This window comes from Tachypleus tridentatus, chromosome 10 (assembly GCF_004210375.1).
Source record: "Tachypleus tridentatus isolate NWPU-2018 chromosome 10, ASM421037v1, whole genome shotgun sequence".
In the NCBI taxonomy this organism is placed as follows: domain Eukaryota; kingdom Metazoa; phylum Arthropoda; class Merostomata; order Xiphosura; family Limulidae; genus Tachypleus; species Tachypleus tridentatus.
The window spans coordinates 31,558,113-31,839,586 of NC_134834.1; the positions used below are offsets into that span (position 1 = coordinate 31,558,113).

General features: G+C 34.7%; 2 protein-coding genes, 1 long non-coding RNA gene and 1 pseudogene across 8 annotated transcripts; 2 read left to right on the forward strand and 2 right to left on the reverse strand.

Annotated features, from left to right (window-relative positions):
- The first annotated feature begins 19,897 nt into the window (after positions 1–19,897).
- Positions 19,898–26,174, forward strand: LOC143228999 (uncharacterized). Its single transcript, XR_013015599.1, has 3 exons — positions 19,898–20,102; positions 22,041–22,156; positions 25,589–26,174. It is a non-coding gene; the product is annotated as an uncharacterized LOC143228999 (long non-coding RNA).
- LOC143228998 (uncharacterized) lies at positions 22,788–44,806 on the reverse strand. Of its 5 annotated transcripts, none has more exons than XM_076460597.1 (5): positions 44,301–44,639; positions 43,216–43,319; positions 41,438–42,441; positions 40,602–40,733; positions 22,788–24,290 (listed from the first exon to the last, which is right to left on the reverse strand). In XM_076460597.1, the coding sequence occupies exons 3-5, from the start codon at positions 41,816–41,818 to the stop codon at positions 23,595–23,597; spliced, it is 1,209 nt and encodes a 402-aa protein (XP_076316712.1). In that variant the 5' UTR covers positions 41,819–42,441; positions 43,216–43,319; positions 44,301–44,639; the 3' UTR covers positions 22,788–23,594. The 5 variants fall into 5 exon arrangements, with proteins under 5 accessions (XP_076316712.1, XP_076316713.1, XP_076316715.1 ...); XM_076460598.1 differs by having other exon boundaries at positions 44,477–44,587; XM_076460600.1 differs by lacking the exons at positions 43,216–43,319; positions 44,301–44,639 and adding an exon at positions 44,716–44,806.
- A 19,366-nt stretch (positions 44,807–64,172) lies between these two features.
- On the forward strand, positions 64,173–131,856 carry LOC143229000 (vesicular glutamate transporter 2-like). The gene is made up of 12 exons (XM_076460602.1): positions 64,173–64,480; positions 88,115–88,379; positions 93,768–93,886; positions 94,113–94,227; positions 96,687–96,774; positions 107,118–107,204; positions 113,027–113,166; positions 113,653–113,802; positions 119,201–119,333; positions 122,997–123,107; positions 128,108–128,235; positions 131,293–131,856. Exons 1-12 carry the CDS (start codon positions 64,473–64,475, stop codon positions 131,584–131,586), a joined length of 1,638 nt encoding a protein of 545 aa, XP_076316717.1. The 5' UTR covers positions 64,173–64,472; the 3' UTR covers positions 131,587–131,856.
- Positions 131,857–138,644: 6,788 nt separating this feature from the next.
- Positions 138,645–239,847, reverse strand: LOC143229001 (MAP kinase-activating death domain protein-like; annotated as a pseudogene). The gene is made up of 33 exons (XR_013015600.1): positions 239,589–239,847; positions 215,882–216,510; positions 215,684–215,844; positions 204,086–204,227; positions 203,752–203,910; positions 192,798–192,929; positions 192,187–192,300; positions 188,462–188,542; positions 184,724–185,062; positions 182,750–182,816; positions 179,337–179,480; positions 172,122–172,232; positions 171,602–171,773; positions 169,366–169,465; positions 168,505–169,020; positions 167,002–167,164; positions 163,647–163,712; positions 162,859–162,973; positions 161,705–161,888; positions 161,034–161,243; positions 160,641–160,716; positions 157,727–157,902; positions 156,878–157,042; positions 156,200–156,353; positions 155,811–155,931; positions 154,427–154,643; positions 153,903–154,010; positions 153,382–153,547; positions 151,624–151,696; positions 150,741–150,847; positions 144,122–144,194; positions 143,520–143,566; positions 138,645–141,700 (listed from the first exon to the last, which is right to left on the reverse strand). The product of XR_013015600.1 is annotated as an MAP kinase-activating death domain protein-like (transcript).
- Positions 239,848–281,474: the final 41,627 nt, after the last annotated feature.

A 281,474-nucleotide genomic window follows, 5' to 3' on the forward strand; every position in this document is an offset into this window, starting at 1 on the left:
GATAGAGCTGACCTTGTCAACTGTATGTGCTGTTATTGTGAAGTGGAAACGTTTAGGAGCAACAATAGCTCAGCCACGAAGCGGTAGGCCACACAAGCTCGCAGAACGGGACCGCGAGTGCTGAAGCGCGTAGTACGTAAAAATCGTCTGTTCACAGTTGCAATGCTGACTACCGACTTCCAAACTGCCCTTGGAAGCAACGTCAGCACAAGAACTGTTTGTTGGGAGCTTCATGAAATGGGTTTCCATCGCCGAACAGCCGCACACAAGCCTAATATCACTATGCGCAATGCCAAGCGTTAGCTGGAGTGAAGTAAAGCACACCTCTATTGGACTCTAGAGCAGTAGAAACGCGTTCTCTGAAGAGATGAATTACGCTTCACTATCTGGAAGTTTGATGGACGAATCTGGGTTTGACGGATGACAGGAGAATGCTACCTGCTTGAACTGTAGTGTCAACTGTAAAGTTTTGTGGAGGAGGAATAATGGTGTAGGGATGTTTTTCATATTTGGTCTAGGATCTTTAGTCATATTTGGTCTAGGATCTTTAGTTATATTTGGTCTAGGATCTTTGGCCATATTTGGTCTAGGATCTTTGGTCATATTTGGTCTAGGATCTTTAGTCATATTTGGTCTAGGATATTTAGTCATATTTGGTCTAGGATCTTTGGTCATATTTGGTCTAGGATCTTTAGTCATATTTGGTCTAGGATCTTTGGTCATATTTGGTCTATGATCTTTAGTCATATTTGGTCTAGGATCTTTGGTCATATTTGGTCTAGGATCTTAAGTTATATTTGGTCTAGGATCTTTAGTCATATTTGGTCTAGGATCTTTGGTTCCAGTGAAGGGAAATGCTAATGCAACAGCATACAGTGACATTCTATAGAATTGTGTGATTCCAACTTTGTGGCAACAATTTGGGGAAGGCCATTTTTTGTTTTAGCATGACAATGCCCCTTTGCATAAAGCTAGGTCCATAATGACATGATTTGCCGAGGTTGGTGTGAAAGAACTTGACTGGCCTGCACAGAGCCATAACCTCAGTTCCATCGAATACCTCTGGAATGAATTGGAACGCCGACTGCGAGCCAAGCCTTCTCGCAGTGCACGACCTTACTAAAGCTTTTATAGGTGAAAATAGGAGCGAATCCCGCATCCATGTGCCAAAATCTAGTGAAAAGCCTACCCAGAAAAGTGGATTATAGCAGTAAAGGGAGGACCAGCTCCATATTAATGCCCATGGTTTTGGAATGAGATGTTCAACAAGCATATACGGATGTGATGGCGGAGTGTCCACATACTTTTGGCCACGTAGTGTATTAATACTGTGTTGATGATATTACTTTCTGGATTACCAATCATTCGATTAAAACAATAATTCGAAATTTACAGTTAGATTTAAATGATTTAAAGCGTTGGAGGGTGTGTTTAAATCTTGATAAAAGTAAATGTATAACATACTCTTCAAAAAAAGAAACGCAAAAGACAAAATATGAGACAAATTGTTAACAAGTTTATTCCGGGTAGTTCTGTATGACATGTGTGAAACTTTGCACATTCACTGCTGAACATCCAAAGTCTGCAAAGGCGAAGGCCACGCTCACTAGGTGAAGTTTAACGTCACTCAACGTCAATAACGAGTATGCCCCCCGTGAGCATCAATAACTGCTTGGCATCTCCTGCCCATGGAAGCGATGAGATGACGAATCACATCCTGTGGAATGGCTGTCCACTCAGCCTGCAAATCTGCTGCAAGTTAAGGTAGAGTCTGCGACGGCGGTCCAACTCGTCCCAAAGATATTCGATGGAGTTTAAATCTGGTGATCTGGAGGGCCAGGGAAGAACGTTGATGTTGTGGTGTCTCAAGAAGACAGTGGTGAGTCGGGCTGTGTGAGGACGGGCGTTGTCATGTTGAAAACATCGTTGACGTTCACCATGATGGGTTGCATATGGGGCCTAAGAATCTCGTAGACGGTTGCGTACGGTCTGATCGGAAATCCTACGCAGCCCTGGTATGGTTGAGGCAGTAGACGTCGCAGTGGTGGTCCTATCCCGAAGGTGACGTAACCAGATATAACGATCTTGTGCGGGCGTGGTCACACGAGATCTGCCAGATCGTGGACTGTCACGAGTTGATCCATGTTGTTGGTGACGATTCCATAGCCTTGTGATGGTGCTTGGGTGGACATTCACAGCTCTGGCAACATCTGATCGAGATTCACCTGCTTCAAGCGACCAATGGCGTTGTTGCGTTGTGCTTCAGTCAGTCTTGGCGTAACTGTATTGCGTGTCGGTGGCTTAACACTGAGCTATGGAAACTGAGAACTCGTCTCTTTTATAGGGAATTTGCACATGTTGCACTTGCAGAACATGCAGATCTCTCAAACAAATTTATTGGACACGAATGCGTTTTGGCGAAAAATCCGATGTTTTCCTCCGTTTTCAAAGTGCACAACTTTTATTGTCATTTTGATCTGACAATCAGTGCCTTAACACGTGTAACATCACATACTCTGAGAGATAAAAAATATCCCTTTTGCGTTTCTTGTTTTGAAGAGTATATTTAATAGGAAAATGTCAAGTATTTAGGAGTAATATATGATAGGATATTAAACTGGTTACACCATGTTCATAGTTCAGGTTGATATAGATTTAGTTTGTTGAGCAAAATAATTATAAAACAGGGAAGATGTGATAGTAAAACTACAATTAAAATATATAAGGTGTTTATAAGATCATTTCTTTAATATGTGGCTAGTGCGTGGCCTAACATTAACATGTTTAGTTTGAAAAATATTACAAACTTGGGATTGTTTTGTTTTTAGAATTTTGCGTAAAGCTACTCGAAGGCTATCTGCTCTAGCCGTCTCTAATTCAGCAGTGTAAGTCAAGAGGGAAGGCAGCTAGTAATCACCACCCTGTGTCAACTCTTGGACTACTCTTTTACCAACGAATAATGGGACTGACCGTAACATTACAACGCCCCACCGCCTGAAATAGCGAGCATGTTTGGTGTGACGGGGATTCTAACCCGCGACCGTCGGATAACGAGTAGAGACGAGGCACCAAAGATTTAATAATCTGTTCAATGAGTTTTTCACGTATGAAAAGTTTTTCCTCCGATCCCGAGTTTAGCTTGTGTTTTTTTTTTTCAGCTTTAAATTTGTAAATACTATATCTTTTATGAGAGGGTTCATCTCTTAATCAATGAAAAAAAGTAAAAACAAACAAAGAAACTAGTTTCGCTCGGTAGTAGATAGGGGCAGTGGGAATCTCGTTAATCGTGTAACTTTGCGTGAAATTCCTAAAACAAACAAACAAACTGACAGTAACTTATTGTCTATATTACTAACATTGTCTTATTTTACTACTTCACAGTTTATAGTGAGTTTTCCTGTTGCATGAATGAAGTAAAAGAAATGGTAACTATTTAAAAAAAGAAAAAAGAGAGAAACGTTTGGGGCAGCGAATAAGAAATTATCCCGGAAAAGACATTAAAATAACACACAGAAAGATATTTTAATAAATTCTGGATGCAAATTGCGGCCAAATTGAAATTAGGTTTCAAAGCTTGAAAATCATAGCATTTCTTGAACTTTTTGACACTAACAAACTGAGAGAACAAAAAAAAACGTTTTCTGAATTAGCATTAATATTATTGAAAGATAATTACTGAGGAACTTTGATAGTCGTCGCTCGAAAAGTGAACTTTCGTTTTTATACGCTTACGTTGATTTGAAAGGAAAACCAGTGAATGAATTACTTTATTGTTTGTGAAATACCAAGTTAGATGCAGCCCTACAACAATTTACAAGTTTGTGCGAGTTAACTCTTACTATTACCAGTGCCTCAGTTCAGCGTTCATCTCAATACACAACGACTTGCAAGTTTAGCTTCTTAAGGAACTAAAGGACTAGTAGTTTCTACGAAGATGTAATAAAATTATACAGTCAAAAGGAAAGGAAGTAACATAAAGTAAAAAGTTGAATATGGCTTGTTTTTACCTTTAATTGAAATTACTTCACCTTAAATATGATTCACGACTACAAGTAATTAAGTTTATCTTTATTGGTCGTCTTTAACATATATTTTTTAATTTTATAATCCAGCTTTTATGCTATTGCTTCTCCATCACGACAAATTACCGCACACCCCTGCACTCTACGTGTTTTGACGGTTGTTATCCTAAGAAGTGTGAAAAACTGATGCCAAGAAACAAATATAGACTAGTAGTTACGTGATCATATTTCTTATTTATTTGTTTCACAGCGTTCGACTTTCACATTTCATTACTACATCGAAACGTGTAGAGTGCCTTTTTTTTACGACAGTTCACCGGTTTTTTAAATAAAAATTTGGCCGGCATAACCTGGTGGTTAAGGAAATCGACTCGTAATCCGAGGATCGCGGGTTCAAATCCCCGTCGCACCAAACATGCTCACCGTGGGGGCGTTATAATGTGTGGTCAATCCTATTATATGTTGATAAAAGAGTAGCCTGAGAGTTTTTTGCGGTCATGACTAGCTGCCTTCCCTCTAGTCTTAAACTGCTAAATTAGGGACGGCCTTTTACATGAGTCAGTGGGAATAACGGGTGTTTCCACTGATTGTATTGCAATTGGTATGACGTTTGTGCCTGTCACATGCGTTTAGCATTGAGTTCGTACTGGAAGGTGTTAACAGATGGCACTAGCTGTTTTATGAGTACAATATTTTGTCAGTTAGAAGTTTCTTTACCTCTTGAATTTCCCGCAAAGCTACTTAACGGCTCTCTGCGCTAGCCATCCTTAATTTAGGGGTGTAAGACTCAAGGGAAGGCAGCTAGTCATCCCCACCCACCGCCAATTCTTTTATCAACGAATAGTAGAATTGACTATCCTGTCCACCTGGCCATGCCGTGCACTCAGTTACATCAATCTAGAATTGTTTATGTGAGTAACTATGGTAACAGACAACAATGAGGCCGAGATAAAAGTTTCTAGATAAGAAGAAAAACTCGTAATGAATTAGCTTCGACCATATAAAATTCTATGTATATTTTGGATGATTCGTTATGAGATCAGGAATGAGAGAGAACACTTCTAATACTAATTTGTGTTCGATTATCCGCGGTTAACAACAGCAATCAAAAGTCTTTAATAACAAAGTTTCCATCAAACATGCTCGCCTTTCAGCCGTGGGTCTTTACAACTTTGTTGACTGGATGTCAACATTGGTTTTTACGCCATTTTCTGTCTTAATTGCCGTTTTGCTTTTATCTTCAATTACTTCTACAAATTTTACTCCATTTACTTGACTTTTATCTTTTTACTGGACATTTGGCTACTCATTATTACGATTTTGCGGAGTGTCTTTTAAAACTTCTATTCTTTTACATTTTGATAATAGCTGCTATGACACATAACCCAGAACCAGGACTGGAAAGGCCAACTTCAGGTGATTGACGGTGGTTCTTGAACTTACCTGTTAGTCTTCCTGGCAGGTTATGATCATTACCTTTTTGCTAGAGTAAATACCTTACAACTTCTTATACTCTGCCTTCTATCTTAACATTGTAGACTAGGTGTCAACATTGGTTTTATACTTTTTTGTTTTACCTTCAGTTCCATTTATGTCTATTACTACATTTATTTATTTATTTATTTTTTACATTTTTACCGAATGTCTGGCGCAGATAGCCTCGCTGCTTTGTGCCATAAAACACTAAATCAATCAATCAATCAATCAATTCAGCCGTGGGGGCTTTACAAAGTGACGGTCAATTCCATTGTTCCTTGGTGAAAGAATGGCCCAAGAGTTAGCGCTGGGTGATGATGACCAGCTGCCTTCCTTCTAGTCTTACGCTGTTAAATTAAGGACGGGTAGCGCAGATAGCCCTCGCGTTGCTTTGCGCGAAATTCAAAAACAAAAAAACATTTTCTTTCGAATGTAAATCACCGAATATTAGAAACTTAAAGAGTAGATTGTGCTGTCCACGTTATGAACAGTCAAGTCAACCATTAAGTACAATATTCTCACAAACTGCCTGATTTTCCCCTTATAGATTGTTAATCTTTCAAAATTGAACAAAATATCCTCTAATTTTACTTGCGTACTTTAAAAGAAAACGACAGAACTATTTGTAGCATTCATTAGTTTAAAACATGTTTAACGATATAGATTGACTGATTCTTCAAATTTACCCGTGAACACCAGAAGTTGTTCATTACTTTTCACCTTAATTTTCATTAGCGAAACGTTTGTTGTTGTTTCACAATTTAAATCCCTTCTTTCTTCTCTCGTGGAAACTGTTTTTAGTTTCATATTGGTTCCTTAACCGAATCGTGATGGAGTCGTTGTCTTCATTCCACAGATTCCAGGTTTCTACCTCCACCACCTAATGTGTTTGTTTGTGTGTGTGCGCTTGTCAGCAAGATTTCTCGAAAGCGGCTAAATCAATTTTGTCGAACGTTTGTACACACTTGGACTGTTACCAAGCTTAGAAGTAGTTAGTTTTGTATGGTCACAACAAGGTCATGAGAACCCAAAATATCACTACCTGTTAACATGGAAACCTATTTTTCACCCCATTTTCTTTCTGTATCTCAGTCACAAGTTATAGGACTTTAATGAAACTTGGTAGATTTATGTAGGATATTATTTCTCATTGTTCTGCCCAATCTGATCCGTGTCTGTTGATAACGGCAAACATACAGACATATTTTCGTGTGTTTTTTTTGTTTTGTTTTTGAGGGCCGAATGTGATGAACGCTAGGTTGTGGAGGTTTGCGCTCTTCTGAGTGCCCCTCCGGTTAAGTAGGTAATTTTTATCTGTTGGCTAGTTAGGAAGTTCTAGAGGCTTTGACGACAAAGAAGTAGTTAGCCAACCTAACGCGGCCCCAAAGGATGACGTTTCTGATTGCATGAAAAGGAGATGTCAAAGGGTGAAGGGGAGAGTTCCGTTAGAGTACGGAGAGGTTATGTGACGTCACAGCTAAACAAAGTGGCGACGTTGGGATGGCAGTACCAAGGTGAGTCACTTTGGTTGAGCATTGAGCTTATCTGTAGTGCACGCGCGGATATTTGTTACGTGGTTCACGTGCCAACCACAAGGGGTATTGTTAGTTGTCAAGCTGTGTCGCGTTATTCTCATATACTGTTAGAGTTCATTAACACACTATTATTTTTCTGCATTATCTCTAAGGTCAGCTTTATAGCTTCACTTCAACAACAATAATAAATTAATTATATGAATGCATAAAACTGATATTTTATACATTACAGACTGGCTATTTTTGCATATACTATTGAAAATTCGTATATGTGATTAATTTACAATCTACAGAGAGGCCTAATTTTCTATGTTAACTTAAAATTCTTAATCTCTAGTTAGTTCTACGCAGGCGTGGCCAGATGGTTAGGGTGTTTGAGGGTTGCGGGTTAGAACCTCCATCTCACTAAACATGCTTGCCTTTTCAGCCGGGAGGACATTATAAAGTTATGATCAATTCCATTATTTATTGGTAAAGGAGTAGCTCAAGAGTTGGCAGTGGGTAGTGATGACTAGCTTTCTCCCCTTTGGTCTTTCACTGGTAAATTAGGGACGGCTAGCACAGATATCCCTCGTGTAGCTTTGCGCGAAATTCAAAACAAACAAGCTGCCCTACGCATCATATCTATACACTAGTTTAAATCAGAATCTACGTAATCTCAAAAACAAAACTGTTCCGTGTGGCTTGATAAGTATTGTTTGTTTTTGAATTTCGCGCAAAGCTATACGAGGGCTACATGCGTTAGCCGTCTCTCATTTAACAGGGTAACACTAGAGGAAAGGCAGCTAGTCACCACCGCCAACTGTTGGGCTACTCTTTTACCAACGAATAGTGGGATTGACGGTCATATTATAACGCCTCCACGGCTGAAAGGGCAAGCATGTTTGGCGTGAGGGGGATGTAAACCCGCGCCCTTCGGATTATGAATCGAATGCTTTAACCACATGGGTATGCCGGGCCGGCTTGATAAGTAATATGTCCAACCTTTATCAAGTGTAAGGTAGTGTAGTCTGATCTCAAGAATTACGTTTGTCTTTAAATGTGTAAAAGTTCAACTTACAAGCTATGTAAGGTCTATTTTTCCTACTATCATAAACCATTCAAATTATAATTTTTTTTCTCATATGGAAAATAGGCACTACGACTGTATACATGTCCTTAGGTCTAATTTTATCCTGTAGTTAATAAGCTCTAATAGAAATTTATTTTGTTCCAGCTAAGTATAATAACACAGATTTAATGAAGGTATCGAGTGACTTGTCTCAGATGAGAGTCCAAATGCTTCAAATATTATATTTTAGAAAACAAGCGAATAAATATACATACAGCATCACTTATCAGTTATATGTGTTGTCATACTATTGGTAAGATATCTCAGCGTTTTTGTTATTCTGTATATCATTTAGATTAAAGTATATACGCCTAAAGCATTGTCTTTTCGAATGACGTTAACCAATGACACAAACGACAGTGGGAAGTCCGCAGTTAACGTTAGGAGATAATTATAACACAAAAATACAAAATATCACTTACACTATTGTCTCCATCAACATAACAACAAATTTATCCCCCCCTCAAGTGTCACAGCGGTGTGTCTGCGAACGTACAACACTAGAAACTGAGTTTCGATACCCGTGGTGGACAGGGCACAGACAGTCTATTGAATTTCACCGTCTCCTGTTGGGTTTGGCACTAAACATAGAAATGGGTGTTGTAAACGACTATTCAGTAGCTCTAATGGAAACGAATTGAAGCAGAACTCAATGTATATAGATGCCACGTTTCTTGCTGGATTTGTAAATATAAAATAAAATACTTCATGGTTGAGCACTTTTGGGACCTAATTACAAAGCCCTGCCCTTAAGCAGAAATATATTAGTGTAAACTAACCTTTGTATTCTCGGGAAATTAGAATTTTTTGAATGAATCTCTCTCCAGTCCCCACAATATATATCACATCTATCGCTGTTTGCATTTTTCTCTTTTTACATACGGACGGTTTAGTATAAATTAAGACTGTGCTTGATACATGCATAGGTAAATCGAAATTATATACAGAAAAAACATAAAAGTTATGATATCCTATCAGATGCTATGACAAAACATTAAAATGGTAAGTTCCGATATTCATTTTTAACTCAGTTTCAGATTCACTTCAGTGTATTTTGTTGTACAATAATTCAATGGTTTAGCATATAATATCAGCGTTACAGTATTTAGTTTTGATATGATAATTATATAATGAATTCAGACGTATCAATAAAACCTGTATTATATAAGCTATGATAAACCTAATGTTACATTACCACTTGTTTTTCGTTTGGACGTGAAAATATCTTGAGTTTGAACGGTTTAGAATAATACAAACATACTCGTCTGCGTAATTTGTAGGTTAAAGAACTATCTCACTGTAATGGACGTAGCGTGCATATGTGTACCTATTTACGTGATCGAAATAATAAGTGGAATGTGACGTCATCTGTTGAATATCAATTAAAACAAAAATTCATTAGAAAAAGATCATATTTTGGGTATTAAGGATTCAGACGATTATAAAAGTAAATACGATATGGGTAACAATCATTTCTTTATAATAGAACATATAAAAATACAACATGACATTCACTAGGACTGTACGTGAGTATTTGATTATATCTTTATTAATATAATTTGGTAATGTAGTACTAAAAATGTAGTTCTTAACAAAAAAAACTATTTCTTCAATAAAAGGTTATTGTTAATATAAAAAAATTACAATCAGCTCAGCCCGAACACTCTTCCCGTGCAGTATTTCCAGAAAAATTCTTCTTTACAAAATGTTCACTTTTAAAATTTGTTTTCAGTGAGTCATGAACACTACGATTAGTAATTTCTAACACAAGCAGCCACCTGTAGGTCGGAGATTTTGCTACTACCGTGTTTCTCCGATAATAAGACCTACCCATAAAATAAATCCTAGTGTGATTTTTGGGGATAGTTTTAATATAAGCCCTACCCTTAAAATAAGCCCTAGTTAAGAGTGGCAGGAAGAGGAAAGAAATAAAAAAAATTAATTTGTTAATTAGTTTAATAGTTAGTTAATTAGTTTCTTTAAGTATTAATCATTAAGTAGTTTAATAGTTTAATAATAGTTTATTTTAAATGTTTAGTTTAATAGTTTTACTTTGTAACTTCTTTTTTTTTAATATATCAAAATAAGACATCCCCCGAAAATAAGCCCTAGTGTCATATTTTGGAGTGAAAATTAATATAAGCCCTGTCTTATTTTCGGAGAAACACGGTACGTATAATCGCACGAGTAAATGACAAAGGCAATACTGGACTCCACTACACTTAGTTTATGTGACACGTATAATACTTGTGTACGAATTGAAAATTTTGCATATAAAGTGACATAATATAAACTATTTCAGGACTATAAATTTTGTAACTTAAATCAGTGTACCGATATGAGTAGGTTTATTTGTTTCTCTAATTACGCGCAAAGCTACATGAGGACTATTTGCGTTGTGATGTTTAGGATAAATAAATAGTGATTAAATATTTTATATTGATATAGAAAATTAAGCCTTTATGCAGATTGAAAGTTAATTAGTATACGAACATTCAAGAATTACCCTATGCAAATTAGCGGGTCTGTAATGTATAACATATCAATTTATGTATTCAAATATACCGTTCCAAAACAAAAAATTCTATATTTTACACGAAGGAGTTTCAGACAGTTTTATCATTTTTGCTTGACAACGTAGGTAAATTTATTATGATCCATCCAGAACGAAGAAAACAGTATTATGGGAAATGTTAATACCTGTAATACAGAGTTTGGAAGTCTACCTCGTAAAACGTGTCAGAAACTTGACGTATATTATTCGAGTTATATCTGCCTGTATGTGATCATGTGGTGGATTTCTCTCAAACTGCCCAGGAACAGAAATCAGGTATCTATCAAGTGGATTTTTTGTTTTTGTTTTTGGAATTTCGCACAAAGCTACTCGAGGGCTATCTGTGCTAGCTGTTCTTAATTTAGCAGTGTAAGACTAGAGGGAAGGCAGCTAGTCATCACCACCCACCGCCAACTCTTGGGCTACTCTTTTACCAACGAATAGTGGAATTGACCGTCACATTATACGCCCTCACGGCTGGGAGGGCAAGCATGTTTAGCGCGACGCAGGCGCGAACCCGCGATCCTCGGATTACGAGTCACACGCCTTACGCGCTTGGCCATGCCAGGCCCTAGCAAGAGGAAGTGTCAAAGCTTTAAAATGGGAAAAACGTTTTATGCCATGCTTATTAAGACGTACTTGTATGGTATTAAAATATTTAACAAAATACGCCTTGCATTTATAATGTGTGGGTAAGATGTACATATTTTAAAATGTTTATTATTTACATAATATACAACGAAGGTTTTTTTTTTTTATTATTCGTGTTGACAAGATGGAAAGAGTGCAAAGCATAATAAGTGACAAAACGGTTGATACTTAGAAATATGGTAAATTGTTGAGGTGTGCGTTTTCAAAATTATTTTTAGTGTTAATAATTTTATATGTTGTTTTTTTCTTTCTTTATTGCTTATTTTAAAGGGAGTTGAGTTGCGTGTATTTAATTTAGAACTAATGTAAGCATTCCCAAATAATTAGTGCTACGAATATATTTTTTTATTGAAAAAGTATAATTAGGTCTAAAATATGAGTTCATTGTTCTAATTGTAATGCTACACTGTCTGATGAATTTTTAAAAGAATTATGGTATTATAGAATCTAGCACTGTACCACTTGATAACACTGCTACCCCTTTTCTTCTGAATCCTTGAAACACTTCCAAGTTTCATTTCATCATTCACAGTAAAACTTGGTATACCAAGGGAGAGTTCATAAAACTACTAAAAATAAATTCATGAATAATCACAGCTTCAAAATGACTTTTAAATTTTTTTTCGTTTCAAAAATGTTTTCCTTAAGACATGAATATCACATATCGTTTAAAGATTATGTTGTCTTTGTTATGCAAAGGAATATATTATGTCTACCTGTGAATAGGTAACAACTAAAGTAATATATTACTTTCATACGTAAGAGGATTTTTGCTAATGTAAAGAAATATATTATATCTATCCTTAAATAGGCCTCAGCTAATGTAAAGAAATATATTATATCTATCCTTAAATAGGTCTCAGCTAATGTAAAGAAATATATTATATCTAACTGTAAAATAGGCGTTAGCAAAGGAATATAGTAGATCCATCCGTAAATAGGTCTCAGCTAATGCAGAGGAATATATTATATCTATCCTAAACAGATCTTAGCTAATGCAAAGGAATATATTATATCAACCCACAAATAGGCCTCAGAATAAAAGGGTACAAACTTCTGTGACCTATCAATACATATTTCATGAAAGGTTGCGTCTGTAAAAACTCTATTAAACCTTTTCACACTTGCGTAACCCATATTCATCCAACTGTTTGAAACATCTAATTGTATAAGTGTCTAGGCATTAACAAATAAATCAGTATTTATCACGCTAATGTGTGTGGACTTTTTTCCTCAGTATGAAGTCCACCTCCTTCTTTATCATTAATAACATGATGCTTTTATGCTGTGGTTGAAGTGGAAAACCCTACTGGTGATCCAGTGATTAGAGAATCAAAATGTAGGCTAATTACTTGTTCAAAAGGCAGATTTTTCATTTAATCAAGAACGTTCAAGTGTTTACTATATTCTTGGCCTATCAACGATGCTTCTGTCATGTTTTAGAATTTCTACATTGGTAGAGCTTCTTGGGTAGTTAATATTCTGTAGTACATCCGCTTCATGTAATCAGAGCTACATTCTCAGCTTACAGTACTGCTTGTCACGGTTTCGCGTTCTACAAAAGGCCTGGATTTGTAGATCTTCGAGATATGCCAAAAAATTGCAGCTGAAAACACTTCATGATACAGTAGACATTATAAAGAAATTGATGAAAAACAATATATAATTTGTTGTATGTCCTGGATTGCAGTATATATATTTATAAAATGTAGATATCAAAAGTGGACCTGGAAAAGTATAGGAAGAAACATCTGAGAACCACAAACTGAGATTAGCAGTTTGTATTAAGTTTAAATAGTTGTGTCTTGTTGGTAGAAAACTTTATAATTGTTTCCTCACCATCCTACCTTGAGCTAGCTACAGTTGTCTTCTGGTCGAATGTATTGTTGAAGAGGGTTTCCATTTCTAGACCGGTTTTTCCTGAGTATTTGGTAAAGATAATCTATTGTGCTTGATGAAAGGAAAGTGTTTTGTTTCTTCAAGAGAATGTTTTACAGTGTATATAGTTTCGCGAACTAATGGTGATAGCTCTAACTCTCAAGTGATGCTTAAGAGTAACTTACTTGTGAAATATCCTCTTATTAAGTTACATTTGTTTAACAAATCCTGAAAAAAATTGTGATGTTATGTTCAACCTAGACAAACGGAATTTCTAGGCTTTACAAAATGCACCGTAGCAAACAATTTTTGTTTGTTTGTTTGTTTCTGAATTTCGCGCAAAGCTACACGAAGGCTATCTGCGCTAGCCGTCCCTAATTTAGCAGTGTAAGACTAGAGGGCAGGCACGTAGTCATCATCACCCACCGCCAACTTTTGGGCTACTCTTTTACCAACGAATAGTGGGGTTGACCGTCACTCATAACGCTCCCACGGCTGAAAGGACGAGCATGTTTGGTGCGACGGTGATTCGAACCCGCGACACTCAGATTACGAATCGAATGTCTTAACACACCTGGCCATGTCAGTCCTAGCAAACAATATGAATTAAAGCATTAAAAACATCGATAGAATCATTTGACTATCATTCTTAAAGTGTGAAACATCTTTTTACAACGAGTCGCAAATTATTAATACTTGGATTCACATTCTCAATTCAGTAATCACTTGGCCATACCTGGCACTAATCAAAACAAAAACTAAATAAAAATAATAATCATCGTAAACGGAGAGTTTGTTTGTTTTTTTTGGAATTTCGCACAAAGCTACTCGAGGGCTATCTGTGCTAGCCGTCCCTAATTTAGCAGTGTAAGACTAGAGGGAAGGCAGCTAGTCATCACCACCCACCGCCAACTCTTGGGCTACTCTTTTACCAACGAATAGTGGGATTGACCGCCACATTATACACCCCCACGGCTGGGAGGGCGAGCATGTTTAGCGCGACGCGGGCTCGAACCCGCGACCCTCGGATTACGAGTCGCACGCCTTACGCGCTAGGCCATGCCGGGCCGTAAACGGAGAGACAGTGAAGGGCCACGTATGGCCCTGTGGTTAAGGCACTCAACTCGGATTCCGAGGGTCGACGGTTCGAATCCCCGTCACACCAAACATGCTTGTCCTTTCAGTCGTGGGAGTGTTGTAATGTCACGGTCAATCCCACTATTCGTTGGTAAAAGAGTAACCCAAGAGTTACAGGTGGTGATGACTAGCCGCCTTCCTTCTAGTCTTGCACTACTAAATTACGGACGGTTAGCGCAGATAACCCTCGAGTAGCTTTGCGCGAATTTCAAAAACAAACAAATAAACAAAGCGACAGTGAATTCTGAATGAATTTTTATATCCTGTAGTGTCAGTATTATGCCCACTGCAGTATGTATAAATAAAGAATTTAACTATTCTTACTTGCACTTTTATTGAGTTTTTATACTGGTTATTTTTTTATTAATTTAGTCTGTTTGTCCAAAGAAAGGTATTAAAATAAATATTTATCCCTACTATGGACGTATCTGGCTATGAGGAAACTGAGATCACGTCCTGGGTTGTTTATATTGACTTCCTTCACTTATTTGCACACACTTATATCTGGTATATAAGAAGAAACGCCGTCTATCTATCAAGCTGATATCTCGACCGTTGCGGTACCGATCGATCCACAATTTACACGAAACGACGGCACTTTCTGCCGCAATAAACATGTTTGTCTTTTTAAAATTCTTCCAGTTCCGTATATATATAACAGATAGTCCTCCACTTTTGGAATATAATAAAATTTGAGTGTAGATTGGTAGAGATCATGATAAGTAATAAAATCGAATCGAGTATACATGCGTCTCACATTTAATATTGCTGGCGCATAAAAATCATAAGCATTTGTTGAATTTCCCTATTATGTTTGATTGTTTGTCAAGGAGACACACTGACGCAGCATCACAAAATTTGTCTAATCGAAAACCTCGGCTACGATTCTATAAATAACCCACATGTTTACCCGCAGTATATTTCAATTTTGAAAATACCCTAATTTTCAAGCGCGCTTCTTCAGCTCAGCAGGCTAACAAAACCAAAAAGATAGCCCAAAGAGAAGACCTTGAAACTTAATCAAATTTACTGTCTTTACCATCACTATTAATAATTTGAGTGGTCATAAGTTGACGAAGTAGGAATATATCTTTGGAAATCAGTTTTTTGCGTATATAATGATTTTCGTATATATAACGTTTTATAAAGAAGAAAATTTGAACACAAATATATACAGAAGTCAATATTCTAACCAAGCAATACCTAAAAGCGATGGCCAAATATACATAAAATTTCGTGAAGTATTAGAAAAAAGATACCCATTCTCTGTACATACAAGCCCTCCGTTAGTACAGCGGTATGTATGGATTTAGAACGCTAAAATCAGGGGTTCGATTTCTCTCGGTGGGCTCAACAGATAACCCGATGTGGCTTTGCTACAAGAAAACGTAAACTGTACCTATGTTGTTACTAGAATGTAATTAGCTTTTAGAAAAAAGTGTTCATAAAACGCTGATTTTGGGATATAATTTTGAGAAGAAAAATGACTCAATAGTTCCCGTCAAATGAGCGTCATTCAACTTGTATATAAATAATTAGAGTTCAGCTTGAAACCAAAGTTTGACCTTTGTAGAATATTGGCTCTGATTACAGTATTCTCATTCCAGTCTTTCTTTTAAAAGGTAAAGCAGTGTTATTAATTCAACAAACAAATAACATTCTATCGCGTACTTTATCGGGTTTTGACAGAGAGGTCGGCTACCCAAGTTAACCGTTCTTCAAATATCATATAGTACGTTTACCTTTAGCAAAATATTCGCATCAATCCAAAAGGGCGATGAACATTACAGAATAGTCGTAAATAAAGTTACAATAGCATGTTATTAACTTTCCAAAATTTATTACGAAACAAAAGAAAGTTATACAAAGAGAAGTCTTTATAGATTTATGATTAGTACACTGAAGACATAGATAAAAAAGTCCGTGTAGAATTCAGCATATTAATTTAGCTACATTACGCGTCTTACACAACACTCGTAATTTTCCAACATGAGTTAAAAAATTCAGTTATAAAACAATTCAGCACCTAGGTGTGAATGGTGTTATGTTCATTACCATGCTTTAATAGCTGGTGCTTTATGATTTTAGTTGGCTTTATTGATGAACCTGATATGTAACGATTTGTAATTATCTAGCCTTTAGAAAAACATTTCGGAAGTGGAGGACAAAAGTTTCATTCAAATAATTTGTTTCAAAAGTAACCTGAAGCTGTGTTTGTAGATGAACTTTTATCTTATACCACTAGGTACCATTACTTTTCACTGTTCCAATGTTAAAAATAACACAAACAGCTCAATCTGCACAATAAACAGAGACGTTAATTATTTTTTTTTTATCAACAACATTTTATGTGTACAATATAGGCGTAAAAAACTCGACTCACAATCTGAGGGTCGCGGGCTCGAATCTCCGTCACACCGAACATGTTCGCCCTTTCAGCTGTGGGGGCGTTATAATGTGACGGTCAATCCCACTAATCGTTGGTAAAAGAGTAGTCCAAAAGTTGACGGTGGGTGGCGATGACTAGCTGTCTTCCCTCTAGTCTTACATTGCTAAATTATGGACGGCTAGCGCAGATAGCCCTCGTGTAGCTTTGCACGAAATTCAAAATAAACAAACAAACAATATGCTACATATAAACAATGATTAGTGTCAACTGTTTTATTATTGCGTTATGTATGTTGTCGTCACGGTCATCATGTGGGCCCAAAAAGTTTAATTCCAGTTTCAGTCCACTGTATGTCGCTTATAGAATTCTATGTTCTAACAGTTTAAATACTGAAATTAATAATTATAATCCCAGCTCTACGTAAACGTTTTTCTAATAAGATTTTTTTTTTAAATTAAAACCTTTCTCGCAAAACTGGAATATGTTTTGAGACAAATTGCATCTCTACTCTGAACTCCATCTATGCTTTGACAAAAGTTTCAAGGAATATAAAATGTTTTTTGAATCTTTCTGTTATAGGACCCAATATTTCTTACAGGGTGTAAGGGTTCTAAAACAGTATTATATTAGGTAAATTACTAGCATTTCCTCTGTGGTCGACTTCAGGATGTTTCAAACTGTTTGAGCCATGGAAACGCCAAAAAAATGTGCAAGTTTACGTCATCAACATGTATGAACTTCCATTAAACCCTTAATCACGACTTTGGGCATTTTTTGGAAAACTTGTGTTATCGAACACAAGTATTACTTTAAATAGTTCATGTTGCCATAAGTTTAATTGGAAACACTTCAACTACAAGTAGATGAAATATTAGCATCACAAACCACCAATGAAACGGAACCAATACAATCAGCCACTAAGTCAAATCGTACTGAACAAAAGGAAGTTTATATCAGTTGCAGAATTGCTACAGAAAATAACGAATAAGATAACAGCAGTTATACTGATTAGATGTCACGTTTCTTCAAATAAATACACATTCTAGTTTATTACGCCTATATAATAATAGTTTGAAATTCGAAGAAACGATTGATAAACAGTCGCTCTTGAAACAAGAGTTCTTTCTGCCATGTGAGTGAATTCTGTTTAAAATTGTATGGATAGACTGTTGCTTGTACCGATCCATGTTATAAGTGTTCTTTGGAAAATTGCGAAAGGCGAAGCTTTTGAAAGAATAGAGCACGTTCAACTAAGAAAGCTCTAAACACAAAACTTATGATCATGACTTTGTTAACCACAAATGGGGATTTGTATTGTAAAAGTGATACAGTTTTATTCCTGTGAACAAAAATTTAGACGTTCTTTTGAAAAACTTTCTCATTTGCTTTCCCTACAATATGACGTCACAACATAAGCTCAGTCACCTGCCCTCTTTAATCCGAAAAAAAAAAGTAACAACTTTCCATGCTTGGTTTTTCTTTAATTTGTAACTTATGCAATAACACGGTTGTTGTTTGCTGTTACAACAAAGAAATACGAACTGACTAGATTCTTGCTGAAAATACATCGTTTGTTGGATTTCGTGTGAAGTCACATGAAGGCTACTCACGTTCAATGCTATAGTATTCAGCGCATAGATAGCCATTTGTGTAGTTTTGTGTTTAACAACCAACAATAGTGTTCCTAATATTGAAGCCATACACTAGAGGGGAGGCAGGTGGTCAACTTTAATCAGTCCCAAGAGTAGGTAGGATCTCACTGTCACTCTTATAACGCATCTATAGCGTTTAAGTGCAATATTTTTAACGGTGACAAGACGCAAACTATGAAACCTGATCTCCACTGTTCGGCACGCTAACCAATGAGCCGATAATTCATGGTTCGTAATCCGTTGCCACAAAAACTCACCCCACACCTTAAAGCCGTGAGGGCACTATAAGAGTGACTGTCAAATCCCACTATTCGGTCAGAGATATTTTGTGTAGTTCGTGTTATATAAATCTGTATTAAATAACATCGGAAATAACCATAACAAATGTTCCCAAAACAGACAGGTTTTTATAATTTACTTTTAAAATCCCAAAACCAACTTTAGAACAAACTTCTCTGGACCTTCAATAAAAATTACCTGTCCTTTTCAGTCTATACTAGCGCTCCTGGCGAATATCCCAAGAAATAATGAAGAATAACATTGTGAAGCTAGCTGCCTTCTCTTTTATCTATAAATTCAAAACTTGGAACATCTACTTAGAAATACTTTTGTTTGTCTTGAATTTCGCGCAAAGCCACACGAGAGCTATCTGCGCTAGCCGACCCTAAAACTACAGAGAAGGCAGCTAGTCATCATGACCCACCGCCAACTCTTAGGCTACTCTTTTACCAACAAATAGTGGGATTGACCGAACATTATAACGATCCCCACAGCTGAAAGAGCAAGTATGTTTGGTGCGACGGGGATTCTAAACTGCGACCCTCAGATTATAAGTCGAGCGCCCTTAACCACCTAGCCATGCTGGGCCAGAAAGACTTTTATAAGCTTCAAGCAAAAATTCTGAAACAGACCAGCTTTATAAAATAAACTTTTTTGTGTATCAGTAAAGATACTTTACCAATTGCCAATATTTTTGTACACGTACGTTCTTCATATGCAAAGAAAGAATAGCTGTAACAAATTAACAAGATTTGAATAAGATTAACGATTTTATGTACAAGTAATGAAAACGACTTTTAATATTAAAATTAAAATAGCTTTCTCAGATGTTGTTCCATTTCATTTAGGAGGTAAAATAGCTGACAATTATGACTAATTTCTATTCTGAAATCTAACTTTCTAAACTTTAGGGACTGTCGATGACTTTCATTTATTTATCTGGTTCATGTTAAATCATCTTTCAATGATATACTACATTCGTTTTAAATGAATAGGATATTAGATAAATTATTACTTTCATCCTACGAAAACTGCTACTAATAACTAGATATTATAATACTGTTAGAGGCAAAATTCTTAATGTTACAATTTATTTTTTGGTAAAAGGAGCTGTAGGGGACACTAAGAATTCAATAATACAGTTACCATTAACACTATTTCATCATTTTCTTTTTTCAGAACTACAGATCTTCTTGTTAAATAATGTATTTCATTAATTCCAAACTTGCGTCTAAAATGAGTAATTAGTTTAAAAAATCCTTGAGATTATTGGATACTTTTCTCTTCTCTAAAAATATTTTTGATTTTTTAGTGAGGACTGCGTTCATCAATGGATATGCTGCTGCCATCTAGTGGAATGCATATATCAAATTAGTATGGAAAGGAAGAGAAATGCCATTTCATAGTTAATTAACAGAGTAAAACATTTCATCATTATTTGACATATAACTTCTATCCAAACATTTAAGTTTGGCCACTTGTTTTTGATTTAACAGAATTTTCGACTAAAAGGGTAAACTGACAGAGTGTGAGATCAAACGAAGGGGGTTAACAATGATGCAGTTTTTGTTGTGCATATGAAAGATGATAATGTAGGGTTTGTTTTTGAATTTTGCACAAAGCTGCACAATGGCTATCTGTGCTAGCCGTCCCTAATTTACTAGTTCAAGATTAGAGGGAAGGCAGCTAGTTATCACCATCCACTACTAACTTTTTATCAACGAATAATGGTATTGACCGTGACTTTCTATCGCCACTACGCCTGAAAGGGCGAGCATGTTTGGTGTGATTGGGATTAGAACCCGTGACTCTCAGATTACGAGCTGAGTGACCTAACCACCTGACCATGATGGGCCCCTGTAAAAAGAAGATTATATAACATAGCATGAGACTTACTCATTCCAAACCAATTATTACTTAAGACTAGCAATACAATGCGAATGTCTATCACAGTTAGTATTTTTATATATTTAAAGTTACGTAATAAACATTTCTTATGTAGCTTTTAGAAAAAAAAAGACAATAATATATTGCATACGTGTGACTTACTGTTGTGCATTTCGAACAGTATACGATAACAATCACGAGAACACTGGAAAATAAACTGCCATTATAGAAGCAACATTTTATTGATACAAGAGGGTTGAAATCAAGAATTTCTTGCATTCAACATTCAGGGAGGAGTTGTGGGCTTTAAACATAGAACCGTACATTGAAGTAAAAGTAAAGTGAAACAGTTACTCATTTTCGTTTCGATCTATTTATATGTGAATCCGAGTAGTTGCTCTTTCGCAGCTGCAATCACGTATGTAACGTCGTTGTACTATACAAGACCTATCTCTACTTCAAACTGTACAACTTCGAAACTGTCCAAATGATGATAAATCGTTACACTTTGTAAACAAGTCACTACGTGTTACTTGCTAAAACTCACCTTCAATAGTTCATATCCTTAAAAAAACACTTAATATACAAAGTACTTTTTTATTTTAAAAGATGACTGCCACTCGCTTCCATTTGTTTCTCTACCAACAAGCAAGCAAGAACCATCGCTAGGATACCAAACCAGAAAGTAACCAATCCAGCAAACTGTTCATCTTTCTTCTCGATTCAGTTGAGATAACAATTACTTTATCATTAACGTCAGTTTAAACTCAAATCCATTGTGTGTTACTGGCTAGTGTATGATGCCATCATTTAGTAGTAATAACTAGTAATAATTAAACTCAAATCACAATTCCAATATTTTTTGTTTGTAGTTAATCACAAAGCTACATGATGGGATATTTGTACTCTGGCCATCATGGGTATCAAAAGATAATATAAATATTAACACTGATATAAAAATCTAAAAAAAAATTGTATTTAAAGTTTTTCAAAAAGCACATAACAGACCCTCCTGCAATGGAAACTACACTGCAGTGCCAAGATGCATGGTTGTCAGAACATGAAAGAACTGTAATGTCAAGGTGTAGCCTCAAGATCATTCCAGTTCCAGTATAACACACCGAACCCTTTGTAGTTAAAACTTTGTAGCTCCAAGGAAATTTACAGTCTTTGTGTAAAACGACACAGTGAAAACAAAATTATAATGTTCAATCTGTCCAAATGCTTAACTGTTTTCTTATTTTTCCTCACAATATTTCCCATTTCCTTTAAGCACATACACATAAATAAGTGGTGTCAGTAACAACAAACATTTAGCATAAAATGACGGAAAAATTGTCTTTCATGCCTTCAAAAATTATATCAAAATGTTACCCACTTTATCTTACTTCCATGTCAATATATCTTATCTTACTTCTATGTCAATATACCCCATCAACTCTCCCTGTCTTCTTACTCTCAATCATTAGAAGAGATGCTTTATCAGAACTCAGCATAAAATAATGGAAGAACAGATGAAAAAATTAATTGAAAACTTATCCTAAAACTGCTACATTTGCCTCCACAACCAGGATCACATTGAATGGTAAGCTTCATATTTTACATTATATGCTACTCATATGCTTCCACAGATTTAATGAATGTACTTCGAAAGATATTTTGAAAAAATTATTATTCAGGTGTTTAAATCTCCCTTCCAATGTGCCATCCAGTGCATTTCTAAATACACCAAAGAAAAAAAAGAAAAAAGAAATTTTCAACCACATGTCTATAAAACTTGATAAAACCTTTATAGTTTATTACCAAGACTATTTGTGTTTTTATGCACGTTTGAGTAATGTTACTGTATTTTACTTCATCCTGTGTTGCAGTGGTGTTCTTAAAAGACCCTTCAGAACTTACAGAGTTTTTTAAACATCATAACTTTAGTTTAGAAAAAAATGTGATCTGTTATTTGCCAACAATGTTTTTTTATTCTACTTTTCACAATAATATTTGTTTTCTCCTATGTCTGACTGAGACAAATTTTTAAAAAAAACATTTGTACAAGTTTGTTTCTACATAAACAAATGGTCACAACTAATAAAAATACATCATGGACTGGATGACTAACATATTCTTAACTAAACAGCAATCACGTGATGTTTGAAAACTTCCTTTAAGGCACTACAAAAGAAATGATAGGTTTATCTAAAGAAAAAACAAATGGAAACACATTTTATGAACATACTTTTTATCACCTTCTAAAAATTTGAAAAACCTACAAGTTCTTAAACAAAAAATGCCATATTTATATAGAACAGAGAAACAATTAAGCTGAAAAAAATCTTTGCCCATAGTTATGAGCAATGCTGAAGTATCAAATCACAAATGCACGTTTTTGTTGGTTTGATGTAAAGAGTGCAAAGCTACACAATTTAAGAAAGAAAGTTCATAAAAAAACTGCTACAAACACAATTTTAAGTAAATTCTATGAGAACTTTATTATTTTGTATTTGGAAAATAGACACACAGATTTAACACTTTTTTTTTCCAAACGAGAAAATTATAAAATTAAGTATATTAAGCATCTGGTATCATTATCTCACAATTGTACTTGACAAAACCATTATTGGGTTAAATATTAGAAAGAACTATGTTTTTAAAAAAAATGACACAAGTTCTTTTTATCAGTTGTATAACTAATAAAAACTTGTATGAGCATTATTGGATTATTTTTCATGAAACATTAAACAACCTTTAAGTCTTTGTAAATATAAGATGTGGTTTAGTGTTGGCTTTCTCGCACTGTTTCCCTAAACGTTTAATTTCAATACACTTTGGATACTTCTCATAAACAACAGTTCATTTCATACACATTAACATGAAAAATAAAAACTATTAACATCCATAAAACAATTACAACTTCTTTCTTACATTTCTGGTAATTTTATTTTTTATGAACAGCATTCACTAAAGTGAATTACTATCTCATTCATACAGTTCGAAATCGAAATCATCAACTGCACCATTTTTTCTAACACTTAGCAGTAAACAACACGGCTTCGTGGTCGCAAACGTTTATCAGTTTGTTTAATTGTCTGCTGCAGCGAAGTTTGATTACAGACTAGATCTTCTCTAAAATGTTGTAAATCCCATTTCAATTTTAACACATGGTTTCTGAGTTCCTTTGTTTTAAAAGCTAAGAGATTTTTTTTATGTGGGTGCATGTGAAAACTTTTATACTGAATGCTTTCTTCGATGAATTTCTCCATGTTTTTCTGCACAGTTATACTATGAGACCTGTTTTTTTCCAGGATACGACTGTTTTTACATTTATTCTCTCCAAGACAGCTACTTTTGTGTTTAATATTCATCACAACTGGATGTTTATTAAATGCAACACTACCATCAAACACCAGTGCAGCATGATTTCCTGCATAGCTGGGAGTTCCTAAAACAAATTTATTTTGATCTTTTAGCAAAACAGTATGTAAAACTTTATTTTCAACATCCAGGTAAACATTGTTTTCAACCTTACTGTTTCTAGTTTCATTATTCTCAGAGTCAGGTTCTACCTCGAAAATACTGACAATTTCATCATCGTCGTCCTCTTGTGATCTGACAAGATCACATTCAGGGTTTGTATGTACAACCTCCCCAAGGTGATCATTCATTTTGGGCAATTCCATTTCAGTGCTTTTTTGGTCTACATGTTTTTTTCCTTTCTGTACCAGTAGCTACAGAAAATACACAAATATATTTTGTAAAAAAAAATAAATAAAAAATACTGTTATTGAAAATAATATAATTACTGAAAATGTCCATTTACTTGTTTTGTAGTCAAAATAAACCTTAAATAATATCCCACTTTGAAGAAACATGGGATTAAAATAGTACAATTTAAGGTACTGTTGTGATGAAGTTCCTTTACTGTATTGCTGCATACAATTCCCATTGTATAGCATTAAAAATATTTTCAATAAACCTTGTTTATTTTGTTACATTAAGAAATCAATACTTATTAGCAAATTGAAAAGTTAAATTAAGTGCTTTGTTTTGAAGAGAGCTAGTTTGTTAGTCAAATCAGGTATTTGATTTTAAAAGAATGCTTTTGAGTTTATAAAGTTAGACAGTGTTTCAGCTTCCATGTTGAAGCTTTCAATAAACTGAAGAAGGTTGCTTCAGTATAGTAGATGAAGCTTCAACCCCACTATAGAAAAGGCAAAAGCAGTCTACTGATGCCAGATCTCTACTATACCTATACTGCCTAAGATAACTCTGAAACAGTATATGCCCAATATTTAACATACTGAGAATGTTAGAGAATAACTGTGTTGGCTCTACAGCACAATCCTGTAACCTAAAAATAATCACATCATCAAACATAAAACATATGAGGTACTTTCTGTACAATGATTCTTATAATATGGAAAATTCCTCACAGATATTGAGCTCTTAATAAATATACTTATTTATTATAGTTACATCATTGTTCAATTACAAAAGCCTAAGGTAATAAAGGATAAATATCTACAAAAACCTCAAATTTTTTTGTATCAGAATACAATGAAAATTCATACAAATGCAGTGAGAGATAAAATAAATCATTCAAAGATATATTCTTATCACATCATAATTTCCAAGATGGCATCCACTAAGATGTGAGAATATGTAAAATAATCAGTGTATACTTGTTATGATAATCATGTCAGTAATAATTAAATAATACACTGTGTATTTACTAACATGTATGACAATTTAAATCAACTCGTACAGTGATCAAAATACATATTATTATGGCAGTCCATTTAACAGGATCAGTAAGCAAAATATTACCATGTGCATTACATGAAACATTCCTTAATTTCATGCATGTTTCGCAGCACTTGAATTAGTTTAATCATCTTATATATGTAGAAACGGCTTGTTTGGGTTCAGAAAATTTTTTCTCGACATCACAGTTAAATCATCTTATTCAGTGATTCTTAAACATTTTGTTGGTTGACTACATCCATTTTACTTTTTATCTCAACAGCCAAAAAATGGGATCTTGTTGCTGCTTCCTTACTGAAACCAATTTTCAACCTTTCAATGGAGCATCTGATGGAAAATTTCAGAAAACAGATTGAGAACTTCTGAGCTACATCATTACTACAGTCAGCAGACTCCCAGCCCTGATTGCTTGCATCAAGTGCTATTTGTGTGGTTTTGGAAAAAGAAGGGAAGGTTTTGATGATGATAATCTAGGTATCACAAAGTAGGTGTAATATAAGTACAATATTCAAAAGGGACACTAGCAAATCAGCCACATACTGGATAGCTTTTGCAGGAGATTCACATGGAGTAAGCTTTCAAATCGTTAGGAACACAGAGTTTAAGTTTACACAAAATTCCCTGCAAGTATCAATTCCATATTCTAAAGATGACTATACCAAATTACATACAGACCCTAAAATTGTATTTTAATCAAGTATTAAGTTTCTGTGGCATACCAGGACATCTCATGCCTTAAATGACACACATCCTTCAAATAGTTACACTCACGGTGCTCACAGAATAATAATTTATCTTTTGGTACTTCATATTTGTCAGTAATGAGGCACTATGACTATATAACAGAAAAGTGCATTTCAAACAATACACTGACATCTATAGACTATGTCAGAGTGATGTGGATGGTGATAGCTTTATATAGTACCTTGGAAAGGTGCAGAAAAACTGGAAGTTAGCTCATCCCATTCCTCTTTTATAGGAAGGTAATAATATAGCCTCAGTAACTATAAGCCTATTAGTCTTACATAAGTAGTGAGTAAAGTGTTTGAAAGTCCAATAAAAGATTCTTTACAAAGTTATTTAAAAGTTTATTTTTTGTTCAATCATAATGGTTTCATCAGGATAAAATCTTGCCTATCTAATACTTTGACATTCTTCAAAGAGACTGTTGTTTAGGTAGGTGAGAACATTGGTGTGGATTTGGTGTATGTAGATTTTCAGAAAACAGCTGTCAAGATGCCACCAAAAAGGCTTGTTAAAAAACTGAAGGTGTGAGGAATAAGTTGGCTCACCGAATAAAAATTAACTAAAGAGAAGAAAATTTAATTAAAGTGGATTATTGTCACAAGTGGGGGATCTCAGAACACAGTTAGGGCCTCTACACATTTACATAAATGATGTAGATGAAGGAATGATCAACCATTTATTTAAATTTATTAATAATATTAAAGTTTTGGGTGTTGCCAGTTGTGAGGAGGAGATGCTACTTTATAAAATAATTTGGATTATTTGGTGATCTGGGCAAATGGCATTTAATTATAATAAAAGCAGACAATGCATGTGAGGTATCACAATTTGAATTATAATTTTAATAGGGATAAACTTATCACTGTTATGTAGAAAAAACAACAGCATTCAGATTAATCAGTCTCATAAGCCTTACAGACAATGTTCTATTTCTAGTGAATATAATATTTTATGTTAAATTTACAGAAATACTAAATATAAGTCTAAAGACATTATAAGTTCATGGTACATATTACTAGTTTGGCTACATCTGGAGTAGTGTTCAGTCTTTGGTTCCTTAACTTGGAAAAACACTGAATTACTGGAAAGGGTTTAGATGGTAACTAGAATTAGACTTTGGGATAGCGAAGTTGTCATACAAAGATAAGTTAAGATCTTTGAAATTGTTTGTTCTTTAGAAGAAAAAAAATAATCAGAAGCAATCTGATTGAAGTGTTTAAGAGAGCTGACAGTGGTGATGGGACACACACATTTTGGCAGGGAAGAAGTCATCTTTGGCTAAGACAGCTTTATTTTTTCTAATATCATGGTTAATCTTTGGATAGACTTCCTAGATGGACCAGCAGGTCCTTTGTTGTTTTTAAACTGTATATACATGGGTGGTTGGAGGAAGGGGGTTATATTGAGACATGTTACATAAACAAATTACCATTTGGTGGTGTAAAGTTATCTTTTCACACCCTCTTCTAAGGAAAGTAAACTTTAAAACCATCCTTTATTTTCAGGAAATAATGAATTTCCCTCTTAAATTGTTTGTCTGTTTTGCCTGTTTGTAGTTAAGCATGAATCTGTACAATGAGTTACATGTGATTTGTACACCATGGGTAATGAATCCAGTTTCTAGTGTTAAAAGCTTTCAGATTTATCTGTAATGTAGAGGAAGGGGGGCTCTTAATTGAATTTATTTGAAGGTTGATCCATTGGATCAATCTCACACTGGAGAAATAATATTGACTATAATATCAGAATTTACCACATTTCCCTATATATGTGGCAAGCTTTTAGTAAAATTTGTGCACACAAATTAAGATGTGTGAGTAAAGTATTTGTTCTCAAGATATATTGCATGATTGTGTTCAAGAGAAGAATAAAGATATTACTGTTCATTGTACAGTTTGAATATTACATTCGTATAACCTCTAAAACCTCTAGTTTTTTTCATTTTATCTAGTACTTACTCTCTTCTATTAAATTTTAAATTTAGGGTAAAATGGATAGTTGATAACTCTGCCATAATACTAAGTTGAACAACATTCTGTAAAAGGTTGTGGCATGTACATTGGAATCCTACCTGTGCACAAAAAGTTCAATTTCTGTAAAATACTGACCTCAACTATTAGAGATGACATTTCATTCCTTATGTCAATCACTATTATAAAAATTAAGAGAAGTCTGTAGTTTCCAAATCTTAAACTTGTGTCCTCTTATGCTCTGATCTTCAGTTGGTTGGTTTAGTGTTTTATGGCACAAAGCAGTTAGGCTATCTGCGCCAAACATCCAGTGAAAAGTTAAAATTAAAGTAAATTTAATTAAGGTAAAACAAAACAAAGTTTAAAAAAACATAAATAGCATAAAACCAATGTTTACATCTGGTCTACAATGTCAAGAGAAAAACTACAAAATACAAGTTGTAAAGGGCTTTATGTAGCATAACTGTAATTATCATATCTTGCCTGGAAGACTAACAGGTAAGTACAAAACCACCATCAATCACCTTAAGTTGGCCTTTCCGGTCCTGATTCCGAGTTATTTGACATTATGACCATTTTCAAAAAGTAATAAAAGTTTTAAACAACTTGTAGCAAACTTTTAATAATAACTCATCAGGATGACTAACTGGTAGTTCAAAGAGTAGCATTAGTCACCTGAAGTTGGCCTTTCCAGTCCTGGTTTTGAGTTATTTGACATTATGGCCATTTTCTAATTTCAAATTAAACTAGATGGACAGTGATTCTTAAAAGGGAATCACATTAAAATAAGTCTAATGTATAAACTAAAAACCTTAAATGGCATTAAAAAGATTAATGACCTTTAAAAAACTAAAAATATTTCCAAGGTGTACAATGTCACCATCACCAATAATGCTGTTCAACATTATGGACAAACCTTGAGAAAGAACATGTTTAAAATGGTGCTGTTGTTGAGAGTCGTAATGATGGAAAGAAAGTAAAATGTGGCTTATTGTAAACTGAGTGTTACACAGACGACACATCGGTGTATCAATTCCAGATAAAAGAAAATGATGAGTTAAAAAACTGTGATCAATGCATAATCTAAACAGAACAACTTCCTCTTTCCTATCCTTATGAAAGCAAGACAGCCAAAGTCCAATATAGGGTTTAATTTGAAAAAGCTTGTTTTCACATTGTTCACTCCAAGTTGAATGCCAGCTGGCACAGAGCCAAGCCTTTAATACAGGACCATAGTCTATGTATGGTATAGGCAAAGTGGTGATAGTGACAGAGCAGACAGATATAGCTGTGGTGTTGATGAGCTCGTTCCCATGAATACCAATGTGACCCAGTATCCAGAAAAACTGTATAGAAGTAGATGTTAGAGAGAAATGGGCTAGTCGGTTGAGAATATCGGCAAAAAGAGGGTGTGAACTAATGTGAAGCAATTCCAGGGCCAGTAGAGAACTAAGCGAGTCAGCATAAATAGTGCAGTTTGAGTACTGCTAAACTTCTATGAGATCCAGGGCAAGATAAATGGCATACAGTTCAGCAGTGAACACAGAAACTGTAAAGGGGATTCTGCACGCAACCACCAAACCACAACAGAGCCCACATAGTTACCTGATTTTGAACCATCTGTATAAATAGGAATGGAATGATGGTTTGAAAGATGTTCAGCAAATAACAGACAGTATTTCCAATCAGGAGTGTCTTCTTTTCTCAGATAACTTAAAGATAGGTCACAAATGGGGGACTCTAAGAAGCTATGGTGGGATGGGCTGACCAGTGGATACAACAATGTTATCCAAGGACAGACCCAATTTATCTAACTGCCCCTGGATATGAAGGATAAAAGGAGCAATGGTAGATCATCTCTTCTGAAAAAGTATGGCCAACGAAGGAAGGAAAACACAACCCCAGGTGGAATGCTTTGGTAGAGAACGAAGTTTCAAAGCATACAGTAAAGACAGTTGCAAACAGCAGAGGTGCAAAGAAGGTTCATGAGATTCTATATTTAAGCTCTGAACTGAAGAAGTGCAGGGCTAAAGTCCTTGATGAAGAATAGGGTCCAGCATCTTTAAGGTCAAGGTTATGGCAGAGCCATAGACCAGTGATCCATAGTTTAGTTTCGATTAAATAAGAGCATGATATATCTTTATCATAGAACATCGATCCGCTCCCCAAGTGGTGGAAGACAGGACACAGAGGAAGTTCAGTGCTCTAGTACATTTGATCCATAGCTGCTTGATGTGTGGTATAAAGGTCAGCTTACAGTCAAAGATAAGCCCAAACAACTTTGTCTCAGGGACCACAGGCAACACAATTTCACCGATACGGAGTTTAGGATCAGGGTGAATACCCTGTTGGCAGCAAAAGTGCATGCAAACAGTTTTAGAGAGAGAGAATTTAAAACTGTTTGCTGTGGTCCACTTCAGTAAACAATTGAGGGCAGTCTGTAGCTGCCATTCAATATACCTCATGTTTGATGACTGAAATGAGATGTGAAAGTCATCAACACAGAGCCCATTCACAACAGTGAGGGGGAGTTGTTCAGTGATGGCATTAATCTTTATACTGAAAAGTGTGACCCACAAAACATAGCCCTGAGGGACTCCAAGTTCCAGTAGAAAAGAAAAGGGTTGAACCCACACGAACTTAGAATCTCCTGTCCATTAAACAATGTTTCATAAAAATGGACAAATGGCCACGTAACCCATATATATGGAGGTCTCGCAAAATGCCATATCTCAATGTTGTGTCACAAGCCTTCTCAACATCAAAGAATATTGATGCAAGATGTTGTTTGAGAAAAGCTTGTCTGATTGACATTTCAAGTCAAAGCAGGTGGTCCATGGTGGAGCTCTGTCTTCAGAACCCACAATGGATAGGCGAGAGGAGGTTGTTTGATTCGAGGAATCAAATAAAATGAACATTAACCATTCTCTCTAAGGTCTTACAGAGGCAGCTTGTCAAAGCAATTGGATGGTAGTTTGAAGGAATTTTGGGATCCTTCCCTGGCTTATAGAAAGGAAGGGCAATAAACTAATGCCAGGCATCTGGAAAAACACTCTCCTGCCAGATCCAGTTAAAAATAACCACAAGAATAGCAAGAGAAGCAGGAGATAGATGGCACAGCATTTTATAGTGTACATCATCAGGTCCAACTGATGTACTGCCAGACTGATGAAGGGCCAATTTGAGTTCCACCAGTGTAAAAGGAAGATAAAAGTCATAGAGACATTCAGCTTGAAAGGAAAGAGATGATCGCTCTGACCAAATCTTGATGGCTAAAAATGTGAAGGAAGAAGCAGAAGTGCTAAATACCCAGCAAAAGCTTTCACCTAAAGTATCGGTGATGCTCCAGGTATCAGCTACTTCCTGGCCATCAGAGAGCAAGATCAAGAATGTTGATTGGTTGATTTAGTGTTTCATAGCACAAAGCAATTAAGCTATCTGTGCCAAACGTCCAGTAAAAATAAAGTAAATGTAGTAAAATTTGTAAAAGTAAATGAAGGTAAAACAAAACAGCATTTAAGAACACAAATAGCATAAAACCAATGTTGACATCCAGTCTACAATATTAAGAGAGTAACTACAGTAAGAGAAGTTGTAAAGGACTTTCTCTAGCATAATGGTAATTATCACAACCCACCAGGAAGACTAACAGGTAAGTACAAGTTCCAGGTTATGTGTCATTATGGCTATTTTCAAAAGTTAAAGTAATAAAAGTTTTAAAAAACATGCAGCAAAATTGTAATAATAACTCACCACGATGACTAAAGGATAGTTCAAACAGCAGCATTAGTCACCTGAAGTTGGCCTTTCCACTCCTGGTGTCAATTTATTTAATGTTATGGCCATTTTCTGCTTTTCAACTCGAACTAGAGAGATTGTGATTCTTAAAAAGGTAACCACTTTAAAAAACGTTTAATGTATAAATTTAAAACACTTAAATGACATTAAAAAGATTAATGGCCATTAAAAAACTAAAAACTTTGTCAAGGTGGACAGTGTCACCATCACCAATAACACTCTCTTATGTTATGGACAAACCTTGGGACCGAACAGTGTTAAAATGGTGCTATCGTTGAGAGTCGTAACAATGGCAAGAAAGTAAAATGTGGCTTATAGTGATTTGAGTGTTACATAGACTACACGCTGGTGCAACAATTCCAGATAAAAGAAAACAATGAGTCAAAAAACTGTGACCAATGCATAGTCTAGATAGAACAACTACCTCCTTCCAATCCTTATGGAAACAAGACAGCCAAAGTCCAATATAGGGTTTAATTTGAAAAAGCTTGTTTTCACATTGTTCACTCCCAATTTGAATGCCAGCTGGCACAGAGCCAAGCCTTTAATACAGGACCATAGTCTATGTATGGTATAGGCAAAGTGGTGATAGTGACAGAGCAGACAGATATAGCTGTGGTGTTGACGAGCTCGTTCCCATGAATACCAATGTGACCCAGTATCCAGAAAAACTGTATAGAAGTAGATGTTAAAGAGAAATGGGCTAGTCGGTTGAGAATATCGGCAAAAAGAGGGTGTGAACTAATGTGAAGCAATTCCAGGGCCAGTAGAGAACTAAGCGAGTCAGCATAAATAGTGCAGTTTGAGTACTGCTAAACTTCCATGAGATCCAGGGCAAGATAAATGGCATACAGTTCAGCAGTGAACACAGAAACTGTAAAGGGATTCTGCAACCAACCACCAAACCACAACAGAGCCCACATAGTTACCTGATTTTGAACCATCTGTATAAATAGGAATGGAATGATGGTTTGAAAGATGTTCAGCAAATAACAGACAGTATTTCCAATCAGGAGTGTCTTCTTTTCTCAGATAACTTAAAGATAGGTCACAATTGGGGACTCTAAGAAGCTATGGTGGGATGGACTGACCAGTGGATACAACAATGTTATCCAAGGACAGACCCAATTTATCTAACTGCCCCTGGATATGAAGGATAAAAGGAGCAATGGTAGATCATCTCTTCTGAAAAAGTATGGCCAACGAAGGAAGGAAAACACAACCCCAGGTGGAATGCTTTGGTAGAGAACGAAGTTTCAAAGCATACAGTAAAGACAGTTGCAAACAGCAGAGGTGCAAAGAAGGTTCATGAGATTCTATATTTAAGCTCTGAACTGAAGAAGTGCAGGGCTAAAGTCCTTGATGAAGAATAGGGTCCAGCATCTTTAAGGTCAAGGTTGTGGCAGAGCCATAGACCAGTGATCCATAGTTTAGTTTCGATTAAATAAGAGCATGATATATCTTTATCATAGAACATCGATCCGCTCCCCAAGTGGTGGAAGACAGGACACAGAGGAAGTTCAGTGCTCTAGTACATTTAATCCATAGCTGCTTGATGTGTGGTATAAAGGTCAGCTTACAGTCAAAGATAAGCCCAAACAACTTTGTCTCAGGGACCACAGGCAACACAATTTCACCGATATGGAGTTTAGGATCAGGGTGAATACCCTGTTGGCAGCAAAAGTGCATGCAAACAGTTTTAGAGAGAGAGAATTTAAAACTGTTTGCTGTGGTCCACTTCAGTAAACAATTGAGGGCAGTCTGTAGCTGCCATTCAATATACCTCATGTTTGATGACTGAAATGAGATGTGAAAGTCATCAACACAGAGCCCATTCACAACAGTGAGGGGGAGTTGTTCAGTGATGGCATTAATCTTTATACTGAAAAGTGTGACCCACAAAACATAGCCCTGAGGGACTCCAAGTTCCAGTAGAAAAGAAAAGGGTTGAACCCACACGAACTTAGAATCTCCTGTCCATTAAACAATGTTTCATAAAAATGGACAAATGGCCACGTAACCCATATATATGGAGGTCTCGCAAAATGCCATATCTCAATGTTGTGTCACAAGCCTTCTCAACATCAAAGAATATTGATGCAAGATGTTGTTTGAGAAAAGCTTGTCTGATTGACATTTCAAGTCAAAGCAGGTGGTCCATGGTGGAGCTCTGTCTTCAGAACCCACAATGGATAGGCGAGAGGAGGTTGTTTGATTCGAGGAATCAAATAAGATGAACATTAACCATTCTCTCTAAGGTCTTACAGAGGCAGCTTGTCAAAGCAATTGGATGGTAGTTTGAAGGAATTTTGGGATCCTTCCCTGGCTTATAGAAAGGAAGGGCAATAAACTAATGCCAGGCATCTGGAAAAACACTCTCCTGCCAGATCCAGTTAAAAATAACCACAAGAATAGCAAGAGAAGCAGGAGATAGATGGCACAGCATTTTATAGTGTACATCATCAGGTCCAACTGATGTACTGCCAGACTGATGAAGGGCCAATTTGAGTTCCACCAGTGTAAAAGGAAGATAAAAGTCATAGAGACATTCAGCTTGAAAGGAAAGAGGTGAGCGCTATGACCAAATCTTGATGGCTAAAAATGTGAAGGAAGAAGCAGAAGTGCTAAATACCCAGCAAAAGCTTTCACCTAAAGTATCGGTGATGCTCCAGGTATCAGCTACTTCCTGGCCATCAGAGAGCAAGATCAAGAATGTTGATTGGTTGATTTAGTGTTTCATAGCACAAAGCAATTAAGCTATCTGTGCCAAACTTCCAGTAAAAATAAAGTAAATGTAGTAAAATTTGTAAAAGTAAATGAAGGTAAAACAAAACAGCATTTAAAAACACAAATAGCATAAAACCAATGTTGACATCCAGTCTACAATATTAAGAGAGTAACTACAGTAAGAGAAGTTGTAAAGGACTTTCTCTAGCATAATGGTAATTATCACAACCCACCAGGAAGACTAACAGGTAAGTACAAGTTCCAGGTTATGTGTCATTATGGCTATTTTCAAAAGTTAAAGTAATAAAAGTTTTAAAAGACATGCAGCAAAATTGTAATAATAACTCACCACGATGACTAAAGGATAGTTCAAACAGCAGCATTAGTCACCTGAAGTTGGCCTTTCCACTCCTGGTGTCAATTTATTTAATGTTATGGCCATTTTCTGCTTTTCAACTCGAACTAGAGAGATTGTGATTCTTAAAAGGTAACCACATTAAAAAACGTTTAATGTATAAATTTAAAACACTTAAATGACATTAAAAAGATTAATGGCCATTAAAAAACTAAAAACTTTGTCAAGGTGGACAGTGTCACCATCACCAATAACACTCTCTTATGTTATGGACAAACCTTGGAACCGAACAGTGTTAAAATGGTGCTATCGTTGAGAGTCGTAACAATGGCAAGAAAGTAAAATGTGGCTTATAGTGATTTGAGTGTTACATACACAACACGCTGGTGCAACAATTCCAGATAAAAGAAAACAATGAGTCAAAAAACTGTGACCAATGCATAGTCTAGATAGAACAACTACCTCCTTCCAATCCTTATGGAAACAAGACAGCCAAAGTCCAATATAGGGTTTTATTTGGAAAAGCTTGTTTTCACGTTCCTCACTCCAAGTCGACTGTCAGTTGGCATGGAGCCAAGTCCATGTATGGAACAGGCACAGTGGTGATAGTGCCAGAGCAGATAGATTTAGCTGCCGTGTCTGCAAGCTTGTTCCCGCAAATACCAACGTGGCCTGGTATCCAGAAAAACATGATAGAAGTATATGTTAATGAGAAATGGGCTAGTCGGTTTTGAATATCAGCAAGAACAGAGTGTGATCCAATGTGAAGCGATTCCAGGGGCAGTAGAGAACTAAGTGAATCAGTATAAATAGTACAGTTGGAGTACTGCTTAGCTTCAATATGATCTAGGGCAAGAGAAATGGTGTACAGTTCAGCAGTGAATACAGAAGCTGTAGAGGGGATTCTGTGCGCAACCAATGAAGTGCAACAAACCATGGCAGAGCCCACAGAGTCATCTGATTTGGAACCAATCGTATCAATTGGAATGGAAAGATTGTTTGAAAGATGTTCAGTAAATAAAAGACGGTACTTCCAATCAAAAGTATCTGCTTTTCTCAGATGACTTAAGGAAAGGTCACATTTGGGGACTGTAATAAGCCATGGTGGGATGGGCTGACCAGTGGATACTGCAATGTTATCCAAGGACAGACCCAATTGATCCAATTGCACCTGGACGAGAAGGCCAAAGGGAGCAATGGCAGATCGTCTGGTATGAAAACGTATGGCCTACCGAGGAAGAGAAACACAAACCCAGGTGAGATGCTTATGTAAGGAACAAAGTTTTGAAGAATATAGTAAAGACAGTTGCAAATGGTGAAGGTACAAAGAAGGTTCATGAGATTCTCTGTACAAAATCTGAACTGGGGAGGCGCGGAAAGCCCCAGTGCAGAGTCGAAGTCCTTGATGATGAATGGGGTCCAGCATCTTTAAGGCTGAGGGTCTGGCAGAGCCATAGACTAGTGATCCATAGTTGAGTTTCAACTGAATAAGAGCATGATATATCTTTATCATAGAACATCGATCAGCTCCCCAACTGATGGTACAGAGGACACGGAGGATGTTCAGTGCTCTTGTGCATTTGACCTGTAGCTGCTTTAAGTGTGGTATAAAGGTCAGCTTACGGTCAAAGATAAACCCAAGAACTTGGTATCACAGGCAGCGAAACTTCACTTGATATGGAGTTCAGGATCAAGGTGAATACCCCGTTGGCAGCAAAAGTGCATGCAAACGGTTTTAGAGAGAGAGAAATTATAGCTGTTTGCCGTGATCCACTTCAGTACATGATCGAGGGCAGTTTGTATTTGCCGCTCAATATATCTCATGTTCGACGACTGACACGAGATGTCAAAGTCGTCGACATAGAGCCTGTTTGCAACAGTGAAAGGGAGTTGTTCAGTGATGGCATTAATCTTTATACTGAAAAGTGTGACACTCAAAACACAGCCTTGAGGGACTCCATGTTCCTGTAAAAAAGTATGGGAAAGTGTTGAACCAACACAAACTTGGAATTTCCTGTCCATTAAAAATTTTTAATAAAAATGGGTAAATGGCCACATAACCCATATATATGGAGGTCTCGCAAAATGCCATACCTCCATGTTGTGTCCTAAGCCTTCTCAATGTCAAAAAATATTGACACAAGATGTTGTTTGAGAAAGGCTTTTCTGATTGACGTTTCAAGTTGAATCAGGTGGTCCATGGTGGATTGCTGTTGTTGGAACCCACACTGGGTGGGCAAGAGGAGGCTGTTTGATTTGAGAAACCAAACAAGACGAGTATTAACCATCCTCTCTAAGGTCTTATAGAGACAGCTCATCAAAGCAATTGCACGGTGGTTTGAAGGAATCTTGAGATCTTTCTAAGGCTTAGAGAAAGGTAAGATAATAGCTTGGCACCAGGCATTAGGGAAAACATTATCCTGCCAGATCCAGTTAAAAACAATTAGACGAACATCAAGAGAAGCAGGAGATAGATGGCGCAGCATGTTACAGTGTACATCATCTGGTCCAACAGGTGTATTGCCAGACCGATGAAGGGCCAATTTCAGTTCCACCAGTGTAAAGGGTCAATTATAGTCATAGAGACAGTCAGTTCGAAAGAAAAGAGGTGAACGCTCTGCCTGAATCTTGATGGCCAAGAAGGTGAAGGAACAAGCAGAAATGCTAGATACCTGGCAAAAGCTATCACCTAGAGTATTAGCGATGCTCCGGATATCAACTACTTCTTGGCCATCAGAGAGTAAGGTCGAGAGGGGGACAGAATTGTTGTGCCCACTGACCTTCCGAACCCTGTTTCATATGAATTTGGAACTGGTGGTAGAAGATATGCCAGTTGTGAACTTAATTCAAGATTTCTTCTGGTTTTGATGTCTTACCCACCTAGCATATGCCCAGGCCCGCTGAAAGTAATGCGGTTTGAAGTGTGGGATATCTACGGAAAGTATCCCAGGCCCACTTTTGAGACTTCCATGCCATTTGGAAGGCAGGATTCCACCACGGATGAGGATATAGTGGAAAACATGTTGAGGTTTTAGGAATACATTGCGCAACTGCTTGTATAATACAGTCAGTTACTGCTGCCACACAGTCGTCTATTGATGGCTGACACACGATGGCAGGATCAAGTTCTGTGAGAGCAGTGAAAGAGGGCCAGTTTGCGTGATCCAGCTTCTACCAGGGCACACAGGTCTGGTGGCATCAACCACAGCCAGTCTCTCTCAAAATTACAAGAAAATGATCGCTGCCTCATGGATTATTGTCAACCCTCCATGAAAAATGGGAAAATAGTGAAGGGGAGCAAACTGAGAGATCAATAGAAGTAAAGGACTAACTAGGTGCATGAAAATAAGTAGAAGAACCAGTGCTGAAAAGAGAAAGGTTGTGATCAGAGAGAATACGCTCTACAGAGCAACCTCTCCTATCAATATCAGCACTTCCCCAGAGGGGATGATGTCCTTTGAAGTTCCCCAGGATTAAAAAGGGAGACAGCAACTGTTCAATGAGAGAATCAAGGTCTGATTTTTCATATGTCTCTCCAGGTGACAGGTAGAGAGAACAAACAGTGATGGTATGACCCAAGAAAACACGGATGGCTTGGGATTTGCTGAAATGTATGGGAGGAACAAAGATGGGTGTAGAAGTTGATTCATCAACCTTTTTAACTATGGAGGTCAAAAGGCTTTTCATTTATTTTGAGAACGATTCTCTTGGAGGCATAGAGAGATCTGTCTGTACTCTGACTGTAGTTATGGAATGAAGTGCAGCAGCATATGTCCTTGATAAAGTGGTGGACAGCAATTTCCAAGCCTCAGGATAACTAATGTTATGAGTCGTTTTCAAATGCTGCACCTCTTTTTCCTCCAACCATTTAGGGCAAGAACAAAAGTAGGAAGGGTGAGAACCATTGCAGTTGACGCAATGTGGGTCTGTTTAATTCTCATAGGCATCATGGTCCTCGCCACCACAACGAGCACATGCCAGGGAACCACGACATGACATCTTTGAGTGACTGAACCTCTGACATTGGAAACATTGGAGAGGGTTTGGAATGTACGGCCATACCCTACAATTTAGATAACCTGCCTTGATGATGGCAGGTGCACGTGGTGATGTAAATGTCAAAACGAGGATATTTGTTAGCAGTGTAACTCCATCTTTGCAAGTGGAGATGCACCTCACTGCAGAAACTCTTTGAGTGGAGAAACCAGTGAGAATCTTTGGCTCAGGGATGTTTTTCAAATCGCTCTCAACAATAACTCCTTATGATGAATTTAAAGTAACATGAGGTGTAACCTCAATAGGTATATCCCTAATTGCCTTTGAATGCAAGAGGAGTTCACTCTGTTGAGATGTGGATGTTTCCACCAATATGTCACCAAATCAAAGCTTCTTTACTGACTTTGGAGAGCCAGCAAGTCCCTCTAGTCCTTTCTGAATGAAAAAGGGAGACATTTGCCCTAAAGGTTTGTCTGAAAGAGAATGTAGCATAAGAATCTTCAAGACAGGGTCGTTTACCTATAGACTGTTTTTTCACTATTTAAATTTTTATTTGGAGGATCCATAATAAAAAAGGAAATTTCAGTGCCCACTGACCCCATCCACCATGGAGCCCTATGAGGAGATCCACTACAATGTCAAACAAGGACACTGCAGCAATGCCAGGGTTTCATGAGCACTATACCCAAACACCAGCATCAGATACAATGTCCACAACACCTGTTGAGAACATCCAACACTGGTACTTAGTTGATCCTAGCCCAGGTGGACCAGATGACTGACCCAAGGGGGTCACTCCAAGGTTGCCCATCTACAGGAATTCAAGGACAAAGTGGTGTTAGGGTTGGATCCCTAAACCACCAGGGTCCTCTCCTCCCCTTCACAGGTCACCATGCATGACAAACACGTAGGTGGATGTTTAGGCCCCAGAGGAGGTAAACTGAAAGAACAGAACCTTCCCTGGGAGGTCCCCTCACTGCATACAGGAATCCACACTGAAAGGCCTGATCTTAAGAATATAGCACAAAGAAAATAGATGTCTTTGTGCTAGCAATTCCCTGACAATTTTGTAAATTTCACTATAATCACCTCTTACTCTTCTTTTTTTAAAGAGTAAATAAATTAAGGAAATTTTAACTTAAAGGTGAATTTTACAGAAAAAAGAAAACTTTGCAGTTAAAAGAACTACTCACACTGATTAATTTTGCAGGTTCACATTTTCTATAAAAAATATGTGCTAATAAATGAACATAGAACTTGGTGCAAAAAGAGTCCTTTCTGAGTGGCAATCTGAATATTTTAGTTTTTATGTTTGCCGCTAGGAAATGTACTGTGACGTAATAGTTGCCAAACAAACTACCAACACCAGTGCATTGAATGTAAATAAACAAAGCCAGTACATACAGAGAAACAGAGGCGGAGTCTGTTTTGACTTTGTGTTCTGAACAGTGTCGAGTAGCTCCATGTCAATTTGAACCTACTGTGAATGAACCTAGAACAGTTACTTTTGACACAGATCTGATAAGTTCTAGTGATGAGGACAGCCTAAAACAATAGGTTTTTATTTAGGTATTGAAATAATAACATTCTTTCACAGTTAGATTCAAATTAAATGTAAATAACATTATACATCAATTATTGCAACTTATGAATGTTTAATGTAACAATCATGATCTACTTACAAGAGCCTGAACAGACACACTCTGAAATGAGTCAGCTATAGAGTCTTGGCAGTCATCATCAGGGGTGGGCTGAATCACAACTTCCTCTACAGAAGTAGGCACTATGTCATCAGCAGCACTTTCCTCCAAAAGCTGAAGAAATAAGATTATATATTAAAACAACATGCTTTATTGAGAAAAAATTATATTTATCAGTGTTGTTGGCTACATCGTAAGTTTGATACATCTCTATTTAATTAATATATAAATAATATATTCACAACTTCTTCTACAGAAGTAGGCACTATGTCATCAGCAGCACTTTCCTCCAAAAGCTGAAGAAATAAGATTATATATTAAAACAACATGCTTTATGAGGTTTATGAGATTTACATTTAATATGACAATGTCAAAGTACTGTGTTAAGATTAATTTTATTATGATAAGTTATGAAAATATGTTATGGAGCTTATATTTGATTTTTTACAAGTCTACATTTTTTTTAAATACATAACATGTACTTGATTACTTCAACATGTTTAAGACATAGTCTTATTTCAATTTATCTTAAAATGTTAAATTTGAAAAATGGAATTCTTCAAACTTTTCCATATTTAAAAATGATAATAAACATCTACATAATGATCTACCAGCTTTTAAACTTGGTATATACTCTATTTGGGATAGATTTGTCCACTATCTAGACTAGGAAATCAAGGTTTCACTGACTTTCAGGTGCCACAAATGCAAAGCACGCTCATGAATGTGAATGTCTAGTTACAATCTTCAAAAACTTGTACTTTTTAAATTATTATGTTATACGAGTTATTGTTTATCGCTTTATACTGCACACATACCTTTAAGTTTGTTCTTTTCGTGATGGCAAGGGATGGCTTCAGAGGGGTGGAACTTGTACGCTGCAGGCTGAGATCAGTCCTCAGCCTTACACGAGGAAAGATGGTGGGGACGATCCTGTCTACTGCCGATGGTTTTTTCAGTCTCAACCTGCCTGGTTTGAAACCCACGGAATCCAAAACAGTGGGATCTGACACAAAACATGAGTGTTCAAAGTGATCTTGACAAAGCTTTGCATGGTGTGAAGGAGTCCAGTTCTTCCTATTGACCATCCGCACCCAATGTTGCCACCTTGCCGGTTCCTTCTCCTTGCACGGAAACGAAAAGAAGCTTTTGCCCGATGCCGAACCGTTTTTACAACCATAAGCAACGCAGTAAACCATGTTATCATAAAACAAACATAAAGTAGCAATATCAAGACAAAAAATAGTCTCACAAAGTATGTAATCCGAAAAAAGCACCGATAGATTTACATAAAACACCAGCACTGAAAGGAACAAAATGGTCGGCGCGCAAGGAAGCGTGTTTGGCAACTATTACATCATAGTTGTAAAACATCATGGAAACAGCCAAATGACCGAGAAGAACTTGAGTTCGAGGACCTGCATATTTTGTTTCATTTTTTACTCAAAAATTAAAGTGTTTAAAAATATGGCAACCACACAGGAATTATACCTAACCAAAGTATAGTTTCTACGGCAATTATTAAATTTGTTGAAAATTCACCTTTAACCCTGTGAGGCAATCCTTTCATTCCTGGCATCATCCTAGTGAATCTCCTCTGAATCCTTTGAAACAAGTTAATATACTCTTCTAAATAAGAAAAATAAAACTCTGAACAGCATTCTAATGACTTGTATAAAGGTTAATGTTTTTTTCTTATAATCAGTATGTCTATAAACATGTACTATTACCTTTACTAATAGTAACAGAGAAGTGCTTCTATTGCTTGAGTGTCTTAATCCACCAAGATGTTTCTCAGTGAGGCTATTAAGTGGGTTCCAATCTATAATAAAAATTATCCAAATTATGGGTCATACAGCTATTATCAGAAAGTCCAAAGTTCTTCAAATGTAAATAAGTTTTTTGTTTTTTTTGTTTGCCAGAAAAATATGTTAATGTAACCTGAAAATATGGCTGTTTTCATATGAAATAATCTGAAAACATAATGGTAACTTCTAGTTCAATTTATAACCCACAACAAATCAATAAATCTCCCATAATCCAGCAACCTGACAATAACCATTTACCTTATCTCATGTTAATCAATTATCACATTTGCTTGAATATAATGCACACTTTTCCCTTTAAATACCTCTCAAATAATTGATTGAAACATTTGTGCACACTCATTAAAATTTTCACAAAATGTTGCATATCCATTGCAATGGATGATAACGTGTTGCGGAACTCACAAGATGATGAAACAAAGGTTCAAGCAAGCAAACCCAATGAATCCAATGATAGTAACAATTTTAGAAATGAGGAAGATTAATGAGTAGCTTTTACTGTATTACTAAATGTCAATGAAAGATCTCCAAAAATGTTTAATATATTTACTGTATTTACAATCTTAGCTTTCAAAATTGAGTGTACATTACATTCAGGCAAACGCTATAGTTCAAATTAAAAGGGAAGAAAAACAAAATAATCTATGCCCTAATATTCAAGGTATACTAGTGAAAAATATAACCACACAATTACATTCACTAAATTATTTTTTTTCTTGGAACTTACATTATAAGCAGATCTACTTTATATACTAAAAAAATAAACATACATAATTTCTTCTTAATTTGAAGATTTCTTTCAACTGGTGGATACTTTTCAGCATTCTGTTAATCAAAGCCTATTTTAAATCACTTTTTCTCTGCTTGTGTTGCTCTATTAATAAAAAAATTAAACTTATGTTGATATTTAACTTTGGTTAACAGTGTAACTGCAATTGTTTCTAATAATTTATAAGCATACATTCTGATTAAGAAATTAGCCACAGGATAATATACAAAAGTTATTGTTTTCAAATGAAACCCAAAACATGAGTGCTTTTGAAAAGTTCACTATTCTTCTTCAGGAGAATAAAAGGTCTATGCTGTCCTAGCACCTTATCATGGTGCAGGTATCTCAATCTCTTTCCATTTGGCTTTCTGAGTAGTTTGAAAGACTTGCTAGAGTTTAGATCAGAGTGCACTTGTACAGCTGTATTATAGGCAGTGCATATACCAGAGATAATACAGGGTTTTCTTTGGGACAAGGTCTGTTAGGTTTAGAAAATCATCAGATTTAGGGCTTCATGAGAAGTTGTTGGGTGAAATCATCAATCACAAATTCTGTACATGGATGAAGAAGTGCCTCAGACATTGAGTTTAGAAGGTAGTCAAAGTAAAGTGTTATAAGACAGCTGCAAGGAATAATACAGGGCGTTCAAAAAGTCACTGTGCACATATATATGTATATGATTACAAAACTGCACAGCGACTTTCTGAACACCCTGAACTAGAATCCTAAAAATCTCCATAACTACTGTATTCAGAAGGGAAATAAACATTAGAAAGGGGTTTGTAAGTTTAGAATAATAATAGTGAACTATTCTAAAGCACTTGAGTTTTGGGTATTATTTGAAAACCAATTTATTAGACTGTGTTACCACCATGTATATGTTCTTATTTAACCATGCCTGTAAGTGACAGTATAACTGAAGTATTGACCAATGTCCATCTTCTGATGGCTTTAAATGATAAGTTAATTAATAATAACAACTTAATGTGATAACTTCCAATTATTTCAAATATAATTACTCACAGCCCATAATGTTATTGACAATACTAGTAGTTATTACACATCTAATCTGAATATTATACTTACAAGATTTATATTTGTTATAGGTCTACCTCAGTACTTGCTCGAATGTCTATGACAGTGTTAGCATGTGATATTTGTTATGCAACTTGCAAGTATATCGTGAACAGTCATCAAACAGTTAATCTATATGAAGCGTTTTCAGTTACAGAAATTATAAATACGTCTTTGCATTGACTTACTATCAGAAAAGACCCTGTTTAATACTAAATAGACAAGATCATAACTATGACAAATCAGTAACCTAATTCTTTACAAAACTTTAAAATGGCGGCGAATAAAACCTCACAGGATATAGTATTTACGAATGGCGACACACCATAATATTTCACACACACATTATTATTGTAAGATGGTTCAGATATTAGTAAATCAAAACATGCAGTCAATTTTTACTTCTTTGATTTTCAATTAAACTTACTTATAATTTTTAAATACCATGCTGATTATGCTAAACGCAAAGGATGAATCTAAATTAAAGTTTAATTCATATGTCTTGACCTTTCCAAAAGAAAGAAAACTGAATCATTTCTCATGCAATAATTAAAAGTAACTTCCAATAACATTTTTGTTCACATATGAACACTTAGATTAATTTGAAATGTTTGTTTTGGAATTTCGCACAAAGCTACTCGAGGGCTATCTGTGCTAGCCGTCCCTAATTTAGCAGTGTAAGACTAGAGGGAAGGCAGCTAGTCATCACCACCCACCGCCAACTCTTGGGCTACTCTTTTACCAACGAATAGTGGGATTGACCGTAACATTATACGCCCCCACGGCTGGGAGGGCGAGCATGTTTTGCGCGACGCGGGCGCGAACCCGCGACCCTCAGATTACGAGTCGCACGCCTTACGCGCTTGGCCATGCCAGGCCAATTTGAAATGAATCTGCTAAATTATTTTACGGGGGCTCAGCACGACCAGGTGGTTAGAGTCCTCGACTCGCAATCTACGGATTTCGGTTCCAATCCCCGTCACACCAAACATACTCGCCTTTTCAGCTGTGGGGGCGTTATAACGTGACTGTCAATCCTACTATTCGTTGGCAAAAGAATAGCCCAAGAGTTGACGGTAGGTGGTGATGACTAGCTGCCTTCCCTCTAGCCTTACACTGCTAAATTAGGGACGGCTAATGCAGATAGCTCTCGTGTAATTATTTACGAAAACTGAAAGCAAACAAACTTTTGTTCTTTAAGTTTTCCTTTCAGTTCTTGTTAAGTTTCTCTTGTACTCTTTCTTTGACGTGATAACACTCTGATTCACATATAAAATACAAAAAGAAATTATGTCTACAAAAGTGAACACATCATGATTAGTAATGAAATAATGTCTTCAGGGTTGAAATTCGCAAAAGTAGAGGTACTCAAATGGATAGTGGACCTATTTTTGAAAACGAAATCTAAGTGTAATATTTAAAAAAACACGACTGTAACTGATTTACTATTATATATTTAATATTAATGTTTTAGTTATTTATATGTTTAGAAATGCATGCAACTTATACTGTTAAATGTGTATTTCGAATTTCTCGCTTCACTAAATTTGTAGAAGATTCTCGAATTTTTAAATCAACAATATTATTAGCAATTTATATGCAAAAACGGCTCGTTTGGGCTGAGAAAACACTTTACATAGAAGAGCGAACAACGTTTCGACCTTATTCGGTCATCGTCAGGTTCCTCAGCCCAAACGAGCCGTTTTTGCATATAAATTTCTCAACAAGTGGGTTTCTCGTCATCACTGATTAATATTATTAGCAACTTGTTGGGCCAACTGAAATTTTTAGAACCTCGTCTTAACATTTATATACCGACGCGCCGAGAGACAGTATACATTGTTAATTTGTTACGGTTGGTATACCGTAAATCTAGGAAGCTATAACTTATTAATCGCTTATTAATCGGGAGACCACAGATATTTGACTAAGAATGTTTATAACTTTCAAGCATTACAAACCGTTTAACTGCAGCGGATTAGCATTGGACGCTAGTATTTCAATGAAAATATTAGATAATTTCAGCGGTAAAAAATTTCAGCTAGTTACCTATTAAGTCAACTGTTCGAAATGAATTCGCTCTTCGTGAGCCGTCGATAAAATATTCAGTTCCAGTCGAGTTAGAAGACACAATATTGTTTGTAAGTTTGTAAAACTTTTGTATGTAAATCATTATATGTAATAACCGTTATTATAAAATGTAATGTTTGTATATTAAAATATATTTTTATTGAGAAAAAATTATATTTATCAGTGTTGTTGGCTACATTGTAAGTTTGATACATCTCTATTTAATTAATATATAAATAATATATTGGAGGTTCGTCCGAATAAATTATCATACGTAATGGATAAAACTCAAATAAGTCCTTTATTGGTACTGCCTTAAGAAATAAGTTCTGTTATTTAGTACCGGTGAGTACCATCAGAATTTCACTCCTGGATGTCTTATAGTGAAGGAAACATTGTTTATAAGTATTTTTATTAGTTTTCTTTTCATATACATGAATGTTAAATACCTCAAATAACTGACAAGATTTGGAAAAGAAATTGTTAACAATTACGTACATAAAAAATGTGTTGTTCTTCCGAAATATGCCAATATCAATATAAGTATTGAAAGTACATAACAGTAAAAATAATAATATCCACTGGAATTTATTATTTAAATAACGTTATATTTTCTATTTTAGTTGTTGTATTATCGAAAAGCGATAAATAGCATATGACTTAAAAATATCTTTTACATAACTGTGTCAATTTTCAAAGTATGTATAAACAATGTGTGAAAGAGAAATTACTCAAATGATCGGTGGCACTTGGAAATGAAATACGATTGCAGATTTAATGTTTCGCCCAGTTATGAATGTAAAAAGAATTTCTTTCTTTTTATCTCAAATATGCCGATGTCAGAGGAAACTGGAGAAATTCTATCAACATCTATAGTGATGTTAGTCACTGACTAGCCTCTGCTTAGCCATCACTAAAAGTATAGAATATATGTAATTTAAAAGGAAAATAACTTCTCGACAAATCTGGAATCATTCCGAACTGATTAAACCACATTTGTCAGATCCAAATGTAGAAATCTAAGAGAAGGTACAAGGTAAACAAGCACACAAACAAACTTCTATCAACTTATAATAAGATTGTATAAGCGTAAGGGTTTGTTTCAGAATGTTCACGCAAAGCTGCACAAGAGCTATTTCTGAATAGTCGTTTCCAACTTTGAAGCTATAGACTAGATGGAAGGCACCTAGAGTAAAGCATCCACCACAAGCTGTTCAGTGACTACTGATTCATCGAATTATGGGATTTGATTGCCACTCTTATAAATCAACTGCAATCTCAAAGTACAGTACACAGTGAGTTTTACTGGTATCAGACCGCGAACAGGGAATTTTCGGGTTTACAAACAAGGCATGCTAACGTGATTTTTTTTTCCAAAAGTAACTAATTTCACAAAGTTCGGAAATATATCGACCACTCTCGGGAAAATAAAGTTACGTCTCGACTTGTCAGGTGATTACATCAATCAATAAAATGGTGGAGTAAAACAGAGATAAACAAGCTAGAACAAGCAATTCAAATAATTTTTGTGAAATAAAGGTTGTTTACTCATCGAACAAACTACCAGAAACATTGTGCAAGTTGAATAGTTTTTACCTACTCTCTCCAAACTCATGCTGAGTTGAGGTCGATCTGGGAAATTTCCTATGAATTGTTTACCATGGAACATCTACAAGTAAACTTTTTGTCAGAATTAACGTTTTTCTTCACAAACGTTTACAGATAATAATTTATGTTAAATTTCGTACTTCTCGGAAGAGTGGTTAATGAATTCGGAAAGAGGGAATGTCTAGAGAACAGATGCCACAATTATCATACTAAGGGAGATTAAAGTTGTTTTAAATAATTTCTTTTAATCTAAACAACTTTAAACTTACATAATGTTAAAATGTGATTTATTATCTATATTTTGAGGTCAAGTTTATTCGTATATCACGGTAATTAAATAGTTTAACTAAGTTTTAATGTAACTCACTAAAACCCGGTGATATGCGCAATTTAACATGCCCATTCTTGCTTACTGTAGTAATGTAACACTAAATATTATTTCTTAAAATTATATTGACATTTTTCAATGAAAATAAGTTCCACAATCTAACACAGCGATATGGCAAATTCATATGTGAAACTGGCCACTGAGGTTTAAAGATTGACTGATGTTTTACATGTTCCGAACACGAGACCGGGTATATTTAAAAGTTCAAACAATATTAGACTACTCATCTACTCAGAATTATTAAATGCTAAATATAAATTACGCAGCAGTTCATACGAGGCGTAATATAGCACCACCAAATATATTTTATTAGTAAAACCTATTGGTAGTTGGTACTTCACTTTTGTAATAATATTTATAGCGCCTTCCCTATTCCTGTTTATGTTACCAAACGTCATATTGACTCTAGGCCAATCCGCGGTTATAAAACGCGCTGTTCAGAATTATTACTATAATACGTTATGGGTAAGCTCATTATAAGTTCATATCAACTTCATCTGGTGCATGTATACATATCAAACGTTAGCGATTATTCCTGAAATTCAAACACGTCTAATCTATGGTCTTGTTCAGCTTCAAATATCATAAAAAATTACTGACACCAATACTGAGTTTATTTGCTGACTTATTATTATTATTCGTTCATTATTATTTTTACAGGAAAGGTATGTCAAAAGATATGTTTGATGAACGCGATTTTTATTCTTCTTGTTTTATTGTTCATTGTGTAATTTATCACAAGGTCTTGATCTTAGACAATGAGGTCTTAACTACAATACTGTTATTTATTTTTTTCCAAACAAATACAGGTAAACATCGATATAAAACGCATCGATAAAAAATCAGTTGGGGGCGATGGGGTCTTAGGCCCCAAATTTGTTGGGGTTTCTACAGAGGCCGCCGCTTAATATTACCACTGCTTAATGTAATCAGCCGGTTAATGTGATCAAAAATCAAAAACCAAATCCACTTCAATCTTTTTGTATGGTTTTCACGCCGCATATTGTGATCAAACCCCGGCCTGCATGTAATAATTCCTGGCGCTGTCAACTGCAGTAAAGTACATAATATGCCAGTCATAGGATAGCTCTCAGTGCGTAGGCAAGAAATATCAAAACTTTATTTTCATTAAAACCACAAGTCATCCTTGATCGACCGATGGATGACGAAGGATGAGTGATATACACTCATACACCAGTGACAGTGGCATGAAGTGCTGCAAACGATAGCGTCAATGTTGAAACCATATAAATTTCTAAGAAACAGCTCGCTCCCCAGAAGCTTTCAGACGAAATAGTTTCTTGGAAATCTGTGACGTCAGCTATTCCCTTTTATTCTAATATCGCCGAATAACTGAAAGGTCTTGTAACACCAGCTCGTAGGCAGAATTTCGTCAACCAAATCAATTTTGTCGTGAGTGCATGGGATAGTGACCATCCGGTGGCGACAGACTGCGATTTTCATATTTTTTCAACATACAGCGTATTTATACCCATGGAGAAGAGAGGCACCAAAAGGAATGCTTACACAGTACAAGAGAAGATACAGATTGTGCAGCGAATCCAGAACGGGGAAGCAAGGACCAAGATTATGAAAGAAATAGGAGTTCCAGAGTCTACACTTCGAGGTTGGCTGAAGAATGAAGATCAACTGAGAGAATTCTGCAACCAGGTAGACAGAATGACAGGACTACAGAGGAAGAAAGCCAAGACAGCAGCAGACCCAGCAGTGGACATGGAAGGTTATGATTGGTTTGTGAGACTTCGAGCAGACAACATTCCCATCTCAGGACCCATGGTCCTTGCAAAGGCAGAGAAGACTTACCAGCAACTATACCAGAAAGAAGATTGGCAGCCCACCCATGGATGGCTACAGAGATTCAAGGAGCGGCACGGCATCAACCAGATCAAGATTTGTGGAGAGGCAAAGTCGGCAGATATAGCAGCAGCAGTGGAATTCATCCCTCAATAAATAAAAAAAAAAAATGCTATATCATTGGTGTAAGTAGTTTTGTTTGTTTTTCTTTATTTCACTACAAAACGCGTAAATTTTGCATTATCGCTCACCCCGAGGGTAAAAAAAATATATAATCAAATCGGTATAAGGCGCAATCAGATACAACGCGGTCGAATTTTTTGGACCCCAATTAGCGCCTTATATCGATGTTTGACTGTATATGATTTATTTTAATATATTTTCAATTTATGCAACTTTCCACATAAAATAAAACAGTTTACATATACAAATAACACGAGTCAAATGAAAATGAGGTAAAAAGATATTAAAAAGATTATATTATTCGAAAATGTTTAACTTGTAAACTTATGGACATTACTGACGCTTCTCGATGACTTAGCGGGAGGCTTATATCTCCAAGAATCGGGTTTTGATTCCCGTGGTCAGCAAAGCACAGGTAGTCCAATGTGTAGATTTGCGTTTAAGAACAAAATATATTAGCGACACATTGTAATAAAGTGTTCGGTAAAATAAAGATGTGCAGTATTTTATGACAAACAAATCAAATTCTTGATAAAGCATTTAAAAATTAGATGTACACTACCTACTGCGGGTATCGAAGCTCTATTTATTGCGATATAAGTCCATTGACCTGGGGACCAGAAATAAGGTGAATATAGGTATCAATACAAAAATAAAATGATTTGCCTAGTTTTCGAGAGAGGGCAGCATTATGCGTTTTTCAGCCAATGTTTTTTTTTGTTGATTTGGAGAGAGAAATAAGTAAACATCTTGAAATTCTTGGAAATAATTTAATGCAAGCGAAACATAAGTGACAAAGAACTTTGTCTCTCTGAAAACTAATTAAATATTAATGTACTGCACGTAACATGAAGGAACGTATTTCAGTTACTTGATTTACGACAGCTCTGTACTATATGAAATATTGATACAATAAACATCTCATACAGCACGAAAAATCAATCAATAACATACATTTAAGATCAGTCACACACTACATAGCATTATTCATCATTATGCTATGTTAGCTTATGTGTCTTTATAAGATCTGCATTGTTGTAACTAATATGAAATTTATAACTGATTATTACTAGAACAAAATAAAAGATGATTGCTTTAACACGAAAAGTAATTGAAATGGATAAGCTTCCGCTAGATGGCAGAAGACCATTAAAATCCGTAATGACAAACGGTTGAATTTTTTTTTTATATAAAGATTCGAACAATAAGCGAAACATTTAAGAATTTAAATTGTTAAAACGAAAATACAAAAATAAATAAAATAAATAAGCGAAGTAATTACATTATTAAAAATTATAAAATCAACACCAGAAACCTTTATAAGGATTTTTAAGTGTCTCAGCTATATTTAAGTTATTATTAAGATGTGTACTACAGTAATTTGTAACTCCTAATTATATTTTTCGTGCCTTTCTCGTGCAGAATTCACATAATCTTAAAACTCAAGGAATTCTTATTCGTTACAATTGTCGCCTTGTGCAAGTAATACCTAAAGAAAAAGCATATTAACTATAGTTTTAATCACGAGATATACACCTTAAAATGCAATTGGTCAAACTATATACATAACATACGGCGTGTTTTGATAGATTTCTTTGAAATAAGCGCATTGAGTAATACAACAACAATAATAATGACAGCCTGCTTTCAACACGTATAGAATTCAGTGCTACAATAAATAGAATAGTATTCAACATAAGGAATTTGAGTTGGCAAAAAAGATAATAGCTTTGTTTTACGGGGTGATTATTTTACTAGAGGGATACATAAGAGTTTGGATGTAGCAGAGTCGTTTTCGCGATGTTTCCTTGGAAACTTAAAGAAGAGTGTGCCTTCAATAAAGAGAAAACGCAGGTGAAGTGTTTTTCAGATCGACTCAATAGAATCTGATAACCAAACCAGTACTCAGTTAATGGTATATATAAACATTTAAACAGCTATATGTACATATACACTTGTGTTTGTGCGTGTAGGCTGACAAATTAATATTTTATTTTATTGTTTTAACACAAACAACTGGTTTGCTTTGAATTTTGCGCAAAGCTATTCGAGGGCTAGTTGTGCTAGCCGTCCCTAATTTAGTGTAGACTAGAGGGAAGGCAGCTAGTCATCACCACCCAAGCCAACTCTTGGGTTACTCTTTTACCAACGAATAGTGGAATTGATCGTTACATTATAACGCCCCCACAGCTGAAAGGGCGAGCATGTTTGGTGTGACGCGGATTCGAACCTGCAACCCTCGGATTACGAGTCGATTTGCTTAACCACCTGGCCATGCCGGGCCGAAACAACTGGTCTATCTTGAACTTGTCAACATAATCAGTACTGTCGAAACATAATGCAAAGTTCAGTATTAGGACTTTGCATGTTTGTGTATATAGTTATGTCGTATCTACATATTTGTATTTTAGCAACTAGAGAGGTAGTTTGTGATGTCAGAAACTCTGAATATATTTGTGAAAGATAAAAAATAAAAATAATCTAGGTACCATATTCTCTTGAGTTTATAGTAACACTGAAAAAAGTGTAAAATACATCATTTCAATTAATTTTTCATAAGCAGGCAAGACGCAATGCCATCACAGGCCTAAACAAGACCTGAATTAACTGTAGCTTCACAAACTAAAAATACTAAGCCTAGCTGATCAAGATGCAATACGTCTTAAGCTTAAACTGTCACTTGTACTTTAAAGTTTACGTGAGTAATGATGGCTATTCTTAATATACTATAGAAAAATAAAAATATAGGGATAAAGCGAAACCTATTTATGAGCAGTTATGCAGTGGATAAGAAAAGACACAGTTGTAAAGCATGTAATATAATCTAAATGCAGAATATGTGTACAATCAGAAGATCCGCCAAATTTAAGATTCCTAACTTGGTGCATAAATGTTAATTAATGTCAGGTTTTACGTATGGGCCGTGTTCTTTACAGTAGGCGTTTGTGATTTGTTGGTGATAATTCAACAATAAACAAACAGTATACAGTCCACTTATCTTAAAATAATATATTAGAATAAGTCAAATATATATGCATAATTACTTACACCGTTGGTTATCACAGTTTTACCCAGAGCTTTAAATAACTGTCTTTTCTTTTAATTAATCACAGTCCACACAGGCGGGTTCAGTTACTTTAGATTTAGAACAACTTTTCACTTGACAAATTGTTCTTCTACACTCTGTCATTACAATACAATCTGTGATAATTTCAATATAAAAATCGCCAGTGCACGTTCTTTATGGCTAAATTAACAATCACGTAGTCTAGATTGATTTGGTTTGTTTTAAAGCTACACGAGGACAAGATGCGCCAGCCATCCCTAAGTTAGCAGTGTAAGACTAGAGGGAAGGCAGCTGGTCATCGCCACCCACTGCAAACGCTTGGGCTACTCTTTTACCAGCGAATAGTGGGATTGACCGTAACTTTATAACGCCCCCATGGTTGAAAGGGCGAGCATGTTTGGTGTGACGGAGATTCAAACTCGCGACCCTCCGAGTACGAGTCAAGTGCCTTTAACACCTGGCCATACTGGGCCGTTTAGATCCATCTATTCTGACTAATTAACTCTGTTTTATTAATTCGAACTACAGTTTGTATGTGTATTTATAGCCTGACTGTGGCTTCGAACGTTCTACACACTATGAGATTTTACGATGCAATAATACCCAATAAAAACAACCAAAAACTCAGAAGGCTGTTAGTAACATGACGCAATAAACAACAATCACCAATTCACAACAACTGAACAACACAACGTATGATTCTACACAATTACGTCACAAACCTGTAATAAATTATCACTTCTTAAAATAAGTATATTTAACACTCGCACCAAACTTATGTTAAAAGAGTAGTGTATGTCCAAAAAACTAAATTCAATTATACCCAAAATTTAAATCAAGTTTTATAAACATATTTATTATTGACCTATAGCTCAGGATTGACATTTCTTTAGGTTAGTCTAATTCAAAGATAAGTCGAAATAAAATTAGAGCAGATCTTTCAGCATGCACATGTGTCTTTCTTACAAAACATTAGCAAAAACAAAACAAAAACAATAATAGTATATTTCAGAATTGACTTGGTCTAACGATTAGGGCATTAGACTCGTAATCTGAGGGTAGGGGGTTCGAATTTAATTCCCCAACCTTTTCGCTCTTTCAATTGTAGGAGCATTACAGTGTTATAGCCAGCCTCACTATTTATTGGAAAAGAGATACAGTATCCTAAGAATTGGTGATGGGTGGTGTTAACTCGCTGTCCTCCCTCTAGTCTAACACTTAAAAATTAGGGACGTGTAACACAGCTAGCTTTCCAGTAGCTTTGTGCTAAATTAAAAACAAAGAAATACTTCAATATTTTATTTTAAAACATTTGTAAATTCTGTAGAGAGTATATGAAACAGAATAATTCATTTTGTAGTATAATCCATTTTTTCGCATGTATATTTCGTAAGCAGTATGTATACAGCCACTAAAGTAATTACTATTCGCCAACTTATTGTACGCAAAATTCCCGGGCTCGATTCCCTATGGTGGATAGAGCGAAAACAGTCTGTTAAGTAGCTTTGCTCTAAAACAAACAAACACTTTAATGTAGGATGTTAAAAATGTAAGAACCAATAAAAGGTAAAACTATATTCGAATTTGCTGTGTATACCCACGTATCAAACCGCAAAGTAGCTCAGAACTACTTAGGTTACAGTTTATATGAAGTTGTTTTCTTTCGTGTTGCAACTTTAATTTAATTTATAAGATCTACGTAATGTGATAAAAGTAATACACGCAGTAACTCTTAAAAATTTATCCATTTTCAATTAAGTTAAGTTGTACGCAGACTACCTTCTTAAAAATACCGTTGTTTAACATTTTATAATTCTATTATTAGAAATTTCAGTGTGACATCACAAGTTGTCAAGGGATAACAACGATTGTCAAAGCTGATGGACGTGTAAAATAGCAAACGATTATTGACGTTCGATTATTGTTGTGTATTATTTTATTCTATATTTAGAACAAGCACGATCGAAACAGTGTGGCTTTTCTCAGGTACAGATTAATGATGTGTCCGGATAAGATTTCCTCTCCCATCATAGATATATTGATTTCTAGCAAAATGAGTCAACTTCACAGTCAATAATATACATACGAGAATATTTAATGATATACATAGTCTTGTAACACTGGAAACAATATAGACAAACGATGAACGTGTGCAAACACGTTTTATTCACTCATGAATGATCGTGAAAACAACCTGTTTAGAACCTGCACGTACCCGTATAAATCTAGAAGTGTCTTTTGCTGGTTTTATTATAACCGAGCTCGTCAATGAGTTTCAAATAGCCTAGCCTTTGATGTGTACCATATTCTATGTTCATTATAGAAAGACTGCTTAGTTGGGTTTATTTTGTTCTTTTGATACCGTAATGGACAAGTATATGCTCAGAAGTATCTCAACATTGGGAAATGTTTGAATAAGGGTGTAAGAAGGTAGTTTTTAACATTTTCACGATTCTGTTGGTTCTGATTGTGTGAATAAATGTCTACGATTTAGAATTGACAATGTGTAAAACTCGATCGATTCGTTTTTTATCTCGGTTTCAACATCGTTCGGAAAAGAAAAGACAAGATATTTTGCAGCTTGGTTGATTTCTTGACATGAGAGACAAAATAATTTGGACAGGAATCCAAATTTGGTGGCAACACCTTTATATGCGTCAAGACGAAATTTCAATGCACTGACAAGCTGGTCGAACACAACGAAAAATACTTCAGTTCTAAATGTATCCTTGGGTAATAGTATGGTATCCTCTGCAACTCCATCATCATGGCGACGGCTGCGCATCCGAACATGCTTCTGAATTATACTCATTATGACCACATAGTTCAGTACCTCGGTCTTAGAATTCGTTACACCTTTTTTCTCTGATCTTCATAAAATAAATAATAATAATATAAAATTTTCGCGAGGTACCCTCGCTAGTATTTCCAGTATTTTGAGAGGTAGTATAAGATGCACGTTCGCCAGTGATTTATGACTTAATGACCCCATTAGTGACCAGACATGGTTCAAAGGGCAAGAAAACAATAAAATTTAAGTGTAAGTAGAAATATATTGTTACAAGTTTATAGTTATTTAAGATAAACAAATGCAGTTTTACGTTGCAATTTGAAGTCATTCTAGAAAGAAAAAGGAGTAATTTAAATCTATTTCGTTTTTTTTACGTATAGAGTTAGGGTATAGAAAATAACAAAAATATGAATTTTACTGATAAAAATGTTTCAATTTGAAATTTATTCAGAAGGTTTTAAAGATTACACAACTGATACTTGAGACTTGTGAGACGAAAAAAGGTATTTTTAATCTTAACATAAATATTACTTTGCATTAGGGCTAGTAATATAGAAATACGATGTATATTCATGGACAAATCTTTAGTGAAAACATTTCGTTAAAATTTGATTTTTAGGTAAAAACGACTTGTATTGTTGACTAAAATTCTGCCAAATGTTGTGCAGATATATACTTTTCAAAAAAAGAAACGCAAAAGGGATATTTTTTTTATTTTAAAGAGAAATATATGTAATAACGTTACAAGCTCAGAGTATGTGATGTTACACATGTTAAGGCACTGATTGTCAGACCAAAATGACAATAAAAGTTGTGCACTTTGAAAAAGGAGGAAAACATCGGATTTTTCGCCAAAACGCATTCGTGTCCAATAAATTTGTTTGAGAGGTCTGCATGTTCTGCAAGTGCAACATGTACAAATTCCCTATAAAAGTAACGGGTTCTCGGTTTCCATAGCTCAGTGTTAAGCCACCGACACGCAATACAGTTACGCCAAGACTGACTGAAGCACAACGCAACAACGCCATTGGTCGCTGGAAGCAGGCGAATCTCGATCAGATGTTGCCAGAGCTGTGGATGTCCACCCAAGCACCACCACAAGGCTATGGAATCGTCACCAACAACATGGATCAACTCGTGACCGTCCACGATCTGGCAGACCTCGTGTGACCACGCACGCACAAGATCGTTACATCTGGTTACGTCACCTTCGGGATAGGACCACCACTGCGACGTCTACTGCCTCAACCATACCAGGGCTGCGTAGGATTTCCGATCAGACCGTACGCAACCGTCTACGAGATTCTTAGGCCCCGTGTGCAACCCATCATGGTGAACGTCAACGATGTTTTTCAACATGACAACGCCCGTCCTCACACAGCCCGACTCACCACTGTCTTCTTGAGACACCACAACATCAACGTTCTTCCCTGGCCCTCCAGATCACCAGATTTAAACTCCATCGAACATCTTTGGGACGAGTTGGACCGCCGTCGCAGACTCTACCTTAACTTGCAGCAGCTTTGCAGGCTGAGTGGACAGCCATTCCACAGGATGTGATTCGTCATCTCATCGCTTCCATGGGCAGGAGATGCCAAGCAGTTATTGATGCTCACGGGGGGCATACTCGTTATTGACGTTGAGTGACGTTAAACTTCAACTAGTGAGCGTGGCCTTCGCCTTTGCAGACTTTGGATGTTCAGCAGTGAATGTGCAAAGTTTCACACATGTCATACAGAACTACCCAGAATAAACTTGTTAACAATTTGTCTCAAATTTTGCCTTTTGCGTTTCTTTTTTTTGAAGAGTATATTTACTGAGTTAAAAATTACAGTATTAAAACTACATATTAATACAAAATGGTCACGTGGTCGGTACTTGAGACCGAGCCATATTTAGAGAGTTAACATAATAACATATTTATAAATTTTCTCTGGTTTATATGTACTTTTTGTTTCTGTATGAGCCCCTTAATCTAAGCCTTAATCCGTCACTGACTGTTCTACGAAATAATCTTTCCTGCTGTAAAAATTGTAATTTTTAATAGAATAATACTTAATCAGTAAGTAAATTCAAAATGAAACAATTAATTGTTGTATATTGTTGGCATTATTGTTGTACGAGAAGATCTGAGAAGAAAAATTCAAATTGTTTCTACCGTGTTCCAAACAAACCAGGCGATCCAAGAAAATTTTGGGTAAAAGTTATTCAGCATTGTGGGTCGTGAATGGAAATGACTGAAGTCTACAGAAGACAATATAGTTTGCTTTAGCTAATTCATAAGTTGTAAATCATTATTTTACAGTTCGGGATTTTTATAAGTATATTAAAATGTTGTTTCAAAAAGTACCCAAAATAAGCTTGTTTTTAAACTTTACTAAATTGATGTATCTTAAAAATGAAAGACGACATAAAAAAACGTCCACTTCTTACTTAAAAAGTAAAAATCGTCAGGGATAAATTATGCATTGATTATTGCGAGATGTGGTACATCATACAATATTTATAACTGACGTACAAATGAATCAATATACTTAATGCTATACAATACACTAACTGTTCATAGGCGGTTAAAATCAGCACCATAAATCAATAACGAATGTAACATAAACCAAAAACAATGTAATAAAATTGAAATTCAATATTATGCGTCCATTATCATTCCTTGCTGTTATTCTTAAATTATAATGTAAAATGCCTGTGCAAGTAGCACACCCAAGTACACTGGCATTATTCCATCTTTCAGTCAAAATCCAAAGGCCAACAACTGAGATGGATCAGTTGAGGATTAGGAATTAAGTGTCTAAATCCACAAAGTCTCAACTCCACTGCCTTTCACTGTCTGCAGCCAGTTCTGGGAAGGCAGTTGTTAAGATTAATCCATTTTTATAAAAGATAAAATTATAAAAAATTTATTCATTTTGAGTATTTTTGTAAAAATGTATATTATGTTTTTGAACGATGTTCATGCTTATTTCTAATTTCGCGCAAAGCTACTTGAGGGCTATCAGCGCTAGCTGTCCCTAATTTAGCAGTGTAAGACTAGAGGGAAGGCAGGTAGTCATCATCACATTACGCCAACTCTTGGGATACTATTTTACCAACGAATAATGGGATTGACCATCACATTATAACGCCTCCCTGGCTGAAAGGGCAAGAATGTTTGGTGTGACGGGGATTCGAACCCACGAACTTCAATTTACGAGTCGAACGCCTTAACCCACCTGGCCATGATGGGCCTATTGTTTTTGAACAATCGGGACGTATTGTAAAAATTATAATAAAAAAGCATTTGAATTAAACAATACAAAACTTAAGTACTTGTTAAATATATGTTAAAATATAAATTTATTCTCATTACGGATTTAATGTTAGGTTAGAATGGAGTCAATTTCTAATGAATATTTTGGATAAAGAGAAAAGAGAAAAATCTTATATGATAATAGATTTCAACAATTTTGCTCTTATTTAATTCATAAAAGTATTCAGGAGTCCCCTGCTGGGACAGCAGTAAATCTAAGGATTTATAAAGCTATATCAGACGTTTGATTCCAATCGGTGGACACAGCAGATTACCTGATGCGTCTTTCCTGTAAGAAAAATAGAAACACGCGTTCTGAACTAAATATTCCTCATCAAATCATTACAACATATAGTCAGTTTTAAACAAAATAAAACTAGAGGATCTCTTTCTGGCTCGGCATGGCCAGGTGGTTAAAATACTTGACTCGTAATACGAGGGTTCAAATCTCCGTTACACAAAACATGCTCGCCTTTTTAGCCGTTGGGGCGTTATAATGTGACGTTCATTCCCATTACTTGTTGGTAAAAGAGTAGCCCAAGAGTTGGCGGTAGGTGGTGATGACTAACTGCCTTCCCTCTAGTCCTACACTGCTAAATTAGGGACGGCTAGCGCAGATAGCCCTCGAGTAGCTTTCTTTGCGCGAAATTTCAAACAAAAACCAAACTAATAAAACTTCTTTCATTAATCGTGACAATTTACTAATGAATTAAATTCGAAAGAAGTTGATAATTTGCCATGTGATTGTACAAATAGTGAATTTATTGACTCTTTTCATAATCATGTTATAATAGGTTATTTAGAGGGTATAAAAGATAAAATCTATTTGAGAAAAAGATACTAAGTATAAAATGTTAAAAAAGACAAGTAAACGCGATATTTTAAAATATTTGGGGAAGGTATTAATGATTGTTTGTTTTTGAATTTCACGCAAAGCTTCACAAGTGTAGGACTAGAGGGAATGCAGCTAGTCCTCACCACTCATCGCCAACTCTTGGGCTACTCTTTTACCAACGAACAGTGGGATTGACCATCACATTATAACGCCCCCACGACTGAAAGGGAGGAATGTTTGATGCGACGGGGATGCGAACTCGCGACTTTCAGATTCAAAGAAACAAAAACAATTCGTAAATAAACTGATAAATAATGGTTGTCGGGACTGGTTTATTAAGTTTTCAATTTAAAAAATAAATAAATATGACACAAACAATCTTAAGGATTATTTATGCTTTTGTTCACGAAGGCGACATTATGGAAAATTTAAAGATATATAAGTACTTGGGTTAGGTCGGTAACTGTCGCATTTAGAAAAGTTCAGTGTACCTGGACAGAATGATCAACTTGGACTTGTCTCAGCTCATCTAGTTTATGCTTGAACAGTTAGGGTCTTTCATTTTACTTAATATTACTTACTATTAAATAAAAGGGCGAATGTTGGGAGTTTTTTTTTTTTGAGACACTGATAGCTCAAGTACTCAGCTCCTAACCCTTAATTGCTGGCGAGTTTTACATTGGTGTTTGGACTTTTCCTTAGATGGCATATCCCCAATGAATTTTCGCGCTGTGACTGAAGGCAACAAACATCCTTCATGACTTTTAAGGACCGCAACAACGAATGATAACGGAAGCATAATTTTGAATTACAGTTTTATTATAATGTTTTTGGTTTATATAATTGATATACATATCTTTTTTCGTTCACCTGTACTATACTCGAACGATACTAGTTTATTTATCATTTTTATTTTCATGAAACAGTTTTTACGAACGTTCTAGGCGTTATACCTAAAAAGTGATAAACCTACCACAGTGTTTGTTGATCTGGATTCAATTGTTGAAACATCAGGTTGGTTTTCAAATTGGTGAGTAACTAACTCTCTTATAAAAAACACTTTTAATGAAGAGTTCGGATCTGGAAATCTTGCAGGAGTTGGTTCCAGTCGGATGATGTATTGCGACCATATGTAGTAGAGATTTACACTTTGTACAACTTATAACTGAAGTTGAACAACTGAAACCGTATCTCTCTGTAATGCCGCTGGCTGGTTTTTAAGTGTAGTTTGTTTCTTCAATATCGCCCTAAGCAACTCGAGGGCTACCTGCTCTAGCTACCCCAATTTTAAAAGTAATAGACAATAGCAAATACAACTTGTAAACATCACCTGCCGAGAGACATCAATAATGAGTTCCCATATAATATTATATCACTTGCACCTACTCTATACTTCCTTCAGAACATTTCAGATACCATATCTCCTGTTCTTTTGTGAATGGGTGCATCGTTTCACTAACAACTTGCTTGACTGGAAGCCTTCTCTTCAACACGTAACTTTCTTTCAGATCTCATAGTTTCTCTATAAGTTCTTTTTGTTGCTAGCTTCTAATTTGTATTTATTTCCAGCGTCACAAACGTCTGAATTTTAAGAACGTTTCAACTTGTGGTTTGACAAAATGCTTTCCCTCGCAGTTCTTGTATGTGTAACCAACAGCACAGAACTATAATTAAATAATGCTTGAAAAGATGTGTTCAGAATAAACAATGTTATTTAGAAATTGTGGGGAACCACAAGCAGAATTACTTTGTTTACAGTGACGTATAAAGTTGTTGATATCGGAGTTTAAGTACAGTAAGTTTTATGAAAAATTCTAAATTCGCACGTGCTCTAAGTATTATTTAAAAAATCTCAGCGCTTTTAAATGGTTGGGATATCTGAAAAGTGGAATCTGTGATCTAAAATTGACACAAATAATGTTAATATTAATCTACTAAAAAGTAAAAATAAAACAGGCGTACACACTTAACTGTGGCAACTCATTGTATTGCTTGATAGATATATTGTTCTGAAACGTATTTTCAATACAGACTTCCACCTGAAGACAAAAAGGAAGACTTTCGAAATGTCGTCCTCTACACTTGTGTCTCCATAACAGGCAGTTGCCGTCCATTCTATATAATTTCGTCATATGTTTTCAACGTTTTTAAACTTAGATATTAATTAATTGTATATCACATTAAGATCAAGTAAGTTTATAAAAATAGGCCAGGAATGTTCTAGATGACGTCACAAAAATCTAGTAACTTCAATGAATTTGGGCTGTAGGCAGTGGTAAGGCCAAGCCTGACCACTTTTGTTATGGCATGAATCCTACAACTTATCTATTCAAAAGTGCTTCTTTTAATTCAATACATTACGTTGTGCTTATGCAGTATTTGTTGTCAAAATAGCTCAAGATTTAATTTTACAGCACTGAATTTTCAAAATTTTTCTGAGCGGGCATGCCTTCAGATCCCCTAGAAATGGCAATGTGGCATTGACCTACCCACTTAAAATTGCTTTTTACGGCAGTGTGAATACATAAAAGTGAGAAACCAGATATAAATATGAGTGTGCTAGTCAAATAGAAAGCTAGCAATAAATCGCGAAGCACTGAGTCAATTTTTTTTCACTATCAGTTATTCAGAGAAACACTTAATTTCAGTGAATTATTTTAACCATTGTTAGTTGTCGTGTACATTCAGTTACTCGAATTGTTTTAAGTTTATCTTTAAGTAAGTGGTAGTACCATTAGTGAAGTGTTTTTGTACTCGAATTATACTAAGTTTAAGTGGTAGTACAATTAGCGATGTGTTTTTGAACGTCATTTCGGATTTTAGGCCTAAATGCTACGATAGTGTACAAGTTAAGGCAGCTTGTAGAAATATTAAGGAATAAAAAATTCATTTCTTACCGTGACATGTACTGGACTGCGAATTATTTTCACCCAATGACTTAAAAGAACATGCCCAATGAAAGAACAACATTGCAAAAATATACAAGCTTTGTGCACGTATTTCTCTAGTCAGTCTGAAACACCTGGCGTTGTAATTACGAATTAGCTCTACTCACTTATTTTGGAATGTCACTATGCACGACGAATTAGTTTTCCATGTTTAATTGTGCTTCCAAAATTTTTCTTTAAGTTATATATACTGTAAAGGTTAATTTTTAACTAGTGCTGAGCAATTATAACTTTTTAAATTCGATTCGATACTATTAAATAATCCCACTTACGATTGCGATAATTCTAATTAGGTCATTCCGGTAAGAAAAACACGTGGTGAAAAACAAAACATAATTAAAGATAACCAAAAGAGAAATACCATTCAAAAACCACAAAGTTATTTAACATTTCGTTTTTAGTAAACGATTAAGTGTTGAGAAAAAAGATAATACAGGAGTTTCCTTTTTCTGTAAAGTCTGTAGGCATAAGATAATGATGACAGTGGCTATAAGTGCTTCTTTGTGAACACATTAACCACGATCTCTTTCTAGACTGTTTTCAAATCGAAATGTAAGTACGTACAAATTCGATTTTGACGTTTATCTTAATTAGAGAAGTCAAATCAAATTTTTATTAATCGCTCATCACATATTTTTAACCCTATAAATATTTAATGAGTTATATTTAGATCTTATGCTCTCATTATTGCAAATAAATACGTTCAAATTTAACAGAATTATTGCTGTTTTGCGCGTCAAAAACAGCAAATTTACAGTTTATTGTGTGTGAAATGTTTTGTACCTTTCCTCTTCTGCGCGAGTTTCTGCTATGTGTAGCGCACGCCCTCTCTCTAGAAGCTATATGAGAGGCGAGTACGAGCAGCTGGAAATATTGGATATTTCGTGCTTGGTAGAGGGGAACAAAAGGAAAGGGTGTGTTTATATTATGTATTGAGTTATCTTAAATAAGTTGTAAAACTGTCTATAATTTCTGTCTGAAATTAAAAACTAAATTGCTGATAACGTAGAAGATTTAGATGTTTCAGGCAATTACGTACAATTTAAGCCATAGTAAACAGCATGATAAACAGTTAGTTGAAGTTTAAAAAGAAAATAGTTTTTCTCGTATATTAAAGGCTAAGATAAAAAGGTATTTTCAGCACAGTTATCAGTTTGCGACGACCACAAGTTAACGACATGCAGAGGTAAGTCAAATAAACATTATCTTTTGTTTATATACAATCTTTAAGAAATCTACAAAATATACAATAATTAGTTACTAATACGTACCACAAAAAAGAAATGAAAAAATTTAAATTTTGATACTATGAAGTATAGGGCAGAAGATTTATTGTTTCTACCGTCAGAGGTTTTTTTTTTATTTCTCCCACGATACAATTAGTGCATATCACATACAGTAATTGGTTTGAAAGACATAGTCACTTCGTGAATGATCTGAACAACATTTAACAGTATTTGAGGTTTCAAAATAAAGCGCAAGTAATATATTAAAATACCAAAATTATTTAGAAATAGTATAAAATTCCACGTGATTGTATCAAAATTATAATAAAAGATGTAGTTAGTTCAGATATCCTCGAAACAAAATGGAAAACAAAGAGAATAATTTAGTATACAATTAAGAAACATGTTAGAAGAGTTTCGTTTATTTGTTTTGAAAATCAACTCAAAATTACACAAAAGTTTGTTCCAAGTTTGAATTGAAAGGTTAGGGGGAAGGCAGCCACCTATCGTGCCAACACCGCCAAGAGTTATTGGATTTTAAACTTTAAACTTCTGTTTTAGGTTATACGGTCATTAGTTACGCATTTTTCAAATTGTTGCGAAATTATATTCCAAAAATAGTATTAATCGCTATTTGGCCATTTTATGATGTCTATGGTGTTTTTTTTTTTAAATTAATATTTAGGTATCTCTTGTAAACCTGTTGTTCTTCATTGGTAGAAAAATGATTTATATTAAGCTTAAAATCGATTAATTTCAAAGTTCAAGAAAAGTATAGAAAGGTACGAAAAAAAGTTGAAAAATGTGAGTGACGGCGTAAATGGAAATTTTGTGCTTCTGGGTAGATTTGAAATTGGAAGAGATTTTGTGGATTGGAGAAGATAAAAGGATATAAACTTAAATTAGCTTAAGGCCCGACATGACCAGGTGGTGAAGGCGCTCGACTTGTAACTTGAGGGTCGCGGATTCGAATCCTCTTCACACCAAATCTGCTCGCCCTTTTAGCCGTGGGGGCATTATATTGTGAGGGTCAATCCCACTATTCGTTGGTAAAAGAGTGGACCAAATAGGTTAATAAGGAACTTTAACATATATACATATATATAGCACCTTTCAGTCATATACACTCAAATATAATACAAACTCTTATATCATGCCGTTCATTAAAAAGAGATCTCATATACTTCTTAATATACCAAAAAATCTCATATCATGTCATTGACCAAAAAGAGATTTTATATTTTAAATACGGCTGGTATGGACATTAAAACTTTATTTAAATTAAACTTTTCATACTCATACCAGCCTTCTTCAGAATACATTTTTCCTTCGAGTGGGTTTCTCTCGTCATCATGGGAAACAGAGATTTTATATATAACAAAATATTCTTATATCATGTCATTCAACAAACTGAGATTTCCACATAATTGGTGAGGGTATTGCTGAGTGGTTCTAACTTAGGAATGGCTGTGCCCAAATCTTAGAATTTATTCAGATTAAAAACAGTAAAAAATCCCAGATTCCAATTTGTGAGTTGACTGATTTAATAATTTCCTGTAACCCTATTTGACTCGAGTAACAAAATAATATATTACTTTATTTAATATTTACAAGCAAGAAACGTATGTTTCCTTATCGTTTACCTACAGTGTTCATTGAATCAATTGTAGATGTTTACTAGGTAATAATCAGGGGTTCGATTCCACTCGGTGGACTCAGCAGATACCCAATGTGGCTTTGTTATAAGAAAACACACACTAACATATACTAGGTAATAAAGATAGATTTTATACACTAAAATGTGATAATTCATAATTATCACTATAATACTTCAGCAGATATTCCAATGAGACAGCATTGTACAATGGCGTTATAACTGCATTGCTTAGAAGGCTATGAAAAATCTCAGAAAATACCAGTGAAGTTTAAAATGTTTTAAAATGTTGAAAAGAATCAGTTGCCTTCAGAGCAATATGAAATGAAGGAGGTCTGGCCTAACCTGGTGGTTGGGTGCTCGACTACCAATCTACTTGAACATGTTCGCCTATTCAGCCAAGAGGACGTTATCATGTGACGGTCACTCCCACTATTTGTTGGTAAAAGAGTATCTCATAAATTGGCGGAGGGTGGTGATGATTAGCTACCGTCTCTCTAGTCTATCACTATTGTATTAGGGACGGCTAGCGCAGATAGATCTCGTGTAGCTTTGCACGAAAATAAAAAGAACAGTGAAGAAACATGTAATAAAAATATTATTTTGGTGGCCCGGCATGGCCAAGGGTGTTAAGGCATGCGGCTCATAATCTGAGGGTCGCGGGTTCGCATCCCCTTCGCACCAAACATCCTGGTCCTTTCAGCCGTGGGGGCGTTATAATGTTACGGTCAATCCCACTATTCGTTGGTAAAAGAGTAGCCCAAGAGTTGGCAGTGGGTGGTGACGACTAGCTGCCTTCCCTCTCGTCTTAGGGACGGCTAGCACAGATAACCCTCGAGTAGCTTTGTGCGAAATTCAAACAAACTTTTTACCAGGCTTTATACTACGGTGATATAAATTACATTTTTTATTGTATGAAAACAGACTAAACTTTATTCAACATACTCTCCAATTCTAACATATTTTATTTCGTGCATCATATTGAACAATTCAAGCCTCTTTTTTAAAGAGCAAAGTACAAAATGCAGAACATTATCCAACACTGACAAATATCATGTGTGGTGAAAATTTTGCTTAATGTCATTCTGAGATTATTCATTTGTTTATTGTTTAAACTTACCATCAAGTTTGTTGTTCCAATACCGATTACACCCACTTGTAGTCTTATAAAACTTTCTTATCTCCAGTTTTTCTTCCATTCCGTCCTTCTTCACAACTGTTTTTCGAATGTCTGGTACCTATCGTCGTGTTTTAGGTTTAGCTGGTGACTATCTAGAGTCTTTCATGCGAAGTTTATGAAGGAACATTAGCTTGAAAGTCATGGTTTGAATTATTCAAGGGTCTCAAGTAAACACACGGCCTTCTTCGAACAGTATTCCCCGCTAGGGTCAGCTCGATCCAGCTTTTTCTTGCAAACTCAATTTGAAGTTTCCAAAATACGGCTTGCTTTTTCTAGGCGCATCTTTCAAGAATAATTGGGTAGTTGTGTTTTTTCTTTAGTTACCCAAAGCAAACAACCCGAAAACGCTCCTTAACCTTTCTCTCGAAAACCAGTTTTCTTATTTTTTTATTTTGATGCCGTTAACACAACGATTTGAAACCAAAAGACACGAATAAATACAGAGGAGCTAGAGTTGTAGCTCAATAGAAATATCAAATATATTTTGTTGAATTACAAGGTTAGAAATAAAATATCATACTGACGTATTAATAATAAAAACAGATTTTATATACGTTGTATGAGTCAGGTATAGCCTACGGTTAGCGTATACAAACCGTGAATCCGAAAACTGTAGCCGCAAAAACGCGCATAGTATTTTGCGACCGCGGATGCGCTAATAACAGAGACGTTTAGAGCCAATTTTTGAATTAAACAAGAGTAGTAAAGCAGGTAGAAGTAGGTGCCGTTAATTGACTGCTTTACTTCTTGTCTAACAGTTAAAAACTAGCGACAACTTTGCATCGATAGTTTCTTGTGTAGATTTATTTGAAAATTCTAAAGCAAACGAATTCATACGTTATAGATATTAGAAACTCATATTTACTCTCTAGCAGATAGTATTCTAAAAATATACATGTGTAATATAAATATTTTTGTAAGCAAACTTAGTGCTAGTTTCATTAATTTGTAGGAGACATTAAATATTCAGTTTAATAATTTTTTTTCTTCTACTCCTGAGCTTCGGCATGGTTAGGTGGGTTAAGGCGTTCGACTCGTATTCGAGGGTCGCGGTTTCGAATCCTCGTCGCACGAAACATGTTCGCACAAAAAGTTCAGGCCTGCTTTGTGAATAGTTTTATGGATCATTTTACACATTCAAAGAATCTTTGAACAAAGTATGTGATATGATTTTTCAAAATGATTTATTAGACTTTAAGTGATCAGTAGAACTTTCAAGAGGCCTACAGTGGATGCAATGCATATTTGTACTAGTGGAGAAAAGTCTAGTTTAATTTTTTCTTTTGTTTTAATACGAAGATGAACTTAATTTCGGTCATTAAAATATGGAATATGAGATAAGTAAGTTTATCAACTTGATGTATGTATAGATAATAAGTGGCACATGATCTTAACCTTTTATTATGACTTGGAATATAGCTAGATAAACGTTACTTAACCCAGACCCTACATAAAATGATTTATATATATTTTAAAATAACTTGAACTATTGGTTGAGGGAAAACTGATGCTGTCTATACTGTTAGAAAACGGACAGTTGGCTGAAAGAAAGCTGTGTTGTCTATGCTACTAGAAAACGGACAGTTGGCTGAAAGAAAGCTGTGTTGTCTATATTATCAAAGGATGGACTGTTGGCTAAAAGAAAGTTATTTTGTCTACGATACAAAACCATAACTGTTATGGGAAACGCTAGTGCTGATTCCGCTTCCAGAACAACGAATATTTTCTGAACATTTGATCATAGTAATAAAAGTCACAATAGTGCTTAAGTTTCTGTATCGGCGTAACTTCCAGGTGTATATATGTATGCACGCTATCATTGATTAATGATCTATATTGTTGACATACTTTCGTGAAATTGATAGCTGTGTAAACGTATCTTGGAACATAGAGCGTATTTAATTGGTAATTTATCTTTCCTGGAAATTGTTAGCATATTATTGCTAGGCCTTTATAATAACACTTATATCTTACATTTAGTGGTCAAATCACCAATACAGAACCCACTTTTTCGCATACTGTACTGAGAGTACCCGAAATGCACTATTTTTATCATCGAGTTACGGCTTTAGAAAAATATTTATTTCAAAACAAATTTACAACAACTAGGCTGTCTTTTTTTAGTGTTTCCGTTAGTAGAAAGACCACTGTTTAAAGACATGAACTTGTCACTCACTTACTAGTTCCATGCCTAACTTACATTTCACTCGTGTTCATTCTGCTTATTGATCTCAATTAAACTTTAATAACAGAGGTAGTATCGACGAGAGACCACGTGAGTTTACTTTCAATGAAACGTTGAAGAATACAAGAGATTCATTTGGATCCCGTTTATCTGTGTTTGTCTTTCCACTAACTGTTCTGTGTTCTTCAGATTTAAGATTAAAATACATTATAATTGCAACAAATTATTCTGATGTGTGAAATGTCTCTGCAAGCATTGAAGTAAATGAACGTGTAAACTAGCACTAGGTGGTATAAAATATTTGAGAAATGACAGCATACTTTACTTTCAATATTACAATAATCATAAATTTTAAAACAATTAGTTGAGCTGGATAAATAATTTGCTATCTTTCCGTCTAGTTATTATTTACTTCCATTTTCTTTCCTATAATAAAACTGTGGAAAAGAACCACATTTATTGTAAAGATATGTGTCTATAGGGTTTGCAGTAAATTATTTACCATCCGAATTTTTCTTCGTTCAATATTCTTCTTTGCTTTATTCCTTTTTTTAGCCCATCATCTCTGAGTTACAACACATTTTTTAGTTACCTAACATTAATCGAACAACAGAATTTACAATCATTAAGGTCTCTCTATGATGCAGATAACCACTAAGGCAAGAAGAACACCTAATTCCTCTCGGGAACAGAAAGTTTTGTGAGTTTCTGTAATCCTTGCAACGAAACCAACTATTGTATTGTTAAAACCGTGAACGTTTAATCAGTTATAAAAACACATTTCATTACATTTTCGTGTAAAAGTAGATGAAACTTGAAAATTAAGCATGATCAAGTTTGTTGTGATAATTGCAGCAATTACTTTCATTCTTCATAAAATAAACAGTATAGTAATCAAGATACCATGGTAGTGTCGTAATCAAGATACCATGGTAGTGTCGTAATCAAGACACCATGGTAGTGTCGTAATCAAGATGCCATGGTAGTGTCGTAATCAAGACACCATGGTAGTGTCGTAATCAAGATGCCATGGTAGTGTCGTAATCAAGATACCATGGTAGTGTAGTAATCAAAATACCATGGTAGTGTCGTAATCAAGATGACATGTTAGTGTCGTAATCAAGATACCATGGTAGTGTCGTAATCAAGATGCCATGGTAGTGTCGTAATCAAGATACCATGGTAGTGTCGTAATCAAGATACCATGGTAGTGTCTTGTGGCCAAAAAAACCAAAACCTGAAAGTTGCACTGTGTGACAGCTTGACGATTTTCTACCTTTTGTTTGTTTGTTTGTTTTGGAATTTCGCACAAAGCAACTCGAGGGCTATCTGTGCTAGCCGTCCCTAATTTAGCAGTCAGATAACCCGAAAACTTACTTGTAAGTATCTATGTGCTTGGATGCTTTTTGGGCGAGTTGTTGACCCTCTTGGCGCTCCCTTTGATAGAAAGTCTACACCTGTAGATAAGGACACCCGAACTTACATGCCTAGCTAGGTCCTTCTAACTTCAAAAGATTTAGAGGTTTTCGAGAAAAAAACAAACAAATTCTCCAATACAACCACATGTGCAAGGTAAATTTGAGAAAAAACAAACAAATTCTAAAATACAACCACATGTGCAACGTAAATTAATGTACGATAATACGCACGGTTCTTTTTCACTAGGTATCGATATTTCAAATTGAACATTATGGTTTATAAAAGCTACCACAAAAACTAAAATTTTGCTTATAGTAATTTATATTTAATATATATGCCTTTGTGTCTTTGATCGAGCCTAAGAATCACGGGTTCAAATCCCCTTCACACCAAGCATGCTCGTCTTTTCAGCCGTGGGGGCGTTATAATGTGACGGTCAATCCCATTATTCGTTTGTAAAAGAGTGGCATACGAGTTGGCGGTGGGTGGTGATGACTAGCCACCTTCCCTCTAGTCTTACACCCTTGTGCAAATGAATTGAAACAAGACGGAAAATTACTGTTTTTTCAATTTTTTGCGTTTTATTTCTGATAATCCAAAAATTACTCACAAATTAATACATGATATAACCGCCTTTATCTTTCAAAAGATCATTAATCCGCTTTGGCATCGAGTCCACGAGTTGACTGCAATCTTTACTAATTTTTGGATCTCAGTACCACACCTCAATTATGGGCTCAATTAGCTTATCTTTCGTAGTACAGTCTTTTCCCCGAAGCCTTTCTTTACAAATCGCCCAAAGATTTTCAATAGGATTTAATTCCGGAGAGTTTCCAGGCCAGTTCAGCACCTTTATTCGCGTTGTAGGCATAAAATTTTTCACAAGTTTTGATGTGTGGCTCTAAGCTAGATCTTGCTGAAAAATGCTAGATCCATCTGGAAATATCTTTTTCAATTCTGGAACGACTCTTCTCTGCAAAACTTCGATGTCCTTGCATCATACCTTCTACGATATGTAAGCCTCCGACGCCATAGTAGTTGAAAAAGCCCCAAAACATTTTCTTCAAGGGATGTTTTACGAACTGACTGATGTGAGATTCTCGAAGTTTCTCACCTGGAGATCTGCGAACATGCAGACTTCTTTGACCCTGCACGAAGAAATGAGTCTCGTCACTGAATAACACCTTCCCCCACTGTTCTTGCGTCCATCTCTTGTATTTCAGACTCCTTTGATACCGTTTTTTCTTCATTGAGTTGGCAAGAAGTTGTTTTTTGACTGGTCTCCTTGCCCTTCTAACGCAATTTCGAATAATGTAATATTCCTCAAAATTTCGTCATGTATCTCAAAAATAGATCAACCGTACTGCAAAACACAGCTAATGACGCCGTCTGTTTGAAAAAATGACTATTAAATGAAATCAGCTGGTACAACGAACCTACACCGGCCGCCATGCTGAAAATGTTATAAAATGACCATTTGTTTCAATTAATTTGCACAAGGGTGTAAGTTGTAATTATTTCTTGTTAAATGTAGCTTTCCGTTAGACCAGTTTAGTTAGTTTAAAGGAAACTATTAATACAGTTTTACAGAGGAAGAACTACCACCATAATTTAAAGTATCTGATTGATTCTGTAAAATATAGGTATGTTCCAAAAATAGGGTTGCGATCATAAAGCTAATGTTAGTTACTATCAAGTACCTGTTTCTTACTTGGTGTGTATTAATAAAAAAAATCATGATATCTAATCCAATATACGAGGTCTGTTAAAAAAATACGCGGACTGTTTGAATTGCGCGGCTCCAGTTGGTTCCAGGGAAATCCGCTTGGTGTCGCTAGGTTTGCACAGATCAGCTGATTACGACGCCATTTTCCGATTGCAGATATCTTCATTTGTGTATTAGCTACGCGGCTTTAAGTGAAGTGCAATTTTTTTCGTTTGGCGGATTTCAGAATGAATGACCTGAAAAAGCAACGTCTTGCTGTGAAATTTTGTGTTAAACTTGGAAAATCTGCGACTGAAACTTTTGCTATGCTTAACACGGCTTACAGTGATGTTGCTATGAAGCGTACGGCATGTTTCAAGTGGCATGAACGTTTTAAGGATGGTCGACAGTCCATTGAAGATGATGAGCGTCCTGTACGTCCTTCCACGTCAACTGACGACCAACGCGTCGACAAAATCAACACCCTGGTGAGGGCAAATCGACGTCTGACTGTCAGGGAGCTTGCTGAAGAGTGTGGGATATTAGTTGGATCTTGTTACGAGATTTTGACAGAAAAATTGAAGATGCACCGCGTTGCTGAGAAATTTGTGCCTCAGAACTCGTGAGTTTTTGGCCAAACACTCGATCACTGTTCTTCCCCACCCTCCTACTCACCTGACCTTGCTCCTTGCGATTTTTCTTGTTCCCCAAACTCAAAAGACTCTTAAGAGGAAGAAGATTTGAGACGATTCCCGAGATTAAGGCAAATGCGACGAAGGAGCTGGAGGACATTACAAAAGAAGCGTACCAGGACTGTTTCAACAAGTGGAAACACCGTTGGGATAATTGTGTGCGTTGGGGAGGAGAGTACTTTGAAGGGGTCCCAGACCTGTAACTTCTAAATAAAGTACATTTTGTTTTATGACGTCAGTCCGCGTATTTTTTGAACAGCCCTCAGTATTTTAGGTGTGAAATAAAAAGGTGTGCCATAAAAAGGATTGAGTGTGCGATTTAAAGGAATAAATTCAAAATTGGCGTCCAAACTGGTGTAAGTGTAGTTATTAGTTTCGCCACTACATTTTGATTTCATTCCTTTAAGTTGCACGTTGAATCCTTTTTCTGGACACACATCGTTTTTCACATTTGAGATGTTCTTAATTAGATTCTGTAAAAGACGGACAGACCAGTGGGTTACCAGGTAATGAGAATAGCGTGGTTACTCCCAAATAATAAAGAAAAAAGCATGCATATATACAGTGGAGCGCCATTAAGCCGCGGACCAGTAAACCGCGAAATCGCTTAAGCCGCTGTAGCAAGTCTTGTGAGCGATGTGAGGGAGGATTATCGCTGCTCACCGCTAATTTAAGAACGTGTACAAACGCGGCTTACGAATTTAATCCTGGCTTTATAACTTCAAGGGGATATTTAAAAAGGATTTGCTTTAATTTGGGAAATAAATAAAATATATTACAATAGAAATCGACCGTTAATCTACCTTATCCGTTCTCTATGTCAGCTTTATGGAGGCCGCCATTGTTACCGAATCACACCTCTCCATACATTAAAGTTAATCCGCGGTAAATCCGTGAAAAAAGTGATCAATAATTAAAGTATTAATTTTAATTCGATAATCCGATATAATGATCACGCAATGGCCCGGATGAAACTCCTCGGCGGAGCTGTTGGCGACTTCGGCTTTTCAGTCACAAAGGTTTAAGCCGCGGTTAGGCAGGTTGACCCCCGGAATACCACGGCTTAACGGCGCTCCACTGTATATATATTACCAAAAGCGTAAGGTATTACTAGCATTGTGGCCGAAAATATCGATAACAACAAAGTTACCTCACTGATGAATCAATGTTTGTTTGCTTGTTTGGAATTAAGCACAAAGCCACACGACTGGTTATCTGTGCTCTGTCCATTACGGGTATCAAAACTCTGTTTCTAGTGGTGTGAGTCCGCAAACATACCACTGTGCCACTGGGGGGCTGCTGACAAATAAACACGGTCTAATCATTTTAAGAACGTTATATTAAGTTAGGTAGTTTTCTCTGATCAGAAATTAAAGATAATCGACCAAAGATGACAAATCGAATAAAGAAAAAATAGAGAGAAAATGTCTCAGAAGAAATTTAGCATGTATTTCTAATCGACAGAGCTCTTTGTTTTATACGAACGTCCAGAAAATATAAATTCTTAAAGCAGTTTTTACGAGAAAAACGAAAGTTATATATAATTCAGCACCACATAATACCAGGAATAACATCTTTTCTCTGGAGGACTGGAGATTGACAAGCTTTCGCTCAAGTGACGAGCTCTTTACATCATGTAATATGTTGTTGCAGACACAGAAAAGAACGTAATAAATGAACGTCATGAATGTAGACGTTCTTGCGAGAAAATCGAGTTATGTAACCTGTTTTTAGTAGATGTCGTGCCAAAAACTTATCACGAAAGATCTGATGTTTCTTAGGTTCACAAGGTATAATTTCACCGTTAAAACAAACGATTTATACCACTCTTAAACGAAACACGATATTATTTTCTTACTTAGACATTCCTCTTTATATCAAAAATATACGTTTTTCTGAGGTGATAAAAGTTCAGATTAAATAAAGTACAATATTGACGACCAGGATGCTACTTTATTAACCGTGTTTTTATTCACCATACAAAAGACTGAGGACAATTATTCCCTTGCAGTAACGACTGCTAAAATCTGTTTTACTAAATGTCCGTGTGTTTATATTTAATCAGATTGAGGTTAACAACACTTGCGTAACGACGATGATCAAATTACTTCTTTACTAAATGTCTTCATATTTACCATTAAAAAAGACTGAGGCTAATAAAACTCGCGTAATGACGATGATCAAACTACGTCTTTACTAAATGTCTTCTGATTCATCACTAAAAAAGACTGAGGCTAATAAAACTCGCGTAATGACGATGATCAATCTACGTCTTTACTAAATGTCTTCTGATTCATCACTAAAAAAGACAGGCTAATAAAACTTGCGTAATGACGATGATCAATCTACGTCTTTACTAAATGTCTTCTGATTCATCACTAAAAAAGGCTGAGGCCAATAAAACTCGCGTAATGACGATGATCAAACTACGTCTTTGCTGAATGTCTCTATGATTATTTCAAAAGAAAAAAAAAAGGTTCAGTTTAATTACTTAGTCCGAACTGCACCAGCCAGCATAACGCTTATCAAGATATGCCGATATTTATTATATATATATATAAAAGAAAGTTTCAGGTCAGTTAGGCAATCTAATGGCACCAATTACGGTACTGTTTGACTAAATCTGTATAAAGAAGAATTGAAAAAAAAATGATTTAGGTGAAAAATTCATTCCTAAAAGTATCACTTAAGACACAGTTTGATTAAATGTTTGTCTTTTTAATATACAAAACGTTTCAAGTCATTTATTTAAATCTAACAGCTCCAATCAGAACAACGTTTAACTAGATTTGTACACACTCATGCACATATATACTGTAAAAAGGGCTATGAATATATTTTTCTATTTATTGGCTACCATGCTATTAAATTTCAGTATTTTAAAGCTAGTCAGGAACTTAAAAATACCTTAAAATCTGTGAACACGACAGATAAGATTGTTAATATCAAATGAATTATTACTTGATAAAAGTTTGTGTTTGCCCTATTTTATGAATCGTTTGACCAATGTTACCAAACATGAAACTTCCCTTAGGTTTCACCACGGAATGACATTAGGGGTTGGCATTTCGCTCTGACCATTATATAACCTCTATCGGGTTACCCTGTGCTCCCTATTCTATTACATTGATTTCATCAAACTTCACATATACCGTTAGAAAGACACAGAGAGTTCAATGTTCAAATATGACCCCTGTGTATCACTTTCTTGGAGATCTTATGTGCTTCCCTTTCTAGTATGTTGTTCTTACCAAACTTGGCATGTATTATTATGGCTATCCATGTAGCAACAGAACGAAATCGACAGCATTTGAAGGTAACTCTTGTATGTCAACCTCATGATGTCAACTGTCTTCTCCATACATTGAACGGATATGTTTTCTGGTACACTACACAATATATGAACGTGATAGGTCCGTGAAAAAGTGAAGCATACTGTAAGTATCTGTATGTGAGGTTGGTGTTGTCAGAAACTCATAGGCGATTCAATAGTCAGACCATCCTGAAGCTAAATCTTTTTTTATGCCGGGCCTATTATGATTGCGATTAAAAATTAAGGTAATAAAAACGAAACCTCATAATGGGCCCTTTTTGAACCCGGTCCTTGGGCCACAACCGCAATTACATTCTGCCTTAATTTGCTTGAGCAGAAACTGATTAAACATCCTAAGATCCGAACTGCAGGTAAGTTAGAAAAAATGAAACTAATATTCATTTATAGTGACTTTTTTGACGTAGTAAACAATGCAATAAGCTGGGTTAAAATAGAATATTTAACACATAGAAAAAAGTTAAAAAAGTGATTTGTTTGCTTCAGAACTTCATGTGAAACTGAACAACAGATATCTATGCATAATTTTAATTTTATCTAATATAATATAAAGTTCACTTTGGAACTAATCTTGTGTGATAGGACAGTGAACTAAGCTAAACTACTTAGTAGTTAGTTTAGTTTGTTTGTTGTTGTTGTTTTTTTTCTTTGTGATTTTGTGGGTTTCAATGATTTTGAAAGGTTAATTAGTAGTTTTTACTGACAATTGTTTTTCTCCTCTAGTTCAATCGTGAGGAGAAGCGGCAAAGGAGGCTAAAATAGTGGTAGTTTTATTGGTCGACGATTGTTCAACTAATCACGAGCAGCCAGCCCCATGTAAGCCAGCGCACCCCATCCAAGAGAAAACGCAAGACTAGAACTAGAGTTTATTGCATCGCCAAGGACAGTTACAGATTACAATTTCATATACAGTCAGTTGCACACATACACATTTAACAATATACTTATCGAATAGCGGGATTTCACTGTTTCTCTCTTATAAGACATCCACGACCTCAGAGCACAGAGCTAGTATTAGCGGCAGCAGGTTACAAATAATCAATCCTTGGATCACAGTCTGGCCATGCAATCACTAAACCATTTCAAGCCTACAATAAAAGTATCTTCTTCTCGAAAGTATGCTGAGAACAATCACTTTCTCATTAAAGTATTGTATCTATACGCAGACTACAGTCGTTACAGAACGTTTTTTATGTTTATTTATTTGTTAAAATTTTGTGGAAAGCTGTATTTATGTCAGTACGTTTTTGAAGTTAAGCACGAAGCTACATGATGGGCTGTCTGTGCACTGCTCACCATGGGTATCGAAACCCGGTTTCAAGCAGTACAAGTCCATAAACGTATCGCTGTGCCACTTGGAGGATGGGCTTGTAGAAAGCTACTTGAGGGCTATTTGCATTAATGACAAACTAGAAAGAAGGAAACTAGTCAAGATCACTCACTAATCATTAGGTTCCTCTTCTTAGACCGGATAGTGGGATTTGACAGATGCTCTTATAGCGCACCAATAATCTGAGAGGGTACAGTTTTTTGGTGTTTTTTTTGCGGTTGCTGCATATAGAAGAGAACTTAGAACTTATAGGATTTGATTTGTTTTGAATTCCGCGCAAAGCTACACGACACCTATCTGCTTTATAAAAGAGATTTGGATGTCTATAACAATCCAGTTTCTTTTAATGGAATTCACCAATAGGAAATTTAATTTTCCAAGCTGAGCGAAATTATTTTCTGAGCTACTGTGCACCACGTGTTTTCACGAAAACATTGTTAGGTCTGTTCTTTACACAGCTGGCCACGATGTATGTTTGATGAAGAATTTTCTGAGCTTGATGGTTTATATGTTCTTTACCTTATAGCACTCATGTTAATGTCCACATCTACTGAGAAAAGGAATGACCAGCATTAGGATATTGATTTATTACTTGTATTGCTATTTATATCTCTTTTGTTTCTGATATCTTCCCATCTCTACATATCTCAGTCTTTTCCTTGATAAGAAGTTTGTTTAAAACATAGTGAATGCAAAAATTACCAACAACTGTTATCATTCGAATATAATAAACATTTCTATGCCTTTTTCGATAATGAAATAATGGGCTGTTATAAAATATTCTTATTATTACAAAAGTATGGTTGGTGGAAAAACCACCCAGCCGACAGATGGGTGAGTTGGTTAGTTTGTTTTTGAATTTCACACAAAGCTACACGAGAACTATCTGCACTAGCCGTCCCTAATTTAGCAGTGTAAGGCTAAAGGGAAGGCAGCTAGTCATCACCACCCACCGCCAACTCTTGGGCTACTCTTTTAACAACAAAAAGTGATATTGAGCGTCGCTTTATAATGCCCCTACGGCTGAAAGTGCGAGTATGTTTGGTATGACAGGGATTCGAATTCGCAACTCTCAGATTGCTAGTCGAGCGCTCTAAACACCTGGGCATTCTGGGCTCATGTGAGATGAGTATGTTATATATAAACGTATGCAAAAGACATTTGTGAAAAAGAACATCAGTAAAAGAAAAGGCCACTACTGTCGTTAGAAGGTGACTTTGAAACCCTATTTTCTTAATATGCCAGGTTGATCATTAGGAAATGGGTTGGTATTCACAACTCGCACGTATGTTTATGTTTCTTGCTGTAACAGACTTTTTACCATTTACATTGATACTATTTATTTAAATAAAAATTGCACATTACAGCGTCTCTTGTGGTCACTATTTTTTAAGCCTGTACCAATCGACAAACTATAGGTTGTAGGGTTCTACAATGACCTACACATTTATACCTAAATATATCTTTCACTGCTTATACAGAACATTATATTTACACATAACAACGATTGTCTGGGAGATTCTAAAAAATACTAGTTTTACTCAATGTGATATTCAACTCTCCAAATATGTTGAGAACTCATTCAAGCCACAGCTTTGAATTGTTTATTTTACATTCGAATATTATGCCATAATTATTGTAGTAACAATAATGATGTTGCGTCAAATCACACTTTCAATCAACGTAATGTTTATTATGTATGACTAGCATAAAATACATGCTTTCCGTTGCGTGGTTCAAAGAAGCTGAAATATACCAATTAAAGGCCATTATCCTTACTTATTTCTTTCTATACCTACTCCAAGCGACGTCTGTACCCCAAAATAACCCCATTGGGACACTCGTCAGTGATACCTGAGCAGGAGTATTATGTTTGGTTTCACTAGCTTGTGAGTGGGGAAACGAACTTAGTTTCGAACATAGTATCCTGGAGTTAGAAGGGCTAAATCGAATACTACATTCGCAGTCAGATAACCCGAAAACTTACTTGTAAATATCTATCGTGCTTGGACGCTTTTTCGGGCGAGTTGTTGACCCTCTTGGCGCTCCCTTTGATAGAAAGTATACACCTGTAGATAAGGACACCCGAACTTACATGCCTAGCTAGGTCCTTCTAACTTCAAAAGATTTAGAGGTTTTCGAGAAAAAAACAAACAAATTCTACAATGCAACCACATGTGCAACGTAAATTAATGTACAATAATACGCACGGTTCTTTTTCACTAGGTATCGATATTTCAAATTGAACATTATGGTTTATAAAAGCTACCACAAAAACTTAAATTTTGCTTATAGTAATTTATATTTAATATATATGCCTTTGTGTCTTTGATCGAGCCTGAGGATCGCGGGTTCAAATCCCCTTCACACCAAGCATGCTCGTCTTTTCAGCCGTGGGGGCGTTATAATGTGACGGTCAATCCCATTATTCGTTTGTAAAAGAGTGGCCTACGAGTTGGCGGTGGGTGGTGATGACTAGCCACCTTCCCTCTAGTCTTACACCCTTGTGCAAATGAATTGAAACAAGACGGAAAATTACTGTTTTTTCAATTTTTTGCGTTTTATTTCTGATATTCCAAAAATTACTCACAAATTAATACATGATATAACCGCCTTTATTTTTCAGAAGATTATTAATTTTGGCATCGAGTCCACGAGCTGACTGCAATCTTTAATAATTTTTGGATCGCGGTACCACACCTTAATTATGGCCTCAATTAGCTTATCTTGCGTAGTACAGTCTTTTCCTCGAAGTCTTTCTTTACAAATTGCCCAAAGATTTTCAATAGGATTTAATTCCGGAGAGTTTCCAGGCCAGTTCAGCACCTTTATTCGCGTTGTAGTCATAAAATTCTTCCCAAGTTTCGATGTGTGGCACGGAGCCAGATCTTGCTGAAAAATGCCAGATCCATCTGGAAATTTTTTTCAATTCTGGAACGACTCTTCTCTGCAAAACTTCGATGTACTGTAGTTTTCGCATCATACCTTCTACGATATGTAAGTCTCCGACGCCACAGTAGCTGAAAAAGCCCCAAAACTTCTTCTTCAAAGGATGTTTTACGAACTGATTGATGTGGGATTTTTGAAGTTTCTAACCTGGAGATCTGCGAACATGCAGACTTCTTTGACCCTGCACGAAGAAATGAGTCTCGTCACTGAATAACACCTTCCTCCATTCAGTGATGTCGAGAAACCCACTTGTTGAGAAATTTATATGCAAAAACGGCTCGTTTGTAAAATATTTTCTCAACCCAAACGAGCCGTTTTTGTATATAAACCTTCCTCCATTGTTCGTGCATCCAGTTCTTGTATTTCAGACCCCATTGATACCGTTTTTTCTTCATTGAGTTGGTAAGAAGTTGTTTTTTGACTGGTCTCCTTGCCCTTCTAACCCAATTTTGAATGGCGTAATATTCCTCAAAATTTCGTCATATATCCCAAAAATAGATCAACGGTACTGCAAAACACGGCTAATGACGCCGTCTGTGTGAAAATATGACCATTAAAGGAAATCAGCGGGTCCAGCGAGCCTACACAGGCCGCCATGCTGAAAATATTATAAAATGACCATTTGTTTCAATTAATTTGCACAAGGGTGTACAGTGTTAAATTAGGGACGGCAAAATTCAAAAACAAACATACCTTTGATCGTAAATTGGTTTAATTTGAGAGTATTTTATTTGATAAAATCCACCCATCACCTTCAGTTAAATCTTTAACTGTTCCCTAATTAACGGGCAAACGGATTAAGTAAACGAACAAAGACAGGTGTTACAAAATATCCACAGAGGGACCACCCATGGCATAAGCGATAATACTGGGGATCAGTTTATCACAGTTTAACGATAAACTCGCTGACACCTTCTTGTCCAACGTATTAAACGTGTGGTCTCAAAACTCAGAAATTTTTCCTGTTTTCTTTAATATATTAAATATAAGGTTTCAAGAACTTTCTATCTGTTCGTTGTTTGATATTTTAAATATAAGGTTTCAAGATCTTTCCAGCTTTTTCTTCTTCAAAGTATTAAATTTGAAGTTTCAGGACTTTTCTACCTTTCTGTTCTTTAATGTACTAAATTCGAAGTTTTAAGACCTGTTTTATCATTGTTTAATGCATTAAATTTGAAGTTTCAAGACCTTTCTACGTATTTGTTCTTTAGTGTATTAAATCTGAAGTTTCAGAACCTTTCTACCTGTTCATTCTTTAATGTATCAAGTTTGAAAGTTACCGACTTTTGTACCTGATCGTTTCCTAATGTATTAAATTTGATGTTTCATGGTAATTCCACCTTTTCGTTTGAATTTCAAGCTCCAGTAAGGGTCTATTTGTCATAGTTTACCGTTTCATTGGAATTGTTCAATAGCTTTAAAATACATGTTCACCCTTTCAAAATTCTTCTATTTCGTTTCCCTTTCTTTTATCTACTTAAGCTTGATCGACAGCCGCACCTGGGGGTAAAAGAAAAGAAGAAGAGTAGATACTGTTTAGGAAAAAGTAAGGTATAAGATAAAACATCGGAGGTATATCATTTGAAAGTTTAAGTTTTTGTTCCTTTCTTTCTCTGTTTTTTTTATTCGTTTCGTAAGAACCACGTGACTTAACACAGAATTCAACACCGTTCACGTGTAATGTAGCGTCTGTTGATCGCGTGCTGTTTTTCTTCTTTTTCTTTGGCAGTGCTGGTTTACTGCAATGCACCAAAAAAAAAAAACAGAAGACAAAAGAACACCCTAGACATGATCACTCACTTTCTCGAGACCATTCGTGTCAAAGGCAGTAGGAAACAGCTTCAAAGGTTTTATCTTACCTTCGCCCGTGTTTTTTGGTTTTTTTTATTCTTACTTAATCCAAAAATAGATAAACAACAGCGTGGTCCAGCATTCGAGGTGTATTGTGGTGATGAATAATAGGCTTAGTTTCATTGGGTAAACATTAATCAAAATGAATTTATAGTTTTCACCTAACTCTAATTCTAAACGCTTTACCTAATCCACTGAATTTGAAACATGGCAAACTTGGTGAAACTCTACAACGTTTACGTTTGGAAATTATTCTCAATAAATTATTTACTGATATTTCCGAGACAAACAGGGGTTTGTAACTTTTGTTAACGATACATTTCGGTAATAATGGACAAGATGGATGGGTGTAGTGCAACAATTTCTGGGCCCTTTGCATTTTCCATTTTCTTGAAATTATTATCGGAGAGGCTAGACAAAAGATAACTTTATTTATATATTTTTACGGAGGAATTATGGAAGCAACAGAACCTTGATTTTTGGTTTAAATATAGGAAATAAATGGTATTAACATATATGCTTCCTACTTCCGTAGCTAGAAAAAACATTTCCTAAAAGGTACCGGCCAACAAGAGTCTTAACAAAACCGATGCCATAAAACCTGGGGTAAAACAAAAATCGCCTAATCTGCTTTCTTGTAACAAGAGAACACTGCTATAAGCAAGAAAACATAGCTGAAGAAAATTCTATAACGTCCGGTGGTTTCACCTTCCACTTGTCTAAACTACTGAAAACAAAAGTTTTAAAGTTCGTGTCAGAGTCTTTGTACGCTCCCAGATTTAATTCTCATAGCAATTCTATCAATCAGAGCGTTCGTGGGGACAAGGAGAAAATATGGAGTTAAGTTGAATATTTTTTCTAAAAACAACTTTCCAGTTATAGATTGGGAAATATAAAGAGTCATTAATAAAACTGTACAATGGAAACATTCATATGTCCATATGAAGTGTTTATGGAACAGTAAAAGACATGGGAAGTCAAATGACGTTCTTATGTTTATGAAAATTTAAGTTGTTGAATAAAACGTTGCACCTCTAATACAAGTGAAGCTTTTTAAATGTGTAGTTTTTAGTTTTTATACTGTTAAACAATCTTTTTGAAAAAATTACGCGATGGAAAATATTTCAATCAACGTTGTGAGAAATTTTAGTAATAATGCAACCGAGTGTTTATGATAGTAACAAAAGTTCTAGCTCGTGGCTTGTGCGGTTAGTCAATATTATTTCTACAATTATAACTTGCTGAGTGGCCTTCATAATGAATTGTGAACTCAAAAAATAACCAAGGTATACAGGTGATCTTTTCATAGCAATTTGCTATAACATCTCTTTAGGTTTTCTTTTTATATTGGCACTCATTTACGGGTCGTAGTAATATCTTTAATCATCTCCGCGCTCTCACATCAAACGCTTCACAAGTTTAAAGGATATTGCATGCCATATTATCAAAGATCTTCCAGCTGTTTATTGTTCCTTTTTTTTTTAGCTGCAGAGTCACATGACCAAAGCTCTTAAAACGCAGGAACGATTTTGTTGCTGAGAGATGAAAAAAGTATAAAGTTAAAGAAACTGTGATTTACCAGTAATTCTGCCAATAGTAACGTTACTGTAAGTTTTTCTTCTTCTCACATTTACCATGTGACTGATTTGGGTCGCTATAACTTTGTTCTAAAATTTACCACCTAGCCTATTAAGATGTCGCAAAGTCAAAGGTTTTTAATGGCCTTGCAGCGTTTTATAATCATTTCTTGCTGAAAAAGCAGCACAACGTTTTTTTCTTATTTATGTTTTATAAATAAAAAAAATCGCGCTTAACGAAATAAAAAACAGAGGGAGAATGTCGAACATCCTAGCCTATCAAGTCGTACCAAGGAAACAGAACGACTTACTGTCGCTAATTTACGTAATGAGCTATCTTATCAGTGGAGCGCTGCTTTTATCTTAGCGCCATCTTTATGTCAGTATGCGCAAAGACTTTATTAAGGGCATCTCAGGGAGACACAAATTGTATCCAGAGAACTTGAATAGTAAACTAGATAGAAATGAAAAGGTGTGAATAAAATAGTTTGATATCTGAACTTCACTTTCTCGACCTAGTTGTCATGGTAACTCTTAGTACAAAAGGAACAGTAAAAAAGAAAACGAGAGAGATCACCATTCCTTTATGTAAATATTACAGAATCTCGGCTTTCGATGTGTAAAGACGACAGAAATCCACCCGTAAAACAGTTTATTATCACATTTTTTATATATCTGAACTTTACAGATATATAATTACATATACAATTATTTGAAGTCAACATCTATTTCTAATCACCTCACTCACAAGCATAACATATTAATATAGTCAATTTTACTGTATCAAAACATACTAGTACAATATAAAGTTTTACTGTGTATGTATTAACACGCATTTCCGGTAAAATTGGGTTTTCTCTGTAACAGACCTATGCATTTTGGAACTGGTGATCTAGTTCGAATCTTTGCGATAGTAGAAAATATTTCTCACACTTTAAATGGTGAGTGTTTTAAGAATGATAGATAATTAATGAGTAATATATTTTAGTAGTGAGAGTTGCTGCATTTATTTGTCTGCAATTTAATAGTGAATTAGTTATTAACGTATTTGTTTATCTATCGATCAGCCAACGAATCCTACAAACAAATGTATATGTAAGTTAGGCCGACAGGTAAACATAGCTTGTAATAAACGTTATGGAAGAACAATTACAACATAGTCACACAATATTTTTGTTGTTGTTTCTATTAATAAATTTTTATAATAATAGTTTATTACGTAAAAATGTCGTAAGCTCTTTCTTTGCCATGAGTTCAACTAAGCTGCTTTAAGACGGTAATTTTCAAACTCGGATTTGCTAATCAAAATAGGTCCATAAGACGGTTTTCAGGGGCCTATATATGTGTAGAAATATGCTCTTGAAAACTTCCCTGATACTATAAAAAATAAATAAATACCTTCAACGATAATTTTATCTATTTTAATGAGTACGATTACACAGCAATGTCTGTGTTAATCAAAAATTACAATAAAATAAGATATCTAAGAGTGCCAGTTATTCAAAATAATCAGGTGGAGTCTACATCCGGGGGGAAGGTTTAAACTCTTGGATAGCCCCAAGCGTGAAAGGCTGGGCAGCCTTGCTTTAAACCACTAATGTGTTAATAAACACTGCACACGTGGATTTACTTGTCTTTTTAATCATTGTACGAGAATCATTCATTTTCGCTTTGATGTAGTCCTGTTTTCTTCTTAAATATGACAAGAAGCAAAAACTCGATTGCACGTCTAACAGATCAGTAATCTCTGTTTTTTACCTCTGCACAGTGTTGTAGCTGTAGGAAGCACACCTGATTTCCTATGAGTTTACAATTGTCTCTAGTGTCTGTTCAGGTAGACAGTTTCGTTTTGCAAACAAGATAATTGCACTGAATACGGAAATAAATTCAAACCAAGCAGTTTTTAAAGGGTGAACAGTACTAAGTGGAGGGTTAAAAATACTCTTCGCAGTCATTTGAAAGGAAACCTAACTTGTATCATCTGTGACTTGCTTACATACTTTTCTCTTCCTTTTTATCATTGGATGACACATGTTGAAGTTTTGTGTCAATATTCTGCAAAATTTATATTTTTACTCGTTCTAGTCATAGAATTACTGATACGAATATGGATGAACCCTATCAGGTTTTAAAACTTATTTTGTTTCTTTTTTATGGCCGGTCACCTTCTTAACTTTCTAAATATGTATATTTAGTTCTATATAGTTTTGCATTGTCAGGTAGGAAAAAACTGTAACAATCACATAAAGTGTTTGTTTGTTTTTGAATTTCGCGCAAAGCTACACGAGGGCTATCTGCGCTAGCTGTCCCTAATTTTACAGTGTAAGATTAGAGGGAAGACAGCTAGTCATGACCACCCATCGCCAACTCTTGAGCTACTCTTTTACCAAGGAATACTGGGATTGACTGTAACGTTATAATGCCTCCACAACTGAAAAGACGAGCGTGTTTGTTGAGACGGAGATTCAAACCCGATTACGAGTCGAGTGCCTTAACCGCCTGGCCATGCCGGGACAGCACATAACTGATAATTAATTAACTTAGTGCTTTTTAAACAACTTCATTTTTGCCGTCTCAGTACAACGTAACACCTTTCATAGCATTTCTACTTTTTAATCGTTGTGCAAAGAATCTACTTTCAAGCCTAACTCAGTTATAATTAATTCCTACTACTTAGCCCGAGAAAGCTATGAATGAATCTGCTGTGCAGTCTATGTAAGTTGTGAATTAACCATCTGTAAAAACGACTTAATCTGTGAATAAATCAACTGTGAAAGTGACATAAGTTGCAAGTGAATATTTCGTAAAGCTTATGCAAAAACTTACGCAAATCCTGTTATATTTTACTGCTGTGACTGGTGCTGGGTAAGTAAAAAACTTCTAAATCCTGCTTATGATCATGCTTTCACTAGTTATGAACTTTAGGCTTTAGATACTAATATTTGTTTTCTTTAGAACGAACCTTTAATAAAAGCCGTGCGTGTGTTAAACTAATTAACAGATTGTGATACAACGACATGCGTTTAAATTTGTATGAAATATTATGTTATGTTATCTCAACTTACTTGTCCGAAAAATGTTCATTTACTAACACAGTTCTCAAGACGTAAAAACTCACGTTTGCTTAGTTCATCTATGTGTTTTGCGTGTTTTAAATTATTTGAAATGTTATACCTTTTATCACGATAAGCTGAGGGGAGGGATGCGTATTTTAGATGCTACGTAAGGTCCATCGAAGCTGGCAGTTTTTAAGTTTGTTCAGATCCTGATGATGGCGTAAAACGAAACGCTGGATACTGAAACAAACATTTCCTGTAGTTATAAACTCAACTTGGGTTTTCTGAGTAAAAGTTTTGTGCTCCAATCAACAATATAACATATCATCTTATTTGGACCATATCTAGGCTTACGTTATTGTTTTGCCTATTTTTTTCAAATTGCACGTCATTCGAAAAAAACCTTGTATAGCAACCGTGTGTTAAACTTCTTCATTTCTATCACGCGCGTTTTTGTGACGTATTTTATTAAGTTTGCTGGTATATCACTTTATGTTTTTAAGTGGCTGTGAGTTCTGAAGAGATGTTAATTCAAAACCAAAATCATGAATAATTCGAACATGTGAAACTAGTTAATCATAAAGTAAGAATGATAACTATATAAAGTATTGTAAAGCTAACACAGGCTTTAAAAACTGTATGTTATTATTTTTTCGTATTCGAAGGAAACAAAGGGAAGACATTTGGGGCTTGCTCCAGGAAGATGGACTTCAAGAGCAACAAGGAGGTGAAAGTCTACAGAAAGAACAGGAAGAAAAGGAAAAGAAGTCGTGGCGGAGATTGTTAGAACCCAACTGTCCCTGTTGTCCTAATTTGTCCAAACGCTACACCATAGCTCTTCTAAGTTCCCTAGGGTTTCTTATTAGCTTTGGTATTCGGTGCAACTTAGGGGTAGCCATTGTTCAGATGATTAGCAACATTCGTGGACAGGTAAGTGTTAAAGTTTCTTGTTGATATTCGTAAAATAATAGTACTAAACAGCAATCTTAATGAGTTTTCAAAAACTTATATTTTTAGATTTTTCTTCAATGGAATACGAGGTAATAAAATCATAGGTATATTTCGGTTCTACACTCTCAACTTTCTAAAATCTTGCAAAACATTTTGATACTGGAAGTAGTTACAAAGACTTCTCAGATTCTTAAGATAATTGAAAAAATCTCACTTGAAAATGTGATGTTTAGCGTTTTTTTTAATCACACTTAGAACTGAACACAATGATTGTAATAGTCTAATTCTCATCTTTGGAATAATGAACGTAAACCATCTGTAAAAGGTAGCTGTGCCCTCGAAAAACGAATAATTGTTTAGCTAACAAATGATTCAAACTATATAGTTAACTTTTCAAGAATGTGTGTATGTTCTTATAGCAAAGCCACGGGGCTATCTGCTGAGTCCACCGAGGGAAATCGAACCCCTGATTTTAGCGTTGTAAACCCGTAGATTTACCGCTGTACTAGCGGGGGGGGGCAACTCTTCAAGAAACAACGAAAATACTTTAAATTGTTCAAAACAAGATTTCCTTAACAGATCGTCACATTAGAACGTCCTCACGGCTGAAGGGAGAGGATGATTGGTGTAACGAGGTTCGAACCCGTGACCCTCGGATTATGAGTGAGTGCTTTAACCACATGGCCATGCGAAAAATCAATTTATTGAATATATAAGTGCTTTTAACTTTTTATATGTCACAAAGAATAGGTTTTAACCCTTCTTTTCGAATAACGTAAATAACTCTCAATTGCAGTTTTAGAAGTGATATAGTGAGCAATTTTAAATTTGCACAGTTCACTACTATTTAACATTTTCAGAAGATTTCTCCCTCACACGAAACAAATCCCGAATTTTAGCATTACAAGGCCTTCAGGTAACCACTTAATCTGGCCCGGCATGGCTAGGTGGCTAAAGCGCTCGACTGGTAATCCGAGGATCATGGGTTCAAATCTTCGTTACACCAAAGATGCTCGCCCTTTCAGCCGTGGGGACGTTATTATGTGATTGTCAATCCCACTATCCATTGGCATAAGAGTAGCCCAAGAGTTGGCGGTGGGTGGTGATGGTTAACTATCTTTCCTCTACTCTTCTACTACTAAATTAGAGACGGCTAGCGCAGATAGCCCTCGTGTAGCTTTCCGCGAAATTCAAAACAAACCAAAACCACTGAACCATCGGGGTGTACATATTTTTGAATAAAAAGTGGTAAGTATAATTCTCTGGTGTAATTTTCTCGAAGCTGCCATAAGTTTCATAATTTGTTGAGTTTATTGTTTAAAAAAAATTTAGAGTTTGCCTACACTTTTCCACGCACTCGATGAAAAATCGAACTTAACTAAAAAACAATAAGTTTTGATTTTATACCGTTCTATTTTGACAGACACTGTTTGGTTTAGAAATAGTGCTTGACCTATTAATAATCTTTCAGCAGCCTGTCTGAACTAGAGACAGTTTCTCAGATTCCAAACATTACTTGTTATGTAACTATTAAAAAAGAAAAAGTGTGAAAAGCTTTCACATATCTCCATACAATTTAAATAACGCTGTCCTGAAGTATACTTAAGGGATTACCACATGTTTGGTCTTATAAATGATGTCTTCTCTGCCCTAAACGTTTGTTTTTTATGCACAATAAACTTTTATATAACGTAAAACCTTTGACAGTAGTATGTGATGTTCTAATAAGTGGAAGTAACTTCTGGTTTATAAGGAAAGAAACGTAATATTATATGATATTTTGTTTAAAAAGTATTTAGTTTCTTATCTCCATTAGAGATAATTTCAAAGTGTTATACGTCCAACATTTGAGGTTTGAGCCCTTCGATGGATATAACACAAATGGCATTCTGTAGTTTCGTAGGTAAACGAAATAATTTTCGTTTTAATCGTTGTTTTCCTACAATCTTATTCAAGTTCAAATTTATTTCGATGGAACAGCACATAACTACACATTAACATTAAGCCAATACGGAAATAATACGAAGTAACAAATGTAACAAGCTATTAAGAACACACACAAACAGTATATAGACTTGCCACATACACTGTACATGTGTGTGTATACATAAATATCCTGTAATGTCCTAAACATTCCAAAAAATATCGATAGCACCGAAGAGCCTGCACATTCCAAGCATGAATGACAAAATAATTTGTCAAAAATATCTAAATATGTTCATCATCATTATCAACACGACAAACTATAATAAAAAAATACTTATTTAAGGTACTATGTGGATAATGGTCTGGCTTGGCCAGGTGGTTAAAACACTCGAGTCATAATCCAAGGGTTGCGGGTTCGAATTCCCGTTACACCAAACATTTCAGCCCTTTCAGCCGTGAAGACGTTATATAGTTAAGGTCAATCCCACTATTCACTGGTAAAGGAATATTCCAAGAGTTGTCGGTGGGTGGTGACGATCAGCTGCCTTCCCTCTAGTCTTACACTGCTAAATTAGGGACGGCTAGCGCAGACAGCTCTCGTGTAGCTTTGCGCGAAATTCAAAAACAAATAAACTATGTGAATAATGGTACTTTATTCATTTAGGAACCTACGTTGAACTGGTAAACAAATTTATGATAAAAGATACCTTACATTTTTGAGGTCGTGACTTTGGCGTCTACAAAAGCATATAATGAAAAGTACTTTTTATATTCGAGGATGTCAACTGGACTGGTATTTAAGCATGAAACAAAACAGCATTCTTGTTTAGAGACCTACGTTTAAAACCTTTAATTACCATAATTATATTATAAAATACTTTTTATGTTTAGCTTTGTATCTTTGACTGGCGTACAATTGATTATAAAATATTTTTTGTTCAGAGTACTGTTCTTTGTTTGACTAGTGTAAAAGCGTATCATAAAACTTGTCTTCCTTGTTTCGGATCCCATTTGGTATAAGAGTATTTTAACGAAAAACACTTTTCAAGTTCGAGCTAATGCATTTGTTTGGTGTATAAATCTCAATATATGATAAACCTACGTCACTGTTTTTTAGGACTTTTGAAGCAGTTTAAAAACAATACCACTATACCCATGCATCTTCTCGATAGTCTCATTCAAAATACCCCGAACTATATGGATTACCAAAAGATCATAAACATGATATACCCCTAAGACCCATATGCAATTCTCCTCTAGCGTCTGTATTATAGCTACTTGACAAGTTACTTCACCCTCTCCTCATCAAAATACCTTCAAACCTTAATGGCACCCATGATATTCTCAATAGGTTATGAGGAGATGATTTACATATAAATTCGAATTTTATCCTCTTAAGTATTGATGTCATTTCTATATATACCTTTCCATTCCTATAGAAAAACGTATAAGTTTGGTTATGAATCTTCTTATACTACAGCTGTTATACTACCGTCGTTATTCTTAGAGAAGTCATTGAAAATTTTTTCAGATTTATTCTCAACAACACTTACTTCAAATTTGATTCAACTCTCTACAAACAATAGAAAGGCATCGCTTTAGGCAAAAACATGGCTGTCGTCGTTGGTTCTGTTTTTATTTATTTATTTGAATCATTAGCTTTTATTCAGCGGAAACTAATTTTGAACTAACTGGATGGTACAGATATATATCAATGACCTTTTCGGTGTATGGAATCATGAACTGTCTTCTCTTTTGAAATTTGTTAAATTCCTTAATAATAAACACTCCGACATAATACACTTATTCATACCGATAATAGTAAAAAAACTCTATATCCTTTCTTGATATCATAGTCACTGTCGTAAACAGCAAACTTGTTATTTTTGTATATTAGTAAAGACACGCTAAACCAATTATTCTACATTTTTACTCACGCTGAGGCCCGGCATGACCAGGTTATTAGGTCTCGTAATGTGAGGGTCACGGGTTCGAAACCTCGTTACAACAGACATGCTCGTCCTTTCAGCTGTGGGGGCGTCATACTGTGACGATCAAGCCCATTTTCGTTGGGAAAAAAGTAAACCAAGAGTTGGCAGTTGGTGGTGATGACCAACTAGCTTCTCTATAATCTTACACTGCTAAATTATGGACGGCTAGCGCAGGTAAACCTCGTGTAGCTTTGCGCAAAATTGAAAACAAACAAACTCACACCATCCACCAGCTGTCAAACTAGGTGTTGTTATCAGTCAACTTAACAGAACTGAGAAGTTTTGTAACACCATGAACGGTAAGACGCAAGCCAGGATCAAACTTCAAAAACTACTGTTTTTCAGTAGCTTCCCGTGCAGTTGCACTATTACATTGATAATAAACCCTCTAGTGGCACAGTGGCATGTCTGTGGACTTACAAATCTCGACACCGGGTTTCGATAGCCGTGGTTGGCAAAGAACAAACGGCACATTGTGCAGCTTTGCGCTTAGCTACAAAGAAACATTATTGACATAATCCACAGTTCCGTCTCACAAGACATTAACAAACGACATCAAATAAAAAACTACAACATCAAGACACTGTTTCATGGATTGTTTCCTTCATGGACGAACCTTTGGTTATTCGCCTTCGTCAAGTGATTAGAAGATCAGGTTTGAATATCAAAATCATACAAAAATCTGAGAGATACGCGCTCACTCGTTCAGCCTTTAATAACGACATTAGACGTAAATCCAAAAAGTGTTTTGCAAAGACTTATGGTTCAAAAAGTCATGCATACTTAGAAACACTGTCTACAAACTTACATGTATACAGTGTTCGGACACATATATAGGTGAATTCCATCATTCAATACACAATCGTTTCAAATATACACATTGGTACCACTGGAAACCTTGACAAAAAAAACAACCAAAAAATAGACACAATCAATGGGACCACTCATACAATCAACATTTTAGAAACTTGTGACAATTTTCTAATCAGAAAATACGATGAATCACTTTTGATTTAATCCAGATGTTCTTCTAGGTAGAATACCTGGACCCTTTATCATTCTATTATGATTATTAATTTTGTCATTTTGATTTTATTTATTTTAATGTTATTATTATCATTTTCTCTCGTTCTATGATCAACGACTAAACTTGTATCGCGTACATTGTTCCAGCTGTATTTTGTTCTCGTTACTGTCATTTAACCTGTGACGTTCACTTAACCCTTGGTAACGGTGTAAACCGAAACGTCAGGTACAAGTTATTAAACTTTTTTTTCTGAAGTCGTTTATCGTTTTTACACAATAATTATGATGAATATACCTTTTTGTTCAAGGTTCTATTTGCCTAATATGAGGCTATTGTAACAACAAAACACTTGTCAAGTTCGAGTTAATGCATTTGTTTGATATATAAATGCCAGTATTTCATAATAAAAAAACGTTTTCTTAGGGTCCTGAATTTGACTGGTCGCCAGCGACAATTGGCGTAGTCGACTCTTCCTTTTTTTGGGGGTACCTGGTAACTCAAGTTCCTGGAGGCTTTTTAGCAGCAAAATACCCTGCTAACAGGTGAGACCTTAAAAATTAGATTTTATTTTGTGGTCCTTACTTTTACTGGAGCCCAAGTTTTAATATTTACTCAAAAATTTAAATGAAATTTTGAATGACTGTTTTTAATTGTCCAAGTTGTTTTCTTCTAATTGTATTTTTAAGGTTTCGACACTGCTACTGGTGTGTCTGCTTTACTTTACAGGATATTCGGCACTGCAATTTGTGTGTCTGCTTTACTTTACAGGATATTCGGCACTGCAATTTGTGTGTCTGCTTTACTGAACCTGCTAGTGCCAACGGCTTGCACGGTCCATCCAGGATTGACTATTTTTGTCCGAATTCTACAAGGGTTAGCAGAGGTAAATATTCAATATTTTACAAAAAAGCAGGAAAAATAGTTGAGGATCAAAGTTCAGTTAATTTAAATGATACTCTGCATGTCAAACTCTGTGTATTTATTTCTTTATTCTTAATAAAAGTCTGGTTTTTGTGTACTTATTTCTCTGTTTTTAATAAAAGTCTGGTCTTTATGTATTTATTTCTTTATTCTTAATAAAAGTCTGGTTTTTGTATATTTATTTCTCTGTTCTTAATAAAAGTCTGGTTTTTGTGTATTTATTTGTTTTGTTTGTTTGTTTTGGAATTTCGCACAAAGCTACTCGAGGGCTATCTGTGCTAGCCGTCCCTAATTTAGCAGTGTAAGACTAGAGGGAAGGCAGCTAGTCATCACCACCCACCGCCAACTCTTGGGCTACTCTTTTACCAACGAATAGTGGAATTGACCGTTACATTATAACGCCCCACGGCTGGGAGGGCGAGCATGTTTAGCGCGACGCGAGCACGAACCCGCGACCCTCGGATTACGAGTCGCACGCCTTACGCGCTTGGCCATGCCAGGCCGTGTATTTATTTCTCTGTTCTTAATAAAAGTCTAGTTTTTGTGTATTTATTTCTCTGTTTTTAATAAAAGTCTGGTTTATGTGTATTTATTTCTCTGTTCTTAATAAAAGTCTGGTTTTTGTGTATTTATTTCTCTGTTTTTAATAAAAGTCTGGTTTTTGTGTATTTATTTCTCTGTTCTTAATAAAAGTCTGGTTTTTGTGTATTTATTTCTCTGTTCTTAATAAAAGTTTGGTTTTTTGTGTATTTATTTCTCTGTTCTTAATAAAAGTCTGGTTTTTGTGTATTTATTTCTCTGTTCTTAATAAAAGTCTGGTTTTTGTGTATTTATTTCTCTGTTCTTAATAAAAGTCTGGTTTTTGTGTATTTATTTCTCTGTTTTTAATAAAAGTCTGGTTTTTGTGTATTTATTTCTCTGTTCGTAATAAAAGTCTGGTTTTTGTGTATTTATTTCTCTGTTCTTAATAAAGTCTGGTTTTGTGTATTTATTTCTCTGTTTTTAATAAAAGTCTGGTTTTTGTGTATTTATTTCTCTGTTCTTAATAAAAGTCTGGTTTTGTATATTTATTTCTCTGTTCTTAATAAAAGTCTGGTTTTTGTGTATTTATTTCTCTGTTCTTAATAAAAGTTTGGTTTTAATTTCGCGCAAAGCTACTCAAGGACTATCTGTCTAGCAGTCCCTAATTTAGTAGTGTAAGACCGAGGGAAGATAGCTACTCATCACCACCCACCGCCAACTCTTGGGCTACTCTTATACCAAAGAATAGTGGAATTGACCATCACATTATAATGCTCGCACGGCTGAAAGGGCGAGCATGTGTGGTGTGACGGGGATTCCAGCCTGCAACCCTTGGATTACGAGTCGAGTGCCTTAACCACGTGCCCATGCAGGGCAGTAATAAAACAGTAATTTGAATATACAGTTAAACCTATTACTGGCAAAATCAGCTTACCTAAAACTTTACTGAAATGGAAAAACTATTAACAATAAGTTAAACCTCATTGGTTTTTAAATTAGATAAAATGACGCTTTAAATGTGATTATGTGTGGATGGAAGTTATAATTATTCGTGTGTTTTCTTATAACAAAACCACATCGGACTCTACATTATGTCCACCGAGAGGATTCGAATCCCTGATTTTAGTACTTTAAACCTGAAGGCTTACAGCCGTCTCTCTGGGAACCCTTAATTATTCATCTTTTTAACGTTAATTTGATCATGAACGTTTTATTCCTAAGTCTGTGATCTCGAATTTATTCCTCGTATTATGTTATAATTCTAGACAGTGTAGACTTCGTAAGATTGTGATTTCTTCTGCACTCTTTGCATGTCTTTATATTATTACTAGACAAAATGCTTGCTTTAAACTTCAGGTCCGTATTTGCCCAAGTTCTATCTTTGTAAGTAAAGTTCCTTATAACTGAGCTCCTCATGTCTTTCGCCAACCTCAAACAAGAAATCGGAGTGTTTGAAACGTGTTCCTTAATTTGGGCCTGTTAGCGCATCACAAGAGCGACCGTCAAATACAACTACTGTGAAAGACAACAGTAATCCAAGAGTTGGCGATGGGTGCTGTTGCCTAACTGTCTTTTATCTAGTCCCTCAGCTTAAAAGTAGAGGAAAGATTAGTTTAAGATCGTTCTTTGAGAAGCTTTGCGAAAAAAGTCTGAAACAAACAAAAAACGAAAAAGTCCGAAACAAGAGAAGGCCACGTGAAATTCCAGCTATAGAATTGAATTGTTGTTTGAATAACGTTTTTAATATTTTATCGCAACATATTCGTCAAATGGTTCAAATAGAAAGTATTCGAGCAATAAAACGTTGAATATATGTTATTTTTCTCAATCTTTTGTGAACTATTTGTTATTAGATAAAATGAGAAAGATAAGTGGATTAATGTCTCCTACCTGTAACAGGGAGTGACTTACCCTGCATGCCACGGGATATGGCGTCACTGGGCGCCACCACTTGAAAGAAGCCGTTTGTCTACGATATCTTTTTGTGGTTAGTATTTGTTTCTTTGTTTTCTTTATCTATTCTCAATATTAGTGTCTTTTTATTTGTTAGGGAAAGATTCTGTTCTCAAAGCTGGTATACGTATTTGGTTCAACAATATTATTTCGGTACCAACATTGCTTATTTGTTGATCATGACGTCACATGTATTATAACGTGTGCTTTTTTTCATCAAGTAATTCCAAATCCTACAAAATCAGACTTTAGAGTTATAAATTTACATATCTAAGTATTCTATCATGTATTCTAGACACGTTTCCTTGGTACTACGATATTTAAATTATTTCTCGCGTACACTGGTAAATTATATATATTTAACATTCCATTTCTAAACACAAAACTATGCTCGTTTCGTCCTAGAGTATTCAAGAATTGCTGATTAAAATGCGAACTGTGATCAATATATTGTTTTAAACCACTGAATCTTATGAGGATTAGTCAAAGCAGTGTAAAAGCCTGTTCATTTTATTTCTCGTGGAGTTGGTTCACCACGAGAGCAGGCAATAAAGCGTGGAGCTTATGAATGAACGTGTTGTACATGAGGTAATGGCGTCTTTCTTGACAACAAGAAACCCATTTGAAATAAAATATATCTCAGAACGGCTGGTATAGGTATTAACACTTTATTGATAAGGAGAAAACAGCGTTTCGACCTTCTTAATCTGAAGATGACCTAGGAAGGTCGAAACGTTGTTCTCTCCTTATCAATAAAAGTGTTAATACCTATACCAGCCGTTCTGAGATACATTAATGCCATATTTGAATATTTATCAGGTGACGTGGCTGATATGAGCTTGACAAAAATTAAGAGAAGTAGATTTTACATCTTGTGGACTCACTTTCAGCAGCTACCTTAGTTTGAAAGTTCGGAAGCCAAACCTTAAAAATCCGTAATGGACTTTGTCCACATGAAATTCTAGCCTAGCAGCTGAGTTGTTGTTTAAATGATATGAAGTACTAGAAATACATTATTTTTTGTTCCTTCTACTTTTAACATTTTATCGTAGCTAAGAGAAAGCATGTGCAAAAATGTACTTTTATTTTAAGAAGTTAGGTTATAAAATAACAACAACTGAAATGTACTTTGCAATACTTTTGAAATATCAACACCAAATATTTTGTAACATCTTTGATAAAATGAAAAAATAAAATGAAAGGAGGACTAATGTACTTGGTATAAATTTGACTTAAAACTTGGTGTTAAAAACTGACCATAGTAGTTTAGTAGCTAAGACCGTTTGTTCCCGGTTCTGGAAACTTTTGCTCCTGCACTTAGTATAGAAAGTATATTCCGTTTTTTTGGTACATTCCAAAAAAGAACAATCACATAATTAGTTAGATGTCACGTGTTTTTAATATAAAATACCTTCATGTTGTTGTCTTTTTGGTGTATAGTTACAGAATGGACTATCTGCGCTTTGTCCACTGTGGGACTCTAATCACAGATTTTATTGTTATAAGTTCGTAAACTTTCCACTGATTCACTAACAGACATTACTTGTAGACCAAACATTAATGAAAAGGGAGCTTTCAAAAGACATATAGTACATGCAATGCGGTTTCAGTTTATATTTAACGAAATTCTTTACAGATATTTTGTTGTGAAAACTGATAACTTAGATTAATTTTGATGTTGTAATACTATTCTTAAGTACGAAATAGATAAAAATTTGGCATAATTACTTGTTTTTATTTATTTTTATTATTACTACACTCATATTACTACTAGGGTAATGAAATAAAATAACTTATTTTCACTTCTATTTATTGCAGTAAAATAAAGCTGTAATTCGTCAAAATAAGCTGTTTTTAGCGCTTAAAGTCAGAGTAATATTAAATGTCTTGCAGCATAAAGTAATTAAGCGACAGTAGATTTAGACAATTAAAATAAATAGCGTGTTTCATAATCCTTGAATACAGGGTATAATATAAGGTACAGTTTGGAGCAGTGTAGAACTAGGTTAACATACATTTACAATAGTCTTTTTATTCGAAGATCGTTATTATTCGTAATTATCATACTTAACGTTTGTCCATTCAGTTGAAGAGCTACATGTTAATATACATGCAAGTCTAACTTTACCTCCCTATAGGATTTTGTGCTCTCCCCCCTTTTGTTTTACAGCTGCAGGGTTCATGTAGTTTAGCTGGGGTGGTTGTTTGTGACATCAGAACAGGATTATAGTGGTGATACCAGCAGTAATGAATTGGGTAAGGAACATCAGAACATTATTTAGTGCAGTGGTTCCACTGCTTCTGACATCTGAATTGGTTTCGAGTGATCACACCACCAGCTACCAAACAACAAAGGTATATTAACAGATTTCTCTGCAGTGTGTTTTCACCGCTTGTGACCTTAGAACTGGTTTACAGTGGCCATACTACCATCTATCAAACGGTGAATGCATATTAAAACATTCCTCTGCATTGTGGTTCCATTGTTTATTACATCATAACAGGTTTATAATTGTCATACTTCGTGACGAAGTAGTGGAAGAACATTAGGACATTCCTCTGTATAGCGGTTCCACTGCTTGTGACATTATAACTGATTTACAGTGATAATTCTGTTCATAACCAAATGGCGGAGGTACGTCAGGTCATTTTCTTGGACAGGGCTTCACTGTTTGTGGCCATCAGAATTGGTGTAAAGTAATCATTCCACCCATGACTACATGGTGGAGACACCTCAACTAATTTCCTTGTAAAGAGTTTCCCTGCCATCAGAATTGGTGTAAAGTAATCATTCCACCCATGACTACATGGTGGAGACACCTCAACTAATTTCCTTGTAAAGAGTTTCACTGCCATCAGAATTGGTGTAAAGTAATCATTTCACCCATGAATACATGGTGGAGACACCTCAACTAATTTCCTTGTAAAGAGTTTCACTGCCATCAGAATTGGTGTAAAGTAATCATTCCACCCATGACTACATGGTGGAGACACCTCAACTAATTTCTTTGTAAAAAGTTTCACTGCCATCAGAATTGGTGTAAAGTAATCATTCCACCCATGACTACATGGTGGAGACACCTCAACTAATTTCCTTGTAAAAATTTTCACTGCCATCAGAATTGGTGTATAGTAATCATTCCACCCATGACTACATGGTGGAGACACCTCAACTAATTTCCTTGTAAAGAGTTTCACTGCCATCAGAATTGGTGTAAAGTAATCATTCCACCCATGACTACATGGTGGGGACACCTCAACTAATTTCCTTGTAAAGAGTTTCACTGCCATCAGAATTGGTGTAAAGTAATCATTCCACCCATGACTACATGGTGGAGACACCTCAACTAATTTCCTTGTAAAAAGTTTCACTGCCATCAGAATTGGTGTAAAGTAATCATTCCACCCATGACTACATGGTGGAGACACCTCAACTAATTTCCTTGTAAAGAGTTTCACTGCCATCAGAATTGGTGTAAAGTAATCATTCCACCCATGACTACATGGTGGAGACACCTCAACTAATTTCCTTGTAAAGAGTTTCACTGCCATCAGAATTGGTGTAAAGTAATCATTCCACCCATGACTACATGGTGGAGACACCTCAACTAATTTCTTTGTAAAAAGTTTCACTGCCATCAGAATTGGTGTAAAGTAATCATTCCACCCATGACTACATGGTGGAGACACCTCAACTAATTTCTTTGTAAAAAGTTTCACTGCCATCAGAATTGGTGTAAAGTAATCATTTCACCCATGACTACATGGTGGAGACACCTCAACTAATTTCCTTGTAAAGAGTTTCACTGCCATCAGAATTGGCTTGCAATGGTCATCCTACCCATGACTAAATGGCAGGGCTACATCAGGACATCTCTCTGACTTTGTTGTTACCTTGAGAAGCATTGTGTTGTACACTGTTACTGTCTTTTTTTTTACTCTCACAAACTATACATTTTATTTAGCCTGTTAAAGCTCTATAGGGCTTTCTTCTCGGGAAAAAAAGAAAGACTGAAATAAATTATTCCATACTAGACGAAAATCTACTGACTATACTCTAAAGAAGTGGCAGTTACCATTTCATCAATAGATCTAGACCACCTTTTACTCAAAAACTACAATATCACAGAATATAACACTCTTAAGTTAACACAAAGTAATAAGAACGTTACATCACACTGTAAGTGGATTCCAAAACAAAACTAGTTTTGGCTTGATGCATTCGATTAATAACCAAACGTTTAAATTGTTATCGAGATAACTCCAAGTGCAGCTTTCCATTAATATGTTGTATAGCTTTTTCTCCGCAAGGTAATGTTGCTAATATTACAAACATCGCGTTTATGTCACTGAGGTCTCAAGTTGACGTTCACCTATAATAATCTCACTTTGGAAATCTCACAGACTCTTTTGGTTTGACATAGTTATGACATTTAACTAATAATATACTACTCGTATACAGATAAACTGATCAGAATGATGTAATGCACAATTTAATTATTATATGACTACACTTTCGTCTCTTAGAGACAACACAACTTCTAGTTTAAAGGCGAGGTGTTTATATTATTTTGCTCAGCCGTAGCACGTTTCGTGTGCTTTTTTAACCCTAGAATTAACAATGTGCCTTTTTGCCTTTTTAATATATTCATATACCAAATACCTTAATGGTTTATGACTTTATTTTACGTATGAGACATACAAAATAGTCTAAGCCAAAAACTATCATCGCTGTTGCAAATGGTCCCATAAATTATCGTTAGGTTTGGTTTGTTTTGAATTTCGCGCAAAGCTATATGTGAGCTATCAGCACTAGCCGTCCATAATTTAGCAGTGTAAATTACCAGCCATCGCCAACTCTTGGGCTACTCTTTTACCAACGAATAATGGAATTGACCGTCACAATATAATTCCCCACAGCTGAAAAGGTGAGCATGTTTGGTGTGACGGGAATTCGAACACGCGACCCTCAGAGTCTGAGGGCCTGTCATTAGGTTCCCTGGACTTCATTGGTCAGTTCTTTACACGCTGATTGTTCTAACAGGTGAAACAAAACACAAATACTCAATATGATGCAATAAGTGTATTCCACTCATTGGTAGTGAAGAGTATGATAACAAGTTAGTAATTTCAGGGTTATAACAATTCAGCATCTTTATCATGTATACTCATACAAAATAACACATTAATAAGAAAAAAGTAGTTAGGCGTAGTACAAGTATTAAGTACCTGTAAGAACTTATTAAGTACAATAAAATAACTTGACACAAACATCACAGTTCAGATTCAGATGAACAATGCTTTTCATGCTTTACACACGATTCACAGTGTGAAACACATGTCATGAAAAAAATACTTCTGAGTATTAAGCATAAAATGTTTAGAACTGTTATAGTAAGCAAAACAGAACGATTTCTGATACGATTAGATGATAGACTTCAGATGCAAGCTCTAACGAGTATACATACATTCTATGTGCAAGAATCATCGAACACATTAAACCTGTAATTTATTTTCACACTATATCGGTAGTATCTTACAAAGTACTTTAATTTCAATGACGTACTGTCTCCAACAGTTGCGGCCACGTGAAATTGAACTTGTGAAGTTGGCATAATGGTACCAAGCTTAAACTAGCCACAATTAGTTTGGTTAAATTATCAAACGTTTTTACTGTTTTCTTAAAGTTAACGTGTACTCATGTATGAGGATTCGAAGAAGATATTGAAAATCAATATTTTACAACTGGTATTTATTAACTGTAACTTGCTTCGTATAAGTCTCACCTGAGCCAACAAATAAATTCAGTTACGAGAACCCTATTTGCGCATTTGCTTGTAAAAGTAATCTTACGTACTTTACGCAGATAAAATAAAAATTTGTGGTTGATTTCATCATGTGTTGATGATTTGAATGGAAGTATATTTTCATATTTTTAGCTTTAACTTGCGATTATCTTGGTTCGTAAATTCGTGAATAATTAATTGTCTCTTCCATGTGTCTACAGCGTTGGAGACGATAAGTTTGATTAAATATCCTCAAATTATTAGAGCTTCAAAAGAATTATAGGTTTCTGCGTCAGGCAACGTTTGTTGTATTTCCCAACTTTCTATATTATTCAACTTTTTTCTATTTTTCAAGATTTTATATCACTCAACATCATCCTTTTATCCAATTTTATATTAGTTATTTTTGTATATATTGCTCTAATCTTTAATGCCCGTAAAGTTTGTTCTTTTGCCCACGTTTTATGTAATCTCTAACTATTTGTATCATTCAAATTATCTTATATTGCCAAAGTTTCAGAAATATAATTCAAATATTGTTACATCGCCCAAGCTTCTGTAAAAGCTAGTTTTGTATTATTTCCAAATTCCCAATGTATTAAAAATTGTCATTATATTCCACGGTTTTTCTCTTTTTTCTCTCTTACAGTTCATCGTAAAAATTGAAACATTTTTATATACCTTTAGGGTTAAATATTTTTCTCAAAAGTTAAAGGCAAAAACATAGATAAACATCTATTTCACTTTACTGGTCTGCCGTTCTCACTTCCAGCTTGATTTCTACAATTTTTTAATGAACTTAATATGAAACTGATAAGGAGATTAAAAATCTTGAAATTAAATCTTTCGATTTTTCTATCATAAAACTACCTTAGACTCTTTGGTAACATATACGAAAGGCTAGTGTAATATTTAAGTACACTGGTGTCCGACAGATAAGTCTAAAAGTATTCGTAAAACGTAAAATAATTTGAAACAGTAAGAGTAAAGAAAAGACACCAATAAATAAATATGAAACATAGTCTATTATTCGATTTACCGCTTGTCAATATTTCGGGGAATTACACCCCTCATCAGTAATCCTGGCCAGGTGAGATTCGAAGAATCGGACTAGGCTTCATAGAATAAAGAATTGTGTTTTGAGATTTACTCAGACTGTGATCCTATATTTATGTATGATGTTTGAGATTTGTTCGCTAAGTAAATGTGAGTAAAAAGACATGTCAAAACATCCTATGTATAAATAATACGTGCAGTCACAGGCCAACTAACAATTTTATTGAGACTTTGGCTACGTGGGTCTGGTTTATTATGAATTTCGAGCAAAACTACACTACGGCTATCTCCTTAATTTAGTAGTGTAAAAACAGAACTCTTGGGCTACTCTTCTAGATTGACCTTTACATTATAATGCCCCACAGCTGAAAGGAAGGGAACATATTTGGTGGGAGGGAGATTTGAACCCACAATTTTGAGATTGAGAGTCAAGCGCCCTAACCGCCTGACCATTCAGGACCGGGAGATGTGACCAGTAAGAATTTCTTTAACACGCGAACACCTTACAAGGTCAAAGAAAATTCTTATTTACAAACAAAATTCAACCTAAACGTGTGAGCGTTTTCTCCAGCCTCTGAGGCAGGTTTCCCCCTCTCTAGGGGTTTAAACATGGGGTCCAAGCAGCATAAATTTCCTGGTGAAAGGATTAATACAATACAGGTTCACGACCTTTCGACATTTGTTTAAATACAATGTCAAAATAAGAGCAGAACACCTGCACAAAAATTTAGAAAACAAATACCAGAATTAATCTGACGGAAGAGACGTTGTAACTTGATAATAGGAGGTTAGCATTTTAGCTTAGTTCTTTACACACTCTGAAGTACTGAAACTCTTACTGACACGGTGATCCATGTAATTCAGTTTTACTTAGCACCAAACGTTTTACTTTAGTTTTTTGTTAAACAGAAAACTAAACAAAGGGCTGACAGCGCTATGTCCATCACTAATATTGAAACCCGGTTTTCAGTATTATAAGCCTACAGTCTGCTGAGCCACTGGAAAGCACCCACACAGACACCACACTAATAAACATCGTATCTTAATTCACATCAAGATAGTATAGAATTTTTAGGGTTATCTAACAGAAATTTAGATAACGATTCAGTATAAAAATCGGAAAGAGTACGTAGGAAGAAGAAAATACATAAAAACCGAATCATTTAGTGACCTGATTCTTGTATATAACCATGCAACAATCATGTCTGAGCAATATTCTTAATGAATATAGAACTCGTATACAATTAACTCAATGACGGTTTTGGTACGTTATATTAGGATACGGCAGAATACAAAACAAACAAACAAAAGACAGTTGATTGAAATTCAACGATGAAGGAAGAAGCACTGAAGCTACGGGTAATCTCTTTCAATGAACTGTATTTAAAATGTCCAAAGAGTTTGCGACTTAAAGATATACCTCTTGAAAGTCTACCTTCCAGTTTCAGGTTAGCGTTTCTGGAATGAAATAAAAATGACCTGTCAGTAAAAGAAAATTCATAATTGGTTCAAATTTCTTACTAACGTTTTGCTGAAAAACAGCCGGACGAAAATAATGCTCAAATACATAACAGCTCTAGGTCTACTCGAAATTTGTTTAACATGAAAGTTTCACATGTTGAATCAATACATATTATAGTTTTATAATAACCAAGTATCTACGTTTATCATTACTTGTAGTTACGTGTTTCTTATAACATTGCGTGATTCTTTCCAAGGTTTGTAGGACAACTGACGTCCCTGTCATATCTTCTAAACCTCATCTTTACTGCGTATGTCAGGAAGTTGTAATACTTACATTTCAAATTTAAGTAAAGTACGTTTTGTTTATGTTAAACCATTTATTTTATTTTATTATAATAAACAAAACTTAATATAAACCCAATGTTATTTCACGTAATTACTTCTCCGAAATACAAGAAACATGTCCCCCCCTCTATTTTAGCCAGTTGTATTAATATAATAAAATATTACTGCGGAGGGGGGAGATGTCACATTACCCTTTTCAAAGCTAACTTTTCTGACGTATCGTTAACGTTACGCTAGATCTGTTTATAAAGATTTTAATTCAAGTAGTTGACATGGTTTGTCTTTTTACATGATATCTACAAATAACTTGTCCGTTCAGATAATTCTGTCTTCAAGTCTAAAAAATGTTTTTCAAGTAATAACAAAATATGCACTTTTCCAAAAACAAAGTGCGGTAAAATTTCTTACAAATTAGCAATTTTTAAAAGATAAGCGTGAATAAGTTTTATAACTTTTACATTAATGATTTGTTTTTCTGTAATTCACGCTCATAAGTTCGATCATATTTTGTAACTTTCTTAATATGCTATTGGTTTGAATTTTGCCCAAAGCTACACGAGGGCTATCTGCGCTAGCCGTCACTAATTTAGCAGTATAAGACTAGAGGGTATGCAACTAGTCATCACCACCCACCCCCAACTCTTAGGTTACTCTTTTACCAACTAACAGTGGGATTAACTATCACGTTATAACGCCTCCACGGCTGAAAGGGCGAGCATGTTTGGTGTAACGGGGATTCGACCCTCGGGTTACGAGTCGAGTGTCTTATCTACCTGGCCATGCCGGGCCAATATGCTATTGAAATCTTACATTTAAAGGGGAGAAAGATGGTAGAAAGTTAATACATAGTGAATCATCTCTTTTCAATTGAACATCGATGTTTTAAATGTTATTATAGAGCTTACAGGGAAATTTCTCGAGGCAGTTTGATCGCGAGACGTTGAAAGTAAAGAAATACTGACAGTAATTAAAATGAAAGATACTAGTTTTAGAAACCTGAGATTTAAGCGGTTTCAATAAATGTTTTCATCATAGTTAGGAAACAATGTTTTCTTTTCTGATAAAAAGTAAGTTTTTTATCAATTATCGTGGTAAACTTTTGATCCCGTTCTTGAAATTCATTCATCAAAATGTGATCCATATAACAAGGTAAGATACCCGAAACTGAAATGACTATATATTATCTCGTATATGGATGTAAAAAGTGAGACTATTGGAAAAATTCTCTGCTTATCTAAATCCCAAAAGTTTGATTTAATGTATAATAATATATACATAGCTGTTTGTTTGTTAGAAACATAAGACCACGATATCTTATCTACTCTGTGCTCACCACAGAGATAAGTGTCTGAATATTAGCTTTATAAGCTCTGATAATTATTGCTGGCCTGTTTTACAAATCCTTAAAATATCATATGTTATAAATATTTGTTATTATCACTTTTTCAATCCTTTGTTTGTAACACAATTTCCAGAAAATCAAAATACTCGTCATGTGGATATTAAAAACTACAGTATTTCGAACCTGGTTGAGGGTCTTTTTAATATTTTATATATATTTATATATGTATATATAAATTACTTGATGTTCTCTGTGTAAATCTTTATTATTTATAGAAGAGAACCAGTTATCCTTAAGCTGCAGTGTATTTCCTAAACCTAATGTTTCACCTTAAGCCTAGACTGTTAGATAATTTCACGTGTTTTACTCTCTTATTTCAACCAGGTTCCTACGCCGGGGCTGTAATAGGAATGCCTTTGTCTGGAATGCTGACCGATCGTATTGGCTGGCAGACTTGCTTCTACTTTTACGGTAAGTATACAAGGTGTTTTTATATCGTAATGCCTTGGGCCAATAAACTGTGTTATCGCGTTTCCTTTTCAAGATCAAGTCACTTTTTGTAGAAGTTTAAAGGTTTTGTGAAGAGCTGTTATAGGTTTTTTTACTTTTATGCTGGAAAACCCGCCTTAAGTTATAAACTGAATTATATACCTGTCACTTGTTCGTATCTATTTTTATATTTTTGAAATTATTGGAAAGTGCTTGAATATAGTAAGAAGAAGAAAATCGTCTCATTTGGGTGTTGTTTTAGATTACGTTATAAACATGCGTTATGTTTATAATGTATTCAGCATACGTTCGTTTTCTATGAGCGTAAGTGTTTGATTCTAAATTTAACCTCGTGGTTATTCAACAGTTTTGACACATATAATTTTCATTCCATGGGGATGAGTGTATGTGTGTGTGTTTTCTTATAGCAAAGCTACATCGGGCTATCTGCTGAATCCACCGAGGGTAATCGACCCCGCTGATTTTAGCGTTGTAAATCCGCAGACTTACCGCTGTACCAGCGGAGGACCCATGGGGATGAACTTTCACAACTTAACATTTTATTTAGAAGTGAAAACTAAATTTAAGATCAAGTGAAAAGCATGTACTTTCCGATGGATTAAGGTCATGGCCATCAAATGAAAATTATGTACTTGGTACTGGAGTTTAGGCCAAGGTCATTAAATGAAAAATTCGTATTTTTGTTATAGTAAGGTAAAGGTCACCAAATGAAAAATGTGCACTTTTTTGTACTGTTTTGCTTGTATTATATAAAGGTTAAAATTGGATGAAAATAAAAGTGGTTAGTTTAAAGATCAACCATAATGTGTTGTAAACCATATTCATGTCTATTACACGTGAATATAACTTACCTGAAGACGACCTCAATCAGAATAAGTCACATCCATACTTTAAAAAATAACATAGGTTACAGAGGAATGAGGATTACAAATGTATTTCCCCATCACGTTTTAATCACAATTTTACAAAGTTAACAGAAAAACGTAAATAGAAGTTTCGAAGGAAAATATGTTTTGATCGTACGTTTCGCTTGGAAATTCAAATTAAAGAAGCTCGGTTTTTTGGGAAAATAAATAAAGAAATGCACATAGAACAATATTAAGCTAATCGAATTTCATTCCCTTATACGCTACTACCACCATTTATTTTTATCTTTCTAACAGACGTGTTGTGCTCGTATGACGAAATATACTAAAGGTACTTTTGCAGGGTTCCCAAAAGTTTTGTTTCAGTAATAAATAAGACCAAAAGAAATATTTTTATTTTTTGCTTTTGAAATTCATATTTCATGCTCTATTGTAACCTACAGAGTCCATCATTTTTCTCGTGATTCATGATATACGCAAGTTTTACTAATGTCACGACAGTGCAAATTGCAACGTTAAGCGTCCCTTGCGTGGCGTCATTTTAGGGTCTACTGACTGACTGACAGACAATACACTATTGTATGGTGGTGCCAGAAGTTAAAACAGATAACACCTTCAGGCGACCTTCGGTTTCGTTCCGGCGAAATTAATATGAAAACACGACCTGTAATTAAAAACTTTAAGGAAACGTATGTTGTCTTCCCACTATTGAAATTATTTTAATTTTATTTGTATCTTTGATGATGTGTACTGAAAATTCTGGTAGAAGGTTAGTTTCATTTGAATTTCGCACGAAACTACAGAAGGGCCATAACATAGCTGTGATAGACAAGAGAAAAAGCAGTTAGTCAATATCATTAACTCTTGGACTACTATTTGACCAACAAATAGTGAAATTGACCGTCATATGATAACGCCCCCACGACTGAAAAGACGAGCATGTAAGATGAAGAAGATTCGAACCAGCGACCTTCAAATCACTAACCGAGCGACTTAAACTACCAAGCCTTGTCAGGTCACGAAGGTTAGAGACCGAAATGTTTGGTATATAAATGACAAAACTTTTTTTTTGTCTGGAGTTGTAGGTAGAGGATCCTCTTGTTATATCATTAGTTTCGTATGCTACTCAACCCTTGATGCATTAAAGAAAGAAACATAACAAACTGCATTTTACTGGAATATGAAGAATGTATATCTGAATATATGCTGTTGTAAAACAAAGCGCAAGCACAGACTAAAATAACAGGTATCGTTTCACCATATTTGCTTTATTCTTGTAAACGTTATCTTAATCAGCAGAAGGAGTCATGTTCCTCAGAGAATGGTACAATATATCCGAATTTGAAAGAACGTGGTGACAGATAGAGTGTCACTGATTCTGTGGAGATCATCAATAAACTTTGCAAAGGTATAGCCTGATCCTTCACTGCCCTACAGTGGCTCAGCGGTATGTCTGCGGACTTACAACGCTCAAAACCGGGTTTCGACACCCGTGGCCGGCAGAGCACAGATAGCCCATTGTGTAGTTTTGTGCTTAATTCAAAACAACATACTTCGTTGTAAATATACTTTGACTATGATACCATTCTTGTCTCCACCATGAACAAATTCTCAATGATTGTTCCTGCATAATTCGAATTTGGATACACTTCTCCAGCTTTATTTTTGACTCCAAATGGTTGCAGTTAAACGGTCAACTTTATGGCTTAATTATATTTGTTTTATCAGTTGTTTTGGGTTTCTACCTCAATAAGTTTTACTATTATTAACAGTAACATATTCCCATGCCCTTTTCGGAGTCTTGCACAAGGGTGGACAACTTATTTTTCATAGTGGCCACAACTGTGGCTAATGAAAACAACATTGGCAACACTATTCAGAAAGAAAATAATTGAAAGAAGTTTGTTTAATCAAAAGAATTGCATTTCAACTAATCTTCAATAAGTTCTGTGAAATTTGGCTTGATATTTACGCTAAATGAGCATCTTAGCTCTGCCTCTAAATTTATGTCAGTAAGTCGAGATCTGTACCCAGACTTGAGAAAATCAAAAGAAGATATTGACTCACACACCCACGTGGATCCAAACATGGAAAATAATTCTGAAATCGCTATCTTTAAATTTGGAAGACTCTCATTTATCAGAATATTAAGCCACATCTCTCTGATAGAATATTTCTGTTTACCTTTTATGTGTTCTACGCTTTTCAGGGTAAGCATCTTGTCTTCAAATTCACACTTATCCTACGACAAAAAGAAATTAATTTCTTTACTGAAATTTCCTAAGTCAAATTGGTGTGAATAATGCAAAAATTAAAATATCAATTTCAAATTTTTAAATTCGGAGAAAAGTGATTCAAAGTTTTGAGATAGATTCTTGATACAGTTTACATAGAGATCATAGTCCTTATTATTTTCTAGAAAACTATTTAACTTTGCAAAATGTGTCAAATCATTATTTTGTAATTATTCCGCAAGGAAATTTAACTTTAATTGAAATTCATGAATAGACTGTGATTGCTTGCTTATTATTTTACCTCTTTCCTGAAGCTTCGTATTCAAATTATTCAAGTGAGTCATCGTTTCGCACAGAATGTGCAAATCACACTGTCATGACAAAGTTTCAATTTCAGGGAAATTTTCAAAGATGTTTTTTTTACATGTTCAATCCACAAAGGCAGCATTTCTTTCCTCACTCGAAGATCTGAAGTTATATATCGAAACCAAAGTATCAACTATCCAGTGTCACTAACATCTGTTGACTCATCCAGTGCTAAAGAAAAATACAAACAGTCTTTCAGTTGTTCAAGCAACTGTTTTCTGTGTCTTTCGCTAACTCTGGTATTCTGCGGACAAATGTTCTTCGACTTAACTGCAAATTATTTACCTTTTGAATAAAATCATCTTTTATTTCTGAATCATGATTCTCCAACAGAGTTTCAATGAACACAATCAATATTTCTTTTACTAGTTCAGCATCAGAAAATGATTTCCTTTTTTGAGCTAGAATCCTTGATACTTTATAGCTAGCTAACGTAACTAGTTCTATCGATGATAAAAATCTTTTTAGGCCTCCATTTTGTTCATGAAGTTGTGCTTTCAGATGGCAAATTTCATTCATACGATTTTCGCTATTAACTGAAAATTGTACATCAAATTCGTTGTGAGAAATGTTAAAGTGATGCTGAAGGTTGTATACTTTAAAATTCCTAAAACTTGTTACACAAAAGACACACTGGCTTCTTATTTGCTTCAATCACTGCAAATTTCAACTCCCAACTTTCGTTAAATTCTAGTTTTACGTTTTTCCAGTCACGCATCGTTATCTTTTCATCAGTAATGCCAGAATCAATTAAATTGTCTTTATTTTCTGAGTGTTCACCATCATCTGGATTTTTTTGTTTGCGAATTATCCACTTATCCATATTACGGGATTAAAAACAAAATATATTTAAACACTTGAAAGTTGCACAATAAAAATAAACACATGTTTGCAAGCGTATGCAAAACAAGGCACACTCGATAACAAACATCTAAACCAGACTGACGTTACAAAATGAGCGGAGTCTGTGATAGTGATGAAGCTTGCGGCATTAGCAATGACGTGAGGCAGTGCAATTACTGATTACCAAATTTGCGATAGAAAAATAAATGATAAAAAAGTTGATTCCTAATCTCGAGCTGGCCACAATTGTGCTATCCACATATAGCTCCTACTGAGACATAGTTTTACCCAAATTTTTTGCGAGAAGTATCCTAGACAAGTTAAAACTTTGATTTCTACGTAGTTTGTATGTGGTGTTTCATTTCTTGGAACCATAACTAGGTTCATAAAACCTTTATAGATATAGTTTGACTTCCTGTACTTTATAGTACTTATCTCGGAGTGAAGCCTTTTAAATGTCTAAATGACAACAGACAACATAAGTTTAACATTCAACTGTGTTTGCTTTTTATACCCTTTTTTTCATCGTTTCCATAATTATTTTTATTATTGTACTTTTTTATATATTTGGTCTAAATCCTTCAAATTAGGCTTTTCTGTACGCGATTTTACATCACATGATGCCTTTAAGGATTCTTTATAAGATTTGTGGTCCACACACTTCTGATATCCTTTAAGATTACCAAAAGAAGCCATTTGCTCAATATGGCCTCTAATCAAGTTAAAGTGATCGTTTGGGGTGACATGAAAGATGAATAAACGATGCTATCAAATATCCACCATAGTTACATATTATCGGTTGTCCTATTTAACTCTTGGCTTTGAAAATACCCAATGTCACTAGTGCTGTGAAACACCTGTATCACTGACTTTCTGTCTAATGGCATGTGCCAAATATACCAACGTACTAGACGTTCCATTAACTACAGATATTTTCTTCTGACCATTTTTGTTGATTATGGATTCATGTCGTCATTGGTCTGTCCATCAGGAATTGTTGTTCTATGAAGAATATTGTGCACTTTATTGACACCGACAAACTGTATGAACCATGTGCAAGTATACGCACTGTAGTTTGTTTTCAGCCGCGGCATTACGGCTCATAGAACAACTCTTTTTTCTTCTTTTACAAGTACATACTTTTAGCTCATAGATACATCATATCTTGACCTATTTGAGATATAATTACAGTTTTAGACTCAGAAGGTCTAATAATTTCGATTAATGTATATGGCCACGCCCAAGTTCTCATATATATATTAATTTACTGTAATCCTGCCTGAAAGAGTTCAATTTGAGGTAGATAGGTAGAGTTCCTGGGGAGTAATAAAGTTGACTCAGGTATCCCACGCTGGCGCACAAAAGTATAGCTAATAAAAGGGGAAAAAAGTATCGTAGATTAATTTACTCTGATCCTTCCCAAAATAATTTTAAATGCTGCGGCTATTGATGATTCCTTCTTGTGTTTTTGCAGGAGCCTGTGGCTTGCTTTGGTACATTTTCTGGATGTGGTTGACATTTCAAAGTCCTGGAAAGCACCCAACCATAACTCAACAAGAGCTAATATACCTACAGAGGTCACTAGGCAACGTATCCAACAGTAGTTCATTACAGGTGAGGTTTATGGTCTGTCTCAATTTCATGCAGTTTCTATCATTAAGATTATTGTGTTTTCCTACTGTAGAAACGTTCAATAGAATATATCTATATATCTATGTCAACAATATACACATTTGTATATATATCATATATACAATATTTCCACATTTCCTTTATCTAATGTATCATCTATGCTTTCAGCCTGTAGTTTTCTTCTTATCTTAAAGTTTTTGTAATATTCATAAAGTTAATCACAAAATAAAATAAAAGTGAGCTTTTCTCTTTCTGATTAAATTGGTAGCAAGTATTTATTTGAAACACTACTTTTATGAAAGCAATAAAATGCCTTTTTCTCTTATTATTATTACATAGACACCTGGGATGTGCTGTTTTTATTGTACTCATGCCCATAATGTCGCGGAAAAAATAACAAATTTTACTAATGAGAACAATAAATATCGTGTTTTAATATCTGTTTTTATCTATTTTGACATGATTTAGTTAAGGTCTATCCCTTGGAAACGTATGCTAACATCATTGCCTGTGTACGCCATTGTTGTGGCCAATTTTGCCCGTAGTTGGAGTTTCTACTTGCTGTTGATATCCCAACCTATGTACTTTAAAGAAGTTCTCCATTTCCACATTGATAAGGTTAGTCATAAAGTTATTGTATTAATTTAATATTCACAAAGTGTCTTGTTGCATGACATAGACAGGAGTACCATTATGTATTTTATGAAACAACAAATGTTAGATTTCTTCTTAATCTGATTCAACCTTCCAACCGCGATATGACCATAATCTACACTTTTAACTATAAGTACCCACATAAGCAGCTAGTGGTGATGATTGGTCACCCTTCTCATGACCAGCAATCTTAAATCAGGAATGGTTATGCCTGAACTTTAACCTCTTTTCAATTACTTAATACTACGTCTGTCGTGTCCCAGCAGACCTAATGACTCCTGGTATTGATGGAAAGGCTCCCACATTTGATATGAGAGATATAGTGTGATTGACAAACGTTATATATTCGTCTTTACCCTCACTCTTAAATTATTTGTAATAGAAGTATCTGACCATTTAGTCGGTGTGTTGAGTAAAGTGACGTTTCATATTGAAATTACAAATCTACTGAATATGATATACCATCAGTATACATAGGAAAAAAACCAAAACGAAAAACTTTTTTTTCTTATAGAATACATTTCATTCAGAAGCGGATACTATGTTTCAGTTTTCCATTGGAGAGTAATGAATAAAAATTAACATTCTTTTAACAAAAATACAACGTTAATTTACACCACTAGATGGTAGATAGGTACAGTGGGAATCTCGTTAATCCATTTATTCGCGTCATTAATGAGATGACGAGGCATTTGGTTATCGATATTTCAAGTTACCCAATATTACGTCAGGATCGGCGATTCCGACAGATGCCGGATGTTAAAACATGAAAGAACTTGATGCGGGAATACTTCGAAATGAAGTCGACAATTCCTACCAAGCGAGATGTTTTTCATTATTCGCTTTCCCTACGATGTCAAGCGTATAGAGGATTGTACGCCTACATAAGAACTCTTGGACATAACGTCCAGGTCTGCTAGAACTTCCTTGTTTTCAGGCACCACGGAAGACCGTGAAAAACTACGGAAGTAGCACCTGTGAGATCTTTTATTTGAGGTGCAAGATTTTCATATTTAGAAACCTTTGACTTGTATGCTTCTTTTAACGAGTTATACATGAGTTCATAACGTACCGTCACGTCAACAACCACCGCTTTATTATCACGATGGAAGATCAGATCCGGAAGTCGGCGTTCTCTATTTTCTGTCTCGTTTCTTGTAGAACCTTCCACCCTTTGTAGGAGACCTCTTTTACCATTGACCGCTAAGATGACATAGGGTTTCTCTCGTGGCTGTACAGCCACGACATTTGGCAGATTCCTCGTTCTTACTGAGGTTACCTCTACTGAGGGCCTCTTTTGTATGGTATACGTTTGCCCTTAGAGCTAGACACTTCATCCATTGGTAGGCTTTTATACTAACAGGTTTAGGTAACCAGTGGTTGGCAGATGTTGAGTCTTTGAAGAGCTCTACATTGTGCCCTTGCAGGGTAAGTCTTTCCCAGTTTTTCTTTCCATATCTCTCCAATTAGAATGATATGTTCCAGATCTCTGGTCAAACTTAGGGACCGGAAGTTTGGGTTTCATGGCAATATCCTTGATGGCTCCCAGCAAACCATCTTCTTCTACCAAGTAAGATGTTACTTTGTCCAATGAATAAATGTCTCAAATACGTTTTGATCTTTAACATTGGAATAAGAGACTCTAGCTTCATAATTGCTAGAACCCCATCACGATGACGTGAGTAGAGCAAAACGTCGGCTGTGCAGGCTGGTAGATGACGCCAGTTTTACATAGCCTTTCTTATCAGATTGTCCAGTTCTTTTAACTATCTCAAGTTAATTTTGCCCTGTCCAAATTAGTATAAAAGCCTGGGCACAGCAAATCTACAGAATATTTCCATCCTCTGGTGTGGTTTGAGGGGTGTGCTCGAGATATATTGTTTATCCACTTCTCAAGGATGTGTTTTAGAGGCTCACTGTAGACCCTTGTCCATGGACAAACATTTGCTCCAAGATATCGATACGACTGTTCGGGTCCGATCATTGGGAGTGTGTCACCGTTAACTGACCATGGAGGGCTGTCATTAACAGTGAAGGTCTTATAGGACCTCTTAATCAGCATGCTGGTACTCTTAGAGATGTTAGGATTGAGGCCATTACCCAAACAGTATTCGTTCACTATGTTTAACATTGCCTGGAGACTGGCATAATTTTTTGCCAGGACTGCCATATCATTGGCATATGTTAGGGTTGAGAGTGGTTCAAGTTTCTTCCCTAGCAATATGATTCGGCCTTTCTCTTCAAGTTTTTGTAGGAGAGGGTCCAGGGCAATGTTAAACAGAATAGGAGACATTGGGTATTCCTATTTGACATCTTTGAGTAGGCTTATTGGGTTGGTATTTTGCATACCTACTCGAAAAGTTGTTGTACCACCATGATACATGTTCTCCACAATCTGAATAAAATGTGGCTGAACTCTGAATCTAGCAAGGCTGGCTAAGAGGTGTTTATGTCCAACCATATCGAAGGCTTTACATAAGTCAAGGAAAGCCATAGCCAGAATCTCATGTTGCTTGACCATCCTCATGATAGACTGAAGCAGGAAGATGTTATCTCTACAACCAGCATGAGGAATAAATCCACGCTGTCTGGGATTTATCTGCACTGCCTGCTCTAGGTGGTGGTGAGTCATTATCCTGAAATATAGTCTAAGCACAATGGATGAAATTGTGATCGGCCTCCAATTTTTGATGTCGTACAGATTACTCTTTCCTTTCGGAATGACCACCAACTTATTGACTTTCATGCATTCGCGAAAGCGACCGGTAAATTGTCATAGATTAAACACATTTGTCAAGGAAACATTAATGCCACACTTAAGAAGCTTGAGTAGGAACGGAAGAGTGATGTTATTGGGACCAGTAGCCCCTTTATTCTTACCTTGAGTAGGAACGGAAGAGTGATGTTATTGGAACCAGTAGCCCCTTTATTCTTACCTTGAGTAGGAACGGAAGAGTGATGTTATTGGGACCAGTAGCCCCTTTATTCTTACCTTGAGTAGGAACGGAAGAGTGATGTTATTGGAACCAGTAGCCCCTTTATTCTTACCTTGAGTAGGAACGGAAGAGTGATGTTATTGGGACCAGTAGCCCCTTTATTCTTACCTTGAGTAGGAACGGAAGAGTGATGATGGAACCAGTAGCCTATTCTTACCTTGGGGAACGGAAGAGTAGTATTGGGACCAGTAGCCTTTATTCTTACCTTGAGTAGGAATGGAAGAGTGATGTTATTGGAACCAGTAGCCCCTTGTTATTGGAACCAGTAGCCCCTATATTCTTACCTTGAGTCGGAACGAAAGAGTGATGTTATTGAGACCAGTAGCCCCTTTATTCTTACCTTGAAGGGTCGCCCTCACTTCCTCTGATGTTATCAGTTCAGAATATTGGTGTTGTTTGCCCTGGGTGGTCTTGGGCATCCGACAAAATTGGCATTATCAATTACAAAACCGTACATCTGGTCGTAGTGATCTTTCACCTGATTTTTACTGAGGCTACATCGGACAGCATCCCGGTCATCTGATATTTCCTCAGCTAGTCGTTTGCGTTCGAAATCTAACATTTTCTGGAACCTTTTAAAACGTTCCACTCAATGAAGACTCCCTCTTGTATGGTTTTCGAGCAGGTTTAAGGATTTTAATTGGCTGCTTCGAGGATCTTTCGTTGTTCCAAGACGCTTGTGAATGGGAAAGCTCATCAACCCATTGTGTTGTCACTATATCAACCTCCTGCCATGTTGCTTCGTGGAGTCCCTTCTCATCTCTCAGCTGATTTAAATATGGACAGAATTTGGAACTTTGTTTAGGGAGAAGTATCCCTTTCTGGTTAAGTTCCTCAAACTGTACGACATCAACACGATCTCCACGACTCCGGGTGGTATTTGAATCAGTACGGACAGGTGATTGAATTTTATTGAGGCCACAGCGCTTATCTGAGATTTGTTTAAGAGTCTTACCAGGTAAATGTTCTGCACAGAGAACACTGATGTTCTTTCGGCCCGAGTATACTACTTCCACACCCCGGAGGGTTCGTATTTCTTCCTCGGACCATATTACCCAGCGGGGCTGCTCCGGCGGCTCCCTGATTCTTTGTGAAAGTAATCGCTCGGAATTTCTGATGGTAGGATACCTGTCTCTTATGTTGAGATAAGCTTGACCTTGTCTTAAATCTCATTTCACAGATTTCGCAGCCGAAGCTGTAAGATTCTGCCGCGAACATCAAAGTTCGCCGATAGGGGCTCTTAGGAACATGACAAGCAATAATGTGATGGTTGCTATTGTCTTTTCCACAGAATTTACAACGTGCTTGTGCCAACGAGTTATGTTTGTTTGCTAGGTGGGCTGCAAACTTGGAAAAACCGTAACCTCATGTAGACACAAGTCACATGCCATTTTTTTTATGGGTAGGTTAACAAGCACTGTTGTGCCTACTCTTTCTGTGGAGATATCTGTTTCTTATTTTAGTTCGTAATTGCTATTTCTCTCGTTAGCCGAGATATTATAACATCAGTCGTCCACCTGTGTGGTTTGGCAACTGTCATTAGTCGGGTTTGTACCATTAAGACATGTTTGTTTCAATAGCTCTGAACTATAGACCAGTCGATAGCACCCGAGCAGGACGCGATTATTCTTAACCGAACAGCGATACTGACTTCCACACTTATAACGCAGCTATAGCAGAAAGTGCGAAGTGTATATATGGTAGCATCACCTCTCGAACCCGAGAGTGTATTATTACTTCGTATTTAAGTATATAAACAGTCTTCATTTTTGTGTTGAGATGGAAAAGTAATTAGCATTTTTATTTTCTAAATATTTCTGTGAACAATAATCTGAATATAACTTAACGCAGTGACAGGAACCCTTTAGGTATAAATGCTGTCTGTATTTATAAACAACTTTGTATTATGGTAGTAACTACTAGTGAGAACGAAGTATATTATAGGTTTGATACTGTCACTCTACTAATAAATATAAAGATATTTATATATATAGCATGCTATCTTAAACCCCATAAACAACCATTATTTACGTTTTAATTTCTATTAAATGTGAATTACAAATTTGAATTCGTGTTTGACTTAAACCATCGTATAAGTAATTTTGACGTCTGTGACGTAATAAAAAAACTCGCATCGTCTTACGAATAAGTCTATCTGAAAGAAATATTTCATTCGTATTAAAAATGTCAAACCAAGTTCAGTGCTCACATATTACTTAAATAATATCAAAATCTCGTATTGTAATTGGACACACACACACACACACACACACACCGTAATTTTTAAAATATTTCATACAACAAATGGATGGACAGTTTTATATTTTTGTACGATGTTAAACTTCCATCTTTGATTCTTAATACAGTCAGGGATACTTGGAGCTCTACCCCATCTGCTCATGACGATTATTGTCCCGATAGGGGGCCAACTAGCGGACATGATACGTCGAAAAAACTTAATGACAACAACATTGGTCCGGAAACTGTTCAATTGTGGAGGTATGTGAATAATTTACGGTTTGGACCATTTCTTTTCATGTATACTGTGTCCATATTGAGCAGTTTTTGTAGGATAAGATAAAATGGTGTCGTCCTATTCTGACTAATTCGTTCATAGTCATGGGCCAGAACTGGTTCAGTAGCTAGTGTGCCCGTTCATTGAATTCGGAGATTCATGCTTCGCGACCATTAGCCACAAAAATATGCCTCGTACTTTTATGGTTGTGAAAGCAATGTAAGCGTAACATTCAAATTCCACTATCTGATTGGTCTAGAGTAGCTTAAGTGTTGGCGGTAGGTATTGGTGTTTCTAGTCTATCAGTCTAAAATTATTTAAAGAATGCTATACGTATAGCACTTGTTTGGCTTTGCAAAAAATCCTGAAATAAATAAACAAAACTTTCGTAATTCATTATTTTATGCCCCTCAGTGACACAATGGTATATCTGCTGACTAATAATTAAGAGCTATTAGTACAGGCCCGACATAGCCAGGTAGTTATGGTGCTCGACTCGTAATCCGAGGGTCACGGGTTCGAATCTTCTTCATACCAAACACACTCGCCCTTTCAGCCATGGAGGCTTTATAATGTGTCGGTCAATCCCAGTATTCATTGGTAAAAGGGTTTCGATTTCAGGTAGCCCTTTGTGTAGCTTTGTGCTTAACAACAACCACTATTGATTACAGCTTTCGCAAAATTTCATCTACAAACTGATTATTCAGAGTCACTGAACACATAAAACAAAACGGGTGTCATCGTGAAAAGGACGAGGAAACACATGCCTTTCGAAAGTTCTGTAGATAAAACTCTCTGAAATGGAGTCGGCACTCTGAATGTAAATCCGAGTGTGTGTGTACGTGTTTTCTTGTAGCAAAGCCACATTGAGCTATCTGCTGAGTCCACTAAGTCCGAGAGTGATCATAAAACAAGTAATGTTAAGATTCTTTAAATAAGTTCGTTTTATAACGCCTTAACCTCAACCCAGGTACCAAGTATAAGACGATAATTATATTTATTTTTTACAGGTTTAAACTGTATAGTTATTATAGCGCATAACTGAAAACGACATACTTTATTTGGGAAAACTGTTTTTAAAATAGTTTTACTTTATCAAAGCTTTTTTGGTTGTTTGTTTAATAGTTTATGCAACACAGTATGTTGTGTGAGGATCAAGGGTAGCTACGTCTACTGCCGCAAAAACACTGGCCTAATGGATAGCGTGTTTGCTGACGCAAAAACACCTATCTAATGAATACCATGAGTTTCTGCCACATAAACACTGGAATTATGGTGTCACAAAAACACGTGCTGCACTTTAATGAGAGTCAAATCCCATCGTTTCATTAGACAAAAGCTTCCCAATACTTTGCGGTGAGTGGTGAGTGCTGTTCACCAACTGCTACTCCTCTTGTTTATCGATTTAAAATTAGGAATTGCAATGCGAAGTTAGCGTTCCAGTGGCACAATGGAATGTCTGTGAACTTATAACACTAGAAACTGGGTTACGATAACCCTGGTAGCTAGAGCACAGATAGGTTCTTGTGTGGTTTTGTGCTTAACTACAAACAAAAGCGAAGTTAGCCCTCGACAAAGTGTTATAATTTATAGGTATGTATTTCTAGTTGCAACTGAAACCTTAGTAAATTGATTTCGTGAAGTAGTACTAAATAGATATTAAATGTGCTCTGCTAACCATGTGTATCGAAACTTGATTTTTAGCATTTTAAAGCTTCAGACTTAGAACCATTAGAGGGCTTACGAGTAAAGTTTTATTTGGTTTTAAGCTTATAGCTACATCAGAGATTATCTGTGCTTGATTTGCCCATCGCAGGTATCGAAACTGAATTTTAGCGTTATAAGCCCTGAGACTTACCGCGGAGTTACCAGCAGAAATGGTCAAACTTTTAAACATGATGGTTGAGTACTTCGTGTTCCATGAGTGAAATTTTTAGATAAAAGTTTATAGTTTGTGTAAAAAAAAAAAAAAGAGGGAGAGAGAAAAGCATTCAACGGAACATTTAAAGCACATATGAGAAATACTAAATGTTTATGAAACAAACAGTTGTGCTAAGTACCTTAAAAGATTATTATGTCAAAATTAACCCAGAGAAAACAGCAGAAGTTCAGTGATGATTTCACGATATAATTTACATAATTCGAATAATTTGTTTCTGAATTTCGCGCAAAGCTAAACAAGAGCTATCTGCATTACTCAACCCTACTTCAGTAGTATAACACTAGAGGGTATGTTTGTGCTTTCTTATAGCAAAGCCACATCGAGCTATCTGCTGAGTTCACCGAAGGGAATCGAACACCTGATTTTAGATCCGTAGACTTACCACTGTACTAGCGGGGGACAAGACTAGAACGAAGGCAGCTAGTTATCATTATCCACCGCCAACTCGTGGGCTATTCATTTACCAACGAATAGTGGGATTGATCGTAACGTTATAAACCCTCCTCACGACTGAAAGGGCAAGCATGTTTGGTGTGACAGGGATTCGAACCCGCGACCCTCAGATTACGAATCTAGCGCCCTAACTGCTTGGTAATGCCGAGCCCAAAACGCACGAGAAACATTTTATATATCCTATTAATTATTTAATATATTTTTATTTTATCAGTTATGTTTTGTGCATCATTTTGAGACGATTACTGAGTGCACTAGTTTACGTTTCTATGAGTAAGGCCATTTAATTGTATCTCTTCAACTTTCTCTAAGCTATTTCTGGTGTAAAAATATTGTAGTCAGAATTCTGAAGGCCTTAATTTATCACAAGAAAGCTGTGATGATCTGTTTTATGTTCAATATGAAAAAGTATAAGCGGGTGTGTAAAAAATAAAACAAGCACTGCGCATCCCATGATTTGGCTAATGTAGAATAACCTTATTTTGAATCCTGTAACATCTAATGTTAATTTACCTCATCAAATCTTCCAATCATTATTATATTTCCATAGTAGCTCCAGTACCCGTTTCCAGGACTGAAGTTATGAAAATTTGTGATTAATGAAATGTTATCTTAGGACATGGAACGTTGCTTCCTTTATATGTAAGTGCAGTATAGCCAGTTGATTAGGACGCTCTACTCGTAATCTGAGGGTCGTAGGTTCGAATCTCTGTTACATCAAACATGCTTTCCCTTTCAGCCATGGGGCATTATCATGTGACGAGCAATCCCACTATTCGTTGATAAAAGAGTAGCCCAAAAATTGATGGTGGGTATTATAGCTGCCATCCTTCTATTCTTACACTGCCAAAGTAGGGACGGTTAGCGTAGACAGCCCTCGTGTAGCTTTGCGCAAAATTCAAAAACAAACAAACAAACCCTTATATGTAATTGTAAACAAATGCCCATAAAAACCGCAAAAGACAAACTTGAAAATTTCCATGTTTCTCCCCATGGACTTAATGAACCAATATACACATTTTGGTGAAGATCCATCCAAGCCATGCGAAGTAGTTACATGGACATACAACAGGCACTGCTATATATTTATGTTGACACGTACTTCAGTTTCACTACTAAAATCAGAAACCATTCCTCAAGGAAAATTGAAAAGAAGCTAAGGAATAGTAATGATTCTAAAGTTCTGGTTCCGAGATCAGAAAGAGCATTTTAGTAGTTCATTGTTCCTAACAAATATTGAATTATTTTATAGGTTTTGGACTGGAAGCAGTGTTTCTCCTGGTAGTCGGCTACACCCGAAATGCAACAGTAGTTATTATAGCCCTCACTTTAGCTGTTGGCTTCAGTGGATTTGCTATTTCCGGTAGGCTAAGGACTTAAGTTTATAAAAAAGAAATACTTTTAAGAATAGTTAGGATACAGTTTCGGAAACTTAGCAGTAAGATATAGAACTTTCTGGTACTTTAATTTATTTTCGAACCATTCAGTAGGTAGGAACTTTAAGATTCTGGGGAAAGAAAGTGCACAATATTGTACATGTAATGTAATGATCAAGTGCTTTATTTCTATTTCTATATCTATGAAAATACTAAAATCTGACATTTCTTAGGCAGATTAAACGTAATGAATCGAACGTAAACGACACTTTTTGACTTAGTTTTGTCAATCTATCGAAAATTTAAGGATCTCGTTACTTGTAGAACAAATTGAGACTAAGATGACATCAAAGAATAATGTTGATGTGCATTTCCCAAGGTTTGACAAAATTCATTGTCTCTTTTTTATATCAAGGTTCAATGACAACAAAAATATTAAAATGTAACAATACTTGGATTAAAATTTAGCGCTTACTAAAAACATACTTAACAAACACGTGCCTGGCCAGGACTTGACACTAATGTTAATAAAAAATAAAAGATAGATATCAACATTAATTATTTCAAATAATGCGATTAGGAAAAAAACAACAGAAGAACAAAATTCCAATGAAACAAATAAACAAACACAATATTCCAAAATCACTTCCTACATTAATACAATTATCAAAAGACAAAAAGCGATATTGCACTAACTATCTTGTGACTCAATTTATGAAGCTTATGACAACATATTTATTCACTGCTTCAGATGACGAGAGTACATTCCATATGATCATAAATTTGTATAATCTTTTGCAACCTTAGTAACATCTGATAGCCACCGCTAGGGAATCTGATGTCAGTTTCTTAATACGTACATATTTACCCAAAATAAACTTCATCATCTAGAAAATAAGTTAAAGTTTCAATGCAAAAATTTGTAGCTAAAGTAAACGATAGAAGAAGTAATAAATAAACGACAAACAAAACCACAACCAAATATAAATGGAATTCATTATCTCAAATGTTCTTTTAAACATATTTTATTTATGGAACTCGTAACATCAATAGAATTTATCTGTAAAACATGTTAAAAAAATCTCCTAAAGTATTATTTTACTTAACAATAAAAACTTCTAAACCATCTATCCAGGATAAATATTTTATGCGCTTATTTCCACTTGAGGCTCTTCGCAATATTAATATCACTGATTTTTTTACGCTTATACTGAATTATCCTAAAGCATTATTTAGTGGAGTACAAAAGTACTAAAGTGCTACATAAAGCACGTCAGTTCTTTCTTTTAGTTTAGAAAGAAAACGTTTCTTGTTAATTACCATTTTTAAGAAAGTTTTTTTCGCACTTAACTGTATTTTTAACACGTGTATTTTACGTATAACGCATTTACGTCTTTGATATTAGGCGACCATATTCTTGAGATAGTTTTATATTGTTAAGGATTATTTCTCTTTGTTATTTCTGAGCTTTCACATATAAAGTGTCACTGCAAAAGACTTTATACTAATGTGTGTTCTATTAGCATCGAAAGTGTAGAGATTCAATAATACTTGGATGATAATACCCCACTATTTTTTTTTTATCACCAACTGGCACTGGTGACATATGCTCTTTGGAGAAGTGACCATATTACCCCATGTATATAAATGGTAGTTTTAGACCGGAGTTTCTCTGAAATTTTCACCAGACTTTCATCCAGTACAGATCTGTCACCAGTACAAGAGTGATGTTATGTACTCATCTACCATATATATAGTTCAAGTTTGTTTTGTGCTACAAACAAATGAAGCGTCTGTTATTTTTATTGTTTAACATTGTGACCAGTCTCTTTTCTTCATGACTGGTACAATATTGTACCTGCCATATTCACCCGAATATGTCAATGAAGCGTCTGTTATTTTCACTGTTTAACATTGTGACCAGTCTCTTTTCTTCAGCAACAAGAAATCAAAGTGACTTTACATTTCCTATTCTGCAAAACCTTTAAATTGTAGTGTATGCTATTCTTAAGTATGGGATATCAGTGTATCTGAGAATACTTTATTTCAATTCACAACACCTTATGACGATTACACAATGTAACAAAAATTTTACTTTTTCTTGTTCCTTGGCAGAAAGTGTTATTTCCCAATTGCTTATGCCTATAGTAAATGGAAAAGACCTATTTTTCTCTCCAAACTTTGCTTTTGTGATCTGGGTAATGAAATTTTCAAATTTACCCATTTTTCCAGAACATTCAAGGTAGATTCAGTGCTGAATAGCTGATAGATAATTTTTTTCAAACTTACAAGAATTTTCAAGAACTTTCTAGAATGCTGTAAAACTTATAAGAATTTTCTAGAATGTTGCAGAACTTACGAGAATTTTCAAGATCTTTTTAAAATTTTCTGGAACTTTCCATAGTAATATATATATACTGGGGCTCACTACTCACCACTTCAGTTTAGTTCAAGCTACCTAAGTGAACACATAGACACATCTGATTTTATCAGAGGTGGCATCAAGAAGCTGCAAGCATTCTCCAGACGCATTTTGCTATGTATGCAGCCAATTTATCAAGACAAGAAGAAAAAGTACTCTGTGACAGTATCTACTAAAATGTGTGAAGCCTACAAGACATATTTCGGTATGTCTGTTAGGGATCAAGACAAACCTTGGACACCTCAGTTTACCTTGCGAGCAATACAAAAAAAACTTTAGAAGGTAAGATGGACAATTTTTGCTTGCTTGAATAGTAAGATTTTATATTATAGAAATTTTAGACCTTTTAAAAATTAAATATCTTTTATTTTATGTTTTTAATTTCCAATAGTATAAAAACAATATCACATATAAAATATTTTGCATGAATCTCTTGCACATTAGTTGTGGATGAAATAAATTTATTCTGCATAATAATTTTATTTTGCTCTTTTGCAGGATGGTACAGAGAGGAAATGAGAGCCATAAAGTTCACTACTCCAAGAATTTGTCGTGAACCCACTGACCATTCAAGCAATTGCTACTTCTGCATGATGGACCCTTCCAAACGTCGGGCTGGCAAGAATGCATCTGCTCTTATGTATCCAGACCTTCCATCATCCATCGCCCCAGTGCCACACTGTCCTGAGCTCCTTGTACCCACTCCACCAGAGAGAAAGCAGCCATTCTCAGAAAAGAGCAGCAAATCAGAAGAGGAGGTAGATGTTGAAGAGCCAGATTACAATTTCAGAAATGCAGCTGGTGAGAGAAATCCATTCTACTCCAACCAAAGAAACCTCAATGACTTGATCAGAGATCTTGGTCTAACAAAGTCGAATGCTGAGCTTTTGACATCAAGGCTCAAGGAGTGGGATTTATTACATGAAAGTGTGCAAGTCGCAAGTCAGAGGTAGCATCCCCGACATTTTTCAAGTTTCTTCACTCGTCAAGATGGACTCTGCTTCTGCCACAATGTATACGATCTGTGCGAGGCAATTGGAATTACCTGTAACCCGAACAAATGACGCCTATTTATTGATAGCTCATCCAGAAGCCTCAAAGCTGTGCTGCTCCATAGCTGGAAAAAGTATCCGTCTCTTCACCTGGCTCATTCAGTGCACCTCAAAGAGCAAGGCGAGCACTTCCATCAAGATATAGCGGACTTTGAACGCCGCTTTCAAGGAGCGTACAACGAAAACATGATGGGAGACTATATTTGGGGCTGATACATAAAAGTGTTTTACATTACAGTCGCAAATCTCAAAAAAGTACTCATTTCTAAACATTTCTGTATAACTTTAGTATAAATTCATGTAAATCTTGATTCATATGTTGTTTTATTCAAGCCTTATGTAAATTAGAATGTGCAAATTTGCCCGTTTTTACATAGAAAATAGGTCAATTTCTAAATTTTATTTTCCAGGTCACAAAAGCAAAGTTTGAAGGGAATAATGTCCATTTTCTGTAATTTTACAACATAAGCAATTAAGAAACAATACATACTATCTAGGAACAAAATTTGTGTTACATAGTGTTATGACATGTTTGATATTTATAGGGTTGAAGTTATCACGGACAGAGTTATTATTTAAAGCTAAGAAACTTGGTTCCGTATTGTAATAAAGACGATATGTATTAAAATATAGTTATAAGGAATTAAGTACGTTATATTAAACAGGATTTTAAATATGAATTCAGAAACTTGCATGACAATTGATATAAAGTCTCTGTGCAATTGCGTTTCTTTGAACTATATTTTGGCATTATTTCCTATTTCACAGATAATGTAATGCAAATGATAATATCGAATTTTCAAGAAGGGATATCCGTTGTACTTAACGATATTAGAAAACAAAGGAAGATGGATTAACTTGGGGTATCAGGACAATACAGAAAAATATTTCATTAAGTTGCACCTCTGATGTGGTAGGCAAAATTCAGCGTTTTTATCATCAAAACAATGACCAATAACAAGTCCATGTGCTCCAAAACAGCATAAAATATAATCAGGAAGGAAAAATGCCAAATGGTGAGTGTTTGTACAAGTTGTTTTACCTCATACTCGTTCAGTTATGGCATACCTCAAGCAGATGGATGAGGAAACGAGTATCATACTATTCCATGCGCTTATGAATGCAGTGCTTATGAATTTCCGTGTGATTGGAAAATTGTGAGGGACGCTGGAAAGACGTCGTCCTCGTATACTAGATGGAAAACGGAAAACATTGAAGAACGAGTGGCATGATTTGGACACGACATCTTTATAACGGTATTTTTCACAGTGCAAACTATGTTGTGTGATTATTGTAAAGATACGTTGTGGTAGATAGAACATGAACGGACGTGGCAAGACAGACTGTTAGACGTGAAGATGCTCTAAAATATTTTTAATATAATGTATTAAATCTCTGTAAGCCAATCGAAAAGTTTCACGTACGTCCTCATAAATATATAGTCTTCTCTTAAGTTATTAATGCTTCCTTACATGTGAAGTTTATTCGTTGAAAAACATAATTTATTTTACAGGTTTCAACGTAAATCATCTTGACATTGCTCCTCAGTATGCTAGTATCTTGATGGGAATGTCTAACGGTTTTGGAACACTATCTGGGATGGTCTGTCCTATAATTGTGGAAACTATGACCAAACATTCCGTAAGTTAAACGGAGTAAAGTGAGATCTTAGTTTCAATAATTAATATCATCCATTACATTTGAAACGTAGGTAGCCTTTTATTAATAGAAGGCTCAGTGCGTAGTTTCTTCTATTGGTCTAAAATCGTACCAGAAGTTTCATGAGGTTCAGTAGTTACTCCGCCACTTATAAGTTTGAATTGATGATTGTTTTGGAGATAAGCATAAAGCTACACAATGGGCTGTCTGTGTTCTTCCTACCACAGGTATCGAAACCCGGTTTTTAGCGTTGTAAGTCAACAGAGATACCGATGTGCTATTGAGGTGGGAGAGAGTCAGGCATGATAAATCTTGACATCATACTGTTACTTTACTTGGTTATTTTTTTCGTGTCGCAAAATATTATCGGCCAGTTACTGCGATTACTTATTCAGCAGTCTAAAACATATTGAAGGCAACCTTCATAAAGTCGCCCCTTCCAGTGGCACAGCGTTATGTCTGCGGATGTACAATGCTCAAAACCGTTATTCGATACCTGTGGTGGGTAGAGCACAGAGAGAACATTGTGTAGCGTTATGCTCAACTTCAACAAATAAACCTCAAGTCAAAAATTATTATTACTGTTTAATAAATACGTCAATGTTACAAAGATTACGATGAGAGAAACCTTTGGTATGCATGATGCTCTAAGAGACATAAAAAAACTCCAAAAACTCGTTGTTTAAAATCTAGAAAGAAACGTTCAAAATTGTTTTTTCTGAGCACATTATCAATCTCAGAAACGGGCAAGAGATGTGCAAATCTTCTATTTTTCGACTATTTTTCCATTGTTTATAAATAAAGCTTTTATTTATAGAGTTTATTACGGAGCTCTTCAAAATAGGTTTTCTGGAACAGAAAAGCTAATAAACATAAAAAAACACATTGAATTTAGAGAAAATGAAGCGGACCACAGGTGTTCAAAGCAAGATGTTTGAAGTAATGTAAACCCAGCTTTATGTGCTTTTTTGTTGTTGTTTTTTTTTGCTATTAGTTTTTCTCTCTCTCTCTTTCAAAACTTTCATGTGTGAATGTTAACAGTATGTATTCAACAACAGCTTTCATCTATTGGTTATATACTGCCTCACCAAGGGGTATTTCTGCGGAATTACAACGCTAGATACCGGTCTTCGATACCTGTAGTGGGCAGAACATAAGACTACCCATTTTGTAGCTTTGTGCTTAAATTCAAACAAACAAACTTTTGGTTATATTAATATGATTTTTTGTTGTTGTTGTTTTTAAATTCGCGCAAAACTACACGAAGGCTATCTGCGCTACCTGTCTCTAATTTAGCAATGTAAGACTAGAGGGAAGGCAACTAGTCATCACAACCCACTGTCAACTCTTGGGTTACTCTTTTACCAACGAAGAGTGGGATTGACCGTCACATTATAACACCCTCACGGCTGAGCATGTCTGATGTGTCGTGGATTCGAGCCCGCGACCCTGAGAATACGAGTCGAACGCCTTAACCCACCTGGCCATGCCGGGCCTATTGATAAGAACGTGTATAAAACAATACATTCACACATCAAAAGAAATAAAGTATCAGATTTTTTTCGGAGTACTTTTCACAATGTGTAAGCGGCAGTGTATAAAGAATGAAGCTGTACTATTTGGATCTTTTTCGTAAAGTTTTTTGTATGAATTTTACTCAAATTATGATCTATATTTCATGTTTTCTGGTATATAGAATATTCACTATTGTGCGAGCAAATGCAATTTCTGTGTAATATCCGATTTTAATATCCAGTGTAATTTTAAAATAATATATCAGGCATTCTTACTACGATAGACGTAGCGTGTATATATGTATCTATGTGTAGGCAAAAATACTAAATAAAATGTGGCGCCATCTATTCAATAGCACCACAAATAAAAATCCTTGTACTTAATCCTTAAACGGAGTTCTTAAAAGTCCGTAATTTCTTTCTTCAATAAAGTTTACTACTTTTAATATATAAAAAACATTACAGTTTATATCTGTACAATCCAAAAAAAATTACCAGTGCAGTATATCTCAGAAAAAATCCCTTCTTAGTAAATATTTCCAAAATTGTTTTTAAATAAGGTATGAATACTACGGTTAGTGGTGTTTAATTTAAAAAAGCTTTGTTTTTAAATGAATATTCTAGATTACTGAAGTGTTCACTGAATACTGAAAATTAATGATCAATTATTTAACATAATAATACTGATATACATAATTATAATGTGACGGCCAATCCCACTATTCGTTAGTAAAAGAGTAGTTCAAGAGTTGGCGGTTGGTGGTGGCGACTAGCTGCCTTTCCTTTAGTCTTACACTGCTAAATTAGGCTAGCGCAGATAGCCCTCGTGTCGCTTTGCGCGAAACTCAAAAAACAAACAGTTATTAATTTGTACAACGTTACCAATCACTAACTTGTGATTATGCAGTTGTTTTAAGGGTGTAGCTGATCCCATAATACTTATTAGTTCTTAATTTATATAAATGAAAAAGGTTTTTAAAACTGTACATCAATTAGTCTTGCTGCTAATGAAACATCGACAACAACAAATTGATCATAACAGTAGGGTAAGTACTAGAATGTCCACAGTTTTTCAAGCTCGGTTGGTTGGTGTATTTAATCTTACTTTTGTTTGTTCGTCACCATCGTTGATGACGTGTCACTTCCAACTCCTTCATTGCGAAGTCAGCACAGGAAAAAAAAAGATATAATTAAAAATAAAACAGTCTGTGTTATCTACGTGATTCCAGTTTATAATAGCTGAACAACTTATTTTCATGAAAATGAGGGGAAAAAGGAAATTTCCTGTGTAGCTTTTTTCTAAAATACGTTTTTCAAACCAGATAATAATGTACATTTAAAACATGGTAAGTTGTTCGCAAAGTATAACTAAATTAGATTTTTATTCGAGACATTTAACCATGAAACAAATTTAACAGGTCATTTTGTGATTAATAGATGTTCCTTGTTGCTCTAAAATTTCAAAACTGCAGCGTTCTATTTTGATTGCCACCTAGTGGAAAATGCTTTTTTTTTTTTATTGTAGACAGCCGAGGAATGGGAAAAGGTATTTTTGATAGCCAGTTTAATTCATTTTGGCGGTATCATATTCTATGCTATTTTTGCCTCTGGTGAAGTTCAAGAATGGGCAAAACCACCAGAAACGGAAGAAACGTCGTGGAACCCATTAGAAAACGTTTTCAAAGACGAAAATAAACAAGCGGATACAGCTCTTGCCACTTCTTCTATACAGACATCATATCACACTTTAAACCTTTGCCAAGAAGCTGTACTCAAACCATCTAAGATGGTGTCTATTGAAGCATTTCAAAAGGAGTAATATTCCCCCATAATCTCAATGTGCAATTAATGTTAAATATGAAGTAAACAATATTAAAGTTATGTGTTCATATTCTGTTTTAAAATAATAAATTAAAAAAAAAACATGTAAAAAGTGGAATAGTACTATTAACGGCATTAACAATAAGTAAAGATTCACTGTTTTCACTCTTAACAAAATTTATGTATTTCGTGTATATAGAACTGTTTGTTGGTGTTCCATTAAATATTTAAAGATGCATTTTGTTTTGTATTTCACATTTAGTTATCTTTGCCGATTTCTATTTGTTTATGACTTTCGTATAATCAATAAATTGTATGCATGTCGCCTCAAAGGTTACAGATTCTTTTATAAGTTATATTCCCGCTACAAAGCTCATCCTCAACTGCTAGTACAACTTATTTCAGCAGTTGTATCCCAGTACATTCAAAGAGAGCGTTTGATTCTAATGATATAAGGATATTTTTTATCCTTATAAAACATGAAGTTTTAAGATTATTTCCATAATGCGGAAACAGCTGTTAAATAAGTTTTTTAGCAAACAGGGTTATTATTTAAAGTTAAGAAACTTGGCTTACCAATGTAATAAAGACAATATCTATTAAAATGCAATTACAGGACATTAAGTACGTTATACTAAACGGATATTAAATAGAAGATTTTTTAATTGCATCATTCACGTTATGTTTGTTTGTTTGTTTGTTTTGGGATTTCGCACAAAGCTACTCGAGGGCTATCTGTGCTAGCCACCCATAATTTAACAGTGTAAGACTAGAGGGAAGGCAGCTAGTCATCACCACCCACCGCCAACTCTTGGGCTACTCTTTTACCAACGAATAGTGGGACTGACCGTCACATTATAACGCCTCCACGGCTGAAAGGGCGAGCATGTTTGGCGCGACGGGGATGCGAACCCACGACCCTCAGATTATGAGTCGCACGCCTTAACACGCTTGGCCATGCCGAGTCTCGTTATGTTGGAACAACACTGACACCTAGGCAACTGCTGCACCCAAAATTGCCCAGAATGGCGTGTATTCTTGTGCTTCAGGGTACAAATCTACTATTTTTTTACTCATACAACGTTCTCGAGGATAAATCGGTTTACGAAGTCGAAAATTTTTATCATTAAACATATTCAAGAAAATTTCAGTTGTTTTTTTACAAATATTCCGACGTGGTCTGGCGTTGAAAGATGTTGCGTTTTGACATACAAGTCGAGGCCCAGCATGGCCAGGTGGGTTAAGGCGGTAGACTCGTCATCTGAGGGTCACGAGTTCGAATTCCAGTTGCACCAAACATTCTCACTCTTTCAGTCGTGGGGGCGTTATATGTGACGGTCAATCCCACTATTCATTGGTAAAAGAGTAGCCCAAGAGTTGGCGGTGAGTCATGATGACTAGCTGCTTTCCCTCTAGTCTTACACTCCTAAATTAGGAACGGCTAGTGCAGATATCCCTCATGTAGCTTTGCGCGAAATTCCAAACAAACATACAAGTCGAAGGTTGAATTTGACCTTCGTCAGTTAACCATTTCTTAGGTTTTTGATAGAAATGTGTACAAAATTTCTTGACTGTGCCACGTGCCTTTTTAACATTTTATTTTATTTTTTAGTTGGCTACAGAGATAAGTTTTATTGAAAGAAAAACCTGTTTAAAGCTAATTAGGTTACAACTTTAGAAACTTAACAATAAATTATAAGCTTTTCTGGTGCCTTCATTTCTTATCGAACTGTTTAGTAAAATTTTAAGATTCTTAGGAAGAATAATATATAATTATAAAATAAATGCGTAAATGTGGAAGTAACAAGATGAAAAATAGATTAAAATAATGTTATTAATAAAACACAAAAATAATGTTTCGGGTAACAGCCCTTCATGAGGTTACCATTGCGAATAAAACTGTTAATACAAGGGTTAGGTTAAAAGAACAAATAACACGTGGCTCGAAGGTTCGAACATGTGTTTGTAAGTAACATATATATATTAAATGGTATAAAAATTGTATAAGTATGGTAAATCGTAGTAATTAAACGAAACACACACACACACAAAGAGAACAAGAATACAGAGAACAATGTAAGAAAATGAATGAACACAGATACCGAGTAATATTGTTCATAGAGAGCAACAATAAAAGCTTAATAAGAAGGACAAGCAATATAAAGGTACTTTAACCGAACGAACTGAAAGGAAAAAAGTTCGAACAAAAAGTTCTAAAAACACAAACTGTTAGCGTGAGAAAGTATGTATGACGTGTAGGGCGGAGAAATGAAAATAGAGTTAAAGGAATGAAAACATTTATTCCAAAAAGAATGACAGTACCTAATCTAAAAATCAAATGTTTTATCAGGGGTTATCTTTGCGTTATAATGAACTTGAGCAAATGTGAACCCAAGTACAAATCAGCCGGACATGCAATGTTAATGGTTATTAAACTGCCTAACTGCGGGTTTTGTAGCATCATTATTTCTTATATAAAATATATGCTCACAGGAACTATACCTTAGGCGACAACCCGTTTGACAAACGTGTAATACTGTATTCTCAAGACGGCTGTTATGGGAATTACAACTTTAATTAAAATAAATTGCGAAACAACGTTTCGACCTAGAGATAATTTGCAAATCCTCTTTGTTAACCTGAAGATGACCTAAGAAGGTCGAAACGTTGTTCTGTATTTTAATTAAAGTTTTAATACCCATAACAGCCGTTTTGAGAATACAAATTTACTTCAAGTGAATTTCTCGTCATCATGAATCAACGTGTAAGAGATTGAACCGAGGCCTAGGATGGGTAGGTGGTTAAGGTACTCGACTTGTAATCTGAGGGTTGCGGGTTCGAATCCCCGTAATACCAAACATGATCGTACTTTTATCCGTGGATACGTTACAACGTGACGGTCAATTCCACTATTGAGAAATCCAAGCGTTGGCGGTGGGTGGTGATGCTTTCCCTCTAGTCTTACACTGCTAAATTAGGGACGGCGAAATTCAATACAAACTTTGCACTTTTTTTTAAATTTTTTTACACAATACACATTGCATCAGATTTGTTGAAATCCGAATGAATGACCATTATATTTGACATTTTCCACTGTGGCCAGATATGGATGTTTAGGCGATAACATATTGGTAGGTGACGGATTTATTTCTGCGACAATAGGGTATACCCGAGTTCGTACTAGAGATAAGTTTCTGGACTTGTAAAACTAACTGAGACTCAGATTAAACTAGAGAGTAGCTTAAATTTGCATTTCTTTAAGTTCGACACAACTCACTATCTTCTTACAAAATGTTATTTTTTTAAATTTGTTATTTGTATCCTACTCTACGAAACGAGAAATGTAAACATATATTTGAACCAGGTCTTGATTCTTAGTAACGTGTGTCTTCTTATAGCAAAGCCATATCGGGCTATTTGCTGAGTCCACCAAGGGGAATCGAACCCCTGATTTTATCGATATAAATCCGCAGACTTACAGCTGTACCGTTTCTTTGTAATATTAACGTTACTTATTTTTCCTCACATACCAGACTGACCTTTGTTTAGGAAAATACTAAAAAGATACTTTGGAAACAACTATTAATAGTCTTATATTAACTATCAAGAGTTATATATTAATATATATATTCTATACATTGTTTTTTGTAGAGTTATTATAATGTACAAAACCGAATTGCACTTAGATGTTTCCAGGAGTAGTCTCCAAACTGTGACCCACTTTTTCAGATATGATGATATTGGTGAAAGAGTTATACGAGTATATATATGTTACGGTTTGGAAATTGCACGGTAAAATAGTTAAGTCTGTTTACTTTAGCACAAACCTATTCGAGAACTAACTGTGTTAAATGTCCATAATTTAGAATTGAAAGATTATAATTAACACTATCCACTGCCGGTTCTTGGACTACTCTGAGTGTTAACACTTACTGTTAAGAAGAGAACAACGTTTTGAACATGCTAGGTCATCTTCAGGTTAAGAAAGAGAGTTTGAAAGTGACCGTTGCTGGACACATGTCTATGGGACGAGAGTGTAAACGAGTACGGGATTGTTGGGGACAGTGCAGGTGGATGTTAGGTTATTGTAGGGGACAGGGCAGGTGGATGTTAGGTTATTGTAGGGGAGTGTGCAGGTGGATGTTAGGTTATTGTAGGGGACAGTGCAGGTGGATGTTAGGTTATTAATCAGTATAGGTATAAAGGTTTTCCTTTATATTGGTTTCAGTTGCTATAAGTAGGGCTTTAATTTTGCGTTTCTTCATATTTGTTTCCCTACTTTGTTTCCCTACTTAATATTTGGGTGTTTTCTATAGTTATGTTTTGTTTTTTGAATCTGCTTTCCATTTTTCTACTTGTTTCTTCAATGTAGAAGTCATGGCAGTTGTTGCATTGTATTTTATAAATAATGTTGATGTTCTGTTTGTCATTGTAGTTTTTACATAGTATGGACTTTAGTTTCGTACCTGGTTTTTAAATAAAATTGGTGTTTACTGGAATGGTGTGTTTTGTTATAAGGTTTTCCAGATGTTGGTTATTTTTTTCGCTGATGTCGGGAACGTATGGTATGCAGCATTATAAGGTATTGTAGTTTGTTGTATCTTGGGATTTATTGTTGTTTGTTTGTTGTTGGTTTACGTGTGTTCGTATAATTTTTCCATGGTTTTTTGAGGAAGCTTGTTGATGTTGATGAAGTGTTGTTTTATTTTGTTAATTTTTTTTTGTGACTGTGTTTATTTGGTTTCTTAATATCTTAAGTTTTTGTTTTCTTTCATTTTATGAGTTCTATGGAATGTATAATCCAGTATGGGTGATTTTTCTGTGGATTTCTGTTTTGAATTGTGTATCAATTCTAGTGAGTTTGAAGTTAAGAACGGCTATTTGGTTAGTTTTTTTTTCCTATTCACAGGTGAACTTAATGTTTGGGTGTATCAAGTTAACGTGATTGAAAAAGACTAAGTGTGTGTTAAAGCAATTGTAACATTAACACACCTGTTCCAGTATAGTAATGGGTGTAAAGCTGAACTGATCGCTTGAGATTCAACGTGTCATAAAAATGTTGACTAGAACTGGTGACACGGGATTCCCCATACTTAAGCCATTTATTTGTAGGTAGTTTTGGTTATTGAACATAATGTTAGTTTTTGTGGTAGTGAATTCTATAAAGGTTGCTAATTGGTTGCTGAGAATGTTCTGAGATACATTTTTATTTCAAATGGGTTTCTCGTCATCAATGAATGTCGCATTATAATGTCCCAAGGCTGAAAAGACAAGCATATTGGGTGACAAGATTCCAGCCTTTGACTCACAGATTGCGAGTCGACCACCCTTACCACAGAATAAAATTATATATAACTGTTTTAGAACATTTTATAAATGATGAGTGATAAGAGTACTACTGCTGCTACCAAAAATTTTGAGTTATATTTATCAAATGGCCACTAAGGCTACGTGCTACTGTCTGTAATTCTGTACTATTGACCAGAGGAAAGAAATCCACTCAGCAGTTCCTCATAATCAAACATTTACACGGGATTGACTGCTACTCTTCCAACGTACACCCAACTTAAAGTACCTGTTGCATTTCATTACATCGTATGAATTCAGGCCCATCTTCTCAGCTTAGAATTTATAACATTATCACAGGGTCAAACTCCTCTCTCCCGATTGTGACTTGTTGTGTTCCATTAAATTCTTTTCCACGCACGTCCATATATTAAGTTTTTTTGTAGTTCGCAGGCACGACTTTACCACTTCTCATGGTATAATTATCGACACTTTTCAAATGAACCAGTATTATTTAAAGAAAATTAATTGTATGAAAGGAGAGGCTACCATAACATAAAGTATACGATATACTATCTGTGTAACACTAATATTGTACGTTTGTTTTTGTATTTCGCGCAAAGACACACGAGGGCTAACTGCGCTAGCCATCCCTAATTTAGCAGGGTAACACTAGAGGGAAGGTAACTGGTCATCATCACCTACTGCCAAATCTTGGGCTACTTTTTACCAACGAATAATGGGATTGACCATAACATTATAACGCTCCCACGGCTAAAAGGTCGAATATGTTTCGTGCGACGGGATTCGAACCCGCGACCCGCAGATTACGAGTCGAGCACCCTAAACACCTGGTAATGCTGGGCCCAATATTGTGTGTAATACTTAACCCACTTAGGATGAAAAAGAAAGCATTCAGATTGTGACGTATCGATAATTAAACGCTAACTTAAAAACAACTAATACTTGCTTTCTATCTACCTTAATTGGCTCGGCATGGCCAGGTGGTTAAAGCATTCAGCTCGTAATTCGAGGGTCGCGGGTTTGAATCCCCGTCACACTAAACATTCTCGCCCTTTCAGCCCTGGGAGCGTTATAATGTGACGATCAATCCCACTATTCATTGGTAAAAGAGTGGTCCAAGACTTGGCGATGGGTGGTGATGACTAGCTGCCTTCCCTTTAGTCTTACACTGCTAAATTAGGTACGGCGAGTGCAGATAGCCCTCATGTAGCTTTGTGCAAAATTCAAAAACCACACTACCTTGATTTGTTACAAACTTGTCTCTTCAATGCATTTTTTGTGCCATACAATATTTCCCAGAAGCTACAAAAATAATTTATTCATTCATATAAGACTTTGTCTTTATGTGAATTTTAATACGTATTTTTTATTTGTTTATTATGTGTCTTCTTTATTTTTCATAAATTACTTTTAAATTCAACTACGGGTTAGAGAGTTTATAAAAGAAAGAAAAAGGGTTAAAATCTCTTTGTTGAATTTTCACAAAGCTAATTAATGATTATCTGTTCTAGCAATATCCAATTTTGAAGTGACCGACAAGCAGTGGGAACTTCAATGTACACAAAACAACACGTAAAGCTGTGCAAATGAGTACATGAGTGCAATATATTCTGCTCTTTGACTCAAGAGAAAACACCTGTGAGGCCTATATAAACACACACACACTTGTATATATATATACGTAACCTAATGCTTATCTTTCTCCAGTTATCGAACATGAGTCTTATATGCTGACGTGAAATCAAAATATTTTATACACACAATGAAACTGAACATCTTCGTTGTTTAATAACTAGGCCACAGCCTTCAATAAGATATTCTGGATAGTACAACTTTCAATGTACAATGCAAATAAAATTGTAGCAAATTATAATCGAAAACTTCGTAACATGGATTTTACGCATGAATGTTGCTTTATAAGGTAACAATTTAACAGCACATCTAAACACAGTAAGCAGACAGAAAAGTGTTCTGGATCAACTCATTCTATGTTGACATTTGAAAATCACCATATCAATTTAAATTCTCATTTTCACTTAACATACAACAAAAGAGTTGAGTTATATATGGTAACAGTTTAATACAACAGATAAAACAATAAACCATTTCTGAAGACACAGCTTATGCAAACTTACTTCTCATTGTCTTCCTATGACTCATTTATTCTCACAACAAACAAATTGGTTTTATAAAAAATAACCGAAAATATACACAAGTACCTTAGAATTAAATTAATAAAAAAAAACTGGTGACCTTTCTTTTATGTGTAAGCCTTTCTATTCACAATGATATGAAACACTTAAAAACATTTACAAAAAGTATCATGGAAAAAGATAAAATTCAAGGTTTTTATACTTTGTAACATGTGAACAAAATTCGAAATCAAACCAATCTCCATAAAAAAAGAAAATTACAAGAAAATTCAAAGTAAATTACTTTATTGTTTTATAACAACCTATGAAGCACACACGAAACACCTAAGAGTCAAAAGATCCAGTCAGTTATCAGCTTAAGAAATATTCACCTTTACCACAATTCTAAGTTGAAAGAGGCTGCATCCTTTTAAGCAGAAAATACAATCACCTGATTACAGAAGATTAATGGTAAGTGTATTCTACTACTAAACAACAGAACTTACTAAGGTCATTCAAAGGCTAAATATTTCTAAATTCTACAGATGGGAACAACTATTAAGTCTGCATAGTTATACCCCAGGAGTATAGTTTGATTTTTTTTCAGTATCAGTTAATAAACTTAACAGACAAGAATTCTGTCTTCAAACTAATGACTTAAAAGACATTATTATGTCGCACCAACATAGGCCCATGTAGGCCTGTCAGACTTTGAATGTAACTATGTACAATAAAAGACAAATCTGGTATCACTGAAATTTGCATAAGGGTACTAAACTATTTCATAAGAAATTCTTGGAGTCAGTACATGACTCTTACTTCTTCCTGCCTGCACATGTGACAGCAAAAAGTAGATGGACTAGACTTTCTAGAAGATTAAACATCAGGGTCATTATGCAAGATCTGGAAAGTATAAAGCAATTTATAACCAAAGAATGTGGTACAAACTGCTCACAGCACTGTTTTGGTGCTTAAACGCTTGCATTAATAACTGTAAGCTGTTTGTTAGTACATCACTGGAACAACTACATTATCATACATGAACATTTAAAAAAAAAATGTTATTGTCCAGGTTGTTGAATCTGCTGAAGATATCTTGAAAAACCCAAATATTTACAGTTAACACATAACAATTTTTAATGAAAACATAACTCATTTTTCAGTGGAAATGTTAAGATTTCATTTTCATTCAAATACAAGAAATTTTAATTTTTAAACTAACAATGATTTAATTTTTTAGGTGGATTTATTCTCATTAAAAGATGAAGTACTGATTTTAAAAACTTTCACTAAATGTAAAAATAAGAATTTTTATTCAAAATCAGAGATTTTATTTTTTACCTTTGAGTATAAAATAAAGTTCATCACTTCAAGTGTTTCAGAAAGGCAATTACTTCAAGAGCCACCTAAAGTTGATTTTGATTTTGTCATGTGTACTTACACCACAAATGGAAATCCAGCCATTCAGTATAATTACATAAGATGTGAAAACACTGCATAAATTTAATAATTATATCTTATATTAGTCTACTTAGAATAATTCCTTAACATCAGAGTTTCTCACAAAGATACGTATGTAATTCAGGCATAGGACGAATTAATTTACTAAATTATTTTGTTAACAGTTTCCTGACATGAATTATAACAACTTAGAACCACTAAACTTTTATTTATACTGGATACACGAAATTAAGACCATGGGAAAGTGATCAATAATCCAACTTTCTTGACAAATAAATGATTCTTTTCTACAAAAGACTGAATTTAAATCAACTGTGATTGATACTAATCATACCAGAATTTTTATACCTAAAATTTTTATCTAATCTGGATTTTTTTTTTTCATTTACAAAATAATCATAGTTAGTTAACTAAACATAATGTGATAGTGTCTATGTCAGAAATTGAGGTGAAACATTTAAATTAAAACTGAATTTTTATCTCTGAAAATATTTGAGTATACTTATGTATGTTTGTGTACCTTACAAGTCACAAATAGGAATTTGAAGAGAACATGTAACAGCTCACACAATATAATCAAACAAATTATATGTGTCTTAAGATATAAATATCTTGTAACAGAACTTACTGGGTGCCTCACTAGTTTCTATGTCTAATTTTCAATTTTTTTCCATTAAAATAAATTAATATGGATTTTGCTTTCAGTTCAATGGGTATTTCAATTATTTGAATAGATAGTTACATGTAATGAAATTTTAACATTTACTTAACACAGTGATGTACAATTGCCAATGTATATTAAACACATTTTCAAAACTACAAAGTTTATCACAAAACAATATAAATAGTCTAAGTTATAAAATATTTTAAAAGAAAACTCTTACTATAAACAATTGTGACTGATGTCTTTTCCACCACTGTTTGCCATATGTTTTTGCCAACTCACATTCAAGGCACAATCTACATCATCATTTGTATTATAAACTCATCGGTTTGTGTTAGCCGATTAATGAAGGAAAAAAAATTACTGTGGCACTATTAATAGAAGGGGTTAGGAACAAATTACTTTCGCTGCCACACAACAGGACTTGATGGAGTGGTACGGGCCCTGCGAATTTCAATGGGTGCTTTCAGTCGATGTTTTCGCTGCTCACTACCTGCAGCCATGTAGGAGAACACACAGAGAACTGCATAGCATATCTGATCGGCCTGATAAGAGAACGTATATAATGTGTAAAAACTTATTAAAAGAAAGATTTGTTTGTTTTACTAGGTTTTACAAAATATCAACTCACATAAACAGAATCTAAACACAACAGTAGTTGTTTTTTTTTTTTAGTTTTGTTTAGGATAAGTACAGATGTATACATGAGTTATCTATACAAAGTCATCCTAGTTTTAAAATTTTAGACAGTAGGGAAGATGTAAATTCTGAGGTTACTCCAATAGAAAATCAATCAGAAGGATTTGATCAATGTTCTTATAATCATTTGTGGCTCAAACATGTGGAGGAAAATGTTTTTTATTGCATCAACAGGACAGGAACAATGAACTCTCAGGTCCACTCTCTGTCATGCTAACTACTAGGTCACATCTGGCATTTGAAAATACTAACTATACAGTAGTAATAAAGAAAAACAAATAAGAGACAATCTGATTGCACATAAAGATGTAGAGCAAATAACTACAAAGAAGTGAAAGCATTACTACAATACTTGACAAAAATTGTTTACTTTATACACTGTCAATTTTGGTCAGTCAACAAATTAGAAATTATCAAGGTATGTTGAAACTAAAATCAGCGTAATTGCAGAATATAATCTCAGTGCAATACAATACAGACATAAATATTCTGGTATTCTGAGAACCACATTTTAATCATATGAAAAACTCAACAAAATAAACTTTTGGGCTAACTTTATGATGTGTTTGTAAAGTTTGGACTTTTATGTTTATGCTTGAGGCCTTTATTACGTGAGAGACAATTTAAATATGAAAAGAAAAGTATGACACACTGCTTCAGTTAATCAATTATATCTATACACATGATTAACGATAATGAAATTTACATATAAACCAGTTTGAAACTTTGAATTTCCATAAATACATTGTAGGGTTAATCCGAAATTCACCTCTTGAATCAAAGTCGTTACAACCATTAGCAGTACTAAGTGGCATGGATGTTGCATATTATAAACAGGAGGAAGGATACATGAAGTCAAAGATGTGTGATTACTAGTGATACTTAGAAGAGTAAATATTAAATCATAAGTAATAATTTTAATTAAATTACGAAGTGGGACACATACAACTCAAACAAGGAACTCAATACACATACAACTCAAACAAGGAACACTATACACATACAACTCAAACAAGGAACACTATACACAGTTAACTTGAAAGTTGGAAAAGAAAGTCATGACCATTTAGACTTGAATAAAAGGGCTCAACTTGAGTCAGTTTGGTCTATTTGTCTTCAAAACATAAAAGTAACACTCAGCCTTATTTAGATATAAGCAAAGTCTGAAGAATGAATGAGAGCTGTTTATACAGTAAGGTGAATTAAAATGATGTTAAGTCAAATGTATGAATTGTTCCTAAATAAGAAACATTGCAAACACATCACAAGGAAAAATAACAAGAATTATAAATTGTGAAAACACACAAACACAAAAAACATTCACTAACAAAAGCACTACAGTGAGATAAAGTAATGAATGTTTATACTAATCCTTTAATATAGTACATATACATTAAAAGTTTTTTGAAATTATAAGTATGTATAAATTAATGTTGAGTGAAAAAGTGAATTACAAAAACAAATTTCAAAACTTAAACAGAAACTTTCATATACAACATACAGCTCAACTAATTAATCTTATTTTGTTCACCAAGGCACTAGCAACATATTTACTAAAAAAACAGCTGTTTTTTTATTATTAATGTATGTAACAGATGTTTTAAGTATGTTTTTTTATAAGTACTGTAATGGCAATTCACTCTTGATAAGTGAAAAACTACACACCATCTGCGACTTGTACCAGCGATGTATGATCTGTCGGGTCTTGCGATCTATAAACAGAAATGTACATTGACAGTAAGTGTTCATTGTAACAAATACCGCTCAAGTTTATGGATTTCTAACTGTTAAAATCTACTTCTCACTTGCAAAACAGTATAGAAAGAGCTGAGTAAAATTCTCATCTTCAAAACACATGACAAAAATAACTTTATGAGAAGTGTTTGTTTTAAAAGCATCATGAAACAAACCCATACCCAAAGCAAACTTGTAGTTTAATAATAGCTGTGTCAGTGTTTTAACTTTAGCTAGTTGACCTCTGTTCTCTTACTATAAGAACTGCTCTTAATAAGCATCTGCTGCAGGCTTGTGTTATGCTTACAAATGAACATACCCAATCTCATTTATCATAAACAAATTAAAATGCATACATATATATATTTATAAACAAAAATGTAGTATTTTTAACTGGAAAGTTCTCGTTTATTGTATTTAATGATATTATTTACAATCTTAATACAATGCAGCTTTATTTATGAAATAAAACTTTTTGAACCGTACGTGAAATTATAGGTTTTAAACAATAGGAAATGGTGTATTAAACTCACTGAATTCTTCTAAGATGAATATACCACCTTTCTGAGTAAAGCATTTTCTGATGTTTTCAAGTCTGACAAAGAACTGGAAGAAAAAAGTAAATATTGATGTAACAGGGGTTTCCAAAATAAAATTTACATTTTACTTTGCCTGCTGTGTAGATTAGTGACACTTTATAAGGGTTACAAATGGAACATCAAATAATGCAGATACAGTATTTATGTTCTAAAAGATGCAAGGGTTTCAGAAATACTGCATTCTAAATCTGTACACAGGTATTAATGAAAAATAAACTTTGAGTCTCACATAGCATCTTTATAAGAACGCTGAGCAGATCTGAGACAAAATAACATATAAAACAATTGTTATCATGTTCATAATATACAAAATTTATATGAAACTAATCACATATACACTTATATATGTATGTGCTTGTGTATAAGAAAAAAGGATAAAATTATCTTTTAGTGTTAACACAGATCTAATAAAAAGTAACAGATATACATTCTTATGTTATAGTTTAGAATCAAAATTAAAACAGTATATAAAAGTCATGTCTCCTTTGAAAAAAAATCTGAAAATAAAAAAAATTTAAATCCAAAATACAGCTGTTCAAATTATATGCAAAATTTATATTAAAACTAATTCAAATTTTTGTTTATCAGCATCAATGTTTTGTTTGTTTTCAATTTCAAGCAAAGCTACACAAGGGCTATCTCCACTAGAAATCCCTAATTTAGCAGTGTAAAAGTAGAGGGAAGGCAGCTAGTCATCACCACCCACCGCCATCTCTTGGGCTACTCTTTTACCAATGAATAGTGGGATTGACCGTCACATTATAATGCCTCCATGGCTGAGAGGGCAAGCATGTTTGGTGTGATGGGAATTCAAACCCGCAACCCTCGGATTACAAGTCGAGTGCCTTAACCACCTGGCCATGCCGGGCCCAATGTTTTGTTAATAAAGAACACGTTTTAATTGCTCAATGAAACTTTTGAGTCATATTTTATTTTAAAAAAAGCTTTAAACATATTAAAACTGAAAATACCAGGTGTCTTTAAAAAATCCATTCACATGACTAAAAACTGAGCAAAATAAGCACTTACATATTGTAAAGAAAACAATATAAAAGGAATATATAAAACAAACTACAAAAAATAAAATCTATAGTTCTGAGCAAACATTTCTACACCCTAAAAAAAAACAAAGAATCTCTACACAAAGTATGCAGTTTGTATGACCTAACAATGAAGTTAATATGCAGTTTGTATGATTTAACAATGGACTATTATGTAGTTTGTACGACCTAACAATGAACCTATTATGTAGTTTGAGTGAACAAACCGTGGAGCTAGTATGTAGTAGTACGACCTAACAATGAATATATTGTATAGTTTGTGTGAACAAACAGTGGAGTTAGTATGTAGTTTGTATGGCACAACAATGAAGCAATTGTAATTTTTACAACTTAACAATGAAGCCATTATGTAGTTTGTACAACCTAACAATTAATCTATTACATAGTTTGTGTGAACAAACTGTGGAGCTAGTATGTAGTTTGTATGGTCTAACAATGAAGCTATTATGAAGCTTGTGTGACATAACAATGGCTGTGTAAAAATACTACTGATAATTAAATATAATTGTTATGATACTCATTCTAGAAAAAAAGTTTGGGTCACAGATATCATAAATATACCAAGAGTAAAACTAGATGTATATCTGAAAGACCATCACGATATAAGCAAAACATAGCTATAAACATAAAATGATAAGATAAAGAGAAAATGTATGCATTATCTGTGCTCTATGGTGTACAACAGTTATCTGTGAAAGCCTTTACAAAATAAATTAGACACAGTGTAGCAAAATAACACACTTTTGCTTTTCTCTTATTGAATTTGAATATTAGGATCCTTGAATATATTTGAAAACTAAATCCACAATAATTCCTGCAAATCAATATATTAAAAACAGAAGAGTACTTCTCAAATAAGGTTCTAGGTACAGCTTTAGGGGATTTTCAACTAGATGTTTGATTTGATAGATATGAAATATTAAGTATCAATTTAATGTACAGGTATAAATTTTATAAATGACATATGGTTTTTCTTAAGTTTTTATGGATATAAAAGAGTTCTTAATCTCAGTGTTAATTTTCCTCATATTGAACAGTTGCTAAATGGAAACAAAATTGAAGAAGATGATCACATTAATTCTAAATTTGTTAAGAAAACGTTGAAAAGTTTAAAAAGTTATAAAGTCCAGATAATACTTCTTCAATCATTATTTAAAGTTTGAAAGGGGTTAACAATTAGATTGGAAGAGATGCTAACTATTTCAAATGACTGAGCATAATGATTGCAGACAGAGCCCTTTATCATTTGTGGCTACTAGGCCTGACCAATGTCTCTAAGCTGTTTATTATTATAACTATTATTATTTATTACTGCTATAGATTGCTCATTTATGACTCTGTTTTGTGTATTTAATAAATAAATTAAAAAAAAATTCTTTTGAAATTCTTTTTCATATTTTGAATTCTTACTCATAAATGTCGTTATCTGCATAATTTTTGTCTTTGCCTCAGCCTTTTGTTGGTGAGATGCCAATTTTGTATGTCTGGAACAATCGTTTATCCCGCCATGCACCACAGAAAAATCGATATGACAAACTGTACAAAACGCATGACTGTCACTGACTTTTGATGCAATGACCGGATATTTTGCACTAGACTCTTTCCTAAATTTTTGATTCACAGTTTTAGTCCTTTTAGATTTGCCAAAAACAAGACAATCTGGTGAACGAGGCCTCTTTTTTTCCATCTTGTGAACAATCGCATTGGTGTTTCTATGTCGCTTAGAAAACAAGAAATACCCATTTACGCGAGTGCTGATTGGCTGACAAGCATTGATGATGTAACTATGGATTCCTCCATGCACCCAGTATGGAGAAGCACCGCACTCAAACTATTGGTAGACGTCAAAGATACAAATACTTTTTATTATTTTAAGCACAAACATGATTATTGCAAGTAGCCATTTGAACTATGTCTTTTATTTATTATCAAAATTTATTTGTATCTCACTAGAAATTGTTTTTTTCACCCCTTTCAAGCCCTGGGGGAACAATTTATCACTTTATTGTATAAGCCAATAAAATAATTTGGGAGTTGCAACAAGTCGTAATATTTGTCTGTATGAGTGTATAGTTGTAATGTATACACCAAAATCATAATGATTACGCGCAAATCATAATGGTTGGCATCTCTGGATATGTAAGCTACTTGTTACTATGTTTTGCAAACACTTATAGATATAAAATGGTAGCCGTAAGTAAGAAATCAGATTAGCACACAAAGAATATGAAAAACAAAATAAAAATATATAAAGCATCATAACTATAAGTGTAAATTCACTACAATGATGAGACTTGGAGGGTTAGGGAAGATCAAGAGAGTTGATCACATAGGAAATTAGGAAATCAAAAAACTATATGATAGCATGTTGGCTGAAAATGTAAAAATAAATAATGATTTTTTCAAAATAAAACTGTTATGTTTAGAGGATGGTACCAGATGGCTAATATCTGATGATCACAGGATGGTTGAGGTATTAAATTCTACATTTTCTTCAGTTTTTACTAATAAAGGTTTAACACATATTCCTGAAAATAAGATGTTCAGATTAATTCTAAGCTTGTTACAAAAAAAAACTGAGAATTTTAAAGGAATGATAGAGGTCCTGGATCAGATAATATTTATCCAAGGGTTTTAAATGAGGTTAAGAATTGGTACATAAGTCACTTGCTATTACTTTTTTCTAAGTCCTTGAACAGCAGACAGGTGCCAGAAAGTTGTAAATTGATTAATGTTACTCTTCTTTTCAAGGGAGGTGATAAAAACTGTCCCATCAGTGGTGGGAAACGTTTTTAAAAATCATGATGAAAGATGCTTTACAAAGTCATTTAGCAATGGTAAAAATTTTGTTGGATAGCTGCATGGTTTTGCGAGAGGAAAATCTTGCCTTACTAATTTTTTGACATTCTCTGAAGAGGTTACTTCTTACAATGTGGTGTATCTGGATTTGCAAAAGGCGACTGGCAAGGTACCACATAAAAGGCTTGTTTAAAAAGTTATCTCCATAAGTGTGGCAGATTGAGTAGCTCATTGGATAGAAAACTGGCTAAATGGAAGAAAGCAAAGAGTTGATATGAACAAAATTTAGTCAAACTGGATTAATGTCATAAGTGAGGTACCTTGGAAACTGGTGTCAGGTAGTACATTTACTCTTTTTGATTTACAGTGACATAGATGAAAAAATGATCAATAGCTTATTTAAATTTGTTGATGACATTAAAGTTTTGGGTGTTGCTGTTTGTGAGGAGATTGTTATGGTTTTATGAGAGGGTAAATTACTTGGTGAGTTGGATAAATAAATAACAAATAGCTTTTAATTATAAGAAAAACAAGGAAATGCATGTGGATTGTCACAATTTTAATTATAAGTAACATTTTGGACCTTGAATTGTTGGAAAGGGTTTGCAGGAGGGCTGCTGGAATGATACCTGGGACAGAAAGGTTATCATACAAGGACAGATTAAGGATTAAAACAATGAGCTTGCTTTGAATTTTATTTTATTTTTTAGGTTAGTGGATGAGAAGACCTAGATGGATCAACACTCACTTTCAAAATGTGCTGTGACTCTTTCTGAATATTATCACTAATAATGTCTAACTGGAAATCTTTTAATAAATCACAAGTCTTATGTGAATGTACAGTAATGGTTGTATTGAGACACATATACCTAACATGTAAGTGTTTGAACTCCTCTAAATTGTCTATTGATGAATTAACTTCAGTTTCATCTTGTGTAGAAATACTAATGCTAGAGCTAATATTTAAAATAGTAGTAATTAATAAATAGACTAGAAGCTGACAATCTTAGGTAAGTGCTTGAAAACATCTCAAATCTTCTTTCTCGGCTTTGCAATTATGAGCATAGTTACTAATATTTATGAATGCAAAATCAATTCTTATATATATATATACACACAAACAATTTTAAAACATGACTGAATTTACATGTTCTATATTCAAGCATCTACGTTAGCTAATCAAATCAAGAAAACTTTATATATTTACCATAAAAAAATAGCATTAAGGAAACTAGATGAAATAAAATGTGCTGCTTCAAATCACTGTTTTATGATGAAAACAAAAGAAACATGCATTGCTCAGTGTTTAATAAATGTTTAAAGGTGGGATATATGATAAAAACATGCAGGGACAATAAAGAACTAAGTGTAAAGCAGAACATGCCATAGCAGTGCAAGAGGACACTTTTGGAGATGGTCAGTAACACATCAATCAAATCATGGTACAATATATATTATATATATAAACTCAAATAACAAAATCATGCGTGACTAAGGCCAACCACTGCACTGCTTTGTTATATTCTGGTGAGAAATACAATTTTTTTCTCTCTAATATTGTTTAGTTTTGTAGATACCACTGTCTTCTTTTATTTCTTTATAAGTAAATGTAGGCACCTCATATATCTAACTAAAAAAGGGGTGCACCACTACTGTAACAGTGGGAAGACAAATTCTAAGCTTCAGTTCTAAACAGCAAGAATAAAAGACTCTGTACCTCAAATTCCTTCAGTGTGGAAGTGAGCAGGAAGATGGAGAGAAAGAAGAAAACAGGAACACAATTTTTATTATAACAGAAATGACAGAGGATAATTACACTTACGACCATATTAATCTCATGACTTAGGACCATCTCAAAAGCCCCTTCGCTTGCTACTGCTTGAGGCATCAGAGATAGGTTAAGGATATTTAAGTATCAGATAAAGCCATATCTCTAGAAGAGACATACAGAAAGAGAGGGAGAGAAAGACAAATTGAGATATACATGCAGAAGTACAAGTACATACTGTGAAGAAAAGTTAAAACCTTAAAATAACGGGTCCAATGAATTTTAAAAATGAACTAGAAGGTAATGGGAATTCCAACATACCACAGGTACATATAGCGTGACATAATGCATTTTGTACGATGCAGAGGGCATGGCATCAGTCACACAATACCAAGAATTAACATTTATTGACCAATAAACCAATTGGTTAACAGATTTGAGCTGTCATGTCACCACTGAAGGGACAAGCAAGCAAGAGGTAAGTTTTGAGAAGGTCCTCAGTATGGACATGAAAAGCAATAACATGAAAAATACAGTTAAAATATTATAACAAGAAACAGATGCTCTTAAGTGCTATATTTTTAAAAACCTTTAAAAACAAATATCTTCTCCTTAAATATATTTCAGAGAAAAACAATTTACTGACATAGTAAAAAAAATACTGAGCATATTACAAAGTTTATATAATGACAAATTTTCTTTTCCACATGGCTACATCACTTTTATATTTTAATAAAATAGTTTTTTTCTGTACATCTTAATTTTCTGAAACACTGTACTGTGGAAAAAATAAATTAACTTTCTTATTACACATGCAAGGTTTAAAGCAAAACTCCTTACATAAAAAGCAAATCGTTTACCTTAAAACTTCTGTAATTCTAAACACACAGTAACAAGTTAAAGAATATATGATGAAAAAGTTTACCTTGCTGTTAGCAAAAAGCAGTCCAATACCTTCCATACACACTTGTAGCAACCCCCCTTCTCCAGTTCTCATGTCTTGAACAGGAAATTCACCTCCAAGTTCTGTTCCTGTTATGTTTAATAATAATTATGTATCTTTTAGAAGTAAGTAAGAAAGTGTAAAGATATTTTGAAACACTGAAAGAAAACAGAAGATATGTATATAAATGTTTCATCATTATGCTTTCACTGTCATACTATTATTATTAAGAGGTGATGTGACACTAAGACTACTGAGATCAGACTACTTACATTGTTGAAACTGTCACATCTGTGAACGTTCCTTATAAAGGAAATACCTGTAGTTGTAACAACATTAAACACTGCACAATGTGTTTAATTTATCAATCATTGCAGTGTTTTGTACTGCATGAAAGTATATCTATTTTTCTATATTATGCAATACAAGACACAATGAGATCTCTGACATGTGTATAGAAATATACAGACAATGCAATAAATGTGTCTATTTTTAGAATAAAAACACACCACACAATATATAATTGTGTTTAATAATTTATAAATAAGAAAACAGAAATAAGTATTAACAATGTGACAAAAAACACAACATTCTGTGCAACACAATAATGAATAATTTTAAAAGAAATAACCTTCTAAGTGGTTATTTTATCTCAAATGTTAAGGATGTTAATATAAATATATATATATACTACAATAAACATCATGCTTTAAGCAGTATTTGACTGAAATGCCCTTTAATAGTTAAAGTAAGGACTTCAGTGTAAGAACTAACATGGTTAAAGTAATTGTGTTATGGAATGTGTTATATATACATGTACAATTAAATCTGTGTACTTATATAAATTTATCAAATATTTTCCTACCAGGCAGTACTCCACCACTTCTAACTGCAGCTCTTTCCATAGCTTCTTTCACACAATAATACAAATCTCGACACTGTTTTAAAACAACAACAACAACAGATAGGAGTATCAGAACACCCATCTACAACCATCAGGTGTTTACACACAAGAGTATTAAGTTTTTTATTCAGTTTCTAAATACTTCTTTAACCACATAAAAAAGTAAATACATAACATTACAGTTAATTTTTAGTCCTTCAATATTATGTAATCCATGTTTAAGATTAAACTGTTAGAAAAATAAATACACTTTTCCTTAAAAATGATTAAAATCTATATACACATGTGTTTTTAGGAAATGCTTCAGATAAAAATTAACACATTTAAGACATGTACAGAGTTGGAAAAAACAAATATTAAGAAATTATATTATGCATTTATCAAACTACACTCAAAACAAGTGAATATATTAAGTTTAACCTATCCCTGCATACCATTCATGAAATGTAAAACTCATCATTTCTCTCTTAGAGCAACATGACCCAGTAATGTTAATATTTCCTATAGAATAATTATAAAACTGAGATGTTATTTATGATCATAAATCTTGAAACAAAAATATGTAATTCATTTTTCTAATATTTGAAAGTAAGCCCTAACACAACAATATTAACTTCAAATTCTTGATTATAATTACATTAAAATGTATTAGAATCACTATAAAGTACTATGAAAATTTACATATTACCATTTAATATTTCTGTTAAATGTGACCTTTCTGAACCAAATAACCTATGAATGACTTTTCTTATATTTTTCAGTTCTTTTACAAATCTTTGAAAAGAGACTAGACAATTAAAATAAAACCAAAGACTTGTTCTAACAACACTACAGATCCATTATTGGTTTGTCTGAAACCTTTAATTTTACTTATTGTTGAATATCACACCATGGGTAGTAAAAATAATGACAACATTGGCATGTGCAGTACAAGTTCTTGCACATTCTCGACAATTAACATTTACATGAAACTGAATTTGGATTTTCACAGCTTTATTATGGATTGTGTCTTTAATTTATTTAGGCTTCCAGATGTTTTTCCTAATTAAAAATTGGTATTTTTTCCAATGGAATGTAATGTTCAATGAGCATACTTTACTATTACTAATTCTTAAGAATAAGAAGTCTGAAGATATTTTTAAATTTCTTACTCTGCTTGATCAACATGTTTTTAAATGATTTAACATAAATTACAAGGATATAAAAAACAAATAATGCTATTTTTGATGAACTAATGGTGAGCTCTTATTTATATTTGAATCATTTTTGTAACAAAACATTATAGTTTATTTTCTTAAAAAAACAATTTGTTTTTTTGTTTTGTTTTGAATTTTGCACAAATCTACTCAAGGGCTATCTGCACTAGCCATCCCTAATTTAGAAGTGTAAGACTAGAGGGAAGGCAGCTAGTCATCACCACCCACTGCCAACTCTTGGGCTACTCTTTTACCAATGAATAGTGGGATTGACTGTCACATTATAACACCCCCATGGCTGAAAGGGTGAGCATGTTTGGTGCGACTGGGATTCGAACCCGTGACCCTTGGATTACGAGTTGAACTCCTTAACCTACTTGGCCATGCTAGGGCCTAAAACAAAACAAATATGATATTTTAAATCTAATTCATTTATATGCTGAAAAATGTAATCAGCTTTCACTATAGAAAAATTTAAATCTTTGTAATTAAACCATCAAGTTAAAGAAATGATAAAACCTACTTTTTTAGTGTAATACTTATGGAGTTGAGTCTGACCTCCATCTCTTCTCCACAAGCAAAGAACTTTATTTTTTGGACTGTAAGTCATATTTACCAGTCGTTCATACCACCAGCGTTTTTTTGACAGTACCAGTCACATCTCGAAGAACAATACCATCATCTCGTACCTTAAAAATATAACAGAGAAATTGATAAAGTATAACTTACCCGTTCAAATACAATTTATTCAATCTATAGCTAAACTCTTGTTAATTTTTGACTGCATTAAATGTTGTTTTATATAGGGATTACAGAAGACATACATCTGCTAAATATATAAAATCACATTTGAATAACATATATTTTCACCACCTCGTATAAGATGTATGATGTACCAAATAGTGAGCTCTGGATGCCTTCTTCTCAATTCTGGCATCAGTGTTTGAAATTAAAATTATATTTTTAAATTATAGATATTTTCCTATTATTCAAAATTCTGAAGTTAATTAACTGTATGGTTATAATGTTTACTGAGATCCTCACCTCCATAAAGAGCATTTCACCAGATGCATCCATTCCAGAATGAACCGTGAAGGATCTACGAAAGATGTGACGACTACTGAGTGGCTTCAGATCAATATCGTTACCGTTCTGGAAAAAAGAAAACTTACTAGCACACTTTTAACTTGTGTTTTTATTCTATAGTTGTACAATGCATCTTCAAATAAATTCAAATTGTGTACCACACTATACTAAAAAAAACACACTATGCTAGAATGAATCATTAGTGCATATAACTACTTTAAAAATCATAATTTGACTACACACATGTTCGCATCTAAGAAATATATAACATGTATAAACAAAACAACCAAATATTTCATGATAACAGAACTTGTATATGAAGCAACTGATATAATACTCTTAGCTAAATGTTGTAACTTATCAGTATGGATCAATAACTGTTTACTTATACATTATTTATGTTACATTAATAAAAACGGTTACAAGATATCTCCACATGAAACAATAATTGTTATACATTTAGCCTATAAAATGATACTTGCAAGTGTATCGATATGGTCAAGAAGCTCATTAACTTCAGCACTGTATATAAGTCCAATATGGCTCTTTCCCAGCAGCCGTCGGACTTTTCTTTTTATGTCATTTTTATTGACATTAGTCATCACCATATAAGCCACCAGATTGTATAGTAATGTTGACAGAAGACGGTCTTCTTCGTGTTCTAACCTCTTCTGGTCCATTGTAGATAGTGATTTGTACCTAATATTGTATATCATATTTCCTCTCAACAAACAATTTAAATTCAGGTTTTATTCCAACGTGGAGAACTATGATAAGTTAAACTTTATATCAACAGTGTAACTCTGTTTAGGTCACTAAGTTTTTTAATGTAATAAATCTTAAATAATATAAATGCTATGTGTATCTAAAATTTTGCATAGTCTATGAGTCACAACTGTGATTGGTGAGTTAATTTTACATCCCTTCAAAATATCATAAAAAGTGTAATCAGTGAAATGAATATTAGTTCTTTTAGAAAACAAATTAACTTACAAATAGTAAAATTAGAATAATATAAAAGGATATCTAATATATGATCATAAAAATTACAATATAATACAAATATAAAAAGTGTTCACAGTAAGTACTTTTACAGTAACATTTTACTAACAATGTTCACTTTCAAGACCATATTGAACACATAAAGGTAGGGTTACCAACATCATTAAAGGTATGAACCTTAACTACTGAAACATTTTATCAATGAATGAAATGGTAGATACCACTAATTATATCATAATGTCAAAGAATATAAAAATAACACTGATTAACCCTCTACTGCATACTGTAATGTACAGGTAGCAAATCTAATTTTGTTGCCTAATACACATACAAGTACTTCATTTCTGTTGCTGAATGTTCTTAGTTACAGATGACAGTCTAAATAAGCCATGGAATTATTTCTGCTGGTTCCTCAGCTGAACAATGTTACTTCAAGATAACATATCCATTTATAGCTTACCCAAACATGCTTTAAAAAAAGGTGTTTTTTATGCTAAACAGAATTATTTAAGTAATAAATACAAAGAAAAACTTGCCATTGTATTTTCATAAAATATTCAATAGAGGGTTAACAAGTATTCTTTTAAATTTTCTTTCTTGTCTTAGTTGAGAACTGATTATACTATGAATGGATTTTTTTAATATGAGTTAGAGTGTTAATAGCATAAACAATCTAAACCTTTAACAACAAAATTGTTGAAGTATAATAAGTTAATCACACCTACTAACTAAATATTGTTATTGTATTTTAATAAATTTCAGTAAATGTTTTTTTATAAAAAAAACAAAAAACACCACACATAATAGGAAAGTGTGTTTGCATAAAAACATTTGTTACTTATAATAGAAGAACGTCGCCCTTACTTTTCCATTAACTCTCCGGGGCCTTGATCCATTCCAACCATATCTCTTTCTTGCACCACAGCATCAAGAAAGGCATACTCCCAAAACTGCATTTTGTCCCAAAGTGAAGGACGTTCTTTTCCTATGTAATTTATTGAACTAGAAGTTAGAATGATATATTAATAATTCTGAAAACCTCAATTCTATTAAAATAAATATATCATTTCTTCTAATGAGATATGTAATTATAAGCATGTTCATAAGTCTTATTAACTTATTTTGTCAATTTTTTTAAACAATATCATGTTGCTGGCTTTTCAAAATTTATAAAATTAATTACGTGAAAACATTTAAGAACATCTTTAAGTTAAGAACTAATGATTAAACAAAGAAGCTTATCTTTATCTTACCAATTAAACCTTCATACAAGTATCTCCTTACAGCTTCATGTTCAGGATTGGATGAGGTGCTCACAATGCTACCTCTGTGATACTGGAGACCCATACTCAGGCTACTTTTACTGCTCCAAACACTAGGGGTTCGTTTTTCTCGTGTAACAGGGAACTGATAAAACATTATATAAATTTATTTTATATCTTGTACTTTGAAATAAACATTTAAATTGACATTAATTGTGCTAATATGATGTTTGAATAAATTTTAAAGTAATTAAGTTTATTGTATATTATGAATGTAAAGCAATATTTAACCTATTAACATAACCAAAATCATAATTTATCAGTAAAAGAATTTCTTTATTAATAAAATTCATTTAATAAAAAAAAGTGTATGATTATGGACTCATTCATGATTTGAAAAGAGTAACAACTGCAAGATTTAGAAACAAACAATCCTTGTTTGCCAATCTACCAAAAGAAACTAACACTTAAAAAAGTATGGCAGTGGTTTTATACAGAAACTGATAAAACCACTTCAATAACACAAAGTTAAACAAACATAAAATTAAGTACATAAAAAATCAAAACATACACATACTTCAACAATGAAGTATCATTGTTTCAGTCTTCTTAAACATACATATAGATCACTTGATTAGGTTATTATTGTTTTATACAAACTTTTCTTACATTCCCTGATTCAACTTCACTGTCTGAAGCTGTGGATCTGTATGTATTGTGGTCAGCCAAAGAAGTCCGACAAAATGTTGGATTGGTAGTTAAGCTTCCAGATTCACTGGCATTAGAACTAGCTGCTGCTGTATCGGATCCACCAATCACTCCTTCAGAAGCTTGCTGTTCACAGCATTTATTTACAAAAAAAGTCTGAATAATTCGTTATATTTAAAAAAACTAGTATACAAGATAAAAATATAGCATAAAAAATAAGAAAAAACATTCAAATACATCATTAATGTTCAGGGAAAATTTTCTATTTTCTTTCCTCTTTGTCTAAGATTGTTAGGTAAAGTCCAATTAGACTTAAAATGTAGATGAATATTTTTCAAGAATTATTTTCAATTTAGTTATGGACTAAGTTAGATAATGATGATGACTGTTTCCTATAAGCATAGTTATCATTCATTAATGACTACACTAAAAACATAGAAATGTTTCATATCAATGGGTAAATCAGATTCTCCACACACAACTTTAAACACGTTAATTTCTCAAATTTTTTGATGCATGTTACAAATACTGTTTTTTAAGTTAAAACTAAATATCTTACTACATCATAATTTATGTATGCACAAAAATATTTAATGTTGAAAATAAATAAATTTAATACTTTGGTCATACACTCTTAGTTATAATGAAACATGAAATAAAGATTGAAAAATGTATTTATTTAGAATGCATATGCATTAGTTATTTTTTAAAAGAATAAAGCAATTATCAGCCAGTGTTTTGGCTATTATTTCTCAGATAGGGTGAAATATAAAATGATTACTCCACAGCATTCATTGATGCCTTTTTTACCTCCATTTCAAGACTTGTCATCTTTGAAAACAACAGGTTTCGTTTAGTAGTAATGAAAGTACGAAGTGAATCAGTTGTTTCTTCAAGTTCAGAACTCTCTGGTGAAACTGTTACATTTACCTGAAAGTCTGGTGAGATTGATGAATCCTTGTGTTGATGGGGACTTAGTTCAGATCCTAGAAAACATGGGTCATATTCAGAACAAAAGGTACTATGATTCAACATTAAACATTAACCATTAACTTTTGATGCTCTAGTTGAATAGTGGGTTATTATGATAACTCTTATAGCAAACCCACGGCCCAAGAGGTTAGAGTGTATTTTTGTGGCAACAGAACATGAACCCTCATCACAATCTAGTAAACTAACCATTAAGCCATGCCTGGCCATCAATTCAGAAGTATATATATATACACAATGTAATGATAAATTTATAAAAGACAATTCAAGTAAATCACCAATTAAACAGATATAGGTGATATAATGCCATACACATATACAAGGGGTGGTGTTAGAACTCCTGTTTTGTGATGTTAAAACAATTATGCTTATATAGTTATAGTGAAATTGCTTATTTTTGTTACCTACTCTACTCTCTTCTGATGAAGCATTACCATTTTTTTTTCACTAGAAATAATTGCATTCTCCCAGAACCCATGTAGCAGTAGCATGCTTTGGATGCTGATTGTACTTTGGACAACATGCACTGGCTTTCAATCTGACAAATTAGACTCCCTCTATGGGCCTGAACGGTGCATTTATGTCATATTTAAAAATGATATAAAAACTATAATATATGCAAGAATGAAATTTAAAATTTCAACAAAAATGTAAGAAACTGTAAAGTTAAGATTAATAATGTTCTATTCCACAATGAAAGTTTCCTAATTAAACAAGGAATCAAAATTTATCTTTATAGTCTTGGTCTATAATGTTTGATACCAATAAACTAATTAGCAGCTTTATATATCTGTACACAAGTACACACACAATACTGAAAATAAAAATAAGATTCATACAAAATGCAAATATTATGAGCTATATTTCCCTCTATTGTATGAAAAAGAGCTGCACTGTAGTAAAGTCACATGTTGATAGTTTACAATGTGACTGGGTTTTTATAAACGAATCAGATGGTGCAACAGCAACAAATCACCTATGAAAGTACAGACATCCATAATAATTCTTAAAATAGTGCAGATCTTAGGTCAGAAATGTCAAAATACACAGACCTAGTACTGAATGTCCGCCAAAGATCTTGCCAGTGATGTAGCAGGTGTGAATGCTACCTCCAGACCATTATAATACACCTTAGTATGAAGAAGATGAGTGCATGTGTTGCTGCTCAAAAATCACTGGCTCAGAAAAATAACCAAATGCAATGGTTGAAACAAATATACATCAGGTTTAAAACAATATGAGAGACAAAGCTAGAGGAGGGTTCTCTTTGTGGATGAATCCAAGTTTAAATTGTTTATCAACAATCAATGACATTCTGTCTACAGGTAGAGAGTAGAACAGTATCAGAGTAAAATGTTGACATCTACAGCAAAGCATGCTGAGAAGACCAGTACAAATGCAGGATGCATCTCAGACAATGGCTTGGTAATCTACACAGAACTAACGGTATCCTAATTGCTTACATGTGCATTAAGATTCATATTCACAATATCTTTTACTCAGAATCAAGACCTGATGAATAATGATTCATCTGCCAGCAAGACAATGATTCCAAGTGTACGGCAAATGTTGTGAACTATATATGGAAGTAAAAGAAGACTGATGGACACTCATAATAATGACCTGAAAATCCAAGTACTAATGTTATAAGAGTTCATATAAAAATTGAGGAAATTAAGCAGCAATCAAACACCTTTGATCAATTGTGGGAATTGAAATGGGACATCAGGTACAAAATTTCAGAATACTACATGAATAACCTTATAACAGTATAAAAAAAATTTACTGTACTCTTTACAGCAAACAGAACCTATTTGCTTTTGTTCTGTACTTTCTATAAGAACGTATTCCATTAAAAGCAAACTGACTATTTACTTGTGATAACTCAACTATCTATTTCTGTGTATGTGTTACCTGTGCTTTTTCATCATAACTTTCAATATCATCTAACAAGCTATTAACAGTATGTCACTAGGCCAGTAAAATAATGTCAAGCAAAACAAATACATTACAATACCATGACAGAAAAACTAAAACACAAGCCATGTATTCATCACTAAATCAGGCTGTGAAGAAAAAAACAGTTACGTAAAGGAAATGTTCTTGGTTTTGATCAAAACTGAAAACTACTTTTCTATTAAACAGAGTACAACAGGTAATGTGAGTTTTACTAGTAACTGTTAGCTGCAGGAACTGTCTCCATTTTTCATATTTGACATTCCTAATGTTTCATAACATTATTATAGTATCTATTATTATCACTTTTAACAAGTGCAAAGACCTATTGTAGATCCCAATGGAAGTAAATGTACTTACGCTTCATTGTTTCCTCATTTAAACAAGTAAAACAACAAATTTTTACATGAAACTGTACACAACATTTAGTATGCTTTTATGTTGATTACTGTATTTTGTATTGCCTAAAATCTATCCTGCAAATGTTACTTTGTGTTTATAAATTGAGAGAAGTTCTTTAACAAATATTTTTATCAAAAAGATGAAATCAGAAACCTTTAAATATTATAATAAACATAGAAATCACTTTGAAAGGTAACAAATGATGGTTTCATAATGAATTGTCACATTTAGTTACAGTATGGTAGTTTTTTAAGGACAAGTTTTGTTTTACACTTGTAGTACACTGCATGTAGAATAACAATAATATTCAATCTCAATAATACCAAGTCTCAGTGAAGTTTTAAATTCTAGTAACAAATAATTGTGTGCTATTTACCTCCTGTCTGGTCTAGTTTCCCTGATTCCATACACTGTCTGTACAGGTTCTCTCCACTACCGAATGGGGTACTTCCCTGAATAAATGTATACCACTATCTCAGTTATATAGTACTAATTGTAAAACAACTTGGCATGCAACTGTATAAATGACAGAGATTTTATTTATGTTAAGTAACTTTAGTGAATGAAATCAACATATGTATATATATCTATGTGAGTGAAGGGGGATGAAATGTTAAAAAATAAGTAAAAATTATGAATTCTTTCATTGATTGTTCTCTTAAAAAAGTATCAGGAATTAGAATTAAAAGTAAGAACTGCAGGCTCAAGATATGAAAAGTAAACATATATTTAACCCAAAATAGTTGTTGTTTCAATAGAATATGATTACCTGAGATAGAGAAGCAGATGCTGTGGTGCTCGTATCTAAGTGCTGTTCTTCTGTTGGATCTTGAGCCCAATAATGAGTGTGTGCTATCTCTAGGGCTTGAAAGGCACTGGCCATACCACCGAGTCCATTATTTGCATATGTGTATTCTAGTCCAGATACCACAGTAAGCAGTAATTTGATCATGCCTTTCCATACTGACTTTGGCAGACACTTAAATAGGAGACATAAAAGTTCTCTTTATCTCATTTGACACTTAACAGTTGAGATAAAAAAATCAAATACCTTATGACATATTAATTCAACAGAATAGTGTTTTTGTAATACAATAAATCAAAAGATTGCTTCTATAAATGTCTTTTGCTTTCAATCATATCAATTTAATTGTTTTGATTTTGTAAGTGATAAAATAAGTTTTGTATTTTTTTGCAGGTTCTTATATTTTTAATTCACATTTAACATCAGTTATTCTTATTTAAAAAATTGTATTGCTTTAATATTTTCAAGAATTTCTAACAACTGTAAAGATATTCTAACACTATTCTTAAATGGTTAACCTCCACAGAAATGCTATGCAACAACTAGGAATTACATTTAGCAGGTGATTTTCATTCTGTAATGAGGTATTGAACATCATACCTAATCATTTAGGTAGGTGAGATACAAACACTTACCACATCTTCTATACGATCATCAGGTCCAGTTTTTCTATTGACAGTTTTGTTGAGAGCACAAACAACCTGATTTCTATAATTTTCATCCTCCATTAACCTCTTGATCCTGTTTAGTTTCAGCCAACCCACACCCTCTCCATCATATACAGCATTAATTACTTCATTGAGAAATTGCTGATTTTCACTGTGAAATACAAAAGTCCTACAATCTATTTTTGAATAGAAACATACACCTATTGCAAACACAAAACTCAATTATTGTTATTAAGTTATTTCTCTTTACTAAACATAAGCTTCCTAATCACAAGCTTATGTTTGTTTTTGTGAATTTCCCACAAAGCTGCATGAGGGCTATCTGCACTAGCCATCCTTAATTTAACAGAGTAACACTAAAAGGAAGGCAGCTAGTCATCACCATCCACTCACTGCTAACTTTTGGGCTACTCTTTTACCAATGAATAGTGGGATTGAACATCACCTTATAATGCCCCTATGGCTGAAACGACAAGCATGTTTGGTGTGATGGAGATTTGAACCTGCGACCCTCAGATTACAAGTCGAGTGCCTTAACCATATGGCCATACCAGACCTCACAAACTTATAAACAAAGTTTCTCTTTCTGCACTGAATGATACTGAATGTTTAAGCACAAATTCGAAATCATACACGAGTTATTACACAATGGGTAATTGGTCAGTTATTTTATATTACTACTGGATTTAATGTGTGAAAAAATAGTTTTGGAACTTTGTGATATACCACATTATTTATGAAAATTCTTCCTTAAAATTGATTAATTTAAACAGCATAAATTTGTTTAAAAAATTGGTTTAAGCCTAAACAACAAGTAAGCTAATCTATAAACACACTATTTACCAACACTCCCTGAGCTGGTGGCACCAAATGATCTATTTTTTAACACTTAAAAAACTTAAAGTGTGCTAACTACAGGTACGTGCTTTATTATATATGCAGCAGTAACACATAAAAAACTATTATTAAATTTGATTCCTAAACAACTGTTCTTGTAATTTAATTCAAATTAAAAATGTGTTCAGTTTCTCAAATTCATACATAAGTTCAAAAATTAGCACTAAGACTATAACCAAAAATAATTTGAACTTTTAAAAGATAAAAAATATAAAATACTCCACCTGTGGGTTGTACTATGAGCTTCCACATTCTGAAGATGTTCCATTTCTTGTTGTCTTTTTTGTTGGTTAGTACTGTGCTTAATTAGATGTGTTCTTTCCACTAAGGCTTTGCGTCCTGTTGGTAAATATGCAAGTTTTACTTTTATTAATGAAAACTTGTGTACATGTGTGTCAATTACCTGTGCATAAATGAGAAAAAAAATTTAGACAGCACAAAAATGTTTAATACCCATATTCACACATTGCTGGTAATTAATAATTTCTAAGAGAAGCTTTTTTTAAAAGAAACTTGGTTAATGGACACAAAATATCCTATGATCTCAAAATACAGCAATGTATAATAAGTTCACACTAAAAACATACAAAAGTAAACATAGGCTTAAATGATAGATAAACATTAAACTAACATCTAAGTTAAAAAAACACAGAGAAAGAAGAATTAATACACTTGAAAACTATTGTTTTGTTTTGTTTTTAAAGCAAATCCACATTGGGCTATCTATATGCTTTGTTCACTGTAGGGAAATGAACCCTGGGTTTTAGCACTGTAAGTCTCTAAATGTATCACTAATGCCCTGATGGACTTTGAAAACAAGAGATAATTAAACGCTGAGTTAAACAATCCATCACATTGAGCTCTTGTATTGTAACTTATAAGCAGTATTATTTTATCTTAAAATTAACAGATCCCATGTAAGTGATAATTTATTCTTGGATAACTTTATGTTCAGTTAATTTAAATGATAAATAATACCTTTGAATTTAAGCAAAATAATGACATTTCTTACCTTTTGGGAAAGGCCCAAATGGTTGACTTCGTTCCCTGGCTCTGATAGACTGACCTCTTTGCCCACCTGCAGTAAAACAAAGCAATTTAGTAAATACAAAAAACTTTCCTTATACTTTCAAAAGAAAACAATTTTAAATACAGTGTAATTATGTCGATGTTTGATATTTGTAATCAGAAACATCTGTGTTTCATGTAGCTTGCATAACATACACATACTACAAGTACAAAATTAAATAAATAAAAACAATAAAATGTACAACTAAGTTTTTGACACCTATATAACATATGTGTAGTAAATTATGCATACATTCAGTTACAACATATACAATACAAAATGGATAAAATAACAAGGCTAAAGAAAAACAATCCTTTTTATCAATTAGAAAAATACTAGTGTAAACACACGTGAAAAGCACACTTGGTTAAGCATAACAACAAAATTTTGCAGACTTCACAAAGTCCCCAAAATAAACATAAAGTCTGATAATATAAATTTAAAAGTTTACATTCAAAGAGACAGTTATTTCAATGAATAATATATATATATATATATTTATATGCATTATTTATTTTAGATTAAAAATAGAAAGCAATATATAACTTACAAAATTTATCATAATCTACTAGTTCTTAAGAATTATTAGATGTCCAAATAAAAAAAAAATGGGCACATTGTTTCTTTGACTAGCTTTTAATAGCAATTGGTCCAAACACTGTTCTAAAATAATGAATAATTTAAAATATACCCAAAAGAGGAAATTCAAGATATCTGTCCCCTCAACAGAACAATAAAATAGAAGTGGTAGAAACAGTATATTTATTTTCTGGGACCAGTTATGCTCATATTCCTTTATGGAACCAGGTGTGAACCACTTCTAATGTGTAAAATGTTAAATATAGCCACAAATGATCTTTTCTTCCAAAATATAATGATTAACTTAAAACCTATCACAAGTCTTTGAAGGAGTCCTTTTCACCATTACAACTATCAAACATTCCACCCACTTCTCTAATCTATCAGTAAGTAGTACTTAATTTTGGAGATTGCTTCAAGATCTTAGTTCTAACACCACTAAACAAGTAAAGAAAAATATGTTCTCATTGGAAGCAGAAATTGTCAATTTGGATTACTTATTGATAACATGCAAATGAGAGTGTTTGGAAAAACTTATTAGAAAGTGTTTGGAATTGGACACAGAGATATTTAAAATTTCAAAAACTCCAGTTTCTGCAAAACCCCCTCTAAACTCTATGATATCATTTAGTTTGCTCTAAAAAAATCCTGGATTTACCCTTGAACTTTTATACTGGATTACTGACATAAATCCACAGAGGTTTGTTAATACAACTGTTTCATAAGATGCATAATTAATATAATTATAATGTAATTTCTTCATGATTGATTATTTATAATCATGATTTTTACATTATCAAAAACAAGAGGGAAGCAAACATATACATATTGGCTAATTAATATTAAATGGAAATTTGTATCAAAATTTCGGGAAAAAAGGTTAAGAAAATGAGATGTTATGAGCTTGCAGGTGAATGTTTGAATGAAAAGGTCAAACTGAACACACAATGAATTCAGATGTTATTTTAGTGGGTAAACTGAAAAAGTTTTAAACAAAAGTGAGACCAAAACAAAAGGTACTTGCTTTCAAAAACTGTAACTGTTTTATTAGAAACAAATGAAAAAATTATTACAAATGTACAGTAGAATTTTAAGCATGAGAATTACAATAACTTCAAGAGAAATTAAATATTATTAAGGTAATAAAGTATACCGTGTGACATGTAAACAAGTACTTATGTACAAAACATAGTACACAACAGAAAAATAAAAATGGCATGACAGAAATTGTGAAAGCAAATACAAAATAAAGTGTGTATATATATATATATATATAAACTTCATTATTAATTTCATACAGTAATTTCTAAAAATAATTTTCAGGGAAAACAAAATAAACATCAGTTACGCAGAACATTAAAAAATTCTGCTATTAACATGAATTCATTCCAGGGCAAAAGGTAATAAAATTACCTAATTGTACCAGTTTACTTAAAAGCAAATGTAGGTGAATTCAGCTTATTATGCATTAACCATAACCATTTTATCTCATAAAATAAGAGATTATAATAGAATAATTCAAATATATTTTCCCCATTACTTTATAGTCAAAAATTTATATTTCATACCTTATTATATTACCATATAACTAGGGACAAAAATATGCATAAATAAAGGCACACAGCATTCAATTTTGCTCAATGAGAGAAATGTCTTGAAGCACAATAATCCAAAAAGAGAAAATGTTTCACCAAGATATTGTGAGATTTGGACTTTATCATTAAAACTACTTGTAAGAAAACAGAGGGAAAATAAAGTTTTTAGTTCACTTCATATTTAACAATGGTCATATTATTTTCTTTTTTATTCACAACTGAAGATTTAATGGCAGTGGACTCATCTTCTGGTTAAATGCTGGTTTTCTTAGCATAATAGTAAGTGGTTCTAACATTATCAATTGGGATTCTTTTCAGAAATAGAGAATGACTCAGAATAAACTGGAAATAAAAATATCCATTTATTATTAAATTTCATAGTTAAACATTAACTATGAAACTGTAAAGAAGGAAGACAATGGGAATTTTATTCATTGACAGGGAAATGCATTAAAACTGTATATTAATTCATATCATGCTTTCATTTTACTTCTTTACTGCTACTAAATTAAGATTTGAGCACCAAGATCCATATGAGATGTATGATTTTGCTCAAATACATCATATTCCTATAGGTTATAACTCCTAAATTATAATAACAGTAATTAATTCAATAAAACAGTGAAAAACACATTATCAAAAAACTGCCACGATAATGCTGGTAGATTTAAAAAATTTTTTTTAAAGTTATTTATCTGTTCAGAGACCACCTTTTATTTCTTTATTTCTTGTATAAAAAATGCTGTACTTGGCTCAACTTTTGCCACTATACTGAAAAAGTTTAAAAAGAGTTAAAGTACAACAAATGATACATTAATGTATAAAACTATATTAAAAAGTATTTAATTTTCTGATGAGAAAGTTTTGTTTAAACCTCTACTGCTATGTTTTTTTTCCCTTACCCTAGGTATTAAAATAAAGATAACAATGGTTCCATTAAAAATATATATATACATGTAATATGAAACATTATCCCTCAAAACATTTCAAAAGTATTCATATAAATAGCTTTCACTTAAAATGATGCACATGACATTCACAAACACATAGAAAATATACTGATTAAAATTTACTTATCACAGTATTTGTCTTAGAAGGTAAATAACTGTTTAAAATGCACATACCAAACCATCCAGAAATTATACTGGAAGTTTGTGATGAGAAAGCATCAAGCTCACTGCTCATGGTAGACATGAATGTGCCTGAACCACTGTCTTTCAGTTTTTGAGGTTCCATTCCTAGTTTTGGTTTTTCTTTTGTTACTGGTTCTCCAAACGACTGGAAATTCTATGCATAAAATATGAAAATGCTCTTTTATTTGATCAAAAATGTAATAAATACTGGAGCTCCCATATAGAATGAATGATAAGATTAATTAAAAAATTTGAAGTTTCATGCAGAATTGTACTTGATTTAAATCTGTTGCATTGTTCAAAAAAAAAAAAAAGAGAGAGAAACGTTATAGCTAATTCTAGTGAATATGGTAGATGGCAGCAAAATATTCCTATGAATTATGTTCTTATTTTCTGAATATTATTGTTGAATTTATTATATTTAATCAATGCACACAAATAAAATGCTTGATTTAAAAATGAAACTGTATTTACTATACAAAGAAAATACTTTTAACCAAAATTAGTGCTCCTTAGCTTGACCTTTTTAAAAGGTCAGGTCACAGATGAATCTTAATCAGTTTATGCAGTAATTTTGACAATTGTCAAAATGAAGTATCAAAATAAAAATCAATCAATTTGAAATTGACTAACTGTAAATAAAATGGAATTTTATTAAAAAAAATTTAGAAAACTTAAATTCTAAAATGAAGGGAAGTATTTTGAATGTTTTTCATAAAAAGTGACTAATAAAATTTTGGTAATTTCACTACATATAAAATGATAAAAACTACATCTATTTAGAAAGAGATTAAATTTTGTCTATATTCATCACTACCGAGTATTAGAATTAAATTGAGCTACTTTGTCATTTTTTATGTTTAAACATTGATTTCTATTTTTTTTTCACAAACAGGTCCACTTCACCCAGCTGAGTATTCCACTCCTTTTTTTTTTTTTTTTTGAGAATTTCACCACCCCTGATTTAGATTATTTTTTGAGGGTGAAAATAGATACTATTCAGTACATTTACTCTATGTTTCATCCAATTTTGATGAGTATTTTTGCACCCAAAGGACAACAATGATAGCCATCCTGGTATGGAAAGGTTAAATATTTGCTTATGTAACGTACACCTTCTTCCTTGAACTTTAAACATTATTGTTCTAAAGTTTTGTATTTTAAGTTTTCCCTATAGTGTGATGATTGTATCTAAAGCATTTAATACATAATTATGATAGGTTAATTAAATCAGTAACAGACAAAACTAAGTTATGAAAACCACGGCTGTCTACTTATATCTAACTTTTCAAGGCTTCCCAGTGAAATAATGTTATGTCTTCAAACTTACAATGCTATAAAGTGGGTTTCAATCCCTGTAATTGACAGAGCACAGATAGTCCATCATGTAGCTTTGTGCTCAACTACAAACAAGCAATCAATATTATAAAATATTCCATGCACAAGAATTAATCATAATATACTAATTTCAAATAAGAAACATCATTACTTTACCTTCAACAAAGACTTTTTACTGGCTTCTCTGGCGGGTTTTGTGGCTTCAATTGCAGACTTGCTGGCTTCCACGGCCACTTTGCTAGCTTCTTTTGCTGCATCTCTCACATCCTTAGCCATTGTTCCTAAAATAGATGGTTGACTTGACTGCTGAGTGTTATTAGACCCACCAAGACTGCTAGCACGATTAAGCATACTGGTAATATTTATCATTCGACTAGGAGATGGTGTTCGAGGTGAAGCCTTGTCTGATAAGTGATCAGGCATAAGCCATAAACTTTCCATTTGCAGTTTTGCTGGCTTTGAAAAAAATTCTCCCAGCTTGGATGGGTATGAAAGATCTTTCTCTGATGTAACTGATATCTGTACATTATTTCCAGTACTACCTGAGGAGCTGCATGTTGTAATGGATGGTTGTGGTGACAACACAGGTCTACTAGTTGATAATGATGGAGTAAAATTACTACTAATTTCTTCTTGGCTAAGTATAACAGGAGAACCTTTTTCAGATTTTCCCTAAAAATATTATTGAGATTACACTAATGAGCAAAACAACAAAGCGAGTAAGTTAACTATTTTAAAGAGGAAAAGGTAAAAAATATCCTATAAACTAGTGCTGTTATACATTTTGTTTTAATCTCAGTTAATGAAAAATTTAAACATTGGTAACAAAAAGGTGGTGCTATCTGACAAACTTAAATAATACAAACTTACCAAATGAAAAAAAAAACAAATGCAAGGATGTTAATTTTATATCCGTGTAGTTACTAGACGATGAATCCTGAAACTTTTAAAAACTATTTTCATGAACAAAACACATATTTTAACCATAAAAAATGTTCAGTAAAATTTGAGTCCTACCAGTGTTTTATGTAATGGGAAAATATCCTGAGATTCTTTTGCTTTCACTTGTTTTGCTGCTACTTCTAAATCTGCTTCAGCATGACAACTGAATGAAGGGCTAATAAAAATGAAAAACATAAATTTTGTAATTTAATCTAATTTTTTTTTATATTTACTCTTGAAAAAAATTGTAAGTTTCCTATATCATAATAAACCTTTAACTAACATGTAACAAAAATAAGAAAGATTATATTGTAGGAATTGCCTTTTGATGAAAAAAAACAAAACAAACTAGTATGTGGTTTTAATATAATTAACATTACATACCAACTATTGAGATATTTTATTCACCATAACCTTTTTATGCTATTCACTTCTTTTAATAGAAAAAGCTGATAAATAGACGGATGAATAAGTTGTAGTAATACAATTTTCAATATGCAAATCAGCAAATTATATGACAATTACAGCCTATATACAGTTATAGTGGAAGAGAAAGTGTGAGAGTTACCTTCTGAAATAGCTTTATATCTGTAGGTAGTGTAATCCATTAAAAACTAAATTATTTTCAGAATGATATGCAATAGCCCTTTCCAGTGCAAATTTTAATAAACAATAATCATAAATGCAAATTCAAATTACAGATTTGGAATTTCTAGGGCTGGAATATCTCTTGTTCTTAATAAAAACAAATTGGATCAACTTGGGATACCAAGACCATCAAGAAAGAGACCTGTTATAAGTCATATTCTGTGATAAGAAAAGTGGATTGTTTTGTAACATGCATGTTATCATGGTGACTATACATAATATAATCAAGAAGGTTTTCCAAGAAAAGTGACATAAGTCACATGCACACAAGTTGCTTTCATGATATACGAGGTCTGTTAAAAAAATACACGAACTGACATCATAAAACAAAATGTACTTTATTTAGAAGTTACAGGTCTGGGACCCCTTCAAAGTACTCTCCTCCCCAACGCACACACGTATCCCAACGGTGTTTCCATTTGTTGAAACAGTCCTAGTACGCTTCTTTTGTAATGTCCTCCAGCTCCTTCATCGCATTTGCCTTAATCTCGGGAATCGTCTCAAATCTTCTTCCTTTCAAGGGTCTTTTGAGTTTGGGGAACAAGAAAAAATCGCAAGGAGCAAGGTCAGGTGAGTAGGGTGGGTGGGGAAGAACAGTGATCGAGTGTTTGGCCAAAAACTCACGATTTCTGAGGGCCGAATTTCGCAGCAATGCGGTGCATCTTCAATTTTTTTGGTCAAAATCTCGTAACAAGATCCAACTGATATCCCACACTCTTCAGCAAGCTCCCTGACAGTCAGACGTCGATTTGCTCACACCAGGGTGTTGATTTTGTCGACGTGTGGGTCGTCAGTTGACGTGAAAGGACGTCCAGGATGCTCATCATCTTCAATGGACTGTTGACCATCCTTAAAACGTTCATGCCACTTGAAACATGCCGTACGCTTCATAGCAACATCACTGTAAGCCGTGTTAAGCATAGCAAAAGTTTCAGTCGCAGATTTTCCAAGTTTAACACAAAATTTCACAGCAAGTCGTTGCTCCTTCAGGTCATTCATTCTGAAATCCACCAAACGAAAAAATCACACTTCACTTAAAACCACGTAGCTAATACACAATTGAAGATATCTGCAATCGGGAAATGGCGTCGTAATCAGCTGATCTGTGCAAACCTAGCGACACCAAGCAGATTCCCCTGGAACCAACTGGAGCCACGTAATTTAAACAGTCTACATATTTTTTGAACAGCCCTCATACCTGTTCAACTGTCACTTATTTGAAACTGCTGGAGAAAGATATGAGTATTCATGCTACTCCCTCCATACAAAGACATATCAGTCAAGTCACTTGACTCAGTAACTATAGATTTCTGTGTGTCAAACTTTTGAAACAGGCATTTGGAAACCATCATCCCCATATATTAGTTGGTTTATGGAATGAAACTGAGTAGTAGGGGAGAGGTTGTGACATTAAAACCTTACAACAGACCTTTTCAAAAGCAAACTACACTGTAAGGCTATTGTCAAATGTGCATTCACTAGACATGACAAGATTTGGTTTTATGGATTGTAATCATATGCTGAGGCTCCAAAAGTATTTCAATATAACATACTCAACACCTGTATATAACAAATCACTTAAATGTTATCATATTAATGACTACATCACCACATTATAATACTATGCAATGGAATAACCAATACTTAAAAGCAACACTTCTACCTTGACACAGAAGAGTCTGATGAAGATGAGGATTCTGATTCTGAAAGTGATAGTTCCACATCAGTAGTAGCTGGATCACTGATTACTGGTAGCTGAAGAGAACTTGGTGGTTTGTACACAGTATGTTGATCTAACAAAACTTGACTATAGCTTGGTTCTTCTATTGAGTGACCTAAGAAGACATTTAAAATTTTATTCACACTACATAGGTATTACACAATCTGAAACATACACACACATACATATATATATCATTTGTTTTTCACATAAGCTAACTCAGCTGTAACACAAATAAAAATCAAAAGTACACCACAACATTAATCAGATGTGTTTGCATGCATGCGTTAAAAATAAAAAAACTGTTTTAGCTGACCTACTATAAATATTCTTCACATATGTATTGTGTAGCTGAAAATTATTTTAATATTTTTAATTAGCTTTAAAATCTGCTCCACTCTATAAAAAAAAACAAACTGGGAGTATGTTTATATGGCTGATAAATAACAAAGATTAACATTACCAGTAACTCCTCCATAAATTTCACTGTTGAACATATCTTTCACAAATTCACTGAGTGAAGAATATGAAGAGCTAACACTGTCTGCATCATCACTTTCACTGGCACTCTCTTCTGTAAAATACTCAGTCTGTCATATCTTAAACACAGAAGCTTATAAAAAACTAATGTTGTATTACACTTAACTAAAAAACAAATCTTTAATACATCATACTAAAATTATGTTGGAGTTTTACTATGTTCTTGCAATCCATGCTCCCACATCCGGGCATTTGGTTTGGTTTGTTTTGAATTTTGCTCAAAGCTACACAACGACTACCTGCACTAGCCATCCCTAATTTAGTAGTGTAAGACTAGAGGGAAGGCAGGTAGTCATCACCACCCACCACCAGCTCTTGGACTGCTTTTCTACCAACAAATAGTGGGATTTACTGTCACATTATAATGCCCCCATGGCTGAAAGGGCGAGCATGTTTGGTGTGACAGGGATTTGAACCTGCAACCCTCGGATTACGAGTCAAGTGCCTTAACCACCTGGCCACATCTGGTCATATTCTATCTGATAACAGTACATTTGGATAGTACCCCTGCAGTATAGTTTCTATAGGACAGTAATCTATTGTAAAGTTGTCACATTCAAAATGCACCACTCCTTACTATATATATGCTTTCCACAATCTATCTATTGTACATGAAGACATCTCAACATCCATTTAAACAGTTTAATTATACAAAAATTCATATGGTACTGCATCCAGCCACTTTATTGGTATATCTTAACATGACATATAATGAATATCCACTTCATTTTCCAGTTGTTTGAAATATTGTGATGATTGAACAGAGAGTACAACTGGAAGCTTTGACTTGCTGAACCCACACACTGTTCTTCACTTCCAGACAAAAATCCTTCTTGATTATATTGGATACTGTTGGTTGGGGTTAATAAGCAGCTTTTGTCATTGGGTTTAAAAGTAGAGATTCTCACCTGTTACTTTGCTTACCACAGTTGGGATATGACTTACTGCAGGTCTCTTTCTAAATGATCCTGATGCTTGTAAGTGATCAATATTCTTTTCTTTTTCAAAACCAAAAAATACAATGGATACCCTCATCTTGAAAATTCTAAATCCCAAACCTGAACACAACTTTACGACTTGTGCATATGAATGTTTTGCATTGAAAATGGCTGTTACACGTCCTTTCAGAAAGTAATAACTTTTGGTAACATCACACTTCATACAAAATGCCAAATTATGATCAAATGTAGTTCTCATATGTTTTGTTACCCCATGACTTAGGAATAGCTGTGATGTCAAGTGATCTGATGATTTATATGTTCAAAATCATTTTACTATAATGAACTTAACCTTGTTCCATTTCCTGACCAAGTTTGAAGGTTGTTCAGATGTTAAATATCACAAAATAAATGGACAAGTATGTTGAGTTTATTAAGGTATGTAAAAATGTCTGGTATGGGTAGAGAAACCACTATGCAGAGGAGCAAACAATGTTTCGACTTTCTTCGGTCATGGACAGGTCAAAACGTTGTTTGCTCCTCTACATAGTGCTTTCTCTACCCATACCAGCCATTTTTACATGTATAATCTTCTCTACAAGTGGGTTTTCTCATCATCCCAGATTATGTTGAGTTTACTTTCTTGAATTAAAATAAATTTCAAACATGTACTTACATCTGAACTACTGAAAGCCTTTCCATGTGGAATTGAACTCATGCTGTCAACAAAACATTTTTCAAAGTACTTTATGCATTGAAGAGCATGTGTCACTTACCTATAATTCTCCATCTTTCCACATAACTTATGAGAGCATTATAGGATTTTTGTAAGCTCTGCTTTCTTGCCATAATTTTATTTTATTAAAACTGGTAATCATGATAAAATTTCAATTTTGGGGAGATGGGAAGGAAAGTATTTCAGAGGTAAGTACCTCTTTAAAATTCAGTTTAATTATAAAAATGTTAAATCCAAATTAGGTAGCCTTACCTCTAAAATTCTTAAAGTTAGAATACCTAAGTTATGAATGAAGTGGGAACCAATTACATTAAAAGAAAGTAGAAATATTAAACTGCTAGCTATAGAGCAGGAATATAATCTAGACTATGAGTAACACGTAAACAAACAGTATCTGAGTAGAATCCAGAACCAGAAAATAATAGGAAGAATTAAATTTGAGGGAAATAAATGGAAGGACCAGCATAAATAAAAACTAAACCTATAGGACATTCAGGTAGAACACATTAGTCTCAGCAGGTTGTCTTTTTACCCATGGTGACTATCAATTCAGACAGGGGGTTGACTCTGTGAGTGGTAATGGTGTATTGAACATGTGGAACCAACAATGAGACACATGATGGTAACATAAACAGGTAGGAGTAATAGAATGTCATGCTCCTGCACTATAATATTCTTGGTGTAGCTGTACAGACACAGACTGTAAAAGGAATAACTGCAAAAACAGTTGCTCCATCTTCATCCACACTAAAAAATAACAACAGAGAATTACATAACAAGTTAAATTAGTAGACATTCAGGAATAAACTGAAGAAAGAACCCAGCAGACCCATAGGATGAGCTCAATAACATGAAAACAGTACAAAATATGATACAACAAAATAAACTACATGATCTCCAGTCTGGTTGGAGCTGATCTTGAGACATCTAGAGACAACAGTAATCCCATTTCTAAAATTTTTATCACCATAAAAAGGCATGCATATAGAGGTAGAAAAGGTAGGTACAAACAGAGAGTCATTACCTACCAACTGGAACTCTCTGGTTCTTCAAGTGCAACACCACCCTTTTATGGAGCTTTAGCACAAGGGGTGAAATTCTGAAACAATACAAGAGTCCTGACTACACAAATTTATATGTGGTGTTTCACAGAAGAATAAACTGTATTTTCTACTTCATAATATGTATATATATATATATATATATATATATATACACACACACACACATTTACAAAATATTTTTAAATTCACAGAAATTTTTGTCTTTAGACACTCCTATATTCAGGGGATTTCTTAGTGTGCAGTTAATCATAAACAGTGTACCTGCTAAAATATATGTGCATTTGAAATTTCACCTGTATAATGTTAAAAAAATGACATACTTACAATGATAAGATTCCATTCCAGAGTTGACAAATAAATGTATTTACAAGAATATTCTTCATTTTTGAATCATTTGCACTAGGCTGTATATATGAAGCAAAATAAAGTCTCGTGACTGAAAAAATGATGAAGTTAAAATATAACTGTGCACTTGAGAAAGACATTAGGAAAAGCTCTGATATGTTTTTGATCAAGGATGTTAGGTGGCAGAGAAAAATTTAGTTGCCCAGGGTAAAAGCAAGAGTCTTCACTAAACAAATATATATAAGTACAGATTTTATATTCATAAGAAGAGACTGTATTCAATTGTTGTATCATACTTATGTTGCATTGGTCATTTTTATGTCAAAAGTAATCACTATCCTAGACACCCTGAAAATGGTTAACAACTGGTATTGGGCAAACTATAGCAGATCTCACAATAGACAAATAAATGAATAACTAAATGCAGTACACAGAATTCTGCAATGGAAAGGAGAGTTATGTGATGTATGCAACACACCAAAGTAAAATATGCAGATCCATCAAGTCTACATGATGTTCACTAAAAGAGCACAGAGACCACGAGGCAAAAGACATCACTAATCTAAAATGTGAGGAAGTATAATGTGCAGTCTAAAATTAAAGTAGTCAGAAACATCATTACAATCAAAATGAATCAGCTGAACTAACAAATTAGTTAATGTGGATGTAACAAGATCAGTAAAACACAAACTGCCATGAGGCATATATGACCAGTGTTGATTCCCACAAAAAAGATACATAGGTTCTTATAAAAAAAACAAAAAAAAACACTGACTAGACATGGGAAAATATTCATCAGAAGAAGAAACAGTTAGTTAGACTTGGGGGAGGGGAGGGGGGGTATAATACAAGCAAAAAACAATAAGAGCATCACCAGAAGCCCAAATCTCAGCAAATAAATACAGCCATATGAAAAACAAAATATTCAGGGAAGATGTCTAAGTGAGCAAAGTGTGAAAGTTCAAAAGGAAAAGGTAGGCAAGACCAGTTTGAAATTCCATTGAGAATAATACCTACGCACCCATAGGAGACATAATAAAAAAAACTTGAAAAAGTGAGGTAAATAAAGGTAATTGTCTTCTGTGCCACTAAAAGTGGCCAAGAGTGCAAATGTGTAAGCCTGCAGAAAAAACAAACAAACCCAATCATGAAAAATGTATGAGAAAAACTAAGCAAGCTGTTAAATAGTTTGAGAAAGATAAGAAGCTAAATTCTGTAGGCACCAACTCCAAAGAAAGACCAACAAAACTAGTATACTACCAGATGTGAATGTCTGGAAGAACAAAAGAACATTCAAGTTACCCAAGAAAAGAAACTATTTTTACTAATAAAAGACCACATATCAGCCAGCCACAAAGTTGTCAATGACAGAAACATTGAAGAAGATGTGCTAAAATTATGGAATAGGATCCCTCTGAGAAAGGCAAGAGAAGTGGAAATATGGTGGAGCAGGCCAGCATGGAACAAAAATAAAATGAAATGATCTTGGCTAATACCTGAGGAAGATGAAGAAGGTAGGCACAAAAAAGAAAACGTTTCTCAAAGTATCCACTTCCAAAGAAGCTGGATCCATAACTAGAAACCAGTTAAGCATCAGAAGATGACAAACTGCTTTCTTGACTGCATCCAACATAAAATGTGCAAACTGATGGCACAACCAATCAAATAGCAGCTTTAAGAAGACATGATATGAATACGACTGAAGAAGTACAGAAACCATAACAAAAATAGTTGTGAGACTAAGTACTATATAACCATATTAATACAGCTGAAATGTGATTACTAAAACAAAGAAATGATGTAACAAGGATAGGGGCTCATGACATTCATGTGGAACATTGCAACTTTTTAGCAAAATAATATGAAAATTGAATATCAGATAACACTACAAATCATAATGTTCCCTCAAACATATCACCCTCGCCCTGTAGAAAGGCATTAGTGTAAGGATATAGATATAAAATAGGCGGAAAGAACTTGAACCTATAACAAGGAATTCACAAATGAGCCACAACTGAGAGAAGTTAGAGAAATTTCAATAGACAATAGGTTTGAATATACTCTCACAAAAGAACAAGGTACTGTTGAGAATATGTGAGGTAACCACTATTCATGAAAATCAGAGAGCATGTGTTTGGGAGATGGAAAAGCGTGTGTACCCAAAAACTCATGTACCTACAAAGCAAAAGAAGATGGGAAAAGATTTCCTGGATGAAAAATACATTGAGTAGGCACCAACTCAAACTTGAATCCATGAGCATTACATCCCAAACATGAAACTACCTGAGACATCAATTCATTGTAAGAAATCACTGAGCAAGAATTTTTCAATCATCTATGTAATGATGAAAATCAATACTACATGTGTGTAAAACACTAGCTAATGGTTTGACTAAAACAGAAACAGCCACAAAATAACTTGTGAAAAAGTTTAAACAAGTATTCTGAAGTCTCAATTAGTTATTCAACAATTTCAATAAAGGAAGTTTCATGGGTTTGACCTCAGAAGGAGAAATATCTAAATAAGCTGGAAAGATCAAAGCCCAGTCTCCATTCTCTGTTGTCTTTGGCACTACAAAGAAATATAAGTAAAAAACCTAAACAAAACAAAAGAACAGCATCAATATTTCCTTGTTGTAGAAGAGATGTGAAATTGTTAAATCCAAAACCAAATAGAAACTAAAAGAATCAAATCTTGATGGTGAATAGAAAACTGAAGTAAAGAATCTGATGAATACAAAAAACATGAACTGAAGAATCCATAGTCAATGAATGAATGAGTTATAAAAACACATACTGCTACACTGATGCTAGATTAACACTAAAAGTATTAGCAGATGTAGTGAGTAATAAAAAATATTACCTGCAGGACTTTTAGAAAGGTATGATAAACAGAAGCAAAATAAGATGTTAAAACCATAATCAAGTTTCCTCTGAATGGAAAATAAATTAAATTAAAAATAACTAATGAAATAGTTTTATTTTACATAAAATATGTATATGGAGGTTAACTGATTAACAGATAAACATCTTACAACATAGCCACTATAGCAATTGAAACAACAGCAGAGATATGTAATTCTGATTAAAATTATCATAAGGATGAGAACACTTAACAATAGTTTAAAAACAAAACAAACAAAAAAGAACGAATGTCTCTCACATATCACAAGCACCTTTTGGTGTAATAACGCCAGGTTCAATAATGAAATATATAACCAATTTTTTTTTAAAGAAGAGGACAGCAAAGATGTTCTCAAAATTAGGATTAACATTGTAACTAACAAATTTAGCTTAACAGATGTAACAGATAATTAGGATTGAGTAAAAATGACTCTTATTTAAAAAAACGACAACAAAAAACAGCAGTTGTTATGCTAATCATGAATACTAGCTCATTATGCTGTTACCTGCTGAAAATATTAGCATACAATAGCACAAGTACATAAAGGTGTAAGAATTTTTATCTACAGTTTGCCCTACACATTATTGGCAAAATGCTTATATTATATAAATTTCAATAGTGACAGAACTAGATAAGTCAGAAAGAAGGTCACAACAATATAAACAGCATGACCGTCAACAAGATAATCTAAACTATGGCAGGAAAGCAAAACTTATGTAATATCCTGTTATTATTGTTCAATACTTGAAAATGAAAGGTGGGAGAGTGAAGAATTATTGCAATGCATTGCAATGCATAAAGGAGTTTCAAGCTTGAGTTCAAATTCAACAAGAAAACTGTATTTATGTGTTTCTCTTATAGCAAAACCACAATAGGGGACCAACAAGAAAATGCTTTAAGTTTTGTACTCAATTAATTATATAACTGTATATAGAAAATACAAGTTTAAGATAATAAAAAAATTTTAGTTACCCTGCTGATTTACAATTTTTAGGTTTCACTCATATTTTTAAGAAATACAAAAATAATAAAACAATATTTACAATGTATTTATAAACTTACTTGAATGTCTACATATTTGGGATATTAACTAAAGATATTACCTAGTACAAATTGTTAAATAATACAGTGGGTATGAAAAGGGGCTCACCAGAGCTTTGTTCTTCCACAGATGGTGCCTTCAACAGTACATTTTCTAAACAGCTTTGTTCTTTCCATACTTTAAAATGGAATGACTGAAGTTGATTACTATACCATTTAGGCTTATCTCCTATAAGTGCAGGATCATAAACACCTATTTTATGTAAATAAAATAATATTTGTTATATACATTAAGAATTCACAATTGGATCTCTTAAGTAATGGAGAAATGTCAAAGATGAGAATCTCTCCCCTGTAAATTTACAAAGAAAGCAATAACTGTTTAAATTAACTGTATTTGAAGAATTGATGGTATGCCACAAAAACCAATATACGAAAGAAAAAATTTTGTATGCAAATAAAACAACAGTGAAAAACATGCTTTATTTAGTTTTTTTTCATTATGAGTACCTCTTTGTTTATGTCTATTGTTAAAAATACATATAATCATATATATAAAATAAAAGAATACATATATTTCACTAAATAGACTTAACACACAATAATCTTCAAAAAATTCTTACACACTAAGTAGTCATACACTGAAGTGAAAGATAGAAAGAAAGAAAGAGAAAAACATTGTAAGTAATATAGTGTCCCAAGCATTATTTATTAAGAATTCTGCAAGCATTTTTCTTTCATAATAAATTGTTAAAAATGAGTTTCAAAGAGGAAAAGGTTGTTTTCTTCTTCTTTTTAATTATATTTTGAAAATACTGTATAGGTTGTTATACTTTCAGGCATTTATACAGAATATTTCATAATAATTCACAGTTTTATTTTCATTGAAGGTATGTTACCTATTATTAAATACCTTTACAGTGTTAACTTACTGAGGTTCAAAAATGAAACCATGTAGAATAAACTACTGTCTCAAAGTATACAGCTTAATATATAGAATTATTTTGAAGTAGATTAGAATCAGCATATTCAAGATGTGTTATGGTGCTCATGTAACCTTGAAAGATTTCTTAGTAAGATATACAGATGAATAATGATGAGAATTAAGTTACATGTTTGACTTTGGCATTTACAGAGCAGTGTGAAAAACTTTCTTAAGCTGGTTTCTTATCTGAAATTTAATCAACAGAAAGACAGACAACACAATATACCATAACCATAGAAAATTTTCCCACAATTATTTATCTATTTTGATTTTCATTCATTGCTGTATATTAAATTAACAATTAATTATTAGCTACAACTCCTAACAATTTTGATGGATTTGTAAAAATATGATGTACAATCCTGGCAATGTCAAATTTGAAAAACTGTGTTTACTCTAAATCTATCTACTTTGGTTATAAATTATCAACATAAACGTTCCCTGATTTCAAAGTTACATACTGTACTGTATATATCTGAACAGATATCCACAAAATGTCTAGAAGAAGATGATTTTTCATATTTAGTTCAAATTGTTTTCATTCATATAACTTTGTCTCCAGCTGAGAATACCAAGTAAACCCTTTATCTGAAACTAAGATGACAGTATTCAACTAATTGTGTACAGTAGAAAACAAAACTATATTATTATTATTATTAGAGAAGACACTTATTTTATCATTCCATTAAAAAAGTAGGGAGGCACTCAGCAGAGCTCATACCTACACCACACCATGTTAATAATATTCAGCCCTCAATAAAAAATATGAAAATGTGTCTGTATGCCCAGCATTATCAAGATAGATACATGGACCAATTTTGGCAGAACAATGAGGAATAATATTATACATATGATCACTAAATTTTGTCATAATCCAAAAATTTCTGACTGAATTATGGAGAAAAATAGTATGAAAAATTGTTCCCCACATTAACAGATGGGGATTTTTTTTTCACTTTTATGACCTTGACCCTCTAAAAACCAATCACTTTGAAGTTGAGTCATAATTCAAATGTATAAAAGCTATCATCCCAATTCATTCATCTGTTTTTGAGAGTTATTGCTGACAAACACAGGAGAAAACACACACACACACAGGTGACAGAAGTAAACATTCTGTAAAAGATAGTACATGCATGGGTTAGTCATTCCATCAGTGATAGTATAACTAAAGATACTGCTAATTTTGAGAAGAGGGTTTTCTTTTCTAATTTCATGAATTTACAATTTCATTGAAAAACTTTCTTTTTAAACTATATCTTCAAAACTGAAGAGGGTACAGTATTTATGCATTAAAACCTTAATTTCTTGGTGAAGTTTAGTTGTATGTGGCATGAGAACCATTATGAATTTGGATGCAATAAAAGCTAGGGCCTGTTGAGATACTAACAACTCCTAGTGAAAAAGGTGAGCATCTTAGAAGTAACTGGATGTAGGGCAGTCATTAGTCTGACTTGCAATTTATTTTAATATTTAAAATAGCAAAGTCTCTTGCACTCATCACTTAGAACCTGATGAGTTAATAGTTTTGATACTTCAGAAGAACAATATCATTGTATTTCAATAGAGAATTTTTTGAGACTCAATTTACTAAACAAGTTGAAATGCTGAAGCAGACCAAAGACATAACCAAATTAATTAATTGTTTGACCACTGGTAATAAACTTAGAAAAATTGTTTTTAGTAATTATCAAAATGCATCTACATCAGAAGTATCAGAGCAAATTGTTCAGTACAGAATGTTTGATTTTTTTTCATAATGTATGCAATAAACAAAAATAACTGAATTATAAAGAACAATTAGAAAAATATATAAATTATTACTGAAGAAATTCACTTAATTAATTTAGTTGAGACATCAGTTAGAAAGAAATATCTTAATAGGTTGGAGTGCAAAAGCAACCTAGAATAAAAGGTAATGTACATGTTGTAGAACAAAATTTATGTTTAATTTTTAAATATAAGAAAGTAATATATAAAGTGTTAAATTGCAGTTTTGTGTTAGTGCTATTTCTATATACAAATTTATATGACATTTTCATGTATAACATGATAATAAGTGTCCTTAAAATAATAATAGTACAATTCAATGTATCTATGAAAATTTTCTTTATTTTTACAAAAAATTTACTTTGCTTTGCTTGTAGGCTTAATTAAATATTTTTTCTTTAAAATTTTATCTCATCAAGAAGTGTATCTAACTTTAATCTTTTTTTACTTCCTGTGTTATGGATATAGTTTCAAACAACAGGTTTATACTGCACTATCAAAATTTGTTGTTTTACCTGAAATATACATTTTGCACTCCACTAACCTGTATGCACTCTTAAAAATGCAACATTTGTTGGACATAGTAACCATTCAGCCATAAACTCCACAGCCTGAAATAATAGGCAAGTAACATTATTTTTATCTTACGAATATAAATGCTTTGTTTTTACTTCCTGTGTTATGGATATAGTTTCAAACAACAGGTTTATACTGCACTATCAAAATTTGTTGTTTTACCTGAAATATACATTTTGCACTCCACTAACCTGTATGCACTCTTAAAAATGCAACATTTGTTGGACATAGTAACCATTCAGCCATAAACTCCACAGCCTGAAATAATAGGCAAGTAACATTATTTTTATCTTACAAATATAAATGCTTTGTTTCATAACAACAATAAAGTACAGTACTTTGGAAAAGTCTTAGGACAAAGTCAAAAATTAGATTTCAGACTACATTCAAAGAAAAATGGAGGGTAAATCACAGGTGAAACATCACAGTTTTACTAATCTTCATATTTAGTACAACAGAAACTCAGTAGAAGTGCTCAAGTTTAGCAAACATTTAATATTTTGTGTCCCCCTTTTGCTTTAATAACAGTAGACAGTCTTTCAACAATTTTAATTGTTGCAACACATTTAATCAAAGTGTCCTTTGGTATTTTACTCCAAATGTCACTAATATACTCCCATAAAATTTCTTTCAAAGTAACTTTTGATTTGTCATGTTTTTGATGTATGAAATTGCAGATTTCATCTGCTCAACTGGGTTGAGATCAGGGCTCTGTGGGAGCCATTGTATCATTTGAATATCTCCAATAGCTTCTTTGCTAACTAAGAAATTTCTGCATAGGGTGGATGAATGTTTAGGGTCATTATCTTCTTGGTAGTAGAGTCCTTTACCAATAATATACAAACAACTGGGTATTATACCATGACAGATCATTATATGAGGTACTTGCACTGACTCATTATTCCATCTATTTTACAAATATTTCCAGTTACCTCACAAAAAACACCACAAAACCCATGCTTCAATGTAGGTGCTGTGAAATGAGGTAAGTATCTTTCACTTTTTCTGCTAAATATACAACTTAAGCTTAGAACCAAATAATCCAAACTTGGACTCATCCAGCCATAAAATTCTTTTCCAATCATCAACAGTCCAGTTTTTGTAATTTTTAGCAAATTTCAGTCTCTTGTTAACATTTGCAAACAAAAGTAAAGGTTTTTTTTGTCTGCTAAATGACCAAATATTCCATTCTCATTGAATCTTCTTAATACTGTAGATCTGGATATATTTCTGTTATTTGATATATGGTTGTTTATATCATGCTTGAGATCAGTGACAGTCTTCCTTCTGTTCCAAAGGATGCATAAATGATGATACTTAACATAAATATCATTGAGTTTAGGTGTTTTGCTTCTTCTTTTCCTGTTTTCAAATTCATCTGCCTTGGTCTCGTGGTCTAGAATGTATCTGACAGTCTTTGTGGGGCATTTTAAGTCTGCAGTAATTTGTCAGAGAGTCCAAATAGCATCATGCAAACCCCTGCTCTACTAACAATTCTCTATGCTTTTTGGGCCGTGGCATAACAACAAAACTTAATATATAGTGTTAAACACTGTTTTTATCAAGGTTCATTTGTGGAGTGTTATTAAATTGATTTCATCTAGCACATACCAGTAGCATATACTAGCTCCTTACTAGCTTCTGTCTATATAGTTAAGACACTGCACAAAATACCATGACAGTTATTTCAGACCATAAATTTGATCACCATTTTCATTCAAGCAGAACCCTTATGACATGCCCTTGGTACAAGTATATGGAAATTCTAAAGAATGCTAAGTATTCTCACACTGGCTCATTCAGTTATCAACAGGGATCAGTGAAACATTACCACAGTGCTGAAATTTGCATTCTATAATGGCACAAAAGAATTATTCCCATATACAATATAATATTAAGATAACTAAATAAAACACTATCTGCTAGGAATGCCTTTAAAATATTTCACTTAAAGAATGAAAGTTTCAGAATATAACTGTTTTCATAATGATAACAGTGAACAAAACACCAAATATATATATAAAAAAGTCAAAACATTTAGAACAGGATCTATATCAATATATTTATAAAGTACTTAGAAATAAGATATTCATTAGCATAAGTAATATTTCTAGAAATTTTTATCACTACATCAGAAATGTGAAAATTATACAAGTTTTACCAACCTGAGTTCTGACAAACTTTTTTAAAAATGTAGATACTTTAGGTCGAGATTGCAAGAGGCTATTGATCTGAACAGCAACAACAGGTCTTGGATAGAGACGAAGTGTACGTGTATGTTCTGTGAAATGAGCTAGTAGATTGGGTGAATTAAAAAATCTAACCATAGCAACACGAGTTGCAATATCTACTGTGTCTACATCATTGCCAAAAATAAGAGGATTGAAGCCTGTTGATGGCATTGTCACATTATAATCTGTTGAAACTGTTAAATCTGCATCAGCTGGATCAGTTTTGTTGATGGATTTTACAGGATGTGGTAACATACTCATTGAAGCAAGTGCCTGAGTTTAAAGAAACATATGTGTATGAATAGCTAGAAATTTAAAGAAATGCTAATGATTATTAGCTTATTTCAAGATCTCTACAAAATGTTCACCAATAAACTTTTTAAGCTCCAAAGTAACAGTAAATATAAACACATTCTTCAAATTACACTTAATTATAACAGAAATATATCTATTACAAAAAACATATATCTCACCAACAGAGTACTTTATGTATACATTCTTAGTTATAGAGGTAATACCAACTTAAAGGTACACATTCTCTAATATTTGAAACAAATTTATGAAAAAAACTCTTAAAAACTACTTACACCTAAGTATTCTTACCATGATGCATGGATATATATTCACATTTAAGGTCAATTGTTAGTTTGGTTATTTATATTTTTTATGTCATAGTTTAGAGTTTTGAAACTGTAATAGTCAGTGATCTCATGAAACAGAATGACTGTGTTTCACTAAATTCAACTTTTCCATATTGGTCTACAATTTTTTTAATTCCAAATTAATTATCAATTTCAAATATATTTACTAGTCAATTTCCTATGGCGTCAGTGCATTAGATCTGTGTGTGACACATTCATGAAGTAATATATCCACCCTGATAATAAAGAAAAATAAAGTTCTTTGTGACAGGAAGCATAAGCAGAATTGGAAAACTATGACCCCTATTGCAAATCTACATACACACAGGATAAATATTTTGTGAAGTTGGGGATTGCACATCACGTAATAAAAAAGTTTTTCCAGTGTCATGTAAGCAAGAGTTCCATTATAATACGATATCACACTTTAAGAGTCAGATAAGTGGTTTATTGGGGATTAAATTGCTTTCCAATTATGACAAAATGTTCATTATTACATTTTTCTACTGATAGACCTTTATTACAATTTGTTAGATCCTTCAGAAATTTGTGTGTTTGCAATACTCAACACTTTAAAAAAATGTTAGTTTTAAGACATAACCACCAACTATGGTCCCAAACTGTTGATACTTCTGATAACAATTGTTGTTCTCCTCATGTACATATTTTTTTTACATTTGGAGTTAAACAAATATACTAATACACTTTATTTTATTCTAAGACTATTATATACACTGCTGACCAAAATCTTAAGGCCAATAAACATAAAGAAAAAAATATGCATTTTGCATTGTTAGACTCAACCACTTATTTGAGTAGAGCTTCAAAAGATGAAAACAAGAAAAGGGAAAATGAAAATAAAAAAAGCATTTTAGAAAAAATGTAAACACTATGAAATTAGCCTAAATACTAGCTGGTCAAAAGTTTAAGACCATACTGAAATGAAGTGTTAATCAGTAAACATGTAATGAAATTTGGTCATTTGTGTTCAAGCATTAGCGTTTTCAACATCTCTCATTGACATCTCCTGTGTTACACTGGGTAAAAACATGGCAAAGGCTAAAACGTTGACAGAGTTTGAACATGGCAGAATTGTCGAGCTGCAAAAGCAAGGTCTCTCTCAACGTGCCATCGCTGGTGAGATTGGGAGTAGTAAAACTGCTGTTGCAAATTTCTTAAAAGACCCTGAGGGATACGAAATGAGAATTTCAAGTGGTCGACCCAAAAACATTTCATTGGTGTTGAGCAGGAGAATTCGATGGGTTGTCTGGCAAGACACCAGCCGATCATCAAACCAGATTAAGGCCCTTACAGATGCAGAATGCAGAGAAAGGCTTTAAAAACTGTAAACATCTTCAAAGGCCATGCCTCCTTCCACACCACGAAACAGCTTGGATAACTTTGCTGACAAGCACCAAACATGGGATGTAGAAAAGTGGAAGAAGGTTTTGTTCTCTGATGAGAAAAAATTTAACCTGGATGGTTCAGATGGCTTCCAACGTTACTGGCATGATAAGGATATCCCATTGGAAATATTTTCTACATGGCACAGTGAAGGAGGTTCCATCTCGATCTGAGGTACTTTCTCCTTCCATGAAACAATGGAGCTTCAGGTTATACAGGGGCACCAAACAGCAGCTGGCTACATTAGCACGTTGAAGAGAGCATCCTTATTGACTGAAGGCCCTTGCTTGTGTGGAAATGACTAGATCTTTTAGCAGGACAATGCTGCAATCCACAATGCCCACAGGACAAAGGACTTTTTCATGGTCAATAACATGATTCTTTTGGACCATCCAGCATGTTCATCTGAACTGAACCCCACTGAAAATGTTTGGGGGTGAATGGCAAGGGAAGTCTATAGAAATGGACATCAATTCCAAACAGTGCATGATCTTCATGAAGCCATCTTCACCACTTGGAATAACATTCCACCCAGCTTTCAGCAAACGCTTATATCAACCATGCCACAGCTAATGTTTGAAGTTATTCTCAATGACACCCATGCAACTCACTACTAAAATCTCTTGTTGGGCATTTCCTACCCTGTTTAGGACTTTTTTTTGGTATGGTCTTAAACTTTTGACCAGCTAGTATTTAGGCTAATTTCACAGTGTTCACATTTTCCGTATTAAATGCTAAAAAAGTTTTTTATTTTTACTTTCCCTTTCCTTATTTTCATCTTTCAAAGCTCTACTCAAATAAGTGGTTGAGTCTAACAATGCAAAATGCATATTTTTTCTTTATGTTTATTGGCCTTAAGATTTTGACCAGCAGTGTATATCTGTTATTTACATTTATTTAATCATGGTTCAATCTATAGTAAAAAGGAGTAATTATTACATCACTGAAAAATGGTTTTATTTCTTACTTCAAATTATAAGGATGATCATTAGTAGATACAGTATAAGGTAAGTATTTGAAGTTTTTACAAAATACTTTAGGTTTATTACTCAGAAAACAATAATTCATTCTATGAAAAAACATCAAGCATTCTGGTATAATATTTTTTCCTCTCACTTACATATCTGTGGTAAAGTTTTTAATCTTCCTGACCCACTGGCATTAAGCAATATCATGAAAGTTTAGTATTTTTAAAATTTGAAATGAAATTATGTGAATATTTTTGACTTTACAAAAGAAATACATTAATTTGAATTTAGAAACAAAATCATACATGACATACTAAATGCTAAGAAAAACATACATTATTACAAGTTACATGTGAAAGTTCATTACCATCATATATTCAAACATGAAAGAATCAGTAAAAGATTATTAAATAAAAAAAAAGTGTTTCTGATTCCAAAATCTCCATTTCACCGATTATAAAAAATTCACAAATAGTTAAAAAGTAATTTCTGTAATTTTTTCCAGAATTAAATGTGCATAACAGAAGGATTTACACATTTTGGTAATAGAATTAGGATAAATTCTTCTAATAATGATAAAAAACTTCTAACTTCAAGCAACATTACACCTCTAAAGATTCATCAGGGATATTAGTACAAGAACTTTATTGAGAACTTACTTGCTTAATATGATTTTGCAGGATGGTACCTTCTGGTTCTGGCAAAGGTGGGAGTTCTTCACAATCTGGAGGTTTAGTAATCTGAAAAAAACAGCTGATGTTTGAATATGGATTTATACAAGACACAGTTTGAGTGACATAACTTAAGAAGTTAACTGGTCTTTATGAAAGTAAAAGCTGAAATTTGTTTCTTTGTTTTAAAAACAAAACTGCATTATAGGAAGCTTTCTTTACTGAACCAAACATAGAGATCAACCTCCCAATTATTATAATGTTAGATTTTCCTAAACTGAAAATATGTTTCTCATGGATACTTAAATTTAATTAACTTCCTTCACAAAAAACTTTATCAACTTAACTTCTCTCTAGTGGTAAACATTTACACTCACCACTAGCTTTGATACTCCCACTTACTTTTGCATACTAACATGCAAATTACTATGTAGCAACCTTCCACCAATGTAAGAGCCACACTACCCTATTGTAACTAGTGCCTTCTCCAATCATGCAGCTGTTCAAACACTTCAACATTGGTCAGATTACACAAAATGTAGCAAAAATAACAGGTGTAAAATGTGAGAGGAGGTAAGGCATATTTGAAATACACTTTCAGTTTAGAAACATCTGTTTCTAAAACTCTAATATTTTGCATCTAATGGCATCTGGAATTCTTCATCAGGTCCAAGGTATGAAGAGCATCACACCATTTACACCAGCAGAATGATACCAACATACTCTCTACTGAGTGGTATTGTACACACTATATTGGATAGGCTTCCATGGTTCACTACCATAGTGACTAGAAACTGATAAGTGGTAAGGGTTCTCATACTCCATTAGAAAAAAGAAAAAAATGTGTTAGATAAGTTGGAGGACCACAACACTAAAAACAGTGCAATGGGTGACTGGAAGACCATATTTTGAAAAGCAGAGCAATAATATCGACAGAACCAATCAAATAACACCTAGTGGTGTCTAGAATTGCACATAACAGCAGACAGGAAGCTACACAGCAAAAAGAACAGTATGTGATGAACTATAGAATGGGAAAGACTATAACCTCTTAGGGCAGACCAAAAATAGTACATGTACATCATACATAGGTAAACCACCATGGAGGAAAAACAAAGAAGACAGAAAATGAAAGGAGCTATGCACGAAAATCTGACACAATGCCATGTGTGCAGAAGAAGTGTAGGTACACAAGAATGGCACACTCCAAAGTGTGGCTAACTGAAGAGTGTTGGAGAAAAAGAAAGACAGGGAGGCAGCATCAAAAACCAGCATAGCTATGAAAACCACATTTGAGTTGGCCAATACACAGCTTCAAGCAGAACACTACAAAGAGCAGTTTGAAGTATGATAAGGACACACTGGAGAAGATGAATAAGAGAAAATACATACAGGTTTAACTTGACTAAGAACATTGACTGCTCTTGCCAGCAGATGAGAAACAGGAGACCAAAACTGTACAGTGGTGTATTGAGAAAAGTGACAAAAATGACAAAACATGGGACACACCACAGACCACACAAAAACCAAAAAACTGGGTGGATCCAAAGAACACTCCACAGGCAAAATCTTGTCAAAATGGGATAACCACACCTCAATCACATTATGATATACTAGCAGAATGATAGGATGGCAGTGAGCCAAACACATAAAACCCAATGTTTGCAAACAGAAATTTGACAACTGAGCAGCTCCTGTCCAGAGATGTATGACAAGACCACAGAAATGTCAGAGTTAACTATCACCAATAGGACAACAGGAAGTGAAGGAAAGCCTAATGAGTAGCAAGAAGTTCCAAGAGACTAGTATGGAGAAAGGGCTCAAAACAGACCACCATCCCAAAACTCCTTAGTGAAGAGATATACTCTCCAACTGGAAAGAGAAGCACCCATAAAAGGTGACATTCCAGGTGAGGAAGTGGAAGAGAACACCTATAGTATTATTGTTCTGATCCAACCACCAGTCAAAGTTCATTTATAAAGGGCAGGGAAGAGTAAAATTAACAGGTCCTAAATAAGCATCCATTTGTCTGTCAAAAGTTACAGATAATACCTCATTAGAGTATGATCAAGCAGAATGAGGGCTTTGTGTGAAAAGCAAATGTTTCCAAAAGAGAGAGAACCTTTCACACACCAAAAGAAGAGGATGAGATGCTGCATATGAGACAAAGGAAAAGGGAATGAAAAACTCCTCAAGATGAACCAAAACATTGTGTGGGTGTGAAGACAAACTGCTTCATTCTGACAAAACAACCCTTCATGACAGTGTCCTGGAAAAGAAACTGAGACGTCTTGTGAGTAGGCAAGCAGCAGCCACACATCCACAGAACAGTGAAAACAAAGGCCCCTGGAGTGAATCAGGTTGTAAAAAACGTTGGCAAAAAACAACTGGATCTGGAAGAGGAGGGAAAAAAACAAGACTGTAAGACAACAGGGGAGATGAATGGAAGTAGAGGACAAGACTTACTGAAAAAATTGTCAAAACCCATGGATTGACTGCTAAGGGTCTCCAAACATGGGCAACTTTTAAGGAGTCTGGCCCTCTATCAGCTCTGACCTGAGAAGAGTAGCCAGAGCAAGACAAATACAGGAAAAGATAATCAAATTATTGGAGTTTGATCCCCATTACTACAAGGAAGCTAAACCATATGCTGTGAGGCCAATCAAAGGAAGATGAAATGATGATAATCGAAAGCATGATCATCCACAATTGGAATCAATGTATACTGATCCTTGAACACAAATACTCCCCAAAACAAAATACATAAACTCCAATATCCAGGGAAGGAGGAAATACTAAAATAATGACCCAAAAAGGGTAGGGATAGAACATAGAAAATGGGATATAAGGACAGAATATAACATACCTGAATAATCAAATCTACCATAGAAAAAAGAGGTCTCAGCAAGTCATCTGAAATAACACGCAACTGAAAGGCATATTCAGAAAGGAAAAAATGGCTAATCAAATCCAAAACTCCCTTATAATTAATGAGAGTACAACCATCAGTTTGTTCTGATTGTTGCATGGTCAATTCCAGACAGATCAAAGCCATCACTTCATTGGCTGAGAATCATGGCTCAGACCCATTGGACAAGGTCAGAAGTTCTGAAACAGCAGTTGTAGTCATGACCACCTGAAACTGCAAGCACATAACTTATGAAAGAGAAGATAAATAAAATAATTTGCAACTCTCCACTAAAACATGAAAAAATGACAAAGAATGATGTAATTAAAGTAGAAAAATTAAAAAAGTGAAAACCTGTGAATAGGTGAATCAAACCATGAGCAAAAATAATTTGCAAAAAAAATCTATTCAATAAGAAGACTGACACTGTGGAAGTGATAACAGCTGCAAGATTAGAGAGGATGCTAGTTAAAATAGGGGTAGTGTCACACTCCTGTTGGTGGAGTTGCTGTACAATCATTTACATGTTAACATGCCAAAATAAGCAGGAGAATAAAGGCTAGTGGTGAGTTAACATTGGCACCAACAGAGAGCAATATAAGTGGAGAAAGCTTTTTGTAAGAGAAGGTAAGATACTGTGTGTGAATTTAGCTTACTACTGACCCACTTCGTTGTAAATGTAAGGAATTCAATCTGTTTTGTGTTATGAGTAGAAATTTTAACGCAGACAATGTCTTCTTTTTTTTACTTTTACATTAAACTGTTAATATATTAATAAAAAATTTCAATGAGAAACGACTTTCACCTTGTTTGAGTCTAGGTCTATCAACCACACATCATCTGGAAGCCTAAAATGTTGTTTGAACAATAGAAAACTTGCTGGAATTCCAATAATGTAAGGTGTAGGAGCCAAGAGTAGCTGTGGCAAAATATAAATATGCACTCACATATATATATATATATATAAAACAATGTTAAAGACAAAAATTCAACATAGGTAATCATATCGAACTTACAAAGTTTATTTTTGTTTTTATACATAAAAATTCAAACAAATGAAAAACGGATGATAATTCATGCAACAATCTCATCTAAATGTTAACCTACTTTAATAACAAGTTTTTGTACTTGTACAACTACCGAGTATGATCGACGTTCCAAACTTCCAATGCCGCTAGAATTTTCTTTTGTGCTAATTAATGTTTATTACCTTTTTTTTTGGCTTATCTTTTACCTTAGAGTTCATAATTTATCAAACATTAATCAAAAATAATTATATGTGATCGAAAGCATATAAACCTTAAATAATGTTATGCAGAGAACAAAATTAATATGGAATTATTTTATATACATTTACTGCATATGTTATTTACCACAATTAAAAACATTTTTTAAGAGAGGTGTAATACAAATTACCTGTTCTGCACCAATCATACAGGTTGGCAGGAGTGGTATAATGGGAAACATGTATTCCAAGGGATATATGATATTAACAAAGGCCATGACACTCATGGATAAGGCATTGTAGTCTCTTGATTGTAGAACTAACTATATAAAATGAAAACAAATGTTGACATTTCCTTACACTGAAAACGTACTTTTGATATGTACTTACTCCACTCACTGAAGCTATCTCAACCTATCTTTACCCTCTAAGCATTACAGGATCATATATGAGTAGGTCAAGTACAGTCTGCCTGACAAAATCATTCAGGGGAAACACCTTGGTATAAATTATATTATGTCATGCAATGTCCATCTGGGCACAAAACATCCAGTGGAAGTGTTTGGCATGACATATCTTGTGCCATACTGTATATGGTCCACTCAGGCAAAGAAAAAGATATGATTTAGTGTGAAGTCCATCTAGGCAGAAAACATCCAATGGAAGCACCTTGTGTAAGATAGTAAATAGAGCAACTAATAATAAAGAATATGAAACATGACAATGATAGCCCTCTTCTTATCAAGTGAACACAATGGCTATGACATTGTGGTATTGTATGTACCCCACTCAAGAAGAAACCTTCATTGTCTGCCATTCCAGTGACTGGAATTCTGAAGTGGCAGGGACGCTCTTGCTCCACTAGAAGAAAGATGGAAGAATACACACTGGGTTGTCTGGCAAAATGACAAACTGGAGACAGTGCAATGCATTTCTGCACATCCCTCTTTTGAAAAGCAGAAGGAACCAAATTGTAAAAATCTTGAATCAATAGGGTGGGGCAAAATATTCTATCTGATTTACTAACGAAGTCCATGAGATATGGCCCTCAGGAGCTAATGAGAAAATAAAATATTTATATATAGAAACACCACCAGAAAAGCATCCAGTGGTCTTACTGAAACACCCAATCTCTACAGTGAGCATTAGAAATTATGTAGATTTAGTGACAGGGTAAAATAATTCAGCATACATGACCAGGTAACACCTGTCACAAGGTGGGATCCATAAATACAATATAATGCAACTTTAAAGAAAAGCCAAAAATAGTTACAAGAGACAAAATGTCAACTTACTATAGTTAAAGGCAAACAGGTATGTGGATAACTGCCACAGGCAGAAGATTATACCCAAATGAGGAAGACACAGCTAAGTCATACAGATAATGCACAATAAAAATGTTAAGAGTTGTCTACATGCTGTCTTGAATAATCTCTTCCAAAGGGCAGTGGATTTGAGCAGCTAAAGACATAGTTAAGTGGCATATTTGGTGTAAATGGGGGTATAAATGAGAAATGGAAAGAAAGGAAATAGGAGAGAATTCAAAACAGCCTTCATGACCAATGGATGTTGAGAGGGAAGGAAGGAATGATCAAAAGAATTTAAGAAGTATAGTAAAGGGTGTAGGAAACATTAATAGCATAAATATCAAAACCATGACAACCACAAGATAGGAAAAAAAGGAAACAGATTTTAAAAGAAAGATGGTACAAAGAACACATAGCAATGAGTTCAAAAGGAGAATGAACCATGACATGAAGATCTCAATTATGAAGCACAAATGGAAAGGGTAGACAAGTAATCTGAAAGGAATGGAAAAGATAGGAAATAAATGGGGAAAAGAAGGAAGAATATATAAAAACAAGAGAAACAGAAGTTGTGGGACAGGGTAGCTCAATAACTAGATACAGTAGGCACCAACACACCCTGACCAAATAACCATGTAAAGAACTGGGACAAGTGAGGAACAGAATAGTGAGATCCACAGTAAATGGGCCACTGGCAGAAAGTAGACCAACATAACTGTTACCCAGTAAAGGTGGATGGATAAATGGAATGGGTAAGCATATATACTACACAAAGGAAGAGTTCCTGAGAGGAGGCAATAAACTGTACAAAAGCCACATGTGAAGATGGAGTTTGGTGATGTCAAAATGCAACATGTCTCATTGTCACAGGAGAGACCTGTGCCGAGGTAAGAGTAGATGCTTCAGTAAGGGCCAGAGTGAAGGAGATAAGCAAAGCATGGTAAGGAGTGATCTGGATGAGAGAAACAACCATGGAAATGAGTCTGATCAAAGTGTAAGCATACAGATGATGACCACTCCAATTCTGACTAAATACATCTACCTCCCTGTACATCTACTAAATACATCTACTCAAGAGTAAAGAAGTTAGGCATTCCAATGAATAGCTGAGGACACACATACTGGAAAGCCTGAGGATGAATGGACCACTCTATAGGATGACCCTGGTTAGAGCAGGATGGATGGTCTGCAATCAGATTCATAATATCTCAAACATTACACATCAAAATAGTGATGCTGTAGCTATAGACCCATAACAGGAGGTAGAGCATTTTAAAACACAAGGAAGGACTTAAACATGATTCCTCTTTATTTACTTATATAAATTATGAGAGTTAAATTATCAGAATATATTTAACCACCTGCTCCCTCAAGAATGGGAAGAAATGACTGGATAGCCCAAAAAACTTTCTAAAGTTCCAGGAGGTACATATGGAAAGTAGATTCCTTCATGAACTACTGACCTGAAATCTTCTGAGAATTAAAGTAGGCCTCCAACCCACAAAGAAGCACTGGTGAAGAGTTGAGAATTAGAACAAGACAGAAAAATCCCCAGTATGATAAGAGCCCTGCTTAGCCACAAGACAAGGTTGGTCCTGTTCTCTGGAGGAGGGATGATAGAATGGTCCAAGGGATCATGGGAGAATTTCCACTGATCAAGAAGCATCCACTGAAGTGAATACACGAGGGCTCAATCCAAGTGAATTAGAACTTTCATGGAGGCCAACATCTCTAAAAGAGAGAGAACTTATAAGAGAATGAGAAGATAGAACTTGTGAGATCACCTTTATGAAGGAAGTATTCTATGGGGGTTAGAAAGAACTTTTCCACTGTGATTAGAAACCCCATTCAAACGGTCTCCAAAAGGGAAGTGGGTGTGATTGACAGATTGAGCCAGGGAAAAAGTGAGCAGGAACCAGTTACATGTAATGAAGTGGATGGAAACTTAACAAGTTAAGGATAATGTCCAAAAGAACAGAAAATATAAGAAGCTGAGGGAAGTGCTTGGAACTGGTGTGCTGTCCAAAGTTTTAGCAATGTTTAGAGTGCAAATGAAGGTTGAGATAGCTATGGATGAGAGGAGGTAGTACAATTTTGGAATAATAATTTAGCTGTGTGTGTATGTATTTATGTATAAAATTAATCTGAAAACACTAAAAATATTGAAATTTACTAAAATATTTTTAAAATATTAAAATAAATGCTGGTAGTATACCTCATACATAAGAAATATGATTATGCCAGCTTATTCTAATATTAATACTAATTTATTTCAAAACTGTTAAAATATTTTAGTTTTTCCACATAAATGCTGTTGACTGGCAAATTATGATTATGAACTTATAACTAATGCTTGTATTCAAAATATGTAAAATCAAACTAATCTAGATTCCTCAAGTAAAATATGAAGTACTTAATATGTTTAAAACAGCAAAAACCTCATTTCTAAGGATGAATTTTACCATTTGAAAATAAAATTCATACTCATATGCAAAGTCAACAACAAATTTCTAAGCATGTAGTACTTAAGTATGTTAAACATAAATAAAAGAAACTGTTTTAAGATAAAGTCATTTAACACATTATTATACTCATTTAAAAGTTTATTGTTCATTCATTTCTGTTCCTGCTAGTCAACTGCTAAAGTTCTTCAATCCAGTTATTACCAAAGACATTTCAGTGTGAAAAATATTTTTACAAAATACCATGATTTCATCTACATATACAAAAATTTTCAAGAAGTGTCTAGCTTGGCTCACTTTTGACCTATTTATGAAGTTGGTTGGTTGATTTAGTGTTTTATGGCACAAAGCAGCTAGGCTATCTGTGCCAAATGTCTGGTAAAATAAATTAAATGCAGTAAAATACATAAAGGAAATACAATGTAAAGCATTGAAAAAAGAAAAGTAAAAGTTGACAGTTTACAATGTTAAAGAGAAAGCTTTAAAAGAAGTTGTAGCATTTCTGTAGCATAATGGTAATGATCATAACCCACCAGGAAAACTAACAGGTAAGTACAAGAACCACCATCAGTCACCTGAAGTTGGCCTTTCCAGTCCTGGTTCTGGGTTATGTGTCACAGAGCCATTATCAAAAGGTAAAGTAATAAAAGTTTTAAAAGACATGTAGCAAAATTGTAATAATAATTTGCCAAAAGTCCTGTAAAAAGGTAAAAGTAAAGTAAATGAAGTAAAATTCGTAAAAGGAAATGAAGGTAAAAACAAAACAGCAATTAAAAACATAAATGGCATAAAACCAATGTTGACATCCAGTATACAAAGTTGTAAAGGACTTTCTGTAGCATAATGGTAATGATCATAACATGCCAGGAAGACTAACAGGTAAGTATAAGAACTAGCATCAGTCACCTGAAGTTGGCTTTTCCAGTCCTGGTTCCGAGTTATGTGTCATTATGGCCAGTATCAAAAAGTAAAGTAATAAAAGTGTTAAAAGACAAGCAGCAAAATTGTAATAACAACTCACCAGGATGACTAACAAGTAGTACAAACATATAGTTCAAACAGCAGCGTTAGTCACCTGAAGTTCGCCTTTCCAGTCCTGGTGTCGAGTTATTTAATGTTATGGCCATTTTCCGATTTCAAATTGAACTAGAGAGATTGAGACTCTTAAAAGGGAACCACAATTAAAGGAGCAATGGCAGATTGTCTGTTCTGAAAAAGTATGATCCACTGAGGAAGGAAAACACATCCCCAGGTGGAATGCTTTGATAAGGAATAAAGTTTTGAAGAATATAGTAAAGACAGTTGCAAACGGCGAAGGTGCAGAGAAGGTTCATGAGATTCTACGTATAAGCTTTGAACTGGGGAGGTGCGGAAAGCCCCAGTGCAGAGTTGAACTACTTGATGATGTATGGGGTCCAGCATCTTTAAGGCTAAGGGTCTGGCAGAGCCATAGACCACTGATCCATAATCGAGTTTCGATCAAATAAGAGCACGATATATCTTTAACACAGAACATCGATCTGCTCCCAAACTGGTAGTAGAGAGGACATGGAGGATGTTCAATGCTCTTGTGCATTTGACCTGTAGCTGCTTTAAGTGTGGTATAAAGGTTAGCTTATGGTCAAAGATAAGCCCCAAGAACTTAGTCTCAGGGACCACTGGCAGCGAAACTTCACTGATGCAGAGTTCAGGGTCAGGGTGAATACCCCATTAGTAGCAAAAGTGCATGCAAATGATTTTAGAGAGAGAGAAATTAAAGCTGTTTGCCATGGTCCACTTCAGTACACGATTCAGGGCAGTTTGTAGTTGCCGCTCAACATACCTCACGTTCGACGACTGACACGGGATGTTAAAGTCGTCAACATAGATCCTGTTTGCAAAAGTGAGAGGGAGTTGTTCAGTGATGGTATTAATCTTTATACTGAAAAGTGTGACACTCAAAACATAGCCCTGAGGGACCCCAAGTTCCAACAGAAAAGAACGGGAAAGTGTCGAACCCACATGAACTTGGAATTTCCTGTCCATTAAAAATTTTTTAATAAACATGGGTAAATGGCCACGTAACCCATATATATGGAGGTCTCGCAAAATGCCATACCTCCATGTTGTGTCATAAGCCTTCTCAATGTCAAAGAATATTGATACAAGATGTTGTTGTTTGAGAAAGGCTTCTCTGATTGATGTTTCAAGTCGAATTAGGTGGTCTGTGGTGGAGTGCTGTCATTGAAACCCACACTGGGTGGGCAAGAGGAGGTTGTTTGATTCGAGGAACCAAACAAGACGAGCATTAACTATCCTCTCTAAGGTCTTACAGAAACAGCTTGTCAAAGCAATTGGATGGTAGTTTGAAGGAATCTTGGGATCTTTCCCAGGCTTAGAGAAAGGTAAGATAATAGCCTGGAGCCAGGCATTAGGAAAAACATTCTCTTACCAGATCCAGTTAAAAACAATTAGAAGAATATCAAGAGAAGCAGGAGAGAGATAGTGCAGCATGTTATAGTGTACATCATCAGGTCCAACAAGTGTACTGCCAGACTGATGAAGGGCCATTTTCAGTTCAACCAGTGTAAATGGACGATTATATTCAAAGAGATAGTCAGTTCAAAAGGAAAGAGGTGAACACTCTGCCCAAGTCTTGATGGCCAAGAAGGTGGAGGAACAAGCAGAAGTGCTAGATACTTGGCAAAAGCTTTCACCTAGAGTATCGGTGATGCTCCGGACATCAGCTACCTCTTGGCCATCAGAGAGTAAGATCGAGAGGGGGACAGAATTGTAGTGCCCACTGACCTTTCAAACCCTGTCCCATATGACCTTGGAAATGATGGTAGAAGATATGCTAGTTGTGAACTTAATCCAAGATTCCTTCTGGCCTTGACGTCTTACCCACCTAGCATGTGCACGCACGAGCCCATTGGAAAGCGATGCAGTTTGAAAGTGTGGGATATCTACAGAAAGTATCCCAGGCCCATTTTTGAGCCTTCTGTGCCATGTGGCAGGCAGGATTCCACCACGGACGAGGATATCATGGAACACGTGTCAAGGTTTTAGGAATACACTGAGCAGCTGCTTGTATAATACAGCTAGTTACCGCTGCCACACAGTCGTCTATTGATGGCTGACAGACGATGACAGGATCAAGTTCTGTGAGAGCAGTGAAAATGGACCGGTCTGCCTGATCCAGCTTCCACCAGGGCATGAGAGTAGGGTGGCATTGACCATGACTAGTCTCTCTTCAAAGTATAGGAAAATGATCACTGCCTAGTGGATTATTTTCAACCCTCCATGAAAAATGGGAGAATAGTGAAGGGGAGCAAACTGAGAGATCAATAGCAGTAAAGGACTGACTAGGTGCATGAAAATAAGTGGAAGAACCAGTACTGAAAAGAGAAAGGTTGTGATCAGAGAGCATATGCTCTACAGAGTGACCCCTCCTATCAATAACAGCACTTCCCCAGAGGGGATAATGTCCATTAAAGTCCCCCAGGATTAGAAAGAGAGACAGCAACTGTTCAACGAGAGCATCAAGGTCTGATTGATCATATGTCTCTCCAGGTGACAGGTAGAGAGAACAAACAGTGATGGTATGATCCAAGGAAACACGAATGGCTATGGCCTCCAAGGGTGTGTTGAGTGACAAAGACAGGGTGGGCACATGCTGATCAACCAACATTACCACCCCTCCATGTACTAGTCCATCACACAGTCTGTCATTTCTGTACAGAGAAAACTGCCGAAAAATGACTGTATCGGCAGGTTTCAGAAATGTTTCTTGTAAGAAAAGACATACAGGATGGTAGGAAGCAATCAATGTTTTGATGTCATCCTGATTACAACGTAAACTTCGATAGTTCCATTGTATCAAGGTGGCCATTTTTAATGACAGGTAGGCAAATTGGCTGAAGAACCCTTCTGTTTACGACCACGTCTTTTTTCCTTACTGTTCTTATTCGGAGGAGGTCTATCGACCTCCATGGATCCTGCCCTGGGTTGGTTGGGCAGGTCTTTGTTGTTGGAAGGGGATTCCAGTGACTAAGGATGCAAATAAATGATTGTTTTGCATCTTAGGGTAAGAGAAAAAGATGTATCTGAAGAAATGCCTGTATTTGAAACCAAAGTATGTGGATCTCGGTGTTTGTTGGAATGTATGGGAGGAAGAGAGGTGGGTGTAGAAGTTGATTCATCAACCTTTTTAACCATGGAATGCAAAAGGCTTTTCATTTGTTTTGAAAATGATTCTCTTGGAGGCACAGAGAGATCTGTCTGCACTCTCACTATTTATGAAGTAGACATCAAAATAACCTCAAAATAAAAAAAAAATATTTTGAACTTGTTATATATTTTCAATATTGTCTATTACTGCACACTCATGAAATATATTAAAACCAAAAGTACTACCATTTGCTCTTGTCCAAATGTAGCTACTAAGCCCTGTTTGCATACTCATTTTTAGCTCAACGTAAGGCCCTTACTTTATATAGCCAATCTGGTTTGTTCTTAATTTGACTTTTAAAAATTAGTGAGAAAAGCCCATGTGGTTTCTTAGTCTTTCAAATTCTTCATTTTTTTATTTTATTTTTGCCATTTATGAACACTGAAATTATCTTGAATACAAGACTCTAAGCCGTAATGTCTTTTTGTTAGAAATATAGAATAATTTCATACTTATTTAACCCTAAAGTTTGGAAAAAAGAAAAAAATATTATATTTTCAGACTTAGAGGTTTAATGTTCTCATGGTGGTTCTATGATTGTACAGTTACGACAGAAAATGTTCGTACCCCTGAGTCGTGAGTAGTTTTTTTCCTTCTTAATGTAAAAGTATCACAAATAGGATAGTGAAAGTACAGTTTTTTATAAATATTATACTAACACACATCTACATAAATATTTATGTAAATTGAATGACAAATAAACTGTTTATAAACAAATAACTAAACATAGGAGGGGCAGAAAGTGTTTGTACAGTTCAGAACGTGTGAAAAAACTGATATTCCAGTAAAAATTTTTAGTTTGGTGAATAAACATGTATACCATTCCAGAATTAGAGACTGGGTTCATAATTATTGGAATTTAGCCAGCAAAAAATGTACTTCCATCAATTTAGCACTGTCTCTGTCATTATCTGCTTGGTTATCATGGCGAACAGGAAACAACTGTTCCGTGATTTAAAAAACCAAATTATTGTAAAATACAAGTTTCATGTGTCTCTTTCCAGTATTGCTACACAACTTAATGTGCCGACATCTACTGTTCAAAGCATAATTGCCAAGTTTAAGCTTACAGGATCAACTGCTAACCTCCCTCGTTCCGGACACCCCACCAAAATTCCAGAGAAAACCAAGAGGAAGGTTCTCAGAGAAGTTAGTAGGAACCCTCGTTTAACACATAATGACATACAGAAACTGGTAAGGGAAACTGGGGTTGAAGTAAGCACCTCTACAGTTAGGAACATATTACGCTCTTCTGGGTTCAAAGCATGCTATCCTCGTAGAACTCCATATGTAAAGCCTGTTCATTTAGAAGCATGATTGAGGTATGCAAGAAAGCATGTAGATAAACCCTTTACCTATTGGAAGAGTATTCTTTGGTCAGACAAGACTAAAATCGAGCTTTTCAATCACAAAGATGTTTGCAATATTTTCCGTAAGAAGGGGAACAAAATCTTCCAAAGAACACCATCCCTACAGTTAAACATGGAGGTGTCTCGATCATGCTATGGGGTTCCTTCAGCTCTTCTGGTGTAGGCAGCCTTCACCACATCAACGAAATCACGAAAAAAGAAAAGTATATTGATATATTAGGCACTTATATCAAGAATGATGCTTGGAACTTGCAGCTTGGACATCATTGGATCTTCCAACACGACAATGACCTTAAGCACACATCAAAATATGTGCAATCCTGGATGCAGAGGAACCATATAAGTGTTCTGGAGTGGCCATCCCAGTCACCCGTTCTCAACACAATTGAGTTGGAGGCCTGCTGTAAAGAAGAATGGAAGAAAATACTAGTCGAGTACTGTCAAACAATCAAGGAGGGCTATGAGGAGAGATTGTGCCAAGTAATTCACCTGAAAGGCTACACAACTGACTATTACAGTTGATGCATGAACACTTTCTGCCCCTCCTGTGTTTGGTTATTTGTTTATAAACAGTTTATTTGTCTTTCAATTTACATAAATATATATTTATGTATATTTATAAATATAATATAAATATTATAATATTTATAATACACTATACTTTCATTATCCTAATCATGATACTTTTTAAGTTATGAGGAAAAAACTACTCACGACGCAGGGATACAAACACTTTCTGTTGTAACTGTACTTTCTAAGTGGGATAATCTGTCTGGATAAGTTCAAATATTGATTATCCCAGTTTTAATACTGTTGCAGTACAATATAATGAAGAAGAACACATAATTATCTGTGTATGTCCAGAAAGTAGAGAAAAAGGGCACTTTGTTTAATAAGTGAGAGAAACAGTTGGAATTTGATCCTAAGGCATTATTTCAAAAGTATGTTAATAAACTGTATGTTTGTAGATACTACAAAGTACAAGTGATGTTTTTATCAATATAACTTGAAGGGTTTTTTTTTGTTGGTAGTTTTCATTTCCATTTACGCATTTGGGCATTTTATAAGAACTGTTATCAACACTTAGCCTGGTTTAAACAACACACAAGTTTCAAGTCATTTTGCCCAAAGACAGATGTATCATCTCATATTAATAAAAGTTTGCATTAAACAACTGCTATTATTTTTTCCACCAACAAATAATCAGTTAAATGAGAAATATTTTAATCACGAAACTAAACAAAAATGAACATTTGCATTTACAAGTTAGAAATTGTATCATGCATGTGTTTGAACATTAGGCTTATGATAGCTTAACCTACTGTTGATAAATTGGATACTGAACTTACAAAAATTTTAATGACAGTAGATATTAATGATTTTAAAGAAAAATAACAAGTAGCATTTCTGTAAATTCCAATAATTAAATTAGATAATTAAATACAAGCATAATTGCAATAGCCCAGTGCTAGAACATATGGAATTCATAGAAGTCCAAACACAAAATGTGATAATATTTAGTTTTATGCTTTGGAATTTTTAAATCTTCAAAGACAAATCATATCCTAATTCTTTATAGATTTTGAACTAACTACAGTTCTTTCTTTGATACAATATTTTATTTTTCACACACAAAAAAATTACATTTTTAAATATTTTTTTAAATATTTTATCTGAAGAACTTCCATGCAAAAAGAATAATGAGTATTACAGAAATATGGTTCTCGAAAGGTGAAAAAAACAATAACAACTGGACTGAGCTCAACATATCAACTTTCAATGAACTTATAACATACCTTATTCTCCAACAAGAGACAAGTCAGAACTTGCATACATGTCTCAATACCAAGAAGTTCAAGAGGTAGATGAAGGGGAAAATCTACTAATGAAAACCGTGTATGGTCTGGCAATGCAAATATCAGAGGATGATGATGGTCTTTTGGTAATACCTCAACCTAAAACAACACCACGAACAAAACAGCACAAAAATGATTAACATTTTCTAAGTTATGAACAAGATTTTGTGAAAACAAAAACAGAATAAACTGAGATGTACGTAAATGCTTTACAAAATTATTAGGTTTACATAAATTGAAATAATATTTTCTAAACAAAGCAAACAAGTCATACCTCTACTTTTGTCTTGGAAGGTACAGGCACTGGTGCAGAAAGTAACCGAAAATTCCAAGTTTCAATTTCTTTTACATGTTGAAGAATAACAGGGGATGTGTTTTCATTTATTTTTCCTATTAAGACAGACCACACAGATTCCCTAAAAATAACAAATGTTAAATTCAAACAGACTTTTATTTCAGTTTTTTTAAATTCCTTTTGTTTATCCATAATATTTTTTTACATTATAAACTCTTTTCAATTATAATTTAATTAAAGAATAAGTTGAAGTTCTAATTTGGAAAATTCTTATATATGTAGAAAAGATACCAGGACAACAAAATAAGGGGCTCACTTATCTGAAGAAAAGAATGCTTAAAGAAGCTTCCCTTAACTACCTTGACAAGGAGCAACCTTATTTGTATAGATTCAATAAATACCATACATACACACACTCCTTTAAATGAGATTCACAAGCTACAATCAACACTATTATTTAACCACTTTACATAACTCAAAAAATAGATACAATTCTGCATTAGACTTTAAATAAAAGACAATGAGTATTTTAACAATGAAATAAGTTTGCAAAGTAACAGCACTATAACACAAAACAACCCTTTAACAATGAAATGCTATACATAAAGAAATTTCTTTCACTTGGAAAGAAAAAGCAAATTATCTGCTTTAACAATAATAACATACAATTTGCTTACATACATCATGACTGTCTTTGAAGAAGATTGATCAAAACCTCTCAAAATCAATTATATAAAATATCCTATTCTACATTAAGTAAAAATTAAAATAAACCCTTCACTGATACATATTATATTATAACTTGTATAAATAACATAAAGATGTCTTAACCTTTCTGATAATAATGAAAACAACAAAACAGACCTATCATTACACAAATACAAATTACCCTATAAAATAAATCATAAAATTAAAATATTACAAAACAAAAAAGAAATATTCAACACAGATAACAAATGAAATAAATTATGCACACAGGTATACCATAACATTTTCCTACAATGAAAGTGTATTATGGATAAATAATATATAACAGCTTTTCTCGACTTGTGATGCCCTCTACCTGCACAATTTTTGCTTGCCAATAGCCTTGACGTTCCCTCTTACTCTTAAATCATTACATGTGATATATCTGCACAGCAGCATGAAAATGAGAATGCAAGAACCCTTCATGTAGAGCACTATCAAAATTTTGAGATCAGGCAAAAGAATGCACTGGAAATGGAGAGAATAGATAAGTATATATAGCAAATACATTTTCAATGTAGGAAAATGTTAGCTTCCCATACACCTTACCCTCCATTACACAATAAAATGGTAGAGGAACTGGTGCATAAGTTTCCTAGATGACCACTCTTCAGAGAGTGCCTGAAGAGAACCTATGGAGTGTGACCCTAATGTATGAAATAAAATTCCTGGGAGACTGCACTCCATTTGTACCAGGTATACTCTTTCCACATTACAAAGATCTGTCACTAAAGGGAACAAAAAAGAAAAGGTGCACACTCAAATGTAATAAGACATTTCACATGTAGAGTGGCTAGGGTATGCCAGACTTTGTTTGATGGCTCAACTCCAGCCCAAAACCAGTCAACATTAGGTATCTGTCTTTGGGTCATCCACAGCAGAAGCAGTGCCTCAACCATCTCACATCAAGACCAGGAAGCAGAAGGGAAAGTAATTTTCAATCTAACAACCCAGCCAATACCTGTGTGCAAGACCCTGTACCCAACCCACACTAGGGAATCCACCATCTGGGTAATGGTATAAAGAAGGAATGCACCACATCCAGTCCAAAAATAGGCTACATCTGAAACTCTTCATATTTTCCACAGTAGGAACAGAGTTCTTATCAACCATATGGACATTTGTTGGCAGGTCCTATGCTGATCCAATACAAGACCATTCAGGAATCAACATCCAGTATGATAAGGAAAAGACAACCAGAGGAGTGAATTATAAACTGTATATGGTGGATTCTTCAAGTCCAAAAACCAGGTAGAACTGGGTTTTGTCCTCTAGTCTAGGGCAGTATTCCCCATCTACATCAACAGACCATAACTTCCCTATTCTCTACTGAGTGAAATTGGTCACACTCCAAAAGAAGCCTCCATGGTGCACCACTGCAATAGTTAGGAACAGATAAGTGACAAAGGCTCCCATACTTTACTGGAAGAGAGGAGAACAATGTAATGAAGAGTCCAATGCAACACTGTAAGACAGTGCAAAGGGTAACTACAAAACCCTATTATGAAAAACAGGTCATTCCCAATTTATTCAACTAAGATCTGCAGAATGGGCACAAATCTCAACACTGATTTATCCATGAATTATCCATTTAGTCAATGAGTTCATATATTGTCTAGTGTATGCCTTATTTAATAAGCATGATATCATAAAGCAACCACTATTGGCTATGTGGAACACCACATCTCTTCAGTGAACATTATTTGGCTATATGTTGTAGATTTAAAGTATCCCTGGACAGATGCCACTCAGCAAAGCACAAGATCCCAAAATATATAATCTGTGATGACAAGAAAACCTACTTGTAGAGAAAAATATGTGTAAAAATGGGTAGTATGGGTTGAAACTCTACATAAAAAAATTTCTCAACCTATACTAGTTGTTTTTACATATATAAGATCCAAAAATATAATAAGCCACTGTAAAGGTAAGACACACAAAAAATATCTTATGCAATCAAAGTAATTAAGGGACCCATGTAGTATGGTGATGAAAGGAAGTTCATATAAAGAAAAATAAGAAACAGCCAGAAGATGGATAAATTGTGTGATAAAAGTAATTGGGATAATCCAAACATTTCCAACAAATGATAAAGTGAAGAGTCTTTAACAGAGTAAAGTGTTAGATTTGGTAAAAAGAGACTTGTAGAAGTTAATGTGGATTTACATCCAATGAAGCATAAGAAAAAATGGATGCAGTGTTGTAGTCATTCTTTGAGAGTAATAGAAGAAACATTTTTGGAAGATTAGTAATTCCAAAGAATAAACAGATAGAAGTATGAACCATGAAACTTAGCAGTGAAGGCCAGAGAGCAAAAAACAACACATGAATCAAAGAGAGAAATAGATTTGGAACAAAACAAGAATAACATGGAGAAGTGAAAGGAAGAAATATGGGATGCAGCAATAGGATACACATCATATTTCTTACAGACACTAGATAAAAAAACAAGAATTAGGACCTAAGCAAAAAATGGTACACAAATCAAGAGACTAAATGGCAAAAGAGAGGAAGAATAAAAGCATGGAGAACAGTATTCAGGTCCCAATCTGCAAGAGGAGGAGGACAAAGTGATTACATTGTTAGAGAGGGAGGAGTAAGAAATAAAGGAAGAAGGCAGAAAAGGTGCAACAGAGGAAACTATGACTGGGCTAGCCAGTAATGAGTTATCAGAAGCAAACAACATGAAGTATCCAGAATAAGGGAAAAGATGACTAGGAGGATAGGCATGAACAAATTGATGATGAAATATTTTCCTAGCTATGCTGAGAAAGGAAGAACATGGGACCATAAAAGGGAAAATAGGGTATTGGCAAGAATGGCAAAAAACATATAGAAGAGGAGTGTCCAGATGACAGCACAGTCAGTCAAACACCAGAGAGTTAGTGGACTTATTCACAAGTAGTATCTTAGTAGGTTTTGAGAGATGATCCATGACAAGACTCAGGGAACACAAAACTGAACAAGTTATGATGACTAATAAAGGATACAACTTCAGAGTTGACTGTATGTATTATCATGAAATGTCTATGAACCATCCAAAGAAATCTCAAAATTTGATGTCATACCAAAAGAACTAAGAGGCAGTTTTAAAGGAGCAATATGTTGTGGTACCAACAATCTAAATTCACATACTTCCAAGCTCATCAAGGACACATTTGGAAACAGAAGTAGACTCAGACAAAACAAAAAAGGAATATCCATTAAGAAAGCAATTTTATCCAGTAACCAGATAAAGTCTTTGAGTGAAGAAGAAGGGTTGAAGACAAGAGATCCCAAACATCCAGGAATGTATAGTTTATTGCAGACACTGAAAATGAACTTGACTCAAGAGAATGTGGGATTCCACAGAAGCTCAAGTTGCCAAAAGAGAAAACAATCTTCCACATGGTGAGGTAAGGATATGATATGGAATGGGAAGCCAATCACTCTGTGTCCCCCATAATAGTAACAGAAGTCTGGACCCTGGAGACATATGAGCAAAATAAAATACTCAAATGAATAAAAAACAAAATGGGAGTGAGATATGATTCCTCCAAGTTGAACAAACTCCATCTCCCAAAAGAAGAAAACAGAATGGATGTAGAAGACCTGTTGGGATAAAGCTAAATGAGAAAAGAAGCATCCAAGATGTCTACCTCACTTATCCTATGACCTGGGACAAAATACCATTGCAGAGTAAAAAAATTCTCCATAAGAAATTGAGGGAGGATTAGAAAACTGACCAAGACATGAAATATGTATAAGACTCGATACCTGTCTCAAGTTCCCTGGGAACTTTGAAAATATGGGAAGAAAAGCCTGAAAAAAGGATAAGAAACCCATCCAATGGTTATTGCAGCCAAGTGGACCTAGACTGCTACAGAACAACTGTCACAAGAAACAAGATTGTTTGGAGGATGTAAAATAATGGGAACAGGAGATACTGGAGAAGAAGAGGGAAACAATAAAGGTTAAGGGTCTTTAACAGAAGTTCCAGTACTCAGCAATTGCCCTTAAATGGAAAGCAAATGTAAATAAAGTAAACAAGACAGCATCTATTGACATTGTGAGCCTTTTGGACAGTTATCACCGAGACTGACAGCACAAAGATAATGAGTGGTGGAAGGACAAATAAAAGAGTATTGGGTGATAGAGAAAGAAGAATCAGAAGAATCACAGGAGATAGGCAGAGGAAAAGAAGGAGCAAATGAAAGATGGTAAACAAGTAATGAAAAGGCAAAATAATCAGAATGTGGCCCCAATATATGAAATAAGAGCAGCATGCATACCAGTGAAATCATACAGGCTGATGAAAAGAGCCAGAAGAAGACCTAAGAGATACAAAGGAGGAAAAAAACAATTAAATAAGAAGGACATCATGCTTGAACTAACTCTAGCAAACGTGAAAATGCTAAGAACAATAAATAAACTACTGCAGAAAAGAAGTGAATGAGCATCTGTCAGAAAAACCTCAGAGGGGAATAAAAGAAACAAATAACAAAAATAATGGACAAGGGATGCATGTGTAAGATAGAGATGGGAAAAGATAAGTTTAAGAAAACAAAAGACAGAGGTTCTGATCCCCAAGTCTGAAAAAGCCACAGTGTTTAGGAGTCAAAGAAAAGCAATACAGCACAAAGTCATGCTATGTCATGAACACAGTTGTGGTTTCACACCATTAAAAATGGAAGTTCTGAAATCTTGGGAAACAATGTCTTATTAATTATTTCAACCAAAAAGACATTTAAATCTGAAGAGCTCATGCTTTACTCATGTTAGTTTGTGAGTGTACAGTCTGGAAAGAACTTATTTATGAAGCAACAGACCACAAGAGATACCTATAAGAAGTCCTATAGAACACCCCATCTCAATGGTGTTTGTAACATGAACTTCTTATGTGTTATGATTATGTATTTTGAATCATATAGGCATTTTGACAGAGTTGATCTAGCAGCATCTGAAATACTATATCAGGTCTGTGGTAGGAAGAGCCCTAAAATTACTGTCATCTAGCATGATATGTGATCACAGATTGTATAATGCAGATTTAAAACTAAAAATACTTTGTCTGGCAATACACGCCACACAACAGAATCCAAATATGTAGTATAAAGGCTCCTGCAAAGAAAAAAATAAGGAGTATGTATCACCCACAGATAAACAATTATAGCACTGATGATGTCTCCCAAGGGAAGATGAAAATGTGCACCCAGGAACATAGTAGGGTGATGAATTTGAAGGGAAGAAAATATGAAAAAAGTGGCAATAATATGGAGAAAGGGAAGAAAATAACAGATGAATTTAACCCAGAAGGGAAGTGGGGAAAAGGTCATGTCAGAAGGGAGGATTTCATGGAAGAAACAAATGAACCCAGAATCCTTGGAAGGGTGCAGTACAATGTGTCACGTACAAATGAAGAGCACTAACTGGACAAAGGAGGTGGGAAGAATCAAAACAATCATAAAGAGAAAAGAAGGGAATGAGAAAAAAAAGGGAGAATTGCCCTCTTTAGCAGTCAAAGTCTTGAGCATAAGGGAATGTTTAAGAAACAGGATAAAACAGAAACTAAGAAAACAAAAATGCATCAAACACCTAACAATAATAATGTCTGCACACCAATAAAAGCAGTAACAGGAACTGCACGGAATGGTAATTTAAATAACATGATGACAAAAGGTCCAATGGAGGACCACACTGTTGTGCTAAACCAAAAAGGAAGTGGGATGGGAAGATAGGAAAATGAAAGGAATGAAACATCAAGGATAGGACTGGAAAAAAGTGGCATATAACACCACCAACCAATACAGACTGAGAGCACTGACTGCTCCTGCCAGAAGATGAGGAACAAGAGACCAAAATCAGGGAACTTGTACATTGAGAAGAGTAGCAAAAAGATCAAAATCTGGAACACCCCACAGAGCACACAAAACCTGAAAAATGCACAGAAGCAAAGATCAAACTGCAGAAAGAATCCTATTAGATGGAGATAATTACTCCATGATCAGATTCAGCATGCCAACATTAATGAAATGCCAACAAAGTGATATGATAGAAATAGACCCAATACAGAAGATCCAATGTGTGAAAACAGATCCATTAAATCAACTACTACTAAAGACAAACAACCACATTTTCTAGGATATATTATTCTATTCTTTACAATCTCTTGTACTTCAGTAATGGTTACATTTCTGGTACTCACAGGATCACTGCATGGTGGTTGTTTTAATCATATATAATTGGTTTGGTGATTTTTTTTAATTTCACACAAAGCTACATGAAGGCTACCGATATGAGTTAATTTAGCAGTGTAAGACTAGAAGGAAGGCAGCTAGTCATCACCACCCACTACCAACTTTTGAGCTGCTCTTTTGCCAATGAATAGCAAGATTGACCATCACACTATAACATCCTCCATGGCTAAAAGGGCAATCATGTTTGGTGTCACGGGGATTCAAACCCACAACCCTCAGATTATGAGTCAAGTGCCCTAACCACTTGGTCATGCCGGGCAAAATGAGATATGAACCACATGCATCTATGTGTTGTCATATGACTGTTATACAACCTAATCTCCTATTCAGTTTCACAAATAATCAGAATATTCTGCCAATAAGTCACAGAGTTGCTGCTACTGCACTGAGTTTAGACTATCTGTATGATCCTGAAATAGTAACATTACATGTATTGGTAATTGTGTATTTGTTTTTAGATATAATGTAATGTATACAACACTAGCATTGGTTACTTTCATATTACTTTCCATGCCAATAAGCATTTCAGGATGAAACTAGATAACCAATCACCAATAATTGCAGAACAACATCAGGACTCCATCCTCTCTCCCTCCAGAAAATTAACCACCTGAGCTAATGCTTCTTGTTGTCTGGGCAAGAAAAAACATATTTTGTGGGGTTCTATAACCACACGTGTATTATGCCTTCCTCTTCCACATAAACTCTTGCAATCCACTGATTTTTATCTTGCCAAAATCAAATAACTCTTCCATGGAACATCATAAGAGAACAAGATGTACAGTGAAAATTAACAGATAATTAAGGTAGTTATAGTATATTAATCATTGGGCTCATTAATAAATTAAATTAAATTATTATTGTCACAATTCTTGTATAAGTTGAATATATGAAAATAGCAATAACAGTAATCTAATTTCAATTACTTGTTTATTTTCAACACTAGTGACACTGATTCAGCTGAACAATCATTAATTAATAAAAAATAATACAAAGAAATAACAATGTCAATACTTCAATTATTTTGATAGAATAATAAAATTAATAAATGAAAACACTTAATTTTGATCAGTGGATTATTTTTTGTAGCATTAATAAACATTATCAACTGATCATGTTAATCACCCAGTTATACTGATATGATCCTCAGTACATTCATCCCAAGGATACCAATAATAGATCCAAGATCAGGTTCAACTACTTGAATCTTATACAAAGTCAGACATGGCCTATACATTCACACTTAGTTTATAGTCATTCACCAAAATAAATTTTGTGTCTACTGGCCCAGGTTGTGGGTTTTACTAGGAAAGTCTGATATAAGGCAAAAAGATCTACCAACATTCTGGCCACTCATGTATTAATCAGGAACTTTATCTCTTGCCTTGCTACTTTAACTGCCACATACCATGACCCACTCAGACTTCTGGACTTACCACCACACTTTTTGGTGCAAGTTGTTCATTGCACATCCCAAGTCAGAAGCTAGGCCCAGCTTGTGCTCCACTAATTATCTGGAGCTGTATCAGAAGCATTCACTGGCTTAAAGTCATCAGTCGATACCAATAACCTTGATTACCTTATTGCTCTGTAAGGCATGGTCATCACTCAAAAATAAACCAATATTCCACAGGCTAAGCAAGCACTATGCCCCTCTCTTTCAGGTAGAGGCCTCTGTAGCATAAAATGTGACATGGAAACTATGAAAGACCCAAGCGTAAGGCTGGTTGAGCCTTCACTTTGCTCAAACCTAGCATAATGTGAGTGCCTGGTTAGGGCAGTCTTTCTCTCTCTTCATACTCATTGTCACAGAAACTGTCTTCATAAGGGTAAAAATATCATCTACATTAATGATCAAGTTTTACAGTGTACCCCTCTTCTGAAACTTGACCCAGTCTGATGGATGGCTCTATTTTTCATTGGGACCAACCTTCAATATAACTCACTAATGACTCTCTTTTAATCTTGCAGTTGTTCCATGCTCAATGTTTGATAAGAGTCTAGGGCTAGTTCATCTAAACTAAAGATAAGGTACTGGACGTCCTACATGTAGACCAGCTGCTCCAAGAAGGTACCTGCTTACAATGATCTGTGAAATGTTCTGAGTCTTCCTTTACAATATTCATGAACACCAGGGAAGTAATGATCATAAAACAACATTCTAGACACTCTCAGGGACTTTTTCCAATTGGTCAATCCCTAGTTTAGAGCTGCATAATAATTACTTGTCATCAGAGAAACTCATCACTGTCCCATATTTTACATAGTTCACCATTTGGTGACCACAGTCTCTCATGAATATAACAGATGTCAAGCAATGGTACATACAGTCCCTTCTAGATGATCTTTGGTGGCTTCAACTAGAACAGGGGTTGGATTATTCTGACTGGCAGAGTTCTGGGAATCCTATACACATCACCCCACTTTGTCTCAGACTCACCATATTTCACTACTGCAACAATCCTCAGTCATTTGTTCTTCCCTACTTTCAGTAACCAACTAATCTTCCTACTTGTAAGTTTTTCCAGTTGTGTAAAATGCCATTTCCATAAATATCAAACCTTCTTAAACTCATATCACAGAAAAGTAGGAATACATGGCAATACAGATATCAGCAAAATAACAGTTAATTCCACAATAAAATACCTACTGGCCACTGCACCAGTTCCTCTTTTCTATCCAATCTGTAGTATATTCAGGTAAAACTGAATTAACCATAGAGCAATAGGGTGAGTTTACTTAATAAAAGAAGGTTCTCAAGGATGTTTATTATGAAGCAGTGCACAGCCTCTGAATAATTTAGATTGTGAAAGAGATGGACACAATGTAAAGTACAAGTAAACAGTCCTTCTTAATACACTACCACACATATAGTGTGCATACTCAACTCATGGATATGAGGCAGTCACTTTTACTAGATTAGTCACAATCAATTAATTTGGGCCAAATTTTCCTACTAATTTGTTTAAATTCAACATTCCTTGTATTGAAAGTAACATCAGATTTACTCAGAGCAACCAGCATTACCCATATGACTGCTAATTTCACCAGATACCATCTAAAATACCATTAAAAGACATCGGTGATGTTGAGAAAAATATATCTGCAAAAAGGCTCGTTTGGGTTAAGAATCAGTCATCATCAGGTTCACAAAAGAAGGTCGAAACTTTGTTTGCTCCTCTACGTAAAAATCTTCTCAACCCAAACAAGCCATTTTTACATATATTAAAAGACACTTGTGTCTATATTCATACAACATTACAGCTGTGAGTCTATAGGCAGAAAAGATGTGACCTCTATAGAATGAGAAGAAACAAAGGCAGCTAGAATAACATCAATTTAATGACTTCTTTAACATGTTAAACATGCTCATATATAGAATAAATGCTACATTCAAAATAATACCACACTGAAATATAGAAAAAGGTAGAAATGCATTGTATACTCATATATAATACATTATTCTTTGAAATTCATACAGAGTGCTAATAAATCTATTTTATTTTCACATGTGTGTGGATATTTTGTAAAACTACATTATTTATATTTGAACATATTTCAAGAACATAAGCTTACTACTTGTCAGAAGACAACACTGCATATTAAAAAAGGAAATTAAATAACACTATTCTATAAATATGCCAACTGCCAATTATCTCTGTCAATAATTTAGCTTCACTTAGAACAGTGTGCACAACTTTGATGTTCTAACTTAAGAAAGAATATTAACTTGCTGTAAAGGGTTTAAAGGGTGGCTACTAGAATGATTCCAAGGATGGAAGAGTTATTTTAAAGGGACAAGTTAAGATCTTTTAATTTATTTTCTCTTGATAAAAGACAGGTAAGAGGTGATCTTATGGAAGTTTACAGGACCATTCTGGAGATTTATAAGATGCATGCCCCTGATTTCTTTATAGGGAACTCTAAGGACATAGTTTAAGTTTTAAAAAAGACAGGCTATTATGGTCCAGTTAAGACAGTTTTAGTTTTGTAACAGGGTGACTGGCTTGTGAAATAAACTGCCAACCTGCAATCAGCTGTGGTGGAGATCAACACTATAGAAGAACTTAGGAGAGTTTAAAGTTTTACATTTCCTCAGGGAGGCTGTGGAAGGGCAGCTCTGAAGTACCAAATGATTCTTTTTGTCTATATATGTTATGTTTAATAACATGATTACCAAACCTGTGTATGTAGTATAGTAAAAGCAGAATGAAAAATTCACCTATGATTAATTCTTCTTACACACACACATGATAAATACATACATATGTATTGTTTTTATTGTGTAAATTTTTCTCTCTCCAAAATGGTTATGTATGTTAACATATCATTAACAAATGCATTTATTGTTGAGTGGCTTTGCCAAAAACTGTTTCTGGTTTGTTTGTTTTTTCAGTTTATCAAGAATAGAAGCAAACATCAATGAAGTCATTTAAACTTTCACTTTTTTGTATGGAATATCTCATTATTTTTCATAAAAATATTATTAGATAAATAACTAATTTTACTGATCATAAAAGATAAAAAAGTAGTAGGGGCAACTAAAAAACAACAATGTAAAAATCAGAATTACAAATGTTAAAAACATTATTACCTTTGTGATTGATGCAATCCTCCTTGTCCAAAACCAAGACGGTCATTAGCAGAATCAATTAACCTCTTTAACACAAATAAACATTCACGAAAAGTAGAGAAGAATGGATGATGACTTATTATACATAATGATGTGAGCGAGTGAGTTCTCAGTCGTTTTTTCTTCTGATTCTGTCGATAAAAAACTCTGTTGTTCCACATCAGAATCATTAAGATTTGCAGTAGTCCCTGATGCCTGATCACTAAAAGCTGAATCTGAGCCTCCGTCCTGATATGGTGAAAAATCTTGCTCAGTTCCAAAACTCCATTGTGTCTCTTTCTGGTAAAGTTTTTCTGTAGGTTGTTCTCTTTCTATTCGTCTAAAAAAATTAACACATATACCATAGCGAATTTTACTTGTATCCTTTTCAGTTAAAGCAAAAACAAAAGAATTTGATTCTCGTAGGCTAATTTTCTTTGGTCCAACACTGACACACCCTTCAGGCTGGCAAAAATATACCATATCTGGAGGTAAAGGAAAATCTTGGTGATATTCATGAGGATAACACCGAATTATCTCTGGTGATTGCACACTTTGTGTAGGATTTATTTTACGAGCACCAACAATTGCTACATAGTCCAACAAACGTGGACAAAAATACTTTGTCAGTGCATCAGACATATTTTGATACACTACAGTTATATACTTACAATGAGCTTAATTTCACATTGTTAATTATCTGAATACCAAGGGTCTTCTAAGACTTCCTGAAGATGTCACAATGCCAAATATTTTTAGTACTTTAGCCCTTACTGGTAATATTTTCATCCTGTGTTCATAACTTCTCTCTAAAAAAGTGAAAAAGTAAATAAAAACTATTAATTTGTGACAAAAAAGTTAGATATATCTTTTACACACATCACGTGTATAACATGAAAGTTAAATATATCTTTTACACACATCATGTGTATAACATAACTATATAAATAATTAATAAATGCACTATAACTCTTTAATTCAAACACCAAAATATTAAAAAAAACACTTTTCATTTGAAAGTCATGAATTATACAATTTCACTAATGGCTAAACAATCCATAACCTTAGAGCAATAGGATAAGTTCACTTAATAACAGAAGGTTCTCAAGGATGTTTATTATAAAGCAGTAAACAACCTCTGAGTAATTTAGTTTGTGAAAGAGATGAATTAGACACAATGTAAAGTACAAGAAAACAGTCTTTCTTAATATTTTTTATTTTTACTAGATTAGTTACAAGTTATTAAACTAGTGACACATAGCATATACTGTCTTGTTATTTATAATTGTTACTACAAACATAGAACTACAAAATTTATATTTTTCATTGCTAAGGCTAACTGTTAATCTATATTTAACTTCTTTTTCCAGAAAACACAATTCTTCACCTGACCAAAAAAATATAAATTTAATTTATTCTAAAAATAAATATTTTTAATAACTAAAAATGTATTAGAATCATAATAAATAGTGTGTCAATTGGTTTAATATAGAATGTAATCAAACTGAATATTAAGACCAATAACAATGTTTAGGAAAATCCTTTTTAAATTTCACACAAGTACTAAGCATTCTGAACTTGCCAGAAATAGGTTCACATCTTCCATTAAAAGCAAAAGTTTAATAACTCTGTATACTGCCTTTCAACCTAAGTTATGACTGAAATTACATTAGAATGAGCCAATGCAGTCAGAAACAAGTTCACAAGTCTTTTTAACTACATTGTAGAGAAACCAGCACTCCACATGGATAAAAATTTAAAAGTGAAAATGATATAAACAATTAAAGGTGATCATACAATTACTGGAAAGATGAAGGGAAGTATTATGGAAATGTTCCAAGAGAGTAAAAGGTACAAATACTAAAGTCTGCCAAAACAAATTTTGGAGAAGTGCATATGATTTACAATCACAATACAAATTGTATCAGAATTTAGTGGTATAATTTGTGAAAAAAAAATAATGTAAATGTAATAACTTCATAATAATGTGGCAATTTCTTTCTGACTGGCCAGTTCCATCATTATCACTATTTTACACATGTTCAATTCAACAGATACAGATAAGGCATTTTCTCATTCAATACAGTATATATTTCATCTTACACATTCCCCTAAAGACAACTATTCATGCATTAATATTGGTATTACCATATTAATACATAAAGTAACCAATATTTTGATTAAAGCAAGTTCTCAGAAGTTGCAAACAATACCCTATTGAAAATCAATTTCAATTTTTGTTAATTTATGATAAAACCTCACTGAAAGCTTCCATTACTTTGCCAACCATTACAGACACCTAAAATCATTTTATTATTTGGATATAAAAACCCAAAGAAATGGCTGAAAGACCATAAGTTGGCATAACCTGCTTTTTGCAAAGCACATAAGTTGAAAAGTAAATAACCAATAATACTTCCAAGTTATGTAAAAACTTGGACTGCTATAATTCTTGTTCACATCTAGCTGGCTATAACAAGCAACAAGTTTCAAATCCAAATTCTTAAAATGTTCATATTTTAATCCATAGTATTTTAATAGCTGTTGAATTATCCATTTTTTCTACAGTGAGCTAACTTCTTTCCCCTACAAGATCAATTTTTAAAACAAGTCTTTTACAAGTGGCATTTTGTCAAATGCTTTCTAAAAATCAAAATATGTCACACCATTTTTCTCACCTACGTACGTAGTAACCTCTTAAAACTCCAAGATTTTCCCTTACTGAAACTATGTTAATTATACAACAAAATTTTAAGGTTTGTTAAATTATTTTACAAAACATTTCTTTTTATCTTTCAGAAACTCTTTCCACTATTAATGTTTGGGCTAAAAGGTATTATAACAACTATCAAAATTTTTATCATATCCTTTGAAAAACACAAGGGTAACACTGTCAATCTTTCAATCTACTGGCACTTATCCATTATCAATGAACTTAAAAACATTGCAGCAGATGACTCGCGTATCCAATACTTAATCTTCTTTAAAGCCATTTGGAAAATATTATCTGGATCAGAAGCACTATCATTCTTTAAATGTACCTTTTTCTCTTTTAAAGAAAATGTGAGTAGTTGACAAAAATAACACATATAACTCTCTCTCTCTCTCTCTATGCATTAGGATTTGTTCAATTGAAGATCTGAGAAGGTCAGGTGCATTTGACCCCTTCCTCCTATAACTCAAAACAGCCGGATCTCAAAAACCTTTGATAACAAAGAAAAGCTGCTAAATACAATCACTTTCAGAAAGTAGATCTTTCTTCTGTGATTAACAGTTAACAAGTCAGAATAACTACAGTGCAAAAAAATAACAGCAAAAAAAACAACAAATATTTTAAAAGAATATATTAACATAGAAGGAAATAATACTTGCATCAAAAATATATCTCAGAATGGCTGGTATGGGTATTAACACTTTTACTGATAAAGAGAAAATCAAGAATTCTTGCATTCATAACAACTGAAATATAGTGACAGTGAACACCTTTTATAACTGAAATAAAGTGACAGTGAACACCATTTACAACAACTGAAATAAAGTGACAGTGAACATCTTTTATAATAACTGAAATAAAGTTACATTGAACACCTTTTATAACAACTGAAATAAAGTAATAGAAAACTCCTAGTTTTTAGGTCTTAAAATTTTTAGTTTACCGTAATTTATTATCAGAGTCTTGCTCACACTATTTATATTTGTTACAGTGGGAATAAGACTGTTAAAATATTGGGTTGAGGAATAATTCGTGAGCGTTTTTTCAAGTTAAAAAAATATATTCATAAATGAAATGCTTTTGCAAAATATTTCATATCATTTGGTAGATAATTTTTTGCTCTAATAGATGGTGTGTTTGATTTTCATATGTCTTTAATTTTTGCTTTCATTTTCAGCTCATTAAATGGAATGTCAAGTGGACAAAATCGAGCATTTGGACACCATCTGCTTTTCGCATTTAATTTCTTGCAATTTCGTTTAAAACAATGCATACTATATACCTAGGTATTACATGAAATAAAGTATCATAATAAATGTTTTGGGTGTAATGTGTTCATCCATTGAAGTATTGTATAGTCTTGCATGTAATGCTTGAATGAAATTATTTAAAAACGCTCACGAATTATTCCTCAACCTAATATCACCTTTACCCAGCAATGGAAAAAGCAAATAGTTTTCATATAATTTGTGTTGCTTTTTCAGATGGACAGAACTCTTAATTATGTTGCCTACTGTTGTCTGGGTCACATGTAGGCTTTTGTCAGTGTATTCCTATCTTCTCATTTGTTACAAGATGCTGCACTTTTCTTACCACAGATGTGATAAGACTTACTGCAAATCTCTTTCTGGATAGCCCTTACATAAAAGTGATCTATATTCCCTTGTTTTCCAATGATATTAAGTTCAAGGAGTATCCTCTCTTCAAAATTATAAATATCATACTTGGAAACACCTTTATGACATAAGTGCAAAGATGTTTTGTATCTATAAGGGCTGTTACGTATCCTTTCCAAAAGTGACCAATTTTAGTAAAGATCACACCACCTACATAAAAACAAGCAATCTCAAAATTTAATTCTTATATATATCATTTCACAGTGACCTTACATCTCTGGGGCTTTAATATAACTTAATGATTTGTACAATCAAAATAGTTTTATAACCATTCAATCCTGTGCATATTTATGTTTCTTTAATCATGAATTTTTGCACTTAACGTCATATTATAATAATCTTAAATCAACTATTTCTTTGTAATAACTGTAGCAGACTTGTTTGGTTTATATGCTGAGTACTTTATTCACCCACCTCTGTAGATCAACGTTAGAAACTGCTTGTGGATACTTGTGGTGAGCATAGCTTTGTGCTTAATTACAAACAAACATCTTTACTCACTGTTACTAACCTAAAATACTTTGGAATAACATGTGACATAACTTCTCAGTCAATTACCCATTATTATTCAAAACAATACTGATGTGTCGTAAATTCGGAGAAACTAGTCCGTTACAACGGAAGTAGCGATTGATAGAAAAGATAAGGCCGCTACATCATCTTTTCTTCACTGAAGCTCAACTTTGATTTAAAAAAAGAGTAATTAATACATAAATTCTTGCAGATATTTAGTTGTTATATGATTTGGATCTTGGTTGTATATTTTCTGTAGTTATATGCTGCATTCTTTCACTAATAAATAATGTTATTTCCATAGAAGCTGTCTGCTGTATTAGCAATCTGTTTCGCATGTAAATTACTCGAAAGTGTTAGAATAAAAAACAAATAGTTTGGAAACTATTTATGGGTTATAGAGAGTTAGTTTTATTTCATTAAAGTAATATGATATTTCAATTTTGTTCATCCAGTGTAATCTTTGAGCAAGATATTTGTTTATTTCAGTTTCCATACAAAGCTACACAAACTGCTGTCCCCTACAGGAAAACAACTACCAAATATTACCCAATGTTAGCTTTAAAACTACTCTTCTTGGCCAAATAACTAGATTTTACTGTCGCTCTGAAACTGTACCTATAGCCCCAACGTGTGGATCTATTTTTGCGAAAATAGGTTAGAACTCAGATTCACAGCCACAGAACGCTAACTACTAAACCACACTAGAACTTTTTCGCTGGAGGCGAAGTGAGACAACTCGTACCACTAATATAGAATGTTTTGTAATATTTCGAAAATGTATAACTTATCATTTTCATTACGCAAAATAGATTGTAGTATTCTATAACATTACGAATAGCTACTTAAATGTTATAGATTCTGTTAAACTATACAACTTTGTAAACGGCAAATTTAGATATCATTCTGTTTGAATAATATTTAATTAGTTTATTACCGACATTTGATCATTTAGTTTTAATTACACCAAGTTTAGAAGAAAGTTGAAATGAGTAAGAGCTTATAGCATTACCCCCTACTAAAATGATTCAATATTTGAGTGCTTATCCTGTGTTATATTACTATGCAATCTGACAAACTAAAATGGAGATATTAAAGACTAGTGTAATTATAAAGTTTTTTTGTAAAAATATTTAATCCTAAACTGCTTAAAGTATCAAAACTCAAATTCCATATACTTAAGAATTATTTCTTTTCCTATTAAAATTCTAGTAACCAATAATTTTCGTCAGGTTTATTTTAGAATAAAATAATATAACTGCTTTCAAGTAATACATTAAAAAACTGCATTAATAGCATTTCAATTATCCTATTTTAAGTCACTTCTTCTGGTTCATTACTAGAGTTCATCAGAGAATATCTTTAATGTTTATTACAAGACGACTTAAAACAGCATTCCAATTAAGTTCTGGTTATGCTTTCAAAAAGTTCCAAATTTAACTAAGCTCTGTCGGCAACACCTACACATGCAAGGACTACAGAGAAAACAGATCTGGTGGAAATTAAACGCACGTATATAATTGGTCTAGAAAGCTATAATAAGTGCAGTGGATTTCGTTTTTCTCAATAAAATTACACTTGTAATGAGTCACTTTGTGAAACATTTCTCAATTTCTTTAGGTTATTGAGTGCCGTCTAATGTTTATAATTACTTTAGGCTGAAACTTTATTCATGATTACTTTAAATTGTCACAATAAAATGTTTTCAAACTAATATAATACCTGAAGAAGAAATAAACAAAAGGGTGACGACAGAGCTAAAAGTATACATGATTCTCTGAAAGCATATCACATACATTTATATCACATTAATTACATGTCCAAATGCTAAAACGCTATCCCCATTTAAAAACAAAAAAATGACAGGTACGTCATTAAATCCATTGAACACTTAAGATTGAATTCCATCCACTTAAAAACTTTTAAATACTTTGTCAAATGGCTTACACGGATTTAGTTTTAAACATGCATAAAAACTGTATCGGGCATATAACAAAGTAAGGAAACAATAACATTTGTCATGTTAGTGTCTTAATCGCCTTTCTTTTATTATTTTCAATTATCAACAAACATGGAATCTATGTAAAATTTATTATAATTCCAGTCAATCTCAGGATTATTAAAACAGCCCAAGTTTTCATTAGTTATTTATAAAATGACTTCTTTTTGTCATTAATTTAATATTTGAATTTTTTAATATTAACTAACTCGCGATTTTCAGCTTCATTATATTTAATACCACATCAGTACGTAGCTAGACAATAATACGTTGACTCAGCAAATAGCTATAAGAAAACAAACACACACACACACACACACACACAATAATACGTTGCATGAAAGAAATATACATAAAAATCCACAAAATAATTGTTCCCTAAGTAGAAGGTTTACCTTCATACAGCCTTCATGTCTTATTTTATAAGTACTGAAGACGTTTGTCGCTAAATAAACAAAGCTACGTAGGACTAGCTGGTGAAGTAAAAAGAACCAATCAAGATAGAGAAGGAAGTGGAGATACCATTTGATTCGGCTAATGATCACACAGCAGACTAAGCCATATCAAATTTACATGGAAAATAAAATCCCTACATCATTTGCTTCCCCACTTTGTTTATCGAAAGCTTGGTGTATGAATACAATCTCAGCTTTTATCATTATACATTTCCTTTAGTTATTTTTAGAATACTACTTTTAGGCTAATGTCAGTTTTGTTGGTTTTTTTTACAAGATTGCCTACGTGAGCTAGTTGGCCATAAAATATATTCTAAACCTTTATAAAATTTCTCATATAATAATAATAAAATAGTCAAAGATCGTGTAGACTGTTTTGCTCTATAAAATGATGATAAAATTATACTTGCTGTTAGAACCAGCTAGGCGCTAGGCCTGTTGAAGAAAAATGATAATAAGATATCTATCCCCGTCACATCAAACATGCTCGCCATTTCAGCCGTGGGGGCGTTATATTGTGACGGTCAATACCACTATTCATTGGTAAAAGAGTAGCCCAAGAGTTGGCGGTGGGTGGTGATGACTACCTGCCTTCTCTTTAGTCTTACACTGCTAAATTATGGACGACTAGCGCAGATAGCTCTCGAGTAGCTTTACGTGAAATTCAAAACAAGAAACCTATAATTTGACTATCCACTGGTTTCCGACTTTCGGACGCTCTAAATAACTTGTAAAGAAGAAAATTCATATTACTTTTTTATTGCTTTAATATGAGTTTGTGCGCCATCCACACACAGAGGGTGCTAGCGCACTCTCCGATTCCGATTTCAATAGCTTTAAGCACACACAAATTCCAAGTATATGAACGACAATGAAGGTTTTCTGTGTTTCCAATCGTGTTGCTTCTGACCATCGCTGTGATCTGTAGTAACACAAACTGAAAGTCCTGACCCTCTTACTGTACCCCCCCCCCCCAGTGGAACAGTGGCATATCTACACGGACTTACAAAGCTAGGAACTAGGTTTCAATACCCGTTGTATGCAGGCGCAGACAGCCCACTGTGTAGCTTTGTGCTTAATTACAAACAAGCAAAACCTTTTATTGTAATTCATTAAAATGTGATGATTTACAGTTGACTTATTTTGGAAGGTTTACTGTGCAGAACGTAGTAGTGAAAAAAGTTAAATAGTGTGACACCAGAAGTAGTTCAAGAATACAGTGATCTATCGCGGGTAAGTATCAATCCGCTAATTATATAAACCAACAAAAATGCAGTGTTGTGAAACGTTTTCCCACAGAACATAGCTGAAGGAAAACAAACTTTCAAACGCTGCACGAGCGACATGTGGTATGTGACAAAAGGACTATGTTGTCACATTGGACGAGGTACACGTTTACATTTCAAAAAGTCATATTATTACCATTCTGCTGCTGATGCATTTGCAAATGTGTACAGAGTACATCGTAACTTTTTACCCAGGGGATCTGAGGTGGTTAAAGACTATGTATATGACAACAACGTAGAGAATGAAGGAAAATGGTAGTGAAAACTTCATGGTGTTTAGACTAATGTGTACGCATTTTCATGACAATAGGGTTATACTGAAACAAATAATCTAACCACACGTTTAGGTAAACACGAGAGTTTCTCATCGAGGCCTAAGCACAGAGGAGAATACATTCATAGGCATTTCCAATGAATGTTTTCTACATCTATAATGGCCCGGCACGGCCAGGTGAGTAAGGCACTCGACTCGTAATCCGAGGGTCGCGGCTTCGAATACCTGTCACACCAAACATGCTCGCTCTTTCAGCCGTAGGGACGTTATAATGTGACTGTCAATCCAACTATTCGTTGGGAAAAGTTGGCGGTGGGTGGTGATGACTAGCTGCCTTTCCTCTAGTTTTACACTGCAAAATTAGGAACGGCTAGCGCAGATAGCCCTTATACAGCTTTGCGTGAAATTCAAAACAAATCAAACCAATGCATCTGTGGGTTGTTCATATGAGCCCCCTGAATTCGTCATCTTCACGCAGAATTTATCATTGCATTGAGCTTTAATAGACAAATACATTTCTAGCAATTTTATTTTTTTACAAGTTGCTCACTTGAACATATCTTGCTGTTGTTGCTTCAAAAAAACGAAGCTAGAAATTCAGAAATACTTATTGCTTTATGTAACTTATAGTAAACGATTTGCACTTTCAGCCACAAAACATGTAAAACTTACTAATACTAATAATACAAACAAACGTAACTCACCAAACACTTGCTAACTTTTGATATTCACAAAAACTATGACTATTCTTAAGACTCTATAGACTTCAGATTTTCTATCAACACAGTTACGTTGAAAAAACAACCAATTTATAGAAATTCTACCAAATATTTTCAATGAGTTATAGTGGTTCATAATAAGGTTCGAAAGAATTTCACACAACCCTAACAGAACGTAAGGGCAAAAAGCACTTTACGCATAAAAATTCAGTTTAAACTTAAAAATATTTTACATTGATCGTTAAGACTGAAATATATAAACATGCACAAACAAAAAGCAAGCGTGTTAGACTTACAAGGAAAAGGAAATCCGCTCAAAACGGTTTGTTTGTAATAATTATATAATTATTATTCTCTTGCCAGCCTACAACCATATCGGCTTGGTATATTGAACTCTTAACATTCTGTAGAATACTAAACAAGGTACTACAAAGGTAGTATTGGTATTGAAAGGTCGATGTCTTTCTTATATATTACACATAAGTTAAACAACATCAGAAGTTTGGTGCAAATGATGTTATAATTACCCCCTGAAGTTATCTCCTATACAAATGTTCGGATGTTCGTTTAGAAAACTTATATACAAAGTGAAACAACAATTACCAGCCTATAATATATAAATATTAGATGACTGTAACACGTACAATGTACATATTCGATACTTTGTACACCACATAATCGGTGTCTATATGCTATGCAATATATATAAAGAGAATTTAGTTACACAGAAACTACAAATGCCAACTATATTCTCAAACAAATCTCTATGACAATCTTGAGCTGCATCTTAACAGTTTACACTTCGAACTAATGCGATCAAGTAGTCAATAGCTACAGCAAATCATCAGGAACCGTATCAGCTTGCAACTAGATATGTTTATTATCATTGCAATGTATAAAGTTAGCTACCGTATCAAGTAATCCTTTGTCCATAGTTGAGCATTAAAAAAAAAAGCAAACAAGTGAAAAACAGGAATTAAAAACCTACAAACAGAGATAGTAGAAAGTAAGGAATAAACTGTAAACATTATTTACTGAAACTACATATCCCATTTTGACTCAACCAAATGTAATTCTAGGTAACAGCATGTGGTCAAATTAGTTGTTTGTAGTTTGATTAAATAATGTTTACAGTCTTGTCTTCTTATTCCTTCTATTACGATATCTATTTGCATGTCAGGTACAGCCACGTGTTTATGATGCTTAAATTACAATCCGAGGGTCGCCATATCGTCCGTGGGGACGTTATAATATTTCCGTCAATCCCATTATTCATTGATAAACGAGTAGCCCAAGAGCGGGTGGTGATGACTAGCTGTCTTCTCTCTAGTCTTTCATTGCTAAATTAGAGACGGCTAACGCGTATAGCCCTCGTGTAACTGCGCGAAATTCAAACTCTGTTTGCAGGTTATTAAATTTACAATTTTTTTACTTATCTTGTAAACATTAAAATTACCATCAAATCTAAAATATTTACCTACAGTTTAGTCTCACGATTAAAGACTGAAGGTGGCGTCTATAAGCCAAACGTAACGTTACATAACCACACAGAGTAATAAAAAATATTTTTATCAGACAGCAGTAAATATTTTAATTAAAAATACATATACAAAAAACAACAAACTAATATGACAATCTAAATATTCCCAGTTCAAAAATACAATTAACAGCACTTAAGGAATATCTTAACACTTTGCTGCAATGCGTCTTAAAATTAAAAAAAATTCTTCAAGACGTCCTCTCCCAGAATTACATTGCCAAAAACCTGGTATCGATACCCGTGGTGAGAAGAGCACAGATGGTACATTGTGTAGCTTTGTGCTTAGCTTCAAACAAATAACTATTCAACTTTGGAAGTACCTTGGTTGTCGAACATCAGACGAAAAATAACTATAAATAGTTACAGCAAATTTTGGCGTTTAAAGTAAAACAAGTGTTAAGTAAAAAAAATAATCAGAGTCTAAAAAATAAAAGTGTAGAATGTTTGTGATTTACTGGCAAAATGTGTAGTTGTTTATAATATATCTGTATTTTTGGTAAACTCGTTGAGGTTATGTCGTTGTCCCTAACTTGGAGCTATTGTCCCTTATAACGCACTCATGGGTTATAATTCTGTAATTCTGAAATCGTTCATAGGGTTAACCTGCACCATTAAAACATTGTTTAGAGCGATGCTTGTTTTATAAGTACAATAACGCGCTTTCTATTCTATTCATATGGAACAAAAGTGTCATATTTTATATAATTCAACTTTTAAACATAGAAAGAGTATAGAAAGTTCGGTTGGTGATGTGACGTAGAATTAATCTGTGCCCGGCACAAGAATCAAACTAAACATGCTCCCCCTTTCAGTCGTGGAATTGTTACAATGTGACGGTCAATCCCAAAATTCACTGGTAAAAGGGTAGCCCAACATTTGGCGGTGGATGATGATGACTAGCTGCCTTCCCTATAGTCTTACTCTGCTAAATTAAGGACGGCTAGCGCAGAATGCCCTCGCGTAGCACTGCGTGAAAATTAAAAAACAAACAAACAATATAATTTATTCATTATTTCACGAGCACGTGTATGGCATTTTCAACATGAGCGTCATCTTATGCCTACATAGGCTAAACTGCTATTTAAAGAAGGATTCGAGTAAAGTTGTCCCTTTTTTGAACTAATAACCACCTAAAGTCAGCCAGCCAGTCAGTAGCACCTGTCGCCACAAGGACTATTTGTGGCTTTGAACTAAGTAATAACAGGATTGGCGTAATCTTATTACACTCTTTCAGCAGAATGTGCAGATTGTGACAGAGCGACATCGTGGCGTGAATCTCAGACCTTCTATCTAATCTACAGCCCATCATTCTAAGAACTCGGCCACAACTAGTCTAGCTTGTTTGTTCGTTTTGAATTTTGCGCAAACGAATAGTAGGAGTGACTGTATATTATGATGCCCCCATGGCTGAAAGGGCGAGCACGTTTGATGTGACGAGAATTCTAGCCCACAACCCTCAGGTTATTGGGTCGTGTGTCCTAACTATCTGGCTATGCCAGGCCCCGAGTCTGGCAGTAAAGAAATCAACTGAGTTTGATTTGACAAACCGATAACAGTATACAATCTTGGATTATTACTAAAGGTGCATTATCACAGATATATTAAAAATGGATACTTGTGTATCATAAGCTTATCAAATTTCATGCAATTACTTCATAAAATATCTCAGAACAGACGAAACGGCTGGGGGATGTCAAGAAAAGGAAACGAATGGGTTTTGGTTTTTTCGGACCATCGCACTTTTGCGTTCTCTCTAATTTTTATATTATTGTGTCAGCATGGCCAATTACAAATGTTTTCGCTATTTTATTATAGCATTATATTCTCGTGATTAAAAAAAATATGTGTGGAAGCTTTTTCCTAAATATTATTGTTTCATACTATTATATCCAATACTGTAGGTATTCACAAACGCAAAATATGTATTAATACCAAAGCTTCGTTATTAACACTGTTTATATTAATACGTATAGTAACTAGTAATCATGCACCCAAAGTTTTAGCATTTGGAAATAATGGATTTTTTACAACGTTGAAACGTATTTATATTATTTTACATGCTTTATATATTTGGCGCCTAGCTCCACGAGAGTTTGCCTACAATCAAACATCTAAGCACGCCCTCTACATTCCTAGAGGAATGTAGGAATTACACAACATCCTTAAAACATGTGGTCAGCTATCGGTCAGTTACCTCTTTCTTTCTTTGTGAACCTGACGATAACCGAAGAAGATCGAAACGTTTATCGCTCCTCTACATAGAATTTTCTCCACTCATACCAGTCGTTTTTACATATATATTTTGCCGTCCCTAGTTCTGAAGTGATAAGACTAGAGAAAGTAGCTAGTCGTCACCACCCATTCGCTGTTAGCTCTTGTCAGTAGATGGCGAAAATTGATTTTCACTCTTTTAATGTGACCACAGCTCCAACTCTAAAGTGTAAGTTATTTTTGTTTTCTTTTTCTGTGATAACTGGACTAGTGCCACAGACATTCAGTCCTATGCGCTAACTGCTAAATCAAGCGCAGCCTTTGTATTAAAGAATTGTGGTTAATTTTGGTTATTTATGTAATAGTACTAGATGTTTTCCACATGAAATGGCAAGATTTTTCGACACGGACATAGCAGTACGAAAATGCTCAAGTTCTGAAACTTTGGTTTGGTTTGTTTTGAATTTCGCGCAAAGTTATTCGAGAGCTATCTGCACTAGCCGTCCTAATTTAGCAGTGTAAGACTAGAGGGAAGGCAGCTAGTCATCACAACCCACCACCAACTCTTGGGCTACTCATTTACCAACGAATAGTGGAATTGACCGTCAAATTATAACTTCCCCACGGCTGAAAGGGCGAGCATGTTTGGTGTGACAGTGATTCGAACCTGTACCCTCAGATTGCGAGTCGAGTACCTTAACCACCTGGCCATGTCGGGACAGTTCTGAAAAATATACAGCAATATCTGTTACTTCAAACTAAAAAATATTAATTAAAGATAAGAATCTCTAAAATTCATAAAGTAGCACTGATTTTCGTTTTTTATTAAATTGTTTGCAAACATTTTATTTTATGTTTTCAGGCATTGCAAGAACACCTTTTTTATTTCCACCAATTCACAAAACTATTATTTATTCGTTTTAACACTTCGTTTTCATATTCCTATCTTTATTATTGTTGACAGACAATTTCCTTTCTCATTTCCGATCAAAGAAATAGTATTTCCTATTTGGAGTTGATTAAAAACTGTGGAAATAATATAAATGTGTAAACAAAAAATAATTATATATTTTACGATCCAAAAAAGTACAAAATACAGGAAATTATTACAGTTTGTTTGGTTCGAAATTAAAATTCTAGGATAAAGCTAAACAAGAACTCTTGGAGCGTAAGTCGTTCATGGTTTTGAACATTATGATAGAAGAGAAAGAAGTCAACTCGTCCGCCAACTCTTGAATAAGTCTTGCCTGACCAACTTGGAACTTGTGGTCACTCTTACAGCATACTCACCCCGCCCACCAAAAATGAAAGAAAGTGCCGAGTGTGTTTTTACAACAACAGGTCTCGAGCCATGAACTGTTGGATTCACAGTCTGAACATATTAACCGCTAACCAAGTTTGGCCTCGAATATTTATTTGTTTATATTAAAGGAAACTAACAAACAGATAGCCTACTTTTTTTAAGAATTCGCGTGATAATCGTTGTGTGTTGGTCAAATAGTTTAACCAGGTGGGTTAAGGCGTTTGACTCTTAATCCGAGAGTCGCGGGTTCGAATTCCTGTCGCACTAAACATGCTCGCCCTTCCAGCCGTGGGGGGCGTTATGTGACGGTCAATCTCACTATTTGTTGGTAAAAGAGTAGCCCAAGAGTTGACGGTGGGTAGCTATGACTAGCTGCCTTTCCTCTAGTCTTACACTGCTAAATTAGGGACGGATAGCGCAGATAGCCCTCTTGTAGTTTTGCGCGATATTCAAAACAACCAAACATACAAATCTAAGTCAAAAATATAAGCGACTAAAAACGTAAAAAAGGGTTCAATGAGATAAATCATTATGTCCTAAGTCCTTAGTGCAACATCTAAAATCATATAATCAGCAATAAAACGTACAATATATGTAATCATTAACATACACTTAGTAATAGGCCCGGCATGGCCAAGCGTGTTAAGGCGTGCGACTCGTAATCTGAGGTTCGCGGGTTCGCATCCCCGTCGCACCAAACATGCTTGCCCTTTCAGCCGTGGGGGCGTTATAATGTTACGGTCAATCCCACTATTCGTTGGTAAAAGAGTAGCCCAAGAGTTGGCGGTGGGTGGTGATGACTAGGTGCCTTCCCTCTAGTCTTACACTGCTAAATTAGGGACGGCTAGAGCAGATAGCCCTCGAGTAGCTTTGCGCGAAATTCAAAACAAACAAACTAAAACAAAACTTAGTAATAATCCAAACATGCTCTTCCTTTGAGTTGTGGGGGCATAATAATGTGACGGTCAATCCCATTATTCGTTGGTAAAAGTGTAGCCTAGGAGTTGGGGGTGAGTAGTTATGACTAGCTGCCTTTCCTCTAGTGTTACACTGCTAAAGTAGGGACGGCTAGCGCAGATAGCCCTCTTGTAGCTTTGCGCGAAATATAAAACAAATTTAATTCAAATTGTAAAACAAACTAAACATTAAAAAAATGTTATTGAGTATTTATAATATTAAAGGTGAAACAATGTAACACCACAATGACTGACTATTCAATTCCTGAATATAATTCATTTTTGATTAAAATATGACTTAACAACAAAATATTAAAAAAAGCTCTACAAACCAGCCACTTCATATTTAAAATGTATTATTTTTTTCATATAATCGGTTTGTTTTGAATTTCGCGCAAAGCTATTCGAGGGCTATCTGCGCTAGCCGTCCCTAATTTAGCAGTGAAAGACTAGAGAAAAGGCAGCTAGTCATCATCACCCACCGCCAACTCTTGGGCTACTCTTTTACCAACGAATAGTGGAATTGACCGACACATTTAACGCCCCCACGACTGAAAGGGGAGCATGTTTGGAGCAACGTGGATTCGAACCCGCGACACTAAGGTTACAAGTCGAACGCCTTAACCCACCTGGCCATGCGGGGCCCATACAGTCGGTTAGTAATAATAACGGCTCACTTGAATGTTCTCCATAGTTCCAGAAGATTACAATAAAAACTCGTTAGGTCATATGTTACTTCTTGAAAACAGCGATAAATATTAAATCAATTAGACGGTTTGTTCTTGTACTAAATATACTCAGATCGAAGTTTTCGTGCTTTGTTTTTTAATTACTGGCAGTTAAACAATAAAAGACGTAAAAGCGGTTTTTAGCGTGACGTAACAAGTAAAATCTATGATTACCATTAATTTATAACTTTCAGAAGTTGCTCAGGTCAACGTTATAATTACCAATAAGATATTATTTTCAAAGGTCTTCAAGCGAAGGCTATGATCACCATTAATCTATAACTTTCAGAGGTTCCTCAGGTTAACGTTATAATTCCTAATCATATCTTATAATTAAAAGTTCTTCACATTTTTTATGACTCTTACAGAGTCAATGATAGAGTAAAGTAAGATTAAGCTTTGCGTTATCGGAAGCCATTAACAAGTGTTCATGATTCAAGCTTACCAACACCATTATGTCTTTAGATATGTCTTCCACAATTACATTCTACCGTGTAAATAATTACCTATTACTCTGTTGTTGTTATTTCTTGGTGTGTGTGTTTTTTAAACACTTTTTGAAATGTATAATTTAGCTAGTTTCAAATAAGTTTTTTTTATGTCTCTCATTTGAACCGGCATTATTGTAATAGTGTTCTTTGTTATATGAGAACAAATTGACAAAATTGAAACTTTAATCAGCAATACTATTATTTATGTTAGTCGAGAAAAAAATAGATAATGTTTTACTACTGAGTTGTCTTTCAAATATACTTACAGGAAATACAATTATATCTGCTGTTTTTAAAGTATGTGGGTCAATTACAGACATATTGGTTATAAAGTCAATTGGTCAGAACCAAACTGAACGACTTGAGTAATACAGGGTGTTCGGAAAGTCACTGTGCAGTTTCGTCTGTTAATAAATATATAGGTGCACAGTGACTTTCCGAACACCCTGTATATATATTAAATCTTTATGTTCTGTTTCGCAGTTTCGTACATATTCTGCAGAACTCTGTGTAATTTCCATACCTCACATCAGTTGAGATAAGACATCAGTGCACAGTAAGTGTACCACTAGTCCATTACAGCGCAAAATGTAAACTATTATAAAGACTGGTATATATTTTGCTAACTTTTATAATCTACCTCTAGACTATGGCAGAATACACGATAAGGATTTACTGTGTTTCAGATATTCACAAACAGTCATGGTAATTTAAATGCAGTTCGAAACATGTAGGTACGGGAATACTAAAACAGAAATTAGACTAATGTGGCAATTTGTTGCACCAGGAAGTACTTTTGACTACTCTGTCCTACTGGCATATTTGCGGTTTCTATGGTTATCGTAACAAACACGTTATATAGGTTCACCCTACTTACGCTAATGACTACAGTAGAACCAGACTGTCTGGTTAATGTCATTGTACACTAGCCTAATAATGTAAGGAGAGTCGCAAAGTATTTATGTGCTGCGACAGAATAATATCAGTATACAAACATTTACGAGGAATAAGATACACAGTTAAAAGCAATGAGTACTTAAATACAGTCTATATCTCTTTCATTTTGGGTGATATCGTTAGGTTTTATTGATTATAATTTGTTAACAGTTTTATGAAATCACTGAATATTTATATAGATGTTTATAAGGCCAGTAGTTGACTAAAAAGAAAGCAAGCCATCTTACAAAACGAAAGCAAAAGCAGTTTCTTCTACTAAATTGAATTATAATGCACGAAAATATTAATCAGTACAAACTATCATAATTTAAATTAAATATATGCATTTGGAACTCGAGTTTTTATACTATACGCAGATTTAACACAAATCAATAAGTTTTCTGAGTAAAAAACGCAGCGTTGATTTTTCAATAAATAGGTAATAACCTCGTAATAGATTTAAGATAATTAAAGTCTATGCGGTTAAAAAACGAAGAGCAGACATGCTTCTTGTTACGTACAATCATGCAACATTCTATCATAACTACAGTATTACGCTGTGGTGAAAATCACTAAATTGAATGTTTTTATTCGAACTCGGATTAAAAAGTGTCAAGCGACCTCTTTTCGTAGAGAAGTAGATTTCTAAGCAGTGTAGAGATTCACAAACAATGCGAATTACGCATGACAACAGCATTAGCGATAGCAAAATTGGTTAAACTTAAAATCCTACAAAAATATTTAAAGCTACAATAAATTTCTTGTCATTAATAAGCCTTAAATGTTTTAAAACATTTTAACTTATACTGTATAATAAGATACACGAATGAAACAAAAGATAATGAGAACCTATAGGCACTGAACAAATTTAATAGACAGGTAAACAACAAATTATTATGCAAAATCACCTTTCTCCGATTCCACACCCCAGTGGATGTATAACTGACTAAGGAGATACTTTTGAATATTCCAGTCTTTTTCAATATTTTATAACATCTGTTGGTTATATCCGCAGTAATCTGATATCATAGTTATGTTGAAATACAAACTACGACTGAGAAATACGAACGCATAACGCAACAAAAATAATTTTGAAATAGTTTATACTGATACCCTAAAAGTTAATACTGTAACCACTTAACAATGTATCAATAAGAGGATTGTTTTGTATAGGATTTGGACGATCACTATATAGTGTGTGTGTGTGTATATATATATATGGTGGCTAATCGTAAATTTTTAGCCTCAGCATAGTGACTCACAGAATGGCTTGGATTCTACGCGCGTCTGACGCTTGAAGTTCATGACGCACAAAAATATATTTAATAAAAAGGGGGAAGTATCAATCTACATTAATGTACTACAATTCTTCCTAAAACAATTTCAAGTGCTGCGGCTACTGAAGACTCCATCTTGTTGTTAGAGTAAAATACATCCTTTTACAAAATAATAAATGAAAAAGTCATTTTATGAACAATATTGAAAAAACGCATTATTACAATGTTAAAATTGTCCATAAACTCTGGTTACAAATAAAGATAGACAAATGTATATCTTAATAAACGGCAAAACCTTTTGACATCGTTGAAAATACTTTGCACTTCAATAGTACAAATTGATGAAACAATTACAAGTGACGTAAAACAATGTTTTACAAAGAGAACAATTATTTGTAAAAACAAATGATGATACACATTCACTTAGAAGTGATAATCTACAGGATAAACAATATTTTATTACAACTTTGTGTACCAAAGTCAATATTTTTTTCTTCTATACAACAATAGACATTGAAACAACAATGAATGCTTATAAGTTACAATAATCTATCATTATAAAACAATAGTATGACATTAATGTAAAACAAAGGTTTATAAATTTAATTATTTATTCTTTTACTACATGAATAGAAAGAAATTCAACTAACGAAGATGGCCTATGAAGTTAACAATACTTTTATTATTATTATAACAATCCATTTCAACGCAATAATAACGGTTGAAAAGGCTAACTGATTCATTAATATTTAAGAGGAAATTTCTCAGAATCTGGAGACTTTCAGTTTGGTATCTACCACATAGTTCGTTTTTAAAATGACACCAGTGATGCAGTAAATTAACATAGTTAATAATAAAACATTCTATGATATCTATTAGCGGATTCTGATGTTCAATATTTCCAGTTGTTTTATTTCATTCTACCACCTAGAAATGGGAATTCATGCTCCATATTATATCTTGTAGAATGTGGCACAGTTCAAAGTAAAGAAATAAGCGTCGATGCGAAACTCATTGCCTTTTTTTTTTTTTTGAATTTCGCGCAAAGCTACACGAGGGCTATTTGGGCTAGCTGTCCCTAATTTAGTAGTGTCAGACTAGAGGGAAGGCACCTAGTCATCACCACCCACCGCCAACTCTTGGGCTACTCTTTTACCAACGAATAGTGGGATTGACTGTAACATTATAACGCCCCCCCCCCGGCTGAAAGGGCGAGTATGTTTGGTGTGATGGAGGGAATTTATAAGGAGAAATAGAAACAAATATGATTTTTTTATAAACAAGATACTGTTTAATATAGAATAATTCACTAAATAAATATAATAATAATTTATTATTAATTAGTTTATTTTACTGCACTGCTGGCGTTGTTTTTAAAACGACCTGTTAGTAGACAACACGAGGAAAAGCTCCAGAATCTGCAAAGTCTACTGCAAAAATTTAGACATTGGGGAAAAAGTAATAAAGCCACACAAAGGGCTACCTGTGCTCTGCCCACCACGGTATCGAAATTTGGTTTCTAGCGTAGTAAGTCCGAAGGCTCTCGCGTGTTAATGGGGGGCTTTCTGTATTTACAACGCTAGAAACGAGTTTCGCTACCCGTTTTGTAGCATTTTGCGCTTAACTACAAACACACAAGTTACTGGAGGCAAGTAAGAAAGAAACAAGTTTTACTTTACAGAAAAACTTTTAATTCAGCCAACGTTTTGCTACTGCGGTTTCTCCAGGGATAATAGTACCTGTAGCGAAGTCACAACTGCAAAATGTTGGCTCAAATGAAAAAAAAATTCTGGAAAGTAAAAGTTGTTTACTGCAACTTTATTATTGGAATGGAAAGTGATCTTTTGAGAATGCTTACATTACTTTGCGAAAAATAAACTGCATTATATAAATGCTTTTTGTATCCTAAAAAAATGTTTACTAAGTGTTACGTTTCAGTATCAGGCCTACATTAAAACACAACTGAAGTAAGCCTAAAGCCAAACCGCATCAATGACGACAATTTGATTATATACTAGGCCTATACAAATATAGTACCTGATAATTCACAATGCTAATACCAGTTTCATCTTTACTACAAAAGAATTCAGGACAGCTAGACACCTGAACATATGACGAAGTACAATATTTAGATACAAACTGTTTATTAGAGAAGAAAACAATAATGTACTCCATTTATATGGAACGTACAGATCTAGGTTTATTTTATTATTATTTTAAACATATTCCCTTATCTGACCTACATAGATTCAGGTTTATTAATTTAATTTACTACATCATATGACCTGTATGTTTGTTTATGAATTCCGCGCAAAGCTACACGAGGGCTATCTGCGCTAGTCTTCCCTAATTTAGTAGTGTAAGATTAGAGGGAAGACAGCTAGTCATCACCACCCACCGCCGACTCTTGGGCTACTCTTTTACCAATAGGGGAGTGACCGTCCCTTTATAAAAACCCCACACTTGGAAAGGCGAGTATATCTGGTGCGACGGGGATTCGAACCCGCAACCCTCAGATTACGAGTCGATCGCCTTAACCACCTGGCCATGCCGGGCCGTCTGAGTTGTATGATAACCGAACAAATAAAAATGATTAGATCTTTAAATGCCCTATTTCCTCATTTTTTTAGGTGTATAATTATCCGGTTACCATATCAAGAACGTATAACAGAGTTAAATAGAAGTTTTAATATTAAATGTTCGGCTGGGTAAAGAAGACTGTTTATAAATATATAGTTTCTGGAATAATTTGGTCAACTTAAAAATAGGTTTAAAGGAACTTGTAAAATAATTTAAAGTGGAATTTTTAGACGCGGCATAGCGGCTCACAGGATGGCTCTGAGTGTTATTTTTTTAACTTTTATCTGTATGTGTGTGTGTTTTCTTATAGCAAAGCCACATCAGGCTATTTGCTAAGCCCACCGAGAGGTATCGAACCCCTGATTTTAGCGTTGCAAATCCGTAGACTTACCGTTGTAACAGCGGGGAACAACTTTTATCTCATAGATCCGTTTTCTCATGACCAATTTCAGACCAACTTACAGTTTTGGACTTCAGAGGTCAAACTCTTTCGACTGATATTTATGACCACGTCCAAGGTCTCATGGATTAATTTACTCTAATCATGTTTAAAGAAAATTTCAATTAGAGGGTATGCTAGTAGAGGTCCTGATGAGTAATCATATCGATTTGGGTATGCAAGAGCCCTTTGGTTGGTATTACAGACGCATAAAAGTAAAGCTAATGGGGAAAAATATGTGCTTTAGATTAATTCACTCTAGTTATGCCTAAAATAGTTTCAAGTGCTGCGACTACTGAAGATTACTCCTTTTTTTAATTTTAAATAACAAGTTTATCTCGATCTTTTAAAAATATTTATTGACAGACATGCTGTTAGCACCTAACATTACGAAAACCCAATACAGGGTTTCTATTTCTATCTAAAAACTTAATAAAGGTAAAAGGAAAGTTCATAAAATTAGAAGATACAATATATAAAACATTCTGTTCGGGTGTTAAGAACATATTTCATTAGACGCTTATACATCATGCTATTAAATATAGTAAATATAAATATATTATATACATATATAGACATCTAAATTGGTAAAGAAATAAAATAATAAAAACTAATTATTATGAATTTTTGAAACATATAATAAAATAATAGGTACATATATTTAGTTTATTTTAAAAGAGAGGTCCTGTTTTGTGTAGTACTTATGCATGGACTTTTACATAATTGTTCAATGTGATAATTTTATTATATAAATATTTTAATAAAAAAGAGTGCATGTGTCTGTGTTTCTACAAGACTAAAAATATTCTTAAAACTGTATAACAATAATGCACTATGACCTGACAGTAACAACTGAAAACTAGAAGGATAAAACACGAGTTTCCGTACACGTTCACGAAAGGGATGCACATATAGATTAGAAATTTACGAAAGTCACAATCAGTGGACATTATTCCAAATCCAAAACATACGTTTACGTACGTACAGGATACATGAGAACCATAAACTAAAGACCGTTTGTATCAGTTATGTTTTCACCAATGAAAAAAACATAATGCTAAATTATTATCCCATCAGAAAAACAGTGCTGCTCCATGCAGCATGTGCGCATGACAAGGCTGCTCCGCAGAAAATACATATTTAAAGGGGGTAGTAATTCTGATTGATCTGAAACCATAATTTATATAACATAAGAAAATATAAATTTGCTACAACAACGCTTACTTTAAGTAGCATTCCTAAACGGAAGCAATGTATATAATAATATATAAAATAACGCTAAATAAATGGCATTTATGGGACTTTGGTACTAAAGTCACAATTGTGACCTTAAGTTTTGTTGCGTTAACGTTTTTAGAGACATTGTTAGAAAGACTAGCCAACCTGTTCAAATTTCACAGTTTTTTGTCATTTTCTACCTCTAATTATTGCACACCAACTATGACGAATCGCTTGTCTCGTGTTTACTTAACTTTAATACCGACAACGCTATATCAAATTATATATAGTGCTTACAATCACTACCCTAGCCTAGATCGTGCCTTTTCTTTATATGTAATAAACACTGTCTAGAAAACAATTTAGTTTTTAAATACAAGCGTTATTTGCATCATTTCTAATTGTATAATATATTACGATCGATTTTATGCCCTGAAATCGAAATGCTGAGTTAATTTAGTCGTATTTTTTATCAACTACAATGTAATGAAAGAAGAGTACATATTACACCTATTTCTGAATTTTTAAAGTATATGCAAGTAACAACAACAACTGAAGAGTAATTTTACCAACCGTCGTCATGAGGTCTACCATTCCTGAGAAGGTCTCATCAAATCCTTATACAGGAGCAATGGGTGAAGGGATAACAGAACGACTTCGTGTTAATCAGAGATGCTAGTCAATGCTGCCTGTTTCAGAAAACGTGGTGTGCTAGTAATAATCGTCTGCAACGTACGTTATTTTACCTAACCATTTCTTCCTTTGCAGTAGCTATTTTTCGTTGCTTTGCGTTGGACCCTTTATCCTGCGTCTGTGCTGTAACGCACTCTAGCAACAGAAGTCACTCCCCCTTTCAGGCAGTGGCATGTAACGTCGCGTGACGACATGTACGTGTGGTTCCCATGACAACCAATGAAGTAAGAATATCTGCAAGGGTTGCGACATTCGTAACCAACTACAAGAAGGCGTGGGTAACTAAGATTACTTCTTCCTATTAAAGATATTTTAGCCGTTGTTAACGCTCAAGGTTTGACACTTTTAAGTAATAGAAATAAATGAAAAAAAAAGTTAATATATTTCGATTTTTAGGTGTGAATGTTTTTAACACTCTTCTAATTACGTGATTCATGAAAAATGTTCAAGCACGATCTATGCGTGCGCGCACCTGCACACGCGTATGCCTTTGGGAATAGAAAGGTTTGCTCTCTTCGCTCAGAAAAACCATCAGATTATTTTAGAACAAATTTTTAATAATTTCAGTTTGTTATATTTTATTATTTCTCCTAGAAACGTGAATTGTATACTTTCTCTTACGGCTTGTTATGAATGCATGGGTTTAATAACGTTACGAGAACGCACATGTAAACAAGCATTTAGATAGAAATTACCCCCCGTGGCATAGCGGTAACTCTGCGGATACATAACGGTAGAAGCTAACAAAAGAATTTTAGAAAGGTTCAGTAAGAAAAAAAAAACCCAAAACTTACGAATAGTGTGTTTTTAACTAAAAAACAGGAGTCTCCATTTTGTCCATTAGCTTTTGAAGTTAACGCAAAATGCTCTTATGGATTATTCTGCCAACAAAATCCTTCTTTAGCTACTTAAATTTTTCAAAATTTAGCTCGTTCCTTACCGGATACGTGGCATTTCTACGCAAGCAATATTGGTTTGTTTGTTTTAGAACAAAGTTACTTGAAGCTACTTACTATTGTGTTACTATTGTAACTATTATGTCCGTGGTCGGGAATCGAACTCCGAAGTTTAGCGTTATAAATCTGTAAATTTAGGATTGTTCTACCGAGGGACGAGTAACATTTCAGAAAGACTTAATATAACTTAACAGGGTTTGTTTGTATAACGTGAAGTTTAACAATGGGCTATCTGTGATATGTCTATCACAGGTATTGAAACCCGCTTTGTAGCGTTATAAATCAATAGACTTAACAGGGACTAAGCATGTTTGAAAGGATTAATTGATCTCCAAAGAGCAACCTATTTCTTAATTTATGTAATTTTTAATCTTTTTTTTCAAACGCGCGACGAGAATCTAATATATGCAATCTCGTGCTTTCGTTTCTGTTGGTCCCCCGATGGTACAGCGGTAAATCGACGGACTTATAACGTTAAAATCAGGGGTTGGGTTCCTCTCGGTGGACTCAGCAGATAGCCCGATGTAGCTTTGCTATAAGGAAACACACACACACTTGTTTTTGTGGAAAAGTGTGTCCGTGTTTGTTTGTTTTCTTATAGCAAAGCCACATAGGACTATCTGCTGAGTCCACCTAAGGGCTGTGAAAAAAAGCCTATATTTTCGTTAGAAAATGTACAAAGTGAAGGTTTGTATAACTTGTCAGAAGTTCAAGTCGTTATTACGTTTCTGATAACTTTCACATTTCTTCTCATACCAGTATTGTGTGGTCTTTTTATTCGAAATATATACTTTTACAATTAAATATTTGAAGTTGTTAAAAGAGGTTCAAAGACAGCAATTATCTTGTGCAAAATGTACGTCATAAATAAATGTCAAAATTCTTGTTTTTTAGCACAAAGCTACAAAATTGGTTGTCTGCGCTCTTTCTGTCGCACAGAATCGAGTCCTGGATTTTATCGTTATAAGTCCTTAAACTTATGGCTGACTCACCGGGCGATAAAATACTTATTCATGTTAAAAATCATGTTTTTTAAACTCAAACTGAAAATTTATATCTCTAAAGTAAACCATTTAATTTGATAAATGTTTCTTATCCTTTCATGTGTTTACGTTTTATGTTTTTCGTTTCGTGTTAGCCTAAAGTCGGTTTATTTTTCAACTGTTCCGTGAATGAAGATCATACGTCTGGTTCCTTAAGTTTAAAGTAGATAACAAACGAAATTATAAACATGCATATACATATAAAAGTGTGTCATAAACTATTTCTAAAGATCACAATAATAAGCTCTTTCTTATGTATGAAAATGTTTCATTTTCTTCCTAATATCTACACAAATATGTTAATAATTAATAATGAAAGATGTAATTAGCTGTAGTAGCTAGCATGACTAGGAGCACTCGGCTCCCAACATTCGGGTTCGAATCCCCTTCATCGAACATAGTCGCCCTTCCTGTCGTGGGGGTGTTATAACTCCGATCCCACAGTTCCTTGGAACAATTGTAAACTTCAAAATTAGTTACGGCTAGAACAGGTAGTTCATATAGTTTTTGCGTGAAATTCAGTAAACAAACGTTTTGTTGTAAAAACAGAAATATGGCAAAACGTTGCATAAAATACCTAAGCACAGCAGAGGTACATTTGAAATGCCAGAATGTGTATATACATCAATACAACACTGTTATTTATTGGGCTTTTAATGTGAGAATGCACAGAAGCTAATCGAGAATGTAAACTTGAATGATTTTCGTAATTAACAATATTCCATAATGCTGTCTGTCTAAAGCTCAAGACATGAAACAGAATGACATTTGTATAAAGGACAATTTCATAAACACTTAATTTTGTCGCTTCCACGACTACATGACTGGCACAGAAACAAAAAATAAGGAAACGTCAATCATTTACAACGCACATGGTACCACATTCTGTACAGATGAAGACCTAGGCAAGACCTTCTTACTCAGATACGTTGATCAAAGTGGCATGCAAAGGGGGGAATTCAAGCTTCAAACAACATTATATATTAGTCACCATTACACGCAGACATGGAAGTCATCCTTATCTTGGACGAGTTACATAGAGTTATAATTACGTATACTGATGGAGAAGCTACAGTAACAAGTGGTGTAACAACTTTCACATTTAAAACGTCTACAGAAACCAACTCAATGAAATTAGTGTCAGAGTATCACATCAGTTGGGCAAAAGGCAGCATCGCTGAAATGTGGACTGATTCTTTTATAAAATTCTTATCTAAGCCCATGAAGGATCACTATTGCCTTACAAATTATCAATTCGTTGTTCTTCAAAAATCATAAGATCCCTGAGAGGGATGTAGCTATAAGGTTCGCCTATCAGAGTGAACCACTACTACCTCAACATTGTTAGTCGCGTTTGAAGAGAAACCGTGGTCAATGTTTCTGAATTCGTAACTGATACATAAGTCCTTGAAGTTGGTCATAACTCCTTGGCAGCTGGTTTAGACTTGGAAGATGCATATAATAGAATCCGACTATCCATTTGCGCCGAAAATTTGTCTCAAATAAATATCAGTATAACTTATGTAAAATTGAATTAGCTACCAGAAGCTGGCAATCAAACTGAATCACCAGAATACTGTCCTAATTCAAGTGTAACCATCCTCTTCAATGTTCTCCAATATCTACGCCTATGGCATCAAATTTGAATGTCACTCTAGTGTACACAGAAGAAGCTCTAATCGAAAGAAAGGTGCAACCATCCCTTATCGTGCTTAGAAAATGGTGTAACGACAACGGAGTGTCATAAATCCTATGGAAGTTACAGCAAAAAGGCATGCAAATGAGATTAAACTGTCGCCATCTTTTGTAGGCACTCTGTCATTCATTCCTCTGGAAGAAGCACTGAAGCACATGGGATTAACCTTTGACAAACAGCTCAACTTTCTCAGCAACATTAACACTATGACAACCAAAGGCATTAACGCACTAGAAGTTTCAACTGGAAACAGAGCTGAATAACGTCATCTATATATGTTCTATCAAAGTTCTATTTGCTCCATCTTGGATTATGCACTACCGCTAGTCAGTACGGGTGCTCCGTGGCTAGATAACACAAAAAAGATGCAAATCACACGCTTAAGATTGGACACAGAATAAACTTCAACCATTCCACTAAAACACTTTTAGACACCACAAGCCTCTGTAGCATTGTTGAACACGAACAACGCTAACAAGTAAACTTCGTCTTTAGATCTTTGCAGTGTAAAGATCACACATTCCATTGAGTCCCCATACTTTTCATGTGGAACATTCCAGTTCCATAATGATTCCACAGACATTAACCAAGCAGACGATTTCATAAAAGGTACCTCAGAAAACAATCATGGGTGGAAGGTGTTATACATTCTCTTTTAAGATAACTGATGACTACCAGATCTCAATACTTATATGTAAGAAATTTGCTCCACAAGGATCTGTGTAAATCAGTTTGGACAGAAAATATGCAGAATGAAGGCAAAGAATAAAAAGGCCTTTCAGTCTCTATTTAAAGACTATTTTAGATAGGTATCTGTCATTTTATCTATAGATGACTCCTACATTACAGGTAGTGAAAGAGCAAACGATGAAGAATTGGTAAATCGTATGCAGGTAGAAGGTCACCCACTGGTAACAACACCGAAAGAAATCTCTTCTTCTTTCCTACACTTCAGCGAAGCAGTTTTCTTCACGCGATGGGTCAGCTCTTGGCGGCACAACCCGTTGAATTATCTATTACCTAGTAATCAACACGGACAATGGTTCAAAATTTAATCGAAACATTTTTCATTAATTACAAATAAAGCCGTGTTTGTCAAAAATGCTCACGATTTTAACTTAAGCCCATTCGAATTATGCAGTGTATTGCTATGATATATCAGAAAAATATCATACGGGTAAAACTCGAAATGCTTTTTGAACACATATAACAAATACTTAAACTGCAATTTGATCACTTTTCGGTCTGAAAAATTCCTGCAACGGATCTGCTAAAAGTTTTGCTCTTGAAAAATTTATTGCCATGTTTATTTGTTTTTCGTTACATCTTATGATCTAGTATATTTTTATGTTTTCAACCTTCCGCCTTTCAACACTAGATAAATTCAATTACTGTTTTTAGTTTTTCACGTATTCTAAAATTATTGAAATTACGTTCACTTTTATTCATGAATTTCAACAGAGTATTCCATTTATTATTCGTTCCTAGAAACACTATTAGTATAAAACTGAAAAACAGTAACATTTTCGTATATCCCTAACAATACTCTAGAAACTATGCATATCATACTTGGGTGATGCGTCTTTAGTATGTCGTTCCTAGATGCCATTTTTAGCTTTTCTAATTTATTCAACAAATATGTTGCATCTTTGTCACAAAAGAAGGTTTCTAGGACGTTAGTGAATTTGATTTGCTAATTCTTAGAATGCTTTTTCTTAACACAGACGAGATTATCAAATTAAATAAAAACAATTAATATCAGAATAAAATATCTATGTAACTTAGGCCTACTTTGATGCATCGAGTGGTGCCATCCAGTGACACAGCAGCATGTCTGCGGACTTATACTATTAAAAACTGGGTTTCGATACGTTGGTGGATAGAGCACAGATAGCCCTTTATCTAGCTTTGTGCTTGATAACAAACAACAACAAAAGTGGGTGCCAAAACATGATGTTTGTTTGTTTTTAAATTTCGCGCAAAGCTACACGAGAGCTGTCTGCGCTAGCCGTTCCTAATTTAGCAGTGCAAAACTGGAGGGAAGGAGTCATTACCATTCACCGCCAACTCTTGGGCTATTCTTTTACCAACTAATAGTGGGATTGATCGTTACATTATTATGCCTCCACAGCTGAAAGGGCGAGCATGTTTGGTGTGACGGAGATTCGAACCCGCGACCCTAAGATTACGACTCGAAAACCTTAACCACCTGGCCACGCCGGGCCAACAGAGCAAACATAGTTCATCGTGTAGCTTTGTGTTTCACTACAAACCAAATTTTATGGTGTTTGTACAGAGTATGGTGCTGTGTTATATTGATTAAAGATGTTCGCTACTATGTTTTAGCTCTAAACTATTTTATGAGAGGAATATTTTATTTGTTTATCACAGTAATAGGAATGAATTAAAGAAGAGTTACATATGAGTTGAAAATAAAAACTGCTGTATTATGGAACATTCTTTGGGAATCTCATAGGGTCTCTCTTTCTTTTGTATGGGTATTTGGGTATTGATGTTTATCTACCCAGGAGAGTCAGGTTTCAGAGGATCTGAATGTTTTGTTTGTTTGATTTGAATTTTGCGCAAACCTACACGAGAGCTATTTGCCCTAGTCGTCCCTAATTTAGCAGCAATAGACGAGAGAGAAAGGCAGCTAGTCATCACTACCCACCGCCAACTCTTGGGCTACTCATTTACCAAGGAATAGTAGTATTGACAATTACAATGCAATGCTCCTACTGCTGAAAAGGCGAGCATGTTCGGTGACGGGGATTCGAACCCGCGACCCTCAGATCACAAGTCGAGCGTCCTACCCACCTGACCATGCCGGGCCTCTAAATCTTTAACATACACACTTCTCTATGTGGTTAGAACGTTCGATTCGCAATTCGAGGGACGCGGGTTCGAATCTCTGTCTTTACAAACGTGTTCACCCTTTCAACCGTGGGAGGGGGTGTTACAATAAGACAGTAAATTCAACTATTATTTGGTAAAAGAGTAGCCCTTTAGTTGCTAGTGGGTGGTGATGACTAGCTGCCTTCCCTCTAGTATTTCACTGTTAAATTAGGAACAGCTAGTACAGATAGTCCTCGAATTTCAAAACAAATAATAAAACAAACGCTACCTTATTTTAAATGGTTTTTAATGCGAAATTGCTGATGGATTGTTTGTTTTTTGAATTAAGCACTAAGCTACTCAATGGCTATCTGTGCTCTGCCCACCACAGGTATCGAACCCCTGGTATTTAGCGTTATAAGTCCGCAGACTTACCGCTGAGCCACTGGGGGGCTTGCTGATGGAGTGCTGTGAAGTTTTTCATGACTTAATTACTGAATATCTTCCAAATACAAGAAAGTTTATCGTTGCATGTGTGTTCTTTGACTAGAAAATAATATCACCACTATCATTATTTCTGTTTTCTAATAACATCCAAACCCTACAAGGCCCGGCATGGCCAGGTGGTTCAGGCACTCGACTCGTAATCCAAGGTTTGTTGGTTCGAATCCACGTCACACCAAATATACTCTCCCTTTTAAGCCGTGTGGACGTTATACTGTGACGGTCAATCCCACTATTCGTTGGTAAAAGAGAAGCCCAAGAGTTGGCGGTGGGTGATAATGTCTAGCTGTCCTCCCTCTAGGATTACACTGCTAAATTAAGAACGGCTAGTGCAGATAGTCCTCGGGTAGCTTTGCGCAAAATTCAAAACAACCCAAACCAGCTTCTACAAAAACAAAGTGAAGCTATTGTGAAATAAATGGCTCTGTACAGTAAAGTAAACAAAGCTACACTTTTTGCCAAAAAAACAAGCAGGATAAGCTTGTTAGCAAGACATGTGAAATACGACAAAAAACTTGAAGTGTCTGTTTGATAAATCGATAGTACAAAGAAGAAAGAAAATACATATTTAATTAAAACAGCTCGTTTGGGACTAACTTGAAGAGGAAAACGGCCACGGTGAAATTACTTAATGTGTGTGTTTTCTTATAGCAAACCCACATCAGCTATCTGCTGAGTCCATCGAGGGAATCGAACCTCTGATTTTATCGTTGTAAATCCGTAGACTTACTTCTGTACTAGCGGTGGACATTATTTAATGTATCAGCAAAGTGAAATATGACGTTATTTCTAATAATATGGGAAAAATAAACTTTAATGGGTCATCTAATATTACTTCCCACGAGCGCGAAAAACGTAAATCCAAAACAACAAAACTAGCAAAGTGTTAGCCGTAAAGAAGGCGTTCTGCCTTTTGCAATTGCCATTAGACCAGCTCGGTTATTTTTTCTGTTTCTGACAGATTAGCTTAGGTTTAGTACTCACCAAGCTGCCTACATTTATTTATTTTTCTTTCTAAATCACACAAGACAAGTTACTTCTAGGAAATGTTGCGTACAAAACATAAAAAATAGCACCTGCTTTTAGCAGTTAACTGATATTGGATCTGGTGCGAAATAGGTGAGGAGTAATATATCGCATGATGTGTAATTTTTAAATATATTTTGTTTTTTTAATTAAGCACAAAGCTACACAATGGACTGTCTGTGCTCTGACCACCACGGGTATCGAAGCCCAGTTTTTAGCGTTGTAAGTCCGCAGACATACCGCTGAGCCACTGGGGCTTTTAAATATATCTTTATTTATCTCTTAGTTGTTATTAAAGTTCTGGTTAGGGCGTGTGGTTTATTAATCTGGTACCAAAGTACCTTCGAAATTTCTTGTTGGCCCGGCATAGCCAGGTGGTTAAGGCACTCGACTCGTAATCCGAGGTTTGGTCACACACAGACAATAGCGAAATACGAAAATTATCAGATTTATCAATATAAGTTACAACTCTCGAAACATGCGAAATTAAACTATAACTTAAAAATTACGATGATAAATGACTCTTCAAATTCAGGCTGTGTCGTCGATGAAACACATTTATTCTCTCATTTTAATAAAGTCGGATAAAAGGTTTCGGAGAGGGATAGATTTGGACCAGAATATTACCTAAATAGTAAGTAGAATTTGTTTTTATGGCACATACAGTTCCTTAACAATGTTAATTAATAAAATAAATATACAACCCTTCCATACATTTGTTAATAGTATTGCTAACTTAGTGCTTGTCTTAGACTTTCGCAATTTTTTTTTTTTTTGCTCTGGAAAACATGTTTGGTTTGTTTTTCACTGAAACTAAAAAAAAGTCTGTATAAATACGATGGCTGTTCAAAAAATACGCGGACTGACGTCATAAAACAAAATGTACTTTATTTAGAAGTTACAGGTCTGGGACTCCTTCAAAGTACTCTCCTCCCCAACGCACACACTTATCCCAACGGTGTTTCCACTTGTTGAAACAGTCCTGGTACGCTTCTTTTGTAATGTCCTCCAGCTCCTTCGTCGCATTTGCCTTAATCTCGGGAATCGTCTCAAATCTTCTTCCTTTCAAGGGTCTTTTGAGTTTGGGGAACAAGAAAAAATCGTAAGGAGCAAGGTCAGGTGAGTAGGGGGGGGGGGAAGAACAGTGATTTTGGCCAAAAACTCACGAGTTCTGAGGGCTGAATTTCGCAGCAACTCGGTGCATCTTCAATTTTTCGGTCAAAATCTCGTAATAAGATCCAACTGATATCCCACACTCTTCAGAAAGCTCCCCTGACAGTCAGACGTCGATTTGCCCGCACCAGGGTGTTGATTTTGTCGACGTGTGGGTTGTCAGTTGACGTGTAAGGACGTTCAGGACGCTCATCATCTTCAATGGACTGTCGACCATCCTTAAAACGTTCATGTTACTTGAAACATGCCGTACGCTTCATAGCAACATCACCGTAAGCCGTGTTAAGCATAACAAAAGTTTCAGTCGCAGATTTTCCAAGTTTAACACAAAATTTCACAGCAAGTCGTTGCTCCTTCAGGTCATTCATTCTGAAATCCGCCAAACGAAAAAATTGCACTTCACTTAAAACCGCGTAGCTAATACACAAATGAAGATATCTGCAATCGGGAAATGGCGTCGTAATCAGCTGATCTGTGCGAACCTAGTGACACCAAGCGGATTTCCCTGGAACCAACTGGAGCCGCGCAATTCAAACAGTCCGCGTATTTTTTGAACAGCCCTCGTATAATGCCTGTTGTATGTCCATGTAACTACTTCGCATGGTTTGGATCTTCACCAAAATGTGTTTATAAATTCATTCAGTTCATGGAAGAAACAGAAATTTTCAGTTTTGTCTTTTGCGGTTTTTATGGGCGTTTGTTTACAATTACATATAGGGGTTTGTTTTTCTTAATTACGCGCAACGCTTCACGAGGGATATCGGCTTTAGCCGTCTATGATTTAGCAACGTGAGACTAAATGACAGCTAGTCATCACAACCCACTGCCAACTCTTGGGGTACTCTTTTACCAACGACCAGTGTGATTGACCTTCAAGACTCCCCATGTCTTCACTCTTGTGAAGTATAACTACTGCTACAATTGGTCCTTTCCTCAGATGTAAAAAGGCAAGAACAGGGTAAAGGCATATTGTTTGTACGTTTACCCATATAGAAACCGTTTTCACGTTTTCAATAAATTAATTAGTTTACTTTCTTCACGGCCCGGCATGGCCAAGCGTGTTAAGGCGTGCGACTCGTTATCTGAGGGTCGCGGGTTCGCATCCCGTCGCACCAAACATGCTTGCCCTTTCAGCCGTGGGGGCGTTATAATGTGACGGTCAATCCCACTGTTCGTTGGTAAAAGAGTAGCCCAAGAGTTGGCCGTAGGTGGTGATGACTAGCTGCCTTCCCTCTAGTCTTACACTACTAAATTAGGGACGGCTAGCACAGATAGCCCTCGAGTAGCTTTGTGCAAAATTCACAAAAACAAACAAACAAACTTTATTCACACATTAAAATTATTTAAATGTGTTATGTGTTTTTCTTATAGCAAAGCCACAGCGGGCTATCTGCTCAGCCCACCGAGGGAAATCGAACCCCTGATTTTAGCGTTGTAAATCCGGAGACATACCGCTGTACTAGCGGGCGGCGATGTTTTGTGTTAAGAAAGAAATACCTAAATTCAAAAATAAATTATAAAATCAGACTTTTAAAATGTATTTGTTTTGTAAGAAAAAAATTCCATCTTCTCAACAGAATAAAACAAACGTGAAACCTGGAAACTCAAGCCAGTCTCTTCCACTCTATATCCGTTAAGTTCATTTGTAACAGAAGGCTCATTCTCTTCAGAGAGCATGCGCGATGAAATCCTCGTTGTAGGCAGTTTTATTTTCAGCGCAGACAGTTCTTGACATTTATTGAGGTGATTTAAGAATGTTTGGTTAAACTACCCACATTCCTTTTCGTTGAGGTAAAATAGATAATTCTATAGTCACACCACACTGCCAGACAAATGTAGCATGTGAAACGCGATTATAAAAAATAATAATAAATTAATTAGGAAACGAAATGAATCATTAAGTGTAAATTATAGGAGATTGCTAGTTTTCAATAGAGCAAGTAATAACGAAGTTAAACCTCCCATAGAAAAACAACATCACATTATACCGGTTCTTAATAATTCATTGAGTGTTGCTGTTTTTAAGGCTATTCATTCCTATCGTTAAACACTTTCTTCTTATATATGTTTTAATGTTTGTAAAACTGACACTATTTATTTGAACAATTTTACCACCTATTCATACTTTGCTTAAAAAATAATTAAAATATGCCTTCTAATTTCCTGGTATTTGTCTTCCCCATTACGTGCCGAAAGAAATATCTTGATTTATCTGTCATTCTTGCTTTATAACTGCTTATGCCAGGGCTATACAAACGTTAAATACGTGCACAAACAGCATAAACACGTGATCTGATAAAGACGTTTTCTCGTACTTACGAAACATTTGTTATCTTTGTTTGTTTGTTTTGAATTTCTGCGAAGCTACACAAGGGCTATCTGCGCTATACATCCCTAATTTAGCATCGTAAGAGTAGAGGGAAGGAAGCTAGTCACCACCACCTACCGCCAACTCTTGAACTACTCTTTTACCAACAGATAGTAGGATTGAGTGTAACATTATAACTACCCTACAGCTGAAGGAGTGAGCATGTTTGGTGTGACAGGGACTAGAACCACCAATCCTCACATAACGAGTCAAGCGCTCTAACCACCTGGCCATGCCGGACCCATCTGTTCTGTGTAGAGATCTACACACATTGATACTGAAGAAAGCACACTGGTCGAAATATGTGTACTCGTTTGTTTTAGAGCAAAGCTACATTGCGCCAACTACTTTGTTCACTGTGGGAAACTGAACCCCAGATTATAGTAGTGTAAGCTCGTAAACTTTCCTCTGACCTACCGGGAGACAAATTACTCTGATCTAACAGTTAAATACCCTGTTTTTAAATTACACCAATAATTCCTGTCCACTATCTGTAAAAGTGAAGCAAAGACTAAGCTAACTTATCAAATAATTCAGGTGTACCCATGTGAAAATTTTCTAAGCAATTTTATCGACGACCCTGGTGGCAGATAAAGAACTTCATTGCATTAAAAACATTGATTTTGTTTGGGATATTTGCTTTGGAAATCCTGTAACATGCAATGGAAAAAAAAAAAAAAGTAACATTGACTTACGCATTGCTGATATGTGGACCTCTTGATTTAAAATGTTCCGAAAAACAGCAGTTATCTACATTTAGTTCTCTAGTTGAAGTAATTTTTGTTTCTAGCTAACTTGTGAATGATTCTTGGGACAATGAATGTAATTTGATCATTAAGTTTAAGGAGCTACTCATCAGTTTGATCATTAAGTTTAAGGAGCTACTCATCAGTTTGATCATTACGTTTAAGGAGATACTCATCAGTTTGATCATTAAGTTTAAGGAGCTACTCATCAGTTTGATCATTAAGTTTAAGGAGATACTCATCAGTTTGATCATTAAGTTTAAGGAGTTACTCATCAGTTTGATCATTAAGTTTAAGGAGCTACTCATCAGTTTGATCATTAAGTTTAAGGAGATACTCATCAGTTTGATCATTAAGTTTAAGGAGTTACTCATCAGTTTGATCATTAAGTTTAAGGAGCTACTCATCAGTTTGATCATTAAGTTTAAGGAGATACTCATCAGTTTGATCATTAAGTTTAAGGAGATACTCATCAGTTTGGTTTGAACTTCACACAACATTACACGAAGGTTATCTCTGCGTTAGCCATCCCTAATTTATCATTGAAACTCTAGAGGGAGTGGCAGCTATTCATCACCACCGCCGCCGCCAACTCTTCGACTACACTTTTAGGGCTAGTGGACTGTCTGTCTTCACGGATGTTAGGTCGAATATATTTGGAGAGATGGGGACTGAAACCTGCGACCTTTCAGTTGATTGTTATTGAAGCGCCCTAACTATCTGGCCACTACGTTTTGCAAAGGGAACCTAAACGAAATAACAATAATAAATAGTGCTTTAAGTTGCAAAGTCATGAAACATGTTTTACCAATTATGACTAAACATTATTGGTAGTAACTTACTGATACGAAACGAAATAACTAAATATCTTATGTTTCTACGTGAAGAAAAATTAGTTTGGTCTGGCCTAGAAGTTAACATGCAGAATTGCAAATTGGAAGATACGTGATTTGAGAGGTAATTCTAATAAATAACATACACTTTTAGCTGTGGGTGCGTTATATAAGAGACGGTCAACTAGCATATTTTATTCAAAGAGCCAGACAAAGAAAGGCTCTTTGACCAAGGATACTATTCGATGACTGACTTTCCTTCAGCAGTAGCTCAAAATTATGACTAGGCATTTGTAATGACCACTCGGTCTTGAACATGATCAATTACCTTACATGCATATAAGTGTTCGCTTAGGTTTAAAATACCAATGTAGAAATATTTTAATGAAGTTCTACTAGTCGTTAATTATTGTTGTTCCTTGTGTCTCCTGGCGTTTGTTTTTGTAAACTTAATATATAAATTGGATTGGATATATTACCTCTTGCTGTTTTACTTGTTTGCTTGCCCTGATTTCCGCGCAGGGCTATCTACACTAGCCGTCCCTAATTTAACAGCAGTTAGTCAGCACTACCCACCACCAATTCTTGGGCTACTATATAATAACGAAAGGGAGAACATGTTCAGCATCGGGGATTTGAGGCCGCGAACCGCCCTACCAGGTCCTTGTTGTTTTATAGTATATGTAGAATTGAAAAATCCAGTGAACTAATTAGAATTAATTATATTTTATATCGGTTTTATCAAGTCGTTTAGTAGCAGGAATATAACTTGGTTTGATTTCAATTTCGCACAAAGCCTCACAACGGCCATCTGCACTAGTCATCTCTAATTTAGCAGTGAAAGAGAAGAGGGAATGCATCTACTCACCACAACCCATCGCCAGTTCTCGGGTCACTCTTTTATCAACGAATACTTGGATTGCCCGTCACACTTTAACACCACTACGTCGGAAAGGGCAAGAATTGTTTTGTGGGACAATGATGGAAATGTATTAAAGTTCACATTTCACATTATCAAAAAATGTAATAAAATAATTTAATGTTTTTTGTAGTTTATTCACGTGAAGGAATGATACGTATCTATCAGGAATAACGAAGTCGCATTTGAGGAAATAGATGACGACTTTTCTTTAGGAAGTCTTGGTCCCAGTAAATCAAAACGAAGCGTGTGTGTTTTTCGTATAGCAAAGCCACAATGGTTTATCTGCTCAGCCCACCGAGGGGAATCGAACCGCTGATTTTAGCGTTGTAAATCCGAAGACATACCGCTGTACTAGCGTGGAGGGGTGGAAAACGAAGCACATAATCTATTATAAACTGAATCCCACATACAAATAAAATACTTTAGGTTAATATGACAATTTACCTTGTCTCTTATACAAAATTAATCATTCGTATACAATTTTGTACCATCAATTTTCTTGAACTTGATGAGTTATTTATATAAATAACCGAATGACATTTTTCTTGTTGTTTTATTGGGCGTGGCCTGATAGTAACCACGTAAACAAGCTACGCACTATTGGACCATAATTGTTTTGTTAAGCAAGAGTAACCTAGGGAACTGTTTACTAGATGTCTTCCCTCTAGAATACAGTTTAAAATTAGTGACATATATTTACAAAGTAGCATAAAAACCCGTAAAAGTGACAGAAAATCACTGAAAATCAAAACTCATATTACAAAATTGGCAATACACATAATAAATATGAAATTTCTTTTCCTAATGATATGTTACATATTTCTCCTTAATCCACTACATTTTACTGAACAAACATGCTACGTATTGGTATTGGTGTTTTTGGATAAAAGATTAAAACATACAATAACCATGTGGTTACATAGACATCTGGTCTTCTTATGATGAAAAGTGAAAAGTCGTCCCTCTCTCCTACAGACATTTAGTGTGTTCAGCCTGTTTTAACAAATACTTTTTCATAATAATTCCCAAGCATAGATTTGCGCTAATTTTTGACTACTATTTTACAGGCGTTTATAGGGTGCAAATGCACTTTCGTGTCGCCAATCACGGGAGTCTTCCCAGCTTTCCTATTCGGATCTTACTAGTTGACGTCATAATGATGTGGGTGATGTGGTGTCACATATAACGCCATGCCTGATCTGGCCCTAGGAATTTTTCCTTGACAGGCTTTTATATAGCGGAAAAGGTGCCGGATTGTAAGAGCTATTTATGCCTCAGTTAACGATTAAATTCTACTAAAATGGGAAAGAGCAGTAAGATAGGAAGTATTATAAGAGAAAAAGTTGGACAGGTCTCGTGTAACTCACAAAATATGAAGAAATCGAGTGCAACCGATCTACACATTGCTTTTCTGTGTATTATTAGCTCTTGTGTAGCTTTGGGCAATACTCTTGAGCAAACTATTATTGTTACAAAATGCCTTATTCTTTGGAAGAACTTTGTAGAAATATCCATTTTGATGTAATTTCGAAATATCTGACAGTGTTCCAAGCTAATTTTATAAAAAAACACTTCGAAAGTGAACTTTCTATTCGTTAAGATTTTGTAGACTACAATGGTAGCAGAAAACAAAAGAAAAGAAAAAACAAGATACAATTTACTCTAGGTGACGTCGTGTAAAAATAAGATTGTCCCTGGGCGATATTCTATTCAAACGATAATTTTCGAATTTTCAGTTTTAACTTCGGCAGTTTTACGAAATAAAATGGTAAGTCATTTATGTTTTACAAACCCTGCGCAAGTGATTTACAATAAACGACCAATACTTAGTGATAACAAGTGTGAACTTAACATCTCACAGAAGTCTGGACTACATAAGTCTTACTATTGTGAAATAATTAGTGATATAAGTGAATAACTTCACGAACCAATAATTATTTTATTTTTATTTCCAAGTTTCCCAATATCTTGTCTTGTCTGGACGAAGAAAATATATAATTATGACGTTAGTATTGGTAATTAAAAACAAAACAGTACACAAATAATTGAAATTATTTTTTGCTATAAGAGCTAAGAATGCAATTTTGAAACTAATCTATCATTCAAAAGAGAGGAGAAAAATATATATAAGGTTTTCGTGATCATTGAATTAAATTGTGAATAAATAGCACTCAGTTCACTGGTGTGTGTCTTTCTTATAGCAAAGTCACATTGGGCTATCTGCTGAGTCCACCGAGGGGAACGAAAGCCTGATTTTAGCGCTGTAAATCCGTATACTTACCGCTGTACCAGCGGGGGACAATTCACAAGTAAGTAGTTCAATTTTATTAAAACTATTGTTTCCTCCAATCAAATGCAATCCCATGCAAGATTGAAACGTCTCCAACAATAGGAGAGCACCACATAGGGTACTACTGTTTGTTTTTCATTTCTTCAAATTAATGTTTACGTAGCTATTCGCAATTGCGTGTATGTGTCTATTCTAAAAACTATTTAATTGGAAGAGCGAGTTGTTTTTTTTTTCCCATGACATTCTCAACAAACGCTCACGCCACTCACTTCACCGATATAAAAGACAGGAAATTTCTTCCAGTCAAATATATCATGTAGACCATGTTTGTTTGTTTTTAAACTAGAGAAATGAAGTTTGAATGTTCACTGAACAACTATATACAGCTACATTGCCAAAAGATAGTCGTAGTCGTAACTTGTAAATCAGCTACGGACGTCTTACTATTTTCAAAACGTAAAGAGAAAGAAAAGGTTTGAGATCTGAGGGTTTCTGTATATCATTCATGAACGCAAGATGAGTATCTCTTCAGATTCAATTCGTCCTTATTACCATAATATCTCAGAACCTATGAAGAGGAAACTAACATGTGCATATAGATAACATCCAATCCTCACAAAGTGAATAAGAAAAAGAAACCATCTACATTCACATTATGCCATTATAGCTGTATTGTTGGTTATTTTACAGAAATAAACAAATTGAAATTTTAACTTTGTAAAACAGTCTCCACAATGCGCTAGTATTATACGAAAGGCCTCTTCGGCACTAGAGATAGCAGATATATATAGCATGATTTACATATTTTTTTACATTCTTATTTTCTTTTACTCATAAATATCAGAGTTGCATTGAAGTTGGGAAGACTTAATGATTACCTTGTTTGGATATAGTTGAAAGCTTGCATTAATAGCCAGATGTTTTTACGATCCCCGTGTAAACTGGGAAATATTTGTTTATCGTATGATATATAGATGAATTTATTAATACTGATTTACTTTACCACGAACGGTACAAGCCGACATTATTCCAATACAGTCAACAAGGCCATCCGAGTAACCCACACAGAATTGAAATGAACATTCACAATTTCAAATGTCAGTCACCTGCGTGTGCTTTCATGACATCGCATGAAATTTCATAGACTTACGTGTTTTTTTTTGTTGTGTAGCAACACTGCCTTTATCCATCAGTTATTTTAATGTTTTTTTATCTTCTCAGATAAATTATCAGTAGAAGGTTTTGAATGACCACTATTCACATATTTGTATTACGTTAAGTATGATTGGAAACCTGGCATCGAAAATGCTCGCTCTTTCAGGTAGGCGTTATAATATAGTGTTTAATTCTGTTATTCGTTGGTAAAAGAGTAGCCTAAAGGTTGGCGGAGGTTGATTTTGATGGGTTGCTTTCCATCATCTCTATCACTTGACAGGCAAGATTTTAACGAAGACTGACTGTCCGAAATTACAAACATTTACGGAACCGGGAACGAAGTCGACACATCTTCCCTCGTGTGTACAAGTCCCTATCGTGTTTGTAGTTTTCCATACCCCATCTTGTAGCCATGACAAGCATTTTCGGTGATTTAATTCAAGCGTGATTATTAATTAGTTACTTATTCATTACTGACTTATGTAATTGTGTAGACTACATGTCTGTTTATTTAACTACAAAACAGTTATTTGAGCATAATAACATCTTTAATTTTGAACTGCACCCTAGAGGGAAAGTAATTAGTTAACAGCATCCATCTTTAGTTCTTGGTCTACTCTCGTATAACAGGATAGTGGGACTTTTTTGCCAATCTTATAACTCACCCATAGCTTCAAAGCGCAGAGCATGTTTACGAGGCAACGATCACCCTCGGGTTCATAGTTCAGCACTGCTAACCTTTATACCACATCCAATCAATATATGTTACCAGGTGCGATGAAGTTTGCCTTACCATGACCTTCCGCCATTTTGAGGTTATTTCGTTTTTCTGTATTTCCATTGACACTAACGTTTACCGTTAGCATATTATTAAAAATGACGACTGGCAGTTGTTCAAATTTTAGCCAGTTTTTAACATGGCTTATGTATATTTTTCATTCCATTAATCTTTTATAATCCTAGCATTTATAAATTTTTATCTTTTAATACACATTGTTGAAAACTTTACATACGGATGAAGAAATGTAGCTTTAAATTTAACGTACGTATAAGATGTATCATTTTAGTAAATATAAGCTCCTATTATTATTATTAAAATCCATCTATAAGCTGCGATATATTACTTGGTAAGGCAGTTTTAACGTGAAGTGAAGTCTAATTTAACATGCAGCTTATAACTGGTGCTTATTTTACACTGAGCTTCCAAGAACTTCATAGCACCAAATACAAACATTTAAAATAAATAAAATAAGTTTGAGTGTTATGTAAACCCTTTTCTGTACATTATATTACACACTACATTGTGTGGACATACGATTATGCAACAACATGACATAGTGTTACGTACATATATATATGTTGTGATACAGTTATGTGTACATATGGTATATCGCCACTAAATGTTGTTTATATACCTTACATCAGGGATTTTCAAACTGTGGTACGAAGAGCTGATGTAGGTGGTACACGACTCAATTATTATTATAAACAATCACAAAATTTGTAATAAGCCCCATCTGAGCTTTCCACGTACATATACATGTACATACAACTCAATTTACTTACTGACTCACCCTCTACCTGAAGAGACTGGCCAGTATTTTCTTTCTTTAAAATTGACAAAAGTGGTACCACATATTTTCCAATCGTGCCAGGAAAAACAATCGCATTCTTCGCATTAATTGGTAAGTGTTAAAAATATGAATTTTTGTTACTGGGTTTTCTGTCTTTTTTTTTAAAATTAGGATTGGGTTTGTAATTTTAATAAATGAAACTAAATATGGCACGCGATCCTGAAACGTTTGAGGAACACTATCAGAGGTTAGAGTTCATTTGAAATCAGTAAATTTGGAGAAATTGTGTTACGATTAACTATTAAAAAAACATACACACACATAGACAAGATTATGCTTGAAAGAAAAAATACAATTTTGCGTAAAACACTGGATGCACGTTAATAACCAATTCAGGCGCGGTTTTGCCCTGTTGAAAGGCTGTGGGCTTTGAAGTTGGCGAGCAAGGTTTGAACCGGTGCGAATCCACAAGATGTTTTCCCCACTTTAAACTGTAGATGTGTTATAAATGTGACATTCCATTCTTTAGTATAGATGGTGGGTGCTGTGTTAAGGACGGAAACGGATAGTCTTAATAGCTTCGCCATAAATACAAATATTACTGTTTCATGTAGAGTACTGAGGACCGGCACAGAAACACATTCACACGAATATAAAAATAAAAGGCAGTCTAAATTATGCTTAATGGAAAGTATAAACGATAGAGCTCGTTTCAGATAAGTCTATGTAAATACAGGGATCATAATAGGCTAAAGGTATACCAGTTTTATATAGTTATCTTTGCTCAGTGTCAGGGTAAAAGTTTCGGAAAGAAACCAGTAATTCTCAGTACGATCAACAAATAATAGTTTCAGTTTCCCAACACACACACACACGCATGCTTCTCGCTAATTAAACAGCTTGTTGAAATCAATAATAGGGTTTACAACGAAACTCTTCTAGTTTTATGTTTAACTGATAACTTACTGTAATGTGATGCACGAGGTTACAGCTAAGAATCGACCAGCCAGAATCTCATTCTAAGGTCAGCGCATACATCGCAATGAATCTTTGAACAAAAAGGAGGGAAGTGAATATTCAGATCTGTTTTACGAAATTCATTCACGTTCACGGTTTCTATGGCAACTATGTCTTTCATGGCAAAATCGGAGACTGAGACATATTCTTTTCTAAAACGACTTTCAAATGAAAAGTGATGGCCTAGAAGGTCTATGGATAAATGCATCAATACGTGAAACACTGAGTCTGAGGAAGGCTCTACTTAAAACAATTATACATAAAACGTTAATATATATATATATAAGAAAGTGAGTCTGAGAAGGGTTTTTATTTCAAACACCTTGATGTTGCATACAGGGTTTGGGTTGTATTTTATTTAAAACATTTTCGAATTGACTGTAGGTTTTAGGGTGTGTTTTATATGAAACATTTTCAAGTTGAATACAGGACTTAGGGTGTGTTTTATATGAAACATTTTCAAATTTAATACAGGGATCCATCGTGTATTTTAGTCGAAGCAAATTTATGTTGAATACATAATAGGTTTTATTTGAAATAAGTTCCACATGAATGCAGGGTTTGGGGTGGGTTTTAAAATACATTTTCAAGTTGAATTCAGGATTTAGGGTGTGTTTCATATGAAACATTTTCAAAATGAGTATATGATCTATGGTAATTTTTAAAAGAAAAAAAGGTAAGTTTAATACGAAAAACTTCTGGATTAACACAGGAATTTATGGTACATTTTACTTGAAACAAATTTATGTTAAACAGAATCGACTTTACTATGAATACATAGTCTATGGTATATTTTGTTTGGAACAAGTTTTTGTTGAGTAGAGCATAAACTTTATTTGAAATAGCTTCAAGATGAACAGGGTGTTTAATAATGTAGGTTTTATTTGATATATTTCTACGCTCAGTTCAAATTGAAGATTTAAAGTTTCCAAGAGGAAGAACAATTCCTTGTACATAGTGACATTGGAAGAAAAAAAAGTAATATGGATCGACAATGAAAACCAAGACCATCTAGAAAAAGACTTACAACTAGTCGTACCTTAGCTGTGGTAATCAAAATGTACAATCTTATGAGAGGTAATAATTCATGAACACAAAGGTCAGTAAGTGATCAAAGCCACCCAAGCAAGACTACACAACATAATTAAGGAGGATCTCCGTCTGAAAATGTTACACGAGTTTCCTCCGCTACATATCCTTTCAACTATCGCGTACCACAAGGAGTAGGAGAATTAACATTATTCCATGAAAAATAAATCGGTGAAAAGGGTGTTCAGAAACTGTTGTCCTCGTGTAAGATATGGAAAGGCCACAGGGAGACGTGTTATGCTTTGGACGTGAAAGCCTCGTGTAATGGAAGCTTCATGGCTAATATCAGAATGCACAGTCGTCAGATAGAATACGACTGGATGCGGCGACATGAACTGTAATGACGTGGTAAGTCTCCAACTTCGTTTTAATATAATGTATCCAGTCTTTTGTACAGAAACAAATGGCTATAAGTCAATTCCAATTAATTAATTGTAGGATTTATTATATCTAAGAACAATAACGAGCAATTCATGCTTTTGGATACCATGTTTTCGAAAATGTGCGATGGCAGAGTGAAAAACGCACAAACAATAGCTTAAAGACACCTTCCAAAACACATAAAAGCCTAATGGAATTGTCTCTTGGATATAGATATATGTATAACTGATTTAAAGAAAAATAACATTGAAGTTTTAAATTTAACTACACACACACACACACAGTGCATGGCAGTCTTTTTATTTAAATGCTGAATTACTTGGTATTAAAAACTGAAAGTTTCCAAATTAAACTTATCTTCTTTTTTAGTACACAATGTATTTGAAAACAAAGTTGTTTACGTGGAATTATTCTGCATTATCGTAGGCAGATTGGTATATTTAGTAGGTCTTACTTCCAACGCTAAGAAGCAGAGTTCCAAGCAACGTCGAACGTGACCACTTACTTGTTTCGAAAAGTTCCTGCAGTGCTATTTGGACCTCCCTCTAACTTGGAGCTGAATGAACCGCGTCAATACATCGATCTTCATTGATCAAGCATCACGTGATCATGAGGCAAGCGCCTTCGAGGTTACTGCGACTCCTAACTCCATTTGGGGTCGTCTTGTTATTTAAACCAGGTGCACTTTTATTTTATTATTGGATACATTCCTCGATGCAACACGTTACAGTTATGATATTTTTTATTAACTTGTGATCTCTTCGCTGCTACTTGTAATGGTTTTCTATTTCGAGCCTAGCTATATTTTTTCTTTACTGCATCGTGATACGAAGACTAGAAAATACGTCAGCAAAATATATCAACATAAAAGGGTTCAATATCAAGATAATGGACCAAAACTCTCGAAAATAAATGCTTTATGTCAACCTGTTTTTAATTAGTTTCGCGTGAGCGAAACTTCTACTGAATATATATATATATCAGTGTAATCAAAGTTTGTGCTTTCTGTTTTGTCGGTAATTGATTTTAGGTTCAGTTTTTTTTTATTTGTGGTTGCTAGCTGTAATGTAATAAAAACAGTGTAAATAGTTTTAATTTCATAAACACACGTGAATTTTATACCTAGTTCAAAAGTTTTCCTAGAGAATAAATGAGTAACGTTTTTTACAAGAAACAAAAAATGTATAACTATTTTTTTGTTTTTAAAGATAAGCAACCATTTTTTTGTTATTAACGTTTCAGACATTTCAAAGAGTACAATCAATCAGTTATGGGAGTTTTAAAGCACACAGTTTCAAAGCTGACTTCTTTAGATAATGGATCATTAATTCTAGCTCTAATTAGTTATCGATTTTCATCTACTATTCTTGTTAATTATCTGCAGGAGATGTTACACAGAACTTGAACTTCTGTAAACTGCTGTAGACGCTTTATTTGTAATACTTATTAGTTGTTTAAAGTAAAATTTCTCTGTGGGGAGTTCTAGAAACTGAAAGTCACATGAAAAGTTTAAGGTAACAAATTGAACAAATTGATAGAGGTGTTCTCTATGTTTTGTTTGTTTGTAATTAAGCACAAAGCTACGAAAAGGGCTCCGTCCACCTCGGGGATCGAAACATGGTTTCTAGTGTTATAAGTTCGCAGATGTACTGAGGCCCGGCATGGCCAGGTGGTTAAGGTACTCGAGTCGTAATCCGAAGGTCACGGGTTCCCGTCACACCAAACATGCTCGCCCTTTCAATCGTGGGGGCGATATAATGTTCGGTCAATCCCACTATTCGTTGGCAAAAAGAAGCCCAAGAGTTGTCGGTGGGTGGTGATGACTAGCTGCCTTCCATTTAGTCTTACACTGGTAAATTAGGGACAGCCAGCGCAGATTGCCCTCGTGTAGTTTAGCGCGAAATTCAAAAACACACAGACATACTTCTATTCTACTGGGTAACTTCTGTGTTTTATTATCAATATTTATATTTTAAAAGCATGTGCTTCTTTTAGTATTTGTATAAAAACACCGAAATCTCGAATTCGTGACAATATACTTTGAAATTCGAGAAATTAGCTTCTCTTATAATGTATGGAATCGTTTGTCAAAAAGAATACGTTTTATTTATGATAGTGTGTAGTCTAGAGAAAACAAGTCGATATCTTCTTATTAATATAAAAAAAAATTATATTCTCAACAATACAACGAATATAGAAAACTGTCGTAAACGATCAAATTATATCATTTATCTTCTTTAAATATACACAGAAATAAAAAATTTTGTTCCGTCACTATTTAGACGGGGGAATGCAACAATAAACAATTTCAACGTTAAGATGTCTAGCCATCTTAGTGCTGTGAACATTCTTTCTGTAAGCGCGTTATGGAACTTCCCTTTAAGACGTCTAGCCATCTTAGCGCTGGGAACATTCTTTCTGTCAGCACGTTATGGAAGTTCCCTTTAAGATGTCTAGCCATCTTAGTGCTGTGAACATTCTTTTTGTAAGCGTGTTATGGAACTTCCCTTTAAGATGTCTAGCCATCTTAGTGCTGTGAATATTCTTTCTGTCAGCGCGTTATGGAATTTGAATTTTAACATGGCTAGCCATTTTAGCGCTATGAATATTCTTTCTGTCAGCACATTAGGAAATTTCAATTTTAAGATGTCTAGCCATCTTAGTGCTGTGAACATTCTGTAAGCGCGTTATGGAACTACCCTTTAAGATGTCGAGACATCTTAGTGCTGTGAACATTCCTTCTGTCAGCACGTTATAAAACTTCCCTTTAAGATGTCTAGACATCTTATGCTGTGAACATTCTTTCTGTCAGCACGATATGGAACTTCCCTTTAAGATGTCTAGCCATCAAAGTGCTGTGAACATTCTTTCCGTCAGGGCTTTATGGAACTTCAACTTTAAAATGCATAGCCATCTTAGTGCTGTGAATATTCTTTCTGTCAGCGCGTTAGAGAACTTCAACTTTAAGATATATAATGATCTCAGCGCTGTGAATATTATTTCTGTCAGCGCGTTAGGAAATTTGAACTTTAAAATGTATAGATATGTTAGTGCTGTGAATATGTTTTCTGTCAGCGCGTTATGGAACTTCAACTTTAAAATGTCTAATCATCTTAGTGCTCTGAATATTCTTTCTGTCAGCGCGTTAGGGAACTTCATCTTTAAAATGTCTAATCATCTTAGTGCTGTGAATATTCTTTCTGTCAGCGCATTATGGAACTTCAACTTTAAAATGTCTAATCATCTCGTGCTGTGAATATTCTTTCTGTCAGAGCGTTATGGAACTTCAATTTTAAGATGTCTAATCATCTTAGCGCTGTGAATATTCTTTCTGTCAGCGCGTTAGGGAATTTCAACTTTAAGATGTCTAGCCATCTTAGTTCTGTGAATATTCTTTCTGTCAGCGCGTTAGGGAATTTCAATTTTAAAATGTCTAGCCAACTTAGTGTTGTGAATAATATTTCTGTCAGCGCGTTATGAAACTTCAACTTTAAAATGTCTAGCCATCTTAGTGCTGTGAACATACTTTCTGTCAGAACGTTATGGAACTTCCCTTTAAGATGTCTAGCCATCATAGTGCTGTGAACATTCTTTTTGTCACCGCGTTATGGAACTTCCCTTTATGATGTCTAGCCATCTTAGTGCTGTGAGCATTCTGTCAGCGCGTTATGGAATATCCTTTAAGATGTCTAGCGTTCTTATTGCTGTGAACATTCTTTCTATCAGCGCGTTATGGAACTTCCCTTTAAGATGTCTAACCATCTCAGTGCTGTGAACATTCTTTTTGTCAGTGCGTTATGGAACTTCCCTTTAAGATGTCTAGCCATCTTAGTGCTGTGAACATTCTGTCAGCGCGTTATAGAACTTCCCTTTAAGATGTCTAGCCATCTTAGTGCTGTGAACATTCTGTAAGCGCGTTATGGAACTACCCTTTAAGATGTCTAGCCATCTTAGAGCTGTGAACATTTTTTCTGTCAGCGCATTATGGAACTTCTCTTTAAGATGTCTAGATATCTTAGTGCTGTGAACATTCCTTCTGTCAGCACGATATGGAACTTCCCTTTAAGATGTCTAGCCATCATAGTGCTGTGAACATTCTTTCCGTCAGGGCTTTATGGAACTTCAACTTTAAAATGTATAGCCATCTTAGTGCTGTGAACATTCTGTAAGCGCGTTATGGAACTACCCTTTAAGATGTCTAGACATCTTAGTGCTGTGAACATTCTTTTTGTCAGCACGATATGGAACTTCCCTTTAAGATGTCTAGCCATCATAGTGCTGTGATCATTCTTTCCGTCAGGGCTTTATGGAACTTCAACTTTAAAATGTATAGCCATCTTAGTGCTGTGAATATTCTTTCTGTCAGCGATGTATAATCATCTCAGCGCTGTGAATATTATTTCTGTCAGCGCGTTAGGGAACTTCAACTTTAAGATGTCTAATCATTTCGCCGCTGTAAATATTCTTTCTGTCAGAGCGTTATGGAACTTCAATTTTTAGATGGCTAGCCATCTTAGCGCTGTGAATATTCTTTCTCTCAGCGCGTTACGGACTTTCAATTTTAAGTTGTCTAGCCATCTTATTGCTGTGAATATTCTTTCTGTCAGCTCGTTAGTGAGCTTCAACTTTAAGATATCTAGCCATCTTAGTGCTGTGAATATTCTTTCTGTCAGCGCGTTATGAAACTTCAACTTTAAAATGTCTAGCCATATTAGTACTAAGAATATTCTTTCTATCTGCGCGTTAGGGAACTTCAACTTTAAGATATCTAGCAATCTTAGTGCTGTGAATATTCTTTCTGTCAGCGCATTATGGAACTTCAATTTTAAGATGGCTAGCCAACTTAAAGTTATGAATATTATTTCTGTCAGCGCATTATGGAACTTCTCTTTAAGATGTCTAGACATCTTAGTGCTGTGAACATTCCTTCTGTCAGCACGATATGGAACTTCCCTTTAAGATGTCTAGCCATCATAGTGCTGTGAACATTCTTTCCGTCAGGGCTTTATGGAACTTCAACTTTAAAATGTATAGCCATCTTAGTGCTGTGAACATTCTTCTGTAAGCGCGTTATGGAACTACCCTTTAAGATGTCTAGACATCTTAGTGCTGTGAACATTCTTTCTGTCAGCACGATATGGAACTTCACTTTAAGATGTCTAGCCATCAAAGTGCTGTGAACATTCTTTCCGTCAGGGCTTTATGGAACTTCAACTTTAAAATGCATAGCCATCTTAGTGCTGTGAATATTCTTTCTGTCAGCGCGTTAGAGAACTTCAACTTTAAGATATATAATGATCTCAGCGCTGTGAATATTATTTTTGTCAGCGCGTTAGGGAACTTCAATTTTAAGATGGCTAGCAATCTTAGCGCTGTGAATATTCTTTCTGTCAGCGCGTTATGGAACTTCAACTTTAAAATGTCTAATCATCTTAGTGCTGTGAATATTCTTTCTGTCAGCGCGTTATAAAACATCATCTTTAAAATGTCTAGCCATCTTAGTGCTGTGAATATTCTTTCTGTCAGCGCTTTATGGAACTTCAACTTTAAGATGTCTAATCATCTCGTGCTGTGAATATTCTTTCTGTCAGAGCGTTATGGAACTTCTTTTAAGATGTCTAGCCATCTTAGCGCTGTGAATATTCTTTCTGTCAGCGCGTTATGGAACTTCCCTTTAAGATGTCTAGCCATCTTAGTTCTGTGAATATTCTTTCTGTCAGCGCGTTATGGAACTTCAATTTTAAAATGTCTAGCCATCTTAGTGCTGTGAATATATTTCTGTCAGCGCGTTATGGAACTTCCTTTAAAATGTCTAGCCATCTTAGTGCTGTGAACATTTTCTGTCAGAACGTTATGGAACTTCCCTTTAAGATGTCTAGCCATCTTAGTGCTGTGAACATTCTTTCTGTCACCGCGTTATGGAACTTCCCTTTAAGATGTCTAGCCATCTTAGTGCTGTGAACATTCTGTCAGCGCGTTATGGAATATCCCTTTAAGATGTCTAGCCATCTTAGTGCTGTGAACATTCTTTCTGTCAGCGCGTTATGGAACTTCCCTTTAAGATGTCTAACCATCTTAGTGCTGTGAACATTCTTTCTGTCAGTGCGTTATGGAACTTCCCTTTAAGATGTCTAGCCATCTTAGTGCTGTGAATATTCTGTAAGCGCGTTATGGAACTACCCTTTAAGATATCTAGCCATCTTAGGGCTGTGAACATTCTGTCAGCGTGTTATGGAACTTCCCTTTAAGATGTCTAGCCATCTTAGTGCTGTGAATATTCTTTCTGTCAGCGCGTTATGGAACTTCTTTTAAGATGTCTAGACATCTTAGTGCTGTGAATATTCTTTCTGTCAGCACGATATGGAACTTCCCTTTAAGATGTCTAGCCATCTTAGTGCTGTGAACATTCTTTCCGTCAGCGCGTTATGGAACTTCAACTTTAAGATGTCTAGCCATCTTAGTGCTGTGAACATTCCTTCTGTCAGCACGTTATGGAACTTCCCTTTAAGATGTCTAGACATCTTAGTGCTGTGAACATTCTTTCTGTCAGCACGATATGGAACTTCCCTTTAAGATGTCTAGCCATCAAAGTGCTGTGAACATTCTTTCCGTCAGGGCTTTATGGAACTTCAACTTTAAAATGTATAGCCATCTTAGTGCTGTGAATATTCTTTCTGTCAGCGCGTTAGAGAACTTCAACTTTAAGATATATAATGATCTCAGCGCTGTGAATATTATTTCTGTCAGCGCGTTAGGAAATTTGAACTTTAAAATGTATAGATATGTTAGTGCTGTGAATATGTTTTCTGTCAGCGCGTTATGGAACTTCAACTTTAAAATGTCTAATCATCTTAGTGCTCTGAATATTCTTTCTGTCAGCGCGTTAGGGAACATCATCTTTAAAATGTCTAGTCATCTTAGTGCTGTGAATATTCTTTCTGTCAGCGCATTATGGAACTTCAACTTTAAGATGTCTAATCATCTCGCCGCTGTAAATATTCTTTCTGTCAGCGCGTTATGGAACTTCAATTTTAAGATGGCTAGCAATCTTAGCGCTGTGAATATTCTTTCTGTCAGCGCGTTAGAGAATTTCAACTTTAAGATGTCTAGCCATCTTAGTTCTGTGAATATTCTTTCTGTCAGCGCGTTAGGGAATTTCAATTTTAAAATGTCTAGCCAACTTAGTGTTGTGAATAATATTTCTGTCAGCGCGTTATGAAACTTCAACTTTAAAATGTCTAGCCATCTTAGTGCTGTGAACATTCTTTCTGTCAGAACGTTATGGAACTTCCTCTAACTTTAAGATGTCTAGCCATCTTAGTGCTGTGAACATTCTTTCTGTCAGCGCGTTATGGAACTTCCCTTTAAGATGTCTAGCCATCTTAGTGCTGTGAACATTCTGTCAGCGCGTTATGGAACTTCCCTTTAAGATGTCTAGCCATCTTAGTGCTGTGAACATTCTTTCTGTCAGCGCGTTATGGAACTTCCCTTTAAGATATCTAGCCATCTTAGGGCTGTGAACATTCTGTCAGCGTGTTATGGAACTTCCCTTTAAGATGTCTAGCCATCTTAGTGCTGTGAATATTCTTTCTGTCAGCGCGTTATGGAATTTGAATTTTAAGATGTCTAGCCATTTTAGCGCTGTGAATATTCTTTCTGTCAGCACGTTAGAAATTTCAACTTTAAGATGTCTAGCCATCTTAGTGCTGTGAACATTCTTTCCGTCAGCGCGTTATGGAACTTCAACTTTAAGATGTCTAGCCATCTTAGTGCTGTGAACATTCCTTCTGTCAGCACGTTATAAAACTTCCCTTTAAGATGTCTAGACATCTTATGCTGTGAACATTCTTTCTGTCAGCACGATATGGAACTTCCTTTAAGATGTCTAGCCATCAAAGTGCTGTGAACATTCTTTCCGTCAGGGCTTTATGGAACTTCAACTTTAAAATGCATAGCCATCTTAGTGCTGTGAATATTCTTTCTGTCAGCGCGTTAGAGAACTTCAACTTTAAGATATATAATGATCTCAGCGCTGTGAATATTATTTCTGTCAGCGCGTTAGGAATTTGAACTTTAAAATGTATAGATATGTTAGTGCTGTGAATATGTTTTCTGTCAGCGCGTTATGGAACTTCAACTTTAAAATGTCTAATCATCTTAGTGCTGTGAATATTCTTTCTGTCAGCGCGTTAGGGAACATCATCTTTAAAATGTCTAGTCATCTTAGTGCTGTGAATATTCTTTCTGTCAGCGCATTATGGAACTTCAACTTTAAGATGTCTAATCATCTCGCCGCTGTAAATATTCTTTCTGTCAGAGCGTTATGGAACTTCAACTTTAAGATGTCTAGCAATCTTAGTGCTGTGAATATTCTTTCTGTCAGCGCGTTATGGAATTTCAACTTTAAGATGTCTAGCCATCTTAGTTGCTGTGAATATTCTTTCTGTCAGCGCGTTATGAAACTTCAATTTTAAGATGTCTAGCCATCTTAGTGTGTGAATAATATTTCTGTCAGCGCGTTATGAAACTTCAACTTTAAAATGTCTAGCCATCTTAGTGCTGTGAACATACTTTCTGTCAGAACGTTATGGAACTTCCCTTTAAGATGTCTAGCCATCATAGTGCTGTGAACATTCTTTTTGTCACCGCGTTATGGAACTTCCTTTATGATGTCTAGCCATCTTAGTGCTGTGAGCATTCTGTCAGCGCGTTATGGAATATCCCTTTAAGATGTCTAGCCATCTTATTGCTGTGAACATTCTTTCTATCAGCGCGTTATGGAACTTCCCTTTAAGATGTCTAACCATCTCAGTGCTGTGAACATTCTTTTGTCAGCGCGTTATGGAACTTCCCTTTAAGATGTCTAGCCATCTTAGTGCTGTGAACATTCTGTCAGCGCGTTATAGAACTTCCTATTAAGATGTCTAGCCATCTTAGTGCTGTGAACATTCTGTAAGCGCGTTATGGAACTACCCTTTAAGATGTCTAGCCATCTTAGAGCTGTGAACATTTTTCTGTCAGCGCATTATGGAACTTCTCTTTAAGATGTCTAGACATCTTAGTGCTGTGAACATTCCTTCTGTCAGCACGATATGGAACTTCCCTTTAAGATGTCTAGCCATCATAGTGCTGTGAACATTCTTTCCGTCAGGGCTTTATGGAACTTCAACTTTAAAATGTATAGCCATCTTAGTGCTGTGAACATTCTGTAAGCGCGTTATGGAACTACCCTTTAAGATGTCTAGACATCTTAGTGCTGTGAACATTCTTTTTGTCAGCACGATATGGAACTTCCCTTTAAGATGTCTAGCCATCATAGTGCTGTGATCATTCTTTCCGTCAGGGCTTTATGGAACTTCAACTTTAAAATGTATAGCCATCTTAGTGCTGTGAATATTATTTCTGTCAGCGCGTTAGGGAACTTCAACTTTAAGATGTCTAATCATTTCGTCAGCGCTGTGAAAACTATTCTTTCTGTCAGCGCGTTATGGAACTTCAATTTAAGATGTCTAGATGCCGCTAGCCATCTTAGCGCTGTGAATATTCTTTCTGTCAGCGCGTTATGGACTTCTTCAATTTTAAGATGTCTAGCCATCTTATTGCTGTGAATATTCTTTCTGTCAGCTCGTTAGTGAGCTTCAACTTTAAGATGTCTAGCCATCTTAGTGCTGTGAATATTCTTTCTGTCAGCGCGTTATGAAACTTCAACTTTAAAATGTCTAGCCATATTAGTACTAAGAATATTCTTTCTATCTGCGCGTTAGGGAACTTCAACTTTAAGATATCTAGCAATCTTAGTGCTGTGAATATTCTTTCTGTCAGCGCATTATGGAACTTCAATTTTAAGATGGCTAGCCAACTTAAAGTTATGAATATTATTTCTGTCAGCGCATTATGGAACTTCTCTTTAAGATGTCTAGCCATCTTAGTGCTGTGAACATTCTTTCTGTCAGCACTTTATGGAACTTCAACTTTAAAATGCATAGCCATCTTAGTGCTGTGAATATTCTTTCTGTCAGCGCGTTAGAGAACTTCAACTTTAAGATGTATAGCCATCTTAGTGCTGTGAACATTCCTTCTGTCAGCACGTTATAAACTTCCCTTTAAGATGCCTAGCCATCTTATGCTGTGAACATTCTTGTCAGCACGATATGGAACTTCCTTTAAGATGTCTAGCAGCGCTGTGAATATTATTTCTGTCAGCGCGTTAGAAACTTCAACTTTAAGATGTCTAGCGCAATCTTAGTGCTGTGAATATTCTTTCTGTCTGCAGCGTTATGGAACTTCAACTTTAAGATGTCTAGCCATCTTAGTGCTGTGAATATTCTTTCTGTCAGCGCGTTATGAAACTTCAACTTTAAAATGTCTAGCCATCTTAGTGCTGTGAACATACTTTCTGTCAGAACGTTATGGAACTTCCCTTTAAGATGTCCAGCCATCTTTGTGCTGTGAACATTCTGTCAGCGCCTTATGAAACTTCACTTTAAGATGTCTAGCCATCTTAGTGCTGTGAACATTCTTTCTGTCAGCGCGTTATGGAATTTCAACTTTAAGATGTCTAGCCATCTTAGTGCTGTGAATATTCTTTCTGTCAGCGTTATGGAACTTCAACTTTAAGATGTCTAGCTATCTTAGTGCTGTGAACATTTTCTGTCAGAACGTTATGGAACTTCCCTATAAGCTGTCCAGCCATCTTATAGCTGTGAACATTTTGTCAGCGTGTTAGGGAACTTCTCTTTAAGATGTCTAGCCATCTTAGTGCTGTGAACATTCTTTTTGTCAGCGCGTTATGGAATATCCCTTTAAGATGTCTAGCCATCTTAGTGCTGTGAACATTCTTTCTGTCAGCGCGTTATGGAACTTTCCTTTAAGATGTCTAACCATTTTAGTGCTGTGAACATTCTTTCTGTCAGTGCGTTATGGAACTTCCCTTTAAGATGTCTAGCCATCTTAGTGCTGTGAACATTCTGTCAGCGCGTTATGGAACTTCCCTTTAAGATGTCTAGCCATCTTAGTGCTGTGAACATTCTGTAAGCGCGTTATGGAACTACTTTTTAAGATGTCTAGCCATCTTAGAGCTGTGAACATTCTGTCAGCGTGTTATGGAACTTCCCTTTAAGATGTTTAGCCATCTTAGTGCTGTGAATATTTTTTCTGTCAGCGCATTATGGAACTTCTCTTTAAGATGTCTAGACATCTTATTGCTGTGAACATTTCTTCTGTCAGCACGTTATAAAACTTCCCTTTAAGATGTCTAGCCATCTTAGTGCTGTGAACATTCTGTAAGCGCGTTATGGAACTACCCGTTAAGATGTCTAGACATCTTAGTGCTGTGAACATTCCTTCTGTCAGCACGATATGGAACTTCCCTTTAAGATGTCTAGCCATCATAGTGCTGTGAACATTCTTTCCGTCAGGGCTTTATGGAACTTCAACTTTAAAATGTATAGCCATCGTAGTGCTGTGAATATTCTTTCTGTCAGCGCGTACGAGAACTTCAACTTTAAGATGTATATTCATCTCAGCGCTGTGAATATTATTTCTGTCAGCGCGTTAGGGAATTTGAACTTTAAGATGTATAGACATGTTAGTGCTGTGAATATGTTTTCTGTCAGCGCGTTATGGAACTTTAACTTTTATATGTCTAATCATCTTAGTGCTGTGAATATTCTTTCTGTCAGCGCGTTATGGAACTTCAACTTTAAGATGTCTTATCATCTTAGTGCTGTGAATATTCTGTCACCGCGTTATGGAACCACCCTTTAAGATGTGTAGCCATCTTAGAGCTGTGAACATTCTTTCAGCACATTATGGAACTTCCCTTTAAGATGTCTATCCATTTTAGTGCTGTGAACATTCTTTCTGTCACTGCGTTATGCAATTTCAATTTTAAAATGTCTAGCCATGTTAGTGCTGCGAATATTCTTTCTGTCAGTGCGTTATGGAATTTCAACTTTATGATGTCTTGCCATCTTAGTACTGTGAATATTCTTTGTGTCAACGCGGTAGGAAACTTCAACTTTAAGATGTCTCGCCACCTTAGTGCTGTGAATATTCGTTCTGTCAGCGTTATGGAATCAACTTTAAGATGTCTAGCCATATTAGTGCTGTGAATATTATTTCTGTCAGCACATTATGAAACGTCAACTTTAAGATGTCTAGCCATCTATTTGCTGTGAATATTCTTTCTGTCAGCCTGTTATGGAACTTCAACTTTAAGATGTCTAGCCATCTTAGTGCTGTGAACATTCTTTCTGTCAGCTCGTTATGGAACTACCCTTTAAGATGTCTAGACATCTTAATGCTGTGAACATTCTTTCTGTCAACGCGTTGTGGAACTTCCCTTTAAGATGTCTAGCCATCCTAGTGCTGTGAACATTCTGTCAGCGCGTTATGGAACTTCCCTTTAAGATGTCTAGCCATATTAGTGCTGTGAACATTCTGTCTGCGCCTTATAGAACTTCCCTTTAAGATGTCTAGCCATCTTAGTGCTGTGAACGTCTTTCTGTCAGCGCGTTATGAAACTTCAACTTTAAAATGTCTAGCCATATTAGTGCTGTGAATATTCTTTCTATCAGCGCGTTAGGGAACTTCAACTTTAAAATATCTAGCCATCTTAGTGCTGTCAATATTTTTTCTGTCAGCTCGTTAGGGAGCTTCAACTTTAAGATATCTAGCCTTCTTAGTGCTGTGAATATTCTTTCTGTCAGCGCATTAGGCAACTTCAACTTTAAGATGTATAATCATCTCAGCGCTGTGAATATGTTTTCTGTCAGCGCGTTATGGAACTTCAACTTCAAAATGTCTAATCATCTTAGTGCTCTGAATATTCTTTCTGACAGCGCGTTAGGGAACTTCAACTTTAAAATGTCCAGTCAGTCATCTTAGTGCTGTGAATATTCTTTCTGTCAGCGCATTAAGGAACGTCAACTTTAAGATGTCTAATCATCTCGCCGCTGTAAATATTTTTTTTTTGTCAGCGCGTTATGGAACTTTTAATTTAAGATGTCTAGCCATCTTAGCGCTGTGAATATTCTTTCTGTCATCGCGTTAGGGAATTTCAATTTTAAGATGTCTAGCCATCTTAGTGTTGTGAATATTATTTCTCTCAGCGCGTTATGAAACTATAACTTTAAAATGTCTAGCCATCTTAGTGCTGTCAACATTCTTTCTGTCAGTTCGTTATGGAACTTCAACTTTAAGATATCTAGACATCTTAGTGCTGTGAATATTCTTTCTGTCAGCGCATTATGGAAATTCAATTTTAAGATGGCTAGCAATCTTAGCGCTGTGAATATTCTTTCTGCCAGCGCGTTAGAGAACTTCAACTTTAAGACGTCTAGCCATCTTAGTTCTGTGAATATTTTTTCTGTCAGTGCGTTAGGGAATTTCAATTTTAAGATGTCTAGCCAACTTAGTGTTGTGAATATTATTTCTGTCAGCGCGTTAGAGAACTTCAACTTTAAGATGTCTAATCATCTCAGTGCTGTGAATATTCTTTCTGTCAGTGCGTTATGGAATTTGAACTTTAAGATGTATAGCCATGTTAGTGCTGTGAATATGTTTTCTGTCAGCGCGTTATGGAACTTTAACTTTAAAATGTTAAAGTTCTAATCATCTTAGTGCTTTGAATATTCTTTATGTCAGCGCGTTAGGGAACTTCAACTTTAAGATGTCTAGTCATCTTAGTGCTGTGAATATGTTTTCTGTCAGCGCGTTATGGAACTTCAACTTTAAAATGTCTAATCATCTTAGTGCTTTGAATATTCTTTCTGTCAGCGCATTATGGAACTTCAACTTTAAGATGTCTAAATCATCTCGCGCTGTAAATATTCTTTCTGTCAGAGCGTTATGGAACTTCAATTTTAAGATGGCTAGCAACCTTAGTGCTGTAAATATTCTTTCTGTCAGCGCGTTAGAGAACTTCAACTTTAAGATGTCTAGCCATCTTAGTGCTGTGAACATTCTTTCTGTCAGCGCGTTATGGAACTTCCCTTTAAGATGTCTAGCCATATTAGTGCTGTGAACATTCTTTCAAGGCGCGTTATGGAACTTCCTTTAAGATGTCTAGCCATCTTAGTGCTGTGAACTTTCTGTCAGCGCGTTATGAAACTTCAACTTTAAAATGTCTAGCCATATTAGTGCTGTGAATATTCTTTCTATCAGCGCGTTAGGGAACTTCTGCTTTAAGATATCTAGCCATCTTAGTGCTGTGTAAATATTTTTCTGTCAGCGCGTTATGGAGCTTCAACTTTAAGATATCTAGCCTTCTTAGTGCTGTGAATATTCTTTCTGTCAGCGCATTATGCAACTTCAACTTTAAGATGTATAATCATCTCAGCGCTGTGAATATTATTTCTGTCAGCGCGTTAGGGAATTTGAACTTTAAGATGTATAGACTTGTGAGTGTTGTGAATATGTTTTCTGTCAGCGCGTTATGGAACTTCAACTTCAAAATGTCTAATCATCTTAGTGCTCTGAATATTCTTTCTGACAGGGCGTTAGGGAACTTCAACTTTAAAATGTCCAGTCAGTCATCTTAGTGCTGTGAATATTCTTTCTGTCAGCGCATTATGGAACTTCAACTTTAAGATGTCTAATCATCTCAGCGCTGTGAATATTCTTTCTGTCAGCGCGTTATGGAACTTTGAATTTAAGATGTCTAGCAATCTTAGCGCTGTGAATATTCTTTCTGTCAGCGCGTTATGGAATTTCAACCTTTAAGATGTCTAGCCATCTTAGTGCTGTGAATATTCTTTCTGTCAGCGCGTTATGAAACTCAACTTTAAAATGTCTAGCCATCTTAGTGCTGTGAATATTCTTTCTGTCAGCGCGTTATGGAACTTCAACTTTAAATGTCTAGCCATCTTAGTGCTGTGAATATTCTTTCTGTCAGCGCATTATGGAACTTCAATTTTAAGATGTCTAGCAATCTTAGCGCTAAGTGAATATTCTTTCTGTCAGCGCGTTATGGAACTTCAACTTTAAGATGTCTAGCCATCTTAGTTCTGTGAATATTCTTTCTGTCAGCGCGTTAGGGAATTTCAATTTTAAGATGTCTAGCCATCTTAGTGCTGTGAATATTCTTTCTGTCAGCGCGTTAGGGAACTTCAACTTTAAGATGTCTAGCCATCTTAGTGCTGTGAACATCCTTTCTGTCAGCATGTTATAAACTTCCCTTTAAGATGTCTAGCCATCATAGTGCTGTGAACATTCTGTCAGCGCGTTATGAAACTTCCCTTTAAGATGTCTAGCCATCTTAGTGCTGTGAACATTCTTTCTGTCAGCGCGTTATGGAACTTCCCTTTAAGATGTCTAGCCATCTTAGTGCTGTGAATATTTTTCTGTCAGCGCGTTATGGAACTTCCACTTTAAGATGTCTAGCCATCTTAGTGCTGTGAACATTCTTTCTGTCAGCGCGTTATGGAACTTCCCCTTTAAGATGTCTAGCCATCTTAGTGCTGTGAACATTCTTTCTGTCAGTGCGTTATGGAACTTCCTTTAAGATGTCTAGCCATCTTAGTGCTGTGAATATTCGTTCTGTCAGTGCGTTATAAAATATCAACTTTAAGATGTCTAGCCATATTAGTGCTGTGAATATTATTTCTGTCAGCACATTATGAAACGTCAACTTTAAGATGTCTAGCCATCTATTTGCTGTGAATATTCTTTCTGTCAGCTCGTTAGGTAATTTCTCTTTAAGATGTCTAGCCATTTTATTGCTGTGAACATTCTTTCTGTCAGCTCGTTATGGAACTTCCCTTTAAGATGTATAGCCATCTTAATGCTGTGAACATTCTTTCTGTCAGCGCGTTATGGAACTTCCCTTTAAGATGTCTAGCCATCCTAGTGCTGTGAACATTCTGTCAGCGCGTTATGGAACTTCCCTTTAAGATGTCTAGCCATATTAGTGCTGTGAACATTCTGTCAGCGCCTTATAGAACTTCCCTTTAAGATGTCTAGCCATCTTAGTGCTGTGATCTTTCTGTCAGCGCGTTATGAAACTTCAACTTTAAAATGTCTAGCCATATTAGTGCTGTGAATATTCTTTCTATCAGCGCGTTAGGGAACTTCAACTTTAAAATATCTAGCCATCTTAGTGCTGTGAATATTTTTTCTGTCAGCAGCTTTATGGAACTTCAACTTTAAGATATCTAGCCTTCTTAGTGCTGTGAATATTCTTTCTGTCAGCGCGTTATGCAACTTCAACTTTAAGATGTATAATCATCTCAGCGCTGTGAATATTATTTCTGTCAGCGCGTTAGAAGATGTATGAACTTTAAGATGTCTAGAGTGAATGTGAATATGTTTTTTTTGTCAGCGCGTTATGGAACTTCAACTTTAAAATGTCTAATCCATCTTAGTGCTCTGAATATTCTTTCTGACAGCGCGTTAGGGAACTTCAACTTTAAAATGTCCAGTCAGTCATCTTAGTGCTGTGAATATTCTTTCTGTCAGCGCATTATGGAACGTCAACTTTAAGATGTCTAATCATCTCGCCGCTGTAAATATTTTTTTTGTCAAAGCGTTATGGAACTTTAATTTCAAGATGGCTAGCAATCTTAGCGCTGTGAATATTCTTTCTGTCATCGCGTTAGGGAATTTCAATTTTAAGATGTCTAGCCATCTTAGTGTTGTGAATATTATTTCTCTCAGCGCGTTATGAATCTATAACTTTAAAATGTCTAGCCATCTTAGTGCTGTGAACATTCTTTCTGTCAGTGCGTTATGGATTCAACTCTAGATGTCTAGCATCTTTTGTGAATATTCTTTCTGTCAGCGCGTTATGTAATTTCAACTTTAAGATGTCTAGCCATATTAGTGCTGTGAATATTCTTTATGTCAGTGCGTTATGGAACTTCTCTTTCAGATTTCTAGCCATCTTAGTGCTGTGAACATACTTTCTCTCAGCGCGTTATGGAACTTCCCTTTAAGATGTCTAGCTGCCATCTTAGTGCTGTGAATATTTTTCTGTCAGCGCGTTATGGAACTTCAACTTTAAGATGTCTAGACATCTTAGTGCTGTGAATATTCTTTCTGTCAGCGCGTTAGGGAACTTCCCTTTAAGATGTCTAGCCATCTTTGTGCTGTGAATATTCTTTCTGTCAGCGCGTTATGTAATTTCAACTTTAAGATGTCTAGCCATCTTAGTGCTGTGAACATTCCTTCTGTCAGCGTTTTGGAACGTTATGTCTAGAATCATGCTTCCTGTACTTTAAGTCACTGGGTGTGGAACATCTAGATGTCATCTTAGTGCTGTGAACATTCTTTCTGTCAGCTCGTTATGGAACTTCCTTTAAGATGTCTAGCCATTTTAGTGCTGTGAACATTCTTTCTGTCAGCGCGTTATGGAACTTCAACTTTAAGATGTCTAGCCATCTTAGTGCTGTGAACATTCTTTCTGTCAGTGCGTTATGAAATTCAACTTTAAGATGTTAGCCATCTTAGTGCTGTGAATATTCTTTCTGTCAGCGCGTTATGGAACTTCACTTTAAGATCTAGCCATCTTAGTGCTGTGAATATTCTTTCTCTCAGCGCGTTATGGAACTTCCCTTTAAGATGTCTAGCCATCTTGGTGCTGTGAACATTCTTTCTGTCAGCGCGTTATGGAACTTCCTTTAAGATGTCTAGCCATCTTAGTGCTGTGAATATTCTTTCTGTGTCACTGCGTTATGGAATTTCAACTTTAAGATGTCTAGCCATCTTAGTGCTGTGAATATTCTTTCTGTCAGTGCGTTATGGAACTTCAACTTTAAGATGTCTAGCCATCTTAGTTCTGTGAATATTCTTTCTGTCAGCGCGTTATGAAAGGAAACCAACTTTAAGATGTCTAGCCATCTTAGTGCTGTGTATATTCGTTCTGTCAGTGCGTTGTTAGAAACTTCAACTTTTAAGATGTCTAGGCATCTTATTGCTGTGAATATTTCTTTCTGTCAGCGCGTTAGGAAACTTCTCTTTAAGATGTCTAGCCATCTTAGGTGCTGTGAACATTCTTTCTGTCAGCTCGTCATGGAACTTCCCTTTAAGATGTCTAGCCATCTTAATGCTGTGAACATTCTTTCTGTCAACGCGTTATGGAACTTCCCTTTAAGATGTCTAGCCATCTAGTGCTGTGAACATTCTGTCAGCGCGTTATGGAACATCCCTTTAAGATGTCTAGCCATCTTAGTGCTGTGAACATTCTGTCAGCGCGTTATGGAACTTCTTTTAAGATATCTTTAAGATGTCTAGCCATCTTAGTGCTGTGAACATTTTTTCTGTCAGCGCGTTATAGAACTTCCCTTTAAAGATGTCTACCATCTTAGTGCTGTGAACATTCTTTGTCAGCGCGTTATGGAACTTCATTTTAAGATGTCTAGCCATCTTAGTGCTGTGAATATTCTTTCTGTCAGCGCATTATGGAACTTCTCTTTAAGATGTCTAGACATCTTAGTGCTGTGAACATTATTTTCTGTCAGCGCGTTATGTAACATCCCTTTAAGATGTCTAGCTATCTTAGTGCTGTGAACATTCTTTCTGTCAGGTCATTATGGAACTTCAACTTTAAGATGTATAGGCATCTATTTGCTGTGAATATTCTTTCTGTCAGCGCGTTATGGAACTTCCATTTAAGATGTCTAGCCATCTTTAGTGCTCTGAACATTCTTTTTCTGTCAGCGCGTTATGTAATTTCTCTTTAAGATGTCTATCCATTTTAGTGCTGTGAATATTCTTTCTGTCAGCGCGTTATGGAACTTCAACTTTAAGATGTCTAGCCATCTTAGTGCTGTGAATATTCTTTCTGTCAGCGCGTTATGGAATTTCAACTTTATGATGTCTTGCCATCTTGAGTACTGAATATTCTTTTCTGTCAGCGCGTTAGGAAATTTCAACTTTAAGATGTCTAGCCATCAGTGAATGTGAATATGCTTTCTGTCAGTGCGTTATGGAATTTCAACTTTAAGATGTCTAGCCATCTTAGTGCTGTGAATATTATTTCTGTCAGCACATTATGAAACTTCAACTTTAAGATGTCTATCATCTTAGTGCTGTGAATATTCTTTCTGTCAGGGCGTGATGGAACTTCAACTTTAAGATGTCTAGACATCTATTTGCTGTGAATATTCTTTCTGTCAGCGCGTTATAGAAGTTCCATTTAAGATGTCTAGCCATTTTATTGCTGTGAACATTCTTTCTGTCAGCTCGTCATGGAACACCCTTTTAAGATGTATAGCCATCTTAGTGCTGTGAACATTCTCTGAGTACGTTATGGTACTTCAACTTTAAGATGTCTAATCATCTCAGCGCTGTGAATAATCTTTCTGTCAGCGCGTTATTGAAGTTCCATTTAAGATGTCTAGCCATCTTAGTGCTGTGAACATTCTGTCAGCGCGTTATGGAACTTCCATTTAAGATGTCTAGCCATCTTAGTGCTGTGAACATTCTGTCAGCGCCTTATGGAACTTCCCTTTAAGATGTCTAGCCATCTTTGGTTTAACGTTTGTTGTTTCAGGTCATTATGGAACTTCAACTTTAAGATGTCTAGCCATATTAGTGCTGTGAATATTCTTTATGTCAGTGCGTTATGGAACTTCTCTTTCAGATTTCTAGCCATCTTAGTGCTGTGAACATACCTTCTCTCAGCGCGTTATGAAACTTCCCTTTAAGATGTCTAGCCATCTTAGTGCTGTGAACATTCCTTCTGTCAGCGCGTTATGGAACTTCCCTTTAACGTGTCTAGTCATCTTTGTGCTGTAAACATATTTTCTGTCAGGTCGTTATGGAACATCCCTTAAAGATGTCTAGCTGTTTTAGTGCAGTGAACATTCTTTCTGTCAGCGCGTTATGGAACTTCCCTTTAAGATGTCTAGCCATCTTAGTGCTGTCAACATTCTTTCTGTCAGTGCGTTATGGAATTTCAACTTTAAGATGTCTTGCGATCTTAGTGCTGTGAATATGCTTTCTGTCAGTGCGTTATGTAATTTCAACTTTAAGATGTCTAGCCATATTAGTGCTGTGAATATTCTTTATGTCAGTGCGTTATGGAACTTCTCTTTCAGATTTCTAGCCATCTTAGTGCTGTGAACATACCTTCTCTCAGCGCGTTATGAAACTTCCCTTTAAGATATCTAGCCATCTTAGTGCTGTGAACATAATTTCTATAAGCGCGTTATGGAAA

Bases quoted from the DNA above. Each gene is read 5' to 3' on its own strand.
- LOC143228998 (XM_076460600.1), bottom strand. From the start codon at position 41,818: ATGGTTTACTGCGTTGCTTATGGTTGTAAAAACGGTTCGGCATCGGGC. The intron at 40,734-41,437 runs GTATGTGTGCAG...TTATTTCTTCAG, and splicing joins CGAAAAGAACAAACTTAAAG to CTTTTGGAGGAAAGTGCTGC. The intron at 24,291-40,601 runs GTAAGTAGATCA...TATTTTCTGTAG, and splicing joins GTGTGTCTGTTCAGGCTCTT to CTACTGGTACAGAAAGGAAA.
- LOC143229000 (XM_076460602.1), top strand. The intron at 94,228-96,686 runs GTAAATATTCAA...TACCTGTAACAG, and splicing joins TTCTACAAGGGTTAGCAGAG to GGAGTGACTTACCCTGCATG. The intron at 119,334-122,996 runs GTATGTGAATAA...ATTATTTTATAG, and splicing joins GAAACTGTTCAATTGTGGAG to GTTTTGGACTGGAAGCAGTG.